Genomic DNA, 288,358 nt, shown 5'->3' on the forward strand with positions numbered 1-288,358 from the left:
GCCTACAAAATCCCAGGTTGGGTGTTTCCTCAGAATACACAGTTCCCTGTGGGGCTCATTTAGAGTCTGGTGTATTGGAACACCAATACCACTTGATACACTTTTTAGGATACAGAAGTAAGTGTCGGCCATAAAAGGCCCCAGAAATTAGCCCACATGGGTATACCTGACACTTACCTTCAGCCACAGAATACTTTGTTCTTAGCTGTCAGTTAAACCCATGTGGGCTAATTTCTGGGGCCTATACAGGCCAACACTTACTTCTGTACCCTGTGAATGCCTAATGTACCTTCAGCCACCAAATACTACGTTCTTAGCTGTCAGGCTAATTTCTGGGGACTTTTATGGCCGACACTTACTTCTGTATCCTGTGAATGCCTAATGTACCTTCAGCCACAGAATACTAAATACATTCATTTTGACAAAAAAATTTTCAGACCAGTGGAGACCAAATGCAGATATCTCGTCTAAAACCGGCTTTTTAAGACTCTAAAAGACAAAAATACAGTCATTTTGACTAAAAAAGTTTTTCAGACCTTTGGTGACCAAATGCAGTTATTTTAACTAAAAAAGGCTTTTTAGATACCTGGAGACCAAAATAGAGTCATTTTGACCAAATTTTTTTTCAGGCCATTGGAGCCCAAATGGCCGGTTTTAGACAAATCTTGTCTAAAAGCGACTTTTTAAGGCTCTAAAAGACAAAAATACATTCATTTTGACTAATTTTTTTCCAGACCTTTGGGGACCAAATGCAGTTATTTTGACTATAAAAGGCTTTTTAGACACTTAGAGACCAAATTAGAGTCATTTTGACCGAAAATTTATTTTCAGGCCATTGGAGCCCAAATGGCCGGTTTTAGACAAATCTTGTCTTAAACCGGCTTTTTAAGGCTCTAAAAGACAAAAATATAGTCATTTTGACTAAATTTTTTTCCAGACCTTTGATGACCAAATGCAGTTATTTTGACTAAAAAAGGCTTTTTAGACACTTGGAGACCAAAATAGAGTCATTTTGACCGAAAACATTTTTTCAGGTCACTGGAGCCCAAATGGCCGGTTTTAGACAAATCTTGTCTAAAACCGGCTTTTTAAGGCTCTAAAAGACAAAAATACATTCATTTTGACTAAATTTTTTTTCAGTTCTTTGGTGACCAAATGCAGTTATTTATATTAAAAAAAGCTTTTTAGACACTTGGAGACAAAAATAGAGTCATTTTGACCAAAACAAATTTCAGGCCATTGGAGCCCAAATGTCTAAAATCTTGTCTAAAACCGGCTTTTTAAGGCTATAAAAGACAAAAATACAGTCAATTTGAATAATTTTTTCAGACCTTTGGTGACCAAATGCAGTTATTTTGACTAAAAAAAGGCTTTTTAGACACTTGGAGATCAAAATAGAGTCATTTTGACCAAAAAGTTTTTTCAGGCCATTGGAGCCCAAATGGCCGGTTTTAGACAAATCTTGTCTTAAACCGGCTTTTTAAGGCTCTAAAAGACAAAAATATAGTCATTTTGACTAAATTTTTTTCCAGACCTTTGATGACCAAATGCAGTTATTTTGACTAAAAAAGGCTTTTTAGACACTTGGAGACCGAAATAGAGTCATTTTGACCGAAAACATTTTTTCAGGTCATTGGAGCCCAAATGGCCGGTTTTAGACAAATCTTGTCTAAAACCGGCTTTTTGAGGCTCTAAAAGACAAAAATACATTCATTTTGACTAAATTTTTTTCAGATCTTTGGTGACCAAATGCAGTTATTTTGACTAAAAAAAGGCTTTTTAGACACTTGGATACCAGAATAGAGTCATTTTGACCGAAATTTTTTTTTTCAGGCCATTGGATCCAAATGTCTAAAATCTTGTCTAAAACCAGCTTTTTAAGGCTCTAAAAGACAAAAATATAGTCATTTGGACTAAAAAAAATGTCAGACCTTTGGTGACCAAATGCAGTTATTTTGACTACAAAAGGCTTTTTAGACACTTGGAGATCAAAATAGAGTCATTTTGACCAAAAAGTTTTTTTCAGGCCATTGGAGCCCAAATGGCCGGTTTTAGACAAATCTTGTTTAAAACCGGCTTTTTAGGCCTCTTGCACACGATACTCCTGTTTGGGCATCTTGCGGCTTAAAAATGCTCAGTACAGCTTTTGAGCTAAAATATAGCCCATTAATTGTAATGTGCCTATGCACACAGGGGCGTAAACAAGCGCTGTGTATTTTTCAGTAAGAACAAAATAGAAAAATCTGCATTTTTGGTCAGTAATTTAAGCCTCAATACTCGCGAATACTCTCAAATACTCGCAAATACATACAAGAAAAAAGGTCTGGAAAAAAGTAGATGCTCAAAAAGGAGTATTGTGTGCAAGAAGCCAAAAACCGGCTTTTTAAGGCTCTAAAAGACAAAAATACAGTCATTTTGACTATTTTTTTTATAAGACTTTTGGTGACCAAATGCAATTATTTTGACTAGAAAAGGCTTTTTAGACATTTGGAGACCAAAATAGAGTCATTTTGACCAAAAAAATCTTTCAGGCCATTTGAGCCCAAATGTCTAAAATCGTGCCTAAAACCCGCGTTTTAAGGCTCTAAAAGACAAAAATACAGTCAATTTGACTAAATTTGTTTTTCATACCTTTGGTGACCAAATGCAGTTATTTTGACTAAAAAAGGAAGTCTTTTTAGACACTTGGAGACCAAAATCGAGTCATTTTGACCCAAAATTTTTTTCAGGCTATTGGAGCCAAATGTCTAAAATCTTGTCTTAAACCGGCTTTTTAAGGCTCTAAAAGACAAAAATACAGTCATTTTGACTAAATTGTTTTTCAGACCTTTGGTGACCAAATGCCGTTATTTTGACTAACAAAAGGTTTTTAGACACTTGGAGACCAAAATAGAGTCATTTTGACCAAAACATTATTTTCAGGCCATTGGAGCCCAAATTGCCGGTTTTAAACAAATCTTGTCTAAAACCAGCTTTTTAAGGCTGTAAAAGACAAAAAATACATTAATTTTGACTAAATTTTTTTTCAGATCTTTGGTGACCAAATGCAGTTATTTATATTAAAAAAGGCTTTTTAGACACTTGGAGACAAAAATAGAGTCATTTTGACCAAAACAAATTTCAGGCCATTGGAGCCCAAATGTCTAAAATCTTGTCTAAAACCGGCTTTTTAAGGCTATAAAAGACAAAAATACAGTCAATTTGAATAATTTTTTTCGACCTTTGGTGACCAAATGCAGTTATTTTGACAAAAAAAAGCTTTTTAGACACTTGGAGACCAGAATAGAGTCATTTTGACCAAAAAAATTTTTTCAGGCCATTGGAGCCAAATGTCTAAAATCTTGTCTAAAATCAGCTTTTTTAAGGCTCTAAAAGACAAAAATATAGTCATTTGGACTAAAAAAAAATTTCAGACCTTTGGTGACCAAATACAGTTATTTTGACTAATAAAGGCTTTTTAGACACTTGGAGACCAAAATAAAGTCATTTTGACCAAAAAAATCTTTCAGGCCATTTGAGCCCAAATGTCTAAAATCGTGCCTAAAACCCGCGTTTAAGGCTCTAAAAGACAAAAATACAGTCAATTTGACTACATTTGTTTTTCATACCTTTGGTGACCAAATGCAGTTATTTTGACCAAAAAAGGAAGGCTTTTTAGACACTTGGAGACCAAAATTGAGTCATTTTGACCCAAAATTTTTTTCAGGCTATTGGAGCCAAATGTCTAAAATCTTGTCTTAAACCGGCTTTTTAAGGCTCTAAAAGACAAAAATACAGTCATTTTGACTAAATTGTTTTTCAGACCTTTGGTGACCAAATGCCGTTATTTTGACTAACAAAAGGTTTTTAGACACTTGGAGACCAAAATAGAGTCATTTTGACCAAAACATTATTTTCAGGCCATTGGAGCCCAAATTGCCGGTTTTAAACAAATCTTGTCTTAAACCGGCTTTTTAAGGCTCTAAAAGACAAAAATACAGTAATTTTGACTAAATTTTTTTTCAGACCTTTGGTGACCAAATGCCGTTATTTTGACTAACAAAAGGTTTTTAGACACTTGGAGACCAAAATAGAGTATTTTTGACCAAAACATTTTTTTCAGGCCATTGGAGCCAAATGTCTAAAATCTTGTCTAAAACCGACTTTTTAAGGCTCTAAAAGACAAAAATATAGTCATTTTGACGAAATTTTTTTTCTGACCTTTGGTGACCAAATGCAGTTATTTTGACTACAAAACGACTTTTAGACACTTGGAGACCAAAACAGTCCTTTTGACGAAATTTTTTTCTGACCTTTGGTGACCAAATGCATTTATTGTGACTAAAAAAGGCTTTTTAGACACTTGGAGACCAAAATAGAGTCATTTTGACCGAATTTTTTTTCAGGCAATTGGAGCCCAAATAGCCATTTATAGACAAATCTTGTCTAAAACCGGCTTTTTAAGGCCCTAAAAGACAAAAATGCAGTCATTTTGAATAATTTTTTTATCAGACCTTTGGTGACCAAATGCAGTTATTTTGACTAAAAAAGGTTTTTTAGACACTTGGAGACCAAAATAGAGTCATTTTGACCGAAAAAATCTTTCAGGCCATTTAAGCCCAAATGTCTAAAATCGTGCCTAAAACCGGCTTTTTAAGGCTCTCAGTGAAAAAAATATAGTCATTTGGACTTAATTTTTTTCAGACCTTTGGTGACCAAATGCAGTTATTTTGACTTAAAAAGGCTTTTTAGACACTTGGAGACCGAAATAGAGTCATTTTAACTAAAAAATAATTTTCAGGCCATTGGAGCCCAAATGGCCGGTTTTAGACAAATCTTGTCTTAAACCGGCTTTTTAAGGCTCTAAAAGACAAAAATACAGTCATTTTGACTAAATTGTTTTTCAGACCTTTGGTGACCAAATGCCGTTATTTTGACTAAACAAAAGGTTTTTAGACACTTGGAGACAAAATTGAGTCATTTTGACCAAAACATTTTTTTCAGGCCATTGGAGCCCAAATTGCCGGTTTTGAACAAATCTTGTCTAAAACCGGCTTTTTAAGGCTGTAAAAGACAAAAAATACAGTAATTTTGACTAATTTTTTTTTCAGACCTTTGGTGATCAAATGCCGTTATTTTGACTAACAAAAGGTTTTTAGACACTTTGAGACCAAAATAGAGTATTTTTGACCAAAACATTTTTTTCAGGCCATTGGAGCCAAATGTCTAAAATCTTGTCTAAAACCGGCTTTTTAAGGCTCTAAAAGACAAAAATACATTAATTTTGACTAGTTTTTTTTCAGATCTTTGGTGACCAAATGCATTTATTGTGACTAAAAAAGGCTTTTTAGACACTTGGAGACCAAAATAGAGTCATTTTGACCGAATTTTTTTCAGGCAATTGGAGCCCAAATGGCCAGTTATAGACAAATCTTGTCTAAAACCGGCTTTTTAAGGCTCTAAAAGACAAAAATGCAGTCATTTTGACTAATTTTTTTTATCAGACCTTTGGTGACCAAATGCAGTTATTTTGACTAAAAAAGGCTTTTTAGACACTTGGAGACCAAAATAGAGTCATTTTGACCGAAAACATTTTTTCAGGTCATTGGAGCCCAAATGGCCGGTTTTAGACAAATCTTGTCTAAAACCGGCTTTTTAAGGCTCTAAAAGACAAAAATACATTCATTTTGACTAATATTTTTTTTCAGATCTTTGGTGACCAAATGCAGTTATTTATATTAAAAAAGGCTTTTTAAGACACTTGGAGACAAAAATAGAGTCATTTTGACCAAAACAAATTTCAGGCCATTGGAGCCCAAATGTCTAAAATCTTGTCTAAAACCGGCTTTTTAACCGGTTGCCGACCGCCGCACGACTATATACTGCGGCGGTCAGCCCCGGCCAGGCAGAGTGACGTATCGGTACGTCACTCGCCTGTCACTGACTTGCGAGCCTATCGCGGGCGGGCGCGCGCCCGCCGAGGCGCACGCCCGCCGCGGCTCATTCACAGACAAGTCAGTGCGTGTGACCGGCGGACTCGATGTGAAGGGAGACAGAGCGGCTTGTGTAAACAAGCTGCCTGTCAGTTCTCCCTGCGTAAAAGTGAAGATCTGTCCGTTCTACTATGTAGAACGGTTGATCTTTGCTTTTACACCAATAGGAATGTCCCTACACAGTAGAAAGCACGCCCCTAGGACACACTTAACCCCTCCCTGTCCAATAAAGTTAACCCCTTCCCTGCCAGTGTCATTTTTGCAGTAACAGTGCATATGTATAGCACTGATTACACCCAAAAGTGTCAAAAATGTCAGTCAAGGGTCCGATCTGTCCGCCGCAATGTCGCAGTACCGAAAAGAAATCGCAGATCGCCGCCATTACGCGTTAAAAAAAAACCACCAAAAATGACAAAAATCTTTCCCTTTGTTAGTAAACGCGATAACTTTTGCGCAAACCAATCAAAATACGCTTTTTGCGATTTTTTTTACCAAACATAGGTAGCATAAAACAAATTGACCGAAAAATGTTAAAAAATTTTGATTTTTACTTTTTTTTTGGGGGAATTTCATATAAAAAAATGTGAAAAATATTGTTATTTTTGCAAAATTTACGCTCTTTTTTTGTTTATAGCGCGTGATCAAAAAATCGCACAGGTGATCAAATACCACCAAAAGAAAGCTCTGTTTGTGGGAAAAAAACAACGTCAAATTCGTTTAGGTACAGCGTCGCACGACCGCGCAATTGTCCGTTAAAGTCACGCAGTAAAAAATCGCAAAAAAAACCCTGGTCCTTTAGCAGCCAAATCCTCCGGGGCTTAAGTGGTTAAGGCTATAAAAGACAAAAATACAGTCAATTTGAATAATTTTTTCAGACCTTTGGTGACCAAATGCAGTTATTTTGACTAAAAAAAAGGCTTTTTAGACACTTGGAGACCAGAATAGAGTCATTTTGACCAAAAAAAATTTTCAGGCCATTGGAGCCAAATGTCTAAAATCTTGTCTAAAACTAGCTTTTTAAGGCTCTAAAAGACAAAAATATAGTCATTTGGACTAAAAAAAATTTCAGACCTTTGGTGACCAAATACAGTTATTTTGACTACAAAAGGCTTTTTAGACACTTGGAGATCATTTTTACCAACAATTTTTTTTCAGGCCATTGGAGCCCAAATGGCCGGTTTTAGACAACTCTTATCTAAAACCGGCTTTTTAAGGCTCTAAAAGACAAAAATACAGTCATTTTGACTAATTTTTTTCAGACCTTTGGTGACCAAATGCAGTTATTTATACTAAAAAAGGCTTTTTTAGACACTTGGAGACCAAAATAGAGTCATTTTAACAAAAAAATTTTCAGGCCATTGGAGCCCAAATATCTAAAATCTTGTCTAAAACCGGCTTTTCAATGCTCTAAAAGACAAAAATACAGTCAATTTGACTAAATGTTTTTCAGATCTTTGGTGATCAAATGCATTTATTGTGACTAAAAAGGCTTTTTAGACACTTGGAGACCAAAATAGAGTCATTTTGACCAAAACATTTTTTTCAGGCCATTGGAGCCAAATGTCTAAAATCTTGTCTAAAACCGGCATTTTAAGGCTCTAAAAGACAAAAATATAGTCATTTGGACTAAAAAAAATTTCAGACCTTTGGTGACCAAATACAGTTATTTTGACTACAAAAGGCTTTTTAGACACTTGGAGATCAAAATAGAGTCATTTTGACCAAAAAGTTTTTTCAGGCCATTGGAGCCCAAATGGCCGGTTTTAGACAAATCTTGTCTTAAACCGGCTTTTTAGGCCTCTTGCACACGATACTCCTGTTTGGGCATCTTGCGGCTTAAAAATGCTCAGTACAGCCTTTTGAGCTAAAATATAGCCCATTAATTGTAATGTTCCTATGCACACAGGCGCGTAAACAAGCGCTGTGTATTTTTCAGTAAGAACAAAATAGAAAAATCTTCATTTTTGGTCAGTAATTTAAGCCTCAATACTCGCGAATACTCTTAAATACTCGCAAATACATACAAGAAAAAAGGTCTGGAAAAAAGTAGATGCTCAAACAGGAGTATTGTGTGCAAGAGGCCAAAAACCGGCTTTTTAAGGCTCTAAAAGACAAAAATACAGTCATTTTGACTATTTTTTTTATCAGACCTTTGGTGACCAAATGCAATTATTTTGACTAAAAAAAGGCTTTTTAGACACTTGGAGACCAAAATAGAGTCATTTTGAAGAAAATCTTTCAGGCCATTTGAGCCCAAATGTCTAAAATCGTGCCTAGAACCCGCGTTTTAAGGCTCTAAAAGACAAAAATACAGTCAATTTGACTAAATTTGTTTTTCATACCATTGGTGACCAAATGCAGTTATTTTGACTAAAAAAGGGAGGCTTTTTAGACACTTGGAGACCAAAATCGAGTCATTTTGACCCAAAAAATTTTTTCACGTTATTGGAGCCAAATGTCTAAAATCTTGTCTAAAACCGGCTTTTTAAGGCTCTAAAAGAAAAAAATATAGTCATTTGGACTTAATTTTTTTTAGACCTTTGGTGACCAAATGCAGTTATTTTGACTTAAAAAGGCTTTTTATACACTTGGAGACCGAAATAGAGTCATTTTAACTAAAAAATAATTTTCAGGCCATTGGAGCCCAAATGGCCGATTTTAGACAAATCTTGTCTTAAACCGGCTTTTTAAGGCTCTAAAAGACAAAAATACAGTAATTTTGACTAAAGTATTTTTCAGACCTTTGGTGACCAAATTCAGTTATTTTGAAAAAAAAGGCTTTTTAGACACTTGGAGACCAAAATAGAGTCATTTTGACCAAAAAAAACTTTTTCAGGCCATTGGAGCCCAAATGGCCGGTTTTAGACAAATCTGGTCTAAAACCGGCTTTTTAAGACACTAAAAGACAAAAATACATTAATTTTGACTAATTTTTTTATCAGACCTTTGGTGACCAAATGCATTTATTTATACTAAAAAAGGCTTTTTTAGACACTTGGAGACCAAAATAGAGTTATTTTAACAAAAAAAATTTCAGGCCATACGAGCCCAAAAATCTAAAATCTTGTCTAAAACCGGCTTTTCAAGGCTCTAAAAGATCACCTGTGCGATTTTTTGATCATGCACTATAAACAAAAAAAGAGCGTCAGTTTTGCAAAAATAGCAATATTTTTCACATTTTTTATATGAAATTCACCAAAAAAAATGTAAAAATCAAAGTTTTTAACATTTTCAGCCAATTTGTTTATGCTACATATGTTTGGTAAAAAAATCACAAAAAGCGTATTTTGATTAGTTTGCGCAAAAGTTATCGCGTTTACTAACAAAGGGAAAGATTTTTGTCATTTTTGTTGGTTTTTTTTTCAACGCGTAATTGCGATTTTTTTGCGGTACTGCAAAATTGCGGCAGACAGATCGGACCCTTGACTGACATTTTTGACACTTTCGGGGTTACCAGTGACATTTCTACAGTAATTAGTGCTATACATATGCACTGTACCTGTAAAATTACACTGGCGGTGAAGGGGTTAACTTTTTTTGAGAGGGAGGGGCTGTGTGTGTCCTTAGGGGCGTGATTCTAACTGTGATTGGCTGTGGCTTGAGCTGTAGGAACAGTGATCAACGGTCCTACATAGTAGAACTGTATGATCACTGTTTCTACACAGGGGAGAATGACAGGCGGCTTGTTTACATCAGTCGCCTGACTTTCTCCCTCTGCAGTGACGATCACCGAGTGACCGGCGGACATCTGGTCCGCCGGTCACACGTGCAAGGATCCAAGACCACGCGGGAGCTCGCCTCCGGGGGCGCACGCTCGCTCCCTAGACCCTCACAGGCTAGCAACATAGATCAACATCACTTTGTCTGTGAGGGGCTTACTGCCGACGTAAATAGTCGTGCGGCAGTCGGCAAGTGGTTAAGGCTCTAAAAAGACAAAAATAAAGTCACTTTGACTAATTTTTTTTAGACCTTTGGTGACGAAATGCAGTTATTTTGACTAAAAAGGCTTTTTTAGACACTTGGAGACCAAAATTGAGTCATTTTTACCAACAAATTTTTTTCAGGCCATTGGAGCCCAAATGGCCGGTTTTAGACAACTCTTATCTAAAACCGGCTTTTTAAGGCTCTAAAAGACAAAAATACAGTCATTTTGACTAATTTATTTCAGACCTTTGGTGACCAAATGCAGTTATTTATACTAAAAAAGGCTTTTTTAGACACTTGGAGACCAAAATAGAGTCATTTTAACAAAAAAATTTTCAGGCCATTGGAGCCCAAATATCTAAAATCTTGTCTAAAACCGGCTTTTCAAGGCTCTAAAAGACAAAAATACAGTCAATTTGACTAAATGTTTTTCAGATCTTTGGTGACCAAATGCATTTATTGTGACTAAAAAGGCTTTTTAGACACTTGGAGACCAAAATAGAGTCATTTTGACCAAAACATTTTTTTCAGGCCATTGGAGCCAAATGTCTAAAATCTTGTCTAAAACCGGCATTTTAAGGCTCTAAAAGACAAAAATATAGTCATTTTGACTAAATTTTTTTTCAGACCTTTGGTTACCAAATGCAGTTATTTTGACTAAAAAGGCTTTTTAGACACTTGGAGACCAAAATAGAGTCATTTTGACCGAATTTTTTTCAGGCAATTGGAGCCCAAATGGCCAGTTATAGACAAATCTTGTCTAAAACCGTCTTTTTAAGGCTCTAAAAGACAAAAATACAGTCATTTTGACAAATTTTTTTTATCAGACGTTTGGTGACCAAATGCAGTTATTTTGACTAAAAAAGGCTTTTTAGACACGTGGAGACCAAAATAGAGTGATTTTGACCAAAAAAATCTTTCAGGCCATTTGAGCCCAAATGTCTAAAATCGTGCCTAAAACCTGCGTTTTAAGGCTCTAAAAGACAAAAATACAGTAATTTTGACTAGTTTTTTTCAGACCTTTGGTGACCAAATGCATATATTTATACTAAAAAAGGCTTTTTTAGACACTTGGAGACCAAAATAGAGTCATTTTAACAAAAAAAAATTTCAGGCCATACGAGCCCAAAAATCTAAAATCTTGTCTAAAACTGGCTTTTCAAGGCTCTAAAAGATCACCTGTGCGATTTTTTGATCATGCGCTATAAACAAAAAAAGAGCGTCAATTTTGCAAAAATAGAAATATTTTTCACATTTTTTTATATGAAATTCACCAAAGAAATGTAAAAATCAAAGTTTTTTAACATTTTCGGCCAATTTGTTTATGCTACATATGTTTGGTAAAAAAATGGCAAAATGCGTATTTTAATTAGTTTGCGCAAAAGTTATCGCGTTTACTAACAAAGGGAAAGATTTTTGTCATTTTTGTTGGTTTTTTTTCAACGCGTAATTGCGATTTTTTTGTGGTACTGCAAAATTGCGGCAGACAGATCGGACCCTTGACTGACATTTTTGACACTTTCGGGGTTACCAGTGACATTTCTACAGTAATTAGTGCTATACATATGCACTGTACCTGTAAAATTACACTGGCAGTGAAGGGGTTAACTTTTTTTGAGAGGGAGGGGCTGTGTGTGTCCTTAGGGGCGTGATTCTAACTGTGATTGGCTGTGGCTTGAGCTGTAGGAACAGTGATCAACGGTCCTACATAGTAGAACCATATGATCACTGTTTCTACACAGGGGAGAATGACAGGCGGCTTGTTTACATCAGTCGCCTGACTTTCTCCCTCTGCAGTGACGTTCACCGAGTGACCGGCGGACATCGGGTCCGCCGGTCACACGTGCAAGGATCCAAGACCACGCGGGAGCTCGCCTCCGGGGGCGCGCGCTCGCTCCCTAGACCCTCACAGGCTAGCAACATAGATCAACATCACTTTGCCTGTGAGGGGCTTACTGCCGACGTAAATAGTCGTGCGGCAGTCGGCAAGTGGTTAAGGCTCTAAAAGACAAAAATAAAGTCACTTTGACTAATTTTCTTTAGACCTTTGGTGACGAAATGCAGTTATTTTGACTAAAAAAGGCTTTTTTAGACACTTGGAGACCAAAATTGAGTCATTTTTACCAACAAATTTTTTTCAGGCCATTGGAGCCCAAATGGCCGGTTTTAGACAACTCTTATCTAAAACCGGCTTTTTAAGGCTCTAAAAGACAAAAATACAGTCATTTTGACTAATTTTTTTCAGACCTTTGGTGACCAAATGCAGTTATTTATACTAAAAAAGGCTTTTTTAGACACTTGGAGACCAAAATAGAGTCATTTTAACAAAAAAATTTTCAGGCCATTGGAGCCCAAATATCTAAAATCTTGTCTAAAACCGGCTTTTCAAGGCTCTAAAAGACAAAAATACAGTCAATTTGACTAAATGTTTTTCAGATCTTTGGTGACCAAATGCATTTATTGTGACTAAAAAGGCTTTTTAGACACTTGGAGACCAAAATAGAGTCATTTTGACCAAAACATTTTTTTCAGGCCATTGGAGCCAAATGTCTAAAATCTTGTCTAAAACCGGCATTTTAAGGCTCTAAAAGACAAAAATATAGTCATTTTGACTAAATTTTTTTTCAGACCTTTGGTTACCAAATGCAGTTATTTTGACTAAAAAGGCTTTTTAGACACTTGGAGACCAAAATAGAGTCATTTTGACCGAATTTTTTTCAGGCAATTGGAGCCCAAATGGCCAGTTATAGACAAATCTTGTCTAAAACCGTCTTTTTAAGGCTCTAAAAGACAAAAATACAGTCATTTTGACAAATTTTTTTTATCAGACCTTTGGTGACCAAATGCAGTTATTTTGACTAAAAAAGGCTTTTTAGACACGTGGAGACCAAAATAGAGTGATTTTGACCAAAAAAATCTTTCAGGCCATTTGAGCCCAAATGTCTAAAATCGTGCCTAAAACCTGCGTTTTAAGGCTCTAAAAGACAAAAATACAGTAATTTTGACTAGTTTTTTTCAGACCTTTGGTGACCAAATGCATTTATTTATACTAAAAAAGGCTTTTTTAGACACTTGGAGACCAAAATAGAGTCATTTTAACAAAAAAAAATTTCAGGCCATACGAGCCCAAAAATCTAAAATCTTGTCTAAAACCGGCTTTTCAAGGCTCTAAAAGATCACCTGTGCGATTTTTTGATCATGCGCTATAAACAAAAAAAGAGCGTCAATTTTGCAAAAATAGCAATATTTTTCACATTTTTTTATATGAAATTCACCAAAAAAATGTAAAAATCAAAGTTTTTTAACATTTTCGGCCAATTTGTTTATGCTACATATGTTTGGTAAAAAAATGGCAAAATGCGTATTTTGATTAGTTTGCGCAAAAGTTATCGCGTTTACTAACAAAGGGAAAGATTTTTGTCATTTTTGTTGGTTTTTTTTTCAACGCGTAATTGCGATTTTTTTGTGGTACTGCAAAATTGCGGCAGACAGATCGGACCCTTGACTGACATTTTTGACACTTTCGAGGTTACCAGTGACATTTCTACAGTAATTAGTGCTATACATATGCACTGTACCTGTAAAATTACACTGGCAGTGAAGGGGTTAACTTTTTTTGAGAGGGAGGGGCTGTGTGTGTCCTTAGGGGCGTGATTCTAACTGTGATTGGCTGTGGCTTGAGCTGTAGGAACAGTGATCAACGGTCCTACATAGTAGAACCGTATGATCACTGTTTCTACACAGGGGAGAATGACAGGCGGCTTGTTTACATCAGTCGCCTGACTTTCTCCCTCTGCAGTGACGATCACCGAGTGACCGGCGGACATCGGGTCCGCCGGTCACACGTGCAAGGATCCAAGACCACGCGGGAGCTCGCCTCCGGGGGCGCGCGCTCGCTCCCTAGACCCTCACAGGCTAGCAACATAGATCAACATCACTTTGCCTGTGAGGGGCTTACTGCCAACGTAAATAGTCGTGCGGCAGTCGGCAAGTGGTTAAGGCTCTAAAAGACAAAAATAAAGTCACTTTGACTAATTTTCTTTAGACCTTTGGTGACGAAATGCAGTTATTTTGACTAAAAAAGGCTCTTTTAGACACTTGGAGACCAAAATTAAGTCATTTTTTACCAACAAATTTTTTTCAGGCCATTGGAGCCCAAATGGCCGGTTTTAGACAACTCTTATCTAAAACCGGCTTTTTAAGGCTCTAAAAGACAAAAATACAGTCATTTTGACTAATTTTTTTCAGACCTTTGGTGACCAAATGCAGTTATTTATACTAAAAAAAGGCTTTTTTAGACACTTGGAGACCAAAATAGAGTCATTTTAACAAAAAAATTTTCAGGCCATTGGAGCCCAAATATCTAAAATCTTGTCTAAAACCGGCTTTTCAAGGCTCTAAAAGACAAAAATACAGTCAATTTGACTAAATGTTTTTCAGATCTTTGGTGACCAAATGCATTTACTGTGACTAAAAAGGCTTTTTAGACACTTGGAGACCAAAATAGAGTCATTTTGACCAAAACATTTTTTTCAGGCCATTGGAGCCAAATGTCTAAAATCTTGTCTAAAGCCGGCATTTTAAGGCTCTAAAAGACAAAAATATAGTCATTTTGACTAAATTTTTTTTCAGACCTTTGGTTACCAAATGCAGTTATTTTGACTAAAAAGGCTTTTTAGACACTTGGAGACCAAAATAGAGTCATTTTGACCGAATTTTTTTCAGGCAATTGGAGCCCAAATGGCCAGTTATAGACAAATCTTGTCTAAAACCGTCTTTTTAAGGCTCTAAAAGACAAAAATACAGTCATTTTGACAAATTTTTTTATCAGACCTTTGGTGACCAAATGCAGTTATTTTGACTAAAAAAGGCTTTTTAGACACGTGGAGACCAAAATAGAGTGATTTTGACCAAAAAAATCTTTCAGGCCATTTGAGCCCAAATGTCTAAAATCGTGCCTAAAACCTGCGTTTTAAGGCTCTAAAAGACAAAAATACAGTAATTTTGACTAAAGTATTTTTCAGACCTTTGGTGACCAAATTCAGTTATTTTGAAAAAAAAGGCTTTTTAGACACTTGGAGACCAAAATAGAGTCATTTTGACCAAAAAATTTTTTTCAGGCCATTGGAGCCCAAATGGCCGGTTTTAGACAAATCTGGTCTAAAACCGGCTTTTTAAGACACTAAAAGACAAAAATACATTAATTTTGACTAGTTTTTTTCAGACCTTTGGTGACCAAATGCATTTATTTATACTAAAAAAGGCTTTTTTAGACACTTGGAGACCAAAATAGAGTCATTTTAACAAAAAAAATTTCAGGCCATACGAGCCCAAAAATCTAAAATCTTGTCTAAAACCGGCTTTTCAAGGCTCTAAAAGATCACCTGTGCGATTTTTTGATCATGCGCTATAAACAAAAAAAGAGCGTCAGTTTTGCAAAAATAGCAATATTTTTCACATTTTTTTATATGAAATTCACCAAAAAAATGTAAAAATCAAAGTTTTTAACATTTTCGGCCAATTTGTTTATGCTACATATGTTTGGTAAAAAAATCGCAAAAAGCGTATTTTGATTGGTTTGCGCAAAAGTTATCGCGTTTACTAACAAAGGGAAAGATTTTTGTAGTTTTTGTTGGTTTTTTTTTCAACGCGTAATTGCGATTTTTTTGCGGTACTGCAAAATTGCGGCAGACAGATCGGACCCTTGACTGACATTTTTGACACTTTCGGGGTTACCAGTGACATTTCTACAGTAATTAGTGCTATACATATGCACTGTACCTGTAAAATTACACTGGCAGTGAAGGGGTTAACTTTTTTTGAGAGGGAGGGGCTGTGTGTGTCCTTAGGGGCGTGATTCTAACTGTGATTGGCTGTGGCTTGAGCTGTAGGAACAGTGATCAACGGTCCTACATAGTAGAACCGTATGATCACTGTTTCTACACAGGGGAGAATGACAGGCGGCTTGTTTACATCAGTCGCCTGACTTTCTCCCTCTGCAGTGACGATCACCGAGTGACCGGTGGACATCGGGTCTGCCGGTCACACGTGCAAGGATCCAAGACCACGCGGGAGCTCGCCTCCGGGGGCGCGCGCTCGCTCCCTAGACCCTCACAGGCTAGCAACATAGATCAACATCACTTTGCCTGTGAGGGGCTTACTGCCGACGTAAATAGTCGTGCGGCAGTCGGCAAGTGGTTAAGGCTCTAAAAGACAAAAATAAAGTCACTTTGACTAATTTTTTTTAGACCTTTGGTGACGAAATGCAGTTATTTTGACTAAAAAAGGCTTTTTTAGACACTTGGAGACCAAAATTGAGTCATTTTTACCAACAAATTTTTTTCAGGCCATTGGAGCCCAAATGGCCGGTTTTAGACAACTCTTATCTAAAACCGGCTTTTTAAGGCTCTAAAAGACAAAAATACAGTCATTTTGACTAATTTTTTTCAGACCTTTGGTGACCAAATGCAGTTATTTATACTAAAAAAGGCTTTTTTAGACACTTGGAGACCAAAATAGAGTCATTTTAACAAAAAAATTTTCAGGCCATTGGAGCCCAAATATCTAAAATCTTGTCTAAAACCGGCTTTTCAAGGCTCTAAAAGACAAAAATACAGTCAATTTGACTAAATGTTTTTCAGATCTTTGGTGACCAAATGCATTTATTGTGACTAAAAAGGCTTTTTAGACACTTGGAGACTAAAATAGAGTCATTTTGACCAAAACATTTTTTTCAGGCCATTGGAGCCAAATGTCTAAAATCTTGTCTAAAACCGGCATTTTAAGGCTCTAAAAGACAAAAATATAGTCATTTTGACTAAATTTTTTTTCAGACCTTTGGTTACCAAATGCAGTTATTTTGACTAAAAAGGCTTTTTAGACACTTGGAGACCAAAATAGAGTCATTTTGACCGAATTTTTTTCAGGCAATTGGAGCCCAAATGGCCAGTTATAGACAAATCTTGTCTAAAACCGTCTTTTTAAGGCTCTAAAAGACAAAAATACAGTCAGTTTGACAAATTTTTTTTATCAGACCTTTGGTGACCAAATGCAGTTATTTTGACTAAAAAAGGCTTTTTAGACACGTGGAGACCAAAATAGAGTGATTTTGACCAAAAAAGTCTTTCAGGCCATTTGAGCCCAAATGTCTAAAATCGTGCCTAAAACCTGCGTTTTAAGGCTCTAAAAGACAAAAATACAGTAATTTTGACTAAAGTATTTTTCAGACCTTTGGTGACCAAATTCAGTTATTTTGAAAAAAAAAAGGCTTTTTAGACACTTGGAGACCAAAATAGAGTCATTTTGACCCAAAAATTTTTTTCAGGCCATTGGATCCCAAATGGCCGGTTTTAGACAAATCTGGTCTAAAACCGGCTTTTTAAGACACTAAAAGACAAAAATACATTAATTTTGACTAGTTTTTTTCAGACCTTTGGTGACCAAATGCATTTATTTATACTAAAAAAGGCTTTTTTAGACACTTGGAGACCAAAATAGAGTCATTTTAACAAAAAAAATTTCAGGCCATACGAGCCCAAAAATCTAAAATCTTGTCTAAAACCGGCTTTTCAAGGCTCTAAAAGATCACCTGTGCGATTTTTTGATCATGCGCTATAAACAAAAAAAGAGCGTCAGTTTTGCAAAAATAGCAATATTTTTCACATTTTTTTATATGAAATTCACCAAAAAAATGTAAAAATCAAAGTTTTTAACATTTTCGGCCAATTTGTTTATGCTACATATGTTTGGTAAAAAAATCGCAAAAAGCGTATTTTGATTGGTTTGCGCAAAAGTTATCGCGTTTACTAACAAAGGGAAAGATTTTTGTCATTTTTGTTGGTTTTTTTTCAACGCGTAATTGCGATTTTTTTGCGGTACTGCAAAATTGCGGCAGACAGATCGGACCCTTGACTGACATTTTTGACACTTTCGGGGTTACCAGTGACATTTCTACAGTAATTAGTGCTATACATATGCACTGTACCTGTAAAATTACACTGGCAGTGAAGGGGTTAACTTTTTTTGAGAGGGAGGGGCTGTGTGTGTCCTTAGGGGCGTGATTCTAACTGTGATTGGCTGTGGCTTGAGCTGTAGGAACAGTGATCAACGGTCCTACATAGTAGAACCGTATGATCACTGTTTCTACACAGGGGAGAATGACAGGCGGCTTGTTTACATCAGTCGCCTGACTTTCTCCCTCTGCAGTGACGATCACCGAGTGACCGGCGGACATCGGGTCCGCCGGTCACACGTGCAAGGATCCAAGACCACGCGGGAGCTCGCCTCCGGGGGTGCGCGCTCGCTCCCTAGACCCTCACAGGCTAGCAACATAGATCAACATCACTTTGCCTGTGAGGGGCTTACTGCCGACGTAAATAGTCGTGCGGCAGTCGGCAAGTGGTTAAGGCTCTAAAAGACAAAAATAAAGTCACTTTGACTAATTTTTTTTAGACCTTTGGTGACGAAATGCAGTTATTTTGACTAAAAAAGGCTTTTTTAGACACTTGGAGACCAAAATTGAGTAATTTTTACCAACAAATTTTTTTCAGGCCATTGGAGCCCAAATGGCCGGTTTTAGACAACTCTTATCTAAAACCGGCTTTTTAAGGCTCTAAAAGACAAAAATACAGTCATTTTGACTAATTTTTTTCAGACCTTTGGTGACCAAATGCAGTTATTTATACTAAAAAAGGCTTTTTTAGACACTTGGAGACCAAAATAGAGTCATTTTAACAAAAAAATTTTCAGGCCATTGGAGCCCAAATATCTAAAATCTTGTCTAAAACCGGCTTTTCAAGGCTCTAAAAGACAAAAATACAGTCAATTTGACTAAATGTTTTTCAGATCTTTGGTGACCAAATGCATTTATTGTGACTAAAAAGGCTTTTTAGACACTTGGAGACCAAAATAGAGTCATTTTGACCAAAACATTTTTTTCAGGCCATTGGAGCCAAATGTCTAAAATCTTGTCTAAAACCGGCATTTTAAGGCTCTAAAAGACAAAAATATAGTCATTTTGACTAAATTTTTTTTCAGACCTTTGGTTACCAAATGCAGTTATTTTGACTAAAAAGGCTTTTTAGACACTTGGAGACCAAAATAGAGTCATTTTGACCGAATTTTTTTCAGGCAATTGGAGCCCAAATGGCCAGTTATAGACAAATCTTGTCTAAAACCGTCTTTTTAAGGCTCTAAAAGACAAAAATACAGTCATTTTGACAAATTTTTTTTATCAGACCTTTGGTGACCAAATGCAGTTATTTTGACTAAAAAAGGCTTTTTAGACACGTGGAGACCAAAATAGAGTGATTTTGACCAAAAAAATCTTTCAGGCCATTTGAGCCCAAATGTCTAAAATCGTGCCTAAAACCTGCGTTTTAAGGCTCTAAAAGACAAAAATACAGTAATTTTGACTAGTTTTTTTCAGACCTTTGGTGACCAAATGCATTTATTTATACTAAAAAAGGCTTTTTTAGACACTTGGAGACCAAAATAGAGTCATTTTAACAAAAAAAAATTTCAGGCCATACGAGCCCAAAAATCTAAAATCTTGTCTAAAACCGGCTTTTCAAGGCTCTAAAAGATCACCTGTGCGATTTTTTGATCATGCGCTATAAACAAAAAAAGAGCGTCAATTTTGCAAAAATAGCAATATTTTTCACATTTTTTTATATGAAATTCACCAAAAAAATGTAAAAATCAAAGTTTTTTAACATTTTCGGCCAATTTGTTTATGCTACATATGTTTGGTAAAAAAATGGCAAAATGCGTATTTTGATTAGTTTGCGCAAAAGTTATCGCGTTTACTAACAAAGGGAAAGATTTTTGTCATTTTTGTTGGTTTTTTTTTCAACGCGTAATTGCGATTTTTTTGTGGTACTGCAAAATTGCGGCAGACAGATCGGACCCTTGACTGACATTTTTGACACTTTCGAGGTTACCAGTGACATTTCTACAGTAATTAGTGCTATACATATGCACTGTACCTGTAAAATTACACTGGCAGTGAAGGGGTTAACTTTTTTTGAGAGGGAGGGGCTGTGTGTGTCCTTAGGGGCGTGATTCTAACTGTGATTGGCTGTGGCTTGAGCTGTAGGAACAGTGATCAACGGTCCTACATAGTAGAACCGTATGATCACTGTTTCTACACAGGGGAGAATGACAGGCGGCTTGTTTACATCAGTCGCCTGACTTTCTCCCTCTGCAGTGACGATCACCGAGTGACCGGCGGACATCGGGTCCGCCGGTCACACGTGCAAGGATCCAAGACCACGCGGGAGCTCGCCTCCGGGGGCGCGCGCTCGCTCCCTAGACCCTCACAGGCTAGCAACATAGATCAACATCACTTTGCCTGTGAGGGGCTTACTGCCAACGTAAATAGTCGTGCGGCAGTCGGCAAGTGGTTAAGGCTCTAAAAGACAAAAATAAAGTCACTTTGACTAATTTTCTTTAGACCTTTGGTGACGAAATGCAGTTATTTTGACTAAAAAAGGCTTTTTTAGACACTTGGAGACCAAAATTAAGTCATTTTTTACCAACAAATTTTTTTCAGGCCATTGGAGCCCAAATGGCCGGTTTTAGACAACTCTTATCTAAAACCGGCTTTTTAAGGCTCTAAAAGACAAAAATACAGTCATTTTGACTAATTTTTTTCAGACCTTTGGTGACCAAATGCAGTTATTTATACTAAAAAAAGGCTTTTTTAGACACTTGGAGACCAAAATAGAGTCATTTTAACAAAAAAATTTTCAGGCCATTGGAGCCCAAATATCTAAAATCTTGTCTAAAACCGGCTTTTCAAGGCTCTAAAAGACAAAAATACAGTCAATTTGACTAAATGTTTTTCAGATCTTTGGTGACCAAATGCATTTACTGTGACTAAAAAGGCTTTTTAGACACTTGGAGACCAAAATAGAGTCATTTTGACCAAAACATTTTTTTCAGGCCATTGGAGCCAAATGTCTAAAATCTTGTCTAAAGCCGGCATTTTAAGGCTCTAAAAGACAAAAATATAGTCATTTTGACTAAATTTTTTTTCAGACCTTTGGTTACCAAATGCAGTTATTTTGACTAAAAAGGCTTTTTAGACACTTGGAGACCAAAATAGAGTCATTTTGACCGAATTTTTTTCAGGAAATTGGAGCCCAAATGGCCAGTTATAGACAAATCTTGTCTAAAACCGTCTTTTTAAGGCTCTAAAAGACAAAAATACAGTCATTTTGACAAATTTTTTTATCAGACCTTTGGTGACCAAATGCAGTTATTTTGACTAAAAAAGGCTTTTTAGACACGTGGAGACCAAAATAGAGTGATTTTGACCAAAAAAATCTTTCAGGCCATTTGAGCCCAAATGTCTAAAATCGTGCCTAAAACCTGCGTTTTAAGGCTCTAAAAGACAAAAATACAGTAATTTTGACTAAAGTATTTTTCAGACCTTTGGTGACCAAATTCAGTTATTTTGAAAAAAAAGGCTTTTTAGACACTTGGAGACCAAAATAGAGTCATTTTGACCAAAAAATATTTTTGCAGGCCATTGGAGCCCAAATGGCCGGTTTTAGACAAATCTGGTCTAAAACCGGCTTTTTAAGACACTAAAAGACAAAAATACATTAATTTTGACTAGTTTTTTTCAGACCTTTGGTGACCAAATGCATTTATTTATACTAAAAAAGGCTTTTTTAGACACTTGGAGACCAAAATAGAGTCATTTTAACAAAAAAAATTTCAGGCCATACGAGCCCAAAAATCTAAAATCTTGTCTAAAACCGGCTTTTCAAGGCTCTAAAAGATCACCTGTGCGATTTTTTGATCATGCGCTATAAACAAAAAAAGAGCGTCAGTTTTGCAAAAATAGCAATATTTTTCACATTTTTTTATATGAAATTCACCAAAAAAATGTAAAAATCAAAGTTTTTAACATTTTCGGCCAATTTGTTTATGCTACATATGTTTGGTAAAAAAATCGCAAAAAGCGTATTTTGATTGGTTTGCGCAAAAGTTATCGCGTTTACTAACAAAGGGAAAGATTTTTGTAGTTTTTGTTGGTTTTTTTTTCAACGCGTAATTGCGATTTTTTTGCGGTACTGCAAAATTGCGGCAGACAGATCGGACCCTTGACTGACATTTTTGACACTTTCGGGGTTACCAGTGACATTTCTACAGTAATTAGTGCTATACATATGCACTGTACCTGTAAAATTACACTGGCAGTGAAGGGGTTAACTTTTTTTGAGAGGGAGGGGCTGTGTGTGTCCTTAGGGGCGTGATTCTAACTGTGATTGGCTGTGGCTTGAGCTGTAGGAACAGTGATCAACGGTCCTACATAGTAGAACCGTATGATCACTGTTTCTACACAGGGGAGAATGACAGGCGGCTTGTTTACATCAGTCGCCTGACTTTCTCCCTCTGCAGTGACGATCACCGAGTGACCGGTGGACATCGGGTCTGCCGGTCACACGTGCAAGGATCCAAGACCACGCGGGAGCTCGCCTCCGGGGGCGCGCGCTCGCTCCCTAGACCCTCACAGGCTAGCAACATAGATCAACATCACTTTGCCTGTGAGGGGCTTACTGCCGACGTAAATAGTCGTGCGGCAGTCGGCAAGTGGTTAAGGCTCTAAAAGACAAAAATAAAGTCACTTTGACTAATTTTTTTTAGACCTTTGGTGACGAAATGCAGTTATTTTGACTAAAAAAGGCTTTTTTAGACACTTGGAGACCAAAATTGAGTCATTTTTACCAACAAATTTTTTTCAGGCCATTGGAGCCCAAATGGCCGGTTTTAGACAACTCTTATCTAAAACCGGCTTTTTAAGGCTCTAAAAGACAAAAATACAGTCATTTTGACTAATTTTTTTCAGACCTTTGGTGACCAAATGCAGTTATTTATACTAAAAAAGGCTTTTTTAGACACTTGGAGACCAAAATAGAGTCATTTTAACAAAAAAATTTTCAGGCCATTGGAGCCCAAATATCTAAAATCTTGTCTAAAACCGGCTTTTCAAGGCTCTAAAAGACAAAAATACAGTCAATTTGACTAAATGTTTTTCAGATCTTTGGTGACCAAATGCATTTATTGTGACTAAAAAGGCTTTTTAGACACTTGGAGACTAAAATAGAGTCATTTTGACCAAAACATTTTTTTCAGGCCATTGGAGCCAAATGTCTAAAATCTTGTCTAAAACCGGCATTTTAAGGCTCTAAAAGACAAAAATATAGTCATTTTGACTAAATTTTTTTTCAGACCTTTGGTTACCAAATGCAGTTATTTTGACTAAAAAGGCTTTTTAGACACTTGGAGACCAAAATAGAGTCATTTTGACCGAATTTTTTTCAGGCAATTGGAGCCCAAATGGCCAGTTATAGACAAATCTTGTCTAAAACCGTCTTTTTAAGGCTCTAAAAGACAAAAATACAGTCATTTTGACAAATTTTTTTTATCAGGCCTTTGGTGACCAAATGCAGTTATTTTGACTAAAAAAGGCTTTTTAGACACGTGGAGACCAAAATAGAGTGATTTTGACCAAAAAAATCTTTCAGGCCATTTGAGCCCAAATGTCTAAAATCGTGCCTAAAACCTGCGTTTTAAGGCTCTAAAAGACAAAAATACAGTAATTTTGACTAAAGTATTTTTCAGACCTTTGGTGACCAAATTCAGTTATTTTGAAAAAAAAGGCTTTTTAGACACTTGGAGACCAAAATAGAGTCATTTTGACCAAAAAAATTTTTTCAGGCCATTGGAGCCCAAATGGCCGGTTTTAGACAAATCTGGTCTAAAACCGGCTTTTTAAGACACTAAAAGACAAAAATACATTAATTTTGACTAGTTTTTTTCAGACCTTTGGTGACCAAATGCATTTATTTATACTAAAAAAGGCTTTTTTAGACACTTGGAGACCAAAATAGAGTCATTTTAACAAAAAAAATTTCAGGCCATACGAGCCCAAAAATCTAAAATCTTGTCTAAAACCGGCTTTTCAAGGCTCTAAAAGATCACCTGTGCGATTTTTTGATCATGCGCTATAAACAAAAAAAGAGCGTCAGTTTTGCAAAAATAGCAATATTTTTCACATTTTTTTATATGAAATTCACCAAAAAAATGTAAAAATCAAAGTTTTTAACATTTTCGGCCAATTTGTTTATGCTACATATGTTTGGTAAAAAAATCGCAAAAAGCGTATTTTGATTGGTTTGCGCAAAAGTTATCGCGTTTACTAACAAAGGGAAAGATTTTTGTAGTTTTTGTTGGTTTTTTTTTCAACGCGTAATTGCGATTTTTTTGCGGTACTGCAAAATTGCGGCAGACAGATCGGACCCTTGACTGACATTTTTGACACTTTCGGGGTTACCAGTGACATTTCTACAGTAATTAGTGCTATACATATGCACTGTACCTGTAAAATTACACTGGCAGTGAAGGGGTTAACTTTTTTTGAGAGGGAGGGGCTGTGTGTGTCCTTAGGGGCGTGATTCTAACTGTGATTGGCTGTGGCTTGAGCTGTAGGAACAGTGATCAACGGTCCTACATAGTAGAACCGTATGATCACTGTTTCTACACAGGGGAGAATGACAGGCGGCTTGTTTACATCAGTCGCCTGACTTTCTCCCTCTGCAGTGACGATCACCGAGTGACCGGCGGACATCGGGTCCGCCGGTCACACGTGCAAGGATCCAAGACCACGCGGGAGCTCGCCTCCGGGGGCGCGCGCTCGCTCCCTAGACCCTCACAGGCTAGCAACATAGATCAACATCACTTTGCCTGTGAGGGGCTTACTGCCGACGTAAATAGTCGTGCGGCAGTCGGCAAGTGGTTAAGGCTCTAAAAGACAAAAATAAAGTCACTTTGACTAATTTTTTTTAGACCTTTGGTGACGAAATGCAGTTATTTTGACTAAAAAAGGCTTTTTTAGACACTTGGAGACCAAAATTGAGTCATTTTTACCAACAAATTTTTTTCAGGCCATTGGAGCCCAAATGGCCGGTTTTAGACAACTCTTATCTAAAACTGGCTTTTTAAGGCTCTAAAAGACAAAAATACAGTCATTTTGACTAATTTTTTTCAGACCTTTGGTGACCAAATGCAGTTATTTATACTAAAAAAGGCTTTTTTAGACACTTGGAGACCAAAATAGAGTCATTTTAACAAAAAAATTTTCAGGCCATTGGAGCCCAAATATCTAAAATCTTGTCTAAAACCGGCTTTTCAAGGCTCTAAAAGACAAAAATACAGTCAATTTGACTAAATGTTTATCAGATCTTTGGTGACCAAATGCATTTATTGTGACTAAAAAGGCTTTTTAGACACTTGGAGACCAAAATAGAGTCATTTTGACCAAAACATTTTTTTCAGGCCATTGGAGCCAAATGTCTAAAATCTTGTCTAAAGCCGACATTTTAAGGCTCTAAAAGACAAAAATATAGTCATTTTGACTAAATTTTTTTTCAGACCTTTGGTTACCAAATGCAGTTATTTTGACTAAAAAGGCTTTTTAGACACTTGGAGACCAAAATAGAGTCATTTTGACCGAATTTTTTTCAGGCAATTGGAGCCCAAATGGCCAGTTATAGACAAATCTTGTCTAAAACCGTCTTTTTAAGGCTCTAAAAGACAAAAATACAGTCATTTTGACAAATTTTTTTATCAGACCTTTGGTGACCTGTAAGAATATTTAATAATAAATATCTCGCGCTCGTACTTATGTCAGAATATTTATACTGCTCTGAATATAGCAGTGTATTTATTTATGGTTAATAAGCAAAGATCTGTGAAAAGGGAGAGTCTTTACCTATTGCCATAAATCAATGTCGTGAATTCTTTTTAATTGATTAATTTCTTTTTAAAAGCATATACCAATCTTAGTGAGTACAGTCTACAGTGTGGAATATATATAAAAATATTTATTCGCCAGACATGTAAACACAATATATGATCAAACAAGAAGTGACACAAAAAGATAACTCTTACATAAAATACTAACTTAAAACAATCAATGCAATGTGATGTTTAGCTCAATAATGAAAGTGAAACTGAAACAAAGTGAAAGTAAAACGAAAGTAAAACAAAAGCAAGATTACCATTTCTTCCCAGGTATAGTATAAGCCATAAATTAATGTTCTATATAAACAGACTACAATGGTCTGCGAATCACACGGCCCAAAGTCATTCCACTGCAGAAGGAATGAGAATAAGCCATGCAAAACGGAAGACTTAAAATTGCAAATAATGCACTGAATCTGATATTAATAAAAATGTATAAAAACAAAAATCAGCTTTTTAGAGAAAAATATACCATGGCTTATACGGCTGGGATTGTAATCTCATTACCCTTAAATATGCAATATAAAACATATAAGGAAAGAATAAACAATTGTTGAATAAAATCAAATAACATAGCAAGGCATATTTACCACACTTATGGCTACTAGCTTCAAATCGTTACCAGAGTCCTAAGATGGATGCCTTTCTTAAGATGGTGGCTTCCCTTCAAGTTTCAGATGAATGATTGGACAAATATGGAGTATGTCTGGATGAGTCTGTTAAGGAATCTAATAGCGTGTGTGGTGTAAGTGTGAGGTGTGTTGTCAGTAGTGTAAAGTGTGATGTGTCCTATCTCTCATTCTGGGTTGGTCTTTTATATGGTAAGAACAAAGAGCTATAAAAATTACCATAAGTAAAACCCAGAGGGATGAAACATTATCCCTATTGGATGGGATATTCTATACCTAAACTAGTGAGGTCAGAGACACACCCCTTTTGATAATTAACCCCATACTTGGTCTAATAAAATTAAGGATGATTCCTCTATATGTAAGATTAATCATATAACACAACATAAAACTTTGTCCAGACTTCCAGTACATACATAAATGTCCACCTGTATCTCCATTCACCTTGGCAAGTAATGCCATTTCAATAATTATATTATTTAACACAATATAATATTTTTATATGGGAATTTCTCAAATTATCTCAAAACTGTACCTGGTATTTCGCCTCCAGAGGGCAGTATCGTACCGTTCATTAGATTTTGTATTTAACATTTTTACCACCATGTCCTTATCTGATGACCTCTCTGACCTCTGGCTAGTGAATAGCCATTACTTCTTTGGCCATGTCTTACACTGTCAATTAAGATGTCTGGCCTGTAGGATTTACAACACCTTGAGCACTTAGACTAGACTTCTCTGAAATGAGGCAACTAGTGACGAGATACATATGTCCTTACACTTATTAGAAAAAGAATTCTAAGTAAGATTATTACTGAGAATATAAACCCAAAATGTGATACAATATTCCTAAATATATATGTATATGCCTTACATAATATAATAACATAATTATAGCTAATATCTTCTCACATATAATAATGTATCTATGAAAACGTATATGGTTCATCTTTAAATGTCTGCTAGAATATACTGGGGTATTGTCCATTGTTATATACTTATAGACAGACAGAGATATCCCCCCTTAACTTAGCGTCAGACTGACTAAGTTTTATCTGATCGAGATGTCAAAAGGGATCTTATTTACGATTACATAGAAATACAAAGATCTCTGTTGAAACCATAGACCCTTTGTAAGCCTGTGAGAGACATTTTGTTTAACAAGTATATATGAACTTTGTTTCACCTTAAAAACAAGATGGACGCCATCCTGTTCAGAATCTCTTATATGCATAATATGAAATATACATGGCTTTTAAAATCATTTTTCTTTTTACCTATTATTATTTTAATAACCCCCAACAGGCCCGACATATCCCCCCCCTTTCTTCCCAGTAGACAAGTGAGCAACTTAGGCCTATCTGGAAAGAAAGCTTTTTAAGGAGTAGTGGAAAAAAAAAATGTCTTGTTCTCTTTTTGTAAGAGAATAGTTCATATTGGGAATTGTTCATAACTTTTAAGTAAAGCGGTAAAAAAAAAATGAGAAAAGAAAAAAGAAATCAGTTCAAAATGTCAGTTCGTAGCGACTTTGCTGGTGTTAGCTATGTCACAAACTGTTTCTTGTTAGTCTCTTTGAATTCCGATCTCCTGGTAAAGAAACGCAAATGTTCCTTGAAATCTGCATCTCCAGTTTGTAAAGTCTTGATGGAGACAGAAGTGAACTGCTGCCATGGCATTGGCAACTACCATTCAAAGTGCAGTAAAACATTGTTGGCAATCAGGAATCAGAGAAATCTGTTTGGACGTTCAACCTTGGATGTTGGTTGGATAATGAATGGTTTCAGCATGGCCTAGAGTGTCATACACCTAGACTGAGGTTTTGCTGACATGTGCAATGCACCATTCTCACATCTCCTTCAACTGAAAACAGGAGGTAGTGTGATTCCTCTCAATGGATTTCCTTGGATCAAATGCACAAAGATCTGTTGAAACAAATCTTCCTCTCCGTCAACAAGAATCTGGGGCGTCTCGCAGCTTGATTCCTGTAGAGGGATCCGATTCAATGAGGGGTTCCGTCCTGAGATGTGCTCTAGGGAGAGATGACCCATCCGATCGCTGTGTCTTTGGCAAACATCATCGTCTGTACCATTCAACGACCTGGCATGGAAGGTTAATCTCTTCCTATTGGATGAAACATATAGTATGAATATACATTCTTATCAATTGACATTTCAATGCGATGTAGGTACCCTAAGCTTCCTCGGAGTTCTCCTTAAGTCCACCGTGTGATCAGTCTTTTTATATGACACCAGGGAAGGTGAGACTATATATGCGACCTTTCCTAGGGCGACTGACTTCTGGGGCTTATTAGCATGGAGATGTACTTATCACCATGGATACTACACATTGGACAATAATACAATGATCTAATGTTTTGTTATAATTTTTACCTACTACTTAGGAGAAAAAAAAAAAAAAAAAATATGATATCTCCCCCTATGGGGCATCAATGCAATTTATTGTAGGCAATAAAACTACCTGGCATTGAGGATTCCTTCTTGGTTACCGTATACAACCTTTAACCTCTTGACTGCATTACGTCATTAGGGTTTGATCCTCCTTGGTATCACAGTCATTGGCGATTTTTCAAAATGTGCCCGCTTTAAGTGACCTGTTTGAGTCAGAGGGATGAAGTGACCACTGAAAAATAGGAGGGTAGTTAGTATATAACAACCAAGATTCCCTGATAGGGATTTCAGGATCCTCAATGCTGTGACCTGGAATAAAATAGTGTTAGAACCTCTGTATCCTATACCTCTATTCAGTGTATCCCTTCTGATTCCTTACCACTTGGGCATTTAAGGATTTTGTGGCCTTTGGCTGGCCACAGGATTTGTTCCTGAAAAGGAATTATTTTAGTTCTGGGCTGTAGTACCCAGAGTGAACCAAGTGATCAGCTGTTCCAACTTGGCTTCTATTCTGCTGAAAACTTTACAGAGTTAAATTATTGGCTCCGCCTCCTGCGGCGCCTATGTCTCTCTGGTTCAGACAGATGGGACAGATCCCCATCAGAACCAGTTACGCGGTTCTGGCATGAGGTCTGGGCCTTAATGTCTCTCGAACTTCCCGAGGATTTTGGGGAACCCTAGGATGGGGCAAATCCCTATTTATTTGTGGGTGTCCCCCCCCTTGTTAATGGGATGTCCGGTGTCCTCCTTAAGGTATCCGGTGTTACCTTTGGGGCCTAGGTGGCATGTCTTGCTCCTTTGCCAAACTTATTATTATTATGTACATGGGCAATGCCTCAAAGCACAGGGATTTAAATCCCAAATGGTTGTACTCAGACCTTCATTGAAGGGTGTTAGGCACTTTTGAGTACAGTAATAAAAAAAAAAAAATTCAATGGGGCTTTGGTGCTGTGTACATTTTAAATTGTAGATAACAGCTCTAGCAGCATTTAGGTTTTTGTATGGGCTGACTTTTAAATGACATCCTGCAGGCACAACACAGAAAGTTGTTTTCATAGGCCTCAGGGTAATCAATAATGTTTAAGACCTTTTCTAAAAAAAAAAAAAAAAATCGGAACAGTACTCTTTTTAAAACTTTTTTAATTCTGGAGGTGCATGGTGTCTTTTTAGGGGTGCTAGTCTTTTTGTAATGACCTGATATGACTCATACCTATTTATGCATGGCTGCCCAATTTCTGCACTCCAAATATTTAGGAATATGGCTGGGGTAGGACATGGACTCTTTGCCTGACTATCCCCCCTTGTCTGGGTCATAACCAACAGACTGGGAGTCATATCTGGGTCTATGATTAATTACATGATATTTAAAATGCAGGACTAATAAAGCATTGCCCTTTTTACATGGACACCATGACCTTTTGGAACTCTCCTATGTATTTACTTATGAGTTCCTGTCATGACATGAACTGTTACATTTTTATTTATTATTTTTTTTTATTTCAAACTTTTCCACTGCTGGTTACTCGGCAACTTTTTGCTAGAAACATTTTTCCTTGCTCAAAACTTCCTAATTATTGCATTAATCATTTACATTTCACTTTCACATGATTGCTTTCATTACAGCTTTCTTGATAAGACTTCTGCCACAGTTCTACTTTATTTTTCAGTTTCACGCTACATTCTCTTAACTGAGGTGTCCCAATAGAGGTTACTTTCACCTGCTCAAGGAGGTTCCTAATCTCATTCTCTCATTTATTTGGAGTGGAGATTGAAACTTTACTAAACTCTTTTTTGCTGAGCCTTGTGGTGCAGTTCCTCACACAGACATAGTAAGATTGGCCATGACTCTAAAAGTATGTGACCACACTTCCCGACGTCTTTTGGTGTTAGATAAGCTTATTGGTGAGTTCATACATACAGGTTGTCCTCTACCCATGTCAGATGCCCTTTATTGGCCCGACTTTCTGAGGATTTTGATATATGACTCTAACCAGCATTTACATATCCCACCATTTCAGACTCAGAGAGGTGTTTCCACACATTTATGATCTGTGCCAAATCTACTGGGGTTGTGGCATTACCACTAGGGACTCACACCTTGCCAGAGTTGGCAGCGTGAACATTACCTGCTGTAGACATTTTTAATGCATTTCTATCACATTCACAATTAATAAAAAAAAATTCCAAAAAAAATTTTTTTTTTTTTCAAAGTTATTGATTATGTCACCTGATCAATATTTATGATTGGCATATGTGAGAAATCAATAATTATCTCGCTGGGGCCTCCATTATATGTAAGAATATTTAATAATAAATATCTCGCGCTCGTACTTATGTCAGAATATTTATACTGCTCTGAATATAGCAGTGTATTTATTTATGGTTAATAAGCAAACATCTGTGAAAAGGGAGAGTCTTTACCTATTGCCATAAATCAATGTCGTGAATTCTTTTTAATTGATTAATTTCTTTTTAAAAGCATATACCAATCTTAGTGAGTACAGTCTACAGTGTGGAATATATATAAAAATATTTATTCGCCAGACATGTAAACACAATATATGATCAAACAAGAAGTGACACAAAAAGATAACTCTTACATAAAATACTAACTTAAAACAATCAATGCAATGTGATGTTTAGCTCAATAATGAAAGTGAAACTGAAACAAAGTGAAAGTAAAACGAAAGTAAAACAAAAGCAAGATTACCATTTCTTCCCAGGTATAGTATAAGCCATAAATTAATGTTCTATATAAACAGACTACAATGGTCTGCGAATCACACGGCCCAAAGTCATTCCACTGCAGAAGGAATGAGAATAAGCCATGCAAAACGGAAGACTTAAAATTGCAAATAATGCACTGAATCTGATATTAATAAAAATGTATAAAAACAAAAATCAGCTTTTTAGAGAAAAATATACCATGGCTTATACGGCTGGGATTGTAATCTCATTACCCTTAAATATGCAATATAAAACATATAAGGAAAGAATAAACAATTGTTGAATAAAATCAAATAACATAGCAAGGCATATTTACCACACTTATGGCTACTAGCTTCAAATCGTTACCAGAGTCCTAAGATGGATGCCTTTCTTAAGATGGTGGCTTCCCTTCAAGTTTCAGATGAATGATTGGACAAATATGGAGTATGTCTGGATGAGTCTGTTAAGGAATCTAATAGCGTGTGTGGTGTAAGTGTGAGGTGTGTTGTCAGTAGTGTAAAGTGTGATGTGTCCTATCTCTCATTCTGGGTTGGTCTTTTATATGGTAAGAACAAAGAGCTATAAAAATTACCATAAGTAAAACCCAGAGGGATGAAACATTATCCCTATTGGATGGGATATTCTATACCTAAACTAGTGAGGTCAGAGACACACCCCTTTTGATAATTAACCCCATACTTGGTCTAATAAAATTAAGGATGATTCCTCTATATGTAAGATTAATCATATAACACAACATAAAACTTTGTCCAGACTTCCAGTACATACATAAATGTCCACCTGTATCTCCATTCACCTTGGCAAGTAATGCCATTTCAATAATTATATTATTTAACACAATATAATATTTTTATATGGGAATTTCTCAAATTATCTCAAAACTGTACCTGGTATTTCGCCTCCAGAGGGCAGTATCGTACCGTTCATTAGATTTTGTATTTAACATTTTTACCACCATGTCCTTATCTGATGACCTCTCTGACCTCTGGCTAGTGAATAGCCATTACTTCTTTGGCCATGTCTTACACTGTCAATTAAGATGTCTGGCCTGTAGGATTTACAACACCTTGAGCACTTAGACTAGACTTCTCTGAAATGAGGCAACTAGTGACGAGATACATATGTCCTTACACTTATTAGAAAAAGAATTCTAAGTAAGATTATTACTGAGAATATAAACCCAAAATGTGATACAATATTCCTAAATATATATGTATATGCCTTACATAATATAATAACATAATTATAGCTAATATCTTCTCACATATAATAATGTATCTATGAAAACGTATATGGTTCATCTTTAAATGTCTGCTAGAATATACTGGGGTATTGTCCATTGTTATATACTTATAGACAGACAGAGATATCCCCCCTTAACTTAGCGTCAGACTGACTAAGTTTTATCTGATCGAGATGTCAAAAGGGATCTTATTTACGATTACATAGAAATACAAAGATCTCTGTTGAAACCATAGACCCTTTGTAAGCCTGTGAGAGACATTTTGTTTAACAAGTATATATGAACTTTGTTTCACCTTAAAAACAAGATGGACGCCATCCTGTTCAGAATCTCTTATATGCATAATATGAAATATACATGGCTTTTAAAATCATTTTTCTTTTTACCTATTATTATTTTAATAACCCCCAACAGGCCCGACAGACCAAATGCAGTTATTTTGACTAAAAAAGGCTTTTTAGACACGTGGAGACCAAAATAGAGTGATTTTGACCAAAAAAATCTTTCAGGCCATTTGAGCCCAAATGTCTAAAATCGTGCCTAAAACCTGCGTTTTAAGGCTCTAAAAGACAAAAATACAGTAATTTTGACTAAAGTATTTTTCAGACCTTTGGTGACCAAATTCAGTTATTTTGAAAAAAAAGGCTTTTTAGACACTTGGAGACCAAAATAGAGTCATTTTGACCAAAAAATTTTTTTCAGGCCATTGGAGCCCAAATGGCCGGTTTTAGACAAATCTGGTTTTAGACACTAAAAGACAAAAATACATTAATTTTGACTAGTTTTTTTCAGACCTTTGGTGACCAAATGCATTTATTTATACTAAAAAAGGCTTTTTTAGACACTTGGAGACCAAAATAGAGTCATTTTAACAAAAAAATTTCAGGCCATACGAGCCCAAAAATCTAAAATCTTGTCTAAAACCGGCTTTTCAAGGCTCTAAAAGATCACCTGTGCGATTTTTTGATCATGCGCTATAAACAAAAAAAGAGCGTCAATTTTGCAAAAATAGTAATATTTTTCACATTTTTTTATATGAAATTCACCAAAAAAATGTAAAAATCAAAGTTTTTTAACATTTTCGGCCAATTTGTTTATGCTACATATGTTTGGTAAAAAAATCGCAAAAAGCATATTTTGATTAGTTTGCGCAAAAGTTATCGCGTTTACTAACAAAGGGAAAGATTTTTGTCATTTTTGTTGGTTTTTTTTTTCAACGCGTAATTGCGATTTTTTTGCGGTACTGCAAAATTGCGGCAGACAGATCGGACCCTTGACTGACATTTTTGACACTTTCGGGGTTACCAGTGACATTTCTACAGTAATTAGTGCTATACATATGCACTGTACCTGTAAAATTACACTGGCAGTGAAGGGGTTAACTTTTTTTGAGAGGGAGGGGCTGTGTGTGTCCTTAGGGGCGTGATTCTAACTGTGATTGGCTGTGGCTTGAGCTGTAGGAACAGTGATCAACGGTCCTACATAGTAGAACCGTATGATCACTGTTTCTACACAGGGGAGAATGACAGGCGGCTTGTTTACATCAGTCACCTGACTTTCTCCCTCTGCAGTGACGATCACCGAGTGACCGGCGGACATCGGGTCCGCCGGTCACACGTGCAAGGATCCAAGACCACGCGGGAGCTCGCCTCCGGGGGCGCGCGCTCGCTCCCTAGACCCTCACAGGCTAGCAACATAGATCAACATCACTTTGCCTGTGAGGGGCTTACTGCCGACGTAAATAGTCGTGCGGCAGTCGGCAAGTGGTTAAGGCTCTAAAAGACAAAAATAAAGTCACTTTGACTAATTTTTTTTTAGACCTTTGGTGACGAAATGCAGTTATTTTGACTAAAAAAGGCTTTTTTAGACACTTGGAGACCAAAATTGAGTCATTTTTACCAACAAATTTTTTTCAGGCCATTGGAGCCCAAATGGCTGGTTTTAGACAACTCTTATCTAAAACCGGCTTTTTAAGGCTCTAAAAGACAAAAATACAGTCATTTTGACTAATTTTTTTCAGACCTTTGGTGACCAAATGCAGTTATTTATACTAAAAAAGGCTTTTTTAGACACTTGGAGACCAAAATAGAGTCATTTTAACAAAAAAATTTTCAGGCCATTGGAGCCCAAATATCTAAAATCTTGTCTAAAACCGGCTTTTCAAGGCTCTAAAAGACAAAAATACAGTCAATTTGACTAAATGTTTTTCAGATCTTTGGTGACCAAATGCATTCATTGTGACTAAAAAGGCTTTTTAGACACTTGGAGACCAAAATAGAGTCATTTTGACCAAAACATTTTTTTCAGGCCATTGGATCCAAATGTCTAAAATCTTGTCTAAAGCCGGCATTTTAAGGCTCTAAAAGACAAAATTACAGTCATTTTGACTAATTTTTTTCAGACCTTTGGTGACCAAATGCAGTTATTTATACTAAAAAGGCTTTTTTAGACACTTGGAGACCAAAATAGAGTCATTTTAACAAAAAAATTTTCAGGCCATTGGAGCCCAAATATCTAAAATCTTGTCTAAAACCGGCTTTTCAAGGCTCTAAAAGACAAAAATACAGTCAATTTGACTAAATGTTTTTCAGATCTTTGGTGACCAAATGCATTTATTGTGACTAAAAAGGCTTTTTAGACACTTGGAGACCAAAATAGAGTCATTTTGACCAAAACATTTTTTTCAGGCCATTGGAGCCAAATGTCTAAAATCTTGTCTAAAGCCGGCATTTTAAGGCTCTAAAAGACAAAAATATAGTCATTTTGACTAAATTTTTTTTCAGACCTTTGGTTACCAAATGCAGTTATTTTGACTAAAAAGGCTTTTTAGACACTTGGAGACCAAAATAGAGTCATTTTGACCGAATTTTTTTCAGGCAATTGGAGCCCAAATGGCCAGTTATAGACAAATCTTGTCTAAAACCGTCTTTTTATGGCTCTAAAAGACAAAAATACAGTCATTTTGACAAATTTTTTTATCAGACCTTTGGTGACCAAATGCAGTTATTTTGACTAAAAAAGGCTTTTTAGACACGTGGAGACCAAAATAGAGTGATTTTGACCAAAAAAATCTTTCAGGCCATTTGAGCCCAAATGTCTAAAATCGTGCCTAAAACCTGCGTTTTAAGGCTCTAAAAGACAAAAATACAGTAATTTTGACTAAAGTATTTTTCAGACCTTTGGTGACCAAATTCAGTTATTTTGAAAAAAAAGGCTTTTTAGACACTTGGAGACCAAAATAGAGTCATTTTGACCAAAAAATTTTTTTCAGGCCATTGGAGCCCAAATGGCCGGTTTTAGACAAATCTGGTCTAAAACCGGCTTTTTAAGACACTAAAAGACAAAAATACATTCATTTTGACTAGTTTTTTTCAGACCTTTGGTGACCAAATGCATTTATTTATACTAAAAAAGGCTTTTTTAGACACTTGGAGACCAAAATAGAGTCATTTTAACAAAAAAAATTTCAGGCCATACGAGCCCAAAAATCTAAAATCTTGTCTAAAACCGGCTTTTCAAGGCTCTAAAAGATCACCTGTGCGATTTTTTGATCATGCGCTATAAACAAAAAAAGAGCGTCAATTTTGCAAAAATAGCAATATTTTTCACATTTTTTTATATGAAATTCACCAAAAAAATGTAAAAATCAAAGTTTTTAACATTTTCGGCCAATTTGTTTATGCTACATATGTTTGGTAAAAAAATCGCAAAAAGCATATTTTGATTAGTTTGCGCAAAAGTTATCGCGTTTACTAACAAAGGGAAAGATTTTTGTCATTTTTGTTGGTTTTTTTTTCAACGCGTAATTGCGATTTTTTTGCGGTACTGCAAAATTGCGGCAGACAGATCGGACCCTTGACTGACATTTTTGACACTTTCGGGGTTACCAGTGACATTTCTACAGTAATTAGTGCTATACATATGCACTGTACCTGTAAAATTACACTGGCAGTGAAGGGGTTAACTTTTTTTGAGAGGGAGGGGCTGTGTGTGTCCTTAGGGGCGTGATTCTAACTGTGATTGGCTGTGGCTTGAGCTGTAGGAACAGTGATCAACGGTCCTACATAGTAGAACCGTATGATCACTGTTTCTACACAGGGGAGAATGACAGGCGGCTTGTTTACATCAGTCGCCTGACTTTCTCCCTCTGCAGTGACGATCACCGAGTGACCGGTGGACATCGGGTCTGCCGGTCACACGTGCAAGGATCCAAGACCACGCGGGAGCTCGCCCTCGGGGGCGCGCGCTCGCTCCCTAGACCCTCACAGGCTAGCAACATAGATCAACATCACTTTGCCTGTGAGGGGCTTACTGCCGACGTAAATAGTCGTGCAGCAGTCGGCAAGTGGTTAAGGCTCTAAAAGACAAAAATAAAGTCACTTTGACTAATTTTTTTTAGACCTTTGGTGACGGAATGCAGTTATTTTGACTAAAAAAGGCTTTTTTAGACACTTGGAGACCAAAATTGAGTCATTTTTACCAACAAATTTTTTTCAGGCCATTGGAGCCCAAATGGCCGGTTTTAGACAACTCTTATCTAAAACCGGCTTTTTAGGGCTCTAAAAGACAAAAATACAGTCATTTTGACTAATTTTTTTCAGACCTTTGGTGACCAAATGCAGTTATTTATACTAAAAAAGGCTTTTTTAGACACTTGGAGACCAAAATAGAGTCATTTTAACAAAAAAATTTTCAGGCCATTGGAGCCCAAATATCTAAAATCTTGTCTAAAACCGGCTTTTCAAGGCTCTAAAAGACAAAAATACAGTCAATTTGACTAAATGTTTTTCAGATCTTTGGTGACCAAATGCATTTATTGTGACTAAAAAGGCTTTTTAGACACTTGGAGACTAAAATAGAGTCATTTTGACCAAAACATTTTTTTCAGGCCATTGGAGCCAAATGTCTAAAATCTTGTCTAAAACCGGCATTTTAAGGCTCTAAAAGACAAAAATATAGTCATTTTGACTAAATTTTTTTTCAGACCTTTGGTTACCAAATGCAGTTATTTTGACTAAAAAGGCTTTTTAGACACTTGGAGACCAAAATAGAGTCATTTTGACCGAATTTTTTTCAGGCAATTGGAGCCCAAATGGCCAGTTATAGACAAATCTTGTCTAAAACCGTCTTTTTAAGGCTCTAAAAGACAAAAATACAGTCATTTTGACAAATTTTTTTTATCAGACCTTTGGTGACCAAATGCAGTTATTTTGACTAAAAAAGGCTTTTTAGACACGTGGAGACCAAAATAGAGTGATTTTGACCAAAAAAATCTTTCAGGCCATTTGAGCCCAAATGTCTAAAATCGTGCCTAAAACCTGCGTTTTAAGGCTCTAAAAGACAAAAATACAGTAATTTTGACTAAAGTATTTTTCAGACCTTTGGTGACCAAATTCAGTTATTTTGAAAAAAAAGGCTTTTTAGACACTTGGAGACCAAAATAGAGTCATTTTGACCAAAAAATTTTTTTCAGGCCATTGGAGCCCAAATGGCCGGTTTTAGACAAATCTGGTCTAAAACCGGCTTTTTAAGACACTAAAAGACAAAAATACATTAATTTTGACTAGTTTTTTTCAGACCTTTGGTGACCAAATGCATTTATTTATACTAAAAAAGGCTTTTTTAGACACTTGGAGACCAAAATAGAGTCATTTTAACAAAAAAAATTTCAGGCCATACGAGCCCAAAAATCTAAAATCTTGTCTAAAACCGGCTTTTCAAGGCTCTAAAAGATCACCTGTGCGATTTTTTGATCATGCGCTATAAACAAAAAAAGAGCGTCAGTTTTGCAAAAATAGCAATATTTTTCACATTTTTTTATATGAAATTCACCAAAAAAATGTAAAAATCAAAGTTTTTAACATTTTCGGCCAATTTGTTTATGCTACATATGTTTGGTAAAAAAATCGCAAAAAGCGTATTTTGATTGGTTTGCGCAAAAGTTATCGCGTTTACTAACAAAGGGAAAGATTTTTGTCATTTTTGTTGGTTTTTTTTTCAACGCGTAATTGCGATTTTTTTGCGGTACTGCAAAATTGCGGCAGACAGATCGGACCCTTGACTGACATTTTTGACACTTTCGGGGTTACCAGTGACATTTCTATAGTAATTAGTGCTATACATATGCACTGTACCTGTAAAATTACACTGGCAGTGAAGGGGTTAACTTTTTTTGAGAGGGAGGGGCTGTGTGTGTCCTTAGGGGCGTGATTCTAACTGTGATTGGCTGTGGCTTGAGCTGTAGGAACAGTGATCAACGGTCCTACATAGTAGAACCGTATGATCACTGTTTCTACACAGGGGAGAATGACAGGCGGCTTGTTTACATCAGTCGCCTGACTTTCTCCCTCTGCAGTGACGATCACCGAGTGACCGGCGGACATCGGGTCCGCCGGTCACACGTGCAAGGATCCAAGACCACGCGGGAGCTCGCCTCCGGGGGCGCGCGCTCGCTCCCTAGACCCTCACAGGCTAGCAACATAGATCAACATCACTTTGCCTGTGAGGGGCTTACTGCCGACGTAAATAGTCGTGCGGCAGTCGGCAAGTGGTTAAGGCTCTAAAAGACAAAAATAAAGTCACTTTGACTAATTTTCTTTAGACCTTTGGTGACGAAATGCAGTTATTTTGACTAAAAAAGGCTTTTTTAGACACTTGGAGACCAAAATTGAGTCATTTTTACCAACAAATTTTTTTCAGGCCATTGGAGCCCAAATGGCCGGTTTTAGACAACTCTTATCTAAAACCGGCTTTTTAAGGCTCTAAAAGACAAAAATACAGTCATTTTGAGTAATTTTTTTCAGACCTTTGGTGACCAAATGCAGTTATTTATACTAAAAAAGGCTTTTTTAGACACTTGGAGACCAAAATAGAGTCATTTTAACAAAAAAATTTTCAGGCCATTGGAGCCCAAATATCTAAAATCTTGTCTAAAACCGGCTTTTCAAGGCTCTAAAAGACAAAAATACAGTCAATTTGACTAAATGTTTTTCAGATCTTTGGTGACCAAATGCATTTATTGTGACTAAAAAGGCTTTTTAGACACTTGGAGACCAAAATAGAGTCATTTTGACCAAAACATTTTTTTCAGGCCATTGGAGCCAAATGTCTAAAATCTTGTCTAAAGCCGGCATTTTAAGGCTCTAAAAGACAAAAATAGTCATTTTGACTAAATTTTTTTTCAGACCTTTGGTTACCAAATGCAGTTATTTTGACTAAAAAGGCTTTTTAGACACTTGGAGACCAAAATAGAGTCATTTTGACCGAATTTTTTTCAGGCAATTGGAGCCCAAATGGCCAGTTATAGACAAATCTTGTCTAAAACCGTCTTTTTAAGGCTCTAAAAGACAAAACTACAGTCATTTTGACAAATTTTTTTATCAGACCTTTGGTGACCAAATGCAGTTATTTTGACTAAAAAAGGCTTTTTAGACACGTGGAGACCAAAATAGAGTGATTTTGACCAAAAAAATCTTTCAGGCCATTTGAGCCCAAATGTCTAAAATCGTGCCTAAAACCTGCGTTTTAAGGCTCTAAAAGACAAAAATACAGTAATTTTGACTAAAGTATTTTTCAGACCTTTGGTGACCAAATTCAGTTATTTTGAAAAAAAAGTCTTTTTAGACACTTGGAGACCAAAATAGAGTCATTTTGACCAAAAAAACTTTTTCAGGCCATTGGAGCCCAAATGGCCGGTTTTAGACAAATCTGGTCTAAAACCGGCTTTTTAAGACACTAAAAGACAAAAATACATTAATTTTGACTAGTTTTTTTCAGACCTTTGGTGACCAAATGCATTTATTTATACTAAAAAAGGCTTTTTTAGACACTTGGAGACCAAAATAGAGTCATTTTAACAAAAAAAATTTCAGGCCATACGAGCCCAAAAATCTAAAATCTTGTCTAAAACCGGCTTTTCAAGGCTCTAAAAGATCACCTGTGCGATTTTTTGATCATGCGCTATAAACAAAAAAAGAGCGTCAATTTTGCAAAAATAGCAATATTTTTCACATTTTTTTATATGAAATTCACCAAAAAAATGTAAAAATCAAAGTTTTTTAACATTTTCGGCCAATTTGTTTATGCTACATATGTTTGGTAAAAAAATCGCAAAAAGCATATTTTGATTAGTTTGCGCAAAAGTTATCGCGTTTACTAACAAAGGGAAAGATTTTTGTCATTTTTGTTGGTTTTTTTTTCAACGCGTAATTGCGATTTTTTTGCGGTACTGCAAAATTGCGGCAGACAGATCGGACCCTTGACTGACATTTTTGACACTTTCGGGGTTACCAGTGACATTTCTACAGTAATTAGTGCTATACATATGCACTGTACCTGTAAAATTACACTGGCAGTGAAGGGGTTAACTTTTTTTGAGAGGGAGGGGCTGTGTGTGTCCTTAGGGGCGTGATTCTAACTGTGATTGGCTGTGGCTTGAGCTGTAGGAACAGTGATCAACGGTCCTACATAGTAGAACCGTATGATCACTGTTTCTACACAGGGGAGAATGACAGGCGGCTTGTTTACATCAGTCGCCTGACTTTCTCCCTCTGCAGTGACGATCACCGAGTGACCGGTGGACATCGGGTCTGCCGGTCACACGTGCAAGGATCCAAGACCACGCGGGAGCTCACCTCCGGGGGCGCGCGCTCGCTCCCTAGACCCTCACAGGCTAGCAACATAGATCAACATCACTTTGCCTGTGAGGGGCTTACTGCCGACGTAAATAGTCGTGCGGCAGTCGGCAAGTGGTTAAGGCTCTAAAAGACAAAAATAAAGTCACTTTGACTAATTTTTTTTAGACCTTTGGTGACGAAATGCAGTTATTTTGACTAAAAAAGGCTTTTTTAGACACTTGGAGACCAAAATTGAGTCATTTTTACCAACAAATTTTTTTCAGGCCATTGGAGCCCAAATGGCCAGTTTTAGACAACTCTTATCTAAAACCGGCTTTTTAAGGCTCTAAAAGACAAAAATACAGTCATTTTGACTAATTTTTTTCAGACCTTTGGTGACCAAATGCAGTTATTTATACTAAAAAAGGCTTTTTTAGACACTTGGAGACCAAAATAGAGTCATTTTAACAAAAAAAATTTCAGGCCATTGGAGCCCAAATATCTAAAATCTTGTCTAAAACCGGCTTTTCAAGGCTCTAAAAGACAAAAATACAGTCAATTTGACTAAATGTTTTTCAGATCTTTGGTGACCAAATGCATTTATTTTGACTAAAAAGGCTTTTTAGACACTTGGAGACTAAAATAGAGTCATTTTGACCAAAACATTTTTTTCAGGCCATTGGAGCCAAATGTCTAAAATCTTGTCTAAAACCGGCATTTTAAGGCTCTAAAAGACAAAAATATAGTCATTTTGACTAAATTTTTTTTCAGACCTTTGGTTACCAAATGCAGTTATTTTGACTAAAAAGGCTTTTAGACACTTGGAGACCAAAATAGAGTCATTTTGACCGAATTTTTTTCAGGCAATTGGAGCCCAAATGGTCAGTTATAGACAAATCTTGTCTAAAACCGTCTTTTTAAGGCTCTAAAAGACAAAAATACAGTCATTTTGACAATTTTTTTTTATCAGACCTTTGGTGACCAAATGCAGTTATTTTGACTAAAAAAGGCTTTTTAGACACGTGGAGACCAAAATAGAGTGATTTTGACCAAAAAAATCTTTCAGGCCATTTGAGCCCAAATGTCTAAAATCGTGCCTAAAACCTGCGTTTTTCAGGCAATTGGAGCCCAAATGGCCAGTTATAGACAAATCTTGTCTAAAACCGTCTTTTTAACCACTTGCCGACCGCCGCACGACTATCTACGTCGGCGGTCAGCCCCTCACAGGCAAACTAACGTAGGGCTACGTTGTTTGCTTGTGAGGGTCTAGGGAGCGAGCGCGCGCCCCCCGGGGCGCGCTCCCGCTCCCGCGTGGTCACGGACCCCCCCGCGCGTGTGACCAGCGGACCCGATGTCCGCCGGTCACTCGGCGATCGGCGGGGGAGAGGGAGAATGTCAGGCAGCTTGTGTAAACAAACTGCCTGTCATTCTCCTCGCTGCAAAGACACTGATAAAACGGATCTGGTATGTAGATCCGTTGATCAGTGTCCTTACAGCTAGAGCCACAGCCAATCACAGTAGAAACCACGCCCCTAGGGACACATACAGCCCCTCCCTTCCAAATAAAGTTAACCCCTTCACTACCAGTGTATTTTTACAGTAACAGTGCATATGTATAGCACTGATTACTGTAGAAATGTCACTGGTAACCCCAAAAGTGTCAAAAATGTCAGTCAAGGGTCCGATCTGTCCGCCGCAATGTCGCAGTACCGCAAAAAAAATCGCAGATCGCCGCCATTACGCGTTAAAAAAAAAACAACAAAAATGACAAAAATCTTTCCCTTTGTTAGTAAACGCGATAACTTTTGCGCAAACCAATCAAAATACGCTTTTTGCAATTTTTTTTACCAAACATATGTAGCATAAAATAAATTGGCCGAAAATTTTTAAAAATTTTGATTTTTACATTTTTTTTGGGGGGAATTTCATATAAAAAAATGTGAAAAATATTGCTATTTTTGCAAAATTGACGCTCTTTTTTTGTTTATAGCGCGTGATCAAAAAATCGCACAGGTGATCAAATACCACCAAAAGAAAGCTCTGTTTGTGGGAAAAAAAGGACGTCAAATTCGTTTAGGTACAGCGTCGCACGACCGCGCAATTGTGCGTTAAATTCACGCAGTGCCGAATCGCAAAATACCCCCTGGTCGGAATGGGGGTAAAATCTTCCGGGGCTTAAGTGGTTAAGGCTCTAAAAGACAAAAATACAGTCATTTTGACAAATTTTTTTTATCAGACCTTTGGTGACCAAATGCAGTTATTTTGACTAAAAAAGGCTTTTTAGACACGTGGAGACCAAAATAGAGTGATTTTGACCAAAAAAATCTTTCAGGCCATTTGAGCCCAAATGTCTAAAATCGTGCCTAAAACCTGCGTTTTAAGGCTCTAAAAGACAAAAATACAGTAATTTTGACTAAAGTATTTTTCAGACCTTTGGTGACCAAATTCAGTTATTTTGAAAAAAAGGCTTTTTAGACACTTGGAGACCAAAATAGAGTCATTTTGACCGAATTTTTTTCAGGCAATTGGAGCCCAAATGGCCAGTTATAGACAAATCTTGTCTAAAACCGTCTTTTTAAGGCTCTAAAAGACAAAAATACAGTCATTTTGACAAATTTTTTTTATCAGACCTTTGGTGACCAAATGCAGTTATTTTGACTAAAAAAGGCTTTTTAGACACGTGGAGACCAAAATAGAGTGATTTTGACCAATAAAATCTTTCAGGCCATTTGAGCCCAAATGTCTAAAATCGTGCCTAAAACCTGCGTTTTAAGGCTCTAAAAGACAAAAATACAGTAATTTTGACTAAAGTATTTTTCAGACCTTTGGTGACCAAATTCAGTTATTTTGAAAAAAAAGGCTTTTTAGACACTTGGAGACCAAAATAGAGTCATTTTGACCAAAAAATTTTTTTCAGGCCATTGGAGCCCAAATGGCCAGTTTTAGACAAATCTGGTCTAAAACCGGCTTTTTAAGACACTAAAAGACAAAAATACATTAATTTTGACTAGTTTTTTCAGACCTTTGGTGACCAAATGCATTTATTTATACTAAAAAAGGCTTTTTTAGACACTTGGAGACCAAAATAGAGTCATTTTAACAAAAAAAATTTCAGGCCATACGAGCCCAAAAATCTAAAATCTTGTCTAAAACCGGCTTTTCAAGGCTCTAAAAGATCACCTGTGCGATTTTTTGATCATGCGCTATAAACAAAAAAAGAGCGTCAATTTTGCAAAAATAGCAATATTTTTCACATTTTTTTATATGAAATTCACCAAAAAAATGTAAAAATCAAAGTTTTTTAACATTTTCGGCCAATTTGTTTATGCTACATATGTTTGGTAAAAAAATCGCAAAATGCGTATTTTGATTAGTTTGCGCAAAAGTTATCGCGTTTACTAACAAAGGGAAAGATTTTTGTCATTTTTGTTGGTTTTTTTTTTCAACGCGTAATTGCGATTTTTTTGCGGTACTGCAAAATTGCGGCAGACAGATCGGACCCTTGACTGACATTTTTGACACTTTCGGGGTTACCAGTGACATTTCTACAGTAATTAGTGCTATACATATGCACTGTACCTGTAAAATTACACTGGCAGTGAAGGGGTTAACTTTTTTTGAGAGGGAGGGGCTGTGTGTGTCCTTAGGGGCATGATTCTAACTGTGATTGGCTGTGGCTTGAGCTGTAGGAACAGTGATCAACGGTCCTACATAGTAGAACCGTATGATCACTGTTTCTACACAGGGGAGAATGACAAGCGGCTTGTTTACATCAGTCGCCTGACTTTCTCCTTCTGCAGTGACGATCACCGAGTGACCGGCGGACATCGGGTCCGCCGGTCACACGTGCAAGGATCCAAGACCACGCGGGAGCTCGCCTCCGGGGGCGCGCGCTCGCTCCCTAGACCCTCACAGGCTAGCAACATAGATCAACATCACTTTGCCTGTGAGGGGCTTACTGCCGACGTAAATAGTCGTGCGGCAGTCGGCAAGTGGTTAAGGCTCTAAAAGACAAAAATAAAGTCACTTTGACTAATTTTCTTTAGACCTTTGGTGACGAAATGCAGTTATTTTGACTAAAAAAGGCTTTTTTAGACACTTGGAGACCAAAATTGAGTCATTTTTACCAACAAATTTTTTCAGGCCATTGGAGCCCAAATGGCCGGTTTTAGACAACTCTTATCTAAAACCGGCTTTTTAAGGCTCTAAAAGACAAAAATACAGTCATTTTGACTAATTTTTTTCAGACCTTTGGTGACCAAATGCAGTTATTTATACTAAAAAAGGCTTTTTTAGACACTTGGAGACCAAAATAGAGTCATTTTAACAAAAAAGTTTTCAGGCCATTGGAGCCCAAATATCTAAAATCTTGTCTAAAACCGGCTTTTCAAGGCTCTAAAAGACAAAAATACAGTCAATTTGACTAAATGTTTTTCAGATCTTTGGTGACCAAATGCATTTATTGTGACTAAAAAGGCTTTTTAGACACTTGGAGACCAAAATAGAGTCATTTTGACCAAAACATTTTTTTCAGGCCATTGGAGCCAAATGTCTAAAATCTTGTCTAAAGCCGGCATTTTAAGGCTCTAAAAGACAAAAATATAGTAATTTTGACTAAATTTTTTTTCAGACCTTTGGTTACCAAATGCAGTTATTTTGACTAAAAAGGCTTTTTAGACACTTGGAGACCAAAATAGAGTCATTTTGACCGAATTTTTTTCAGGCAATTGGAGCCCAAATGGCCAGTTATAGACAAATCTTGTCTAAAACCGTCTTTTTAAGGCTCTAAAAGACAAAAATACAGTCATTTTGACAAAATTTTTTATCAGACCTTTGGTGACCAAATGCAGTTATTTTGACTAAAAAAGGCTTTTTAGACACGTGGAGACCAAAATAGAGTGATTTTGACCAAAAAAATCTTTCAGGCCATTTGAGCCCAAATGTCTAAAATCGTGCCTAAAACCTGCGTTTTAAGGCTCTAAAAGACAAAAATACAGTAATTTTGACTAAAGTATTTTTCAGACCTTTGGTGACCAAATTCAGTTATTTTGAAAAAAAAGGCTTTTTAGACACTTGGAGACCAAAATAGAGTCATTTTGACCAAAAAAATTTTTTCAGGCCATTGGAGCCCAAATGGCCGGTTTTAGACAAATCTGGTCTAAAACCGGCTTTTTAAGACACTAAAAGACAAAAATACATTAATTTTGACTAGTTTTTTTCAGACCTTTGGTGACCAAATGCATTTATTTATACTAAAAAAGGCTTTTTTAGACACTTGGAGACCAAAATAGAGTCATTTTAACAAAAAAAATTTCAGGCCATACGAGCCAAAAAATCTAAAATCTTGTCTAAAACCGGCTTTTCAAGGCTCTAAAAGATCACCTGTGCGATTTTTTGATCATGCGCTATAAACAAAAAAAGAGCGTCAGTTTTGCAAAAATAGCAATATTTTTCACATTTTTTTATATGAAATTCACCAAAAAAATGTAAAAATCAAAGTTTTTTTAACATTTTCGGCCAATTTGTTTATGCTACATATGTTTGGTAAAAAAATGGCAAAATGCGTATTTTGATTAGTTTGCGCAAAAGTTATCGCGTTTACTAACAAAGTGAAAGATTTTTGTCATTTTTGTTGGTTTTTTTTTCAACGCGTAATTGCGATTTTTTTGTGGTACTGTAAAATTGCGGCAGACAGATCGGACCCTTGACTGACATTTTTGACACTTTCGGGGTTACCAGTGACATTTCTACAGTAATTAGTGCTATACATATGCACTGTACCTGTAAAATTACACTGGCAGTGAAGGGGTTAACTTTTTTTGAGAGGGAGGGGCTGTGTGTGTCCTTAGGGGCGTGATTCTAACTGTGATTGGCTGTGGCTTGAGCTGTAGGAACAGTGATCAACGGTCCTACATAGTAGAACCGTATGATCACTGTTTCTACACAGGGGAGAATGACAGGCGGCTTGTTTACATCAGTCGCCTGACTTTCTCCCTCTGCAGTGACGATCACCGAGTGACCGGCGGACATCGGGTCCGCCGGTCACACGTGCAAGGATCCAAGACCACGCGGGAGCTCGCCTCCGGGGGTGCGCGCTCGCTCCCTAGACCCTCACAGGCTAGCAACATAGATCAACATCACTTTGCCTGTGAGGGGCTTACTGCCGACGTAAATAGTCGTGCGGCAGTCGGCAAGTGGTTAAGGCTCTAAAAGACAAAAATAAAGTCACTTTGACTAATTTTCTTTAGACCTTTGGTGACGAAATGCAGTTATTTTGACTAAAAAAGGCTTTTTTAGACACTTGGAGACCAAAATTGAGTCATTTTTACCAACAAATTTTTTTCAGGCCATTGGAGCCCAAATGGCCGGTTTTAGACAACTCTTATCTAAAACCGGCTTTTTAAGGCTCTAAAAGACAAAAATACAGTCATTTTGACTAATTTTTTTCAGACCTTTGGTGACCAAATGCAGTTATTTATACTAAAAAAGGCTTTTTTAGACACTTGGAGACCAAAATAGAGTCATTTTAACAAAAAAATTTTCAGGCCATTGGAGCCCAAATATCTAAAATCTTGTCTAAAACCGGCTTTTCAAGGCTCTAAAAGACAAAAATACAGTCAATTTGACTAAATGTTTTTCAGATCTTTGGTGACCAAATGCATTTATTGTGACTAAAAAGGCTTTTTAGACACTTGGAGACCAAAATAGAGTCATTTTGACCAAAACATTTTTTTCAGGCCATTGGAGCCAAATGTCTAAAATCTTGTCTAAAGCCGGCATTTTAAGGCTCTAAAAGACAAAAATATAGTCATTTTGACTAAATTTTTTTTCAGACCTTTGGTTACCAAATGCAGTTATTTTGACTAAAAAGGCTTTTTAGACACTTGGAGACCAAAATAGAGTCATTTTGACCGAATTTTTTTCAGGCAATTGGAGCCCAAATGGCCAGTTATAGACAAATCTTGTCTAAAACCGTCTTTTTAAGGCTCTAAAAGACAAAAATACAGTCATTTTGACAAATTTTTTTATCAGACCTTTGGTGACCAAATGCAGTTATTTTGACTAAAAAAGGCTTTTTAGACACGTGGAGACCAAAATAGAGTGATTTTGACCAAAAAAATCTTTCAGGCCATTTGAGCCCAAATGTCTAAAATCGTGCCTAAAACCTGCGTTTTAAGGCTCTAAAAGACAAAAATACAGTAATTTTGACTAAAGTATTTTTCAGACCTTTGGTGACCAAATTCAGTTATTTTGAAAAAAAAAAGGCTTTTTAGACACTTGGAGACCAAAATAGAGTCATTTTGACCAAAAAAAATTTTTCAGGCCATTGGAGCCCAAATGGCCGGTTTTAGACAAATCTGGTCTAAAACCGGCTTTTTAAGACACTAAAAGACAAAAATACATTAATTTTGACTAGTTTTTTTCAGACCTTTGGTGACCAAATGCATTTATTTATACTAAAAAAGGCTTTTTTAGACACTAGAAGACCAAAATAGAGTCATTTTAACAAAAAAAATTTCAGGCCATACGAGCCCAAAAATCTAAAATCTTGTCTAAAACCGGCTTTTCAAGGCTCTAAAAGATCACCTGTGCGATTTTTTGATCATGCGCTATAAACAAAAAAAGAGCGTCAATTTTGCAAAAATAGCAATATTTTTCACATTTTTTTAAATGAAATTCACCAAAAAAATGTAAAAATCAAAGTTTTTAACATTTTCGGCCAATTTGTTTATGCTACATATGTTTGGTAAAAAAATCGCAAAAAGCATATTTTGATTAGTTTGCGCAAAAGTTATCGCGTTTACTAACAAAGGGAAAGATTTTTGTCATTTTTGTTTGTTTATTTTTCAACGCGTAATTGCGATTTTTTTGCGGTACTGCAAAATTGCGGCAGACAGATCGGACCCTTGACTGACATTTTTGACACTTTCGGGGTTACCAGTGACATTTCTACAGTAATTAGTGCTATACATATGCACTGTACCTGTAAAATTACACTGGCAGTGAAGGGGTTAACTTTTTTTGAGAGGGAGGGGCTGTGTGTGTCCTTAGGGGCGTGATTCTAACTGTGATTGGCTGTGGCTTGAGCTGTAGGAACAGTGATCAACGGTCCTACATAGTAGAACCGTATGATCACTGTTTCTACACAGGGGAGAATGACAGGCGGCTTGTTTACATCAGTCGCCTGACTTTCTCCCTCTGCAGTGACGATCACCGAGTGACCGGCGGACATCGGGTCCGCCGGTCACACGTGCAAGGATCCAAGACCACGCGGGAGCTCGCCTCCGGGGGCGCGCGCTCGCTCCCTAGACCCTCACAGGCTAGCAACATAGATCAACATCACTTTGCCTGTGAGGGGCTTACTGCCGACGTAAATAGTCGTGCGGCAGTCGGCAAGTGGTTAAGGCTCTAAAAGACAAAAATAAAGTCACTTTGACTAATTTTTTTTAGACCTTTGGTGACGAAATGCAGTTATTTTGACTAAAAAAGGCTTTTTTAGACACTTGGAGACCAAAATTGAGTCATTTTTACCAACAAATTTTTTTCAGGCCATTGGAGCCCAAATGGCCGGTTTTAGACAACTCTTATCTAAAACCGTCTTTTTAAGGCTCTAAAAGACAAAAATACAGTCATTTTGACTAATTTTTTTCAGACCTTTGGTGACCAAATGCAGTTATTTATACTAAAAAAGGCTTTTTTAGACACTTGGAGACCAAAATAGAGTCATTTTAACAAAAAGATATTCAGGCCATTGGAGCCCAAATATCTAAAATCTTGTCTAAAACCGGCTTTTCAAGGCTCTAAAAGACAAAAATACAGTCAATTTGACTAAATGTTTTTCAGATCTTTGGTGACCAAATGCATTTATTGTGACTAAAAAGGCTTTTTAGACACTTGGAGACCAAAATAGAGTCATTTTGACCAAAACATTTTTTTCAGGCCATTGGAGCCAAATGTCTAAAATCTTGTCTAAAACCGGCATTTTAAGGCTCTAAAAGACAAAAATATAGTCATTTTGACTAAATTTTTTTCAGACCTTTGGTTACCAAATGCAGTTATTTTGACTAAAAAGGCTTTTTAGACACTTGGAGACCAAAATAGAGTCATTTTGACCGAATTTTTTTCAGGCAATTGGAGCCCAAATGGCCAGTTATAGACAAATCTTGTCTAAAACCGTCTTTTTAAGGCTCTAAAAGACAAAAATACAGTCATTTTGACAAATTTTTTTTATCAGACCTTTGGTGACCAAATGCAGTTATTTTGACTAAAAAAGGCTTTTTAGACACGTGGAGACCAAAATAGAGTGATTTTGACCAAAAAAATCTTTCAGGCCATTTGAGCCCAAATGTCTAAAATCGTGCCTAAAACCTGCGTTTTAAGGCTCTAAAAGACAAAAATACAGTAATTTTGACTAGTTTTTTTCAGACCTTTGGTGACCAAATGCATTTATTTATACTAAAAAAGGCTTTTTTAGACACTTGGAGACCAAAATAGAGTCATTTTAACAAAAAAAAATTTCAGGCCATACGAGCCCAAAAATCTAAAATCTTGTCTAAAACCGGCTTTTCAAGGCTCTAAAAGATCACCTGTGCGATTTTTTGATCATGCGCTATAAACAAAAAAAGAGCGTCAATTTTGCAAAAATAGCAATATTTTTCACATTTTTTTATATGAAATTCACCAAAAAAATGTAAAAATCAAAATTTTTTAACATTTTCGGCCAATTTGTTTATGCTACATATGTTTGGTAAAAAAATCGCAAAATGCGTATTTTGATTAGTTTGCGCAAAAGTTATCGCGTTTACTAACAAAGGGAAAGATTTTTGTCATTTTTGTTGGGTTTTTTTTCAACGCGTAATTGCGATTTTTTTGTGGTACTGCAAAATTGCGGCAGACAGATCGGACCCTTGACTGACATTTTTGACACTTTCGGGGTTACCAGTGACATTTCTACAGTAATTAGTGCTATACATATGCACTGTACCTGTAAAATTACACTGGCAGTGAAGGGGTTAACTTTTTTTGAGAGGGAGGGGCTGTGTGTGTCCTTAGGGGCGTGATTCTAACTGTGATTGGCTGTGGCTTGAGCTGTAGGAACAGTGATCAACGGTCCTACATAGTAGAACCGTATGATCACTGTTTCTACACAGGGGAGAATGACAGGCGGCTTGTTTACATCAGTCGCCTGACTTTCTCCCTCTGCAGTGACGATCACCGAGTGACCGGCGGACATCGGGTCCGCCGGTCACACGTGCAAGGATCCTAGACCACGCGGGAGCTCGCCTCCGGGGGCGCGCCCTCGCTCCCTAGACCCTCACAGGCTAGCAACATAGATCAACATCACTTTGCCTGTGAGGGGCTTACTGCCGACGTAAATAGTCGTGCGGCAGTCGGCAAGTGGTTAAGGCTCTAAAAGACAAAAATAAAGTCACTTTGACTAATTTTCTTTAGACCTTTGGTGACGAAATGCAGTTATTTTGACTAAAAAAGGCTTTTTTAGACACTTGGAGACCAAAATTGAGTCATTTTTACCAACAAATTTTTTTCAGGCCATTGGAGCCCAAATGGCCGGTTTTAGACAACTCTTATCTAAAACCGGCTTTTTAAGGCTCTAAAAGACAAAATTACAGTCATTTTGACTAATTTTTTTCAGACCTTTGGTGACCAAATGCAGTTATTTATACTAAAAAAGGCTTTTTTAGACACTTGGAGACCAAAATAGAGTCATTTTAACAAAAAAATTTTCAGGCCATTGGAGCCCAAATATCTAAAATCTTGTCTAAAACCGGCTTTTCAAGGCTCTAAAAGACAAAAATACAGTCAATTTGACTAAATGTTTTTCAGATCTTTGGTGACCAAATGCATTTATTGTGACTAAAAAGGCTTTTTAGACACTTGGAGACCAAAATAGAGTCATTTTGACCAAAACAGTTTTTTTCAGGCCATTGGATCCAAATGTCTAAAATCTTGTCTAAAGCCGGCATTTTAAGGCTCTAAAAGACAAAAATATAGTCATTTTGACTAAATTTTTTTTCAGACCTTTGGTTACCAAATGCAGTTATTTTGACTAAAAAGGCTTTTTAGACACTTGGAGACCAAAATAGAGTCATTTTGACCGAATTTTTTTCAGGCAATTGGAGCCCAAATGGCCAGTTATAGACAAATATTGTCTAAAACCGTCTTTTTAAGGCTCTAAAAGACAAAAATACAGTCATTTTGACAAATTTTTTTATCAGACCTTTGGTGACCAAATGCAGTTATTTTGACTAAAAAAGGCTTTTTAGACACGTGGAGACCAAAATAGAGTGATTTTGACCAAAAAAATCTTTCAGGCCATTTGAGCCCAAATGTCTAAAATCGTGCCTAAAACCTGCGTTTTAAGGCTCTAAAAGACAAAAATACAGTAATTTTGACTAAAGTATTTTTCAGACCTTTGGTGACCAAATTCAGTTATTTTGAAAAAAAAAAGGCTTTTTAGACACTTGGAGACCAAAATAGAGTCATTTTGACCAAAAAAAATTTTTCAGGCCATTGGAGCCCAAATGGCCGGTTTTAGACAAATCTGGTCTAAAACCGGCTTTTTAAGACACTAAAAGACAAAAATACATTAATTTTGACTAGTTTTTTTCAGACCTTTGGTGACCAAATGCATTTATTTATACTAAAAAAGGCTTTTTTAGACACTAGAAGACCAAAATAGAGTCATTTTAACAAAAAAAATTTCAGGCCATACGAGCCCAAAAATCTAAAATCTTGTCTAAAACCGGCTTTTCAAGGCTCTAAAAGATCACCTGTGCGATTTTTTGATCATGCGCTATAAACAAAAAAAGAGCGTCAATTTTGCAAAAATAGCAATATTTTTCACATTTTTTTAAATGAAATTCACCAAAAAAATGTAAAAATCAAAGTTTTTAACATTTTCGGCCAATTTGTTTATGCTACATATGTTTGGTAAAAAAATCGCAAAAAGCATATTTTGATTAGTTTGCGCAAAAGTTATCGCGTTTACTAACAAAGGGAAAGATTTTTGTCATTTTTGTTTGTTTATTTTTCAACGCGTAATTGCGATTTTTTTGCGGTACTGCAAAATTGCGGCAGACAGATCGGACCCTTGACTGACATTTTTGACACTTTCGGGGTTACCAGTGACATTTCTACAGTAATTAGTGCTATACATATGCACTGTACCTGTAAAATTACACTGGCAGTGAAGGGGTTAACTTTTTTTGAGAGGGAGGGGCTGTGTGTGTCCTTAGGGGCGTGATTCTAACTGTGATTGGCTGTGGCTTGAGCTGTAGGAACAGTGATCAACGGTCCTACATAGTAGAACCGTATGATCACTGTTTCTACACAGGGGAGAATGACAGGCGGCTTGTTTACATCAGTCGCCTGACTTTCTCCCTCTGCAGTGACGATCACCGAGTGACCGGCGGACATCGGGTCCGCCGGTCACACGTGCAAGGATCCAAGACCACGCGGGAGCTCGCCTCCGGGGGCGCGCGCTCGCTCCCTAGACCCTCACAGGCTAGCAACATAGATCAACATCACTTTGCCTGTGAGGGGCTTACTGCCGACGTAAATAGTCGTGCGGCAGTCGGCAAGTGGTTAAGGCTCTAAAAGACAAAAATAAAGTCACTTTGACTAATTTTTTTTAGACCTTTGGTGACGAAATGCAGTTATTTTGACTAAAAAAGGCTTTTTTAGACACTTGGAGACCAAAATTGAGTCATTTTTACCAACAAATTTTTTTCAGGCCATTGGAGCCCAAATGGCCGGTTTTAGACAACTCTTATCTAAAACCGTCTTTTTAAGGCTCTAAAAGACAAAAATACAGTCATTTTGACTAATTTTTTTCAGACCTTTGGTGACCAAATGCAGTTATTTATACTAAAAAAGGCTTTTTTAGACACTTGGAGACCAAAATAGAGTCATTTTAACAAAAAGATATTCAGGCCATTGGAGCCCAAATATCTAAAATCTTGTCTAAAACCGGCTTTTCAAGGCTCTAAAAGACAAAAATACAGTCAATTTGACTAAATGTTTTTCAGATCTTTGGTGACCAAATGCATTTATTGTGACTAAAAAGGCTTTTTAGACACTTGGAGACCAAAATAGAGTCATTTTGACCAAAACATTTTTTTCAGGCCATTGGAGCCAAATGTCTAAAATCTTGTCTAAAACCGGCATTTTAAGGCTCTAAAAGACAAAAATATAGTCATTTTGACTAAATTTTTTTCAGACCTTTGGTTACCAAATGCAGTTATTTTGACTAAAAAGGCTTTTTAGACACTTGGAGACCAAAATAGAGTCATTTTGACCGAATTTTTTTCAGGCAATTGGAGCCCAAATGGCCAGTTATAGACAAATCTTGTCTAAAACCGTCTTTTTAAGGCTCTAAAAGACAAAAATACAGTCATTTTGACAAATTTTTTTTATCAGACCTTTGGTGACCAAATGCAGTTATTTTGACTAAAAAAGGCTTTTTAGACACGTGGAGACCAAAATAGAGTGATTTTGACCAAAAAAATCTTTCAGGCCATTTGAGCCCAAATGTCTAAAATCGTGCCTAAAACCTGCGTTTTAAGGCTCTAAAAGACAAAAATACAGTAATTTTGACTAGTTTTTTTCAGACCTTTGGTGACCAAATGCATTTATTTATACTAAAAAAGGCTTTTTTAGACACTTGGAGACCAAAATAGAGTCATTTTAACAAAAAAAAATTTCAGGCCATACGAGCCCAAAAATCTAAAATCTTGTCTAAAACCGGCTTTTCAAGGCTCTAAAAGATCACCTGTGCGATTTTTTGATCATGCGCTATAAACAAAAAAAGAGCGTCAATTTTGCAAAAATAGCAATATTTTTCACATTTTTTTATATGAAATTCACCAAAAAAATGTAAAAATCAAAATTTTTTAACATTTTCGGCCAATTTGTTTATGCTACATATGTTTGGTAAAAAAATCGCAAAATGCGTATTTTGATTAGTTTGCGCAAAAGTTATCGCGTTTACTAACAAAGGGAAAGATTTTTGTCATTTTTGTTGGGTTTTTTTTCAACGCGTAATTGCGATTTTTTTGTGGTACTGCAAAATTGCGGCAGACAGATCGGACCCTTGACTGACATTTTTGACACTTTCGGGGTTACCAGTGACATTTCTACAGTAATTAGTGCTATACATATGCACTGTACCTGTAAAATTACACTGGCAGTGAAGGGGTTAACTTTTTTTGAGAGGGAGGGGCTGTGTGTGTCCTTAGGGGCGTGATTCTAACTGTGATTGGCTGTGGCTTGAGCTGTAGGAACAGTGATCAACGGTCCTACATAGTAGAACCGTATGATCACTGTTTCTACACAGGGGAGAATGACAGGCGGCTTGTTTACATCAGTCGCCTGACTTTCTCCCTCTGCAGTGACGATCACCGAGTGACCGGCGGACATCGGGTCCGCCGGTCACACGTGCAAGGATCCTAGACCACGCGGGAGCTCGCCTCCGGGGGCGCGCCCTCGCTCCCTAGACCCTCACAGGCTAGCAACATAGATCAACATCACTTTGCCTGTGAGGGGCTTACTGCCGACGTAAATAGTCGTGCGGCAGTCGGCAAGTGGTTAAGGCTCTAAAAGACAAAAATAAAGTCACTTTGACTAATTTTCTTTAGACCTTTGGTGACGAAATGCAGTTATTTTGACTAAAAAAGGCTTTTTTAGACACTTGGAGACCAAAATTGAGTCATTTTTACCAACAAATTTTTTTCAGGCCATTGGAGCCCAAATGGCCGGTTTTAGACAACTCTTATCTAAAACCGGCTTTTTAAGGCTCTAAAAGACAAAATTACAGTCATTTTGACTAATTTTTTTCAGACCTTTGGTGACCAAATGCAGTTATTTATACTAAAAAAGGCTTTTTTAGACACTTGGAGACCAAAATAGAGTCATTTTAACAAAAAAATTTTCAGGCCATTGGAGCCCAAATATCTAAAATCTTGTCTAAAACCGGCTTTTCAAGGCTCTAAAAGACAAAAATACAGTCAATTTGACTAAATGTTTTTCAGATCTTTGGTGACCAAATGCATTTATTGTGACTAAAAAGGCTTTTTAGACACTTGGAGACCAAAATAGAGTCATTTTGACCAAAACAGTTTTTTTCAGGCCATTGGATCCAAATGTCTAAAATCTTGTCTAAAGCCGGCATTTTAAGGCTCTAAAAGACAAAAATATAGTCATTTTGACTAAATTTTTTTTCAGACCTTTGGTTACCAAATGCAGTTATTTTGACTAAAAAGGCTTTTTAGACACTTGGAGACCAAAATAGAGTCATTTTGACCGAATTTTTTTCAGGCAATTGGAGCCCAAATGGCCAGTTATAGACAAATATTGTCTAAAACCGTCTTTTTAAGGCTCTAAAAGACAAAAATACAGTCATTTTGACAAATTTTTTTATCAGACCTTTGGTGACCAAATGCAGTTATTTTGACTAAAAAAGGCTTTTTAGACACGTGGAGACCAAAATAGAGTGATTTTGACCAAAAAAATCTTTCAGGCCATTTGAGCCCAAATGTCTAAAATCGTGCCTAAAACCTGCGTTTTAAGGCTCTAAAAGACAAAAATACAGTAATTTTGACTAAAGTATTTTTCAGACCTTTGGTGACCAAATTCAGTTATTTTGAAAAAAAAAAGGCTTTTTAGACACTTGGAGACCAAAATAGAGTCATTTTGACCCAAAAATTTTTTTCAGGCCATTGGAGCCCAAATGGCCGGTTTTAGACAAATCTGGTCTAAAACCGGCTTTTTAAGACACTAAAAGACAAAAATACATTAATTTTGACTAGTTTTTTTCAGACCTTTGGTGACCAAATGCATTTATTTATACTAAAAAAGGCTTTTTTAGACACTTGGAGACCAAAATAGAGTCATTTTAACAAAAAAAATTTCAGGCCATACGAGCCCAAAAATCTAAAATCTTGTCTAAAACCGGCTTTTCAAGGCTCTAAAAGATCACCTGTGCGATTTTTTGATCATGCGCTATAAACAAAAAAAGAGCGTCAATTTTGCAAAAATAGCAAAATTTTTCACATTTTTTTATATGAAATTCACCAAAAAAATGTAAAAATCAAAGTTTTTAACATTTTCGGCCAATTTGTTTATGCTACATATGTTTGGTAAAAAAATCGCAAAAAGCATATTTTGATTAGTTTGCGCAAAAGTTATCGCGTTTACTAACAAAGGGAAAGATTTTTGTCATTTTTGTTGGTTTTTTTTCAACGCGTAATTGCGATTTTTTTGCGGTACTGCAAAATTGCGGCAGACAGATCGGACCCTTGACTGACATTTTTGACACTTTCGGGGTTACCAGTGACATTTCTACAGTAATTAGTGCTATACATATGCACTGTACCTGTAAAATTACACTGGCAGTGAAGGGGTTAACTTTTTTTGAGAGGGAGGGGCTGTGTGTGTCCTTAGGGGCGTGATTCTAACTGTGATTGGCTGTGGCTTGAGCTGTAGGAACAGTGATCAACGGTCCTACATAGTAGAACCGTATGATCACTGTTTCTACACAGGGGAGAATGACAGGCGGCTTGTTTACATCAGTCGCCTGACTTTCTCCCTCTGCAGTGACGATCACCGAGTGACCGGTGGACATCGGGTCTGCCGGTCACACGTGCAAGGATCCAAGACCACGCGGGAGCTCGCCCTCGGGGGCGCGCGCTCGCTCCCTAGACCCTCACAGGCTAGCAACATAGATCAACATCACTTTGCCTGTGAGGGGCTTACTGCCGACGTAAATAGTCGTGCAGCAGTCGGCAAGTGGTTAAGGCTCTAAAAGACAAAAATAAAGTCACTTTGACTAATTTTTTTTAGACCTTTGGTGACGAAATGCAGTTATTTTGACTAAAAAAGGCTTTTTTAGACACTTGGAGACCAAAATTGAGTCATTTTTACCAACAAATTTTTTTCAGGCCATTGGAGCCCAAATGGCCGGTTTTAGACAACTCTTATCTAAAACCAGCTTTTTAAGGCTCTAAAAGACAAAAATACAGTCATTTTGACTAATTTTTTTCAGACCTTTGGTGACCAAATGCAGTTATTTATACTAAAAAAGGCTTTTTTAGACACTTGGAGACCAAAATAGAGTCATTTTAACAAAAAAATTTTCAGGCCATTGGAGCCCAAATATCTAAAATCTTGTCTAAAACCGGCTTTTCAAGGCTCTAAAAGACAAAAATACAGTCAATTTGACTAAATGTTTTTCAGATCTTTGGTGACCAAATGCATTTATTGTGACTAAAAAGGCTTTTTAGACACTTGGAGACTAAAATAGAGTCATTTTGACCAAAACATTTTTTTCAGGCCATTGGAGCCAAATGTCTAAAATCTTGTCTAAAACCGTCATTTTAAGGCTCTAAAAGACAAAAATATAGTCATTTTGACTAAATTTTTTTTCAGACCTTTGGTTACCAAATGCAGTTATTTTGACTAAAAAGGCTTTTTAGACACTTGGAGACCAAAATAGAGTCATTTTGACCAAATTTTTTTCAGGCAATTGGAGCCCAAATGGCCAGTTATAGACAAATCTTGTCTAAAACCGTCTTTTTAAGGCTCTAAAAGACAAAAATACAGTCATTTTGACAAATTTTTTTTATCAGACCTTTGGTGACCAAATGCAGTTATTTTGACTAAAAAAGGCTTTTTAGACACGTGGAGACCAAAATAGAGTGATTTTGACCAAAAAAATCTTTCAGGCCATTTGAGCCCAAATGTCTAAAATCGTGCCTAAAACCTGCGTTTTAAGGCTCTAAAAGACAAAAATACAGTAATTTTGACTAAAGTATTTTTCAGACCTTTGGTGACCAAATTCAGTTATTTTGAAAAAAAAAGGCTTTTTAGACACTTGGAGACCAAAATAGAGTCATTTTGACCAAAAATTTTTTTTCAGGCCATTGGAGCCCAAATGGCCGGTTTTAGACAAATCTGGTCTAAAACCGGCTTTTTAAGACACTAAAAGACAAAAATACATTAATTTTGACTAGTTTTTTTCAGACCTTTGGTGACCAAATGCATTTATTTATACTAAAAAAGGCTTTTTTAGACACTTGGAGACCAAAATAGAGTCATTTTAACAAAAAAAATTTCAGGCCATACGAGCCCAAAAATCTAAAATCTTGTCTAAAACCGGCTTTTCAAGGCTCTAAAAGATCACCTGTGCGATTTTTTGATCATGCGCTATAAACAAAAAAAGAGTGTCAGTTTTGCAAAAATAGCAATATTTTTCACATTTTTTTATATGAAATTCACCAAAAAAATGTAAAAATCAAAGTTTTTAACATTTTCGGCCAATTTGTTTATGCTACATATGTTTGGTAAAAAAATCGCAAAAAGCGTATTTTGAATGGTTTGCGCAAAAGTTATCGCGTTTACTAACAAAGGGAAAGATTTTTGTCATTTTTGTTGTTTTTTTTTTCAACGCGTAATTGCGATTTTTTTGCGGTACTGCAAAATTGCGGCAGACAGATCGGACCCTTGACTGACATTTTTGACACTTTCGGGGTTACCAGTGACATTTCTACAGTAATTAGTGCTATACATATGCACTGTACCTGTAAAATTACACTGGCAGTGAAGGGGTTAACTTTTTTTGAGAAGGAGGGGCTGTGTGTGTCCTTAGGGGCGTGATTCTAACTGTGATTGGCTGTGGCTTGAGCTGTAGGAACAGTGATCAACGGTCCTACATAGTAGAACCGTATGATCACTGTTTCTACACAGGGGAGAATGACAGGCGGCTTGTTTACATCAGTCGCCTGACTTTCTCCCTCTGCAGTGACGATCACCGAGTGACCGGCGGACATCGGGTCCGCCGGTCACACGTGCAAGGATCCAAGACCACGCGGGAGCTCGCCTCCGGGGGCGCGCGCTCGCTCCCTAGACCCTCACAGGCTAGCAACATAGATCAACATCACTTTGCCTGTGAGGGGCTTACTGCCGACGTAAATAGTCGTGCGGCAGTCGGCAAGTGGTTAAGGCTCTAAAAGACAAAAATAAAGTCACTTTGACTAATTTTCTTTAGACCTTTGGTGACGAAATGCAGTTATTTTGACTAAAAAAGGCTTTTTTAGACACTTGGAGACCAAAATAGAGTCATTTTGACCGAAAAAATCTTTCAGGCCATTTAAGCCCAAATGTCTAAAATCGTGCCTAAAACCGGCTTTTTAAGGCTCTCAATGAAAAAAATATAGTCATTTGGACTTAATTTTTTTCAGACCTTTGGTGACCAAATGCAGTTATTTTGACTTAAAAAGGCTTTTTAGACACTTGGAGACCGAAATAGAGTCATTTTAACTAAAAAATAATTTTCAGGCCATTGGAGCCCAAATGGCCGGTTTTAGACAAATCTTGTCTTAAACCGGCTTTTTAAGGCTCTAAAAGACAAAAATACAGTCATTTTGACTAAATTGTTTTTCAGACCTTTGGTGACCAAATGCCGTTATTTTGACTAACAAAAGGTTTTTAGACACTTGGAGACAAAATTGAGTCATTTTGACCAAAACATTTTTTTCAGGCCATTGGAGCCCAAATTGCCGGTTTTGAACAAATCTTGTCTAAAACCGGCTTTTGAAGGCTGTAAAAGACAAAAAATACAGTAATTTTGACTAATTTTTTTTCAGACCTTTGGTGATCAAATGCCGTTATTTTGACTAACAAAAGGTTTTTAGACACTTTGAGACCAAAATAGAGTATTTTTGACCAAAACATTTTTTTCAGGTCATTGGAGCCCAAATGGCCGGTTTTAGACAAATCTTGTCTAAAACCGGCTTTTTAAGGCTCTAAAAGACAAAAATACATTCATTTTGACTAATATTTTTTTTCAGATCTTTGGTGACCAAATGCAGTTATTTATATTAAAAAAGGCTTTTTAAGACACTTGGAGACAAAAATAGAGTCATTTTGACCAAAACAAATTTCAGGCCATTGGAGCCCAAATGTCTAAAATCTTGTCTAAAACCGGCTTTTTAACCGGTTGCCGACCGCCGCACGACTATATACTGCGGCGGTCAGCCCCGGCCAGGCAGAGTGACGTATCGGTACGTCACTCGCCTGTCACTGACTTGCGAGCCTATCGCGGGCGGGCGCGCGCCCGCCGAGGCGCACGCCCGCCGCGGCTCATTCACAGACAAGTCAGTGCGTGTGACCGGCGGACTCGATGTGAAGGGAGACAGAGCGGCTTGTGTAAACAAGCTGCCTGTCAGTTCTCCCTGCATAAAAGTGAAGATCTGTCCGTTCTACTATGTAGAACGGTTGATCTTTGCTTTTACACCAATAGGAATGTCCCTACACAGTAGAAAGCACGCCCCTAGGACACACTTAACCCCTCCCTGTCCAATAAAGTTAACCCCTTCCCTGCCAGTGTCATTTTTGCAGTAACAGTGCATATGTATAGCACTGATTACTGCAGTAATGTCACTGGTACCCCCAAAAGTGTCAAAAATGTCAGTCAAGGGTCCGATCTGTCCGCCGCAATGTCGCAGTACCGAAAAGAAATCGCAGATCGCCGCCATTACGCGTAAAAAAAAAACACCAAAAATGACAAAAATCTTTCCCTTTGTTAGTAAACGCGATAACTTTTGCGCAAACCAATCAAAATACGCTTTTTGCGATTTTTTTTACCAAACATAGGTAGCATAAAACAAATTGACCGAAAAATGTTAAAAAAATTTTTTTTACTTTTTTTTTTGGGGAATTTCATATAAAAAAATGTGAAAAATATTGTTATTTTTGCAAAATTTACGCTCTTTTTTTGTTTATAGCGCGTGATCAAAAAATCGCACAGGTGATCAAATACCACCAAAAGAAAGCTCTGTTTGTGGGAAAAAAACGACGTCAAATTCGTTTAGGTACAGCGTCGCACGACCGCGCAATTGTCCGTTAAAGTCACGCAGTAAAAAATCGCAAAAAAAACCCTGGTCCTTTAGCAGCCAAATCCTCCGGGGCTTAAGTGGTTAAGGCTATAAAAGACAAAAATACAGTCAATTTGAATAATTTTTTCAGACCTTTGGTGACCAAATGCAGTTATTTTGACTAAAAAAAAGGCTTTTTAGACACTTGGAGACCAGAATAGAGTCATTTTGACCAAAAAAAATTTTCAGGCCATTGGAGCCAAATGTCTAAAATCTTGTCTAAAACTAGCTTTTTAAGGCTCTAAAAGACAAAAATATAGTCATTTGGACTAAAAAAAATTTCAGACCTTTGGTGACTAAATACAGTTATTTTGACTACAAAAGGCTTTTTAGACACTTGGAGATCATTTTTACCAACAAATTTTTTTCAGGCCATTGGAGCCCAAATGGCCGGTTTTAGACAACTCTTATCTAAAACCGGCTTTTTAAGGCTCTAAAAGACAAGAATACAGTCATTTTGACTAATTTTTTTCAGACCTTTGGTGACCAAATGCAGTTATTTATACTAAAAAAGGCTTTTTTAGACACTTGGAGACCAAAATAGAGTCATTTTAACAAAAAAATTTTCAGGCCATTGGAGCCCAAATATCTAAAATCTTGTCTAAAACCGGCTTTTCAAGGCTCTAAAAGACAAAAATACAGTCAATTTGACTAAATGTTTTTCAGATCTTTGGTGATCAAATGCATTTATTGTGACTAAAAAGGCTTTTTAGACACTTGGAGACCAAAATAGAGTCATTTTGACCAAAACATTTTTTTCAGGCCATTGGAGCCAAATGTCTAAAATCTTGTCTAAAACCGGCATTTTAAGGCTCTAAAAGACAAAAATATAGTCATTTGGACTAAAAAAAATTTCAGACCTTTGGTGACCAAATACAGTTATTTTGACTACAAAAGGCTTTTTAGACACTTGGAGATCAAAATAGAGTCATTTTGACCAAAAAGTTTTTTTCAGGCCATTGGAGCCCAAATGGCCGGTTTTAGACAAATCTTGTCTTAAACCGGCTTTTTAGGCCTCTTGCACACGATACTCCTGTTTGGGCATCTTGCGGCTTAAAAATGCTCAGTACAGCCTTTTGAGCTAAAATATAGCCCATTAATTGTAATGTTCCTATGCACACAGGCGCGTAAACAAGCGCTGTGTATTTTTCAGTAAGAACAAAATAGAAAAATCTTCATTTTTGGTCAGTAATTTAAGCCTCAATACTCGCGAATACTCTTAAATACTCGCAAATACATACAAGAAAAAAGGTCTGGAAAAAAGTAGATGCTCAAACAGGAGTATTGTGTGCAAGAGGCCAAAAACCGGCTTTTTAAGGCTCTAAAAGACAAAAATACAGTCATTTTGACTATTTTTTTTATCAGACCTTTGGTGACCAAATGCAATTATTTTGACTAAAAAAGGCTTTTTAGACACTTGGAGACCAAAATAGAGTCATTTTGAAGAAAATCTTTCAGGCCATTTGAGCCCAAATGTCTAAAATCGTGCCTAAAACCCGCGTTTTAAGGCTCTAAAAGACAAAAATACAGTCAATTTGACTAAATTTGTTTTTCATACCATTGGTGACCAAATGCAGTTATTTTGACTAAAAAAGGGAGGCTTTTTAGACACTTGGAGACCAAAATCGAGTCATTTTGACCCAAAAAAAATTTTCAGGCTATTGGAGCCAAATGTCTAAAATCTTGTCTAAAACCGGCTTTTTAAGGCTCTAAAAGAAAAAAATATAGTCATTTGGACTTAATTTTTTTTAGACCTTTGGTGACCAAATGCAGTTATTTTGACTTAAAAAGGCTTTTTATACACTTGGAGACCGAAATAGAGTCATTTTAACTAAAAAATAATTTTCAGGCCATTGGAGCCCAAATGGCCGGTTTTAGACAAATCTTGTCTTAAACCGGCTTTTTAAGGCTCTAAAAGACAAAAATACAGTAATTTTGACTAAAGTATTTTTCAGACCTTTGGTGACCAAATTCAGTTATTTTGAAAAAAAAAAAGGCTTTTTAGACACTTGGAGACCAAAATAGAGTCATTTTGACCGAAAATTTTTTTTCAGGCCATTGGAGCCCAAATGGCCGGTTTTAGACAAATCTGGTCTAAAACCGGCTTTTTAAGACACTAAAAGACAAAAATACATTAATTTTGACTAATTTTTTTATCAGACCTTTGGTGACCAAATGCATTTATTTATACTAAAAAAGGCTTTTTTAGACACTTGGAGACCAAAATAGAGTCATTTTAACAAAAAAAATTTCAGGCCATACGAGCCCAAAAATCTAAAATCTTGTCTAAAACCGGCTTTTCAAGGCTCTAAAAGATCACCTGTGCGATTTTTTGATCATGCACTATAAACAAAAAAAGAGCGTCAGTTTTGCAAAAATAGCAATATTTTTCACATTTTTTTTATATGAAATTCACCAAAAAAATGTAAAAATCAAAGTTTTTAACATTTTCAGCCAATTTGTTTATGCTACATATGTTTGGTAAAAAAATCACAAAAAGCGTATTTTGATTAGTTTGCGCAAAAGTTATCGCGTTTACTAACAAAGGGAAAGATTTTTGTCATTTTTGTTGTTTTTTTTTTCAACGCGTAATTGCGATTTTTTTGCGGTACTGCAAAATTGCGGCAGACAGATCGGACCCTTGACTGACATTTTTGACACTTTCGGGGTTACCAGTGACATTTCTACAGTAATTAGTGCTATACATATGCACTGTACCTGTAAAATTACACTGGCAGTGAAGGGGTTAACTTTTTTTGAGAGTGAGGGGCTGTGTGTGTCCTTAGGGGTGTGATTCTAACTGTGATTGGCTGTGGCTTGAGCTGTAGGAACAGTGATCAACGGTCCTACATAGTAGAACCGTATGATCACTGTTTCTACACAGGGGAGAATGACAGGCGGCTTGTTTACATCAGTCGCCTGACTTTCTCCCTCTGCAGTGACGATCACCGAGTGACCGGTGGACATCGGGTCTGCCGGTCACACGTGCAAGGATCCAAGACCACGCGGGAGCTCGCCCTCGGGGGCGCGCGCTCGCTCCCTAGACCCTCACAGGCTAGCAACATAGATCAACATCACTTTGCCTGTGAGGGGCTTACTGCCGACGTAAATAGTCGTGCAGCAGTCGGCAAGTGGTTAAGGCTCTAAAAGACAAAAATAAAGTCACTTTGACTAATTTTTTTTAGACCTTTGGTGACGAAATGCAGTTATTTTGACTACAAAAGGCTTTTTTAGACACTTGGAGACCAAAATTGAGTCATTTTTACCAACAAATTTTTTTCAGGCCATTGGAGCCCAAATGGCCGGTTTTAGACAACTCTTATCTAAAACCAGCTTTTTAAGGCTCTAAAAGACAAAAATACAGTCATTTTGACTAATTTTTTTCAGACCTTTGGTGACCAAATGCAGTTATTTATACTAAAAAAGGCTTTTTTAGACACTTGGAGACCAAAATAGAGTCATTTTAACAAAAAAATTTTCAGGCCATTGGAGCCCAAATATCTAAAATCTTGTCTAAAACCGGCTTTTCAAGGCTCTAAAAGACAAAAATACAGTCAATTTGACTAAATGTTTTTCAGATCTTTGGTGACCAAATGCATTTATTGTGACTAAAAAGGCTTTTTAGACACTTGGAGACTAAAATAGAGTCATTTTGACCAAAACATTTTTTTCAGGCCATTGGAGCCAAATGTCTAAAATCTTGTCTAAAACCGTCATTTTAAGGCTCTAAAAGACAAAAATATAGTCATTTTGACTAAATTTTTTTTCAGACCTTTGGTTACCAAATGCAGTTATTTTGACTAAAAAGGCTTTTTAGACACTTGGAGACCAAAATAGAGTCATTTTGACCAAATTTTTTTCAGGCAATTGGAGCCCAAATGGCCAGTTATAGACAAATCTTGTCTAAAACCGTCTTTTTAAGGCTCTAAAAGACAAAAATACAGTCATTTTGACAAATTTTTTTTATCAGACCTTTGGTGACCAAATGCAGTTATTTTGACTAAAAAAGGCTTTTTAGACACGTGGAGACCAAAATAGAGTGATTTTGACCAAAAAAATCTTTCAGGCCATTTGAGCCCAAATGTCTAAAATCGTGCCTAAAACCTGCGTTTTAAGGCTCTAAAAGACAAAAATACAGTAATTTTGACTAAAGTATTTTTCAGACCTTTGGTGACCAAATTCAGTTATTTTGAAAAAAAAAGGCTTTTTAGACACTTGGAGACCAAAATAGAGTCATTTTGACCAAAAATTTTTTTTCAGGCCATTGGAGCCCAAATGGCCGGTTTTAGACAAATCTGGTCTAAAACCGGCTTTTTAAGACACTAAAAGACAAAAATACATTAATTTTGACTAGTTTTTTTCAGACCTTTGGTGACCAAATGCATTTATTTATACTAAAAAAGGCTTTTTTAGACACTTGGAGACCAAAATAGAGTCATTTTAACAAAAAAAATTTCAGGCCATACGAGCCCAAAAATCTAAAATCTTGTCTAAAACCGGCTTTTCAAGGCTCTAAAAGATCACCTGTGCGATTTTTTGATCATGCGCTATAAACAAAAAAAGAGTGTCAGTTTTGCAAAAATAGCAATATTTTTCACATTTTTTTATATGAAATTCACCAAAAAAATGTAAAAATCAAAGTTTTTAACATTTTCGGCCAATTTGTTTATGCTACATATGTTTGGTAAAAAAATCGCAAAAAGCGTATTTTGAATGGTTTGCGCAAAAGTTATCGCGTTTACTAACAAAGGGAAAGATTTTTGTCATTTTTGTTGGTTTTTTTTTTCAACGCGTAATTGCGATTTTTTTGCGGTACTGCAAAATTGCGGCAGACAGATCGGACCCTTGACTGACATTTTTGACACTTTCGGGGTTACCAGTGACATTTCTACAGTAATTAGTGCTATACATATGCACTGTACCTGTAAAATTACACTGGCAGTGAAGGGGTTAACTTTTTTTGAGAAGGAGGGGCTGTGTGTGTCCTTAGGGGCGTGATTCTAACTGTGATTGGCTGTGGCTTGAGCTGTAGGAACAGTGATCAACGGTCCTACATAGTAGAACCGTATGATCACTGTTTCTACACAGGGGAGAATGACAGGCGGCTTGTTTACATCAGTCGCCTGACTTTCTCCCTCTGCAGTGACGATCACCGAGTGACCGGCGGACATCGGGTCCGCCGGTCACACGTGCAAGGATCCAAGACCACGCGGGAGCTCGCCTCCGGGGGCGCGCGCTCGCTCCCTAGACCCTCACAGGCTAGCAACATAGATCAACATCACTTTGCCTGTGAGGGGCTTACTGCCGACGTAAATAGTCGTGCGGCAGTCGGCAAGTGGTTAAGGCTCTAAAAGACAAAAATAAAGTCACTTTGACTAATTTTCTTTAGACCTTTGGTGACGAAATGCAGTTATTTTGACTAAAAAAGGCTTTTTTAGACACTTGGAGACCAAAATAGAGTCATTTTGACCGAAAAAATCTTTCAGGCCATTTAAGCCCAAATGTCTAAAATCGTGCCTAAAACCGGCTTTTTAAGGCTCTCAATGAAAAAAATATAGTCATTTGGACTTAATTTTTTTCAGACCTTTGGTGACCAAATGCAGTTATTTTGACTTAAAAAGGCTTTTTAGACACTTGGAGACCGAAATAGAGTCATTTTAACTAAAAAATAATTTTCAGGCCATTGGAGCCCAAATGGCCGGTTTTAGACAGATCTTGTCTTAAACCGGCTTTTTAAGGCTCTAAAAGACAAAAATACAGTCATTTTGACTAAATTGTTTTTCAGACCTTTGGTGACCAAATGCCGTTATTTTGACTAACAAAAGGTTTTTAGACACTTGGAGACAAAATTGAGTCATTTTGACCAAAACATTTTTTTCAGGCCATTGGAGCCCAAATTGCCGGTTTTGAACAAATCTTGTCTAAAACCGGCTTTTTAAGGCTGTAAAAGACAAAAAATACAGTAATTTTGACTAATTTTTTTTTTCAGACCTTTGGTGATCAAATGCCGTTATTTTGACTAACAAAAGGTTTTTAGACACTTTGAGACCAAAATAGAGTATTTTTGACCAAAACATTTTTTTCAGGCCATTGGAGCCAAATGTCTAAAATCTTGTCTAAAACCGGCTTTTGAAGGCTCTAAAAGACAAAAATACATTAATTTTGACTAGTTTTTTTCAGATCTTTGGTGACCAAATGCATTTATTGTGACTAAAAAAGGCTTTTTAGACACTTGGAGACCAAAATAGAGTCATTTTGACCGAATTTTTTTCAGGCAATTGGAGCCCAAATGGCCAGTTATAGACAAATCTTGTCTAAAACCGGCTTTTTAAGGCTCTAAAAGACAAAAATGCAGTCATTTTGACTAATTTTTTTTATCAGACCTTTGGTGACCAAATGCAGTTATTTTGACTAAAAAAGGCTTTTTAGACACTTGGAGACTAAAATAGAGTCATTTTGACCGAAAACATTTTTTCAGGTCATTGGAGCCCAAATGGCCGGTTTTAGACAAATCTTGTCTAAAACCGGCTTTTTAAGGCTCTAAAAGACAAAAATACATTCATTTTGACTAATATTTTTTTTCAGATCTTTGGTGACCAAATGCAGTTATTTATATTAAAAAAGGCTTTTTAAGACACTTGGAGACAAAAATAGAGTCATTTTGACCAAAACAAATTTCAGGCCATTGGAGCCCAAATGTCTAAAATCTTGTCTAAAACCGGCTTTTTAACCGGTTGCCGACCGCCGCACGACTATATACTGCGGCGGTCAGCCCCGGCCAGGCAGAGTGACGTATCGGTACGTCACTCGCCTGTCACTGACTTGCGAGCCTATCGCGGGCGGGCGCGCGCCCGCCGAGGCGCACGCCCGCCGCGGCTCATTCACAGACAAGTCAGTGCGTGTGACCGGCGGACTCGATGTGAAGGGAGACAGAGCGGCTTGTGTAAACAAGCTGCCTGTCAGTTCTCCCTGCATAAAAGTGAAGATCTGTCCGTTCTACTATGTAGAACGGTTGATCTTTGCTTTTACACCAATAGGAATGTCCCTACACAGTAGAAAGCACGCCCCTAGGACACACTTAACCCCTCCCTGTCCAATAAAGTTAACCCCTTCCCTGCCAGTGTCATTTTTGCAGTAACAGTGCATATGTATAGCACTGATTACTGCAGTAATGTCACTGGTACCCCCAAAAGTGTCAAAAATGTCAGTCAAGGGTCCGATCTGTCCGCCGCAATGTCGCAGTACCGAAAAGAAATCGCAGATCGCCGCCATTACGCGTAAAAAAAAAACACCAAAAATGACAAAAATCTTTCCCTTTGTTAGTAAACGCGATAACTTTTGCGCAAACCAATCAAAATACGCTTTTTGCGATTTTTTTTACCAAACATAGGTAGCATAAAACAAATTGACCGAAAAATGTTAAAAAAATTTTTTTACTTTTTTTTTGGGGAATTTCATATAAAAAAATGTGAAAAATATTGTTATTTTTGCAAAATTTACGCTCTTTTTTTGTTTATAGCGCGTGATCAAAAAATCGCACAGGTGATCAAATACCACCAAAAGAAAGCTCTGTTTGTGGGAAAAAAACGACGTCAAATTCGTTTAGGTACAGCGTCGCACGACCGCGCAATTGTCCGTTAAAGTCACGCAGTAAAAAATCGCAAAAAAAACCCTGGTCCTTTAGCAGCCAAATCCTCCGGGGCTTAAGTGGTTAAGGCTATAAAAGACAAAAATACAGTCAATTTGAATAATTTTTTCAGACCTTTGGTGACCAAATGCAGTTATTTTGACTAAAAAAAAGGCTTTTTAGACACTTGGAGACCAGAATAGAGTCATTTTGACCAAAAAAAATTTTCAGGCCATTGGAGCCAAATGTCTAAAATCTTGTCTAAAACTAGCTTTTTAAGGCTCTAAAAGACAAAAATATAGTCATTTGGACTAAAAAAAATTTCAGACCTTTGGTGACTAAATACAGTTATTTTGACTACAAAAGGCTTTTTAGACACTTGGAGATCATTTTTACCAACAAATTTTTTTCAGGCCATTGGAGCCCAAATGGCCGGTTTTAGACAACTCTTATCTAAAACCGGCTTTTTAAGGCTCTAAAAGACAAGAATACAGTCATTTTGACTAATTTTTTTCAGACCTTTGGTGACCAAATGCAGTTATTTATACTAAAAAAGGCTTTTTTAGACACTTGGAGACCAAAATAGAGTCATTTTAACAAAAAAATTTTCAGGCCATTGGAGCCCAAATATCTAAAATCTTGTCTAAAACCGGCTTTTCAAGGCTCTAAAAGACAAAAATACAGTCAATTTGACTAAATGTTTTTCAGATCTTTGGTGATCAAATGCATTTATTGTGACTAAAAAGGCTTTTTAGACACTTGGAGACCAAAATAGAGTCATTTTGACCAAAACATTTTTTTCAGGCCATTGGAGCCAAATGTCTAAAATCTTGTCTAAAACCGGCATTTTAAGGCTCTAAAAGACAAAAATATAGTCATTTGGACTAAAATAAATTTCAGACCTTTGGTGACCAAATACAGTTATTTTGACTACAAAAGGCTTTTTAGACACTTGGAGATCAAAATAGAGTCATTTTGACCAAAAAGTTTTTTTCAGGCCATTGGAGCCCAAATGGCCGGTTTTAGACAAATCTTGTCTTAAACCGGCTTTTTAGGCCTCTTGCACACGATACTCCTGTTTGGGCATCTTGCGGCTTAAAAATGCTCAGTACAGCCTTTTGAGCTAAAATATAGCCCATTAATTGTAATGTTCCTATGCACACAGGCGCGTAAACAAGCGCTGTGTATTTTTCAGTAAGAACAAAATAGAAAAATCTTCATTTTTGGTCAGTAATTTAAGCCTCAATACTCGCGAATACTCTTAAATACTCGCAAATACATACAAGAAAAAAGGTCTGGAAAAAAGTAGATGCTCAAACAGGAGTATTGTGTGCAAGAGGCCAAAAACCGGCTTTTTAAGGCTCTAAAAGACAAAAATACAGTCATTTTGACTATTTTTTTTATCAGACCTTTGGTGACCAAATGCAATTATTTTGACTAAAAAAAGGCTTTTTAGACACTTGGAGACCAAAATAGAGTCATTTTGAAGAAAATCTTTCAGGCCATTTGAGCCCAAATGTCTAAAATCGTGCCTAAAACCCGCGTTTTAAGGCTCTAAAAGACAAAAATACAGTCAATTTGACTAAATTTGTTTTTCATACCATTGGTGACCAAATGCAGTTATTTTGACTAAAAAAGGGAGGCTTTTTAGACACTTGGAGACCAAAATCGAGTCATTTTGACCCAAAAAAAATTTTCAGGCTATTGGAGCCAAATGTCTAAAATCTTGTCTAAAACCGGCTTTTTAAGGCTCTAAAAGAAAAAAATATAGTCATTTGGACTTAATTTTTTTTAGACCTTTGGTGACCAAATGCAGTTATTTTGACTTAAAAAGGCTTTTTATACACTTGGAGACCGAAATAGAGTCATTTTAACTAAAAAATAATTTTCAGGCCATTGGAGCCCAAATGGCCGGTTTTAGACAAATCTTGTCTTAAACCGGCTTTTTAAGGCTCTAAAAGACAAAAATACAGTAATTTTGACTAAAGTATTTTTCAGACCTTTGGTGACCAAATTCAGTTATTTTGAAAAAAAAAAAAGGCTTTTTAGACACTTGGAGACCAAAATAGAGTCATTTTGACCGAAAAAAATTTTTCAGGCCATTGGAGCCCAAATGGCCGGTTTTAGACAAATCTGGTCTAAAACCGGCTTTTTAAGACACTAAAAGACAAAAATACATTAATTTTGACTAATTTTTTTATCAGACCTTTGGTGACCAAATGCATTTATTTATACTAAAAAAGGCTTTTTTAGACACTTGGAGACCAAAATAGAGTCATTTTAACAAAAAAAATTTCAGGCCATACGAGCCCAAAAATCTAAAATCTTGTCTAAAACCGGCTTTTCAAGGCTCTAAAAGATCACCTGTGCGATTTTTTGATCATGCACTATAAACAAAAAAAGAGCGTCAGTTTTGCAAAAATAGCAATATTTTTCACATTTTTTTTATATGAAATTCACCAAAAAAATGTAAAAATCAAAGTTTTTAACATTTTCAGCCAATTTGTTTATGCTACATATGTTTGGTAAAAAAATCACAAAAAGCGTATTTTGATTAGTTTGCGCAAAAGTTATCGCGTTTACTAACAAAGGGAAAGATTTTTGTCATTTTTGTTGGTTTTTTTTTCAACGCGTAATTGCGATTTTTTTGCGGTACTGCAAAATTGCGGCAGACAGATCGGACCCTTGACTGACATTTTTGACACTTTCGGGGTTACCAGTGACATTTCTACAGTAATTAGTGCTATACATATGCACTGTACCTGTAAAATTACACTGGCGGTGAAGGGGTTAACTTTTTTTGAGAGGGAGGGGCTGTGTGTGTCCTTAGGGGCGTGATTCTAACTGTGATTGGCTGTGGCTTGAGCTGTAGGAACAGTGATCAACGGTCCTACATAGTAGAACTGTATGATCACTGTTTCTACACAGGGGAGAATGACAGGCGGCTTGTTTACATCAGTCGCCTGACTTTCTCCCTCTGCAGTGACGATCACCGAGTGACCAGCGGACATCTGGTCCACCGGTCACACGTGCAAGGATCCAAGACCACGCGGGAGCTCGCCTCCGGGGGCGCGCGCTCGCTCCCTAGACCCTCACAGGCTAGCAACATAGATCAACATCACTTTGCCTGTGAGGGGCTTACTGCCGACGTAAATAGTCGTGCGGCAGTCGGCAAGTGGTTAAGGCTCTAAAAGACAAAAATAAAGTCACTTTGACTAATTTTTTTTAGACCTTTGGTGACGAAATGCATTTATTTTGACTAAAAAGGCTTTTTTAGACACTTGGAGACCAAAATAGAGTCATTTTGACCGAAAAAATCTTTCAGGCCATTTAAGCCCAAATGTCTAAAATCGTGCCTAAAACCGGCTTTTTAAGGCTCTCATTGAAAAAATATAGTCATTTGGACTTAATTTTTTTCAGACCTTTGGTGACCAAATGCAGTTATTTTGACTTAAAAAGGCTTTTTAGACACTTGGAGACCGAAATAGAGTCATTTTAACTAAAAAATAATTTTCAGGCCATTGGAGCCCAAATGGCCGGTTTTAGACAGATCTTGTCTTAAACCGGCTTTTTAAGGCTCTAAAAGACAAAAATACAGTCATTTTGACTAAATTGTTTTTCAGACCTTTGGTGACCAAATGCCGTTATTTTGACTAACAAAAGGTTTTTAGACACTTGGAGACAAAATTGAGTCATTTTGACCAAAACATTTTTTCCAGGCCATTGGAGCCCAAATTGCCGGTTTTGAACAAATCTTGTCTAAAACCGGCTTTTTAAGGCTGTAAAAGACAAAAAATACAGTAATTTTGACTAATTTTTTTTTTCAGACCTTTGGTGATCAAATGCCGTTATTTTGACTAACAAAAGGTTTTTAGACACTTTGAGACCAAAATAGAGTATTTTTGACCAAAACATTTTTTTCAGGCCATTGGAGCCAAATGTCTAAAATCTTGTCTAAAACCGGCTTTTGAAGGCTCTAAAAGACAAAAATACATTAATTTTGACTAGTTTTTTTCAGATCTTTGGTGACCAAATGCATTTATTGTGACTAAAAAAGGCTTTTTAGACACTTGGAGACCAAAATAGAGTCATTTTGACCGAATTTTTTTCAGGCAATTGGAGCCCAAATGGCCAGTTATAGACAAATCTTGTCTAAAACCGGCTTTTTAAGGCTCTAAAAGACAAAAATGCAGTCATTTTGACTAATTTTTTTTATCAGACCTTTGGTGACCAAATGCAGTTATTTTGACTAAAAAAGGCTTTTTAGACACTTGGAGACTAAAATAGAGTCATTTTGACCGAAAACATTTTTTCAGGTCATTGGAGCCCAAATGGCCGGTTTTAGACAAATCTTGTCTAAAACCGGCTTTTTAAGGCTCTAAAAGACAAAAATACATTCATTTTGACTAATATTTTTTTTCAGATCTTTGGTGACCAAATGCAGTTATTTATATTAAAAAAGGCTTTTTAAGACACTTGGAGACAAAAATAGAGTCATTTTGACCAAAACAAATTTCAGGCCATTGGAGCCCAAATGTCTAAAATCTTGTCTAAAACCGGCTTTTTAACCGGTTGCCGACCGCCGCACGACTATATACTGCGGCGGTCAGCCCCGGCCAGGCAGAGTGACGTATCGGTACGTCACTCGCCTGTCACTGACTTGCGAGCCTATCGCGGGCGGGCGCGCGCCCGCCGAGGCGCACGCCCGCCGCGGCTCATTCACAGACAAGTCAGTGCGTGTGACCGGCGGACTCGATGTGAAGGGAGACAGAGCGGCTTGTGTAAACAAGCTGCCTGTCAGTTCTCCCTGCATAAAAGTGAAGATCTGTCCGTTCTACTATGTAGAACGGTTGATCTTTGCTTTTACACCAATAGGAATGTCCCTACACAGTAGAAAGCACGCCCCTAGGACACACTTAACCCCTCCCTGTCCAATAAAGTTAACCCCTTCCCTGCCAGTGTCATTTTTGCAGTAACAGTGCATATGTATAGCACTGATTACTGCAGTAATGTCACTGGTACCCCCAAAAGTGTCAAAAATGTCAGTCAAGGGTCCGATCTGTCCGCCGCAATGTCGCAGTACCGAAAAGAAATCGCAGATCGCCGCCATTACGCGTAAAAAAAAAACACCAAAAATGACAAAAATCTTTCCCTTTGTTAGTAAACGCGATAACTTTTGCGCAAACCAATCAAAATACGCTTTTTGCGATTTTTTTTACCAAACATAGGTAGCATAAAACAAATTGACCGAAAAATGTTAAAAAATTTTTTTTTACTTTTTTTTTGGGGAATTTCATATAAAAAAATGTGAAAAATATTGTTATTTTTGCAAAATTTACGCTCTTTTTTTGTTTATAGCGCGTGATCAAAAAATCGCACAGGTGATCAAATACCACCAAAAGAAAGCTCTGTTTGTGGGAAAAAAACGACGTCAAATTCGTTTAGGTACAGCGTCGCACGACCGCGCAATTGTCCGTTAAAGTCACGCAGTAAAAAATCGCAAAAAAAACCCTGGTCCTTTAGCAGCCAAATCCTCCGGGGCTTAAGTGGTTAAGGCTATAAAAGACAAAAATACAGTCAATTTGAATAATTTTTTCAGACCTTTGGTGACCAAATGCAGTTATTTTGACTAAAAAAAAGGCTTTTTAGACACTTGGAGACCAGAATAGAGTCATTTTGACCAAAAAAAATTTTCAGGCCATTGGAGCCAAATGTCTAAAATCTTGTCTAAAACTAGCTTTTTAAGGCTCTAAAAGACAAAAATATAGTCATTTGGACTAAAAAAAATTTCAGACCTTTGGTGACTAAATACAGTTATTTTGACTACAAAAGGCTTTTTAGACACTTGGAGATCATTTTTACCAACAAATTTTTTTCAGGCCATTGGAGCCCAAATGGCCGGTTTTAGACAACTCTTATCTAAAACCGGCTTTTTAAGGCTCTAAAAGACAAGAATACAGTCATTTTGACTAATTTTTTTCAGACCTTTGGTGACCAAATGCAGTTATTTATACTAAAAAAGGCTTTTTTAGACACTTGGAGACCAAAATAGAGTCATTTTAACAAAAAAATTTTCAGGCCATTGGAGCCCAAATATCTAAAATCTTGTCTAAAACCGGCTTTTCAAGGCTCTAAAAGACAAAAATACAGTCAATTTGACTAAATGTTTTTCAGATCTTTGGTGATCAAATGCATTTATTGTGACTAAAAAGGCTTTTTAGACACTTGGAGACCAAAATAGAGTCATTTTGACCAAAACATTTTTTTCAGGCCATTGGAGCCAAATGTCTAAAATCTTGTCTAAAACCGGCATTTTAAGGCTCTAAAAGACAAAAATATAGTCATTTGGACTAAAAAAAATTTCAGACCTTTGGTGACCAAATACAGTTATTTTGACTACAAAAGGCTTTTTAGACACTTGGAGATCAAAATAGAGTCATTTTGACCAAAAAGTTTTTTTCAGGCCATTGGAGCCCAAATGGCCGGTTTTAGACAAATCTTGTCTTAAACCGGCTTTTTAGGCCTCTTGCACACGATACTCCTGTTTGGGCATCTTGCGGCTTAAAAATGCTCAGTACAGCCTTTTGAGCTAAAATATAGCCCATTAATTGTAATGTTCCTATGCACACAGGCGCGTAAACAAGCGCTGTGTATTTTTCAGTAAGAACAAAATAGAAAAATCTTCATTTTTGGTCAGTAATTTAAGCCTCAATACTCGCGAATACTCTTAAATACTCGCAAATACATACAAGAAAAAAGGTCTGGAAAAAAGTAGATGCTCAAACAGGAGTATTGTGTGCAAGAGGCCAAAAACCGGCTTTTTAAGGCTCTAAAAGACAAAAATACAGTCATTTTGACTATTTTTTTTATCAGACCTTTGGTGACCAAATGCAATTATTTTGACTAAAAAAAGGCTTTTTAGACACTTGGAGACCAAAATAGAGTCATTTTGAAGAAAATCTTTCAGGCCATTTGAGCCCAAATGTCTAAAATCGTGCCTAAAACCCGCGTTTTAAGGCTCTAAAAGACAAAAATACAGTCAATTTGACTAAATTTGTTTTTCATACCATTGGTGACCAAATGCAGTTATTTTGACTAAAAAAGGGAGGCTTTTTAGACACTTGGAGACCAAAATCGAGTCATTTTGACCCAAAAAAATTTTTCAGGCTATTGGAGCCAAATGTCTAAAATCTTGTCTAAAACCGGCTTTTTAAGGCTCTAAAAGAAAAAAATATAGTCATTTGGACTTAATTTTTTTTAGACCTTTGGTGACCAAATGCAGTTATTTTGACTTAAAAAGGCTTTTTATACACTTGGAGACCGAAATAGAGTCATTTTAACTAAAAAATAATTTTCAGGCCATTGGAGCCCAAATGGCCGGTTTTAGACAAATCTTGTCTTAAACCGGCTTTTTAAGGCTCTAAAAGACAAAAATACAGTAATTTTGACTAAAGTATTTTTCAGACCTTTGGTGACCAAATTCAGTTATTTTGAAAAAAAAAAAAGGCTTTTTAGACACTTGGAGACCAAAATAGAGTCATTTTGACCGAAAAAATTTTTTCAGGCCATTGGAGCCCAAATGGCCGGTTTTAGACAAATCTGGTCTAAAACCGGCTTTTTAAGACACTAAAAGACAAAAATACATTAATTTTGACTAATTTTTTTATCAGACCTTTGGTGACCAAATGCATTTATTTATACTAAAAAAGGCTTTTTTAGACACTTGGAGACCAAAATAGAGTCATTTTAACAAAAAAAATTTCAGGCCATACGAGCCCAAAAATCTAAAATCTTGTCTAAAACCGGCTTTTCAAGGCTCTAAAAGATCACCTGTGCAATTTTTTGATCATGCACTATAAACAAAAAAAGAGCGTCAGTTTTGCAAAAATAGCAATATTTTTCACATTTTTTTTATATGAAATTCACCAAAAAAATGTAAAAATCAAAGTTTTTAACATTTTCAGCCAATTTATTTATGCTACATATGTTTGGTAAAAAAATCACAAAAAGCGTATTTTGATTAGTTTGCGCAAAAGTTATCGCGTTTACTAACAAAGGGAAAGATTTTTGTCATTTTTGTTGGTTTTTTTTTCAACGCGTAATTGCGATTTTTTTGCGGTACTGCAAAATTGCGGCAGACAGATCGGACCCTTGACTGACATTTTTGACACTTTCGGGGTTACCAGTGACATTTCTACAGTAATTAGTGCTATACATATGCACTGTACCTGTAAAATTACACTGGCGGTGAAGGGGTTAACTTTTTTTGAGAGGGAGGGGCTGTGTGTGTCCTTAGGGGCGTGATTCTAACTGTGATTGGCTGTGGCTTGAGCTGTAGGAACAGTGATCAACGGTCCTACATAGTAGAACTGTATGATCACTGTTTCTACACAGGGGAGAATGACAGGCGGCTTGTTTACATCAGTCGCCTGACTTTCTCCCTCTGCAGTGACGATCACCGAGTGACCAGCGGACATCTGGTCCACCGGTCACACGTGCAAGGATCCAAGACCACGCGGGAGCTCGCCTCCGGGGGCGCGCGCTCGCTCCCTAGACCCTCACAGGCTAGCAACATAGATCAACATCACTTTGCCTGTGAGGGGCTTACTGCCGACGTAAATAGTCGTGCGGCAGTCGGCAAGTGGTTAAGGCTCTAAAAGACAAAAATAAAGTCACTTTGACTAATTTTTTTTAGACCTTTGGTGACGAAATGCAGTTATTTTGACTAAAAAGGCTTTTTTAGACACTTGGAGACCAAAATTGAGTCATTTTTACCAACAAATTTTTTTCAGGCCATTGGAGCCCAAATGGCCGGTTTTAGACAACTCTTATCTAAAACCGGCTTTTTAAGGCTCTAAAAGACAAAAATACAGTCATTTTGACTAATTTATTTCAGACCTTTGGTGACCAAATGCAGTTATTTATACTAAAAAAGGCTTTTTTAGACACTTGGAGACCAAAATAGAGTCATTTTAACAAAAAAATTTTCAGGCCGTTGGAGCCCAAATATCTAAAATCTTGTCTAAAACCGGCTTTTCAAGGCTCTAAAAGACAAAAATACAGTCAATTTGACTAAATGTTTTTCAGATCTTTGGTGACCAAATGCATTTATTGTGACTAAAAAGGCTTTTTAGACACTTGGAGACCAAAATAGAGTCATTTTGACCAAAACATTTTTTTCAGGCCATTGGAGCCAAATGTCTAAAATCTTGTCTAAAACCGGCATTTTAAGGCTCTAAAAGACAAAAATATAGTCATTTTGACTAAATTTTTTTTCAGACCTTTGATTACCAAATGCAGTTATTTTGACTAAAAAGGCTTTTTAGACACTTGGAGACCAAAATAGTCATTTTGACCGAATTTTTTTCAGGCAATTGGAGCCCAAATGGCCAGTTATAGACAAATCTTGTCTAAAACCGTCTTTTTAAGGCTCTAAAAGACAAAAATACAGTCATTTTGACAAATTTTTTTTATCAGGCCTTTGGTGACCAAATGCAGTTATTTTGACTAAAAAAGGCTTTTTAGACACGTGGAGACCAAAATAGAGTGATTTTGACCAAAAAAATCTTTCAGGCCATTTGAGCCCAAATGTCTAAAATCGTGCCTAAAACCTGCGTTTTAAGGCTCTAAAAGACAAAAATACAGTAATTTTGACTAGTTTTTTTCAGACCTTTGGTGACCAAATGCATTTATTTATACTAAAAAAGGCTTTTTTAGACACTTGGAGACCAAAATAGAGTCATTTTAACAAAAAAAAATTTCAGGCCATACGAGCCCAAAAATCTAAAATCTTGTCTAAAACCGGCTTTTCAAGGCTCTAAAAGATCACCTGTGCGATTTTTTGATCATGCGCTATAAACAAAAAAAGAGCGTCAATTTTGCAAAAATAGCAATATTTTTCACATTTTTTTATATGAAATTCACCAAAAAAATGTAAAAATCAAAGTTTTTTAACATTTTCGGCCAATTTGTTTATGCTACATATGTTTGGTAAAAAAATGGCAAAATGCGTATTTTGATTAGTTTGCGCAAAAGTTATCGCGTTTACTAACAAAGGGAAAGATTTTTGTCATTTTTGTTGGTTTTTTTTTCAACGCGTAATTGCGATTTTTTTGTGGTACTGCAAAATTGCGGCAGACAGATCGGACCCTTGACTGACATTTTTGACACTTTCGGGGTTACCAATGACATTTCTACAGTAATTAGTGCTATACATATGCACTGTACCTGTAAAATTACACTGGCAGTGAAGGGGTTAACTTTTTTTGAGAGGGAGGGGCTGTGTGTGTCCTTAGGGGCGTGATTCTAACTGTGATTGGCTGTGGCTTGAGCTGTAGGAACAGTGATCAACGGTCCTACATAGTAGAACCGTATGATCACTGTTTCTACACAGGGGAGAATGACAGGCGGCTTGTTTACATCAGTCGCCTGACTTTCTCCCTCTGCAGTGACGATCACCGAGTGACCGGCGGACATCGGGTCCGCCGGTCACACGTGCAAGGATCCAAGACCACGCGGGAGCTCGCCTCCAGGGGCGCGCGCTCGCTCCCTAGACCCTCACAGGCTAGCAACATAGATCAACATCACTTTGCCTGTGAGAGGCTTACTGCCGACGTAAATAGTCGTGCGGCAGTCGGCAAGTGGTTAAGGCTCTAAAAGACAAAAATAAAGTCACTTTGACTAATTTTCTTTAGACCTTTGGTGACGAAATGCAGTTATTTTGACTAAAAAAGGCTTTTTTAGACACTTGGAGACCAAAATTGAGTCATTTTTACCAACAAATTTTTTTCAGGCCATTGGAGCCCAAATGGCCGGTTTTAGACAACTCTTATCTAAAACCGGCTTTTTAAGGCTCTAAAAGACAAAAATACAGTCATTTTGACTAATTTTTTTCAGACCTTTGGTGACCAAATGCAGTTATTTATACTAAAAAAGGCTTTTTTAGACACTTGGAGACCAAAATAGAGTCATTTTAACAAAAAAATTTTCAGGCCATTGGAGCCCAAATATCTAAAATCTTGTCTAAAACCGGCTTTTCAAGGCTCTAAAAGACAAAAATACAGTCAATTTGACTAAATGTTTTTCAGATCTTTGGTGACCAAATGCATTTATTGTGACTAAAAAGGCTTTTTAGACACTTGGAGACCAAAATAGAGTCATTTTGACCAAAACATTTTTTTCAGGCCATTGGAGCCAAATGTCTAAAATCTTGTCTAAAGCCGGCATTTTAAGGCTCTAAAAGACAAAAATATAGTCATTTTGACTAAATTTTTTTTCAGACCTTTGGTTACCAAATGCAGTTATTTTGACTAAAAAGGCTTTTTAGACACTTGGAGACCAAAATAGAGTCATTTTGACCGAATTTTTTTCAGGCAATTGGAGCCCAAATGGCCAGTTATAGACAAATCTTGTCTAAAACCGTCTTTTTAAGGCTCTAAAAGACAAAAATACAGTCATTTTGACAAATTTTTTTATCAGACCTTTGGTGACCAAATGCAGTTATTTTGACTAAAAAAGGCTTTTTAGACACGTGGAGACCAAAATAGAGTGATTTTGACCAAAAAAATCTTTCAGGCCATTTGAGCCCAAATGTCTAAAATCGTGCCTAAAACCTGCGTTTTAAGGCTCTAAAAGACAAAAATACAGTAATTTTGACTAAAGTATTTTTCAGACCTTTGGTGACCAAATTCAGTTATTTTGAAAAAAAAAGGCTTTTTAGACACTTGGAGACCAAAATAGAGTTATTTTGACCAAAAAAATTTTTTCAGGCCATTGGAGCCCAAATGGCCGGTTTTAGACAAATCTGGTCTAAAACCGGCTTTTTAAGACACTAAAAGACAAAAATACATTAATTTTGACTAGTTTTTTTCAGACCTTTGGTGACCAAATGCATTTATTTATACTAAAAAAGGCTTTTTTAGACACTTGGAGACCAAAATAGAGTCATTTTAACAAAAAAAATTTCAGGCCATACGAGCCCAAAAATCTAAAATCTTGTCTAAAACCGGCTTTTCAAGGCTCTAAAAGATCACCTGTGCGATTTTTTGATCATGCGCTGTAAACAAAAAAAGAGCGTCAATTTTGCAAAAATAGCAATATTTTTCACATTTTTTTATATGAAATTCACCAAAAAAATGTAAAAATCAAAGTTTTTTAACATTTTCTGCCAATTTGTTTATGCTACATATGTTTGGTAAAAAAATCGCAAAAAGCATATTTTGATTAGTTTGCGCAAAAGTTATCGCGTTTACTAACAAAGGGGAAAGATTTTTGTCATTTTTGTTGGTTATTTTTTTCAACGCGTAATTGCGATTTTTTTGCGGTACTGCAAAATTGCGGCAGACAGATCGGACCCTTGACTGACATTTTTGACACTTTCGGGGTTACCAGTGACATTTCTACAGTAATTAGTGCTATACATATGCACTGTACCTGTAAAATTACACTGGCAGTGAAGGGGTTAACTTTTTTTGAGAGGGAGGGGCTGTGTGTGTCCTTAGGGGCGTGATTCTAACTGTGATTGGCTGTGGCTTGAGCTGTAGGAACAGTGATCAACGGTCCTACATAGTAGAACCGTATGATCACTGTTTCTACACAGGGGAGAATGACAGGCGGCTTGTTTACATCAGTCGCCTGACTTTCTCCCTCTGCAGTGACGATCACCGAGTGACCGGTGGACATCGGGTCTGCCGGTCACACGTGCAAGGATCCAAGACCACGCGGGAGCTCGCCTCCGGGGGCGCGCGCTCGCTCCCTAGACCCTCACAGGCTAGCAACATAGATCAACATCACTTTGCCTGTGAGGGGCTTACTGCCGACGTAAATAGTCGTGCGGCAGTCGGCAAGTGGTTAAGGCTCTAAAAGACAAAAATAAAGTCACTTTGACTAATTTTTTTTAGACCTTTGGTGACGAAATGCAGTTATTTTGACTAAAAAAGGCTTTTTTAGACACTTGGAGACCAAAATTGAGTCATTTTTACCAACAAATTTTTTTCAGGCCATTGGAGCCCAAATGGCCGGTTTTAGACAACTCTTATCTAAAACCGGCTTTTTAAGGCTCTAAAAGACAAAAATACAGTCATTTTGACTAATTTATTTCAGACCTTTGGTGACCAAATGCAGTTATTTATACTAAAAAAGGCTTTTTTAGACACTTGGAGACCAAAATAGAGTCATTTTAACAAAAAAATTTTCAGGCCATTGAAGCCCAAATATCTAAAATCTTGTCTAAAACCGGCTTTTCAAGGCTCTAAAAGACAAAAATACAGTCAATTTGACTAAATGTTTTTCAGATCTTTGGTGACCAAATGCATTTATTGTGACTAAAAAGGCTTTTTAGACACTTGGAGACCAAAATAGAGTCATTTTGACCAAAACATTTTTTTCAGGCCATTGGAGCCAAATGTCTAAAATCTTGTCTAAAACCGGCATTTTAAGGCTCTAAAAGACAAAAATATAGTCATTTTGACTAAATTTTTTTTCAGACCTTTGATTACCAAATGCAGTTATTTTGACTAAAAAGGCTTTTTAGACACTTGGAGACCAAAATAGTCATTTTGACCGAATTTTTTTCAGGCAATTGGAGCCCAAATGGCCAGTTATAGACAAATCTTGTCTAAAACCGTCTTTTTAAGGCTCTAAAAGACAAAAATACAGTCATTTTGACAAATTTTTTTATCAGACCGTTGGTGACCAAATGCAGTTATTTTGACTAAAAAAGGCTTTTTAGACACGTGGAGACCAAAATAGAGTGATTTTGACCAAAAAAATCTTTCAGGCCATTTGAGCCCAAATGTCTAAAATCGTGCCTAAAACCTGCGTTTTAAGGCTCTAAAAGACAAAAATACATTAATTTTGACTAATTTTTTTATCAGACCTTTGGTGACCAAATGCATTTATTTATACTAAAAAAGGCTTTTTTAGACACTTGGAGACCAAAATAGAGTCATTTTAACAAAAAAAATTTCAGGCCATACGAGCCCAAAAATCTAAAATCTTGTCTAAAACCGGCTTTTCAAGGCTCTAAAAGATCACCTGTGCGATTTTTTGATCATGCACTATAAACAAAAAAAGAGCGTCAGTTTTGCAAAAATAGCAATATTTTTCACATTTTTTTATATGAAATTCACCAAAAAAATGTAAAAATCAAAGTTTTTAACATTTTCAGCCAATTTGTTTATGCTACATATGTTTGGTAAAAAAATCACAAAAAGCGTATTTTGATTAGTTTGCGCAAAAGTTATCGCGTTTACTAACAAAGGGAAAGATTTTTGTCATTTTTGTTGTTTTTTTTTTCAACGCGTAATTGCGATTTTTTTGCGGTACTGCAAAATTGCGGCAGACAGATCGGACCCTTGACTGACATTTTTGACACTTTCGGGGTTACCAGTGACATTTCTACAGTAATTAGTGCTATACATATGCACTGTACCTGTAAAATTACACTGGCGGTGAAGGGGTTAACTTTTTTTGAGAGGGAGGGGCTGTGTGTGTCCTTAGGGGCGTGATTCTAACTGTGATTGGCTGTGGCTTGAGCTGTAGGAACAGTGATCAACGGTCCTACATAGTAGAACTGTATGATCACTGTTTCTACACAGGGGAGAATGACAGGCGGCTTGTTTACATCAGTCGCCTGACTTTCTCCCTCTGCAGTGACGATCACCGAGTGACCGGCGGACATCTGGTCCGCCGGTCACACGTGCAAGGATCCAAGACCACGCGGGAGCTCGCCTCCGGGGGCGCGCGCTCGCTCCCTAGACCCTCACAGGCTAGCAACATAGATCAACATCACTTTGCCTGTGAGGGGCTTACTGCCGACGTAAATAGTCGTGCGGCAGTCGGCAAGTGGTTAAGGCTCTAAAAGACAAAAATAAAGTCACTTTGACTAATTTTTTTTAGACCTTTGGTGACGAAATGCAGTTATTTTGACTAAAAAGGCTTCTTTAGACACTTGGAGACCAAAATTGAGTCATTTTTACCAACAAATTTTTTTCAGGCCATTGGAGCCCAAATGGCTGGTTTTAGACAACTCTTATCTAAAACCGGCTTTTTAAGGCTCTAAAAGACAAAAATACAGTCATTTTGACTAATTTATTTCAGACCTTTGGTGACCAAATGCAGTTATTTATACTAAAAAAGGCTTTTTTAGACACTTGGAGACCAAAATAGAGTCATTTTAACAAAAAAATTTTCAGGCCATTGGAGCCCAAATATCTAAAATCTTGTCTAAAACCGGCTTTTCAAGGCTCTAAAAGACAAAAATACAGTCAATTTGACTAAATGTTTTTCAGATCTTTGGTGACCAAATGCATTTATTGTGACTAAAAAGGCTTTTTAGACACTTGGAGACCAAAATAGAGTCATTTTGACCAAAACATTTTTTTCAGGCCATTGGAGCCAAATGTCTAAAATCTTGTCTAAAACCGGCATTTTAAGGCTCTAAAAGACAAAAATATAGTCATTTTGACTAAATTTTTTTTCAGACCTTTGATTACCAAATGCAGTTATTTTGACTAAAAAGGCTTTTTAGACACTTGGAGACCAAAATAGTCATTTTGACCGAATTTTTTTCAGGCAATTGGAGCCCAAATGGCCAGTTATAGACAAATCTTGTCTAAAACCGTCTTTTTAATGCTCTAAAAGACAAAAATACAGTCATTTTGACAAATTTTTTTTATCAGACCTTTGGTGACCAAATGCAGTTATTTTGACTAAAAAAGGCTTTTTAGACACGTGGAGACCAAAATAGAGTGATTTTGACCAAAAAAATCTTTCAGGCCATTTGAGCCCAAATGTCTAAAATCGTGCCTAAAACCTGCGTTTTAAGGCTCTAAAAGACAAAAATACAGTAATTTTGACTAGTTTTTTTCAGACCTTTGGTGACCAAATGCATTTATTTATACTAAAAAAGGATTTTTTAGACACTTGGAGACCAAAATAGAGTCATTTTAACAAAAAAAAATTTCAGGCCATACGAGCCCAAAAATCTAAAATCTTGTCTAAAACCGGCTTTTCAAGGCTCTAAAAGATCACCTGTGCGATTTTTTGATCATGCGCTATAAACAAAAAAAGAGCGTCAATTTTGCAAAAATAGCAATATTTTTCACATTTTTTTATATGAAATTCACCAAAAAAATGTAAAAATCAAAGTTTTTTAACATTTTCGGCCAATTTGTTTATGCTACATATGTTTGGTAAAAAAATGGCAAAATGCGTATTTTGATTAGTTTGCGCAAAAGTTATCGCGTTTACTAACAAAGGGAAAGATTTTTGTCATTTTTGTTGGTTTTTTTTCAACGCGTAATTGCGATTTTTTTGTGGTACTGCAAAATTGCGGCAGACAGATCGGACCCTTGACTGACATTTTTGACACTTTCGGGGTTACCAGTGACATTTCTACAGTAATTAGTGCTATACATATGCACTGTACCTGTAAAATTACACTGGCAGTGAAGGGGTTAACTTTTTTTGAGAGGGAGGGGCTGTGTGTGTCCTTAGGGGCGTGATTCTAACTGTGATTGGCTGTGGCTTGAGCTGTAGGAACAGTGATCAACGGTCCTACATAGTAGAACCGTATGATCACTGTTTCTACACAGGGGAGAATGACAGGCGGCTTGTTTACATCAGTCGCCTGACTTTCTCCCTCTGCAGTGACGATCACCGAGTGACCGGCGGACATCGGGTCCGCCGGTCACACGTGCAAGGATCCAAGACCACGCGGGAGCTCGCCTCCAGGGGCGCGCGCTCGCTCCCTAGACCCTCACAGGCTAGCAACATAGATCAACATCACTTTGCCTGTGAGGGGCTTACTGCCGACGTAAATAGTCGTGCGGCAGTCGGCAAGTGGTTAAGGCTCTAAAAGACAAAAATAAAGTCACTTTGACTAATTTTCTTTAGACCTTTGGTGACGAAATGCAGTTATTTTGACTAAAAAAGGCTTTTTTAGACACTTGGAGACCAAAATTGAGTCATTTTTACCAACAAATTTTTTTCAGGCCATTGGAGCCCAAATGGCCGGTTTTAGACAACTCTTATCTAAAACCGGCTTTTTAAGGCTCTAAAAGACAAAAATACAGTCATTTTGACTAATTTTTTTCAGACCTTTGGTGACCAAATGCAGTTATTTATACTAAAAAAGGCTTTTTTAGACACTTGGAGACCAAAATAGAGTCATTTTAACAAAAAAAATTTCAGGCCATTGGAGCCCAAATATCTAAAATCTTGTCTAAAACCGGCTTTTCAAGGCTCTAAAAGACAAAAATACAGTCAATTTGACTAAATGTTTTTCAGATCTTTGGTGACCAAATGCATTTATTGTGACTAAAAAGGCTTTTTAGACACTTGGAGACCAAAATAGAGTCATTTTGACCAAAACATTTTTTTCAGGCCATTGGAGCCAAATGTCTAAAATCTTGTCTAAAGCCGGCATTTTAAGGCTCTAAAAGACAAAAATATAGTCATTTTGACTAAATTTTTTTTCAGACCTTTGGTTACCAAATGCAGTTATTTTGACTAAAAAGGCTTTTTAGACACTTGGAGACCAAAATAGAGTCATTTTGACCGAATTTTTTTCAGGCAATTGGAGCCCAAATGGCCAGTTATAGACAAATCTTGTCTAAAACCGTCTTTTTAAGGCTCTAAAAGACAAAAATACAGTCATTTTGACAAATTTTTTTATCAGACCTTTGGTGACCAAATGCAGTTATTTTGACTAAAAAAGGCTTTTTAGACACGTGGAGACCAAAATAGAGTGATTTTGACCAAAAAAATCTTTCAGGCCATTTGAGCCCAAATGTCTAAAATCGTGCCTAAAACCTGCATTTTAAGGCTCTAAAAGACAAAAATACAGTAATTTTGACTAAAGTATTTTTCAGACCTTTGGTGAACAAATTCAGTTATTTTGAAAAAAAAAGGCTTTTTAGACACTTGGAGACCAAAATAGAGTCATTTTGACCAAAAAAATTTTTTCAGGCCATTGGAGCCCAAATGGCCGGTTTTAGACAAATCTGGTCTAAAAACGGCTTTTTAAGACACTAAAAGACAAAAATACATTAATTTTGACTAGTTTTTTTCAGACCTTTGGTGACCAAATGCATTTATTTATACTAAAAAAGGCTTTTTTAGACACTTGGAGACCAAAATAGAGTCATTTTAACAAAAAAAATTTCAGGCCATACGAGCCCAAAAATCTAAAATCTTGTCTAAAACCGGCTTTTCAAGGCTCTAAAAGATCACCTGTGCGATTTTTTGATCATGCGCTGTAAACAAAAAAAGAGCGTCAATTTTGCAAAAATAGCAATATTTTTCACATTTTTTTATATGAAATTCACCAAAAAAATGTAAAAATCAAAGTTTTTTAACATTTTCAGCCAATTTGTTTATGCTACATATGTTTGGTAAAAAAATCGCAAAGAGCATATTTTGATTAGTTTGCGCAAAAGTTATCGCGTTTACTAACAAAGGGGAAAGATTTTTGTCATTTTTGTTGTTTTTTTTTTCAACGCGTAATTGCGATTTTTTTGCGGTACTGCAAAATTGCGGCAGACAGATCGGACCCTTGACTGACATTTTTGACACTTTCGGGGTTACCAGTGACATTTCTACAGTAATTAGTGCTATACATATGCACTGTACCTGTAAAATTACACTGGCAGTGAAGGGGTTAACTTTTTTTGAGAGGGAGGGGCTGTGTGTGTCCTTAGGGGCGTGATTCTAACTGTGATTGGCTGTGGCTTGAGCTGTAGGAACAGTGATCAACGGTCCTACATAGTAGAACCGTATGATCACTGTTTCTACACAGGGGAGAATGACAGGCGGCTTGTTTACATCAGTCGCCTGACTTTCTCCCTCTGCAGTGACGATCACCGAGTGACCGGTGGACATCGGGTCTGCCGGTCACACGTGCAAGGATCCAAGACCACGCGGGAGCTCGCCTCCGGGGGCGCGCGCTCGCTCCCTAGACCCTCACAGGCTAGCAACATAGATCAACATCACTTTGCCTGTGAGGGGCTTACTGCCGACGTAAATAGTCGTGCGGCAATCGGCAAGTGGTTAAGGCTCTAAAAGACAAAAATAAAGTCACTTTGACTAATTTTTTTTAGACCTTTGGTGACGAAATGCAGTTATTTTGACTAAAAAAGGCTTTTTTAGACACTTGGAGACCAAAATTGAGTCATTTTTACCAACAAATTTTTTTCAGGCCATTGGAGCCCAAATGGCCGGTTTTAGACAACTCTTATCTAAAACCGGCTTTTTAAGGCTCTAAAAGACAAAAATACAGTCATTTTGACTAATTTATTTCAGACCTTTGGTGACCAAATGCAGTTATTTATACTAAAAAAGGCTTTTTTAGACACTTGGAGACCAAAATAGAGTCATTTTAACAAAAAAATTTTCAGGCCATTGGAGCCCAAATATCTAAAATCTTGTCTAAAACCGGCTTTTCAAGGCTCTAAAAGACAAAAATACAGTCAATTTGACTAAATGTTTTTCAGATCTTTGGTGACCAAATGCATTTATTGTGACTAAAAAGGCTTTTTAGACACTTGGAGACCAAAATAGAGTCATTTTGACCAAAACATTTTTTTCAGGCCATTGGAGCCAAATGTCTAAAATCTTGTCTAAAACCGGCATTTTAAGGCTCTAAAAGACAAAAATATAGTCATTTTGACTAAATTTTTTTTCAGACCTTTGATTACCAAATGCAGTTATTTTGACTAAAAAGGCTTTTTAGACACTTGGAGACCAAAATAGTCATTTTGACCGAATTTTTTTCAGGCAATTGGAGCCCAAATGGCCAGTTATAGACAAATCTTGTCTAAAACCGTCTTTTTAAGGCTCTAAAAGACAAAAATACAGTCATTTTGACAAATTTTTTTATCAGACCGTTGGTGACCAAATGCAGTTATTTTGACTAAAAAAGGCTTTTTAGACACGTGGAGACCAAAATAGAGTGATTTTGACCAAAAAAATCTTTCAGGCCATTTGAGCCCAAATGTCTAAAATCGTGCCTAAAACCTGCGTTTTAAGGCTCTAAAAGACAAAAATACAGTAATTTTGACTAGTTTTTTTCAGACCTTTGGTGACCAAATGCATTTATTTATACTAAAAAAGGCTTTTTTAGACACTTGGAGACCAAAATAGAGTCATTTTAACAAAAAAAATTTCAGGCCATACAAGCCCAAAAATCTAAAATCTTGTCTAAAACCGGCTTTTCAAGGCTCTAAAAGATCACCTGTGCGATTTTTTGATCATGCGCTATAAACAAAAAAAGAGCGTCAATTTTGCAAAAATAGCAATATTTTTCACATTTTTTTATATGAAATTCACCAAAAAATGTAAAAATCAAAGTTTTTTAACATTTTCGGCCAATTTGTTTATGCTACATATGTTTGGTAAAAAAATGGCAAAATGCGTATTTTGATTAGTTTGCGCAAAAGTTATCGCGTTTACTAACAAAGGGAAAGATTTTTGTCATTTTTGTTGGTTTTTTTTTTCAACGCGTAATTGCGATTTTTTTGTGGTACTGCAAAATTGCGGCAGACAGATCGGACCCTTGACTGACATTTTTGACACTTTCGGGGTTACCAGTGACATATCTACAGTAATTAGTGCTATACATATGCACTGTACCTGTAAAATTACACTGGCAGTGAAGGGGTTAACTTTTTTTGAGAGGGAGGGGCTGTGTGTGTCCTTAGGGGCGTGATTCTAACTGTGATTGGCTGTGGCTTGAGCTGTAGGAACAGTGATCAACGGTCCTACATAGTAGAACCGTATGATCACTGTTTCTACACAGGGGAGAATGACAGGCGGCTTGTTTACATCAGTCGCCTGACTTTCTCCCTCTGCAGTGACGATCACCGAGTGACCGGCGGACATCGGGTCCGCCGGTCACACGTGCAAGGATCCAAGACCACGCGGGAGCTCGCCTCCAGGGGCGCGCGCTCGCTCCCTAGACCCTCACAGGCTAGCAACATAGATCAACATCACTTTGCCTGTGAGGGGCTTACTGCCGACGTAAATAGTCGTGCGGCAGTCGGCAAGTGGTTAAGGCTCTAAAAGACAAAAATAAAGTCACTTTGACTAATTTTCTTTAGACCTTTGGTGACGAAATGCAGTTATTTTGACTAAAAAAGGCTTTTTTAGACACGGGGGGCCGGATTTAAAGAAACTGCAGCTTCAAACCTCTATGACGTGTTTCAGTTTCGCCACGTTCAAATCAATTAACTGGCGCTGCGGCGAATTGGCGAGTAAAACAGCAATAATGAATTCCGCCGTCAGCGGGATTCACTTACGATCGCGGCTTCGCCAATTCGCAAACTTATGTCTTCGTGCTTATAGCAGTTTCACATAGCGATGTGGGCTAGTGGATTAGTGCACACATCACATGTCTGTAATTCATCTCCCTCTGCTGTAGGTTTGAGGCTTACCATCTCCACCTACTTTTTTTATTTTCTTTTTTTGTTTATATTGCTAAAATGTAACGGATTACATCATATATATTGCTAAATAATGTTACACTCAGAAGCGCTTGCAAGCTTACACCATTTTAAGTGTTTTTTTGATCTTGTCTGTGTGTCGAATCGATCTTATGAAGGAAAGTACCAAAGGCAAGTGACCAAACCCCTACCCTACTTCAGGGCAAGATGAAACCTCACAATTTTACCATGGTCTTCTTCCCACATTCCATACAATGTTTAGTTCTTTAGCTATATGTGCTTTTTAGCCTTAACACACTCCATTTTTTCCACCATACAGCTTTATTCTGCACAATAGCTAAGTGCTTTGCAACTTCACTGCAGTTCACAACGTCATGGGTTCAAATCACATCACTACACTTGGGATCTCTTTTCACTCTCATTTTTTTAAACAGTTTTTTTAAACTATCTTGAATTTGGGGGGGGGAGGGGGGTGTCCTACCCAAATTTCAAGCACATCAATGGAAACAACACAATTTTGATTTTATGAGTGTGGTCCTAGTTTTATCGAGATGCAATTCTTTACATATTTACCATGGTTCTTACAATTTCTTGACCAATAAACATAGGTGTCTGATATTGGACTCTCTCCATATTTCAACAACACAGACCCTCATAGTCCAACACTACATTTGCCTCACACCTCAACACAACACTGTCACATCCCTACTCTACATTACAACCCCTCACATCACCAGTACAAGCAGCATGCAAAGTGCAAAACTCCGGCCTTGGCAGCTTAATGGGCCATACACTAACAATTTGTCTAGACTTTTTCCTGTAGACTTAACCAAACCATATAATAGAAGCTCAAACCTCAACACTTTCAATTTGGATGCAATCAGGCAGGCCCTTGCACTACATAGAAAATGTCAATCGGAAGGATAAAGTCTTCTCTAAATCTTACAGTGTGGATGGCCCTTTTGTCTGTAGGCACCCACACAAAACAAAAAAACACATGTTCAATTCTAATGTATTTATTTATTTGAGAATGACAGCAGAAGGAGGGATGCAGCAAAAGAATATTGTCACTCTCCAGTCCGTGTGCCTTTACAGCGCCAGACCACGATCTTTGCTCCATGGCTACGGGATTCTGATGTCTTCCACAACTTCCGGCAGAGTTCAGAATCCATTCTGCACCTCTACCAGCTCATAGGGGACAGGCATGGCAAGGTTGCTGGGCAGCTTCCAAGCCACTTTCGAAGTTCCAGGGTGTTCATGTTGGTCATTGGCCATGTGCCTTACCAAATATCCACTGACCACAAAAGAAAATGAGTGGAGTCCATCAAGGTGGGTTTCTACCACCTACACCCGCAAGCAGTACCACTCCTGGAAAAATAAAACAAAGGATAAGACATTTCATAATGAAAATCACATCTTAATGCCTGTTTACTTCATTCTGAACTTCATTTAATTTCGACATCACGAGTGAAATAACACATTTTATGCCAACTTACACAAATCAGAAATCATTAATGTAAACATTTGAATACACACCTGTGACGCCAGACAGCCCATCACCACAGGCTTCCCATGGTACGTGCCATGATTCCAAGATGTTGATGTTCTGGAAAATTACAACACCATAAGATACCAAGCAGCCGTTCATGTTATCAATAACTACACAGGTGGCATAGACACAAATAAACACCTGCCAGCTCTTCTCAGCCCTTTACACTATTCACAATACCAACATGTTTATGGTTAGAGGTGCATGTTTTTGCTCAAGTAACACAATTTTACCAATGTTGACTACACTTTATCTACAATGGCAAGTGTCATTGGCAGATGATAATCACCCTCTGTCTCCCTGTGAGTGGCACCTCTGCTAACTAGCTAATTAATACACATGCCCTATCTTGACCGGTTACAGTACTTACATGTAAAGTGGCTAGCAACCAGGGTATTCCGGGTGGCCATACCGGCAGCGGTGCTCCGCCGCCTGGGGGCCGCCGGCTGACGGACCTCTGGCTCCCTCTCCTCCGTCAGCTCCCAAGAATCATCCCGGGCAACGCACATGTTGTGCAACACGCAGCACGCCAGGATGATCTTGGAAGCCTTTGTAGGAGAGTACAGGAGTTCACCCCCAGGCCGGGCCAAGCAGAGAAACCGGGACTTGAGAAGACCTATGGTCAACTCAATGATACTCCGGCTTCTCCGCAAGGCCCTGTTGTAATTCCTCTCTGCTGGGCCCTGGGGGTACCTGATTGGAGCCATCAGCCACGTCAGCTGCGGGTAACCAGCATCCCCTGTAAAATAAGAAAAATATACATTAGTTATTCATATCATGTGACTTTAGATGACTCCTCAAAATGGGAGACAATTAGGCATTTTACTAAACAACCTGCTCGTCTGTTTGCAAAAAATCATATGAAACATCTCAACTCTGTCTAACTGCCTAAATCACTAATACAAATGGGAAAAAGGACACACAAAGTGGTGGGTTTCTCTTGCAAGTTACAACTTGGCCCCTATTTTGTTCCTATTACATTAGCCTAGGTCTTACTTCTGGAATATATCTGCAACTAGAGTGAGGAAACCAATATTGACTCACTTATGCAAAGTACTTTGGGGATATGGCAATACCATTGGAATCATTTGTCGGTTTTCTTTGGGTGGCTAGAGGACACCATTTACACATTGGTTAACCACCTTCATTGGACTCAAAGACAACTTTGCAAATCTTTCTTTTGTGAGCTGCTAAGCTGCTGATCTGGTTGTGTGTGAACAGCCTGACAACTCCTAACACATCCATTTTAGGTAGGCTTTGCTTAAATCAGGGTGTACACCGATGTAGCTTATTCCTATGTCTATGTAATCTTACAGTTTATGTTGTTAAGACAAAATACTTTACCAATAAGCCACCCTTCGGGCATTTGTCCACTTTCAAACACCTCGTACAGAGTACTTGTTCTTAACATACTGGAATCATGGCACGACCCTGGGTGACCAGTGTTGACACTCATGATGCGCTGTTTGGCGTCACACACTAATTGGACGTTCACGGAGTGGTACTGCTTGCGGTTCCGGTATTCACTTTCGTGGCTCCTTGGGGGCCTAATGGCTATGTGGGTGCCATCGATTGCCCCTAGGATTTGCGGCATGTGTGCCCGCCGGTAGAAACCCAACTTGACTTCATTCCACTCATTTTCATTCTGTGGCCAGTGGATAAAATTGGGCACTATATCCACTATGGCATTAATGACCAACATGAACACCCTTGAAACTGTGGGCTGGCTAATGCCCATGATACTTCCCGAAGTGGCTTGGAAGCTGCCACGCCCTAAAATATACAAAGTGGCCAGCAATCTGGCCATGCCGGGCACCGCATGGCCGCGCTGTGTGTCCGGGTCAATTTTCTCTGCTATGAGCTGGTAGAGGTGTAGAATAGTTCCTCGCTCGAGCCGGAACTTCCTCCTGACATCAGAATCCCGCAGCTTGTCCAAATAGATCCTTGGAGCAAAAATGCGTGGCTGGCGAGGTAAGGGCACACGGACTGGAGGTGCTGCTGCTGGAGGTGCTGCTGCTGCTGCTGCTGCAGCTTCCCCACCTTCTGCTGCCTCCTGTGCCAGGGCCTCCTCAAACAAGGCACCAATAAATGCCAGCATTGCACCATCTAATGCGTCTGGGATATCGTCCTCCATTTTGAACGCGCAAATTCGCGAATGCGCAGATATATATAGAAACGGCCGCTAATTATCACACCTGTGAGCCAGCTATAAAAGGAGCACATGGCCAATATGGCTGCTGGATGTTATAGATCGATGTTTCTTATGTGCTAGCAAGACCCTGTGACCCACAACCTACATTATCTGGAGGTAAGACAATTGTATCTCTCTCTCCCAAAAAAAAGGAAGGAGACAATTTGTACTTATCTTGGGTGTGCTTAAGTTGTCTATGGTGAATCCCCTCCAACCCACAATAGCTTGGGAACCCCTCAAGTGTCTTTTAATCATTGGCAGTTGGCCCCATGTGCATGTGGTTTGGACATGTGTTTTCTCATGTTTGTTAAAGGTGTGCAGTCTAGATTTGGCATCTAAACCTGCCCCCTTACCTTCCCAGCTTCCAAAGACACCATTTTTGCTTTCCTGATAACTGTAATTTATTATGTGCACGTATGTAGGTCATGCGATTTCTCATGTATGTTTAATGTTTGCAGCCTCCTTTTGCCTATAAAGGATTACACCACCACCACCACCACCACTGTGTTTGTGCCATTAGGTAAGTGTTTGGAGGGCCTCGTGTGATTTGTACCCCTATGAGTTTTCTTATGTGTTTTTTTTTTCCATTTCTTTGCAGCCTCTTCTGCTCTTTGCCACCACCACCACCACCACCACCACTGTGTTTGTGCCATTAGGTAAGTGTTTGGAGGGCCTCGTGTGATTTGTACCCCTATGAGTTTTCTTATGTGTTTTTTTTTTCCATTTCTTTGCAGCCTCTTCTGCTCTTTGCCACCACCACCACCACCACCACCACCACCACCACTGTGTTTGTGCCATTAGGTAAGTGTTTGGAGGGCCTCGTGTGATTTGTACCCCTATGCGTTTTCTTATGTGTTTTTTTTTTCCATTTCTTTGCAGCCTCTTCTGCTCTTTGCCACCACCACCACCACCACCACCACCACCACTGTGTTTGTGCCATTAGGTAAGTGTTTGGAGGGCCTCGTGTGATTTGTACCCCTATGAGTTTTCTTATGTGTTTTTTTTTTCCATTTCTTTGCAGCCTCTTCTGCTCTTTGCCACCACCACCACCACCACCACCACCACCACCACCACCACCACTGTGTTTGTGCCATTAGGTAAGTGTTTGGAGGGCCTCGTGTGATTTGTACCCCTATGCGTTTTCTTATGTGTTTTTTTTTTCCATTTCTTTGCAGCCTCTTCTGCTCTTTGCCACCACCACCACCACCACCACCACCACCACCACTGTGTTTGTGCCATTAGGTAAGTGTTTGGAGGGCCTCGTGTGATTTGTACCCCTATGCGTTTTCTTATGTGTTTTTTTTTTCCATTTCTTTGCAGCCTCTTCTGCTCTTTGCCACCACCACCACCACCACCACCACCACCACTGTGTTTGTGCCATTAGGTAAGTGTTTGGAGGGCCTCGTGTGATTTGTACCCCTATGAGTTTTCTTATGTGTTTTTTTTTTCCATTTCTTTGCAGCCTCTTCTGCTCTTTGCCACCACCACCACCACCACCACCACCACCACTGTGTTTGTGCCATTAGGTAAGTGTTTGGAGGGCCTCGTGTGATTTGTACCCCTATGCGTTTTCTTATGTGTTTTTTTTTTCCATTTCTTTGCAGCCTCTTCTGCTCTTTGCCACCACCACCACCACCACCACCACTGTGTTTGTGCCATTAGGTAAGTGTTTGGAGGGCCTCGTGTGATTTGTACCCCTATGAGTTTTCTTATGTGTTTTTTTTTTCCATTTCTTTGCAGCCTCTTCTGCTCTTTGCCACCACCACCACCACCACCACCACCACCACTGTGTTTGTGCCATTAGGTAAGTGTTTGGAGGGCCTCGTGTGATTTGTACCCCTATGAGTTTTCTTATGTGTTTTTTTTTTCCATTTCTTTGCAGCCTCTTCTGCTCTTTGCCACCACCACCACCACCACCACCACCACCACTGTGTTTGTGCCATTAGGTAAGTGTTTGGAGGGCCTCGTGTGATTTGTACCCCTATGCGTTTTCTTATGTGTTTTTTTTTTCCATTTCTTTGCAGCCTCTTCTGCTCTTTGCCACCACCACCACCACCACCACCACCACCACCACCACTGTGTTTGTGCCATTAGGTAAGTGTTTGGAGGGCCTCGTGTGATTTGTACCCCTATGCGTTTTCTTATGTGTTTTTTTTTTACATTTCTTTGCAACCTCTTCTGCTTTTTTTGCCACCACCACCACCACCACCGTGTTTGTGCCATTAGGTAAGTGTTTGGAGGGCCTCGTGTGATTTGTACCCATATGCGTTTTCTTATGTGTTTTTTTTTCCTTTTCTTTGCAGCCTCTTCTGCTCTTTGCCCACTACTACCACCACCACCACGACCAAGTCTGTTTGTGCCATTAGGTAAGTGTGTTCTGTAACTGTTCACTAATTATACTGTATATGAAGAGCAATCTGCAAATCCTGTTTTTTCTGTTTTCTCTTTTGTCATTTCAGATTTAGGAGTTTGGGGCTCTTTGCTGCTGCTGGACAGCCAGATTCTCTGCCCACCTCGTGCTCCCATGGCCCCACCCACTGGAAGGATGAGAAGGGGCAGGGTGGCCAGGGGGGCCAGGGGGGCCAGGGGGGCCAGGGGGGGCAGGGGGGGCAGGGGGGGCAGGGTGGGCAGATCGTCTGGCTCTGGTGTGAGGGAGGCTCCAGCTGTATCCATGAGGGAGTCCACCATCCCCATCCCGGAGGAGGAAGCCGGGGGAGGTGTTAACACACCAAGTGGACAAGCTGGCTCTTCTGACAGTAGTCCTGGAGCGGGTCCGTCCACCAGAGTCAGCTTGTCCACATTACCCCGGCTTCCCCGTTTCACCCACAATCAGTGCTGTGCCCTGGTCCACGCCTATATGGCCAGATATCAGGCGATACATGGGACCAGGGCCGCGTCTTACTCAGTAACAGAGAAGAACAGATTGTGGGATGAAATCCGGGATGCTGTAAATGCACTGGGTGAAGCACCTCGCCACCGTGACAGTGTGCGGAAGAAGGTCAACGACATCTGTGGGTCCGTTCGGAAGAAGCTAATTGCATGGGCTGCGGAGGGTCTTTATGACCGTCAAGGTCGGCTGGATGAACGTGCACGAAGTTCTCTCTGGGATTATCAATTACCTTTCTTGAACATCATAGGACCCGATACCATCTTTCCCAGAGAGGACTTAGATTCGGATGCTTTGCACCGAGGTAGGATATTATCTTGGATGTCAATTGTGTGAGTTGTTTGGAAAAGATTAACTACTATCCTATGTGTGACATTAAGAGAATGTGATACTTGCCCTTCCAATTGTCCTTTTTTTGTTTTCCCCAACCTGCAATTTGTTCATCTGTAGCACGGATCTCAGCCCCTCCACAGCCCATGCAGCTTGGCGAACCAGACGGACTCACAGGTGTTGACATCAGTGCTGACCCTCCTCCTGGTAGGTCCAATATCATACTGTGCCAAACAATGTAGATGTTTTTTTTTTTCCAAGATAGCTCATATTGCTATGTCCTTTACAGAAGATCCGCAGCAGGGAACACACCCAGTGCAGCTAGGCCTGGAGGAAGGTGTTGGTATGTCTAGTCAAATAATGTTTTTTTGAATCTTATTAACCCCATTAACACACATGTTTTTTCTTAGGAAAGAGTGTTGCCTTTTAGATGTTTACCCTGCAAAACACAGTTGACAGCATTAATGGGTGCCGTCATTAGTAGGCAGACCAAGCCTTCTTAACCTTTGGGAGGGTTTAGCAAGTGTCCTATGAGCCCAGGAAAGCACTTTTGAATGTTTGGCCTCAATGCTTCATTCATGAAGCTAGGAGGGCAATCTGGCCATAATCATTACTGACTAAGGTTATGTACTAAACATGTTTTTTTTTTTTTGTTTTTAAAAGAACATCAGGCCCCTCTTGACGTTGCAGCTGGAGTTGGATCAGGAGCTGGCGACGATTCTGCATCCAGTGCTGTGGTATGTGATATAAGGGAACAAGGTGCACATGTAACATTTCAATGGTAGCATTGATTTTGGACTAGATGTGGCTTACATTGTGTGTGTTAAATTAGTGCTATGACATTCTGACGATGCACCAGCACAACAAGAGTTCTATCTTGAACATCAGGGAATTATGTTATAATTTGGTGTGCCACTAATGTTCCAAAAACATCCAGGATCTTTAAAGTCCGGCCCGTCTTTGATTTTCCAGGTCCAAATTCATGGGTATCGTTTGGTTGGGTTGTCCTGTAGCCGATTGATGGCAAGATTTTAGACAACATACGTAGATGTATAAAGTCATTGGTGTAGTAACAGATTTACCAAAAGCATAAACAACCTACCACACCAGGGTTAATTGGGAACACCTTCATGTTGAATCTTTTTTGCCTTTGTCATATTAGTCACACCAATATAATATGTACCCATTATCAGAAGTGTTGCTAGCTTGGATAATCTTACAATGAACAAGTACTCATTAGAAGCACATCAAACTTTTCAACGTTCTGCTTGGGGTGTTAAGTTGTCAAACTAATCTGAAATATTTAGTCATGATGTTTGATAATGATTTGGTCTATTTCTTCTGCTTTCAGGTAGCCTTAGATGCAGAGGGATTGTCACCTACCCAACTTCGTCCATCTATGCTGGATGTAGCCGAGAGGCTGCTTGATGAGTATCAGGTCCAAAATGAGTTAAGGAGGCGTACTCAGCAATCTACTGAGGCAGTACGTCTGCTCGGGCTCATACAGGAATCTGTAGCAACAATGGTACAGGTTCACCAGGATATGTTACAGGTTCAACAGGATATGCGTAACAGCTTGGTAAGTTTAGCAGACCAGCATCAACGGGATCGGCAAAGTGTTGACACTCAGGTGCTGGCCACACGCCAATGCCTGTTTGGATCTGAAGATGCCCCATTGGCAAAGCCCTCCCAAACATCTCACTCACCTGCCACTGCAGGTTGTGGTAGTGGGAGGGTAATGCCAGTGTTGGCCACTTGTCAGGCAGCTGGGGATGGGACAATTTCTCCTGTAGCCACTCCTAGCACTTCACACTCCGTTCGGACTCCCACACCCCTCAATGAGCAATCCTCCTGCACAACCTCAATGCGCACTGGTTCCACAGTACCCCTTCCACCTGACTACATTCCCTCCACACCTTTATCACTTCACTCCTCCCCAGGCCGTTCTTCTTTTTTGTCACCAATGCGACATGTCGTTTGCCCCCGCACCGTGGACCACAACAAACAATCAACCACCACTCCCCACACATCTTCACAACCCTTGCACCACCAGCAGCATCAAATAGCCTTGGAGCAGCAACGATCCCATCTCATGGTAATGGCACACGTTGCCCAAATGCTTAGGCTGACCCCAGAGCAGATGACACTATTGGCCGAACATCTTCTGTCTGGGACATTTCCAACGTTCAACACCCTGCATCATCAGCAGCCTCAGACAGAAGATATGATCCTAATGGGCCACTTGAGCACAACTCTACAGTTAACCCCAGACCAGATGGAACTCTTGGCACACCATTTGATGGCAGGAAACTTAACAGTGCTCACCACACTGCTTCAGGCACGACCACCAACTTGATTTTTTGTTTTTTTGTTTAATTTGGTTTAGTTTTGTTAATGATTTACATTGGCCAATTTTTTGGGCCATTTTTTTTTTTAATTTGAGGGTGGCACAATATGATTTATTATAGTGCTTCTTTTGGGGATGAAATAAAATTTTATGCTAAATGATTAGTTTGTGTTTGCTCTTTGGTTTTTTAGGAGTGTTGGTGGCCAAGTAATGGCCCTGGTTAATGTAGGCATTTATACACACGTGCTTCTCTATCTCCAAACATATGATTTCATGTAAATTTAGATAACTCAATGTTCACATAACGACCCAAGAAAAGGTCTCCCTTCAAATGTAGCTTCAAAACAAGTCTCAAGGCTAACATAAACCAAAGCCAACATACTAACAATTACAGACCACACCACTCAAGTAAACAAATACAACACAAAAGACATTCGATGTGTACACCAAAAAGAAAACTTGGGTAATAAAATAAATGTTTTAATAACACATGTGGGTGTCTACCAACTGTAGCGTACAAAAAATATATTACAATATATAATAGAATGAACTAAATTGCCAATGTAACATTTGTGTTGCAAATAGCAACATACTTAAATTTAATTTAGATAAACATTTTAAACATTTTTTATGTTTTGACATAATTTTTTGGAAGGTTTTCACAAAAACAATTCTTTTTTGTAAACATTTGTGGTTTTGTCGGTTGCCATAAAAACAACAAGGCTTTTTTGTAAACATTTGTGGTTTTGTCGGTTGCCATAAAAACAACAAGGCTTTTTTGTAAACATTTGTGGTTTTGTCGGTTGCCATAAAAACAACAAGGCTTTTTTGTAAACATTTGTGGTTTTGTCGGTTGCCATAAAAACAACAAGGCTTTTTTGTAAACATTTGTGGTTTTGTCGGTTGCCATAAAAACAACAAGGCTTTTTTGTAAACATTTGTGGTTTTGTCGGTTGCCATAAAAACAACAAGGCTTTTTTGTAAACATTTGTGGTTTTGTCGGTTGCCATAAAAACAACAAGGCTTTTTTGTAAACATTTTTGGTTTAGTTTGTTACCAAAAACAACAAGGCTTTTTTGTAAACATTTTTGGTTTAGTTTGTTACCAAAAACAACAAGGCTTTTTTGTAAACATTTTTGGTTTAGTTTGTTACCAAAAACAACAAGGCTTTTTTGTAAACATTTTTGGTTTTTTCCGTTGCCAAAAACAACAAGGCTTTTTTGTAAACATTTTTGGTTTAGTTTGTTACCAAAAACAACAAGGCTTTTTTGTATACATTTTTGGTTTTTTCCGTTGCCAAAAACAACAAGGCTTTTTTGTAAACATTTTTTTTTGGTTTGCCAAAAACAAGGCTTTTTTTTTTTTTTTTGTTTTTTTTGGTCCCAAAAAAAGGGTTTTTTTTAAATTTTTATATTTTTTTGGTTGCCAAAAACAAGGCTTTTTTTGTTTTTTTTTGTTTTTTTTGGGTCCCAAAAAAAGGGTTTTTTTTAAATTTTTATATTTTTTTTGGTTGCCAAAAACAAGGCTTTTTTTGTTTTTTTTGGGTCCCAAAAAAAGGTTTTTTTTTAAATTTTTATATTTTTTTTGGTTGCCAAAAACAAGGCTTTTTTTGTTTTTTTTTGTTTTTTTGGGTCCCAAAAAAAGGGTTTTTTTTAATTTTTTATATTTTTTTTGGTTGCCAAAAACAAGGCTTTTTTTGTTTTTTTTTGTTTTTTTGGGTCCCAAAAAAAGGGTTTTTTTTAAATTTTTATATTTTTTTTGGTTGCCAAAAACAAGGCTTTTTTTGTTTTTTTTGTTTTTTTGGGTCCCAAAAAAAGGTTTTTTTTTAAATTTTTATATTTTTTTTGGTTGCCAAAAACAAGGCTTTTTTTGTTTTTTTTGTTTTTTTGGGTCCCAAAAAAAGGGTTTTTTTTAAATTTTTATATTTTTTTTGGTTGCCAAAAACAAGGCTTTTTTTGTTTTTTTTTGTTTTTTTTGGGTCCCAAAAAAAGGGTTTTTTTTAAATTTTTATATTTTTTTTGGTTGCCAAAAACAAGGCTTTTTTTGTTTTTTTTTGTTTTTTTGGGTCCCAAAAAAAGGTTTTTTTTTAAATTTTTATATTTTTTTTGGTTGCCAAAAACAAGGCTTTTTTGTTTTTTTTTGTTTTTTTGGGTCCCAAAAAAAGGGTTTTTTTTAAATTTTTATATTTTTTTTGGTTGCCAAAAACAAGGCTTTTTTTGTTTTTTTTTGTTTTTTTGGGTCCCAAAAAAAAGGGTTTTTTTTTAAACTTTTTTTGATTTTTTTGTTAGATTTTTGTTTATAATGGGCAACAATTACAAATGTGACATTTCTTTGTGTTGCAACGTGCAACATAAGTAAACAAACAACCAAAAAAAAATACTAGGATCTTTTTAAAGGTGTGACATTCCTAACGAATGGCTCCTTAGGGTCTGGATCCACGCCACAAAGGTGTTCCAAATAGAGAATTCGGTCTCCGCACCACCTCATATAATCCAGGAGGACCTCGTAGGTGAGGTGGGTGTGCCCTGGGTAGAAAAAAACATGACAATTAGTTTTAGGCAAAATGATCCAAACAAGGATTGTAATTAATGTGCCTCAACAAATATGCTTAGGAGTCTATTGGTTGGCTTTTATCAACACTCTGAAGCAAATATGCTAAATTGCTGTTGTAAACCTTAAACTCAAACTTTCACAGCAAATTGTTCAAAAGGTTACATAAGATGGCTTGGAATGTTAGTAGCAGTTCCACCAAAGCTAAGTAAAATGCTTTTCTGCATGTAAACACAAGCAATCATTTTGAAGAATGTAAGGTGTTTTGGGTTCAATTGGTCAACACGATACATGTGCACACATTTATCTCTATCACCATTGGAATCTGTGGAGCGTTCTCTCTCCCTCTTACTGTCTATAGATTGAACCTGACACATAGTAGAGACTCACCCTTAGGAATTTTGAGGGCCAGTTCTGGATGGAGCAGATGTGTCTGCTCCCCTGATCTCCTTTCCGCCATCCCAGCTGTGTTAAGAGAGAAGAAAAAGTTTATCAACAAATGGACTCACGCTAACTGTAGGTTACGCAGTCATGAAAACGCTCTAACACCCACTCATTACCCCTCCACATTTCCCTGAAAGTTTTATTTAGACATTGATATGGTGGTGATGCAGATTTGTACAGTGCAAGCGTCATTCTTCTGGGTGAAGCTTGTAGCGTTATGGATACGTACTCCCTGCTTTTGTGCTGATTGTGTTTTTGGTGCCTCAGCCCTGCCTGTTCTAAGTGTTGGAAACATATCATTTTGGGAGGGCTGCGGAAAACTAATCAGGTTAGACTTACACTCTCTAGGTTTTTGGGGACAAGAGAAATAACAATCCTCCTTTTTACATGGCCCCTGTACACACCTCTAGGCACCTCCCTCCTGTTGTTTGACCCCACAGCAGGCAGCTTGCTATGGAGGCACATGAGATGAAGCCAAGCACCCTGTGCCTGTTCAGGCACTAGGCTGTGAGCCAGCCTTGCCCCCCTCCCTTCCAATGGTCTCAATGATTAGGAGTGACAGCATCAGGAGGCAATATTGGCATGCTGTCACCTCAGTTAAGGAGGAGGGGGAGTCTGTTCCAGACAAGTATTAGTGCAAAAATTTGGACCGTAAAAAATGGTCCCAGTAAGTCTTAGGGGGAATATGCACACCTATCACTTGGAATACTAATGCATAGAATGCATTCACATAAAGAACCCGCTGCCTTTAGAACAACTTGAAGCCTGAGCGGGGACATACACAGTTAGCATTTCTCCACTTACTAAGTAGACACATTACTGGAAAAGCACACAACTTACCATCATCAGGTTTTTTTGGGGCCCCTGAAGTGGATGGCGTGGCTGGCTCTGGAGAAACTGCACAAAAAGAACACAAATTGTGAACTGGAATGTGGTACATTACCGAGGAAGAGTATTTATGAAAGATTGACAAACACACATTTTCAGTGTTGACTAAATCAGGACATGATTAAATTACAATGTCCCCTAAAAATTTACAAGTACAAAGCACACCATTTCCAATGTAGAGAAACTAACACCAATTTAGAATAGGGTGGCTTGAGATAACTTACAAAAGATAACATGTCCTGTAAAGCTCCCCAAAACCACCTTTCAAACATGAAGGTTAAGCAAGAGTGTTTCATGACCAACCTTCCTGTCACATATAGCAAAACTACACTTGCTTTGACTCCAACTTAGATTATCCTAGATACACATCATCCTAGCACACACAATTCATGTGAGAATCTAATTTTAGGTACTTACAGACTAGTTCAGGGGAGCCTGGAGTGGGGGAGGATGGGGGAGACCCTACATGGGGGGATGGTGTCCCTTCATGGGGGGATGGCGTTGTATCTCCTAGAAACACAAAGACACAAATACAATCCTTGAACAAAAGCTATTTGATAAAGGCACACAGAAAGTAGTCTGGAAACATTGAAGGTAGTAGTTACAGTGGACTGGGTAAGCAGTGGCCCCTCTTCCCCAGTCCTCCACAACAAACATCCTCAATGTCAGCTGCTACAAAACCCCAATGTCAAAATATATATATTACAGCCCTTATATTTACCAGGACACATTGAACACACAAACACATGTAGAATACTTACTTCCCCTTTGAGGAGAGCCCAGGTCCTCATCCGAGTCGGACCAATTGGCCTCTTCTTGGCCAACAGTTTGTTCCTGGCCCGGATCCAGGCGACTTGGCCCTGCCTGAGGCTCCTCTCTTGCTGAAGTTACATCAACCACAAAAGAAAACAAAACAAACAATCATTCCTCCAAGTTCGACCTAATACACAACACACCAGCACATCCACATTACTTACAGGGGGCCTGAGAAGGCTGAGCCTCCACATCCTGATCACTGGTTTCTAAAATAAAAGAAAAACATTATATATTATTTATGGACACAAATAGGCAGTAACCTCTCATCATGCTAGCACCATACTCAATGCCCCTACAATTCAGAACATAGAAGTGCACTTACACCAATGAGATGCATTGACCATGTTTTAAAACAGGAGGGCACCATGCAAATTAAGCGGGCGCCTAAGGCCTCGCACCTACAGGGGCCTTGCGGCCAGTGGCGGAGCACCAACATTTCGAAGGGCGCAGTCAGGGAAATCTCCCAAGTAAAAGATTGCTTTCAATCCTCGGATCAAAAAGTTGCAGCAGTGTGCTGCAGTCCCTTCACTGCGTCTGCCAGGTGTCTGTTGTCCGCTGACACTTACTCCTCCTTCTCTGCCTGGGGATTGGCCGTCTGATCATGTTATCCTAAGATGTGGAGGAATCGGTAGGTGTGTACCTGCACCAGTAGGAAGTGACTGGCCGGTCAACTCACTCTGCTATCATCAGTTGTTGCTCTGGGAGGAGAGCTCCGCCCTGAACCCGGAACATACAGGTAACCAGGCCCAGACTTGATATTTTGCAGGCTGGTCATAGATTTGTTGTGTCCACTATGCAAAGTGGTTGAGTAGCCCCAGGGAAGTTGGAAGAGTCTGAAAATGGTTGGTGGAGGAGGAGGAGAAGAAGGCCCTGGGTGGCTGGGGGACAAGGAGAGGGCCCCTGGGGGTTTTCTAGAGGAGGAAAGATCCACAATGACGCCAGAGTCAATTGCCAAGGAAGAGAGTGGAGCTGAGCAAGTCCTGCCTATCTGACATGAAAGCCAAACATGGTGTAGATGGAGCCCTTTGCCCTACACAATGACAGCACCAGAGGTGGAAGGTGAGTGGTAGCGGGTCTTTGACATTATAGAGCATATGGACTCTGTCCATTATTGGTAGTTTTGTAAGGAGTTGTCCTTTAGATGTTTAACTGTGTTGTTTTTGACCCGAGCTGTGAGGGACTGAGGTATGACAGCCCACTATGCTGAGACTTATAGTGCCCTAGAATGTTGAGGACTGAGGAATCCTTAGTCCCTAACAGAGGGCACTACAAGTCTTAGCATAGCAGGCAGTATTTCCTCATTCCCCTACAGAGAGGATTACAAGTCCAAGCAGGTAGCCTTCTGCAGTGGGACTTGTTGTGCCCTTGACTGTGGTGGACTGAGGAAGGGAAGTGTAAGAGGGTCTCTGTAAGCTCAGATGTATGGGGGAGCTTTGGGGAACACAGAGTTCCCTTTTACACCAGAGTCCCCAGCTTCCCCCCTCAAATAATGGTTCCCAAACTCTCCTTATATCAGAGTCTTCACACTTCCCTCTTACAGTGTAGTAAGTCTGGAGACTCCGATGTAAAGGGGGCTCTGTAAAATGTGATTAGAGATTAGAAATTTCTAACATTTTTATTTTCTACTTACGATCCACAATTTTCAGCTGCTCAAATGGCTCGCTGCCTCTGATTGCGTATTGGAGTGTGGCCGTCCTCCTCCTCCCCTTCTTCACCAAAAGCACAAGAGGGTGCCGTCCGTCCGCTTTGGCTAGAAGCAGAAGAAAAAAAAAAACATAAAAAATACGAATGTACATAGTAGTATTAAAGGTTGTGAAGAGACACTTGATGGAGGTAGGAAAGGTAGGAGCGAGAGGGAGGGGGGGGGGTGTTGGTATTAGTGTTGTTGCATAGCTAAACACATGTCCACCTACCCAAAAAATTGTAACCTATCTGGTCACATGTAATGTATATTTTTACTTACCTGAGATTTGCTCCACAGCCTTTAGCAGGAGCTTGGGTGAGCGCCTTTTGGCATCACTCCAGGCCCGCTGCAGATCCACTATCTCAGGCAGAAACTGAAATCTCCGCTGCAGCCTCATCCGGAGACGACACATCATCTTGTGCTTTTGGTGAAGATGCGTATAAACTTTATCATACCCCCAGAGGAGGAGGAGCTGTGGAAAGAGCAGTGTATGTTTGAGTCCAAGTATGTCCAAAATAGTACAGTCTTAAAATAACATGCTAGGTCGTCTTTGAGATATTGTAGAACAAAGAATTCCATTTCTGGTGATACATATACATCGATGTCCAAATCTACCTCCATGACATAGGTTGCCCCACACTGGTGATTTCCTCTACATGATATAGCCATTTTCTCAATTGGCCTTTCATGACACACCCAGGGCCGCCATCAGGGGGGGACAGGCAGTCACTGTATTTACAACCTTATTGCTGTCCATTTAGCAGGGTGCAAGTAACTTTACACACATGTAGCATAGGTATCAACTTTTGTCACCATGTTAAAAGGACAGCAGTATGGGTAGCATTACAGTGACTGTTATTAGTCCAGGCTCACTAAACTAGCCAATGCTTGGAAAAGCAAGCCATGCAGATTGCTTTTCAGGTCCCTTTTAACACGAGCTGTCTGATTGGGTGTGGCTGTTAATTTTTGACGCAGACCTGATAAGCCCCTCAATTCTCCTTTATGGAGTGTTATATGTAAATGGGATTGCTTCATTTGAGATGCAGATTTAAACTGTGTATGGCCAGGCTGAAGGTACCCAAGTTGATTGGTCGATCACCTGGAGGACAACGTACAACCAGTCTGTCAGATTTTACACACACTTATCGCTAGCATCTCTTGTAGCCACTAGCAATAATCACTGTGTTTTCCTGGCAGGGGCAGCACCAGGAGAACACAATGGCTCCGCAGGAGGGTTTCCCCTGTCTGTGTTGATGGTGGAATCAAGGCAAAATGTTTTTCCTGCAAGCCACGGGACAAACAAAGATAGTTTTTTAATGAATCCATGATTTTGCCAAAATGGAAAAAAAAAGATGTTTGCTTTGTATATTCTTAAGTTTGCTACATAACTAGAACATGTAACAGTGTTATATCATTGCAGGAGATTTCCCTTCACTTCCTGTCTTGGTGTCACCAGGACAGGAAGTGAGGGAATCTCCCGTGGGGATACAGCCAGCAATTCTTTCCTTTTATATATACTATGGACATTATAAGGCAACAATTGCAAGCTATTTCCCCACAGTGATATTCCCCTCACTTCCTGTCTTGGTGACACTAAGACAGGAAGTGAGGGAAAATCTCATGCAATGATATCACCCTACTAGAAATTGTAGTTCCGTCTAAAAAGTATACATAAAGTAAGCACTTGGTTTCCAAAGTGGCAAAATTATGGAGGAGTTAAAACCCCATAGTGTGATCGGGTAATCTGACGGTGTGTTCCTACACTCCTCAATGTGTCTGTTCATTAAGCTGTGCTGAATTATCCTTGATTCACAATTCCTGCAAGAGTTGCACATGGTATGTGGGAGATGCAAATTTAAGGTGGCATAATTATCCACACAATCACACATAATCCTTTTTAAAGGTCCCCAGCAGAATTTGATGGCATAGTGGTTCACAGCAGTGCCATCAGATTCCAGTTAGATCTGTAAATTAACAAAGCAATGTGATCTGGGGGTGTATTTAACTTGCAATGGACACCCCCATTCATTATCATATGGCAGTGTGAGATGGGTGTGTTGGGAATGTGATCCATTGAGACAAGTGATTATACACTCATGTGTTTCTTTTAGAGGTGATTTGTTCAAGGCAATCCTTTGAAGACATGACCATTCCAGATTTTTGTGATCACTGATTCCATCTCAGGTGAACCAATTAGCTGCTGTGTGCAGATCCAGCTTATGATGGTAAGAGTGTCAGACAAGACAAACGGGGCCGAGCTTGCAGTGTGTATGGATGTATGTAAGGCAATAATTTTTGGCATTATGCATTTAGGGAATATAATGTTTCTAATCTTGCATATATGAAAAGGGTCAATACATTTGTCTTTATCTAGATAGATTCCAAAGCGTCAGAGCAATCTGTCACAGATAATTGGGTTTCATTTTGTGTAAAAGTTGAAACGAATCAAATCTATCTATATACAGGCATAGCCCACTTTAAGTACACAATGGGACCAGGGCATGTATGGAAACTGAAAATGTACTTAAAGTGAAGCAATCCCTTTTTTCTTTTCTCGATGCATGAAAATACACCAGCTCCATTGTAAATTTTGGCCACATTGACATAGCCTTACTCCCAAACCATGTGGGAGCATGTTAAGGGGATCCAGGACTATGACATGATAGATTACCTAGGCAAGCTGGCCAGCCACAAAATGGATATGGTGTAGTCCTGGGTACCTGGGTACCCTGTCGTTGCTCCCTAAGTTTGTTATCCCTGTCACTTATGGTTTGTGAGCAGTGTCATGGCAAGCTGAACAAGCTGTGTCCTTACTCACGATTGTATATAAAGTGAGTGTACTTAAAGCAGGGTATGCCTATCTATATCTATATAGAAAGTTCAGAGATGTGAACCTGTTCCCTATTATATACACTAATATATGGTATATAACATATTCTATAATGTATCTAATGTATATATATATTGTATATAATATATACATAGTATATTTATTGTCTAATATATATATTTTGTATAATATATATTTTTAGATACACATACATACATACATACATATATATATATATATATATATATATATATATATATACATACATACATACATATATATATATATATATATATATATATATATATATATATATACATACATACATACATATATAATATATATATATATATATATACATATAATATATATACATATAATATATATATATATATATATATATATATATATATATATACATATAATATATATATATATATATATACATATAATATATATATATATATATATATATATATACATATAATATATATATATATATATATATATATATATATATATATATATATATATACATATAATATATATATATATATACATATAATATATATATATATATATACATATAATATATATATATATATACATATAATATATATATATATACATATATACACATATATATATATATACACACATACATACATATATATATATATATATATATATATATATATATATATAGGGAACAGGTTCACATCTAGGAAGTTTCTATAACAGGAAGCTTCTAGATCACGTCTAATAGGCAAAAAGTGCATGCGCAGATCAGCAGACCAAAAGTTTCTTGCACACCCGCTAGATAAGCGACCCACCCAGCCACCATCCCCCATCCCCCATCCCGCACCCTGCACATTCACACCCCCTCCTTACCTTACACACAAATGCCACTATTTCGGCTGTAAACAGTGCAGGAGCCATGATGCACACTTACGACAGGGCCTGGACAATTTCCGGAAACGTGTGCACGCACCAAAAGTTTCGTTTCCGGTTTCATGTATAAATGTGAGAACGCGGTTTTGTATATTCGCGAATTCGCGAATAGTGAACATACACAACCATTAAGCAGATTTAACTTAGAAAAAGAAATACAAATACATACATTTGTGGACACCAGAAAACTTTATTTAGACACATGAAGACATTTTAAAAAAAAAATTGGAAACATGCTGTTTATTACATTTGTATTTTTCAAACCAAAACAACCTTTGTACAACATTTAGACCATATACATCGACAAAGAGCCCATAATCAACAGATGCATGTGCAGATTGACAGAATTATGTTAACAGCAATAAATACTTACAGAGAGTCAACACACAACACAGCCAAATCTCACCTCCATAAATAACAAAGGGCCAAAAATGTTACCCATAAAACATGTGACACACAAATATATTGGACCTCTTCGTAGGTCAAATCTTTCCTGATGTCTGAGTGAGCTATATATAATCCAAGCAAACACACCCAGAATGGTAACGCCCAGTCCAAAAATTAACTGTGTGTATCCTGTGTGTTTTGGAGCATGCTCAGTTGCCAAAACAAGGGAAATAGAAATGAGGAATAGAAATGTATGTAGGTGTGTATAGTATATGTGAATTGAAAAAATTCTCTCTTGAAGTTTGCTAGTCATTATTTAGAATGTTTAGATACAGGAATACATACATATATATACAATTACGTGAGAGAGAGAGAAATATATATTTAGGGAAACAATTGAAACACACCTTTTGGGATTTGAGAAGTGAGATTGTGACGATTGAACAGATATGTAAGCCAACAATCTGACTCATCACTCATGAACATCCCTAAATTTGGCGTGGCAATTATATCAGGCGTTCTTATGTGCATTTTGGCTGGCGTTTTCACAGGCGTTTTGACATGCATTTTTTGGGCAGGCATTGTTATATGAAATCACCTACAAAAGCCCCAAAAACAGACCACAAACACGTACATGTGAACGTAGCCCGTTTGGGGGCGTTTGAGGGGGATTTGTCCAGCTCAAGGATCAGCTCCCAAAACAGGCAAAAAATCCAATCCTATTCAGTTCAATGGCCCCTGTTCCCATGTGAGCATTTTGACGGCATGAGGAAAACACCCAACGCTCACTGAGAAATAGCACAATGATTAGGGAGTCTGCCTTCCTGCTGTAGGTTTGTAAGTTCGAATCCGGAAGGTGCCCTCTGTATGGGCAACACTTGGATATCTCCAATCCTCCAAATGTTGACATCATTAATTTTGTTCATGTTTGAAAAAGGCATGTGTATCAGCAAACTTTTAATCCAAAGACATGAACAAAATACAAAAGATGCCCCATAAAGTCAATATGTAGCAATATTGTGAGCTAAAGCTCTATTTGTTTGTTGGGCATACTTTGCTAATTAGCCAAGTATAAGGGATATATATATATATACCTTCAGTTAAATGTGTAGTAAAATGGTAACACTTGGCCATACCCATATGGAAGAAAAGGTAGTATTTGCAATATATTTCTAAAAACATTCTTTGGAAACACATAAAATATTGTCAAAATTGTGACATTTCCTTGATATGTGTGAAATGCTAATAATCTTTCTTTGAAATATGTTTTACATCTATTTTTTTTCTATCTGACGACCAATTCCCCAATGTAATATTTTGTGGGTTTTTTCAGAGAATGTGGAGGTTCTATATAAACACTGTAGATTTGACTGCTATGATTTCGGAGTTAGCAGGAAAGGTGTATGGAATGTGATGGTGTTTACAAAAGGATCCCTTGTTGGAAGTGTGCGTGTTTTTCCAATTCCGCCGGTTTTTGCCATTTTCTATGGGCGAGACAGCGGATTTGCAAGCGGTATTCAAAAAAAAATTGACCCAAAATCGCGCTGGCGAAATTTTTTGAGCCAATTTGGCGTTGCGCATGCGCACATTCGCGAGTTCGCAGCTCGCGGCTGGAGGAGCTGTTTAACCTTTCCACACTTTCGCAGATATCTCTCTTTCTAAGTCAGTTTTTGAGATTTTTTAAACGCAAGTCATCTCCAAATTGACTTCCACACCTTCCACAGTGATTTGGGATTTTTGGGGGTACAGGGGAAAATTTGGCTAAACTTTAGTCGAGCTTTTAGCTGGCGTGGTTTTAAGTCGCGCTCTGACCATATTGCATCTTAATGAATCTCACACTAGGCGCTATTTTCCGCCCGCCGTTCTTTGAATGCCAATTTCAGACTTAAATAATCGCCGCTTCGCAAAATCACGCCGAAACGCCAATTCGCCGTACTATGAATCAGGCCCTTGGAGACCAAAATTGAGTCATTTTTACCAACAAATTTTTTTCAGGCCATTGGAGCCCAAATGGCCGGTTTTAGACAACTCTTATCTAAAACCGGCTTTTTAAGGCTCTAAAAGACAAAAATACAGTCATTTTGACTAATTTTTTTCAGACCTTTGGTGACCAAATGCAGTTATTTATACTAAAAAAGGCTTTTTTAGACACTTGGAGACCAAAATAGAGTCATTTTAACAAAAAAAATTTCAGGCCATTGGAGCCCAAATATCTAAAATCTTGTCTAAAACCGGCTTTTCAAGGCTCTAAAAGACAAAAATACAGTCAATTTGACTAAATGTTTTTCAGATCTTTGGTGACCAAATGCATTTATTGTGACTAAAAAGGCTTTTTAGACACTTGGAGACCAAAATAGAGTCATTTTGACCAAAACATTTTTTTCAGGCCATTGGAGCCAAATGTCTAAAATCTTGTCTAAAGCCGGCATTTTAAGGCTCTAAAAGACAAAAATATAGTCATTTTGACTAAATTTTTTTTCAGACCTTTGGTTACCAAATGCAGTTATTTTGACTAAAAAGGCTTTTTAGACACTTGGAGACCAAAATAGAGTCATTTTGACCGAATTTTTTTCAGGCAATTGGAGCCCAAATGGCCAGTTATAGACAAATCTTGTCTAAAACCGTCTTTTTAAGGCTCTAAAAGACAAAAATACAGTCATTTTGACAAATTTTTTTATCAGACCTTTGGTGACCAAATGCAGTTATTTTGACCAAAAAAGGCTTTTTAGACACGTGGAGACCAAAATAGAGTGATTTTGACCAAAAAAATCTTTCAGGCCATTTGAGCCCAAATGTCTAAAATCGTGCCTAAAACCTGCGTTTTAAGGCTCTAAAAGACAAAAATACAGTCATTTTGACTAAAGTATTTTTCAGACCTTTGGTGACCAAATTCAGTTATTTTGAAAAAAAAGGCTTTTTAGACACTTGGAGACCAAAATAGAGTCATTTTGACCAAAAAATTTTTTTCAGGCCATTGGAGCCCAAATGGCCGGTTTTAGACAAATCTGGTCTAAAACCGGCTTTTTAAGACACTAAAAGACAAAAATACATTAATTTTGACTAGTTTTTTTCAGACCTTTGGTGACCAAATGCATTTATTTATACTAAAAAAGGCTTTTTTAGACACTTGGAGACCAAAATAGAGTCATTTTAACAAAAAAAATTTCAGGCCATACGAGCCCAAAAATCTAAAATCTTGTCTAAAACCGGCTTTTCAAGGCTCTAAAAGATCACCTGTGCGATTTTTTGATCATGCGCTATAAACAAAAAAAGAGCGTCAATTTTGCAAAAATAGCAATATTTTTCACATTTTTTTATATGAAATTCACCAAAAAATGTAAAAATCAAAGTTTTTTAACATTTTCAGCCAATTTGTTTATGCTACATATGTTTGGTAAAAAAATCGCAAAAAGCATATTTTGATTAGTTTGCGCAAAAGTTATCGCGTTTACTAACAAAGGGAAAGATTTTTGTCATTTTTGTTGGTTTTTTTTTCAACGCGTCATTGCGATTTTTTTGCGGTACTGCAAAATTGCGGCAGACAGATCGGACCCTTGACTGACATTTTTGACACTTTCGGGGTTACCAGTGACATTTCTACAGTAATTAGTGCTATACATATGCACTGTACCTGTAAAATTACACTGGCAGTGAAGGGGTTAACTTTTTTTGAGAGGGAGGGGCTGTGTGTGTCCTTAGGGGCGTGATTCTAACTGTGATTGGCTGTGGCTTGAGCTGTAGGAACAGTGATCAACGGTCCTACATAGTAGAACCGTATGATCACTGTTTCTACACAGGGGAGAATGACAGGCGGCTTGTTTACATCAGTCGCCTGACTTTCTCCCTCTGCAGTGACGATCACCGAGTGACCGGTGGACATCGGGTCTGCCGGTCACACGTGCAAGGATCCAAGACCACGCGGGAGCTCGCCTCCGGGGGCGCGCGCTCGCTCCCTAGACCCTCACAGGCTAGCAACATAGATCAACATCACTTTGCCTTTGAGGGGCTTACTGCCGACGTAAATAGTCGTGCGGCAGTCGGCAAGTGGTTAAGGCTCTAAAAGACAAAAATAAAGTCACTTTGACTAATTTTTTTTAGACCTTTGGTGACGAAATGCAGTTATTTTGACTAAAAAAGGCTTTTTTAGACACTTGGAGACCAAAATTGAGTCATTTTTACCAACAAATTTTTTTCAGGCCATTGGAGCCCAAATGGCCGGTTTTAGACAACTCTTATCTAAAACCGGCTTTTTAAGGCTCTAAAAGACAAAAATACAGTCATTTTGACTAATTTTTTTCAGACCTTTGGTGACCAAATACAGTTATTTATACTAAAAAAGGCTTTTTTAGACACTTGGAGACCAAAATAGAGTCATTTTAACAAAAAAATTTTCAGGCCATTGGAGCCCAAATATCTAAAATCTTGTCTAAAACCGGCTTTTCAAGGCTCTAAAAGACAAAAATACAGTCAATTTGACTAAATGTTTTTCAGATCTTTGGTGACCAAATGCATTTATTGTGACTAAAAAGGCTTTTTAGACACTTGGAGACTAAAATAGAGTCATTTTGACCAAAACATTTTTTTCAGGCCATTGGAGCCAAATGTCTAAAATCTTGTCTAAAACCGGCATTTTAAGGCTCTAAAAGACAAAAATATAGTCATTTTGACTAAATTTTTTTTCAGACCTTTGGTTACCAAATGCAGTTATTTTGACTAAAAAGGCTTTTTAGACACTTGGAGACCAAAATAGAGTCATTTTGACCGAATTTTTTTCAGGCAATTGGAGCCCAAATGGCCAGTTATAGACTAATCTTGTCTAAAACCGTCTTTTTAAGGCTCTAAAAGACAAAAATACAGTCATTTTGACAAATTTTTTTTATCAGACCTTTGGTGACCAAATGCAGTTATTTTGACTAAAAAAGGCTTTTTAGACACGTGGAGACCAAAATAGAGTGATTTTGACCAAAAAAATCTTTCAGGCCATTTGAGCCCAAATGTCTAAAATCGTGCCTAAAACCTGCGTTTTAAGGCTCTAAAAGACAAAAATACAGTAATTTTGACTAAAGTATTTTTCAGACCTTTGGTGACCAAATTCAGTTATTTTGAAAAAAAAGGCTTTTTAGACACTTGGAGACCAAAATAGAGTCATTTTGACCAAAAAACTTTTTTCAGGCCATTGGAGCCCAAATGGCCGGTTTTAGACAAATCTGGTTTTAGACACTAAAAGACAAAAATACATTAATTTTGACTAGTTTTTTTCAGACCTTTGGTGACCAAATGCATTTATTTATACTAAAAAAGGCTTTTTTAGACACTTGGAGACCAAAATAGAGTCATTTTAACAAAAAAATTTCAGGCCATACGAGCCCAAAAATCTAAAATCTTGTCTAAAACCGGCTTTTCAAGGCTCTAAAAGATCACCTGTGCGATTTTTTGATCATGCGCTATAAACAAAAAAAGAGCGTCAATTTTGCAAAAATAGCAATATTTTTCACATTTTTTTATATGAAATTCACCAAAAAAAATGTAAAAATCAAAGTTTTTTAACATTTTCGGCCAATTTGTTTATGCTACATATGTTTGGTAAAAAAATCGCAAAAAACATATTTTGATTAGTTTGCGCAAAAGTTATCGCGTTTACTAACAAAGGGAAAGATTTTTGTCATTTTTGTTGGTTTTTTTTTCAACGCGTAATTGCGATTTTTTTGCGGTACTGCAAAATTGCGGCAGACAGATCGGACCCTTGACTGACATTTTTGACACTTTCGGGGTTACCAGTGACATTTCTACAGTAATTAGTGCTATACATATGCACTGTACCTGTAAAATTACACTGGCAGTGAAGGGGTTAACTTTTTTTGAGAGGGAGGGGCTGTGTGTGTCCTTAGGGGCGTGATTCTAACTGTGATTGGCTGTGGCTTGAGCTGTAGGAACAGTGATCAACGGTCCTACATAGTAGAACCGTATGATCACTGTTTCTACACAGGGGAGAATGACAGGCGGCTTGTTTACATCAGTCGCCTGACTTTCTCCCTCTGCAGTGACGATCACCGAGTGACCGGTGGACATCGGGTCTGCCGGTCACACGTGCAAGGATCCAAGACCACGCGGGAGCTCGCCTCCGGGGGCGCGCGCTCGCTCCCTAGACCCTCACAGGCTAGCAACATAGATCAACATCACTTTGCCTGTGAGGGGCTTACTGCCGACGTAAATAGTCGTGCGGCAGTCGGCAAGTGGTTAAGGCTCTAAAAGACAAAAATAAAGTCACTTTGACTAATTTTTTTTAGACCTTTGGTGACGAAATGCAGTTATTTTGACTAAAAAAGGCTTTTTTAGACACTTGGAGACCAAAATTGAGTCATTTTTACCAACAAATTTTTTTCAGGCCATTGGAGCCCAAATGGCCGGTTTTAGACAACTCTTATCTAAAACCGGCTTTTTAAGGCTCTAAAAGACAAAAATACAGTCATTTTGACTAATTTATTTCAGACCTTTGGTGACCAAATGCAGTTATTTATACTAAAAAAGGCTTTTTTAGACACTTGGAGACCAAAATAGAGTCATTTTAACAAAAAAATTTTCAGGCCATTGAAGCCCAAATATCTAAAATCTTGTCTAAAACCGGCTTTTCAAGGCTCTAAAAGACAAAAATACAGTCAATTTGACTAAATGTTTTTCAGATCTTTGGTGACCAAATGCATTTATTGTGACTAAAAAGGCTTTTTAGACACTTGGAGACCAAAATAGAGTCATTTTGACCAAAACATTTTTTTCAGGCCATTGGAGCCAAATGTCTAAAATCTTGTCTAAAACCGGCATTTTAAGGCTCTAAAAGACAAAAATATAGTCATTTTGACTAAATTTTTTTTCAGACCTTTGATTACCAAATGCAGTTATTTTGACTAAAAAGGCTTTTTAGACACTTGGAGACCAAAATAGTCATTTTGACCGAATTTTTTTCAGGCAATTGGAGCCCAAATGGCCAGTTATAGACAAATCTTGTCTAAAACCGTCTTTTTAAGGCTCTAAAAGACAAAAATACAGTCATTTTGACAAATTTTTTTATCAGACCGTTGGTGACCAAATGCAGTTATTTTGACTAAAAAAGGCTTTTTAGACACGTGGAGACCAAAATAGAGTGATTTTGACCAAAAAAAATCTTTCAGGCCATTTGAGCCCAAATGTCTAAAATCGTGCCTAAAACCTGCGTTTTAAGGCTCTAAAAGACAAAAATACATTAATTTTGACTAATTTTTTTATCAGACCTTTGGTGACCAAATGCATTTATTTATACTAAAAAAGGCTTTTTTAGACACTTGGAGACCAAAATAGAGTCATTTTAACAAAAAAAATTTCAGGCCATACGAGCCCAAAAATCTAAAATCTTGTCTAAAACCGGCTTTTCAAGGCTCTAAAAGATCACCTGTGCGATTTTTTGATCATGCACTATAAACAAAAAAAGAGCGTCAGTTTTGCAAAAATAGCAATATTTTTCACATTTTTTTATATGAAATTCACCAAAAAAATGTAAAAATCAAAGTTTTTAACATTTTCAGCCAATTTGTTTATGCTACATATGTTTGGTAAAAAAATCACAAAAAGCGTATTTTGATTAGTTTGCGCAAAAGTTATCGCGTTTACTAACAAAGGGAAAGATTTTTGTCATTTTTGTTGTTTTTTTTTTCAACGCGTAATTGCGATTTTTTTGCGGTACTGCAAAATTGCGGCAGACAGATCGGACCCTTGACTGACATTTTTGACACTTTCGGGGTTACCAGTGACATTTCTACAGTAATTAGTGCTATACATATGCACTGTACCTGTAAAATTACACTGGCGGTGAAGGGGTTGTGTGTGTCCTTAGGGGCGTGATTCTAACTGTGATTGGCTGTGGCTTGAGCTGTAGGAACAGTGATCAACGGTCCTACATAGTAGAACTGTATGATCACTGTTTCTACACAGGGGAGAATGACAGGCGGCTTGTTTACATCAGTCGCCTGACTTTCTCCCTCTGCAGTGACGATCACCGAGTGACCGGCGGACATCTGGTCCGCCGGTCACACGTGCAAGGATCCAAGACCACGCGGGAGCTCGCCTCCGGGGGCGCGCGCTCGCTCCCTAGACCCTCACAGGCTAGCAACATAGATCAACATCACTTTGCCTGTGAGGGGCTTACTGCCGACGTAAATAGTCGTGCGGCAGTCGGCAAGTGGTTAAGGCTCTAAAAGACAAAAATAAAGTCACTTTGACTAATTTTTTTTAGACCTTTGGTGACGAAATGCAGTTATTTTGACTAAAAAGGCTTCTTTAGACACTTGGAGACCAAAATTGAGTCATTTTTACCAACAAATTTTTTTCAGGCCATTGGAGCCCAAATGGCCGGTTTTAGACAACTCTTATCTAAAACCGGCTTTTTAAGGCTCTAAAAGACAAAAATACAGTCATTTTGACTAATTTATTTCAGACCTTTGGTGACCAAATGCAGTTATTTATACTAAAAAAGGCTTTTTTAGACACTTGGAGACCAAAATAGAGTCATTTTAACAAAAAAATTTTCAGGCCATTGGAGCCCAAATATCTAAAATCTTGTCTAAAACCGGCTTTTCAAGGCTCTAAAAGACAAAAATACAGTCAATTTGACTAAATGTTTTTCAGATCTTTGGTGACCAAATGCATTTATTGTGACTAAAAAGGCTTTTTAGACACTTGGAGACCAAAATAGAGTCATTTTGACCAAAACATTTTTTTCAGGCCATTGGAGCCAAATGTCTAAAATCTTGTCTAAAACCGTCATTTTAAGGCTCTAAAAGACAAAAATATAGTCATTTTGACTAAATTTTTTTTCAGACCTTTGGTTACCAAATGCAGTTATTTTGACTAAAAAGGCTTTTTAGACACTTGGAGACCAAAATAGAGTCATTTTGACCAAATTTTTTTCAGGCAATTGGAGCCCAAATGGCCAGTTATAGACAAATCTTGTCTAAAACCGTCTTTTTAAGGCTCTAAAAGACAAAAATACAGTCATTTTGACAAATTTTTTTTATCAGACCTTTGGTGACCAAATGCAGTTATTTTGACTAAAAAAGGCTTTTTAGACACGTGGAGACCAAAATAGAGTGATTTTGACCAAAAAAATCTTTCAGGCCATTTGAGCCCAAATGTCTAAAATCGTGCCTAAAACCTGCGTTTTAAGGCTCTAAAAGACAAAAATACAGTAATTTTGACTAAAGTATTTTTCAGACCTTTGGTGACCAAATTCAGTTATTTTGAAAAAAAAGGCTTTTTAGACACTTGGAGACCAAAATAGAGTCATTTTGACCAAAAATTTTTTTTCAGGCCATTGGAGCCCAAATGGCCGGTTTTAGACAAATCTGGTCTAAAACCGGCTTTTTAAGACACTAAAAGACAAAAATATATTAATTTTGACTAGTTTTTTTCAGACCTTTGGTGACCAAATGCATTTATTTATTTATACTAAAAAAGGCTTTTTTAGACACTTGGAGACCAAAATAGAGTCATTTTAACAAAAAAAATTTCAGGCCATACGAGCCCAAAAATCTAAAATCTTGTCTAAAACCGGCTTTTCAAGGCTCTAAAAGATCACCTGTGCGATTTTTTGATCATGCGCTATAAACAAAAAAAGAGTGTCAGTTTTGCAAAAATAGCAATATTTTTCACATTTTTTATATGAAATTCACCAAAAAAATGTAAAAATCAAAGTTTTTAACATTTTCGGCCAATTTGTTTATGCTACATATGTTTGGTAAAAAAATCGCAAAAAGCGTATTTTGAATGGTTTGCGCAAAAGTTATCGCGTTTACTAACAAAGGGAAAGATTTTTGTCATTTTTGTTGGGTTTTTTTTTCAACGCGTAATTGCGATTTTTTTGCGGTACTGCAAAATTGCGGCAGACAGATCGGACCCTTGACTGACATTTTTGACACTTTCGGGGTTACCAGTGACATTTCTACAGTAATTAGTGCTATACATATGCACTGTACCTGTAAAATTACACTGGCAGTGAAGGGGTTAACTTTTTTTGAGAAGGAGGGGCTGTGTGTGTCCTTAGGGGCGTGATTCTAACTGTGATTGGCTGTGGCTTGAGCTGTAGGAACAGTGATCAACGGTCCTACATAGTAGAACCGTATGATCACTGTTTCTACACAGGGGAGAATGACAGGCGGCTTGTTTACATCAGTCGCCTGACTTTCTCCCTCTGCAGTGACGATCACCGAGTGACCGGCGGACATCGGGTCCGCCGGTCACACGTGCAAGGATCCAAGACCACGCGGGAGCTCGCCTCCGGGGGCGCGCGCTCGCTCCCTAGACCCTCACAGGCTAGCAACATAGATCAACATCACTTTGCCTGTGAGGGGCTTACTGCCGACGTAAATAGTCGTGCGGCAGTCGGCAAGTGGTTAAGGCTCTAAAAGACAAAAATAAAGTCACTTTGACTAATTTTCTTTAGACCTTTGGTGACGAAATGCAGTTATTTTGACTAAAAAAGGCTTTTTTAGACACTTGGAGACCAAAATAGAGTCATTTTGACCGAAAAAATCTTTCAGGCCATTTAAGCCCAAATGTCTAAAATCGTGCCTAAAACCGGCTTTTTAAGGCTCTCAATGAAAAAAATATAGTCATTTGGACTTAATTTTTTTCAGACCTTTGGTGACCAAATGCAGTTATTTTGACTTAAAAAGGCTTTTTAGACACTTGGAGACCGAAATAGAGTCATTTTAACTAAAAAATAATTTTCAGGCCATTGGAGCCCAAATGGCCGGTTTTAGACAAATCTTGTCTTAAACCGGCTTTTTAAGGCTCTAAAAGACAAAAATACAGTCATTTTGACTAAATTGTTTTTCAGACCTTTGGTGACCAAATGCCGTTATTTTGACTAACAAAAGGTTTTTAGACACTTGGAGACAAAATTGAGTCATTTTGACCAAAACATTTTTTTCAGGCCATTGGAGCCCAAATTGCCGGTTTTGAACAAATCTTGTCTAAAACCGGCTTTTTAAGGCTGTAAAAGACAAAAAATACAGTAATTTTGACTAATTTTTTTTCAGACCTTTGGTGATCAAATGCCGTTATTTTGACTAACAAAAGGTTTTTAGACACTTTGAGACCAAAATAGAGTATTTTTGACCAAAACATTTTTTTCAGGCCATTGGAGCCAAATGTCTAAAATCTTGTCTAAAACCGGCTTTTGAAGGCTCTAAAAGACAAAAATACATTAATTTTGACTAGTTTTTTTCAGATCTTTGGTGACCAAATGCATTTATTGTGACTAAAAAAGGCTTTTTAGACACTTGGAGACCAAAATAGAGTCATTTTGACCGAATTTTTTTCAGGCAATTGGAGCCCAAATGGCCAGTTATAGACAAATCTTGTCTAAAACCGGCTTTTTAAGGCTCTAAAAGACAAAAATGCAGTCATTTTGACTAATTTTTTTTATCAGACCTTTGGTGACCAAATGCAGTTATTTTGACTAAAAAAGGCTTTTTAGACACTTGGAGACTAAAATAGAGTCATTTTGACCGAAAACATTTTTTCAGGTCATTGGAGCCCAAATGGCCGGTTTTAGACAAATCTTGTCTAAAACCGGCTTTTTAAGGCTCTAAAAGACAAAAATACATTCATTTTGACTAATATTTTTTTTCAGATCTTTGGTGACCAAATGCAGTTATTTATATTAAAAAAGGCTTTTTAAGACACTTGGAGACAAAAATAGAGTCATTTTGACCAAAACAAATTTCAGGCCATTGGAGCCCAAATGTCTAAAATCTTGTCTAAAACCGGCTTTTTAACCGGTTGCCGACCGCCGCACGACTATATACTGCGGCGGTCAGCCCCGGCCAGGCAGAGTGACGTATCGGTACGTCACTCGCCTGTCACTGACTTGCGAGCCTATCGCGGGCGGGCGCGCGCCCGCCGAGGCGCACGCCCGCCGCGGCTCATTCACAGACAAGTCAGTGCGTGTGACCGGCGGACTCGATGTGAAGGGAGACAGAGCGGCTTGTGTAAACAAGCTGCCTGTCAGTTCTCCCTGCATAAAAGTGAAGATCTGTCCGTTCTACTATGTAGAACGGTTGATCTTTGCTTTTACACCAATAGGAATGTCCCTACACAGTAGAAAGCACGCCCCTAGGACACACTTAACCCCTCCCTGTCCAATAAAGTTAACCCCTTCCCTGCCAGTGTCATTTTTGCAGTAACAGTGCATATGTATAGCACTGATTACTGCAGTAATGTCACTGGTACCCCCAAAAGTGTCAAAAATGTCAGTCAAGGGTCCGATCTGTCCGCCGCAATGTCGCAGTACCGAAAAGAAATCGCAGATCGCCGCCATTACGCGTAAAAAAAAAAACACCAAAAATGACAAAAATCTTTCCCTTTGTTAGTAAACGCGATAACTTTTGCGCAAACCAATCAAAATACGCTTTTTGCGATTTTTTTTACCAAACATAGGTAGCATAAAACAAATTGACCGAAAAATGTTAAAAAAATTTTTTTTACTTTTTTTTTGGGGAATTTCATATAAAAAAATGTGAAAAATATTGTTATTTTTGCAAAATTTACGCTCTTTTTTTGTTTATAGCGCGTGATCAAAAAATCGCACAGGTGATCAAATACCACCAAAAGAAAGCTCTGTTTGTGGGAAAAAAACGACGTCAAATTCGTTTAGGTACAGCGTCGCACGACCGCGCAATTGTCCGTTAAAGTCACGCAGTAAAAAATCGCAAAAAAAACCCTGGTCCTTTAGCAGCCAAATCCTCCGGGGCTTAAGTGGTTAAGGCTATAAAAGACAAAAATACAGTCAATTTGAATAATTTTTTCAGACCTTTGGTGACCAAATGCAGTTATTTTGACTATAAAAAGGCTTTTTAGACACTTGGAGACCAGAATAGAGTCATTTTGACCAAAAAAAATTTTCAGGCCATTGGAGCCAAATGTCTAAAATCTTGTCTAAAACTAGCTTTTTAAGGCTCTAAAAGACAAAAATATAGTCATTTGGACTAAAAAAAATTTCAGACCTTTGGTGACTAAATACAGTTATTTTGACTACAAAAGGCTTTTTAGACACTTGGAGATCATTTTTACCAACAAATTTTTTTCAGGCCATTGGAGCCCAAATGGCCGGTTTTAGACAACTCTTATCTAAAACCGGCTTTTTAAGGCTCTAAAAGACAAGAATACAGTCATTTTGACTAATTTTTTTCAGACCTTTGGTGACCAAATGCAGTTATTTATACTAAAAAAGGCTTTTTTAGACACTTGGAGACCAAAATAGAGTCATTTTAACAAAAAAATTTTCAGGCCATTGGAGCCCAAATATCTAAAATCTTGTCTAAAACCGGCTTTTCAAGGCTCTAAAAGACAAAAATACAGTCAATTTGACTAAATGTTTTTCAGATCTTTGGTGATCAAATGCATTTATTGTGACTAAAAAGGCTTTTTAGACACTTGGAGACCAAAATAGAGTCATTTTGACCAAAACATTTTTTTCAGGCCATTGGAGCCAAATGTCTAAAATCTTGTCTAAAACCGGCATTTTAAGGCTCTAAAAGACAAAAATATAGTCATTTGGACTAAAAAAAATTTCAGACCTTTGGTGACCAAATACAGTTATTTTGACTACAAAAGGCTTTTTAGACACTTGGAGATCAAAATAGAGTCATTTTGACCAAAAAGTTTTTTTCAGGCCATTGGAGCCCAAATGGCCGGTTTTAGACAAATCTTGTCTTAAACCGGCTTTTTAGGCCTCTTGCACACGATACTCCTGTTTGGGCATCTTGCGGCTTAAAAATGCTCAGTACAGCCTTTTGAGCTAAAATATAGCCCATTAATTGTAATGTTCCTATGCACACAAGCGCGTAAACAAGCGCTGTGTATTTTTCAGTAAGAACAAAATAGAAAAATCTTCATTTTTGGTCAGTAATTTAAGCCTCAATACTCGCGAATACTCTTAAATACTCGCAAATACATACAAGAAAAAAGGTCTGGAAAAAAGTAGATGCTCAAACAGGAGTATTGTGTGCAAGAGGCCAAAAACCGGCTTTTTAAGGCTCTAAAAGACAAAAATACAGTCATTTTGACTATTTTTTTTATCAGACCTTTGGTGACCAAATGCAATTATTTTGACTAAAAAAAGGCTTTTTAGACACTTGGAGACCAAAATAGAGTCATTTTGAAGAAAATCTTTCAGGCCATTTGAGCCCAAATGTCTAAAATCGTGCCTAAAACCCGCGTTTTAAGGCTCTAAAAGACAAAAATACAGTCAATTTGACTAAATTTGTTTTTCATACCATTGGTGACCAAATGCAGTTATTTTGACTAAAAAAGGGAGGCTTTTTAGACACTTGGAGACCAAAATCGAGTCATTTTGACCCAAAAAAAATTTTCAGGCTATTGGAGCCAAATGTCTAAAATCTTGTCTAAAACCGGCTTTTTAAGGCTCTAAAAGAAAAAAATATAGTCATTTGGACTTAATTTTTTTTAGACCTTTGGTGACCAAATGCAGTTATTTTGACTTAAAAAGGCTTTTTATACACTTGGAGACCGAAATAGAGTCATTTTAACTAAAAAATAATTTTCAGGCCATTGGAGCCCAAATGGCCGGTTTTAGACAAATCTTGTCTTAAACCGGCTTTTTAAGGCTCTAAAAGACAAAAATACAGTAATTTTGACTAAAGTATTTTTCAGACCTTTGGTGACCAAATTCAGTTATTTTGAAAAAAAAAAGGCTTTTTAGACACTTGGAGACCAAAATAGAGTCATTTTGACCGAAATTTTTTTTTCAGGCCATTGGAGCCCAAATGGCCGGTTTTAGACAAATCTGGTCTAAAACCGGCTTTTTAAGACACTAAAAGACAAAAATACATTAATTTTGACTAATTTTTTTATCAGACCTTTGGTGACCAAATGCATTTATTTATACTAAAAAAGGCTTTTTTAGACACTTGGAGACCAAAATAGAGTCATTTTAACAAAAAAAATTTCAGGCCATACGAGCCCAAAAATCTAAAATCTTGTCTAAAACCGGCTTTTCAAGGCTCTAAAAGATCACCTGTGCGATTTTTTGATCATGCACTATAAACAAAAAAAGAGCGTCAGTTTTGCAAAAATAGCAATATTTTTCACATTTTTTTTATATGAAATTCACCAAAAAAATGTAAAAATCAAAGTTTTTAACATTTTCAGCCAATTTGTTTATGCTACATATGTTTGGTAAAAAAATCACAAAAAGCGTATTTTGATTAGTTTGCGCAAAAGTTATCGCGTTTACTAACAAAGGGAAAGATTTTTGTCATTTTTGTTGGTTTTTTTTTCAACGCGTAATTGCGATTTTTTTGCGGTACTGCAAAATTGCGGCAGACAGATCGGACCCTTGACTGACATTTTTGACACTTTCGGGGTTACCAGTGACATTTCTACAGTAATTAGTGCTATACATATGCACTGTACCTGTAAAATTACACTGGCGGTGAAGGGGTTAACTTTTTTTGAGAGGGAGGGGCTGTGTGTGTCCTTAGGGGCGTGATTCTAACTGTGATTGGCTGTGGCTTGAGCTGTAGGAACAGTGATCAACGGTCCTACATAGTAGAACTGTATGATCACTGTTTCTACACAGGGGAGAATGACAGGCGGCTTGTTTACATCAGTCGCCTGACTTTCTCCCTCTGCAGTGACGATCACCGAGTGACCAGCGGACATCTGGTCCACCGGTCACACGTGCAAGGATCCAAGACCACGCGGGAGCTCGCCTCCGGGGGCGCGCGCTCGCTCCCTAGACCCTCACAGGCTAGCAACATAGATCAACATCACTTTGCCTGTGAGGGGCTTACTGCCGACGTAAATAGTCGTGCGGCAGTCGGCAAGTGGTTAAGGCTCTAAAAGACAAAAATAAAGTCACTTTGACTAATTTTTTTTAGACCTTTGGTGACGAAATGCAGTTATTTTGACTAAAAAGGCTTTTTTAGACACTTGGAGACCAAAATTGAGTCATTTTTACCAACAAATTTTTTTCAGGCCATTGGAGCCCAAATGGCCGGTTTTAGACAACTCTTATCTAAAACCGGCTTTTTAAGGCTCTAAAAGACAAAAATACAGTCATTTTGACTAATTTATTTCAGACCTTTGGTGACCAAATGCAGTTATTTATACTAAAAAAGGCTTTTTTAGACACTTGGAGACCAAAATAGAGTCATTTTAACAAAAAAATTTTCAGGCCATTGGAGCCCAAATATCTAAAATCTTGTCTAAAACCGGCTTTTCAAGGCTCTAAAAGACAAAAATACAGTCAATTTGACTAAATGTTTTTCAGATCTTTGGTGACCAAATGCATTTATTGTGACTAAAAAGGCTTTTTAGACACTTGGAGACTAAAATAGAGTCATTTTGACCAAAACATTTTTTTCAGGCCATTGGAGCCAAATGTCTAAAATCTTGTCTAAAACCGGCATTTTAAGGCTCTAAAAGACAAAAATATAGTCATTTTGACTAAATTTTTTTCAGACCTTTGGTTACCAAATGCAGTTATTTTGACTAAAAAGGCTTTTTAGACACTTGGAGACCAAAATAGAGTCATTTTGACCGAATTTTTTTCAGGCAATTGGAGCCCAAATGGCCAGTTATAGACTAATCTTGTCTAAAACCGTCTTTTTAAGGCTCTAAAAGACAAAAATACAGTCATTTTGACAAATTTTTTTTATCAGACCTTTGGTGACCAAATGCAGTTATTTTGACTAAAAAAGGCTTTTTAGACACGTGGAGACCAAAATAGAGTGATTTTGACCAAAAAAATCTTTCAGGCCATTTGAGCCCAAATGTCTAAAATCGTGCCTAAAACCTGCGTTTTAAGGCTCTAAAAGACAAAAATACAGTAATTTTGACTAAAGTATTTTTCAGACCTTTGGTGACCAAATTCAGTTATTTTGAAAAAAAAGGCTTTTTAGACACTTGGAGACCAAAATAGAGTCATTTTGACCAAAAAACTTTTTTCAGGCCATTGGAGCCCAAATGGCCGGTTTTAGACAAATCTGGTTTTAGACACTAAAAGACAAAAATACATTAATTTTGACTAGTTTTTTTCAGACCTTTGGTGACCAAATGCATTTATTTATACTAAAAAAGGCTTTTTTAGACAAAATAGAGTCATTTTAACAAAAAAATTTCAGGCCATACGAGCCCAAAAATCTAAAATCTTGTCTAAAACCGGCTTTTCAAGGCTCTAAAAGATCACCTGTGCGATTTTTTGATCATGCGCTATAAACAAAAAAAGAGCGTCAATTTTGCAAAAATAGCAATATTTTTCACATTTTTTTATATGAAATTCACCAAAAAAAATGTAAAAATCAAAGTTTTTTAACATTTTCGGCCAATTTGTTTATGCTACATATGTTTGGTAAAAAAATCGCAAAAAGCATATTTTGATTAGTTTGCGCAAAAGTTATCGCGTTTACTAACAAAGGGAAAGATTTTTGTCATTTTTGTTGGGTTTTTTTTCAACGCGTAATTGCGATTTTTTTGCGGTACTGCAAAATTGCGGCAGACAGATCGGACCCTTGACTGACATTTTTGACACTTTCGGGGTTACCAGTGACATTTCTACAGTAATTAGTGCTATACATATTCACTGTACCTGTAAAATTACACTGGCAGTGAAGGGGTTAACTTTTTTTGAGAGGGAGGGGCTGTGTGTGTCCTTAGGGGCGTGATTCTAACTGTGATTGGCTGTGGCTTGAGCTGTAGGAACAGTGATCAACGGTCCTACATAGTAGAACCGTATGATCACTGTTTCTACACAGGGGAGAATGACAGGCGGCTTGTTTACATCAGTCGCCTGACTTTCTCCCTCTGCAGTGACGATCACCGAGTGACCGGTGGACATCGGGTCTGCCGGTCACACGTGCAAGGATCCAAGACCACGTGGGAGCTCGCCTCCGGGGGCGCGCGCTCGCTCCCTAGACCCTCACAGGCTAGCAACATAGATCAACATCACTTTGCCTGTGAGGGGCTTACTGCCGACGTAAATAGTCGTGCGGCAGTCGGCAAGTGGTTAAGGCTCTAAAAGACAAAAATAAAGTCACTTTGACTAATTTTTTTTCAGATCTTTGGTGACCAAATGCATTTATTGTGACTAAAAAGGCTTTTTAGACACTTGGAGACCAAAATAGAGTCATTTTGACCAAAACATTTTTTTCAGGCCATTGGAGCCAAATGTCTAAAATCTTGTCTAAAACCGGCATTTTAAGGCTCTAAAAGACAAAAATATAGTCATTTTGACTAAATTTTTTTTCAGACCTTTGATTACCAAATGCAGTTATTTTGACTAAAAAGGCTTTTTAGACACTTGGAGACCAAAATAGTCATTTTGACCGAATTTTTTTCAGGCAATTGGAGCCCAAATGGCCAGTTATAGACAAATCTTGTCTAAAACCGTCTTTTTAAGGCTCTAAAAGACAAAAATACAGTCATTTTGACAAATTTTTTTATCAGACCGTTGGTGACCAAATGCAGTTATTTTGACTAAAAAAGGCTTTTTAGACACGTGGAGACCAAAATAGAGTGATTTTGACCAAAAAAATCTTTCAGTCCATTTGAGCCCAAATGTCTAAAATCGTGCCTAAAACCTGCGTTTTAAGGCTCTAAAAGACAAAAATACATTAATTTTGACTAATTTTTTTATCAGACCTTTGGTGACCAAATGCATTTATTTATACTAAAAAAGGCTTTTTTAGACACTTGGAGACCAAAATAGAGTCATTTTAACAAAAAAAATTTCAGGCCATACGAGCCCAAAAATCTAAAATCTTGTCTAAAACCGGCTTTTCAAGGCTCTAAAAGATCACCTGTGCGATTTTTTGATCATGCACTATAAACAAAAAAAGAGCGTCAGTTTTGCAAAAATAGCAATATTTTTCACATTTTTTTATATGAAATTCACCAAAAAAATGTAAAAATCAAAGTTTTTAACATTTTCAGCCAATTTGTTTATGCTACATATGTTTGGTAAAAAAATCACAAAAAGCGTATTTTGATTAGTTTGCGCAAAAGTTATCGCGTTTACTAACAAAGGGAAAGATTTTTGTCATTTTTGTTGTTTTTTTTTTCAACGCGTAATTGCGATTTTTTTGCGGTACTGCAAAATTGCGGCAGACAGATCGGACCCTTGACTGACATTTTTGACACTTTCGGGGTTACCAGTGACATTTCTACAGTAATTAGTGCTATACATATGCACTGTACCTGTAAAATTACACTGGCGGTGAAGGGGTTAACTTTTTTTGAGAGGGAGGGGCTGTGTGTGTCCTTAGGGGCGTGATTCTAACTGTGATTGGCTGTGGCTTGAGCTGTAGGAACAGTGATCAACGGTCCTACATAGTAGAACTGTATGATCACTGTTTCTACACAGGGGAGAATGACAGGCGGCTTGTTTACATCAGTCGCCTGACTTTCTCCCTCTGCAGTGACGATCACCGAGTGACCGGCGGACATCTGGTCCGCCGGTCACACGTGCAAGGATCCAAGACCACGCGGGAGCTCGCCTCCGGGGGCGCGCGCTCGCTCCCTAGACCCTCACAGGCTAGCAACATAGATCAACATCACTTTGCCTGTGAGGGGCTTACTGCCGACGTAAATAGTCGTGCGGCAGTCGGCAAGTGGTTAAGGCTCTAAAAGACAAAAATAAAGTCACTTTGACTAATTTTTTTTAGACCTTTGGTGACGAAATGCAGTTATTTTGACTAAAAAGGCTTCTTTAGACACTTGGAGACCAAAATTGAGTCATTTTTACCAACAAATTTTTTTCAGGCCATTGGAGCCCAAATGGCCGGTTTTAGACAACTCTTATCTAAAACCGGCTTTTTAAGGCTCTAAAAGACAAAAATACAGTCATTTTGACTAATTTATTTCAGACCTTTGGTGACCAAATGCAGTTATTTATACTAAAAAAGGCTTTTTTAGACACTTGGAGACCAAAATAGAGTCATTTTAACAAAAAAATTTTCAGGCCATTGGAGCCCAAATATCTAAAATCTTGTCTAAAACCGGCTTTTCAAGGCTCTAAAAGACAAAAATACAGTCAATTTGACTAAATGTTTTTCAGATCTTTGGTGACCAAATGCATTTATTGTGACTAAAAAGGCTTTTTAGACACTTGGAGACCAAAATAGAGTCATTTTGACCAAAACATTTTTTTCAGGCCATTGGAGCCAAATGTCTAAAATCTTGTCTAAAACCGTCATTTTAAGGCTCTAAAAGACAAAAATATAGTCATTTTGACTAAATTTTTTTTCAGACCTTTGGTTACCAAATGCAGTTATTTTGACTAAAAAGGCTTTTTAGACACTTGGAGACCAAAATAGAGTCATTTTGACCAAATTTTTTTCAGGCAATTGGAGCCCAAATGGCCAGTTATAGACAAATCTTGTCTAAAACCGTCTTTTTAAGGCTCTAAAAGACAAAAATACAGTCATTTTGACAAATTTTTTTTATCAGACCTTTGGTGACCAAATGCAGTTATTTTGACTAAAAAAGGCTTTTTAGACACGTGGAGACCAAAATAGAGTGATTTTGACCAAAAAAATTTTTCAGGCCATTTGAGCCCAAATGTCTAAAATCGTGCCTAAAACCTGCGTTTTAAGGCTCTAAAAGACAAAAATACAGTAATTTTGACTAAAGTATTTTTCAGACCTTTGGTGACCAAATTCAGTTATTTTGAAAAAAAAAGGCTTTTTAGACACTTGGAGACCAAAATAGAGTCATTTTGACCAAAAAAATTTTTTCAGGCCATTGGAGCCCAAATGGCCGGTTTTAGACAAATCTGGTCTAAAACCGGCTTTTTAAGACACTAAAAGACAAAAATACATTAATTTTGACTAGTTTTTTTCAGACCTTTGGTGACCAAATGCATTTATTTATACTAAAAAAGGCTTTTTTAGACACTTGGAGACCAAAATAGAGTCATTTTAACAAAAAAAATTTCAGGCCATACGAGCCCAAAAATCTAAAATCTTGTCTAAAACCGGCTTTTCAAGGCTCTAAAAGATCACCTGTGCGATTTTTTGATCATGCGCTATAAACAAAAAAAGAGTGTCAGTTTTGCAAAAATAGCAATATTTTTCACATTTTTTATATGAAATTCACCAAAAAAATGTAAAAATCAAAGTTTTTAACATTTTCGGCCAATTTGTTTATGCTACATATGTTTGGTAAAAAAATCGCAAAAAGCGTATTTTGAATGGTTTGCGCAAAAGTTATCGCGTTTACTAACAAAGGGAAAGATTTTTGTCATTTTTGTTGGTTTTTTTTTTCAACGCGTAATTGCGATTTTTTTGCGGTACTGCAAAATTGCGGCAGACAGATCGGACCCTTGACTGACATTTTTGACACTTTCGGGGTTACCAGTGACATTTCTACAGTAATTAGTGCTATACATATGCACTGTACCTGTAAAATTACACTGGCAGTGAAGGGGTTAACTTTTTTTGAGAGGGAGGGGCTGTGTGTGTCCTTAGGGGCGTGATTCTAACTGTGATTGGCTGTGGCTTGAGCTGTAGGAACAGTGATCAACGGTCCTACATAGTAGAACCGTATGATCACTGTTTCTACACAGGGGAGAATGACAGGCGGCTTGTTTACATCAGTCGCCTGACTTTCTCCCTCTGCAGTGACGATCACCGAGTGACCGGCGGACATCGGGTCCGCCGGTCACACGTGCAAGGATCCAAGACCACGCGGGAGCTCGCCTCCGGGGGCGCGCGCTCGCTCCCTAGACCCTCACAGGCTAGCAACATAGATCAACATCACTTTGCCTGTGAGGGGCTTACTGCCGACGTAAATAGTCGTGCGGCAGTCGGCAAGTGGTTAAGGCTCTAAAAGACAAAAATAAAGTCACTTTGACTAATTTTCTTTAGACCTTTGGTGACGAAATGCAGTTATTTTGACTAAAAAAGGCTTTTTTAGACACTTGGAGACCAAAATAGAGTCATTTTGACCGAAAAAATCTTTCAGGCCATTTAAGCCCAAATGTCTAAAATCGTGCCTAAAACCGGCTTTTTAAGGCTCTCAATGAAAAAAATATAGTCATTTGGACTTAATTTTTTTCAGACCTTTGGTGACCAAATGCAGTTATTTTGACTTAAAAAGGCTTTTTAGACACTTGGAGACCGAAATAGAGTCATTTTAACTAAAAAATAATTTTCAGGCCATTGGAGCCCAAATGGCCGGTTTTAGACAAATCTTGTCTTAAACCGGCTTTTTAAGGCTCTAAAAGACAAAAATACAGTCATTTTGACTAAATTGTTTTTCAGACCTTTGGTGACCAAATGCCGTTATTTTGACTAACAAAAGGTTTTTAGACACTTGGAGACAAAATTGAGTCATTTTGACCAAAACATTTTTTTCAGGCCATTGGAGCCCAAATTGCCGGTTTTGAACAAATCTTGTCTAAAACCGGCTTTTTAAGGCTGTAAAAGACAAAAAATACAGTAATTTTGACTAATTTTTTTTCAGACCTTTGGTGATCAAATGCCGTTATTTTGACTAACAAAAGGTTTTTAGACACTTTGAGACCAAAATAGAGTATTTTTGACCAAAACATTTTTTTCAGGCCATTGGAGCCAAATGTCTAAAATCTTGTCTAAAACCGGCTTTTGAAGGCTCTAAAAGACAAAAATACATTAATTTTGACTAGTTTTTTTCAGATCTTTGGTGACCAAATGCATTTATTGTGACTAAAAAAGGCTTTTTAGACACTTGGAGACCAAAATAGAGTCATTTTGACCGAATTTTTTTCAGGCAATTGGAGCCCAAATGGCCAGTTATAGACAAATCTTGTCTAAAACCGGCTTTTTAAGGCTCTAAAAGACAAAAATGCAGTCATTTTGACTAATTTTTTTTATCAGACCTTTGGTGACCAAATGCAGTTATTTTGACTAAAAAAGGCTTTTTAGACACTTGGAGACTAAAATAGAGTCATTTTGACCGAAAACATTTTTTCAGGTCATTGGAGCCCAAATGGCCGGTTTTAGACAAATCTTGTCTAAAACCGGCTTTTTAAGGCTCTAAAAGACAAAAATACATTCATTTTGACTAATATTTTTTTTCAGATCTTTGGTGACCAAATGCAGTTATTTATATTAAAAAAGGCTTTTTAAGACACTTGGAGACAAAAATAGAGTCATTTTGACCAAAACAAATTTCAGGCCATTGGAGCCCAAATGTCTAAAATCTTGTCTAAAACCGGCTTTTTAACCGGTTGCCGACCGCCGCACGACTATATACTGCGGCGGTCAGCCCCGGCCAGGCAGAGTGACGTATCGGTACGTCACTCGCCTGTCACTGACTTGCGAGCCTATCGCGGGCGGGCGCGCGCCCGCCGAGGCGCACGCCCGCCGCGGCTCATTCACAGACAAGTCAGTGCGTGTGACCGGCGGACTCGATGTGAAGGGAGACAGAGCGGCTTGTGTAAACAAGCTGCCTGTCAGTTCTCCCTGCATAAAAGTGAAGATCTGTCCGTTCTACTATGTAGAACGGTTGATCTTTGCTTTTACACCAATAGGAATGTCCCTACACAGTAGAAAGCACGCCCCTAGGACACACTTAACCCCTCCCTGTCCAATAAAGTTAACCCCTTCCCTGCCAGTGTCATTTTTGCAGTAACAGTGCATATGTATAGCACTGATTACTGCAGTAATGTCACTGGTACCCCCAAAAGTGTCAAAAATGTCAGTCAAGGGTCCGATCTGTCCGCCGCAATGTCGCAGTACCGAAAAGAAATCGCAGATCGCCGCCATTACGCGTAAAAAAAAAAACACCAAAAATGACAAAAATCTTTCCCTTTGTTAGTAAACGCGATAACTTTTGCGCAAACCAATCAAAATACGCTTTTTGCGATTTTTTTTACCAAACATAGGTAGCATAAAACAAATTGACCGAAAAATGTTAAAAAAATTTTTTTTACTTTTTTTTTTGGGGAATTTCATATAAAAAAATGTGAAAAATATTGTTATTTTTGCAAAATTTACGCTCTTTTTTTGTTTATAGCGCGTGATCAAAAAATCGCACAGGTGATCAAATACCACCAAAAGAAAGCTCTGTTTGTGGGAAAAAAACGACGTCAAATTCGTTTAGGTACAGCGTCGCACGACCGCGCAATTGTCCGTTAAAGTCACGCAGTAAAAAATCGCAAAAAAAACCCTGGTCCTTTAGCAGCCAAATCCTCCGGGGCTTAAGTGGTTAAGGCTATAAAAGACAAAAATACAGTCAATTTGAATAATTTTTTCAGACCTTTGGTGACCAAATGCAGTTATTTTGACTAAAAAAAAGGCTTTTTAGACACTTGGAGACCAGAATAGAGTCATTTTGACCAAAAAAAATTTTCAGGCCATTGGAGCCAAATGTCTAAAATCTTGTCTAAAACTAGCTTTTTAAGGCTCTAAAAGACAAAAATATAGTCATTTGGACTAAAAAAAATTTCAGACCTTTGGTGACTAAATACAGTTATTTTGACTACAAAAGGCTTTTTAGACACTTGGAGATCATTTTTACCAACAAATTTTTTTCAGGCCATTGGAGCCCAAATGGCCGGTTTTAGACAACTCTTATCTAAAACCGGCTTTTTAAGGCTCTAAAAGACAGGAATACAGTCATTTTGACTAATTTTTTTCAGACCTTTGGTGACCAAATGCAGTTATTTATACTAAAAAAGGCTTTTTTAGACACTTGGAGACCAAAATAGAGTCATTTTAACAAAAAAATTTTCAGGCCATTGGAGCCCAAATATCTAAAATCTTGTCTAAAACCGGCTTTTCAAGGCTCTAAAAGACAAAAATACAGTCAATTTGACTAAATGTTTTTCAGATCTTTGGTGATCAAATGCATTTATTGTGACTAAAAAGGCTTTTTAGACACTTGGAGACCAAAATAGAGTCATTTTGACCAAAACATTTTTTTCAGGCCATTGGAGCCAAATGTCTAAAATCTTGTCTAAAACCGGCATTTTAAGGCTCTAAAAGACAAAAATATAGTCATTTGGACTAAAAAAAATTTCAGACCTTTGGTGACCAAATACAGTTATTTTGACTACAAAAGGCTTTTTAGACACTTGGAGATCAAAATAGAGTCATTTTGACCAAAAAGTTTTTTTCAGGCCATTGGAGCCCAAATGGCCGGTTTTAGACAAATCTTGTCTTAAACCGGCTTTTTAGGCCTCTTGCACACGATACTCCTGTTTGGGCATCTTGCGGCTTAAAAATGCTCAGTACAGCCTTTTGAGCTAAAATATAGCCCATTAATTGTAATGTTCCTATGCACACAGGCGCGTAAACAAGCGCTGTGTATTTTTCAGTAAGAACAAAATAGAAAAATCTTCATTTTTGGTCAGTAATTTAAGCCTCAATACTCGCGAATACTCTTAAATACTCGCAAATACATACAAGAAAAAAGGTCTGGAAAAAAGTAGATGCTCAAACAGGAGTATTGTGTGCAAGAGGCCAAAAACCGGCTTTTTAAGGCTCTAAAAGACAAAAATACAGTCATTTTGACTATTTTTTTTATCAGACCTTTGGTGACCAAATGCAATTATTTTGACTAAAAAAAGGCTTTTTAGACACTTGGAGACCAAAATAGAGTCATTTTGAAGAAAATCTTTCAGGCCATTTGAGCCCAAATGTCTAAAATCGTGCCTAAAACCCGCGTTTTAAGGCTCTAAAAGACAAAAATACAGTCAATTTGACTAAATTTGTTTTTCATACCATTGGTGACCAAATGCAGTTATTTTGACTAAAAAAGGGAGGCTTTTTAGACACTTGGAGACCAAAATCGAGTCATTTTGACCCAAAAAAAATTTTCAGGCTATTGGAGCCAAATGTCTAAAATCTTGTCTAAAACCGGCTTTTTAAGGCTCTAAAAGAAAAAAATATAGTCATTTGGACTTAATTTTTTTTAGACCTTTGGTGACCAAATGCAGTTATTTTGACTTAAAAAGGCTTTTTATACACTTGGAGACCGAAATAGAGTCATTTTAACTAAAAAATAATTTTCAGGCCATTGGAGCCCAAATGGCCGGTTTTAGACAAATCTTGTCTTAAACCGGCTTTTTAAGGCTCTAAAAGACAAAAATACAGTAATTTTGACTAAAGTATTTTTCAGACCTTTGGTGACCAAATTCAGTTATTTTGAAAAAAAAAAGGCTTTTTAGACACTTGGAGACCAAAATAGAGTCATTTTGACCGAAAAATTTTTTTCAGGCCATTGGAGCCCAAATGGCCGGTTTTAGACAAATCTGGTCTAAAACCGGCTTTTTAAGACACTAAAAGACAAAAATACATTAATTTTGACTAATTTTTTTATCAGACCTTTGGTGACCAAATGCATTTATTTATACTAAAAAAGGCTTTTTTAGACACTTGGAGACCAAAATAGAGTCATTTTAACAAAAAAAATTTCAGGCCATACGAGCCCAAAAATCTAAAATCTTGTCTAAAACCGGCTTTTCAAGGCTCTAAAAGATCACCTGTGCGATTTTTTGATCATGCACTATAAACAAAAAAAGAGCGTCAGTTTTGCAAAAATAGCAATATTTTTCACATTTTTTTTATATGAAATTCACCAAAAAAATGTAAAAATCAAAGTTTTTAACATTTTCAGCCAATTTGTTTATGCTACATATGTTTGGTAAAAAAATCACAAAAAGCGTATTTTGATTAGTTTGCGCAAAAGTTATCGCGTTTACTAACAAAGGGAAAGATTTTTGTCATTTTTGTTGGTTTTTTTTTCAACGCGTAATTGCGATTTTTTTGCGGTACTGCAAAATTGCGGCAGACAGATCGGACCCTTGACTGACATTTTTGACACTTTCGGGGTTACCAGTGACATTTCTACAGTAATTAGTGCTATACATATGCACTGTACCTGTAAAATTACACTGGCGGTGAAGGGGTTAACTTTTTTTGAGAGGGAGGGGCTGTGTGTGTCCTTAGGGGCGTGATTCTAACTGTGATTGGCTGTGGCTTGAGCTGTAGGAACAGTGATCAACGGTCCTACATAGTAGAACTGTATGATCACTGTTTCTACACAGGGGAGAATGACAGGCGGCTTGTTTACATCAGTCGCCTGACTTTCTCCCTCTGCAGTGACGATCACCGAGTGACCAGCGGACATCTGGTCCACCGGTCACACGTGCAAGGATCCAAGACCACGCGGGAGCTCGCCTCCGGGGGCGCGCGCTCGCTCCCTAGACCCTCACAGGCTAGCAACATAGATCAACATCACTTTGCCTGTGAGGGGCTTACTGCCGACGTAAATAGTCGTGCGGCAGTCGGCAAGTGGTTAAGGCTCTAAAAGACAAAAATAAAGTCACTTTGACTAATTTTTTTTAGACCTTTGGTGACGAAATGCAGTTATTTTGACTAAAAAGGCTTTTTTAGACACTTGGAGACCAAAATTGAGTCATTTTTACCAACAAATTTTTTTCAGGCCATTGGAGCCCAAATGGCCGGTTTTAGACAACTCTTATCTAAAACCGGCTTTTTAAGGCTCTAAAAGACAAAAATACAGTCATTTTGACTAATTTATTTCAGACCTTTGGTGACCAAATGCAGTTATTTATACTAAAAAAGGCTTTTTTAGACACTTGGAGACCAAAATAGAGTCATTTTAACAAAAAAATTTTCAGGCCATTGGAGCCCAAATATCTAAAATCTTGTCTAAAACCGGCTTTTCAAGGCTCTAAAAGACAAAAATACAGTCAATTTGACTAAATGTTTTTCAGATCTTTGGTGACCAAATGCATTTATTGTGACTAAAAAGGCTTTTTAGACACTTGGAGACTAAAATAGAGTCATTTTGACCAAAACATTTTTTTCAGGCCATTGGAGCCAAATGTCTAAAATCTTGTCTAAAACCGGCATTTTAAGGCTCTAAAAGACAAAAATATAGTCATTTTGACTAAATTTTTTTCAGACCTTTGGTTACCAAATGCAGTTATTTTGACTAAAAAGGCTTTTTAGACACTTGGAGACCAAAATAGAGTCATTTTGACCGAATTTTTTTCAGGCAATTGGAGCCCAAATGGCCAGTTATAGACTAATCTTGTCTAAAACCGTCTTTTTAAGGCTCTAAAAGACAAAAATACAGTCATTTTGACAAATTTTTTTTATCAGACCTTTGGTGACCAAATGCAGTTATTTTGACTAAAAAAGGCTTTTTAGACACGTGGAGACCAAAATAGAGTGATTTTGACCAAAAAAATCTTTCAGGCCATTTGAGCCCAAATGTCTAAAATCGTGCCTAAAACCTGCGTTTTAAGGCTCTAAAAGACAAAAATACAGTAATTTTGACTAAAGTATTTTTCAGACCTTTGGTGACCAAATTCAGTTATTTTGAAAAAAAAGGCTTTTTAGACACTTGGAGACCAAAATAGAGTCATTTTGACCAAAAAACTTTTTTCAGGCCATTGGAGCCCAAATGGCCGGTTTTAGACAAATCTGGTTTTAGACACTAAAAGACAAAAATACATTAATTTTGACTAGTTTTTTTCAGACCTTTGGTGACCAAATGCATTTATTTATACTAAAAAAGGCTTTTTTAGACAAAATAGAGTCATTTTAACAAAAAAATTTCAGGCCATACGAGCCCAAAAATCTAAAATCTTGTCTAAAACCGGCTTTTCAAGGCTCTAAAAGATCACCTGTGCGATTTTTTGATCATGCGCTATAAACAAAAAAAGAGCGTCAATTTTGCAAAAATAGCAATATTTTTCACATTTTTTTATATGAAATTCACCAAAAAAAATGTAAAAATCAAAGTTTTTTAACATTTTCGGCCAATTTGTTTATGCTACATATGTTTGGTAAAAAAATCGCAAAAAGCATATTTTGATTAGTTTGCGCAAAAGTTATCGCGTTTACTAACAAAGGGAAAGATTTTTGTCATTTTTGTTGGGTTTTTTTTCAACGCGTAATTGCGATTTTTTTGCGGTACTGCAAAATTGCGGCAGACAGATCGGACCCTTGACTGACATTTTTGACACTTTCGGGGTTACCAGTGACATTTCTACAGTAATTAGTGCTATACATATTCACTGTACCTGTAAAATTACACTGGCAGTGAAGGGGTTAACTTTTTTTGAGAGGGAGGGGCTGTGTGTGTCCTTAGGGGCGTGATTCTAACTGTGATTGGCTGTGGCTTGAGCTGTAGGAACAGTGATCAACGGTCCTACATAGTAGAACCGTATGATCACTGTTTCTACACAGGGGAGAATGACAGGCGGCTTGTTTACATCAGTCGCCTGACTTTCTCCCTCTGCAGTGACGATCACCGAGTGACCGGTGGACATCGGGTCTGCCGGTCACACGTGCAAGGATCCAAGACCACGTGGGAGCTCGCCTCCGGGGGCGCGCGCTCGCTCCCTAGACCCTCACAGGCTAGCAACATAGATCAACATCACTTTGCCTGTGAGGGGCTTACTGCCGACGTAAATAGTCGTGCGGCAGTCGGCAAGTGGTTAAGGCTCTAAAAGACAAAAATAAAGTCACTTTGACTAATTTTTTTTCAGATCTTTGGTGACCAAATGCATTTATTGTGACTAAAAAGGCTTTTTAGACACTTGGAGACCAAAATAGAGTCATTTTGACCAAAACATTTTTTTCAGGCCATTGGAGCCAAATGTCTAAAATCTTGTCTAAAACCGGCATTTTAAGGCTCTAAAAGACAAAAATATAGTCATTTTGACTAAATTTTTTTTCAGACCTTTGATTACCAAATGCAGTTATTTTGACTAAAAAGGCTTTTTAGACACTTGGAGACCAAAATAGTCATTTTGACCGAATTTTTTTCAGGCAATTGGAGCCCAAATGGCCAGTTATAGACAAATCTTGTCTAAAACCGTCTTTTTAAGGCTCTAAAAGACAAAAATACAGTCATTTTGACAAATTTTTTTATCAGACCGTTGGTGACCAAATGCAGTTATTTTGACTAAAAAAGGCTTTTTAGACACGTGGAGACCAAAATAGAGTGATTTTGACCAAAAAAATCTTTCAGTCCATTTGAGCCCAAATGTCTAAAATCGTGCCTAAAACCTGCGTTTTAAGGCTCTAAAAGACAAAAATACATTAATTTTGACTAATTTTTTTATCAGACCTTTGGTGACCAAATGCATTTATTTATACTAAAAAAGGCTTTTTTAGACACTTGGAGACCAAAATAGAGTCATTTTAACAAAAAAAATTTCAGGCCATACGAGCCCAAAAATCTAAAATCTTGTCTAAAACCGGCTTTTCAAGGCTCTAAAAGATCACCTGTGCGATTTTTTGATCATGCACTATAAACAAAAAAAGAGCGTCAGTTTTGCAAAAATAGCAATATTTTTCACATTTTTTTATATGAAATTCACCAAAAAAATGTAAAAATCAAAGTTTTTAACATTTTCAGCCAATTTGTTTATGCTACATATGTTTGGTAAAAAAATCACAAAAAGCGTATTTTGATTAGTTTGCGCAAAAGTTATCGCGTTTACTAACAAAGGGAAAGATTTTTGTCATTTTTGTTGTTTTTTTTTTCAACGCGTAATTGCGATTTTTTTGCGGTACTGCAAAATTGCGGCAGACAGATCGGACCCTTGACTGACATTTTTGACACTTTCGGGGTTACCAGTGACATTTCTACAGTAATTAGTGCTATACATATGCACTGTACCTGTAAAATTACACTGGCGGTGAAGGGGTTAACTTTTTTTGAGAGGGAGGGGCTGTGTGTGTCCTTAGGGGCGTGATTCTAACTGTGATTGGCTGTGGCTTGAGCTGTAGGAACAGTGATCAACGGTCCTACATAGTAGAACTGTATGATCACTGTTTCTACACAGGGGAGAATGACAGGCGGCTTGTTTACATCAGTCGCCTGACTTTCTCCCTCTGCAGTGACGATCACCGAGTGACCGGCGGACATCTGGTCCGCCGGTCACACGTGCAAGGATCCAAGACCACGCGGGAGCTCGCCTCCGGGGGCGCGCGCTCGCTCCCTAGACCCTCACAGGCTAGCAACATAGATCAACATCACTTTGCCTGTGAGGGGCTTACTGCCGACGTAAATAGTCGTGCGGCAGTCGGCAAGTGGTTAAGGCTCTAAAAGACAAAAATAAAGTCACTTTGACTAATTTTTTTTAGACCTTTGGTGACGAAATGCAGTTATTTTGACTAAAAAGGCTTCTTTAGACACTTGGAGACCAAAATTGAGTCATTTTTACCAACAAATTTTTTTCAGGCCATTGGAGCCCAAATGGCCGGTTTTAGACAACTCTTATCTAAAACCGGCTTTTTAAGGCTCTAAAAGACAAAAATACAGTCATTTTGACTAATTTATTTCAGACCTTTGGTGACCAAATGCAGTTATTTATACTAAAAAAGGCTTTTTTAGACACTTGGAGACCAAAATAGAGTCATTTTAACAAAAAAATTTTCAGGCCATTGGAGCCCAAATATCTAAAATCTTGTCTAAAACCGGCTTTTCAAGGCTCTAAAAGACAAAAATACAGTCAATTTGACTAAATGTTTTTCAGATCTTTGGTGACCAAATGCATTTATTGTGACTAAAAAGGCTTTTTAGACACTTGGAGACCAAAATAGAGTCATTTTGACCAAAACATTTTTTTCAGGCCATTGGAGCCAAATGTCTAAAATCTTGTCTAAAACCGTCATTTTAAGGCTCTAAAAGACAAAAATATAGTCATTTTGACTAAATTTTTTTTCAGACCTTTGGTTACCAAATGCAGTTATTTTGACTAAAAAGGCTTTTTAGACACTTGGAGACCAAAATAGAGTCATTTTGACCAAATTTTTTTCAGGCAATTGGAGCCCAAATGGCCAGTTATAGACAAATCTTGTCTAAAACCGTCTTTTTAAGGCTCTAAAAGACAAAAATACAGTCATTTTGACAAATTTTTTTTATCAGACCTTTGGTGACCAAATGCAGTTATTTTGACTAAAAAAGGCTTTTTAGACACGTGGAGACCAAAATAGAGTGATTTTGACCAAAAAAATTTTTCAGGCCATTTGAGCCCAAATGTCTAAAATCGTGCCTAAAACCTGCGTTTTAAGGCTCTAAAAGACAAAAATACAGTAATTTTGACTAAAGTATTTTTCAGACCTTTGGTGACCAAATTCAGTTATTTTGAAAAAAAAAGGCTTTTTAGACACTTGGAGACCAAAATAGAGTCATTTTGACCAAAAAATTTTTTTCAGGCCATTGGAGCCCAAATGGCCGGTTTTAGACAAATCTGGTCTAAAACCGGCTTTTTAAGACACTAAAAGACAAAAATACATTAATTTTGACTAGTTTTTTTCAGACCTTTGGTGACCAAATGCATTTATTTATACTAAAAAAGGCTTTTTTAGACACTTGGAGACCAAAATAGAGTCATTTTAACAAAAAAAATTTCAGGCCATACGAGCCCAAAAATCTAAAATCTTGTCTAAAACCGGCTTTTCAAGGCTCTAAAAGATCACCTGTGCGATTTTTTGATCATGCGCTATAAACAAAAAAAGAGTGTCAGTTTTGCAAAAATAGCAATATTTTTCACATTTTTTATATGAAATTCACCAAAAAAATGTAAAAATCAAAGTTTTTAACATTTTCGGCCAATTTGTTTATGCTACATATGTTTGGTAAAAAAATCGCAAAAAGCGTATTTTGAATGGTTTGCGCAAAAGTTATCGCGTTTACTAACAAAGGGAAAGATTTTTGTCATTTTTGTTGGTTTTTTTTTTCAACGCGTAATTGCGATTTTTTTGCGGTACTGCAAAATTGCGGCAGACAGATCGGACCCTTGACTGACATTTTTGACACTTTCGGGGTTACCAGTGACATTTCTACAGTAATTAGTGCTATACATATGCACTGTACCTGTAAAATTACACTGGCAGTGAAGGGGTTAACTTTTTTTGAGAGGGAGGGGCTGTGTGTGTCCTTAGGGGCGTGATTCTAACTGTGATTGGCTGTGGCTTGAGCTGTAGGAACAGTGATCAACGGTCCTACATAGTAGAACCGTATGATCACTGTTTCTACACAGGGGAGAATGACAGGCGGCTTGTTTACATCAGTCGCCTGACTTTCTCCCTCTGCAGTGACGATCACCGAGTGACCGGCGGACATCGGGTCCGCCGGTCACACGTGCAAGGATCCAAGACCACGCGGGAGCTCGCCTCCGGGGGCGCGCGCTCGCTCCCTAGACCCTCACAGGCTAGCAACATAGATCAACATCACTTTGCCTGTGAGGGGCTTACTGCCGACGTAAATAGTCGTGCGGCAGTCGGCAAGTGGTTAAGGCTCTAAAAGACAAAAATAAAGTCACTTTGACTAATTTTCTTTAGACCTTTGGTGACGAAATGCAGTTATTTTGACTAAAAAAGGCTTTTTTAGACACTTGGAGACCAAAATAGAGTCATTTTGACCGAAAAAATCTTTCAGGCCATTTAAGCCCAAATGTCTAAAATCGTGCCTAAAACCGGCTTTTTAAGGCTCTCAATGAAAAAAATATAGTCATTTGGACTTAATTTTTTTCAGACCTTTGGTGACCAAATGCAGTTATTTTGACTTAAAAAGGCTTTTTAGACACTTGGAGACCGAAATAGAGTCATTTTAACTAAAAAATAATTTTCAGGCCATTGGAGCCCAAATGGCCGGTTTTAGACAAATCTTGTCTTAAACCGGCTTTTTAAGGCTCTAAAAGACAAAAATACAGTCATTTTGACTAAATTGTTTTTCAGACCTTTGGTGACCAAATGCCGTTATTTTGACTAACAAAAGGTTTTTAGACACTTGGAGACAAAATTGAGTCATTTTGACCAAAACATTTTTTTCAGGCCATTGGAGCCCAAATTGCCGGTTTTGAACAAATCTTGTCTAAAACCGGCTTTTTAAGGCTGTAAAAGACAAAAAATACAGTAATTTTGACTAATTTTTTTTCAGACCTTTGGTGATCAAATGCCGTTATTTTGACTAACAAAAGGTTTTTAGACACTTTGAGACCAAAATAGAGTATTTTTGACCAAAACATTTTTTTCAGGCCATTGGAGCCAAATGTCTAAAATCTTGTCTAAAACCGGCTTTTGAAGGCTCTAAAAGACAAAAATACATTAATTTTGACTAGTTTTTTTCAGATCTTTGGTGACCAAATGCATTTATTGTGACTAAAAAAGGCTTTTTAGACACTTGGAGACCAAAATAGAGTCATTTTGACCGAATTTTTTTCAGGCAATTGGAGCCCAAATGGCCAGTTATAGACAAATCTTGTCTAAAACCGGCTTTTTAAGGCTCTAAAAGACAAAAATGCAGTCATTTTGACTAATTTTTTTTATCAGACCTTTGGTGACCAAATGCAGTTATTTTGACTAAAAAAGGCTTTTTAGACACTTGGAGACTAAAATAGAGTCATTTTGACCGAAAACATTTTTTCAGGTCATTGGAGCCCAAATGGCCGGTTTTAGACAAATCTTGTCTAAAACCGGCTTTTTAAGGCTCTAAAAGACAAAAATACATTCATTTTGACTAATATTTTTTTTCAGATCTTTGGTGACCAAATGCAGTTATTTATATTAAAAAAGGCTTTTTAAGACACTTGGAGACAAAAATAGAGTCATTTTGACCAAAACAAATTTCAGGCCATTGGAGCCCAAATGTCTAAAATCTTGTCTAAAACCGGCTTTTTAACCGGTTGCCGACCGCCGCACGACTATATACTGCGGCGGTCAGCCCCGGCCAGGCAGAGTGACGTATCGGTACGTCACTCGCCTGTCACTGACTTGCGAGCCTATCGCGGGCGGGCGCGCGCCCGCCGAGGCGCACGCCCGCCGCGGCTCATTCACAGACAAGTCAGTGCGTGTGACCGGCGGACTCGATGTGAAGGGAGACAGAGCGGCTTGTGTAAACAAGCTGCCTGTCAGTTCTCCCTGCATAAAAGTGAAGATCTGTCCGTTCTACTATGTAGAACGGTTGATCTTTGCTTTTACACCAATAGGAATGTCCCTACACAGTAGAAAGCACGCCCCTAGGACACACTTAACCCCTCCCTGTCCAATAAAGTTAACCCCTTCCCTGCCAGTGTCATTTTTGCAGTAACAGTGCATATGTATAGCACTGATTACTGCAGTAATGTCACTGGTACCCCCAAAAGTGTCAAAAATGTCAGTCAAGGGTCCGATCTGTCCGCCGCAATGTCGCAGTACCGAAAAGAAATCGCAGATCGCCGCCATTACGCGTAAAAAAAAAAACACCAAAAATGACAAAAATCTTTCCCTTTGTTAGTAAACGCGATAACTTTTGCGCAAACCAATCAAAATACGCTTTTTGCGATTTTTTTTACCAAACATAGGTAGCATAAAACAAATTGACCGAAAAATGTTAAAAAAATTTTTTTTACTTTTTTTTTTGGGGAATTTCATATAAAAAAATGTGAAAAATATTGTTATTTTTGCAAAATTTACGCTCTTTTTTTGTTTATAGCGCGTGATCAAAAAATCGCACAGGTGATCAAATACCACCAAAAGAAAGCTCTGTTTGTGGGAAAAAAACGACGTCAAATTCGTTTAGGTACAGCGTCGCACGACCGCGCAATTGTCCGTTAAAGTCACGCAGTAAAAAATCGCAAAAAAAACCCTGGTCCTTTAGCAGCCAAATCCTCCGGGGCTTAAGTGGTTAAGGCTATAAAAGACAAAAATACAGTCAATTTGAATAATTTTTTCAGACCTTTGGTGACCAAATGCAGTTATTTTGACTAAAAAAAAGGCTTTTTAGACACTTGGAGACCAGAATAGAGTCATTTTGACCAAAAAAAATTTTCAGGCCATTGGAGCCAAATGTCTAAAATCTTGTCTAAAACTAGCTTTTTAAGGCTCTAAAAGACAAAAATATAGTCATTTGGACTAAAAAAAATTTCAGACCTTTGGTGACTAAATACAGTTATTTTGACTACAAAAGGCTTTTTAGACACTTGGAGATCATTTTTACCAACAAATTTTTTTCAGGCCATTGGAGCCCAAATGGCCGGTTTTAGACAACTCTTATCTAAAACCGGCTTTTTAAGGCTCTAAAAGACAGGAATACAGTCATTTTGACTAATTTTTTTCAGACCTTTGGTGACCAAATGCAGTTATTTATACTAAAAAAGGCTTTTTTAGACACTTGGAGACCAAAATAGAGTCATTTTAACAAAAAAATTTTCAGGCCATTGGAGCCCAAATATCTAAAATCTTGTCTAAAACCGGCTTTTCAAGGCTCTAAAAGACAAAAATACAGTCAATTTGACTAAATGTTTTTCAGATCTTTGGTGATCAAATGCATTTATTGTGACTAAAAAGGCTTTTTAGACACTTGGAGACCAAAATAGAGTCATTTTGACCAAAACATTTTTTTCAGGCCATTGGAGCCAAATGTCTAAAATCTTGTCTAAAACCGGCATTTTAAGGCTCTAAAAGACAAAAATATAGTCATTTGGACTAAAAAAAATTTCAGACCTTTGGTGACCAAATACAGTTATTTTGACTACAAAAGGCTTTTTAGACACTTGGAGATCAAAATAGAGTCATTTTGACCAAAAAGTTTTTTTCAGGCCATTGGAGCCCAAATGGCCGGTTTTAGACAAATCTTGTCTTAAACCGGCTTTTTAGGCCTCTTGCACACGATACTCCTGTTTGGGCATCTTGCGGCTTAAAAATGCTCAGTACAGCCTTTTGAGCTAAAATATAGCCCATTAATTGTAATGTTCCTATGCACACAGGCGCGTAAACAAGCGCTGTGTATTTTTCAGTAAGAACAAAATAGAAAAATCTTCATTTTTGGTCAGTAATTTAAGCCTCAATACTCGCGAATACTCTTAAATACTCGCAAATACATACAAGAAAAAAGGTCTGGAAAAAAGTAGATGCTCAAACAGGAGTATTGTGTGCAAGAGGCCAAAAACCGGCTTTTTAAGGCTCTAAAAGACAAAAATACAGTCATTTTGACTATTTTTTTTATCAGACCTTTGGTGACCAAATGCAATTATTTTGACTAAAAAAAGGCTTTTTAGACACTTGGAGACCAAAATAGAGTCATTTTGAAGAAAATCTTTCAGGCCATTTGAGCCCAAATGTCTAAAATCGTGCCTAAAACCCGCGTTTTAAGGCTCTAAAAGACAAAAATACAGTCAATTTGACTAAATTTGTTTTTCATACCATTGGTGACCAAATGCAGTTATTTTGACTAAAAAAGGGAGGCTTTTTAGACACTTGGAGACCAAAATCGAGTCATTTTGACCCAAAAAAATTTTTCAGGCTATTGGAGCCAAATGTCTAAAATCTTGTCTAAAACCGGCTTTTTAAGGCTCTAAAAGAAAAAAATATAGTCATTTGGACTTAATTTTTTTTAGACCTTTGGTGACCAAATGCAGTTATTTTGACTTAAAAAGGCTTTTTATACACTTGGAGACCGAAATAGAGTCATTTTAACTAAAAAATAATTTTCAGGCCATTGGAGCCCAAATGGCCGGTTTTAGACAAATCTTGTCTTAAACCGGCTTTTTAAGGCTCTAAAAGACAAAAATACAGTAATTTTGACTAAAGTATTTTTCAGACCTTTGGTGACCAAATTCAGTTATTTTGAAAAAAAAAAGGCTTTTTAGACACTTGGAGACCAAAATAGAGTCATTTTGACCGAAAAAATTTTTTCAGGCCATTGGAGCCCAAATGGCCGGTTTTAGACAAATCTGGTCTAAAACCGGCTTTTTAAGACACTAAAAGACAAAAATACATTAATTTTGACTAATTTTTTTATCAGACCTTTGGTGACCAAATGCATTTATTTATACTAAAAAAGGCTTTTTTAGACACTTGGAGACCAAAATAGAGTCATTTTAACAAAAAAAATTTCAGGCCATACGAGCCCAAAAATCTAAAATCTTGTCTAAAACCGGCTTTTCAAGGCTCTAAAAGATCACCTGTGCGATTTTTTGATCATGCACTATAAACAAAAAAAGAGCGTCAGTTTTGCAAAAATAGCAATATTTTTCACATTTTTTTTATATGAAATTCACCAAAAAAATGTAAAAATCAAAGTTTTTAACATTTTCAGCCAATTTGTTTATGCTACATATGTTTGGTAAAAAAATCACAAAAAGCGTATTTTGATTAGTTTGCGCAAAAGTTATCGCGTTTACTAACAAAGGGAAAGATTTTTGTCATTTTTGTTGGTTTTTTTTTCAACGCGTAATTGCGATTTTTTTGCGGTACTGCAAAATTGCGGCAGACAGATCGGACCCTTGACTGACATTTTTGACACTTTCGGGGTTACCAGTGACATTTCTACAGTAATTAGTGCTATACATATGCACTGTACCTGTAAAATTACACTGGCGGTGAAGGGGTTAACTTTTTTTGAGAGGGAGGGGCTGTGTGTGTCCTTAGGGGCGTGATTCTAACTGTGATTGGCTGTGGCTTGAGCTGTAGGAACAGTGATCAACGGTCCTACATAGTAGAACCGTATGATCACTGTTTCTACACAGGGGAGAATGACAGGCGGCTTGTTTACATCAGTCGCCTGACTTTCTCCCTCTGCAGTGACGATCACCGAGTGACCAGCGGACATCTGGTCCACCGGTCACACGTGCAAGGATCCAAGACCACGCGGGAGCTCGCCTCCGGGGGCGCGCGCTCGCTCCCTAGACCCTCACAGGCTAGCAACATAGATCAACATCACTTTGCCTGTAAAGGGGCTTACTGCCGACGTAAATAGTCGTGCGGCAGTCGGCAAGTGGTTAAGGCTCTAAAAGACAAAAATAAAGTCACTTTGACTAATTTTTTTTAGACCTTTGGTGACGAAATGCAGTTATTTTGACTAAAAAGGCTTTTTTAGACACTTGGAGACCAAAATTGAGTCATTTTTACCAACAAATTTTTTTCAGGCCATTGGAGCCCAAATGGCCGGTTTTAGACAACTCTTATCTAAAACCGGCTTTTTAAGGCTCTAAAAGACAAAAATACAGTCATTTTGACTAATTTATTTCAGACCTTTGGTGACCAAATGCAGTTATTTATACTAAAAAAGGCTTTTTTAGACACTTGGAGACCAAAATTGTCATTTTGACCGAATTTTTTTCAGGCAATTGGAGCCCAAATGGCCAGTTATAGACAAATCTTGTCTAAAACCGTCTTTTTAAGGCTCTAAAAGACAAAAATACAGTCATTTTGACAAATTTTTTTTATCAGGCCTTTGGTGACCAAATGCAGTTATTTTGACTAAAAAAGGCTTTTTAGACACGTGGAGACCAAAATAGAGTGATTTTGACCAAAAAAATCTTTCAGGCCATTTGAGCCCAAATGTCTAAAATCGTGCCTAAAACCTGCGTTTTAAGGCTCTAAAAGACAAAAATACAGTAATTTTGACTAGTTTTTTTCAGACCTTTGGTGACCAAATGCATTTATTTATACTAAAAAAGGCTTTTTTAGACACTTGGAGACCAAAATAGAGTCATTTTAACAAAAAAAAATTTCAGGCCATACGAGCCCAAAAATCTAAAATCTTGTCTAAAACCGGCTTTTCAAGGCTCTAAAAGATCACCTGTGCGATTTTTTGATCATGCGCTATAAACAAAAAAAGAGCGTGAATTTTGCAAAAATAGCAATATTTTTCACATTTTTTTATATGAAATTCACCAAAAAAATGTAAAAATCAAAGTTTTTTAACATTTTCGGCCAATTTGTTTATGCTACATATGTTTGGTAAAAAAATGGCAAAATGCGTATTTTGATTAGTTTGCGCAAAAGTTATCGCGTTTACTAACAAAGGGAAAGATTTTTGTCATTTTTGTTGGTTTTTTTTTCAACGCGTAATTGCGATTTTTTTGTGGTACTGCAAAATTGCGGCAGACAGATCGGACCCTTGACTGACATTTTTGACACTTTCGGGGTTACCAGTGACATTTCTACAGTAATTAGTGCTATACATATGCACTGTACCTGTAAAATTACACTGGCAGTGAAGGGGTTAACTTTTTTTGAGAGGGAGGGGCTGTGTGTGTCCTTAGGGGCGTGATTCTAACTGTGATTGGCTGTGGCTTGAGCTGTAGGAACAGTGATCAACGGTCCTACATAGTAGAACCGTATGATCACTGTTTCTACACAGGGGAGAATGACAGGCGGCTTGTTTACATCAGTCGCCTGACTTTCTCCCTCTGCAGTGACGATCACCGAGTGACCGGCGGACATCGGGTCCGCCGGTCACACGTGCAAGGATCCAAGACCACGCGGGAGCTCGCCTCCGGGGGCGCGCTCGCTCCCTAGACCCTCACAGGCTAGCAACATAGATCAACATCACTTTGCCTGTGAGGGGCTTACTGCCGACGTAAATAGTCGTGCGGCAGTCGGCAAGTGGTTAAGGCTCTAAAAGACAAAAATAAAGTCACTTTGACTAATTTTTTTTAGACCTTTGGTGACGAAATGCAGTTATTTTGACTAAAAAAGGCTTTTTTAGACACTTGGAGACCAAAATTGAGTCATTTTTACCAACAAATTTTTTTCAGGCCATTGGAGCCCAAATGGCCGGTTTTAGACAACTCTTATCTAAAACCGGCTTTTTAAGGCTCTAAAAGACAAAAATACAGTCATTTTGACTAATTTATTTCAGACCTTTGGTGACCAAATGCAGTTATTTATACTAAAAAAGGCTTTTTTAGACACTTGGAGACCAAAATAGAGTCATTTTAACAAAAAAATTTTCAGGCCATTGAAGCCCAAATATCTAAAATCTTGTCTAAAACCGGCTTTTCAAGGCTCTAAAAGACAAAAATACAGTCAATTTGACTAAATGTTTTTCAGATCTTTGGTGACCAAATGCATTTATTGTGACTAAAAAGGCTTTTTAGACACTTGGAGACCAAAATAGAGTCATTTTGACCAAAACATTTTTTTCAGGCCATTGGAGCCAAATGTCTAAAATCTTGTCTAAAACCGGCATTTTAAGGCTCTAAAAGACAAAAATATAGTCATTTTGACTAAATTTTTTTTCAGACCTTTGATTACCAAATGCAGTTATTTTGACTAAAAAGGCTTTTTAGACACTTGGAGACCAAAATAGTCATTTTGACCGAATTTTTTTCAGGCAATTGGAGCCCAAATGGCCAGTTATAGACAAATCTTGTCTAAAACCGTCTTTTTAAGGCTCTAAAAGACAAAAATACAGTCATTTTGACAATTTTTTTTATCAGACCGTTGGTGACCAAATGCAGTTATTTTGACTAAAAAAGGCTTTTTAGACACGTGGAGACCAAAATAGAGTGATTTTGACCAAAAAAATCTTTCAGGCCATTTGAGCCCAAATGTCTAAAATCGTGCCTAAAACCTGCGTTTTAAGGCTCTAAAAGACAAAAATACATTAATTTTGACTAATTTTTTTATCAGACCTTTGGTGACCAAATGCATTTATTTATACTAAAAAAGGCTTTTTTAGACACTTGGAGACCAAAATAGAGTCATTTTAACAAAAAAAATTTCAGGCCATACGAGCCCAAAAATCTAAAATCTTGTCTAAAACCGGCTTTTCAAGGCTCTAAAAGATCACCTGTGCGATTTTTTGATCATGCACTATAAACAAAAAAAGAGCGTCAGTTTTGCAAAAATAGCAATATTTTTCACATTTTTTTATATGAAATTCACCAAAAAAATGTAAAAATCAAAGTTTTTAACATTTTCAGCCAATTTGTTTATGCTACATATGTTTGGTAAAAAAATCACAAAAAGCGTATTTTGATTAGTTTGCGCAAAAGTTATCGCGTTTACTAACAAAGGGAAAGATTTTTGTCATTTTTGTTGTTTTTTTTTTCAACGCGTAATTGCGATTTTTTTGCGGTACTGCAAAATTGCGGCAGACAGATCGGACCCTTGACTGACATTTTTGACACTTTCGGGGTTACCAGTGACATTTCTACAGTAATTAGTGCTATACATATGCACTGTACCTGTAAAATTACACTGGCGGTGAAGGGGTTAACTTTTTTTGAGAGGGAGGGGCTGTGTGTGTCCTTAGGGGCGTGATTCTAACTGTGATTGGCTGTGGCTTGAGCTGTAGGAACAGTGATCAACGGTCCTACATAGTAGAACTGTATGATCACTGTTTCTACACAGGGGAGAATGACAGGCGGCTTGTTTACATCAGTCGCCTGACTTTCTCCCTCTGCAGTGACGATCACCGAGTGACCGGCGGACATCTGGTCCGCCGGTCACACGTGCAAGGATCCAAGACCACGCGGGAGCTCGCCTCCGGGGGCGCGCGCTCGCTCCCTAGACCCTCACAGGCTAGCAACATAGATCAACATCACTTTGCCTGTGAGGGGCTTACTGCCGACGTAAATAGTCGTGCGGCAGTCGGCAAGTGGTTAAGGCTCTAAAAGACAAAAATAAAGTCACTTTGACTAATTTTTTTTAGACCTTTGGTGACGAAATGCAGTTATTTTGACTAAAAAGGCTTCTTTAGACACTTGGAGACCAAAATTGAGTCATTTTTACCAACAAATTTTTTTCAGGCCATTGGAGCCCAAATGGCCGGTTTTAGACAACTCTTATCTAAAACCGGCTTTTTAAGGCTCTAAAAGACAAAAATACAGTCATTTTGACTAATTTATTTCAGACCTTTGGTGACCAAATGCAGTTATTTATACTAAAAAAGGCTTTTTTAGACACTTGGAGACCAAAATAGAGTCATTTTAACAAAAAAATTTTCAGGCCATTGGAGCCCAAATATCTAAAATCTTGTCTAAAACCGGCTTTTCAAGGCTCTAAAAGACAAAAATACAGTCAATTTGACTAAATGTTTTTCAGATCTTTGGTGACCAAATGCATTTATTGTGACTAAAAAGGCTTTTTAGACACTTGGAGACCAAAATAGAGTCATTTTGACCAAAACATTTTTTTCAGGCCATTGGAGCCAAATGTCTAAAATCTTGTCTAAAACCGGCATTTTAAGGCTCTAAAAGACAAAAATATAGTCATTTTGACTAAATTTTTTTTCAGACCTTTGATTACCAAATGCAGTTATTTTGACTAAAAAGGCTTTTTAGACACTTGGAGACCAAAATAGTCATTTTGACCGAATTTTTTTCAGGCAATTGGAGCCCAAATGGCCAGTTATAGACAAATCTTGTCTAAAACCGTCTTTTTAAGGCTCTAAAAGACAAAAATACAGTCATTTTGACAAATTTTTTTTATCAGACCTTTGGTGACCAAATGCAGTTATTTTGACTAAAAAAGGCTTTTTAGACACGTGGAGACCAAAATAGAGTGATTTTGACCAAAAAAATCTTTCAGGCCATTTGAGCCCAAATGTCTAAAATCGTGCCTAAAACCTGCGTTTTAAGGCTCTAAAAGACAAAAATACAGTAATTTTGACTAGTTTTTTTCAGACCTTTGGTGACCAAATGCATTTATTTATACTAAAAAAGGCTTTTTTAGACACTTGGAGACCAAAATAGAGTCATTTTAACAAAAAAAAATTTCAGGCCATACGAGCCCAAATATCTAAAATCTTGTCTAAAACCGGCTTTTCAAGGCTCTAAAAGACAAAAATACAGTCAATTTGACTAAATGTTTTTCAGATCTTTGGTGACCAAATGCATTTATTGTGACTAAAAAGGCTTTTTAGACACTTGGAGACCAAAATAGAGTCATTTTGACCAAAACATTTTTTTCAGGCCATTGGAGCCAAATGTCTAAAATCTTGTCTAAAGCCGGCATTTTAAGGCTCTAAAAGACAAAAATATAGTCATTTTGACTAAATTTTTTTTCAGACCTTTGGTTACCAAATGCAGTTATTTTGACTAAAAAGGCTTTTTAGACACTTGGAGACCAAAATAGAGTCATTTTGACCGAATTTTTTTCAGGCAATTGGAGCCCAAATGGCCAGTTATAGACAAATCTTGTCTAAAACCGTCTTTTTAAGGCTCTAAAAGACAAAAATACAGTCATTTTGACAAATTTTTTTATCAGACCTTTGGTGACCAAATGCAGTTATTTTGACTAAAAAAGGCTTTTTAGACACGTGGAGACCAAAATAGAGTGATTTTGACCAAAAAAATCTTTCAGGCCATTTGAGCCCAAATGTCTAAAATCGTGCCTAAAACCTGCGTTTTAAGGCTCTAAAAGACAAAAATACAGTAATTTTGACTAAAGTATTTTTCAGACCTTTGGTGAACAAATTCAGTTATTTTGAAAAAAAAAGGCTTTTTAGACACTTGGAGACCAAAATAGAGTCATTTTGACCAAAAAAATTTTTTCAGGCCATTGGAGCCCAAATGGCCGGTTTTAGACAAATCTGGTCTAAAAACGGCTTTTTAAGACACTAAAAGACAAAAATACATTAATTTTGACTAGTTTTTTTCAGACCTTTGGTGACCAAATGCATTTATTTATACTAAAAAAGGCTTTTTTAGACACTTGGAGACCAAAATAGAGTCATTTTAACAAAAAAAATTTCAGGCCATACGAGCCCAAAAATCTAAAATCTTGTCTAAAACCGGCTTTTCAAGGCTCTAAAAGATCACCTGTGCGATTTTTTGATCATGCGCTGTAAACAAAAAAAGAGCGTCAATTTTGCAAAAATAGCAATATTTTTCACATTTTTTTATATGAAATTCCCCAAAAAAATGTAAAAATCAAAGTTTTTTAACATTTTCAGCCAATTTGTTTATGCTACATATGTTTGGTAAAAAAATCGCAAAAAGCATATTTTGATTAGTTTGCGCAAAAGTTATCGCGTTTACTAACAAAGGGGAAAGATTTTTGTCATTTTTGTTGTTTTTTTTTTCAACGCGTAATTGCGATTTTTTTGCGGTACTGCAAAATTGCGGCAGACAGATCGGACCCTTGACTGACATTTTTGACACTTTCGGGGTTACCAGTGACATTTCTACAGTAATTAGTGCTATACATATGCACTGTACCTGTAAAATTACACTGGCAGTGAAGGGGTTAACTTTTTTTGAGAGGGAGGGGCTGTGTGTGTCCTTAGGGGCGTGATTCTAACTGTGATTGGCTGTGGCTTGAGCTGTAGGAACAGTGATCAACGGTCCTACATAGTAGAACCGTATGATCACTGTTTCTACACAGGGGAGAATGACAGGCGGCTTGTTTACATCAGTCGCCTGACTTTCTCCCTCTGCAGTGACGATCACCGAGTGACCGGTGGACATCGGGTCTGCCGGTCACACGTGCAAGGATCCAAGACCACGCGGGAGCTCGCCTCCGGGGGCGCGCGCTCGCTCCCTAGACCCTCACAGGCTAGCAACATAGATCAACATCACTTTGCCTGTGAGGGGCTTACTGCCGACGTAAATAGTCGTGCGGCAATCGGCAAGTGGTTAAGGCTCTAAAAGACAAAAATAAAGTCACTTTGACTAATTTTTTTTAGACCTTTGGTGACGAAATGCAGTTATTTTGACTAAAAAGGGCTTTTTTAGACACTTGGAGACCAAAATTGAGTCATTTTTACCAACAAATTTTTTTCAGGCCATTGGAGCCCAAATGGCCGGTTTTAGACAACTCTTATCTAAAACCGGCTTTTTAAGGCTCTAAAAGACAAAAATACAGTCATTTTGACTAATTTTTTTCAGACCTTTGGTGACCAAATGCAGTTATTTATACTAAAAAAGGCTTTTTTAGACACTTGGAGACCAAAATAGAGTCATTTTAACAAAAAAATTTTCAGGCCATTGGAGCCCAAATATCTAAAATCTTGTCTAAAACCGGCTTTTCAAGGCTCTAAAAGACAAAAATACAGTCAATTTGACTAAATGTTTTTCAGATCTTTGGTGACCAAATGCATTTATTGTGACTAAAAAGGCTTTTTAGACACTTGGAGACCAAAATAGAGTCATTTTGACCAAAACATTTTTTTCAGGCCATTGGAGCCAAATGTCTAAAATCTTGTCTAAAGCCGGCATTTTAAGGCTCTAAAAGACAAAAATATAGTCATTTTGACTAAATTTTTTTTCAGACCTTTGGTTACCAAATGCAGTTATTTTGACTAAAAAGGCTTTTTAGACACTTGGAGACCAAAATAGAGTCATTTTGACCGAATTTTTTTCAGGCAATTGGAGCCCAAATGGCCAGTTATAGACAAATCTTGTCTAAAACCGTCTTTTTAAGGCTCTAAAAGACAAAAATACAGTCATTTTGACAAATTTTTTTATCAGACCTTTGGTGACCAAATGCAGTTATTTTGACTAAAAAAGGCATTTTAGACACGTGGAGACCAAAATAGAGTGATTTTGACCAAAAAAATCTTTCAGGCCATTTGAGCCCAAATGTCTAAAATCGTGCCTAAAACCTGCGTTTTAAGGCTCTAAAAGACAAAAATACAGTAATTTTGACTAAAGTATTTTTCAGACCTTTGGTGAACAAATTCAGTTATTTTGAAAAAAAAAGGCTTTTTAGACACTTGGAGACCAAAATAGAGTCATTTTGACCAAAAAAATTTTTTCAGGCCATTGGAGCCCAAATGGCCGGTTTTAGACAAATCTGGTCTAAAAACGGCTTTTTAAGACACTAAAAGACAAAAATACATTAATTTTGACTAGTTTTTTTCAGACCTTTGGTGACCAAATGCATTTATTTATACTAAAAAAGGCTTTTTTAGACACTTGGAGACCAAAATAGAGTCATTTTAACAAAAAAAATTTCAGGCCATACGAGCCCAAAAATCTAAAATCTTGTCTAAAACCGGCTTTTCAAGGCTCTAAAAGATCACCTGTGCGATTTTTTGATCATGCGCTGTAAACAAAAAAAGAGCGTCAATTTTGCAAAAATAGCAATATTTTTCACATTTTTTTATATGAAATTCCCCAAAAAAATGTAAAAATCAAAGTTTTTTAACATTTTCAGCCAATTTGTTTATGCTACATATGTTTGGTAAAAAAATCGCAAAAAGCATATTTTGATTAGTTTGCGCAAAAGTTATCGCGTTTACTAACAAAGGGGAAAGATTTTTGTCATTTTTGTTGTTTTTTTTTTCAACGCGTAATTGCGATTTTTTTGCGGTACTGCAAAATTGCGGCAGACAGATCGGACCCTTGACTGACATTTTTGACACTTTCGGGGTTACCAGTGACATTTCTACAGTAATTAGTGCTATACATATGCACTGTACCTGTAAAATTACACTGGCAGTGAAGGGGTTAACTTTTTTTGAGAGGGAGGGGCTGTGTGTGTCCTTAGGGGCGTGATTCTAACTGTGATTGGCTGTGGCTTGAGCTGTAGGAACAGTGATCAACGGTCCTACATAGTAGAACCGTATGATCACTGTTTCTACACAGGGGAGAATGACAGGCGGCTTGTTTACATCAGTCGCCTGACTTTCTCCCTCTGCAGTGACGATCACCGAGTGACCGGTGGACATCGGGTCTGCCGGTCACACGTGCAAGGATCCAAGACCACGCGGGAGCTCGCCTCCGGGGGCGCGCGCTCGCTCCCTAGACCCTCACAGGCTAGCAACATAGATCAACATCACTTTGCCTGTGAGGGGCTTACTGCCGACGTAAATAGTCGTGCGGCAATCGGCAAGTGGTTAAGGCTCTAAAAGACAAAAATAAAGTCACTTTGACTAATTTTTTTTAGACCTTTGGTGACGAAATGCAGTTATTTTGACTAAAAAAGGCTTTTTTAGACACTTGGAGACCAAAATTGAGTCATTTTTACCAACAAATTTTTTTCAGGCCATTGGAGCCCAAATGGCCGGTTTTAGACAACTCCTATCTAAAACCGGCTTTTTAAGGCTCTAAAAGACAAAAATACAGTCATTTTGACTAATTTATTTCAGACCTTTGGTGACCAAATGCAGTTATTTATACTAAAAAAGGCTTTTTTAGACACTTGGAGACCAAAATAGAGTCATTTTAACAAAAAAATTTTCAGGCCATTGGAGCCCAAATATCTAAAATCTTGTCTAAAACCGGCTTTTCAAGGCTCTAAAAGACAAAAATACAGTCAATTTGACTAAATGTTTTTCAGATCTTTGGTGACCAAATGCATTTATTGTGACTAAAAAGGCTTTTTAGACACTTGGAGACCAAAATAGAGTCATTTTGACCAAAACATTTTTTTCAGGCCATTGGAGCCAAATGTCTAAAATCTTGTCTAAAACCGGCATTTTAAGGCTCTAAAAGACAAAAATATAGTCATTTTGACTAAATTTTTTTTCAGACCTTTGATTACCAAATGCAGTTATTTTGACTAAAAAGGCTTTTTAGACACTTGGAGACCAAAATAGTCATTTTGACCGAATTTTTTTCAGGCAATTGGAGCCCAAATGGCCAGTTATAGACAAATCTTGTCTAAAACCGTCTTTTTAAGGCTCTAAAAGACAAAAATACAGTCATTTTGACAAATTTTTTTATCAGACCGTTGGTGACCAAATGCAGTTATTTTGACTAAAAAAGGCTTTTTAGACACGTGGAGACCAAAATAGAGTGATTTTGACCAAAGAAATCTTTCAGGCCATTTGAGCCCAAATGTCTAACATCGTGCCTAAAACCTGCGTTTTAAGGCTCTAAAAGACAAAAATACAGTAATTTTGACTAGTTTTTTTCAGACCTTTGGTGACCAAATGCATTTATTTATACTAAAAAAGGCTTTTTTAGACACTTGGAGACCAAAATAGAGTCATTTTAACAAAAAAAATTTCAGGCCATACAAGCCCAAAAATCTAAAATCTTGTCTAAAACCGGCTTTTCAAGGCTCTAAAAGATCACCTGTGCGATTTTTTGATCATGCGCTATAAACAAAAAAAGAGCGTCAATTTTGCAAAAATAGCAATATTTTTCACATTTTTTTATATGAAATTCACCAAAAAATGTAAAAATCAAAGTTTTTTAACATTTTCGGCCAATTTGTTTATGCTACATATGTTTGGTAAAAAAATGGCAAAATGCGTATTTTGATTAGTTTGCGCAAAAGTTATCGCGTTTACTAACAAAGGGAAAGATTTTTGTCATTTTTGTTGGTTTTTTTTTTCAACGCGTAATTGCGATTTTTTTGTGGTACTGCAAAATTGCGGCAGACAGATCGGACCCTTGACTGACATTTTTGACACTTTCGGGGTTACCAGTGACATTTCTACAGTAATTAGTGCTATACATATGCACTGTACCTGTAAAATTACACTGGCAGTGAAGGGGTTAACTTTTTTTGAGAGGGAGGGGCTGTGTGTGTCCTTAGGGGCGTGATTCTAACTGTGATTGGCTGTGGCTTGAGCTGTAGGAACAGTGATCAACGGTCCTACATAGTAGAACCGTATGATCACTGTTTCTACACAGGGGAGAATGACAGGCGGCTTGTTTACATCAGTCGCCTGACTTTCTCCCTCTGCAGTGACGATCACCGAGTGACCGGCGGACATCGGGTCCGCCGGTCACACGTGCAAGGATCCAAGACCACGCGGGAGCTCGCCTCCAGGGGCGCGCGCTCGCTCCCTAGACCCTCACAGGCTAGCAACATAGATCAACATCACTTTGCCTGTGAGGGGCTTACTGCCGACGTAAATAGTCATGCGGCAGTCGGCAAGTGGTTAAGGCTCTAAAAGACAAAAATAAAGTCACTTTGACTAATTTTCTTTAGACCTTTGGTGACGAAATTCAGTTATTTTGACTAAAAAGGGCTTTTTTAGACACTTGGAGACCAAAATTGAGTCATTTTTACCAACAAATTTTTTTCAGGCCATTGGAGCCCAAATGGCCGGTTTTAGACAACTCTTATCTAAAACCGGCTTTTTAAGGCTCTAAAAGACAAAAATACAGTCATTTTGACTAATTTTTTTCAGACCTTTGGTGACCAAATGCAGTTATTTATACTAAAAAAGGCTTTTTTAGACACTTGGAGACCAAAATAGAGTAATTTTAACAAAAAAATTTTCAGGCCATTGGAGCCCAAATATCTAAAATCTTGTCTAAAACCGGCTTTTCAAGGCTCTAAAAGACAAAAATACAGTCAATTTGACTAAATGTTTTTCAGATCTTTGGTGACCAAATGCATTTATTGTGACTAAAAAGGCTTTTTAGACACTTGGAGACCAAAATAGAGTCATTTTGACCAAAACATTTTTTTCAGGCCATTGGAGCCAAATGTCTAAAATCTTGTCTAAAGCCGGCATTTTAAGGCTCTAAAAGACAAAAATATAGTCATTTTGACTAAATTTTTTTTCAGACCTTTGGTTACCAAATGCAGTTATTTTGACTAAAAAGGCTTTTTAGACACTTGGAGACCAAAATAGAGTCATTTTGACCGAATTTTTTTCAGGCAATTGGAGCCCAAATGGCCAGTTATAGACAAATCTTGTCTAAAACCGTCTTTTTAAGGCTCTAAAAGACAAAAATACAGTCATTTTGACAAATTTTTTTATCAGACCTTTGGTGACCAAATGCAGTTATTTTGACCAAAAAAGGCTTTTTAGACACGTGGAGACCAAAATAGAGTGATTTTGACCAAAAAAATCTTTCAGGCCATTTGAGCCCAAATGTCTAAAATCGTGCCTAAAACCTGCGTTTTAAGGCTCTAAAAGACAAAAATACAGTAATTTTGACTAAAGTATTTTTCAGACCTTTGGTGACCAAATTCAGTTATTTTGAAAAAAAAAGGCTTTTTAGACACTTGGAGACCAAAATAGAGTCATTTTGACCAAAAAATTTTTTTCAGGCCATTGGAGCCCAAATGGCCGGTTTTAGACAAATCTGGTCTAAAACCGGCTTTTTAAGACACTAAAAGACAAAAATACATTAATTTTGACTAGTTTTTTTCAGACCTTTGGTGACCAAATGCATTTATTTATACTAAAAAAGGCTTTTTTAGACACTTGGAGACCAAAATAGAGTCATTTTAACAAAAAAAATTTCAGGCCATACGAGCCCAAAAATCTAAAATCTTGTCTAAAACCGGCTTTTCAAGGCTCTAAAAGATCACCTGTGCGATTTTTTGATCATGCGCTATAAACAAAAAAAGAGCGTCAATTTTGCAAAAATAGCAATATTTTTCACATTTTTTTATATGAAATTCACCAAAAAAATGTAAAAATCAAAGTTTTTTAACATTTTCAGCCAATTTGTTTATGCTACATATGTTTGGTAAAAAAATCGCAAAAAGCATATTTTGATTAGTTTGCGCAAAAGTTATCGCGTTTACTAACAAAGGGAAAGATTTTTGTCATTTTTGTTGGTTTTTTTTTCAACGCGTCATTGCGATTTTTTTGCGGTACTGCAAAATTGCGGCAGACAGATCGGACCCTTGACTGACATTTGTGACACTTTCGGGGTTACCAGTGACATTTCTACAGTAATTAGTGCTATACATATGCACTGTACCTGTAAAATTACACTGGCAGTGAAGGGGTTAACTTTTTTTGAGAGGGAGGGGCTGTGTGTGTCCTTAGGGGCGTGATTCTAACTGTGATTGGCTGTGGCTTGAGCTGTAGGAACAGTGATCAACGGTCCTACATAGTAGAACCGTATGATCACTGTTTCTACACAGGGGAGAATGACAGGCGGCTTGTTTACATCAGTCGCCTGACTTTCTCCCTCTGCAGTGACGATCACCGAGTGACCGGTGGACATCGGGTCTGCCGGTCACACGTGCAAGGATCCAAGACCACGCGGGAGCTCGCCTCCGGGGGCGCGCGCTCGCTCCCTAGACCCTCACAGGCTAGCAACATAGATCAACATCACTTTGCCTTTGAGGGGCTTACTGCCGACGTAAATAGTCGTGCGGCAGTCGGCAAGTGGTTAAGGCTCTAAAAGACAAAAATAAAGTCACTTTGACTAATTTTTTTTAGACCTTTGGTGACGAAATGCAGTTATTTTGACTAAAAAAGGCTTTTTTAGACACTTGGAGACCAAAATTGAGTCATTTTTACCAACAAATTTTTTTCAGGCCATTGGAGCCCAAATGGCCGGTTTTAGACAACTCTTATCTAAAACCGGCTTTTTAAGGCTCTAAAAGACAAAAATACAGTCATTTTGACTAATTTTTTTCAGACCTTTGGTGACCAAATGCAGTTATTTATACTAAAAAAGGCTTTTTTAGACACTTGGAGACCAAAATAGAGTCATTTTAACAAAAAAATTTTCAGGCCATTGGAGCCCAAATATCTAAAATCTTGTCTAAAACCGGCTTTTCAAGGCTCTAAAAGACAAAAATACAGTCAATTTGACTAAATGTTTTTCAGATCTTTGGTGACCAAATGCATTTATTGTGACTAAAAAGGCTTTTTAGACACTTGGAGACTAAAATAGAGTCATTTTGACCAAAACATTTTTTTCAGGCCATTGGAGCCAAATGTCTAAAATCTTGTCTAAAACCGGCATTTTAAGGCTCTAAAAGACAAAAATATAGTCATTTTGACTAAATTTTTTTTCAGACCTTTGGTTACCAAATGCAGTTATTTTGACTAAAAAGGCTTTTTAGACACTTGGAGACCAAAATAGAGTCATTTTGACCGAATTTTTTTCAGGCAATTGGAGCCCAAATGGCCAGTTATAGACTAATCTTGTCTAAAACCGTCTTTTTAAGGCTCTAAAAGACAAAAATACAGTCATTTTGACAAATTTTTTTTATCAGACCTTTGGTGACCAAATGCAGTTATTTTGACTAAAAAAGGCTTTTTAGACACGTGGAGACCAAAATAGAGTGATTTTGACCAAAAAAATCTTTCAGGCCATTTGAGCCCAAATGTCTAAAATCGTGCCTAAAACCTGCGTTTTAAGGCTCTAAAAGACAAAAATACAGTAATTTTGACTAGTTTTTTCAGACCTTTGGTGACCAAATGCATTTATTTATACTAAAAAAGGCTTTTTTAGACACTTGGAGACCAAAATAGAGTCATTTTAACAAAAAAAATTTCAGGCCATACGAGCCCAAAAATCTAAAATCTTGTCTAAAACCGGCTTTTCAAGGCTCTAAAAGATCACCTGTGCGATTTTTTGATCATGCGCTATAAACAAAAAAAGAGCGTCAATTTTGCAAAAATAGCAATATTTTTCACATTTTTTTATATGAAATTCACCAAAAAAATGTAAAAATCAAAGTTTTTTAACATTTTCGGCCAATTTGTTTATGCTACATATGTTTGGTAAAAAAATGGCAAAATGCGTATTTTGATTAGTTTGCGCAAAAGTTATCGCGTTTACTAACAAAGGGAAAGATTTTTGTCATTTTTGTTGGTTTTTTTTTTCAACGCGTAATTGCGATTTTTTTGTGGTACTGCAAAATTGCGGCAGACAGATCGGACCCTTGACTGACATTTTTGACACTTTCAGGGTTACCAGTGACATTTCTACAGTAATTAGTGCTATACATATGCACTGTACCTGTAAAATTACACTGGCAGTGAAGGGGTTAACTTTTTTTGAGAGGGAGGGGCTGTGTGTGTCCTTAGGGGCGTGATTCTAACTGTGATTGGCTGTGGCTTGAGCTGTAGGAACAGTGATCAACGGTCCTACATAGTAGAACCATATGATCACTGTTTCTACACAGGGGAGAATGACAGGCGGCTTGTTTACATCAGTCGCCTGACTTTCTCCCTCTGCAGTGACGATCACCGAGTGACCGGCGGACATCGGGTCCGCCGGTCACACGTGCAAGGATCCAAGACCACGCGGGAGCTCGCCTCCGGGGGCGCGCGCTCGCTCCCTAGACCCTCACAGGCTAGCAACATAGATCAACATCACTTTGCCTGTGAGGGGCTTACTGCCGACGTAAATAGTCGTGCGGCAGTCGGCAAGTGGTTAAGGCTCTAAAAGACAAAAATAAAGTCACTTTGACTAATTTTCTTTAGACCTTTGGTGACGAAATGCAGTTATTTTGACTAAAAAAGGCTTTTTTAGACACTTGGAGACCAAAATTGAGTCATTTTTACCAACAAATTTTTTTCAGGCCATTGGAGCCCAAATGGCCGGTTTTAGACAACTCTTATCTAAAACCGGCTTTTTAAGGCTCTAAAAGACAAAAATACAGTCATTTTGACTAATTTTTTTCAGACCTTTGGTGACCAAATGCAGTTATTTATACTAAAAAAGGCTTTTTTAGACACTTGGAGACCAAAATAGAGTCATTTTAACAAAAAAATTTTCAGGCCATTGGAGCCCAAATATCTAAAATCTTGTCTAAAACCGGCTTTTCAAGGCTCTAAAAGACAAAAATACAGTCAATTTGACTAAATGTTTTTCAGATCTTTGGTGACCAAATGCATTTATTGTGACTAAAAAGGCTTTTTAGACACTTGGAGACCAAAATAGAGTCATTTTGACCAAAACATTTTTTTCAGGCCATTGGAGCCAAATGTCTAAAATCTTGTCTAAAGCCGGCATTTTAAGGCTCTAAAAGACAAAAATATAGTCATTTTGACTAAATTTTTTTTCAGACCTTTGGTTACCAAATGCAGTTATTTTGACTAAAAAGGCTTTTTAGACACTTGGAGACCAAAATAGAGTCATTTTGACCGAATTTTTTTCAGGCAATTGGAGCCCAAATGGCCAGTTATAGACAAATCTTGTCTAAAACCGTCTTTTTAAGGCTCTAAAAGACAAAAATACAGTCATTTTGACAAATTTTTTTATCAGACCTTTGGTGACCAAATGCAGTTATTTTGACTAAAAAAGGCTTTTTAGACACGTGGAGACCAAAATAGAGTGATTTTGACCAAAAAAATCTTTCAGGCCATTTGAGCCCAAATGTCTAAAATCGTGCCTAAAACCTGCGTTTTAAGGCTCTAAAAGACAAAAATACAGTAATTTTGACTAAAGTATTTTTCAGACCTTTGGTGACCAAATTCAGTTATTTTGAAAAAAAAGGCTTTTTAGACACTTGGAGACCAAAATAGAGTCATTTTGACCCAAAAAATTTTTTCAGGCCATTGGAGCCCAAATGGCCGGTTTTAGACAAATCTGGTCTAAAACCGGCTTTTTAAGACACTAAAAGACAAAAATACATTAATTTTGACTAGTTTTTTTCAGACCTTTGGTGACCAAATGCATTTATTTATACTAAAAAAGGCTTTTTTAGACACTTGGAGACCAAAATAGAGTCATTTTAACAAAAAAAATTTCAGGCCATACGAGCCCAAAAATCTAAAATCTTGTCTAAAACCGGCTTTTCAAGGCTCTAAAAGATCACCTGTGCGATTTTTTGATCATGCGCTATAAACAAAAAAAGAGCGTCAGTTTTGCAAAAATAGCAATATTTTTCACATTTTTTTATATGAAATTCACCAAAAAAATGTAAAAATCAAAGTTTTTAACATTTTCGGCCAATTTGTTTATGCTACATATGTTTGGTAAAAAAAATCGCAAAAAGCGTATTTTGATTGGTTTGCGCAAAAGTTATCGCGTTTACTAACAAAGGGAAAGATTTTTGTCATTTTTGTTGGTTTTTTTTTCAACGCGTCATTGCGATTTTTTTGCGGTACTGCAAAATTGCGGCAGACAGATCAGACCCTTGACTGACATTTTTGACACTTTCGGGGTTACCAGTGACATTTCTACAGTAATTAGTGCTATACATATGCACTGTACCTGTAAAATTACACTGGCAGTGAAGGGGTTAACTTTTTTTGAGAGGGAGGGGCTGTGTGTGTCCTTAGGGGCGTGATTCTAACTGTGATTGGCTGTGGCTTGAGCTGTAGGAACAGTGATCAACGGTCCTACATAGTAGAACCGTATGATCACTGTTTCTACACAGGGGAGAATGACAGGCGGCTTGTTTACATCAGTCGCCTGACTTTCTCCCTCTGCAGTGACGATCACCGAGTGACCGGCGGACATCGGGTCCGCCGGTCACACGTGCAAGGATCCAAGACCACGCAGGAGCTCGCCTCCGGGGGCGCGCGCTCGCTCCCTAGACCCTCACAGGCTAGCAACATAGATCAACATCACTTTGCCTGTGAGGGGCTTACTGCCAACGTAAATAGTCGTGCGGCAGTCGGCAAGTGGTTAAGGCTCTAAAAGACAAAAATAAAGTCACTTTGACTAATTTTTTTTAGACCTTTGGTGACGAAATGCAGTTATTTTGACTAAAAAAGGCTTTTTTAGACACTTGGAGACCAAAATTGAGTCATTTTTACCAACAAATTTTTTTCAGGCCATTGGAGCCCAAATGGCTGGTTTTAGACAACTCTTATCTAAAACCGGCTTTTTAAGGCTCTAAAAGACAAAAATACAGTCATTTTGACTAATTTTTTTCAGACCTTTGGTGACCAAATGCAGTTATTTATACTAAAAAAGGCTTTTTTAGACACTTGGAGACCAAAATAGAGTCATTTTAACAAAAAAATTTTCAGGCCATTGGAGCCCAAATATCTAAAATCTTGTCTAAAACCGGCTTTTCAAGGCTCTAAAAGACAAAAATACAGTCAATTTGACAAAATGTTTATCAGATCTTTGGTGACCAAATGCATTTATTGTGACTAAAAAGGCTTTTTAGACACTTGGAGACCAAAATAGAGTCATTTTGACCAAAACATTTTTTTCAGGCCATTGGAGCCAAATGTCTAAAATCTTGTCTAAAGCCGGCATTTTAAGGCTCTAAAAGACAAAAATATAGTCATTTTGACTAAAAAATTTTTCAGACCTTTGGTTACCAAATGCAGTTATTTTGACTAAAAAGGCTTTTTAGACACTTGGAGACCAAAATAGAGTCATTTTGACCGAATTTTTTTCAGGCAATTGGAGCCCAAATGGCCAGTTATAGACAAATCTTGTCTAAAACCGTCTTTTTAAGGCTCTAAAAGACAAAAATACAGTCATTTTGACAAATTTTTTTATCAGACCTTTGGTGACCAAATGCAGTTATTTTGACTAAAAAAGGCTTTTTAGACACGTGGAGACCAAAATAGAGTGATTTTGACCAAAAAAATCTTTCAGGCCATTTGAGCCCAAATGTCTAAAATCGTGCCTAAAACCTGCGTTTTAAGGCTCTAAAAGACAAAAATACAGTAATTTTGACTAAAGTATTTTTCAGACCTTTGGTGACCAAATTCAGTTATTTTGAAAAAAAAGGCTTTTTAGACACTTGGAGACCAAAATAGAGTCATTTTGACCCAAAAAATTTTTTCAGGCCATTGGAGCCCAAATGGCCGGTTTTAGACAAATCTGGTCTAAAACCGGCTTTTTAAGACACTAAAAGACAAAAATACATTAATTTTGACTAGTTTTTTTCAGACCTTTGGTGACCAAATGCATTTATTTATACTAAAAAAGGCTTTTTTAGACACTTGGAGACCAAAATAGAGTCATTTTAACAAAAAAAATTTCAGGCCATACGAGCCCAAAAATCTAAAATCTTGTCTAAAACCGGCTTTTCAAGGCTCTAAAAGATCACCTGTGCGATTTTTTGATCATGCGCTATAAACAAAAAAAGAGCGTCAGTTTTGCAAAAATAGCAATATTTTTCACATTTTTTTATATGAAATTCACCAAAAAAATGTAAAAATCAAAGTTTTTAACATTTTCGGCCAATTTGTTTATGCTACATATGTTTGGTAAAAAAAATCGCAAAAAGCGTATTTTGATTGGTTTGCGCAAAAGTTATCGCGTTTACTAACAAAGGGAAAGATTTTTGTCATTTTTGTTGGTTTTTTTTTCAACGCGTCATTGCGATTTTTTTGCGGTACTGCAAAATTGCGGCAGACAGATCAGACCCTTGACTGACATTTTTGACACTTTCGGGGTTACCAGTGACATTTCTACAGTAATTAGTGCTATACATATGCACTGTACCTGTAAAATTACACTGGCAGTGAAGGGGTTAACTTTTTTTGAGAGGGAGGGGCTGTGTGTGTCCTTAGGGGCGTGATTCTAACTGTGATTGGCTGTGGCTTGAGCTGTAGGAACAGTGATCAACGGTCCTACATAGTAGAACCGTATGATCACTGTTTCTACACAGGGGAGAATGACAGGCGGCTTGTTTACATCAGTCGCCTGACTTTCTCCCTCTGCAGTGACGATCACCGAGTGACCGGCGGACATCGGGTCCGCCGGTCACACGTGCAAGGATCCAAGACCACGCAGGAGCTCGCCTCCGGGGGCGCGCGCTCGCTCCCTAGACCCTCACAGGCTAGCAACATAGATCAACATCACTTTGCCTGTGAGGGGCTTACTGCCAACGTAAATAGTCGTGCGGCAGTCGGCAAGTGGTTAAGGCTCTAAAAGACAAAAATAAAGTCACTTTGACTAATTTTTTTTAGACCTTTGGTGACGAAATGCAGTTATTTTGACTAAAAAAGGCTTTTTTAGACACTTGGAGACCAAAATTGAGTCATTTTTACCAACAAATTTTTTTCAGGCCATTGGAGCCCAAATGGCTGGTTTTAGACAACTCTTATCTAAAACCGGCTTTTTAAGGCTCTAAAAGACAAAAATACAGTCATTTTGACTAATTTTTTTCAGACCTTTGGTGACCAAATGCAGTTATTTATACTAAAAAAGGCTTTTTTAGACACTTGGAGACCAAAATAGAGTCATTTTAACAAAAAAATTTTCAGGCCATTGGAGCCCAAATATCTAAAATCTTGTCTAAAACCGGCTTTTCAAGGCTCTAAAAGACAAAAATACAGTCAATTTGACAAAATGTTTATCAGATCTTTGGTGACCAAATGCATTTATTGTGACTAAAAAGGCTTTTTAGACACTTGGAGACCAAAATAGAGTCATTTTGACCAAAACATTTTTTTCAGGCCATTGGAGCCAAATGTCTAAAATCTTGTCTAAAGCCGGCATTTTAAGGCTCTAAAAGACAAAAATATAGTCATTTTGACTAAAAAATTTTTCAGACCTTTGGTTACCAAATGCAGTTATTTTGACTAAAAAGGCTTTTTAGACACTTGGAGACCAAAATAGAGTCATTTTGACCGAATTTGTTTCAGGCAATTGGAGCCCAAATGGCCAGTTATAGACAAATCTTGTCTAAAACCGTCTTTTTAAGGCTCTAAAAGACAAAAATACAGTCATTTTGACAAATTTTTTTTATCAGACCTTTGGTGACCAAATGCAGTTATTTTGACTAAAAAAGGCTTTTTAGACACGTGGAGACCAAAATAGAGTGATTTTGACCAAAAAAATCTTTCAGGCCATTTGAGCCCAAATGTCTAAAATCGTGCCTAAAACCTGCGTTTTAAGGCTCTAAAAGACAAAAATACAGTAATTTTGACTAAAGTATTTTTCAGACCTTTGGTGACCAAATTCAGTTATTTTGAAAAAAAAGGCTTTTTAGACACTTGGAGACCAAAATAGAGTCATTTTGACCCAAAAATTTTTTTCAGGCCATTGGAGCCCAAATGGCCGGTTTTAGACAAATCTGGTCTAAAACCGGCTTTTTAAGACACTAAAAGACAAAAATACATTAATTTTGACTAGTTTTTTTCAGACCTTTGGTGACCAAATGCATTTATTTATACTAAAAAAGGCTTTTTTAGACACTTGGAGACCAAAATAGAGTCATTTTAACAAAAAAAATTTCAGGCCATACGAGCCCAAAAATCTAAAATCTTGTCTAAAACCGGCTTTTCAAGGCTCTAAAAGATCACCTGTGCGATTTTTTGATCATGCGCTATAAACAAAAAAAGAGCGTCAATTTTGCAAAAATAGCAATATTTTTCACATTTTTTTATATGAAATTCACCAAAAAAATGTAAAAATCAAAGTTTTTTAACATTTTCGGCCAATTTGTTTATGCTACATATGTTTGGTAAAAAATCGCAAAAAGCATATTTTGATTAGTTTGCGCAAAAGTTATCGCGTTTACTAACAAAGGGAAAGATTTTTGTCATTTTTGTTGGTTTTTTTTTCAACGCGTAATTGCGATTTTTTTGCGGTACTGCAAAATTGCGGCAGACAGATCGGACCCTTGACTGACATTTTTGACACTTTCGGGGTTACCAGTGACATTTCTACAGTAATTAGTGCTATACATATGCACTGTACCTGTAAAATTACACTGGCAGTGAAGGGGTTAACTTTTTTTGAGAGGGAGGGGCTGTGTGTGTCCTTAGGGGCGTGATTCTAACTGTGATTGGCTGTGGCTTGAGCTGTAGGAACAGTGATCAACGGTCCTACATAGTAGAACCGTATGATCACTGTTTCTACACAGGGGAGAATGACAGGCGGCTTGTTTACATCAGTCGCCTGACTTTCTCCCTCTGCAGTGACGATCACCGAGTGACCGGCGGACATCGGGTCCGCCGGTCACACGTGCAAGGATCCAAGACCACGCGGGAGCTCGCCTCCAGGGGCGCGCGCTCGCTCCCTAGACCCTCACAGGCTAGCAACATAGATCAACATCACTTTGCCTGTGAGGGGCTTACTGCCGACGTAAATAGTCATGCGGCAGTCGGCAAGTGGTTAAGGCTCTAAAAGACAAAAATAAAGTCACTTTGACTAATTTTCTTTAGACCTTTGGTGACGAAATTCAGTTATTTTGACTAAAAAGGGCTTTTTTAGACACTTGGAGACCAAAATTGAGTCATTTTTACCAACAAATTTTTTTCAGGCCATTGGAGCCCAAATGGCCGGTTTTAGACAACTCTTATCTAAAACCGGCTTTTTAAGGCTCTAAAAGACAAAAATACAGTCATTTTGACTAATTTTTTTCAGACCTTTGGTGACCAAATGCAGTTATTTATACTAAAAAAGGCTTTTTTAGACACTTGGAGACCAAAATAGAGTCATTTTAACAAAAAAATTTTCAGGCCATTGGAGCCCAAATATCTAAAATCTTGTCTAAAACCGGCTTTTCAAGGCTCTAAAAGACAAAAATACAGTCAATTTGACTAAATGTTTTTCAGATCTTTGGTGACCAAATGCATTTATTGTGACTAAAAAGGCTTTTTAGACACTTGGAGACCAAAATAGAGTCATTTTGACCAAAACATTTTTTTCAGGCCATTGGAGCCAAATGTCTAAAATCTTGTCTAAAGCCGGCATTTTAAGGCTCTAAAAGACAAAAATATAGTCATTTTGACTAAATTTTTTTTCAGACCTTTGGTTACCAAATGCAGTTATTTTGACTAAAAAGGCTTTTTAGACACTTGGAGACCAAAATAGAGTCATTTTGACCGAATTTTTTTCAGGCAATTGGAGCCCAAATGGCCAGTTATAGACAAATCTTGTCTAAAACCGTCTTTTTAAGGCTCTAAAAACGGAAAATTTATATCAATACTTACCGTAATTTTCCTTTCCTGATGGACTCCATGGCAGCACACGTATGGGTAGGCTCCGCCTCCTCTCCTACCCTATAGGACCCCACTCCCATAAATCTTTGCTCCATACCAGGAGCCGTGTTCCATAACTAGAACTACTCCAGCAGATGGGAGGGGACTCCTGCTGCCATGGAGTCCATCAGGAAAGGAAAATTACGGTAAGTATTGATATAAATTTTCCGTTTTCCTGACAGACTCCATGGCAGCACACGTATGGGAAATAACTAGCCATACACACCCGGGCGGGTAACTGCTGGTTTAACAGAAAAAGGTTTAATTTGCACCGTCAACAGACAAGACTTTTAAACCAAAGTTGACCGAAGATAAAGAAGCCGGTTCAACACAGTAATGCGACATAAAGGTATGAATTGATGACCAAGAAGCCGCTCTGCAAATCACGTCAGGAGCTACATGAAGAGAAGCTGCTCACGACGTAGAGATCCCTCTAGTGGAATGAGCTGTCACCACCTCTGGAGGAGCCAGTCCCTTGGCTTTATATGCCCACTGGATGGTCTGAACTATCCAACTTGCTATAGATCTTGAGGAAGCTTGTTTGCCCTTGTTTTTTCCACAGATGAGGACAAAAAGATGGTCTGACTGGCGGAAAGGAGCTGTAGTCTCCAGATATAGCCGAAGAGTTTCCCCCACGTCCAAAGGATGGACAGAATTTTCATCTTGAGATTTGAACGTGGGTAGGACAATTTCCTGGTTGACATGGAATACCGACATTACTTTCGGATTGGAGCCAAGCATCGGAACCAATACTACCCGATCAGGGAAAAACGTAAGGAATGGTTCCTTGTAACCCAAGGCACCGAGTTCAGAAACCCGTTTGGCCGAAGTAATAGCCACCAGAAAGGCTGTTTTCATGGAGATGTTTTTAAGGAAGAATGGATCCTTCTGATTCAAGGTGAGTGAGGAAAGAAACTCCAAGACCGTAGGAAGATCCCACTTAGGGAACCTGGGCTTTCTAGGAGGTCTTAACCTAGTAGCGCCTCTGAAGAACTGGCGAACCAGGGAGTGTTTCGCCCATGCAGTCCCAGTGAAGGCCGAAATGGCTGAAATTTGGACCCGAAGGGAGCTTACTGCCAATGACAGGTCCAGACCGGACTGGAGGAAGCCCAAAATATCCTGGATTCCTGGGTCAGAGACAGAGCTAGATCTGCTATCCACATAATCCTTAAACTTGGACCAGATTTTTTCATAGACCTTGTTCGTGCCGGGTCTTCTGGCACTCATCATTGTAGCGATTGCCTCGTTTGGACAACCGAGCGCTTTCAATCTTTCCCTCTCAACAGCCATGCCATGAGATGAAGCTGTGCTGGGCAGGGGTGAAGAATAGGCCCTTGGGACAGAAGGTCCGGCCTGACTGGCAGAGGTATCGGGTCCCGACAGCTCAGCTGGAGCAACAGAGGAAACCACGGTCTCTTTGGCCAGAAGGGAAGAATCGCTATGATCTGCACTCTCTCTGTCCTGAGTCTGTGAAGAAACTTGAAGATGACTGGCACTGGAGGAAACGCATAGGCCGTTTGAAAATTCCAATGATCCGTCAGGGCGTCTACCCCGTAGGCCTGGGGATAACGCCACCTCGTGTAGAATCTCTCCAGTTTGGCATTGCTTGGAGATGCGAACAGATCTACCTCTGGATGGTAACCTAGAGACATGACCCATATGAAGGTCTCTGGATGGAGTGACCACTCGTTGTTGTCCAGAGCAGACCTCGAGAGGAAGTCTGCCTGGACGTTCTGGGCACCCGGAAGATAGGCGGCTGACAAGTTGGACAGATGTCTTTGAGCCCAATCCATAATAGGTTTCACTTCTTTCAGAAGAGAAGGACTGCGGGTGCCCCCTTGTCTCTTGATGTAGGCGACGGCTGTCGTATTGTCCAGTCTTAGGAGGACCGAGGCATCGGTCGCCAGATGCTGAAAGGCCTGGAGAGCACAGAACGCTGCCCGAAGCTCCAGCACATTCGAGACCACCCCGTATGTAGGGAAGTCCCATCTGCCCTGGGCCACCTCCGACAGGCAATGCGCTCCCCATCCCGTCCTGCTGGCGTCCGAGGTCATGACCAACCAGGACGCTGGAACGATTGAATGGCAGTTTAAAAGATTCTTTCGCTGAAGCCACCAGGTTAGGCTGTCCTTCATGGACGTAGTTATCCGAATGAGGACTTCTGGATTCTCGAAATTCCATTGTTGGAGGAATCCCATCTGAAAGGGCCTCATCTTCCACTGTGCCCACTTCACCATGGGAGCCGTGGAAACCATGGTCCCAATTATCTTCATGCACTGGGATGCCCGGAGATGAGAGGCTGATAATGCCGGACGAATCCTGTTGCGAATTGTCGGAATCTTCTCTAATGGAAGGGAGATAGTGCCTCTGGAAGTGTTGAAGAGGGCCCCTAGGAAGACCAACGACTTCGTGGGTTCCAGATGACTTTTTTCCAAATTCAGGAGCCACCCGAACTCTTGAAGGGTGGAAATTACTTGAGATCTGTGAAGCAGAATTTGATCCTGATGTTCTGACAGAAGGAGCAAGTCGTCCAAGTAATGGTAAAGACGAATCCCTTTTGCTCTGATCAGGGCTACTACAGCCAGTAAGATTTTGGAAAAGATTCGAGGTGATGTGGTAAGCCCGAAAGGGAGACAGGTAAATTGAAGATGCACCTGACCCACTGCGAATCGGAGAAATTTTTGCATTTCTGCTGCGACTGGGACGTGAAAGTAGGCATCTTTCAAGTCTATGGATATCATCCAATCCTCTGGCTGTACCACTTGCCGAATTGTAAAAAGTGTTTCCATCCTGAACCTCTCTTTCTTGATGAAGGTGTTTAGGTGTGTTAGGTCTATAACCGGCCTCCAAGAGCCGCTTTTCTTCAAGACCATGAAGAGCGGAGAGTAGATGCCTTGGAACCGTTCCTCGGTTGGGACAGGCACTGCTGCACCCTGGGCAACCAGGGATTCTACATATGTAAGAAGAGTTGACTTCTTCTCTTCTGAACGGGGTAAGGCCGTAGGAATGAAGCGAAGAATGGGGCTTCTGTCGAAAATCCACACATGTCCGTGTGATACGGTTCTGACGGCCCATTGATCTTCGATCGAGGCTGCCCAGACGTGCGCAAACTGAAGCAAACGTGCGCCTACCCGCACCGTCTGGACAGGTTCGATGTCAAAAAGACTTCGTCGCCTCTCGGCTTGCTGAAGATTTTCCTTTGGAGAACTTCTGCCCTGTAGACTGAGGGCGCTTCCAGTTCTTCCTGAACTCACGACCGGGCCTGTAAAAACGGGCCTCTCTGGCACGATCAGGATTTTGTCTGTTTTGAGGTCTTCTCTGATCTATCAACCGGCGATCCTGGGGAAGGAAACCAGATTTACCACCAGTGGCACGGGTAATAGCACTGTCCAGTTTATTACCAAAGAGGGAGGAACCCTCAAAGGGAATTTTGCACCAGGCCTGCTTAGAGGCAGGGTCGGCCAACCAGGGGCGCAACCACAAGGCGCGTTTGGCCGTGACAGAAGACAGCATGACCCGCGCCGCCAAGCGGATTATATCAATGGATGCCTCACCCAAGAAAGCCGTTGCCAGTCTCAACTCCTGAATGGCTGAACTCCTGGCCACCTCTTCGGAGACAGTCTGAAGTGTAGCCTCCACGCTGTCTACCCAGACTTCCATTGCCTTGGATGTGGCTGCCAAAGCCAGAGCCGGCTTACACGCCATACCTGCGGAGAGATAAATCTTCTTAAGATCTGTGTCAATCCGCCTGTCAAGAGCGTCTTTGAATGAGACTGAGTCTTCCAATGGTAAGGTTACGTGTTTCACCAACCTCATCAAGGCCGCATCCACCGTGGGAGCGGAGTCTAGATGTTTCACCTTATCATCCTTAAAGGGATACATTCTGGAGACCTTAGATGACAAAGAGTTTCTCTTTTCAACTCCCTGCCACTCGTCTGTAATAATTTCTCCCAATTCCCCTAGGAGGGGAAAATGGGAACGCTCTTTTTTGAGGTGTTTGAAGTATTTCTTCTGTTTAGCTGGGGACTCAGCTGGATCTTCCCATTTTAATGCCTCCTTAACCGCCTTAACTAGCGGTGGGACCATAGCAAGTTCAAAACCTACATTCTGGTCTGCCAAATCATCTTCACTGTCTGTAGAATCTTCTGACAGACGACTTGGTTGTGAGGTACCTGGCTCCACTTCATCCCTTAGGAGGAAACCAGGAGCCTCTGAAGAGTGACCCGAAAGCCTGCTCGAATCCCAATCTCTAAGGGATTCTTTTACAATCCGCCTGACCATAGCCTCCACTGGTTGTGCAGTGTCTTGCTTTTCCCTCAAAACCCTGGAATAACAGGTATCACATAGGGATCTATCCTCAGGGATATGGGCTCGACAGCCCCAGCATGATTTCCCTGAACTTCGGTCAGAATGGCGGGATTGCCGTGGAGCGACTGAACTGGAAGTGTGCTCATGTCGTTTAGACCTGGAGCTAGACCTATGACCAGACTTTGATGAAGAATGCCGATGGGCTGAAGGAGAACGATCCTTTGATCCAGAAATAGGGCGTTGGTCAGACCTAAAAGGGCTAAATAGGGAAAGAAAAACACACTTAGGCTCCATTCCACCAGCCAACGCAAGCAGGTAAGGGTTAAGAAAAACTAGCTCACCTGTTGCGCAGGGACTGGCCACCGGGGGGTGGTGAAGCATCCATTTGCAGATAGAAGCAAAAGCCTGCACAGGAAGAAAGTAAGCATACATGTACTGACTTTCGTCTCCACACCAACCCTTTTACCCCAAATGGCACCTGGATCAAAGCATGACTCACCGCTGAAGAGCAGAGAAACAGCACGGGGAAGCCACCGCAACGCCCGCAGACATCCCATTGTAAACAGGAATGACAGCTGCTTAAATCTCCCGGGCGCCGCAAAGCCACGCCCCAAACGACGCAATATCGTCATAGGAGATCGGGAGCGATGCGCGCGCATGCGCAGACGATACCAGGGCCAAGCCTCATCCTGGACAACCAATTGAAGGTCCAGCGAGGCAGGGGGAGGAGCCTAAGCGACGATCTGGAACGCAGGAGCGCTCCACCGCACAAACAGGAAATACAATGAAACCAAAAGAAAGTTTTATACTTTACCACCATGACGATAAACGAACAGTCTCAGGCCTGGATGAATTCATGCGTGTGTGACAGGGCACCAGGGCCTATCCGCTCAATAGCAAGGACGTATTGGCCATCAATGCAGCCCACCTCTCATTCAGGATTTACGGCCTCTTCAGCATTTTAAAATAATATTGCCCGGGTCCACCCGATAAATATCGAGATTGCTGGACATAAAACAGGAGGCATCTGACATCAACAAGGTCCACACGCCACCAGCTCGCCTGAAACCGATAGACGTCCTATAAGGTAAGACTTCCTTCTCGCAGGAGGAGGACGAAAAAGGAACACGGCTCCTGGTATGGAGCAAAGATTTATGGGAGTGGGGTCCTATAGGGTAGGAGAGGAGGCGGAGCCTACCCATACGTGTGCTGCCATGGAGTCTGTCAGGAAAGACAAAAATACAGTCATTTTGACAAATTTTTTTATCAGACCTTTGGTGACCAAATGCAGTTATTTTGACCAAAAAAGGCTTTTTAGACACGTGGAGACCAAAATAGAGTGATTTTGACCAAAAAAATCTTTCAGGCCATTTGAGCCCAAATGTCTAAAATCGTGCCTAAAACCTGCGTTTTAAGGCTCTAAAAGACAAAAATACAGTAATTTTGACTAAAGTATTTTTCAGACCTTTGGTGACCAAATTCAGTTATTTTGAAAAAAAAAGGCTTTTTAGACACTTGGAGACCAAAATAGAGTCATTTTGACCAAAAAATTTTTTTCAGGCCATTGGAGCCCAAATGGCCGGTTTTAGACAAATCTGGTCTAAAACCGGCTTTTTAAGACACTAAAAGACAAAAATACATTAATTTTGACTAGTTTTTTTCAGACCTTTGGTGACCAAATGCATTTATTTATACTAAAAAAGGCTTTTTTAGACACTTGGAGACCAAAATAGAGTCATTTTAACAAAAAAAATTTCAGGCCATACGAGCCCAAAAATCTAAAATCTTGTCTAAAACCGGCTTTTCAAGGCTCTAAAAGATCACCTGTGCGATTTTTTGATCATGCGCTATAAACAAAAAAAGAGCGTCAATTTTGCAAAAATAGCAATATTTTTCACATTTTTTTATATGAAATTCACCAAAAAAATGTAAAAATCAAAGTTTTTTAACATTTTCAGCCAATTTGTTTATGCTACATATGTTTGGTAAAAAAATCGCAAAAAGCATATTTTGATTAGTTTGCGCAAAAGTTATCGCGTTTACTAACAAAGGGAAAGATTTTTGTCATTTTTGTTGGTTTTTTTTTCAACGCGTCATTGCGATTTTTTTGCGGTACTGCAAAATTGCGGCAGACAGATCGGACCCTTGACTGACATTTGTGACACTTTCGGGGTTACCAGTGACATTTCTACAGTAATTAGTGCTATACATATGCACTGTACCTGTAAAAATTACACTGGCAGTGAAGGGGTTAACTTTTTTTGAGAGGGAGGGGCTGTGTGTGTCCTTAGGGGCGTGATTCTAACTGTGATTGGCTGTGGCTTGAGCTGTAGGAACAGTGATCAACGGTCCTACATAGTAGAACCGTATGATCACTGTTTCTACACAGGGGAGAATGACAGGCGGCTTGTTTACATCAGTCGCCTGACTTTCTCCCTCTGCAGTGACGATCACCGAGTGACCGGTGGACATCGGGTCTGCCGGTCACACGTGCAAGGATCCAAGACCACGCGGGAGCTCGCCTCCGGGGGCGCGCGCTCGCTCCCTAGACCCTCACAGGCTAGCAACATAGATCAACATCACTTTGCCTTTGAGGGGCTTACTGCCGACGTAAATAGTCGTGCGGCAGTCGGCAAGTGGTTAAGGCTCTAAAAGACAAAAATAAAGTCACTTTGACTAATTTTTTTTAGACCTTTGGTGACGAAATGCAGTTATTTTGACTAAAAAAGGCTTTTTTAGACACTTGGAGACCAAAATTGAGTCATTTTTACCAACAAATTTTTTTCAGGCCATTGGAGCCCAAATGGCCGGTTTTAGACAACTCTTATCTAAAACCGGCTTTTTAAGGCTCTAAAAGACAAAAATACAGTCATTTTGACTAATTTTTTTCAGACCTTTGGTGACCAAATGCAGTTATTTATACTAAAAAAGGCTTTTTTAGACACTTGGAGACCAAAATAGAGTCATTTTAACAAAAAAATTTTCAGGCCATTGGAGCCCAAATATCTAAAATCTTGTCTAAAACCGGCTTTTCAAGGCTCTAAAAGACAAAAATACAGTCAATTTGACTAAATGTTTTTCAGATCTTTGGTGACCAAATGCATTTATTGTGACTAAAAAGGCTTTTTAGACACTTGGAGACTAAAATAGAGTCATTTTGACCAAAACATTTTTTTCAGGCCATTGGAGCCAAATGTCTAAAATCTTGTCTAAAACCGGCATTTTAAGGCTCTAAAAGACAAAAATATAGTCATTTTGACTAAATTTTTTTTCAGACCTTTGGTTACCAAATGCAGTTATTTTGACTAAAAAGGCTTTTTAGACACTTGGAGACCAAAATAGAGTCATTTTGACCGAATTTTTTTCAGGCAATTGGAGCCCAAATGGCCAGTTATAGACTAATCTTGTCTAAAACCGTCTTTTTAAGGCTCTAAAAGACAAAAATACAGTCATTTTGACAAATTTTTTTTATCAGACCTTTGGTGACCAAATGCAGTTATTTTGACTAAAAAAGGCTTTTTAGACACGTGGAGACCAAAATAGAGTGATTTTGACCAAAAAAATCTTTCAGGCCATTTGAGCCCAAATGTCTAAAATCGTGCCTAAAACCTGCGTTTTAAGGCTCTAAAAGACAAAAATACAGTAATTTTGACTAGTTTTTTCAGACCTTTGGTGACCAAATGCATTTATTTATACTAAAAAAGGCTTTTTTAGACACTTGGAGACCAAAATAGAGTCATTTTAACAAAAAAAAATTTCAGGCCATACGAGCCCAAAAATCTAAAATCTTGTCTAAAACCGGCTTTTCAAGGCTCTAAAAGATCACCTGTGCGATTTTTTGATCATGCGCTATAAACAAAAAAAGAGCGTCAATTTTGCAAAAATAGCAATATTTTTCACATTTTTTTATATGAAATTCACCAAAAAAATGTAAAAATCAAAGTTTTTTAACATTTTCGGCCAATTTGTTTATGCTACATATGTTTGGTAAAAAAATCGCAAAATGCGTATTTTGATTAGTTTGCGCAAAAGTTATCGCGTTTACTAACAAAGGGAAAGATTTTTGTCATTTTTGTTGGTTTTTTTTTTCAACGCGTAATTGCGATTTTTTTGTGGTACTGCAAATTTGCGGCAGACAGATCGGACCCTTGACTGACATTTTTGACACTTTCAGGGTTACCAGTGACATTTCTACAGTAATTAGTGCTATACATATGCACTGTACCTGTAAAATTACACTGGCAGTGAAGGGGTTAACTTTTTTTGAGAGGGAGGGGCTGTGTGTGTCCTTAGGGGCGTGATTCTAACTGTGATTGGCTGTGGCTTGAGCTGTAGGAACAGTGATCAACGGTCCTACATAGTAGAACCATATGATCACTGTTTCTACACAGGGGAGAATGACAGGCGGCTTGTTTACATCAGTCGCCTGACTTTCTCCCTCTGCAGTGACGATCACCGAGTGACCGGCGGACATCGGGTCCGCCGGTCACACGTGCAAGGATCCAAGACCACGCGGGAGCTCGCCTCCGGGGGCGCGCGCTCGCTCCCTAGACCCTCACAGGCTAGCAACATAGATCAACATCACTTTGCCTGTGAGGGGCTTACTGCCGACGTAAATAGTCGTGCGGCAGTCGGCAAGTGGTTAAGGCTCTAAAAGACAAAAATAAAGTCACTTTGACTAATTTTCTTTAGACCTTTGGTGACGAAATGCAGTTATTTTGACTAAAAAAGGCTTTTTTAGACACTTGGAGACCAAAATTGAGTCATTTTTACCAACAAATTTTTTTCAGGCCATTGGAGCCCAAATGGCCGGTTTTAGACAACTCTTATCTAAAACCGGCTTTTTAAGGCTCTAAAAGACAAAAATACAGTCATTTTGACTAATTTTTTTCAGACCTTTGGTGACCAAATGCATTTATTGTGACTAAAAAGGCTTTTTAGACACTTGGAGACCAAAATAGAGTCATTTTGACCAAAACATTTTTTTCAGGCCATTGGAGCCAAATGTCTAAAATCTTGTCTAAAGCCGGCATTTTAAGGCTCTAAAAGACAAAAATATAGTCATTTTGACTAAATTTTTTTTCAGACCTTTGGTTACCAAATGCAGTTATTTTGACTAAAAAGGCTTTTTAGACACTTGGAGACCAAAATAGAGTCATTTTGACCGAATTTTTTTCAGGCAATTGGAGCCCAAATGGCCAGTTATAGACAAATCTTGTCTAAAACCGTCTTTTTAAGGCTCTAAAAGACAAAAATACAGTCATTTTGACAAATTTTTTTATCAGACCTTTGGTGACCAAATGCAGTTATTTTGACTAAAAAAGGCTTTTTAGACACGTGGAGACCAAAATAGAGTGATTTTGACCAAAAAAATCTTTCAGGCCATTTGAGCCCAAATGTCTAAAATCGTGCCTAAAACCTGCGTTTTAAGGCTCTAAAAGACAAAAATACAGTAATTTTGACTAAAGTATTTTTCAGACCTTTGGTGACCAAATTCAGTTATTTTGAAAAAAAAAGGCTTTTTAGACACTTGGAGACCAAAATAGAGTCATTTTGACCCAAAAAATTTTTTCAGGCCATTGGAGCCCAAATGGCCGGTTTTAGACAAATCTGGTCTAAAACCGGCTTTTTAAGACACTAAAAGACAAAAATACATTAATTTTGACTAGTTTTTTTCAGACCTTTGGTGACCAAATGCATTTATTTATACTAAAAAAGGCTTTTTTAGACACTTGGAGACCAAAATAGAGTCATTTTAACAAAAAAAATTTCAGGCCATACGAGCCCAAAAATCTAAAATCTTGTCTAAAACCGGCTTTTCAAGGCTCTAAAAGATCACCTGTGCGATTTTTTGATCATGCGCTATAAACAAAAAAAGAGCGTCAGTTTTGCAAAAATAGCAATATTTTTCACATTTTTTTATATGAAATTCACCAAAAAAATGTAAAAATCAAAGTTTTTAACATTTTCGGCCAATTTGTTTATGCTACATATGTTTGGTAAAAAAAATCGCAAAAAGCGAATTTTGATTGGTTTGCGCAAACGTTATCGCGTTTACTAACAAAGGGAAAGATTTTTGTCATTTTTGTTGGTTTTTTTTTCAACGCGTCATTGCGCTTTTTTTGTGGTACTGCAAAATTGCGGCAGACAGATCAGACCCTTGACTGACATTTTTGACACTTTCGGGGTTACCAGTGACATTTCTACAGTAATTAGTGCTATACATATGCACTGTACCTGTAAAATTACACTGGCAGTGAAGGGGTTAACTTTTTTTGAGAGGGAGGGGCTGTGTGTGTCCTTAGGGGCGTGATTCTAACTGTGATTGGCTGTGGCTTGAGCTGTAGGAACAGTGATCAACGGTCCTACATAGTAGAACCGTATGATCACTGTTTCTACACAGGGGAGAATGACAGGCGGCTTGTTTACATCAGTCGCCTGACTTTCTCCCTCTGCAGTGACGATCACCGAGTGACCGGCGGACATCGGGTCCGCCGGTCACACGTGCAAGGATCCAAGACCACGCGGGAGCTCGCCTCCGGGGGCGCGCGCTCGCTCCCTAGACCCTCACAGGCTAGCAACATAGATCAACATCACTTTGCCTGTGAGGGGCTTACTGCCAACGTAAATAGTCGTGCGGCAGTCGGCAAGTGGTTAAGGCTCTAAAAGACAAAAATAAAGTCACTTTGACTAATTTTTTTTAGACCTTTGGTGACGAAATGCAGTTATTTTGACTAAAAAAGGCTTTTTTAGACACTTGGAGACCAAAATTGAGTCATTTTTACCAACAAATTTTTTTCAGGCCATTGGAGCCCAAATGGCTGGTTTTAGACAACTCTTATCTAAAACCGGCTTTTTAAGGCTCTAAAAGACAAAAATACAGTCATTTTGACTAATTTTTTTCAGACCTTTGGTGACCAAATGCAGTTATTTATACTAAAAAAGGCTTTTTTAGACACTTGGAGACCAAAATAGAGTCATTTTAACAAAAAAATTTTCAGGCCATTGGAGCCCAAATATCTAAAATCTTGTCTAAAACCGGCTTTTCAAGGCTCTAAAAGACAAAAATACAGTCAATTTGACAAAATGTTTATCAGATCTTTGGTGACCAAATGCATTTATTGTGACTAAAAAGGCTTTTTAGACACTTGGAGACCAAAATAGAGTCATTTTGACCAAAACATTTTTTTCAGGCCATTGGAGCCAAATGTCTAAAATCTTGTCTAAAGCCGGCATTTTAAGGCTCTAAAAGACAAAAATATAGTCATTTTGACTAAAAAATTTTTCAGACCTTTGGTTACCAAATGCAGTTATTTTGACTAAAAAGGCTTTTTAGACACTTGGAGACCAAAATAGAGTCATTTTGACCGAATTTGTTTCAGGCAATTGGAGCCCAAATGGCCAGTTATAGACAAATCTTGTCTAAAACCGTCTTTTTAAGGCTCTAAAAGACAAAAATACAGTCATTTTGACAAATTTTTTTTATCAGACCTTTGGTGACCAAATGCAGTTATTTTGACTAAAAAAGGCTTTTTAGACACGTGGAGACCAAAATAGAGTGATTTTGACCAAAAAAATCTTTCAGGCCATTTGAGCCCAAATGTCTAAAATCGTGCCTAAAACCTGCGTTTTAAGGCTCTAAAAGACAAAAATACAGTAATTTTGACTAAAGTATTTTTCAGACCTTTGGTGACCAAATTCAGTTATTTTGAAAAAAAAGGCTTTTTAGACACTTGGAGACCAAAATAGAGTCATTTTGACCCAAAAACTTTTTTCAGGCCATTGGAGCCCAAATGGCCGGTTTTAGACAAATCTGGTCTAAAACCGGCTTTTTAAGACACTAAAAGACAAAAATACATTAATTTTGACTAGTTTTTTTCAGACCTTTGGTGACCAAATGCATTTATTTATACTAAAAAAGGCTTTTTTAGACACTTGGAGACCAAAATAGAGTCATTTTAACAAAAAAAATTTCAGGCCATACGAGCCCAAAAATCTAAAATCTTGTCTAAAACCGGCTTTTCAAGGCTCTAAAAGATCACCTGTGCGATTTTTTGATCATGCGCTATAAACAAAAAAAGAGCGTCAATTTTGCAAAAATAGCAATATTTTTCACATTTTTTTATATGAAATTCACCAAAAAAATGTAAAAATCAAAGTTTTTTAACATTTTCGGCCAATTTGTTTATGCTACATATGTTTGGTAAAAAATCGCAAAAAGCATATTTTGATTAGTTTGCGCAAAAGTTATCGCGTTTACTAACAAAGGGAAAGATTTTTGTCATTTTTGTTGGTTTTTTTTTCAACGCGTAATTGAGATTTTTTTGCGGTACTGCAAAATTGCGGCAGACAGATCGGACCCTTGACTGACATTTTTGACACTTTCGGGGTTACCAGTGACATTTCTACAGTAATTAGTGCTATACATATGCACTGTACCTGTAAAATTACACTGGCAGTGAAGGGGTTAACTTTTTTTGAGAGGGAGGGGCTGTGTGTGTCCTTAGGGGCGTGATTCTAACTGTGATTTGCTGTGGCTTGAGCTGTAGGAACAGTGATCAACGGTCCTACATAGTAGAACCGTATGATCACTGTTTCTACACAGGGGAGAATGACAGGCGGCTTGTTTACATCAGTCGCCTGACTTTCTCCCTCTGCAGTGACGATCACCGAGTGACCGGCGGACATCGGGTCCGCCGGTCACACGTGCAAGGATCCAAGACCACGCGGGAGCTCGCCTCCGGGGGCGCGCGCTCGCTCCCTAGACCCTCACAGGCTAGCAACATAGATCAACATCACTTTGCCTGTGAGGGGCTTACTGCCAACGTAAATAGTCGTGCGGCAGTCGGCAAGTGGTTAAGGCTCTAAAAGACAAAAATAAAGTCACTTTGACTAATTTTTTTTAGACCTTTGGTGACGAAATGCAGTTATTTTGACTAAAAAAGGCTTTTTTAGACACTTGGAGACCAAAATTGAGTCATTTTTACCAACAAATTTTTTTCAGGCCATTGGAGCCCAAATGGCTGGTTTTAGACAACTCTTATCTAAAACCGGCTTTTTAAGGCTCTAAAAGACAAAAATACAGTCATTTTGACTAATTTTTTTCAGACCTTTGGTGACCAAATGCAGTTATTTATACTAAAAAAGGCTTTTTTAGACACTTGGAGACCAAAATAGAGTCATTTTAACAAAAAAATTTTCAGGCCATTGGAGCCCAAATATCTAAAATCTTGTCTAAAACCGGCTTTTCAAGGCTCTAAAAGACAAAAATACAGTCAATTTGACAAAATGTTTATCAGATCTTTGGTGACCAAATGCATTTATTGTGACTAAAAAGGCTTTTTAGACACTTGGAGACCAAAATAGAGTCATTTTGACCAAAACATTTTTTTCAGGCCATTGGAGCCAAATGTCTAAAATCTTGTCTAAAGCCGGCATTTTAAGGCTCTAAAAGACAAAAATATAGTCATTTTGACTAAAAAATTTTTCAGACCTTTGGTTACCAAATGCAGTTATTTTGACTAAAAAGGCTTTTTAGACACTTGGAGACCAAAATAGAGTCATTTTGACCGAATTTGTTTCAGGCAATTGGAGCCCAAATGGCCAGTTATAGACAAATCTTGTCTAAAACCGTCTTTTTAAGGCTCTAAAAGACAAAAATACAGTCATTTTGACAAATTTTTTTTATCAGACCTTTGGTGACCAAATGCAGTTATTTTGACTAAAAAAGGCTTTTTAGACACGTGGAGACCAAAATAGAGTGATTTTGACCAAAAAAATCTTTCAGGCCATTTGAGCCCAAATGTCTAAAATCGTGCCTAAAACCTGCGTTTTAAGGCTCTAAAAGACAAAAATACAGTAATTTTGACTAAAGTATTTTTCAGACCTTTGGTGACCAAATTCAGTTATTTTGAAAAAAAAGGCTTTTTAGACACTTGGAGACCAAAATAGAGTCATTTTGACCCAAAAACTTTTTTCAGGCCATTGGAGCCCAAATGGCCGGTTTTAGACAAATCTGGTCTAAAACCGGCTTTTTAAGACACTAAAAGACAAAAATACATTAATTTTGACTAGTTTTTTTCAGACCTTTGGTGACCAAATGCATTTATTTATACTAAAAAAGGCTTTTTTAGACACTTGGAGACCAAAATAGAGTCATTTTAACAAAAAAAATTTCAGGCCATACGAGCCCAAAAATCTAAAATCTTGTCTAAAACCGGCTTTTCAAGGCTCTAAAAGATCACCTGTGCGATTTTTTGATCATGCGCTATAAACAAAAAAAGAGCGTCAATTTTGCAAAAATAGCAATATTTTTCACATTTTTTTATATGAAATTCACCAAAAAAATGTAAAAATCAAAGTTTTTTAACATTTTCGGCCAATTTGTTTATGCTACATATGTTTGGTAAAAAATCGCAAAAAGCATATTTTGATTAGTTTGCGCAAAAGTTATCGCGTTTACTAACAAAGGGAAAGATTTTTGTCATTTTTGTTGGTTTTTTTTTCAACGCGTAATTGCGATTTTTTTGCGGTACTGCAAAATTGCGGCAGACAGATCGGACCCTTGACTGACATTTTTGACACTTTCGGGGTTACCAGTGACATTTCTACAGTAATTAGTGCTATACATATGCACTGTACCTGTAAAATTACACTGGCAGTGAAGGGGTTAACTTTTTTTGAGAGGGAGGGGCTGTGTGTGTCCTTAGGGGCGTGATTCTAACTGTGATTTGCTGTGGCTTGAGCTGTAGGAACAGTGATCAACGGTCCTACATAGTAGAACCGTATGATCACTGTTTCTACACAGGGGAGAATGACAGGCGGCTTGTTTACATCAGTCGCCTGACTTTCTCCCTCTGCAGTGACGATCACCGAGTGACCGGCGGACATCGGGTCCGCCGGTCACACGTGCAAGGATCCAAGACCACGCGGGAGCTCGCCTCCGGGGGCGCGCGCTCGCTCCCTAGACCCTCACAGGCTAGCAACATAGATCAACATCACTTTGCCTGTGAGGGGCTTACTGCCGACGTAAATAGTCGTGCGGCAGTCGGCAAGTGGTTAAGGCTCCAAAAGACAAAAATAAAGTCACTTTGACTAATTTTTTTTTAGACCTTTGGTGACGAAATGCAGTTATTTTGACTAAAAAAGGCTTTTTTAGACACTTGGAGACCAAAATTGAGTCATTTTTACCAACAAATTTTTTTCAGGCCATTGGAGCCCAAACGGCCGGTTTTAGACAACTCTTATCTAAAACCGGCTTTTTAAGACTCTAAAAGACAAAAATACAGTCATTTTGACTAATTTTTTTCAGACCTTTGGTGACCAAATGCAGTTATTTATACTAAAAAAGGCTTTTTTAGACACTTGGAGACCAAAATAGAGTCATTTTAACAAAAAAATTTTCAGGCCATTGGAGCCCAAATATCTAAAATCTTGTCTAAAACCGGCTTTTCAAGGCTCTAAAAGACAAAAATACAGTCAATTTGACTAAATGTTTTTCAGATCTTTGGTGACCAAATGCATTTATTGTGACTAAAAAGGCTTTTTAGACACTTGGAGACTAAAAATAGAGTCATTTTGACCAAAACATTTTTTTCAGGCCATTGGAGCCAAATGTCTAAAATCTTGTCTAAAACCGGCATTTTAAGGCTCTAAAAGACAAAAATATAGTCATTTTGACTAAATTTTTTTTCAGACCTTTGGTTACCAAATGCAGTTATTTTGACTAAAAAGGCTTTTTAGACACTTGGAGACCAAAATAGAGTCATTTTGACCGAATTTTTTTCAGGCAATTGGAGCCCAAATGGCCAGTTATAGACTAATCTTGTCTAAAACCGTCTTTTTAAGGCTCTAAAAGACAAAAATACAGTCATTTTGACAAATTTTTTTTATCAGACCTTTGGTGACCAAATGCAGTTATTTTGACTAAAAAAGGCTTTTTAGACACGTGGAGACCAAAATAGAGTGATTTTGACCAAAAAAATCTTTCAGGCCATTTGAGCCCAAATGTCTAAAATCGTGCCTAAAACCTGCGTTTTAAGGCTCTAAAAGACAAAAATACAGTAATTTTGACTAAAGTATTTTTCAGACCTTTGGTGACCAAATTCAGTTATTTTGAAAAAAAAGGCTTTTTAGACACTTGGAGACCAAAATAGAGTCATTTTGACCAAAAAACTTTTTTCAGGCCATTGGAGCCCAAATGGCCAGTTTTAGACAAATCTGGTTTTAGACACTAAAAGACAAAAATACATTAATTTTGACTAGTTTTTTTCAGACCTTTGGTGACCAAATGCATTTATTTATACTAAAAAAGGCTTTTTTAGACACTTGGAGACCAAAATAGAGTCATTTTAACAAAAAAATTTCAGGCCATACGAGCCCAAAAATCTAAAATCTTGTCTAAAACCGGCTTTTCAAGGCTCTAAAAGATCACCTGTGCGATTTTTTGATCATGCGCTATAAACAAAAAAAGAGCGTCAATTTTGCAAAAATAGCAATATTTTTCACATTTTTTTATATGAAATTCACCAAAAAAAATGTAAAAATCAAAGTTTTTTAACATTTTCGGCCAATTTGTTTATGCTACATATGTTTGGTAAAAAAATCGCAAAAAGCATATTTTGATTAGTTTGCGCAAAAGTTATCGCGTTTACTAACAAAGGGAAAGATTTTTGTCATTTTTGTTGGTTTTTTTTTCAACGCGTAATTGCGATTTTTTTGCGGTACTGCAAAATTGCGGCAGACAGATCGGACCCTTGACTGACATTTTTGACACTTTCGGGGTTACCAGTGACATTTCTACAGTAATTAGTGCTATACATATGCACTGTACCTGTAAAATTACACTGGCAGTGAAGGGGTTAACTTTTTTTGAGAGGGAGGGGCTGTGTGTGTCCTTAGGGGCGTGATTCTAACTGTGATTGGCTGTGGCTTGAGCTGTAGGAACAGTGATCAACGGTCCTACATAGTAGAACCGTATGATCACTGTTTCTACACAGGGGAGAATGACAGGCGGCTTGTTTACATCAGTCGCCTGACTTTCTCCCTCTGCAGTGACGATCACCGAGTGACCGGCGGACATCGGGTCCGCCGGTCACACGTGCAAGGATCCAAGACCACGCGGGAGCTCGCCTCCGGGGGCGCGCGCTCGCTCCCTAGACCCTCACAGGGTAGCAACATAGATCAACATCACTTTGCCTGTGAGGGGCTTACTGCCGACGTAAATAGTCGTGCGGCAGTCGGCAAGTGGTTAAGGCTCTAAAAGACAAAAATAAAGTCACTTTGACTAATTTTTTTTAGACCTTTGGTGACGAAATGCAGTTATTTTGACTAAAAAAGGCTTTTTTAGACACTTGGAGACCAAAATTGAGTCATTTTTACCAACAAATTTTTTTCAGGCCATTGGAGCCCAAATGGCCGGTTTTAGACAAATCTGGTTTTAGACACTAAAAGACAAAAATACATTAATTTTGACTAGTTTTTTTCAGACCTTTGGTGACCAAATGCATTTATTTATACTAAAAAAGGCTTTTTTAGACACTTGGAGACCAAAATAGAGTCATTTTAACAAAAAAATTTCAGGCCATACGAGCCCAAAAATCTAAAATCTTGTCTAAAACCGGCTTTTCAAGGCTCTAAAAGATCACCTGTGCGATTTTTTGATCATGCGCTATAAACAAAAAAAGAGCGTCAATTTTGCAAAAATAGCAATATTTTTCACATTTTTTTATATGAAATTCACCAAAAAAATGTAAAAATCAAAGTTTTTTAACATTTTCGGCCAATTTGTTTATGCTACATATGTTTGGTAAAAAAATCGCAAAAAGCATATTTTGATTAGTTTGCGCAAAAGTTATCGCGTTTACTAACAAAGGGAAAGATTTTTGTCATTTTTGTTGGTTTTTTTTTCAACGCGTAATTGCGATTTTTTTGCGGTACTGCAAAATTGCGGCAGACAGATCGGACCCTTGACTGACATTTTTGACACTTTCGGGGTTACCAGTGACATTTCTACAGTAATTAGTGCTATACATATGCACTGTACCTGTAAAATTACACTGGCAGTGAAGGGGTTAACTTTTTTTGAGAGGGAGGGGCTGTGTGTGTCCTTAGGGGCGTGATTCTAACTGTGATTGGCTGTGGCTTGAGCTGTAGGAACAGTGATCAACGGTCCTACATAGTAGAACCGTATGATCACTGTTTCTACACAGGGGAGAATGACAGGCGGCTTGTTTACATCAGTCGCCTGACTTTCTCCCTCTGCAGTGACGATCACCGAGTGACCGGCGGACATCGGGTCGGCCGGTCACACGTGCAAGGATCCAAGACCACGCGGGAGCTCGCCTCCGGGGCGCGCGCTCGCTCCCTAGACCCTCACAGGCTAGCAACATAGATCAACATCACTTTGCCTGTGAGGGGCTTACTGCCGACGTAAATAGTCGTGCGGCAGTCGGCAAGTGGTTAAGGCTCTAAAAGACAAAAATAAAGTCACTTTGACTAATTTTTTTTAGACCTTTGGTGACGAAATGCAGTTATTTTGACTAAAAAAGGCTTTTTTAGACACTTGGAGACCAAAATTGAGTCATTTTTACCAACAAATTTTTTTCAGGCCATTGGAGCCCAAATGGCCGGTTTTAGACAAATCTGGTTTTAGACACTAAAAGACAAAAATACATTAATTTTGACTAGTTTTTTTCAGACCTTTGGTGACCAAATGCATTTATTTATATTAAAAAAGGCTTTTTTAGACACTTGGAGACCAAAATAGAGTCATTTTAACAAAAAAATTTCAGGCCATACGAGCCCAAAAATCTAAAATCTTGTCTAAAACCGGCTTTTCAAGGCTCTAAAAGATCACCTGTGCGATTTTTTGATCATGCGCTATAAACAAAAAAAGAGCGTCAATTTTGCAAAAATAGCAATATTTTTCACATTTTTTTATATGAAATTCACCAAAAAAATGTAAAAATCAAAGTTTTTTAACATTTTCGGCCAATTTGTTTATGCTACATATGTTTGGTAAAAAAATCGCAAAAAGCATATTTTGATTAGTTTGCGCAAAAGTTATCGCGTTTACTAACAAAGGGAAAGATTTTTGTCATTTTTGTTGGTTTTTTTTTTTCAACGCGTAATTGCGATTTTTTTGCGGTACTGCAAAATTGCGGCAGACAGATCGGACCCTTGACTGACATTTTTGACACTTTCGGGGTTTCCAGTGACATTTCTACAGTAATTAGTGCTATACATATGCACTGTACCTGTAAAATTACACTGGCAGTGAAGGGGTTAACTTTTTTTGAGAGGGAGGGGCTGTGTGTGTCCTTAGGGGCGTGATTCTAACTGTGATTGGCTGTGGCTTGAGCTGTAGGAACAGTGATCAACGGTCCTACATAGTAGAACCGTATGATCACTGTTTCTACACAGGGGAGAATGACAGGCGGCTTGTTTACATCAGTCACCTGACTTTCTCCCTCTGCAGTGACGATCACCGAGTGACCGGCGGACATCGGGTCCGCCGGTCACACGTGCAAGGATCCAAGACCACGCGGGAGCTCGCCTCCGGGGGCGCGCGCTCGCTCCCTAGACCCTCACAGGCTAGCAACATAGATCAACATCACTTTGCCTGTGAGGGGCTTACTGCCGACGTAAATAGTCGTGCGGCAGTCGGCAAGTGGTTAAGGCTCTAAAAGACAAAAATAAAGTCACTTTGACTAATTTTTTTTAGACCTTTGGTGACGAAATGCAGTTATTTTGACTAAAAAAGGCTTTTTTAGACACTTGGAGACCAAAATTGAGTCATTTTTACCAACAAATTTTTTTCAGGCCATTGGAGCCCAAATGGCCGGTTTTAGACAACTCTTATCTAAAACCGGCTTTTTAAGGCTCTAAAAGACAAAAATACAGTCATTTTGACTAATTTTTTTCAGACCTTTGGTGACCAAATGCAGTTATTTATACTAAAAAAGGCTTTTTTAGACACTTGGAGACCAAAATAGAGTCATTTTAACAAAAAAATTTTCAGGCCATTGGAGCCCAAATATCTAAAATCTTGTCTAAAACCGGCTTTTCAAGGCTCTAAAAGACAAAAATACAGTCAATTTGACTAAATGTTTTTCAGATCTTTGGTGACCAAATGCATTTATTGTGACTAAAAAGGCTTTTTAGACACTTGGAGACTAAAATAGAGTCATTTTGACCAAAACATTTTTTTCAGGCCATTGGAGCCAAATGTCTAAAATCTTGTCTAAAACCGGCATTTTAAGGCTCTAAAAGACAAAAATATAGTCATTTTGACTAAATTTTTTTTCAGACCTTTGGTTACCAAATGCAGTTATTTTGACTAAAAAGGCTTTTTAGACACTTGGAGACCAAAATAGAGTCATTTTGACCGAATTTTTTTCAGGCAATTGGAGCCCAAATGGCCAGTTATAGACAAATCTTGTCTAAAACCATCTTTTTAAGGCTCTAAAAGACAAAAATACAGTCATTTTGACAAATTTTTTTTATCAGACCTTTGGTGACCAAATGCAGTTATTTTGACTAAAAAAGGCTTTTTAGACACGTGGAGACCAAAATAGAGTGATTTTGACCAAAAAAATCTTTCAGGCCATTTGAGCCCAAATGTCTAAAATTGTGCCTAAAACCTGCGTTTTAAGGCTCTAAAAGACAAAAATACAGTAATTTTGACTAGTTTTTTCAGACCTTTGGTGACCAAATGCTTTTATTTATACTAAAAAAGGCTTTTTTAGACACTTGGAGACCAAAATAGAGTCATTTTAACAAAAAAAAATTTCAGGCCATACGAGCCCAAAAATCTAAAATCTTGTCTAAAACCGGCTTTTCAAGGCTCTAAAAGATCACCTGTGCGATTTTTTGATCATGCGCTATAAACAAAAAAAGAGCGTCAATTTTGCAAAAATAGCAATATTTTTCACATTTTTTTATATGAAATTCACCAAAAAAATGTAAAAGTCAAAGTTTTTTAACATTTTCGGCCAATTTGTTTATGCTACATATGTTTGGTAAAAAAATCGCAAAATGCGTATTTTGATTAGTTTGCGCAAAAGTTATCGCGTTTACTAACAAAGGGAAAGATTTTTGTCATTTTTGTTGTTTTTTTTTTTCAAAGCGTAATTGCGATTTTTTTGTGGTACTGCAAAATTGCGGCAGACAGATTGGACCCTTGACTGACATTTTTGACACTTTCAGGGTTACCAGTGACATTTCTACAGTAATTAGTGCTATACATATGCACTGTACCTGTAAAATTACACTGGCAGTGAAGGGGTTAACTTTTTTTGAGAGGGAGGGGCTGTGTGTGTCCTTAGGGGCGTGATTCTAACTGTGATTGGCTGTGGCTTGAGCTGTAGGAACAGTGATCAACGGTCCTACATAGTAGAACCATATGATCACTGTTTCTACACAGGGGAGAATGACAGGCGGCTTGTTTACATCAGTCGCCTGACTTTCTCCCTCTGCAGTGACGATCACCGAGTGACCGGCGGACATCGGGTCCGCCGGTCACACGTGCAAGGATCCAAGACCACGCGGGAGCTCGCCTCCGGGGGCGCGCGCTCGCTCCCTAGACCCTCACAGGCTAGCAACATAGATCAACATCACTTTGCCTGTGAGGGGCTTACTGCCGACGTAAATAGTCGTGCGGCAGTCGGCAAGTGGTTAAGGCTCTAAAAGACAAAAATAAAGTCACTTTGACTAATTTTCTTTAGACCTTTGGTGACGAAATGCAGTTATTTTGACTAAAAAAGGCTTTTTTAGACACTTGGAGACCAAAATTGAGTCATTTTTACCAACAAATTTTTTTCAGGCCATTGGAGCCCAAATGGCCGGTTTTAGACAACTCTTATCTAAAACCGGCTTTTTAAGGCTCTAAAAGACAAAAATACAGTCATTTTGACTAATTTTTTTCAGACCTTTGGTGACCAAATGCAGTTATTTATACTAAAAAAGGCTTTTTTAGACACTTGGAGACCAAAATAGAGTCATTTTAACAAAAAAATTTTCAGGCCATTGGAGCCCAAATATCTAAAATCTTGTCTAAAACCGGCTTTTCAAGGCTCTAAAAGACAAAAATACAGTCAATTTGACTAAATGTTTTTCAGATCTTTGGTGACCAAATGCATTTATTGTGACTAAAAAGGCTTTTTAGACACTTGGAGACCAAAATAGAGTCATTTTGACCAAAACATTTTTTTCAGGCCATTGGAGCCAAATGTCTAAAATCTTGTCTAAAGCCGGCATTTTAAGGCTCTAAAAGACAAAAATATAGTCATTTTGACTAAATTTTTTTTCAGACCTTTGGTTACCAAATGCAGTTATTTTGACTAAAAAGGCTTTTTAGACACTTGGAGACCAAAATAGTCATTTTGACCGAATTTTTTTCAGGCAATTGGAGCCCAAATGGCCAGTTATAGACAAATCTTGTCTAAAACCGTCTTTTTAAGGCTCTAAAAGACAAAAATACAGTCATTTTGACAAATTTTTTTATCAGACCTTTGGTGACCAAATGCAGTTATTTTGACTAAAAAAGGCTTTTTAGACACGTGGAGACCAAAATAGAGTGATTTTGACCAAAAAAATCTTTCAGGCCATTTGAGCCCAAATGTCTAAAATCGTGCCTAAAACCTGCGTTTTAAGGCTCTAAAAGACAAAAATACAGTAATTTTGACTAAAGTATTTTTCAGACCTTTGGTGACCAAATTCAGTTATTTTGAAAAAAAAGGCTTTTTAGACACTTGGAGACCAAAATAGAGTCATTTTGACCCAAAAATTTTTTTCAGGCCATTGGAGCCCAAATGGCCGGTTTTAGACAAATCTGGTCTAAAACCGGCTTTTTAAGACACTAAAAGACAAAAATACATTAATTTTGACTAGTTTTTTTCAGACCTTTGGTGACCAAATGCATTTATTTATACTAAAAAAGGCTTTTTTAGACACTTGGAGACCAAAATAGAGTCATTTTAACAAAAAAAATTTCAGGCCATACGAGCCCAAAAATCTAAAATTTTGTCTAAAACCGGCTTTTCAAGGCTCTAAAAGATCACCTGTGCGATTTTTTGATCATGCGCTATAAACAAAAAAAGAGCGTCAGTTTTGCAAAAATAGCAATATTTTTCACATTTTTTTATATGAAATTCACCAAAAAAATGTAAAAATCAAAGTTTTTAACATTTTCGGCCAATTTGTTTATGCTACATATGTTTGGTAAAAAAATCGCAAAAAGCGTATTTTGATTGGTTTGCGCAAAAGTTATCGCGTTTACTAACAAAGGGAAAGATTTTTGTCATTTTTGTTGGTTTTTTTTTTCAACGCGTAATTGCGATTTTTTGCGGTACTGCAAAATTGCGGCAGACAGATCGGACCCTTGACTGACATTTTTGACACTTTCGGGGTTACCAGTGACATTTCTACAGTAATTAGTGCTATACATATGCACTGTATCTGTAAAATTACACTGGCAGTGAAGGGGTTAACTTTTTTTGAGAGGAAGGGGCTGTGTGTGTCCTTAGGGGCGTGATTCTAACTGTGATTGGCTGTGGCTTGAGCTGTAGGAACAGTGATCAACGGTCCTACATAGTAGAACCGTATGATCACTGTTTCTACACAGGGAAGAATGACAGGCGGCTTGTTTACATCAGTCGCCTGACTTTCTCCCTCTGCAGTGACGATCACCGAGTGACCGGCGGACATCGGGTCCGCCGGTCACACGTGCAAGGATCCAAGACCACGTGGGAGCTCGCCTCCGGGGGCGCGCGCTCGCTCCCTAGACCCTCACAGGCTAGCAACATAGATCAACATCACTTTGCCTGTGAGGGGCTTACTGCCGACGTAAATAGTCGTGCGGCAGTCGGCAAGTGGTTAAGGCTCTAAAAGACAAAAATAAAGTCACTTTGACTAATTTTTTTTAGACCTTTGGTGACGAAATGCAGTTATTTTGACTAAAAAAGGCTTTTTTAGACACTTGGAGACCAAAATTGAGTCATTTTTACCAACAAATTTTTTTCAGGCCATTGGAGCCCAAATGGCCGGTTTTAGACAACTCTTATCTAAAACCGGCTTTTTAAGGCTCTAAAAGACAAAAATACAGTCATTTTGACTAATTTTTTTCAGACCTTTGGTGACCAAATGCAGTTATTTATACTAAAAAAGGCTTTTTTAGACACTTGGAGACCAAAATAGAGTCATTTTAACAAAAAAATTTTCAGGCCATTGGAGCCCAAATATCTAAAATCTTGTCTAAAACCGGCTTTTCAAGGCTCTAAAAGACAAAAATACAGTCAATTTGACTAAATGTTTTTCAGATCTTTGGTGACCAAATGCATTTATTGTGACTAAAAAGGCTTTTTAGACACTTGGAGACCAAAATAGAGTCATTTTGACCAAAACATTTTTTTCAGGCCATTGGAGCCAAATGTCTAAAATCTTGTCTAAAGCCGGCATTTTAAGGCTCTAAAAGACAAAAATATAGTCATTTTGACTAAATTTTTTTTCAGACCTTTGGTTACCAAATGCAGTTATTTTGACTAAAAAGGCTTTTTAGACACTTGGAGACCAAAATAGTCATTTTGACCGAATTTTTTTCAGGCAATTGGAGCCCAAATGGCCAGTTATAGACAAATCTTGTCTAAAACCGTCTTTTTAAGGCTCTAAAAGACAAAAATACAGTCATTTTGACTAGTTTTTCAGACCTTTGGTGACCAAATGCTTTTATTTATACTAAAAAAGGCTTTTTTAGACACTTGGAGACCAAAATAGAGTCATTTTAACAAAAAAAAATTTCAGGCCATACGAGCCCAAAAATCTAAAATCTTGTCTAAAACCGGCTTTTCAAGGCTCTAAAAGATCACCTGTGCGATTTTTTGATCATGCGCTATAAACAAAAAAAGAGCGTCAATTTTGCAAAAATAGCAATATTTTTCACATTTTTTTATATGAAATTCACCAAAAAAATGTAAAAGTCAAAGTTTTTTAACATTTTCGGCCAATTTGTTTATGCTACATATGTTTGGTAAAAAAATCGCAAAATGCGTATTTTGATTAGTTTGCGCAAAAGTTATCGCGTTTACTAACAAAGGGAAAGATTTTTGTCATTTTTGTTGTTTTTTTTTTTCAAAGCGTAATTGCGATTTTTTTGTGGTACTGCAAAATTGCGGCAGACAGATTGGACCCTTGACTGACATTTTTGACACTTTCAGGGTTACCAGTGACATTTCTACAGTAATTAGTGCTATACATATGCACTGTACCTGTAAAATTACACTGGCAGTGAAGGGGTTAACTTTTTTTGAGAGGGAGGGGCTGTGTGTGTCCTTAGGGGCGTGATTCTAACTGTGATTGGCTGTGGCTTGAGCTGTAGGAACAGTGATCAACGGTCCTACATAGTAGAACCATATGATCACTGTTTCTACACAGGGGAGAATGACAGGCGGCTTGTTTACATCAGTCGCCTGACTTTCTCCCTCTGCAGTGACGATCACCGAGTGACCGGCGGACATCGGGTCCGCCGGTCACACGTGCAAGGATCCAAGACCACGCGGGAGCTCGCCTCCGGGGGCGCGCGCTCGCTCCCTAGACCCTCACAGGCTAGCAACATAGATCAACATCACTTTGCCTGTGAGGGGCTTACTGCCGACGTAAATAGTCGTGCGGCAGTCGGCAAGTGGTTAAGGCTCTAAAAGACAAAAATAAAGTCACTTTGACTAATTTTCTTTAGACCTTTGGTGACGAAATGCAGTTATTTTGACTAAAAAAGGCTTTTTTAGACACTTGGAGACCAAAATTGAGTCATTTTTACCAACAAATTTTTTTCAGGCCATTGGAGCCCAAATGGCCGGTTTTAGACAACTCTTATCTAAAACCGGCTTTTTAAGGCTCTAAAAGACAAAAATACAGTCATTTTGACTAATTTTTTTCAGACCTTTGGTGACCAAATGCAGTTATTTATACTAAAAAAGGCTTTTTTAGACACTTGGAGACCAAAATAGAGTCATTTTAACAAAAAAATTTTCAGGCCATTGGAGCCCAAATATCTAAAATCTTGTCTAAAACCGGCTTTTCAAGGCTCTAAAAGACAAAAATACAGTCAATTTGACTAAATGTTTTTCAGATCTTTGGTGACCAAATGCATTTATTGTGACTAAAAAGGCTTTTTAGACACTTGGAGACCAAAATAGAGTCATTTTGACCAAAACATTTTTTTCAGGCCATTGGAGCCAAATGTCTAAAATCTTGTCTAAAGCCGGCATTTTAAGGCTCTAAAAGACAAAAATATAGTCATTTTGACTAAATTTTTTTTCAGACCTTTGGTTACCAAATGCAGTTATTTTGACTAAAAAGGCTTTTTAGACACTTGGAGACCAAAATAGTCATTTTGACCGAATTTTTTTCAGGCAATTGGAGCCCAAATGGCCAGTTATAGACAAATCTTGTCTAAAACCGTCTTTTTAAGGCTCTAAAAGACAAAAATACAGTCATTTTGACAAATTTTTTTATCAGACCTTTGGTGACCAAATGCAGTTATTTTGACTAAAAAAGGCTTTTTAGACACGTGGAGACCAAAATAGAGTGATTTTGACCAAAAAAATCTTTCAGGCCATTTGAGCCCAAATGTCTAAAATCGTGCCTAAAACCTGCGTTTTAAGGCTCTAAAAGACAAAAATACAGTAATTTTGACTAAAGTATTTTTCAGACCTTTGGTGACCAAATTCAGTTATTTTGAAAAAAAAGGCTTTTTAGACACTTGGAGACCAAAATAGAGTCATTTTGACCCAAAAATTTTTTTCAGGCCATTGGAGCCCAAATGGCCGGTTTTAGACAAATCTGGTCTAAAACCGGCTTTTTAAGACACTAAAAGACAAAAATACATTAATTTTGACTAGTTTTTTTCAGACCTTTGGTGACCAAATGCATTTATTTATACTAAAAAAGGCTTTTTTAGACACTTGGAGACCAAAATAGAGTCATTTTAACAAAAAAAATTTCAGGCCATACGAGCCCAAAAATCTAAAATTTTGTCTAAAACCGGCTTTTCAAGGCTCTAAAAGATCACCTGTGCGATTTTTTGATCATGCGCTATAAACAAAAAAAGAGCGTCAGTTTTGCAAAAATAGCAATATTTTTCACATTTTTTTATATGAAATTCACCAAAAAAATGTAAAAATCAAAGTTTTTAACATTTTCGGCCAATTTGTTTATGCTACATATGTTTGGTAAAAAAATCGCAAAAAGCGTATTTTGATTGGTTTGCGCAAAAGTTATCGCGTTTACTAACAAAGGGAAAGATTTTTGTCATTTTTGTTGGTTTTTTTTTTCAACGCGTAATTGCGATTTTTTGCGGTACTGCAAAATTGCGGCAGACAGATCGGACCCTTGACTGACATTTTTGACACTTTCGGGGTTACCAGTGACATTTCTACAGTAATTAGTGCTATACATATGCACTGTATCTGTAAAATTACACTGGCAGTGAAGGGGTTAACTTTTTTTGAGAGGAAGGGGCTGTGTGTGTCCTTAGGGGCGTGATTCTAACTGTGATTGGCTGTGGCTTGAGCTGTAGGAACAGTGATCAACGGTCCTACATAGTAGAACCGTATGATCACTGTTTCTACACAGGGAAGAATGACAGGCGGCTTGTTTACATCAGTCGCCTGACTTTCTCCCTCTGCAGTGACGATCACCGAGTGACCGGCGGACATCGGGTCCGCCGGTCACACGTGCAAGGATCCAAGACCACGTGGGAGCTCGCCTCCGGGGGCGCGCGCTCGCTCCCTAGACCCTCACAGGCTAGCAACATAGATCAACATCACTTTGCCTGTGAGGGGCTTACTGCCGACGTAAATAGTCGTGCGGCAGTCGGCAAGTGGTTAAGGCTCTAAAAGACAAAAATAAAGTCACTTTGACTAATTTTTTTTAGACCTTTGGTGACGAAATGCAGTTATTTTGACTAAAAAAGGCTTTTTTAGACACTTGGAGACCAAAATTGAGTCATTTTTACCAACAAATTTTTTTCAGGCCATTGGAGCCCAAATGGCCGGTTTTAGACAACTCTTATCTAAAACCGGCTTTTTAAGGCTCTAAAAGACAAAAATACAGTCATTTTGACTAATTTTTTTCAGACCTTTGGTGACCAAATGCAGTTATTTATACTAAAAAAGGCTTTTTTAGACACTTGGAGACCAAAATAGAGTCATTTTAACAAAAAAATTTTCAGGCCATTGGAGCCCAAATATCTAAAATCTTGTCTAAAACCGGCTTTTCAAGGCTCTAAAAGACAAAAATACAGTCAATTTGACTAAATGTTTTTCAGATCTTTGGTGACCAAATGCATTTATTGTGACTAAAAAGGCTTTTTAGACACTTGGAGACCAAAATAGAGTCATTTTGACCAAAACATTTTTTTCAGGCCATTGGAGCCAAATGTCTAAAATCTTGTCTAAAGCCGGCATTTTAAGGCTCTAAAAGACAAAAATATAGTCATTTTGACTAAATTTTTTTTCAGACCTTTGGTTACCAAATGCAGTTATTTTGACTAAAAAGGCTTTTTAGACACTTGGAGACCAAAATAGTCATTTTGACCGAATTTTTTTCAGGCAATTGGAGCCCAAATGGCCAGTTATAGACAAATCTTGTCTAAAACCGTCTTTTTAAGGCTCTAAAAGACAAAAATACAGTCATTTTGACAAATTTTTTTATCAGACCTTTGGTGACCAAATGCAGTTATTTTGACTAAAAAAGGCTTTTTAGACACGTGGAGACCAAAATAGAGTGATTTTGACCAAAAAAATCTTTCAGGCCATTTGAGCCCAAATGTCTAAAATCGTGCCTAAAACCTGCGTTTTAAGGCTCTAAAAGACAAAAATACAGTAATTTTGACTAAAGTATTTTTCAGACCTTTGGTGACCAAATTCAGTTATTTTGAAAAAAAAGGCTTTTTAGACACTTGGAGACCAAAATAGAGTCATTTTGACCCAAAAATTTTTTTCAGGCCATTGGAGCCCAAATGGCCGGTTTTAGACAAATCTGGTCTAAAACCGGCTTTTTAAGACACTAAAAGACAAAAATACATTAATTTTGACTAGTTTTTTTCAGACCTTTGGTGACCAAATGCATTTATTTATACTAAAAAAGGCTTTTTTAGACACTTGGAGACCAAAATAGAGTAATTTTAACAAAAAAAATTTCAGGCCATACGAGCCCAAAAATCTAAAATTTTGTCTAAAACCGGCTTTTCAAGGCTCTAAAAGATCACCTGTGCGATTTTTTGATCATGCGCTATAAACAAAAAAAGAGCGTCAGTTTTGCAAAAATAGCAATATTTTTCACATTTTTTTATATGAAATTCACCAAAAAAATGTAAAAATCAAAGTTTTTAACATTTTCGGCCAATTTGTTTATGCTACATATGTTTGGTAAAAAAATCGCAAAAAGCGTATTTTGATTGGTTTGCGCAAAAGTTATCGCGTTTACTAACAAAGGGAAAGATTTTTGTCATTTTTGTTGGTTTTTTTTTTCAACGCGTAATTGCGATTTTTTGCGGTACTGCAAAATTGCGGCAGACAGATCGGACCCTTGACTGACATTTTTGACACTTTCGGGGTTACCAGTGACATTTCTACAGTAATTAGTGCTATACATATGCACTGTACCTGTAAAATTACACTGGCAGTGAAGGGGTTAACTTTTTTTGAGAGGAAGGGGCTGTGTGTGTCCTTAGGGGCGTGATTCTAACTGTGATTGGCTGTGGCTTGAGCTGTAGGAACAGTGATCAACGGTCCTACATAGTAGAACCGTATGATCACTGTTTCTACACAGGGAAGAATGACAGGCGGCTTGTTTACATCAGTCGCCTGACTTTCTCCCTCTGCAGTGACGATCACCGAGTGACCGGCGGACATCGGGTCCGCCGGTCACACGTGCAAGGATCCAAGACCACGTGGGAGCTCGCCTCCGGGGGCGCGCGCTCGCTCCCTAGACCCTCACAGGCTAGCAACATAGATCAACATCACTTTGCCTGTGAGGGGCTTACTGCCGACGTAAATAGTCGTGCGGCAGTCGGCAAGTGGTTAAGGCTCTAAAAGACAAAAATAAAGTCACTTTGACTAATTTTTTTTAGACCTTTGGTGACGAAATGCAGTTATTTTGACTAAAAAAGGCTTTTTTAGACACTTGGAGACCAAAATTGAGTCATTTTTACCAACAAATTTTTTTCAGGCCATTGGAGCCCAAATGGCCGGTTTTAGACAACTCTTATCTAAAACCGGCTTTTTAAGGCTCTAAAAGACAAAAATACAGTCATTTTGACTAATTTTTTTCAGACCTTTGGTGACCAAATGCAGTTATTTATACTAAAAAAGGCTTTTTTAGACACTTGGAGACCAAAATAGAGTAATTTTAACAAAAAAATTTTCAGGCCATTGGAGCCCAAATATCTAAAATCTTGTCTAAAACCGGCTTTTCAAGGCTCTAAAAGACAAAAATACAGTCAATTTGACTAAATGTTTTTCAGATCTTTGGTGACCAAATGCATTTATTGTGACTAAAAAGGCTTTTTAGACACTTGGAGACCAAACTAGAGTCATTTTGACCAAAACATTTTTTTCAGGCCATTGGAGCCAAATGTCTAAAATCTTGTCTAAAACCGGCATTTTAAGGCTCTAAAAGACAAAAATATAGTCATTTTGACTAAATTTTTTTTCAGACCTTTGGTTACCAAATGCAGTTATTTTGACTAAAAAGGCTTTTTAGACACTTGGAGACCAAAATAGAGTCATTTTGACCGAATTTTTTTCAGGCAATTGGAGCCCAAATGGCCAGTTATAGACAAATCTTGTCTAAAACCGTCTTTTTAAGGCTCTAAAAGACAAAAATACAGTCATTTTGACAAATTTTTTTTATCAGACCTTTGGTGACCAAATGCAGTTATTTTGACTAAAAAAGGCTTTTTAGACACGTGGAGACCAAAATAGAGTGATTTTGACCAAAAAAATCTTTCAGGCCATTTGAGCCCAAATGTCTAAAATCGTGCCTAAAACCTGCGTTTTAAGGCTCTAAAAGACAAAAATACAGTAATTTTGACTAAAGTATTTTTCAGACCTTTGGTGACCAAATTCAGTTATTTTGAAAAAAAAGGCTTTTTAGACACTTGGAGACCAAAATAGAGTCATTTTGACCAAAAAAATTTTTTCAGGCCATTGGAGCCCAAATGGCCGGTTTTAGACAAATCTGGTCTAAAACCGGCTTTTTAAACACTAAAAGACAAAAATACATTAATTTTGACTAGTTTTTTTCAGACCTTTGGTGACCAAATGCATTTATTTATACTAAAAAATGCTTTTTTAGACACTTGGAGACCAAAATAGAGTCATTTTAACAAAAAAATTTCAGGCCATACGAGCCCAAAAATCTAAAATCTTGTCTAAAACCGGCTTTTCAAGGCTCTAAAAGATCACCTGTGCGATTTTTTGATCATGCGCTATAAACAAAAAAAGAGCGTCAGTTTTGCAAAAATAGCAATATTTTTCACATTTTTTTATATGAAATTCACCAAAAAAATGTAAAAATCAAAGTTTTTAACATTTTCGGCCAATTTGTTTATGCTACATATGTTTGGTAAAAAAATCGCAAAAAGCGTATTTTGATTGGTTTGCACAAAAGTTATTGCGTTTACTAACAAAGGGAAAGATTTTTGTCATTTTTGTTGGTTTTTTTTTCAACGCGTAATTGCGATTTTTTTGCGGTACTGCAAAATTGCGGCAGACAGATCGGACCCTTGACTGACATTTTTGACACTTTCGGGGTTACCAGTGACATTTCTACAGTAATTAGTGCTATACATATGCACTGTACCTGTAAAATTACACTGGCAGTGAAGGGGTTAACTTTTTTTGAGAGGAAGGGGCTGTGTGTGTCCTTAGGGGCGTGATTCTAACTGTGATTGGCTGTGGCTTGAGCTGTAGGAACAGTGATCAACGGTCCTACATAGTAGAACCGTATGATCACTGTTTCTACACAGGGGAGAATGACAGGCGGCTTGTTTACATCAGTCGCCTGACTTTCTCCCTCTGCAGTGACAATCACCGAGTGACCGGCGGACATCGGGTCCGCCGGTCACACGTGCAAGGATCCAAGACCACGCGGGAGCTCGCCTCCGGGGGCGCGCGCTCGCTCCCTAGACCCTCACAGGCTAGCAACATAGATCAACATCACTTTGCCTGTGAGGGGCTTACTGCCGACGTAAATAGTCGTGCGGCAGTCGGCAAGTGGTTTAGGCTCTAAAAGACAAAAAATAAAGTAACTTTGACTAATTTTTTTTAGACCTTTGGTGACGAAATGCAGTTATTTTGACTAAAAAAGGCTTTTTTAGACACTTGGAGACCAAAATTGAGTCATTTTTACCAACAAATTTTTTTCAGGCCATTGGAGCCCAAATGGCCGGTTTTAGACAACTCTTATCGAAAACCGGCTTTTTAAGGCTCTAAAAGACAAAAATACAGTCATTTTGACTAATTTTTTTCAGACCTTTGGTGACCAAATGCAGTTATTTATACTAAAAAAGGCTTTTTTAGACACTTGGAGACCAAAATAGAGTCATTTTAACAAAAAAATTTTCAGGCCATTGGAGCCCAAATATCTAAAATCTTGTCTAAAACCGGCTTTTCAAGGCTCTAAAAGACAAAAATACAGTCAATTTGACTAAATGTTTTTCAGATCTTTGGTGACCAAATGCATTTATTGTGACTAAAAAGGCTTTTTAGACACTTGGAGACCAAACTAGAGTCATTTTGACCAAAACATTTTTTTCAGGCCATTGGAGCCAAATGTCTAAAATCTTGTCTAAAACCGGCATTTTAAGGCTCTAAAAGACAAAAATATAGTCATTTTGACCAAATTTTTTTAGACCTTTGGTTACCAAATGCAGTTATTTTGACTAAAAAGGCTTTTTAGACACTTGGAGACCAAAATAGAGTCATTTTGACCGAATTTTTTTGAGGCAATTGGAGCCCAAATGGCCAGTTATAGACAAATCTTGTCTAAAACCGTCTTATTAAGGCTCTAAAAGACAAAAATACAGTCATTTTGATTAATTTTTTTTTTATCAGACCTTTGGTGACCAAATGCAGTTATTTTGACTAAAAAAGGCTTTTTAGACACGTGTAGACCAACATAGAGTGATTTTGACCAAAAAAATCTTTCAGGCCATTTGAGCCCAAATGTCTAAAATCGTGCCTAAAACCCGCGTTTTAAGGCTCTAAAAGACAAAAATACAGTAATTTTGACTAAAGTATTTTTCAGACCTTTGGTGACCAAATTCAGTTATTTTGAAAAAAAAAGGCTTTTTAGACACTTGGAGACCAAAATAGAGTCATTTTGACCAAAAAAATTTTTTCAGGCCATTGGAGCCCAAATGGCCGGTTTTAGACAAATCTGGTCTAAAACCGGCTTTTTAAACACTAAAAGACAAAAATACATTAATTTTGATTAGTTTTTTTCAGACCTTTGGTGACCAAATGCATTTATTTATACTAAAAAAGGCTTTTTTAGACACTTGGAGACCAAAATAGAGTCATTTTAACAAAAAAAATTTCAGGCCATACGAGCCCAAAAATCTAAAATCTTGTCTAAAACCGGCTTTTCAAGGCTCTAAAAGATCACCTATGTGATCTTTTGATCATGCGCTATAAACAAAAAAAGAGCGTCAATTTTGCAAAAATAGCAATATTTTTCACATTTTTTTATATGAAATTCACCAAAAAAATGTAAAAATCAAAGTTTTTAACATTTTCGGCCAATTTGTTTATGCTATATATGTTTGGTAAAAAAATCGCAAAAAGCGTATTTTGATTGGTTTGCGCAAAAGTTATTGCGTTTACTAACAAAGGGAAAGATTTTTGTCATTTTTGTTGTTTTTTTTTTCAACGCGTAATTGCGATTTTTTTGCGGTACTGCAAAATTGCGGCAGACAGATCGGACCCTTGACTGACATTTTTGACACTTTCGGGGTTACCAGTGACATTTCTACAGTAATTACTGCTATACATATGCACTGTACCTGTAAAATTACACTGGCAGTGAAGGGGTTAACTTTTTTTGAGAGGGAGGGGCTGTGTGTGTCCTTAGGGGCGTGATTCTAACTGTGATTGGCTGTGGCTTGAGCTGTAGGAACAGTGATCAACGGTCCTACATAGTAGAACCGTATGATCACTGTTTCTACACAGGGGAGAATGACAGGCGGCTTGTTTACATCAGTCGCCTGACTTTCTCCCTCTGCAGTGACGATCACCGAGTGACCGGCGGACATCGGGTCCGCCGGTCACACGTGCAAGGATCCAAGACCACGCGGGAGCTCGCCTCCGGGGGCGCGCGCTCGCTCCCTAGACCCTCTGTCATGGTCTTACCTTCTTGCTGTTCTCCTTCGTTTGACATGTGCTGGCGGCCATCTTGGTTTCTGGGTTTCTTGTAGCCTCCCACCCCGCGGCTCCTCCTTCCCACTGGGAGGAGCTGGATGCCTAGCTCATATATATAGGAGGTCTGTGGCTTCAGTTCCCTGCTTGGTCCTCCTGTGTTCACATGCTTCTAAGACTGCTGCTACTTCTGGTTCCTGTTCCTGGCTTCGTCTGACTACCCTGCTGGTTCCTGATCCTGGCTTCGTCTGACTACCCTGCTGGTTCCTGATCCTGGCTTCGTCTGACTACCCTGCTGGTTCCTGACCCCTGGCTTCGCAAAGACTCTGCATCGGTTTTGCCATCCGTTTGGACTTTTGCTTTATAGCTTGTTTTTCAATAAAGCTTTCTTATTTTCACTTATCTGTTGTTGTACGTCTGGTTCATGGTTCCGTGACATTAGGACCAAGCCATGAATTCTGACGGTACAGGGCCATCCTCGCTACCCACGCTGGTTGCCAGACTTGATCAGCAGGATCACCTGTTGGGTCGGTTTGCCGTGGCGTTGCAAACCCTGCTTGAACGCACGGCACCACAGGCCACGAATTCTGACGGTACAGGGCCATCCTCACTACCCACGCTGGTTGCCAGACTTGATCAGCAGGATCACCTGTTGGGTCAGTTCGCCGTGGCGTTGCAAACCCTGCTTGAACGCACGGTTCATTTCGCTCCCGTTGCCGATGGGTCGGTTGTCGCTCCTGGGCCCGCTCCTACTGCCGCTCCGGTTGTTGCGCCAGAGTCTACCCCGACACCTGTTGTTGCGCCTGCAGGGTTTCGGGGTATATCCGGTTCTGCCCCCCTTCCACAGCGCTTTGGGGGAGAGCCAACTCAGTGCCGAGGTTTCCTTAACCAGGTGGGCATTTATTTCGAGTTGCTGCCACATGCCTTTCCTACTGAGAGATCAAAGGTGGGCTTCCTAATCTCGCTGCTCTCGGACAAGGCCTTGGCCTGGGCCAGCCCTTTATGGGAGAACAACAATCCGGTGGTTGCCGAGTTTTCCGGTTTTGTTGCTTCTCTTCGGAAGGTATTCAATGTGCCGGCTCGTGCTGCCTCTGCTGCGAAGCTCCTTATGTCCATCAGACAGGGTTCACGATCCGTAGCTGAATACGCCATTGAGTTTCGTACCCTGGCAGCAGAGGTGGGCTGGAATAATGAGGCTCTGGTCGCTGCTTTCTCTCATGGTCTCTCGGATGCCTTGAAGGATGAGGTTGCAGCTAAGGACCTACCAGTGGAGCTCGAGTCTCTTATTTCTTTCCTGATTTTGATTGACACCAGACTCAGGGAGAGACCTTCCTTTAAGGAGAGTCTGCGGAGGCCTCCTAACAGTTTGGCGCCTACCTTTGTTGTCCCACCCGTGCCTCCCTCTCCTCCCACGCCTCCTGGGGGGGACTTGTCTGGGGGTGAACCCATGCAGCTGGGGTTTGCTCGCCTGTCCGAGGGGGAGAGGGTACTCCGGAGACGCGAGGGCCGATGCATGTACTGTGGTCTCGGTGGGCATTTTCGGTTGGCATGTCCGAACCGTCCGGGAAACGCTCGCACCTGAGATCCTGTCGGGGGCAGATCTTGGGTGGAGTCTCCTCGTCCCCGGTTTCCCGTGTTGACAAACCACTGATCTCTGTTGTCCTCTCCTGGGTCGGGGGCTCGGTGACGACCCAGGCGTTGGTGGACTCTGGTGCTGGTGGTTTGTTCATTGATAGTGTGTTCGCTGCCGCCAATTCCATTCCTCTGCAGGCTCGAGGTTCTCCTCTGGCTCTTGAGGCGATAGACGGCAGACCCCTTCTGCCGCCACACGTGACTCATGAGACCCTTTCAGTGGGGTTAGCCATTGGTGCCGTCCACAGAGAGTCGGTCTGCTTCCAGGTTATTTCGTCTCCACACTACTCGTGGTCTTGGGGTACCCCTGGCTCCAGAAGCATAATCCGATTTTCGATTGGAGATCGGCCGAGATCCTCTCGTGGTCACCGCAGTGTGGGGCTAGTTGCATCCATGGGCCTGTCAAGTTGCTGTGTACTTCCTCGGACTCTCTGTTGCCCCCTGAATACGAGGAGTACCGGGATGTATTCGATAAGGTGCGCGCGGTTGCCCTACCTCCGCACCGCCCATACGATTGTGCCATCGAGTTACAATCTGGTGCCGTTCCTCCTCGTGGCAAAGTCTATCCACTGTGGGTAGCGGAGAATGAGGCCATGGAGGAGTACGTGAGGGAGGCGCTTTCACGCGGACACATTCGCAAATCCTCGTCCACGGCAGGGGCTGGATTTTTCTTTGTGAAAAAGAAGGGCGGTGAGTTGAGGCCTTGCATCGATTACAGGGGTCTCAATCGCATCACGATCAAGAACGCTTACCCGATACCCTTGATTTCCGAGCTGTTCGATCGCCTTAAAGGGGCCACGGTCTTTACCAAACTCGACCTGAGGGCGGCATATAACCTCGTAAGGATCAAGGCGGGCGATGAGTGGAAGACCGCGTTTAACACCAGGACCGGTCATTATGAATCCTTGGTTATGCCCTTTGGGCTGTGCAATGCGCCCGCAGTCTTTCAGGAATTCATCAACGATGTTTTCCGTGACCTGTTGCAGCAGTGTGTCGTGGTCTACTTGGATGACATCTTGGTATATTCTGAGTCCATGGAGACCCACATTCTGGATGTCAAACGAGTGTTGCAACGGTTACGAGAGAACAAGCTGTTCGGTAAGCTTGAGAAATGCGAATTTCACCGATCCCAGGTAACCTTCTTAGGTTACATCATTTCCGCTGAGGGGTTCTCCATGGATCCTGAGAAGGTTTCGGCTGTCTTACAGTGGCCCCAGCCCAGTGGTCTTCGCTCCCTGCAGCGCTTTTTGGGCTTCGCCAATTATTATCGGAAGTTCATCAGGGACTTTTCCATGCTAGCCAAGCCTCTCACGGATCTGACCAGGAAGGGCAGTAATTCCCAGGTCTGGCCGCCCGAGGCCATCCGAGCTTTTGAGGCTCTAAAGTCCGCCTTTGTGTCAGCTCCGATTCTGTCGCATCCCAACCCTGGGTTGCCCTTTGTCCTCGAGGTGGACGCGTCTGAGACGGGAGTAGGCGCCCTTCTGTCTCAGCGTAGAACACCAGAGGGTCCTCTGCTTCCTTGTGGGTTTTACTCCCGGAAACTGTCTTCCGCGGAGTGCAACTACCAGATTGGTGACAGGGAGTTATTGGCCATCGTGCAGGCTCTTAAAGAATGGAGGCACTTGCTCGAGGGTTCGGTGGTTCCGGTTCTCATCCTGACGGACCACAAGAATCTGACCTACCTCTCTGAGGCCAAGAGATTGACACCACGTCAGGCCAGATGGGCTCTGTTCTTGTCACGTTTTAATTACGTGGTCTCCTACCTACCCGGTTCCAAGAACATCAGGGCGGATGCCTTATCACGGCAGTACTCCGACCTGTCCAGGGAGGAATCGATTCCGACTTCGGTCATACCTCCGAATCAGATCCTGGCCGCCATTCGCACCAGCCTGACCTCTCCCCTGGGTGAGCAGATTTTGGCGGCTCAATCTGGTGCTCCCTCTGGGAGACCCAACGGCAGATGTTTTGTGCCTGAGGAGTTGCGCACTCGGTTGTTGCGAACCTACCATAACTCCAAGACCGCGGGGCATCCTGGAAAGAATCAGCTGTCCTGGGCTGTTTCACGTCTGTTCTGGTGGCCTTCCCTACATTCCGACATCGCCGCATATGTAGCGGCATGCTCCATTTGTGCCCAGAGTAAGTCCCCTCGGCACCTTCCGTTGGGTCTTCTGCAACCCTTAGCCACCGGGGAGCGCCCATGGTCACACCTGGGGATGGATTTCATTGTGGACCTCCCCGCATCCCGAGGCCATACGGTCATTCTCATGATTGTGGATCGGTTTTCCAAAATGTGCCACTGTGTTCCTCTCAAGAAGTTACCCTCTGCTCAGGAGTTGGCCACGATTTTTGCCAGGGAGGTCTTCCGGTTGCACGGTTTGCCCAAGGAGATTGTGTCGGATCGGGGGAGTCAGTTTGTGTCCAGGTTCTGGCGCGCCTTTTGCTCCCAGTTGGGGATTCATCTCTCCTTCTCCTCGGCCTACCACCCTCAGTCCAATGGGGCCGCAGAACGATCCAATCAGGCCTTGGAGCAATTCCTTCGTTGCTATGTCTCCGATCACCAAGACAATTGGGTTGACCTCCTGCCTTGGGCTGAGTTTGCCAGGAACACGGCGGTGAACTCTTCCTCTGGGACGTCTCCCTTCATGGCCAACTATGGGTTCCAACCTGCCGTGTTACCAGAGGTATTCTCTCCCCAGGATATTCCGGCTGTGGAGGATCACCTTTCCGTCCTACGTGCTTCTTGGGTACAGATCCAGAAGTCTCTTGAGGTCTCTGCGCAGCGCCAGAGACTCCAGGCTGATCGCAGACGAGCGCCTGCTCCTTCCTACCAGGCCGGAGACCGTGTATGGTTGTCCACCCGCAACCTCAACCTTCGAGTGCCCACTCCCAAGCTGGCGCCTCGCTTTGTTGGTCCCTTCCGAGTGCTTCGCAGGGTAAACCCGGTAGCCTATGCCCTTGCGCTTCCTCCTGGCATGCGGATCTCCAACGTGTTTCATGTCTCCCTGTTGAAGCCTCTGGTGTGTAATCGTTTCACTTCCTCGGTTCCTCGGCCTCGTCCGGTCCGAGTGGGCAATCGTGAGGAGTATGAGGTGAGCAATATCCTGGACTCACGCCTGGTCCGCGGTCGGGTGCAGTTTTTGGTTCATTGGCATGGTTATGGTCCAGAGGAGCGTTCCTGGGTTCCCTCCGCAGATGTCCATGCTCCTGCCTTGCTCCGAGCCTTCCACGCACGCTTCCCTCAGAAACCGTTCTTTACTCCGCGGAGGAGGGGCCCTTGAGGGGGAGGTACTGTCATGGTCTTACCTTCTTGCTGTTCTCCTTCGTTTGACATGTGCTGGCGGCCATCTTGGTTTCTGGGTTTCTTGTAGCCTCCCACCCTGCGGCTCCTCCTTCCCACTGGGAGGAGCTGGATGCCTAGCTCATATATATAGGAGGTCTGTGGCTTCAGTTCCCTGCTTGGTCCTCCTGTGTTCACATGCTTCTAAGACTGCTGCTACTTCTGGTTCTGGTCCTGGCTTCGTCTGACTACCCTGCTGGTTCCTGATCCTGGCTTCGTCTGACTACCCTGCTGGTTTCTGATCCTGGCTTCGTCTGACTACCCTGCTGGTTCCTGACCCCTGGCTTCGCAAAGACTCTGCATCGGTTTTGCCATCCGTTTGGACTTTTGCTTTATAGCTTGTTTTTCAATAAAGCTTTCTTATTTTCACTTATCTGTTGTTGTACATCTGGTTCATGGTTCCGTGACACCCTCACAGGCTAGTAACATAGATCAACATCACTTTGCCTGTGAGGGGCTTACTGCCGACGTAAATAGTCGTGCGGCAGTCGGCAAGTGGTTAAGGCTCTGAAAGACAAAAATAAAGTCACTTTGACTAATTTTTTTTAGACCTTTGGTGACGAAATGCAGTTATTTTGACTAAAAAAGGCTTTTTTAGACACTTGGAGACCAAAATTGAGTCATTTTTACCAACAAATTTTTTTTCAGGCCATTGGAGCCCAAATGGCCGGTTTTAGACAACTCTTATTTAAAACCGTCTTTTTAAGGCTCTAAAAGACAAAAATAGTCATTTTGACAAATTTTTTTTATCAGACCTTTGGTGACCAAATGCAGTTATTTTGACTAAAAAAGGCTTTTTAGACACGTGGAGACCAAAATAGAGTGATTTTGACCAAAAAAATCTTTCAGGCCATTTGAGCCCAAATGTCTAAAATCGTGCCTAAAACCTGCGTTTTAAGGCTCTAGAAGACAAAAATACAGTAATTTTGACTAAAGTATTTTTCAGACCTTTGGTGACGAAATGCAGTTATTTTGACTAAAAAAGGCTTTTTTAGACACTTGGAGACCAAAATTGAGTCATTTTTACCAACAAATTTTTTTTCAGGCCATTGGAGCCCAAATGGCCGGTTTTAGACAACTCTTATCTAAAACCGGCTTTTTAAGGCTCTAAAAGACAAAAATACAGTCATTTTGACTATTTTTTTTCAGACCTTTGGTGACCAAATGCATTTATTTATACTAAAAAAGGCTTTTTTAGACACTTGGAGACCAAAATAGAGTCATTTTAACAAAAAAAATTCAGGCCATTGGAGCCCAAATATCTAAAATCTTGTCTAAAACCGGCTTTTCAAGGCTCTAAAAGACAAAAATACAGTCAATTTGACTAAATGTTTTTCAGATCTTTGGTGGCCAAATGCATTTATTGTGACTAACAAGGCTTTTAGACACTTGGAGACCAAAATAGAGTCATTTTGACCAAAACATTTTTTTCAGGCCATTGGAGCCAAATGTCTAAAATCTTGTCTAAAACCGGCATTTTAAGGCTCTAAAAGACAAAAATATAGTCATTTTGACTAAATTTTTTTTCAGACCTTTGGTTACCAAATGCAGTTATTTTGACTAAAAAGGCTTTTTAGACACTTGGAGACCAAAATAGAGTAATTTTGACCAAATTTTTTTCAGGCAATTGGAGCCCAAATGGCCAGTTATAGACAAATCTTGTCTAAAACCGTCTTTTTAAGGCTCTAAAAGACAAAAATACAGTCATTTTGACAAATTTTTTTTATCAGACCTTTGGTGACCAAATGCAGTTATTTTGACTAAAAAAGGCTTTTTAGACACGTGGAGACCAAAATAGAGTGATTTTGACCAAAAAAATCTTTCAGGCCATTTGAGCCCAAATGTCTAAAATCGTGCCTAAAACCTGCGTTTTAAGGCTCTAGAAGACAAAAATACAGTAATTTTGACTAAAGTATTTTTCAGACCTTTGGTGACCAAATTCAGTTATTTTGAAAAAAAAAGGCTTTTTTAGACACTTGGAGACCAAAATTGAGTCATTTTTACCAACAAATTTTTTTCAGGCCATTGGAGCCCAAATGGCCGGTTTTAGACAACTCTTATCTAAAACCGGCTTTTTAAGGCTCTAAAAGACAAAAATATAGTCATTTTGACTAATTTTTTTCAGACCTTTGGTGACCAAATGCAGTTATTTATACTAAAAAAGGCTTTTTTAGACACTTGGAGACCAAAATAGAGTCATTTTAACAAAAAATTTTCAGGCCATTGGAGCCCAAATATCTAAAATCTTGTCTAAAACCGGCTTTTCAAGGCTCTAAAAGACAAAAATACAGTCAATTTGACTAAATGTTTTTCAGATCTTTGGTGACCAAATGCATTTATTGTGACTAAAAAGGCTTTTTAGACACTTGGAGACCAAAATAGAGTCATTTTGACCAAAACATTTTTTTCAGGCCATTGGAGCCAAATGTCTAAAATCTTGTCTAAAACCGGCATTTTAAGGCTCTAAAAGACAAAAATATAGTCATTTTGACTAAATTTTTTTTCAGACCTTTGGTTACCAAATGCAGTTATTTTGACTAAAAAGGCTTTTTAGACACTTGGAGACCAAAATAGAGTAATTTTGACCGAATTTTTTTCAGGCAATTGGAGCCCAAATGGCCAGTTATAGACAAATCTTGTCTAAAACCATCTTTTTAAGGCTCTAAAAGACAAAAATACAGTCATTTTGACAATTTTTTTTTATCAGACCTTTGGTGACCAAATGCAGTTATTTTGACTAAAAAAGGCTTTTTAGACACGTGGAGACCAAAATAGAGTGATTTTGACCAAAAAAATCTTTCAGGCCATTTGAGCCCAAATGTCTAAAATCGTGCCTAAAACCTGCGTTTTAAGGCTCTAGAAGACAAAAATACAGTAATTTTGACTAAAGTATTTTTCAGATCTTTGGTGACCAAATTCAGTTATTTTGAAAAAAAAAGGCTTTTTAGACACTTGGAGACCAAAATAGAGTCATTTTGACCAAAAAAAATTTTTCAGGCCATTGGAGCCCAAATGGCCGGTTTTAGACAAATCTGGTCTAAAACCGGCTTTTTAAGACACTAAAAGACAAAAATACATTAATTTTGACTAGTTTTTTTCAGACCTTTGGTGACCAAATGCATACTAAAAAAGGCTTTTTTAGACACTTGGAGACCAAAATAGAGTCATTTTAACAAAAAAAATTTCAGGCCATACGAGCCCTAAAATCTAAAATCTTGTCTAAAACCGGCTTTTCAAGGCTCTAAAAGATCACCTGTGCGATTTTTTGATCATGCGCTATAAACAAAAAAAGAGCGTCAGTTTTGCAAAAATAGCAATATTTTTCACATTTTTTTATATGAAATTCACCAAAAAAATGTAAAAATCAAAGTTTTTAACATTTACGGCCAATTTGTTTATGCTACATATGTTTGGTAAAAAAATCGCAAAAAGCGTATTTTGATTGGTTTGCGCAAAAGTTATCGCGTTTACTAACAAAGGGAAAGATTTTTGTCATTTTTGTTGGTTTTTTTTTCAACGCGCAATTGCGATTTTTTTTGCGGTACTGCAAAATTGCGGCAGACAGATCGGACCCTTGACTGACATTTTTGACACTTTCGGGGTTACCAGTGACATTTCTACAGTAATTAGTGCTATACATATGCACTGTACCTGTAAAATTACACTGGCAGTGAAGGGGTTAACTTTTTTTGAGAGGGAGGGGCTGTGTGTGTCCTTAGGGGCGTGATTCTAACTGTGATTGGCTGTGGCTTGAGCTGTATTAACAGTGATCAACAGTCCTACATAGTAGAACCGTATGATCACTGTTTCTACACAGGGGAGAATGACAGGCGGCTTGTTTACATCAGTCGCCTGACTTTCTCCCTCTGCAGTGACGATCACCGAGTGACCGGCGGACATCGGGTCCGCCGGTCACACGTGCAAGGATCCAAGACCACGCGGGAGCTCGCCTCCGGGGGCGCGCGCTCGCTCCCTAGACCCTCACAGGCTAGCAACATAGATCAACATCACTTTGCCTGTGAGGGGCTTACTGCCGACGTAAATAGTCGTGCGGCAGTCGGCAAGTGGTTAAGGCTCTAAAAGACAAAAATAAAGTCACTTTGACTAATTTTTTTTAGACCTTTGGTGACGAAATGCAGTTATTTTGACTAAAAAAGGCTTTTTTAGACACTTGGAGACCAAAATTGAGTCATTTTGACCAAAAATTTTTTTCATGCCATTGGAGCCAAATGTCTAAAATCTTGTCTAAAACCGGCATTTTAAGGCTCTAAAAGACAAAAATATAGTCATTTTGACTAAATTTTTTTTCAGACCTTTGGTTACCAAATGCAGTTATTTTGACTAAAAAGGCTTTTTAGACACTTGGAGACCAAAATAGAGTAATTTTGACCGAATTTTTTTCAGGCAATTGGAGCCCAAATGGCCAGTTATAGACAAATCTTGTCTAAAACCGTCTTTTTAAGGCTCTAAAAGACAAAAATACAGTCATTTTGACAATTTTTTTTTATCAGACCTTTGGTGACCAAATGCAGTTATTTTGACTAAAAAAGGCTTTTTAGACACGTGGAGACCAAAATAGAGTGATTTTGACCAAAAAAATCTTTCAGGCCATTTGAGCCCAAATGTCTAAAATCGTGCCTAAAACCTGCGTTTTAAGGCTCTAGAAGACAAAAATACAGTAATTTTGACTAAAGTATTTTTCAGACCTTTGGTGACCAAATTCAGTTATTTTGAAAAAAAGGCTTTTTAGACACTTGGAGACCAAAATAGAGTCATTTTGACCAAAAAAATTTTTTCAGGCCATTGGAGCCCAAATGGCCGGTTTTAGACAAATCTGGTCTAAAACCGGCTTTTTAAGACACTAAAAGACAAAAATACATTAATTTTGACTAGTTTTTTTCAGACCTTTGGTGACCAAATGCATACTAAAAAAGGCTTTTTTAGACACTTGGAGACCAAAATAGAGTCATTTTAACAAAAAAAATTTCAGGCCATACGAGCCCAAAAATCTAAAATCTTGTCTAAAACCGGCTTTTCAAGGCTCTAAAAGATCACCTGTGCGATTTTTTGATCATGCGCTATAAACAAAAAAAGAGCGTCAGTTTTGCAAAAATAGCAATATTTTTCACATTTTTTTATATGAAATTCACCAAAAAAATGTAAAAATCAAAGTTTTTAACATTTTCGGCCAATTTGTTTATGCTACATATGTTTGGTAAAAAAATCGCAAAAAGCGTATTTTGATTGGTTTGCGCAAAAGTTATCGCGTTTACTAACAAAGGGAAAGATTTTTGTCATTTTTGTTGGTTTTTTTTTCAACGCGCAATTGCGATTTTTTTTGCGGTACTGCAAAATTGCGGCAGACAGATCGGACCCTTGACTGACATTTTTGACACTTTCGGGGTTACCAGTGACATTTCTACAGTAATTAGTGCTATACATATGCACTGTACCTGTAAAATTACACTGGCAGTGAAGGGGTTAACTTTTTTTGAGAGGGAGGGGCTGTGCGTGTCCTTAGGGGCGTGATTCTAACTGTGATTGGCTGTGGCTTGAGCTGTAGGAACAGTGATCAACAGTCCTACATAGTAGAACCGTATGATCACTGTTTCTACACAGGGGAGAATGACAGGCGGCTTGTTTACATCAGTCGCCTGACTTTCTCCCTCTGCAGTGACGATCACCGAGTGACCGGTGGACATCGGGTCCGCCGGTCACACGTGCAAGGATCCAAGACCACGCGGGAGCTCGCCTCCGGGGGCGCGCGCTCGCTCCCTAGACCCTGACAGGCTAGCAACATAGATCAACATCACTTTGCCTGTGAGGGGCTTACTGCCGACGTAAATAGTCGTGCGGCAGTCGGCAAGTGGTTAAGGCTCTAAAAGACAAAAATAAAGTCACTTTGACTAATTTTTTTTAGACCTTTGGTGACGAAATGCAGTTATTTTGACTAAAAAAGGCTTTTTTAGACACTTGGAGACCAAAATTGAGTCATTTTGACCAAAAAATTTTTTCAGGCCATTGGAGCCAAATGTCTAAAATCTTGTCTAAAACCGGCATTTTAAGGCTCTAAAAGACAAAAATATAGTCATTTTGACTAAATTTTTTTTCAGACCTTTGGTTACCAAATGCAGTTATTTTGACTAAAAAGGCTTTTTAGACACTTGGAGACCAAAATAGAGTAATTTTGACCGAATTTTTTTCAGGCAATTGGAGCCCAAATGGCCAGTTATAGACAAATCTTGTCTAAAACCGTCTTTTTAAGGCTCTAAAAGACAAAAATACAGTCATTTTGACAAATTTTTTTTATCAGACCTTTGGTGACCAAATGCAGTTATTTTGACTAAAAAAGGCTTTTTAGACACGTGGAGACCAAAATAGAGTGATTTTGACCAAAAAAATCTTTCAGGCCATTTGAGCCCAAATGTATAAAATCGTGCCTAAAACCCGCGTTTTAAGGCTCTAAAAGACAAAAATACAGTAATTTTGACTAAAGTATTTTTCAGACCTTTGGTGACCAAATTCAGTTATTTTGAAAAAAAGGCTTTTTAGACACTTGGAGACCAAAATAGAGTCATTTTGACCAAAAAAATCTTTTCAGGCCATTGGAGCCCAAATGGCCGGTTTTAGACAAATCTGGTCTAAAACCGGCTTTTTAAGACACTAAAAGACAAAAATACATTAATTTTGACTAGTTTTTTTCAGACCTTTGGTGACCAAATGCATTTATTTATACTAAAAAAGGCTTTTTTAGACACTTGGAGACCAAAATAGAGTCATTTTAACAAAAAAAATTTCAGGCCATACGAGCCCAAAAATCTAAAATCTTGTCTAAAACCGGCTTTTCAAGGCTCTAAAAGATCACCTGTGCGATTTTTTGATCATGCGCTATAAACAAAAAAAGAGCGTCAGTTTTGCAAAAATAGCAATATTTTTCACATTTTTTTATATGAAATTCACCAAAAAAATGTAAAAATCAAAGTTTTTAACATTTTCGGCCAATTTGTTTATGCTACATATGTTTGGTAAAAAAATCGCAAAAAGCGTATTTTGATTGGTTTGCGCAAAAGTTATCGCGTTTACTAACAAAGGGAAAGATTTTTGTCATTTTTGTTGGTTTTTTTTTCAACGCGTAATTGCGATTTTTTTGCGGTACTGCAAAATTGCGGCAGACAGATCGGACCCTTGACTGACATTTTTGACACTTTTGGGGTTACCAGTGACATTTCTACAGTAATTAGTGCTATACATATGCACTGTACCTGTAAAATTACACTGGCAGTGAAGGGGTTAACTTTTTTTGAGAGGGAGGGGCTGTGTGTGTCCTTAGGGGCGTGATTCTAACTGTGATTGGCTGTGGCTTGAGCTGTAGGAACAGTGATCAACGGTCCTACATAGTAGAACCGTATGATCACTGTTTCTATACAGGGGAGAATGACAGGCGGCTTGTTTACATCAGTCGCCTGACTTTCTCCCTCTGCAGTGACAATCACCGAGTGACTGGTGGACATCGGGTCTGCCGGTCACACGTGCAAGGATCCAAGACCACGTGGGAGCTCGCCTCCGGGGGCGCGCGCTCGCTCCCTAGACCCTCACAGGCTAGCAACATCGATCAACATCACTTTGCCTGTGAGGGGCTTACTGCCGACGTAAATAGTCGTGCAGCAGTCGGCAAGTGGTTAAGGCTCTAAAAGACAAAAATAAAGTCACTTTGACTAATTTTTTTTAGACCTTTGGTTAACGAAATGCAGTTATTTTGACTAAAAAAGGCTTTTTTAGACACTTGGAGACCAAAATTGAGTCATTTTTACCAACAAATTTTTTTCAGGCCATTGGAGCCCAAATGGCCGGTTTTAGACAACTCTTATCTAAAACCGGCTTTTTAAGGCTCTAAAAGACAAAAATACAGTCATTTTGACTAATTTTTTTCAGACCTTTGGTGACCAAATGCAGTTATTTATACTAAAAAAAGGCTTTTTTAGACACTTGGAGACCAAAATAGAGTCATTTTAACAAAAAAATTTTCAGGCCATTGGAGCCCAAATATCTAAAATCTTGTCTAAAACCGGCTTTTCAAGGCTCTAAAAGACAAAAATACAGTCAATTTGACTAAATGTTTTTCAGATCTTTGGTGACCAAATGCATTTATTGTGACTAAAAAGGCTTTTTAGACACTTGGAGACCAAAATAGAGTCATTTTGACCAAAACATTTTTTTCAGGCCATTGGAGCCAAATGTCTAAAATCTTGTCTAAAACCGGCATTTTAAGGCTCTAAAAGACAAAAATATAGTCATTTTGACTAAATTTTTTTTCAGACCTTTGGTTACCAAATGCAGTTATTTTGACTAAAAAGGCTTTTTAGACACTTGGAGACCAAAATAGAGTCATTTTGACCGAATTTTTTTCAGGCAATTGGAGCCCAAATGGCCAGTTATAGACAAATCTTGTCTAAAACCGTCTTTTTAAGGCTCTAAAAGACAAAAATACAGTCATTTTGACAATTTTTTTTTATCAGACCTTTGGTGACCAAATGCAGTTATTTTGACTAAAAAAGGCTTTTTAGACACGTGGAGACCAAAATAGAGTGATTTTGACCAAAAAAATCTTTCAGGCCATTTGAGCCCAAATGTATAAAATCGTGCCTAAAACCCGCGTTTTAAGGCTCTAAAAGACAAAAATACAGTAATTTTGACTAAAGTATTTTTCAGACCTTTGGTGACCAAATTCAGTTATTTTGAAAAAAAGGCTTTTTAGACACTTGGAGACCAAAATAGAGTCATTTTGACCAAAAAAATTTTTTCAGGCCATTGGAGCCCAAATGGCCGGTTTTAGACAAATCTGGTCTAAAACCGGCTTTTTAAGACACTAAAAGACAAAAATACATTAATTTTGACTAGTTTTTTTCAGACCTTTGGTGACCAAATGCATTTATTTATACTAAAAAAGGCTTTTTTAGACACTTGGAGACCAAAATAGAGTCATTTTAACAAAAAAAATTTCAGGCCATACGAGCCCAAAAATCTAAAATCTTGTCTAAAACCGGCTTTTCAAGGCTCTAAAAGATCACCTGTGCGATTTTTTGATCATGCGCTATAAACAAAAAAAGAGCGTCAGTTTTGCAAAAATAGCAATATTTTTCACATTTTTTTATATGAAATTCACCAAAAAAATGTAAAAATCAAAGTTTTTAACATTTTCGGCCAATTTGTTTATGCTACATATGTTTGGTAAAAAAATCGCAAAAAGCGTATTTTGATTAGTTTGCGCAAAAGTTATCACGTTTACTAACAAAGGGAAAGATTTTTGTCATTTTTGTTGGGTTTTTTTTCAACGCGTAATTGCGATTTTTTTGCGGTACTGCAAAATTGCGGCAGACAGATCGGACCCTTGACTGACATTTTTGACACTTTCGGGGTTACCAGTGACATTTCTACAGTAATTAGTGCTATACATATGCACTGTACCTGTAAAATTACACTGGCAGTGAAGGGGTTAACTTTTTTGAGAGGGAGGGGCTGTGTGTGTCCTTAGGGGCGTGATTCTAACTGTGATTGGCTGTGGCTTGAGCTGTAGGAACAGTGATCAAGGGTCCTACATAGTAGAACCGTATGATCACTGTTTCTACACAGGGGAGAATGACAGGCGGCTTGTTTACATCAGTTGCCTGACTTTCTCCCTCTGCAGTGACGATCACCGAGTGACCGGCGGACATCGGGTCTGCCGGTCACACGTGCAAGGATCCAAGACCACGCGGGAGCTCGCCTCCGGGGGCGCGCGCTCGCTCCCTAGACCCTCACAGGCTAGCAACATAGATCAACATCACTTTGCCTGTGAGGGGCTTACTGCCGACGTAAATTGTCGTGCGGCAGTCAGCAAGTGGTTTAGGCTCTAAAAGACAAAAATAAAGTAACTTTGGCTAATTTTTTTTAGACCTTTGGTGACGAAATGCAGTTATTTTGACTAAAAAGGCTTTTTTAGACACTTGGAGACCAAAATTGAGTCATTTTTACCAACAAATTTTTTTCAGGCCATTGGAGCCCAAATGGCCGGTTTTAGACAACTCTTATCTAAAACCGGCTTTTTAAGGCTCTAAAAGACAAAAATACAGTCATTTTGACTAATTTTTTTCAGACCTTTGGTGACCAAATGCAGTTATTTATACTAAAAAAGGCTTTTTTAGACACTTGGAGACCAAAATAGAGTCATTTTAACAAAAAAATTTTCAGGCCATTGGAGCCCAAATATCTAAAATCTTGTCTAAAACCGGCTTTTCAAGGCTCTAAAAGACAAAAATACAGTCAATTTGACTAAATGTTTTTCAGATCTTTGGTGACCAAATGCATTTATTGTGACTAAAAAGGCTTTTTAGACACTTGGAGACCAAACTAGAGTCATTTTGACCAAAACATTTTTTTCAGGCCATTGGAGCCAAATGTCTAAAATCTTGTCTAAAACCGGCATTTTAAGGCTCTAAAAGACAAAAATATAGTCATTTTGACTAAATTTTTTTTTCAGACCTTTGGTTACCAAATGCAGTTATTTTGACTAAAAAGGCTTTTTAGACACTTGGAGACCAAAATAGAGTCATTTTGACCGAATTTTTTTCAGGCAATTGGAGCCCAAATGGCCAGTTATAGACAAATCTTGTCTAAAACCGTCTTATTAAGGCTCTAAAAGACAAAAATACAGTCATTTTGACTAATTTTTTTTATCAGACCTTTGGTGACCAAATGCAGTTATTTTGACTAAAAAAGGCTTTTTAGACACGTGTAGACCAACATAGAGTGATTTTGACCAAAAAAATCTTTCAGGCCATTTGAGCCCAAATGTCTAAAATCGTGCCAAAAACCCGCGTTTTAAGGCTCTAAAAGACAAAAATACAGTAATTTTGACTAAAGTATTTTTCAGACCTTTGGTGACCAAATTCAGTTATTTTGAAAAAAAAGGCTTTTTAGACACTTGGAGACCAAAATAGAGTCATTTTGACCAAAAAATTTTATTCAGGCCATTGGAGCCCAAATGGCCGGTTTTAGACAAATCTGGTCTAAAACCGGCTTTTTAAACACTAAAAGACAAAAATACATTAATTTTGACTAGTTTTTTTCAGACCTTTGGTGACCAAATGCATTTATTTATACTAAAAAAGGCTTTTTTAGACACTTGGAGACCAAACTAGAGTCATTTTAACAAAAACAATTTCAGGCCATACGAGCCCAAAAATCTAAAATCTTGTCTAAAACCGGCTTTTCAAGGCTCTAAAAGATCACCTGTGTGATCTTTTGATCATGCGCTATAAACAAAAAAAGAGCGTCAATTTTGCAAAAATAGCAATATTTTTCACATTTTTTATATGAAATTCACCAAAAAAATGTAAAAATCAAAGTTTTTTAACATTTTCGGCCAATTTGTTTATGCTACATATGTTTGGTAAAAAAATCGCAAAAAGCGTATTTTGATTGGTTTGCGCAAAAGTTATTGCGTTTACTAACAAAGGGAAAGATTTTTGTCATTTTTGTTGGGTTTTTTTTCAACGCGTAATTGCGATTTTTTTTGCGGTACTGCAAAATTGCGGCAGACAGATCGGACCCTTGACTGACATTTTTGACACTTTCGGGGTTACCAGTGACATTTCTACAGTAATTAGTGCTATACATATGCACTGTACCTGTAAAATTACACTGGCAGTGAAGGGGTTAACTTTTTTTGAGAGGGAGGGGCTGTGTGTGTCCTTAGGGGCGTGATTCTAACTGTGATTGGCTGTGGCTTGAGCTGTAGGAACAGTGATCAACGGTCCTACATAGTAGAACCGTATGATCACTGTTTCTACACAGGGGAGAATGACAGGCGGCTTGTTTACATCAGTCGCCTGACTTTCTCCCTCTGCAGTGACGATCACCGAGTGACCGGCGGACATCGGGTCCGCCGGTCACACGTGCAAGGATCCAAGACCACGCGGGAGCTCGCCTCCGGGGGCGCGCGCTCGCTCCCTAGACCCTCACAGGCTAGCAACATAGATCAACATCACTTTGCCTGTGAGGGGCTTACTGCCGACGTAAATAGTCGTGCGGCAGTCGGCAAGTGGTTTAGGCTCTAAAAGACAAAAATAAAGTAACTTTGACTAATTTTTTTTAGACCTTTGGTGACGAAATGCAGTTATTTTGACTAAAAAAGGCTTTTTTAGACACTTGGAGACCAAAATTGAGTCATTTTTACAAACAAATTTTTTTCAGGCCATTGGAGCCCAAATGGCCGGTTTTAGACAACTCTTATCTAAAACCGGCTTTTTAAGGCTCTAAAAGACAAAAATACAGTCATTTTGACTAATTTTTTTCAGACCTTTGGTGACCAAATGCAGTTATTTATACAAAAAAAGGCTTTTTTAGACACTTGGAGACCAAAATAGAGTCATTTCAACAAAAAAATATTCAGGCCATTGGAGCCAAATGTCTAAAATCTTGTCTAAAACCGGCATTTTAAGGCTCTAAAAGACAAAAATATAGTCATTTTGACTAAATTTTTTTAGACCTTTGGTTACCAAATGCAGTTATTTTGACTAAAAAGGCTTTTTAGACACTTGGAGACCAAAATAGAGTCATTTTGACCGAATTTTTTTGAGGCAATTGGAGCCCAAATGGCCAGTTATAGACAAATCTTGTCTAAAACCGTCTTATTAAGGCTCTAAAAGACAAAAATGCAGTCATTTTGACTAATTTTTTTTATCAGACCTTTGGTGACCAAATGCAGTTATTTTGACTAAAAAAGGCTTTTTAGACACGTGTAGACCAACATAGAGTGATTTTGACCAAAAAAATCTTTCAGGCCATTTGAGCCCAAATGTCTAAAATCGTGCCTAAAACCCGCGTTTTAAGGCTCTAAAAGACAAAAATACAGTAATTTTGACTAAAGTATTTTTCAGACCTTTGGTGACCAAATTCAGTTATTTTGAAAAAAAAAAAGGCTTTTTAGACACTTGGAGACCAAAATAGAGTCATTTTGACCAAAAAAAATTTCAGGCCATACGAGCCAAAAAATCTAAAATCTTGTCTAAAACCGGCTTTTCAAGGCTCTAAAAGATCACCTGTGTGATCTTTTGATCATGCGCTATAAACAAAAAAAGAGCGTCAATTTTGCAAAAATAGCAATATTTTTCACATTTTTTTATATGAAATTCACCAAAAAAATGTAAAAATCAAAGTTTTTAACATTTTCGGCCAATTTGTTTATGCTACATATGTTTGGTAAAAAAATCGCAAAAAGCGTATTTTGATTGGTTTGCGCAAAAGTTATTGCGTTTACTAACAAAGGGAAAGATTTTTGTCATTTTTGTTGGTTTTTTTTTTCAACGCGTAATTGCGATTTTTTTGCGGTACTGCAAAATTGCGGCAGACAGATCGGACCCTTGACTGACATTTTTGACACTTTCGGGGTTACCAGTGACATTTCTACAGTAATTAGTGCTATACATATGCACTGTACCTGTAAAATTACACTGGCAGTGAAGGGGTTAACTTTTTTTGAGAGGGAGGGGCTGTGTGTGTCCTTAGGGGCGTGATTCTAACTGTGATTGGCTGTGGCTTGAGCTGTAGGAACAGTGATCAACGGTCCTACATAGTAGAACCGTATGATCACTGTTTCTACACAGGGGAGAATGACAGGCGGCTTGTTTACATCAGTCGCCTGACTTTCTCCCTCTGCAGTGACGATCACCGAGTGACCGGCGGACATCGGGTCCGCCGGTCACACGTGCAAGGATCCAAGACCACGCGGGAGCTCGCCTCCGGGGGCGCGCGCTCGCTCCCTAGACCCTCTGTCATGGTCTTACCTTCTTGCTGTTCTCCTTCGTTTGACATGTGCTGGCGGCCATCTTGGTTTCTGGGTTTCTTGTAGCCTCCCACCCTGCGGCTCCTCCTTCCCACTGGGAGGAGCTGGATGCCTAGCTCATATATATAGGAGGTCTGTGGCTTCAGTTCCCTGCTTGGTCCTCCTGTGTTCACATGCTTCTAAGACTGCTGCTACTTCTGGTTCCTGTTCCTGGCTTCGTCTGACTACCCTGCTGGTTCCTGATCCTGGCTTCATCTGACTACCCTGCTGGTTCCTGATCCTGGCTTCGTCTGACTACCCTGCTGGTTCCTGACCCCTGGCTTAGCAAAGACTCTGCATCGGTTTTGCCATCCGTTTGGACTTTTGCTTTATAGCTTGTTTTTCAATAAAGCTTTCTTATTTTCACTTATCTGTTGTTGTACGTCTGGTTCATGGTTCCATGACATTAGGACCAAGCCATGAATTCTGACGGTACAGGGCCATCCTCGCTACCCACGCTGGTTGCCAGACTTGATCAGCAGGATCACCTGTTGGGTCGGTTTGCCGTGGCGTTGCAAACCCTGCTTGAACGCACGGCACCACAGGCCACGAATTCTGACGGTACAGGGCCATCCTCACTACCCACGCTGGTTGCCAGACTTGATCAGCAGGATCACCTGTTGGGTCAGTTCGCCGTGGCGTTGCAAACCCTGCTTGAACGCACGGTTCATTTCGCTCCCGTTGCCGATGGGTCGGTTGTCGCTCCTGGGCCCGCTCCTACTGCCGCTCCGGTTGTTGCGCCAGAGTCTACCCCGACACCTGTTGTTGCGCCTGCGGTGTTTCGGGGTATGTCCGGTTCTGCCCCCCTTCCACAGCGCTTTGGGGGAGAGCCAACTCAGTGCCGAGGTTTCCTTAACCAGGTGGGCATTTATTTCGAGTTGCTGCCACATGCCTTTCCTACTGAGAGATCAAAGGTGGGCTTCCTAATCTCGCTGCTCTCGGACAAGGCCTTGGCCTGGGCCAGCCCTTTATGGGAGAACAACAATCCGGTGGTTGCCGAGTTTTCCGGTTTTGTTGCTTCTCTTCGGAAGGTATTCGATGTGCCGGCTCGTGCTGCCTCTGCTGTGAAGCTCCTTATGTCCATCAGACAGGGTTCATGATCCGTAGCTGAATACGCCATTGAGTTTCGTACCCTGGCAGCAGAGGTGGGCTGGAATAATGAGGCTCTGGTCGCTGCTTTCTCTCATGGTCTCTCGGATGCCTTGAAGGATGAGGTTGCAGCTAAGGACCTACCAGTGGAGCTCGAGTCTCTTATTTCTTTCCTGATTTTGATTGACACCAGACTCAGGGAGAGACCTTCCTTTAAGGAGAGTCTGCGGAGGCCTCCTAACAGTTTGGCGCCTACCTTTGTTGTCCCACCCGTGCCTCCCTCTCCTCCCACGCCTCCTGGGGGGGACTTGTCTGGGGGTGAACCCATGCAGCTGGGGTTTGCTTGCCTATCCGAGGGGGAGAGGGTACTCCGGAGACGCGAGGGCCGATGCATGTACTGTGGTCTCGGTGGGCATTTTCGGTTGGCATGTCCGAACCATCCGGGAAACGCTCGCACCTGAGATCCTGTCGGGGGCAGATCTTGGGTGGAGTCTCCTCGTCCCCGGTTTCCCGTGTTGACAAACCACTGATCTCTGTTGTCCTCTCCTGGGTCGGGGGCTCGGTGACGACCCAGGCGTTGGTGGACTCTGGTGCTGGTGGTTTGTTCATTGATAGTGTGTTCGCTGCCGCCAATTCCATTCCTCTGCAGGCTCGAGGTTCTCCTCTGGCTCTTGAGGCGATAGACGGCAGACCCCTTCTGCCGCCACACGTGACTCATGAGACCCTTCCAGTGGGGTTAGCCATTGGTGCCGTCCACAGAGAGTCGGTCTGCTTCCAGGTTATTTCGTCTCCACACTACTCGGTGGTCTTGGGGTACCCCTGGCTCCAGAAGCATAATCCGATTTTCGATTGGAGATCGGCCGAGATCCTCTCGTGGTCACCGCAGTGTGGGGCTAGTTGCATCCATGGGCCTGTCAAGTTGCTGTGTACTTCCTCGGACTCTCTGTTGCCCCCTGAATACGAGGAGTACCGGGATGTATTCGATAAGGTGCGCGCGGTTGCCCTACCTCCGCACCGCCCATACGATTGTGCCATCGAGTTACAATCTGGTGCCGTTCCTCCTCGTGGCAAAGTCTATCCACTGTCGGTAGCGGAGAATGAGGCCATGGAGGAGTACGTGAGGGAGGCGCTTTCACGCGGACACATTCGCAAATCCTCGTCCCCGGCAGGGGCTGGATTTTTCTTTGTGAAAAAGAAGGGCGGTGAGTTGAGGCCTTGCATCGATTACAGGGGTCTCAATCGCATCACGATCAAGAACGCTTACCCGATACCCTTGATTTCCGAGCTGTTCGATCGCCTTAAAGGGGCCACGGTCTTTACCAAACTCGACCTGAGGGCGGCATATAACCTCGTAAGGATCAAGGCGGGCGATGAGTGGAAGACCGCGTTTAACACCAGGACCGGTCATTATGAATCCTTGGTTATGCCCTTTGGGCTGTGCAATGCGCCCGCAGTCTTTCAGGAATTCATCAACGATGTTTTCCGTGACCTGTTGCAGCAGTGTGTGGTGGTCTACTTGGATGACATCTTGGTATATTCTGAGTCCATGGAGACCCACATTCTGGATGTCAAACGAGTGTTGCAACGGTTACGAGAGAACAAGCTGTTCGGTAAGCTTGAGAAATGCGAATTTCACCGATCCCAGGTAACCTTCTTAGGTTACATCATTTCCGCTGAGGGGTTCTCCATGGATCCTGAGAAGGTTTCGGCTGTCTTACAGTGGCCCCAGCCCAGTGGTCTTCGCTCCCTGCAGCGCTTTTTGGGCTTCGCCAATTATTATCGGAAGTTCATCAGGGACTTTTCCATGCTAGCCAAGCCTCTCACGGATCTGACCAGGAAGGGCAGTAATTCCCAGGTCTGGCCGCCCGAGGCCATCCGAGCTTTTGAGGCTCTAAAGTCCGCCTTTGTGTCGGCTCCGATTCTGTCGCATCCCAACCCTGGGTTGCCCTTTGTCCTCGAGGTGGACGCGTCTGAGACGGGAGTAGGCGCCCTTCTGTCTCAGCGTAGAACACCAGAGGGTCCTCTGCTCCCTTGTGGGTTTTACTCCCGGAAACTGTCTTCCGCGGAGTGCAACTACCAGATTGGTGACAGGGAGTTATTGGCCATCGTGCAGGCTCTTAAAGAATGGAGGCACTTGCTCGAGGGTTCGGTGGTTCCGGTTCTCATCCTGACGGACCACAAGAATCTGACCTACCTCTCTGAGGCCAAGAGATTGACACCACGTCAGGCCAGATGGGCTCTGTTCTTGTCACGTTTTAATTACGTGGTCTCCTACCTACCCGGTTCCAAGAACATCAGGGCGGATGCCTTATCACGTCAGTACTCCGACCTGTCCAGGGAGGAGTCGATTCCGACTTCGGTCATACCTCCGAATCAGATCCTGGCCGCCATTCGCACCAGCCTGACCTCTCCCCTGGGTGAGCAGATTTTGGCGGCTCAATCTGGTGCTCCCTCTGGGAGACCCAACGGCAGATGTTTTGTGCCTGAGGAGTTGCGCACTCGGTTGTTGCGAACCTACCATAACTCCAAGACCGCGGGGCATCCTGGAAAGAATCAGCTGTCCTGGGCTGTTTCACGTCTGTTCTGGTGGCCTTCCCTACGTTCCGACATCGCCGCATATGTAGCGGCATGCTCCGTTTGTGCCCAGAGTAAGTCCCCTCGGCACCTTCCGTTGGGTCTTCTGCAACCCTTAGCCACCGGGGAGCGCCCATGGTCACACCTGGGGATGGATTTCATTGTGGACCTCCCCGCATCCCGAGGCCATACGGTCATTCTCATGATTGTGGATCGGTTTTCCAAAATGTGCCACTGTGTTCCTCTCAAGAAGTTACCCTCTGCTCAGGAGTTGGCCACGATTTTTGCCAGGGAGGTCTTCCGGTTGCACGGTTTGCCCAAGGAGATTGTGTCGGATCGGGGGAGTCAGTTTGTGTCCAGGTTCTGGCGCGCCTTTTGCTCCCAGTTGGGGATTCATCTCTCCTTCTCCTCGGCCTACCACCCTCAGTCCAATGGGGCCGCAGAACGATCCAATCAGGCCTTGGAGCAATTCCTTCGTTGCTATGTCTCCGATCACCAAGACAATTGGGTTGACCTCCTGCCTTGGGCTGAGTTTGCCAGGAACACGGCGGTGAACTCTTCCTCTGGGACGTCTCCCTTCATGGCCAACTATGGGTTCCAACCTGCCGTGTTACCGGAGGTATTCTCTCCCCAGGATATTCCGGCTGTGGAGGATCACCTTTCCGTCCTACGTGCTTCTTGGGTACAGATCCAGAAGTCTCTTGAGGTCTCTGCGCAGCGCCAGATACTCCAGGCTGATCGCAGACGAGCGCCTGCTCCTTCCTACCAGGCCGGAGACCGTGTATGGTTGTCCACCCGCAACCTCAACCTTCGAGTGCCCACTCCCAAGCTGGCGCCTCGCTTTGTTGGTCCCTTCCGAGTGCTTCGCAGGGTAAACCCGGTAGCCTATGCCCTTGCGCTTCCTCCTGGCATGCGGATCTCCAACGTGTTTCATGTCTCCCTGTTGAAGCCTCTGGTGTGTAATCGTTTCACTTCCTCGGTTCCTCGGCCTCGTCCGGTCCGAGTGGGCAATCGTGAGGAGTATGAGGTGAGCAATATCCTGGACTCACGCCTGGTCCGCGGTCGGGTGCAGTTTTTGGTTCATTGGCATGGTTATGGTCCAGAGGAGCGTTCCTGGGTTCCCTCCGCAGATGTCCATGCTCCTGCCTTGCTCCGAGCCTTCCACGCACGCTTCCCTCAGAAACCGTTCTTTACTCCGCGGAGGAGGGGCCCTTGAGGGGGAGGTACTGTCATGGTCTTACCTTCTTGCTGTTCTCCTTCGTTTGACATGTGCTGGCGGCCATCTTGGTTTCTGGGTTTCTTGTAGCCTCCCACCCTGCGGCTCCTCCTTCCCACTGGGAGGAGCTGGATGCCTAGCTCATATATATAGGAGGTCTGTGGCTTCAGTTCCCTGCTTGGTCCTCCTGTGTTCACATGCTTCTAAGACTGCTGCTACTTCTGGTTCCTGTTCCTGGCTTCGTCTGACTACCCTGCTGGTTCCTGATCCTGGCTTTGTCTGACTACCCTGCTGGTTCCTGATCCTGGCTTCGTCTGACTACCCTGCTGGTTCCTGACCCCTGGCTTCGCAAAGACTCTGCATCGGTTTTGCCATCCGTTTGGACTTTTGCTTTATAGCTTGTTTTTCAATAAAGCTTTCTTATTTTCACTTATCTGTTGTTGTACGTCTGGTTCATGGTTCCGTGACACCCTCACAGGCTAGCAACATAGATCAACATCACTTTGCCTGTGAGGGGCTTACTGCTGACGTAAATAGTCGTGCGGCAGTCGGCAAGTGGTTAAGGCTCTAAAAGACAAAAATAAAGTCACTTTGACTAATTTTTTTTAGACCTTTGGTGACGAAATGCAGTTATTTTGACTAAAAAAAGGCTTTTTTAGACACTTGGAGACCAAAATTGAGTCATTTTTACCAACAAATTTTTTTTCAGGCCATTGGAGCCCAAATGGCCGGTTTTAGACAACTCTTATCTAAAACCGGCTTTTTAAGGCTCTAAAAGACAAAAATACAGTCATTTTGACTATTTTTTTTCAGACCTTTGGTGACCAAATGCAGTTATTTATACTAAAAAAGGCTTTTTTAGACACTTGGAGACCAAAATAGAGTCATTTTAACAAAAAAAATTCAGGCCATTGGAGCCCAAATATCTAAAATCTTGTCTAAAACCGGCTTTTCAAGGCTCTAAAAGACAAAAATACAGTCAATTTGACTAAATGTTTTTCAGATCTTTGGTGGCCAAATGCATTTATTGTGACTAAAAAGGCTTTTAGACACTTGGAGACCAAAATAGAGTCATTTTGACCAAAACATTTTTTTCAGGCCATTGGAGCCAAATGTCTAAAATCTTGTCTAAAACCGGCATTTTAAGGCTCTAAAAGACAAAAATATAGTCATTTTGACTAAATTTTTTTCAGACCTTTGGTTACCAAATGCAGTTATTTTGACTAAAAAGGCTTTTTAGACACTTGGAGACCAAAATAGAGTAATTTTGACCGAATTTTTTTCAGGCAATTGGAGCCCAAATGGCCAGTTATAGACAAATCTTGTCTAAAACCGTCTTTTTAAGGCTCTAAAAGACAAAAATACAGTCATTTTGACAAATTTTTTTTATCAGACCTTTGGTGACCAAATGCAGTTATTTTGACTAAAAAAGGCTTTTTAGACACGTGGAGACCAAAATAGAGTGATTTTGACCAAAAAAATCTTTCAGGCCATTTGAGCCCAAATGTCTAAAATCGTGCCTAAAACCTGCGTTTTAAGGCTCTAGAAGACAAAAATACAGTAATTTTGACTAAAGTATTTTTCAGACCTTTGGTGACCAAATTCAGTTATTTTGAAAAAAAAGGCTTTTTTAGACACTTGGAGACCAAAATTGAGTCATTTTTACCAACAAATTTTTTTCAGGCCATTGGAGCCCAAATGGCCGGTTTTAGACAACTCTTATCTAAAACCGGCTTTTTAAGGCTCTAAAAGACAAAAATACAGTCATTTTGACTAATTTTTTTCAGACCTTTGGTGACCAAATGCAGTTATTTATACTAAAAAAGGCTTTTTTAGACACTTGGAGACCAAAATAGAGTCATTTTAACAAAAAAATTTTCAGGCCATTGGAGCCCAAATATCTAAAATCTTGTCTAAAACCGGCTTTTCAAGGCTCTAAAAGACAAAAATACAGTCAATTTGACTAAATGTTTTTCAGATCTTTGGTGACCAAATGCATTTATTGTGACTAAAAAGGCTTTTTAGACACTTGGAGACCAAAATAGAGTCATTTTGACCAAAACATTTTTTTCAGGCCATTGGAGCCAAATGTCTAAAATCTTGTCTAAAACCGGCATTTTAAGGCTCTAAAAGACAAAAATATAGTCATTTTGACTAAATTTTTTTTCAGACCTTTGGTTACCAAATGCAGTTATTTTGACTAAAAAGGCTTTTTAGACACTTGGAGACCAAAATAGAGTCATTTTGACCGAATTTTTTTCAGGCAATTGGAGCCCAAATGGCCAGTTATAGACAAATCTTGTCTAAAACCGTCTTTTTAAGGCTCTAAAAGACAAAAATACAGTCATTTTGACAATTTTTTTTATCAGACCTTTGGTGACCAAATGCAGTTATTTTGACTAAAAAAGGCTTTTTAGACACGTGGAGACCAAAATAGAGTGATTTTGACCAAAAAAATCTTTCAGGCCATTTGAGCCCAAATGTCTAAAATCGTGCCTAAAACCTGCGTTTTAAGGCTCTAGAAGACAAAAATACAGTAATTTTGACTAAAGTATTTTTCAGACCTTTGGTGACCAAATTCAGTTATTTTGAAAAAAAAGGCTTTTTAGACACTTGGAGACCAAAATAGAGTCATTTTGACCAAAAAAATTTTTTCAGGCCATTGGAGCCCAAATGGCCGGTTTTAGACAAATCTGGTCTAAAACCGGCTTTTTAAGACACTAAAAGACAAAAATACATTAATTTTGACTAGTTTTTTTCAGACCTTTGGTGACCAAATGCATACTAAAAAAGGCTTTTTTAGACACTTGGAGACCAAAATAGAGTCATTTTAACAAAAAAAATTTCAGGCCATACGAGCCCAAAAATCTAAAATCTTGTCTAAAACCGGCTTTTCAAGGCTCTAAAAGATCACCTGTGCGATTTTTTGATCATGCGCTATAAACAAAAAAAGAGCGTCAGTTTTGCAAAAATAGCAATATTTTTCACATTTTTTTATATGAAATTCACCAAAAAAATGTAAAAATCAAAGTTTTTAACATTTTCGGCCAATTTGTTTATGCTACATATGTTTGGTAAAAAAATCGCAAAAAGCGTATTTTGATTGGTTTGCGCAAAAGTTATCGCGTTTACTAACAAAGGGAAAGATTTTTGTCATTTTTGTTGGGTTTTTTTTCAACGCGTAATTGCGATTTTTTTTGCGGTACTGCAAAATTGCGGCAGACAGATCGGACCCTTGACTGACATTTTTGACACTTTCGGGGTTACCAGTGACATTTCTACAGTAATTAGTGCTATACATATGCACTGTACCTGTAAAATTACACTGGCAGTGAAGGGGTTAACTTTTTTTGAGAGGGAGGGGCTGTGTGTGTCCTTAGGGGTGTGATGCTAACTGTGATTGGCTGTGGCTTGAGCTGTAGGAACAGTGATCAACAGTCCTACATAGTAGAACCGTATGATCACTGTTTCTACACAGGGGAGAATGACAGGCGGCTTGTTTACATCAGTCGCCTGACTTTCTCCCTCTGCAGTGACGATCACCGAGTGACCGGCGGACATCGGGTCCGCCGGTCACACGTGCAAGGATCCAAGACCACGCGGGAGCTCGCCTCCGGGGGCGCGCGCTCGCTCCCTAGACCCTCACAGGCTAGCAACATAGATCAACATCACTTTGCCTGTGAGGGGCTTACTGCCGACGTAAATAGTCGTGCGGCAGTCGGCAAGTGGTTAAGGCTCTAAAAGACAAAAATAAAGTCACTTTGACTAATTTTTTTTAGACCTTTGGTGACGAAATGCAGTTATTTTGACTAAAAAAGGCTTTTTTAGACACTTGGAGACCAAAATTGAGTCATTTTTACCAACAAATTTTTTTCAGGCCATTGGAGCCCAAATGGCCGGTTTTAGACAATTCTTATCTAAAACCGGCTTTTTAAGGCTCTAAAAGACAAAAATACAGTCATTTTGACTAATTTTTTTCAGACCTTTGGTGACCAAATGCAGTTATTTATACTAAAAAAGGCTTTTTTAGACACTTGGAGACCAAAATAGAGTCATTTTAACAAAAAAAATTTCAGGCCATTGGAGCCCAAATATCTAAAATCTTGTCTAAAACCGGCTTTTCAAGGCTCTAAAAGACAAAAATACAGTCAATTTGACTAAATGTTTTTCAGATCTTTGGTGACCAAATGCATTTATTGTGACTAAAAAGGCTTTTTAGACACTTGGAGACCAAACTAGAGTCATTTTGACCAAAACATTTTTTAAGGCCATTGGAGCCAAATGTCTAAAATCTTGTCTAAAACCGGCATTTTAAGGCTCTAAAAGACAAAAATATAGTCATTTTGACTAAATTTTTTTCAGACCTTTGGTTACCAAATGCAGTTATTTTGACTAAAAAGGCTTTTTAGACACTTGGAGACCAAAATAGAGTCATTTTGACCGAATTTTTTTCAGGCAATTGGAGCCCAAATGGCCAGTTATAGACAAATCTTGTCTAAAACCGTCTTATTAAGGCTCTAAAAGACAAAAATACAGTCATTTTGACTAATTTTTGTTTATCAGACCTTTGGTGACCAAATGCAGTTATTTTGACTAAAAAAGGCTTTTTAGACACGTGTAGACCAACATAGAGTGATTTTGACCAAAAAAATCTTTCAGGCCATTTGAGCCCAAATGTCTAAAATCGTGCCTAAAACCCGCGTTTTAAGGCTCTAAAAGACAAAAATACAGTAATTTTGACTAAAGTATTTTTCAGACCTTTGGTGACCAAATTCAGTTATTTTGAAAAAAAGGCTTTTTAGACACTTGGAGACCAAAATAGAGTCATTTTGACCAAAAAAATTTTTTCAGGCCATTGGAGCCCAAATGGCCGGTTTTAGACAAATCTGGTCTAAAACCGGCTTTTTAAACACTAAAAGACAAAAATACATTAATTTTGACTAGTTTTTTTCAGACCTTTGGTGACCAAATGCATTTATTTATACTAAAAAAGGCTTTTTTTAGACACTTGGAGACCAAAATAGAGTCATTTTAACAAAAAAAATTTCAGGCCATACGAGCCCAAAAATCTAAAATCTTGTCTAAAACCGGCTTTTCAAGGCTCTAAAAGATCACCTGTGTGATCTTTTGATCATGCGCTATAAACAAAAAAAGAGCGTCAATTTTGCAAAAATAGCAATATTTTTCACATTTTTTTATATGAAATTCACCAAAAAAATGTAAAAATCAAAGTTTTTTAACATTTTCGGCCAATTTGTTTATGCTACATATGTTTGGTAAAAAAAATCGCAAAAAGCGTATTTTGATTGGTTTGCGCAAAAGTTATTGCGTTTACTAACAAAGGGAAAGATTTTTGTCATTTTTGTTGGGTTTTTTTTCAACGCGTAATTGCGATTTTTTTTGCGGTACTGCAAAATTGCGGCAGACAGATTGGACCCTTGACTGACATTTTTGACACTTTCGGGGTTACCAGTGACATTTCTACAGTAATTAGTGCTATACATATGCACTGTACCTGTAAAATTACACTGGCAGTGAAGGGGTTAACTTTTTTTGAGAGGGAGGGGCTGTGTGTGTCCTTAGGGGCGTGATTCTAACTGTGATTGGCTGTGGCTTGAGCTATAGGAACAGTGATCAACGGTCCTACATAGTAGAACCGTATGATCACTGTTTCTACACAGGGAAGAATGACAGGCGGCTTGTTTACATCAGTCGCCTGACTTTCTCCCTCTGCAGTGACGATCACCGAGTGACCGGCGGACATCGGGTCCGCCGGTCACACGTGCAAGGATCCAAGACCACGCGGGAGCTCGCCTCCGGGGGCGCGCGCTCGCTCCCTAGACCCTCACAGGCTAGCAACATAGATCAACATCACTTTGCCTGTGAGGGGCTTACTGCCGACGTAAATAGTCGTGCGGCAGTCGGCAAGTGGTTAAGGCTCTAAAAGACAAAAATAAAGTCACTTTGACTAATTTTTTTTAGACCTTTGGTGACGAAATGCAGTTATTTTGACTAAAAAAGGCTTTTTTAGACACTTGGAGACCAAAATTGAGTCATTTTTACCAACAAATTTTTTTCAGGCCATTGGAGCCCAAATGGCCGGTTTTAGACAACTCTTATCTAAAACCGGCTTTTTAAGGCTCTAAAAGACAAAAATACAGTCATTTTGACTAATTTTTTTCAGACCTTTGGTGACCAAATGCAGTTATTTATACTAAAAAAGGCTTTTTTAGACACTTGGAGACCAAAATAGAGTCATTTTAACAAAAAAATTTTCAGGCCATTGGAGCCCAAATATCTAAAATCTTGTCTAAAACCGGCTTTTCAAGGCTCTAAAAGACAAAAATACAGTCAATTTGACTAAATGTTTTTCAGATCTTTGGTGACCAAATGCATTTATTGTGACTAAAAAGGCTTTTTAGACACTTGGAGACCAAAATAGAGTCATTTTGACCAAAACATTTTTTTCAGGCCATTGGAGCCAAATGTCTAAAATCTTGTCTAAAACCGGCATTTTAAGGCTCTAAAAGACAAAAATATAGTAATTTTGACTAAATTTTTTTTCAGACCTTTGGTTACCAAATGCAGTTATTTTGACTAAAAAGGCTTTTTAGACACTTGGAGACCAAAATAGAGTCATTTTGACCGAATTTTTTTCAGGCAATTGGAGCCCAAATGGCCAGTTATAGACAAATCTTGTCTAAAACCGTCTTTTTAAGGCTCTAAAAGACAAAAATACAGTCATTTTGACAAATTTTTTTTATCAGACCTTTGGTGACCAAATGCAGTTATTTTGACTAAAAAAGGCTTTTTAGACACGTGGAGACCAAAATACAGTGATTTTGACCAAAAAAATCTTTCAGGCCATTTGAGCCCAAATGTCTAAAATCGTGCCTAAAACCCGCGTTTTAAGGCTCTAAAAGACAAAAATACAGTCATTTTGACTAAAGTATTTTTCAGACCTTTGGTGACCAAATTCAGTTATTTTGAAAAAAAAGGCTTTTTAGACACTTGGAGACCAAAATAGAGTCATTTTGACCAAAAAAAATTTTTCAGGCCATTGGAGCCCAAATGGCCGGTTTTAGACAAATCTGGTCTAAAACCGGCTTTTTAAACACTAAAAGACAAAAATACATTAATTTTGACTAGTTTTTTTTCAGACCTTTGGTGACCAAATGCATTTATTTATACTAAAAAAGGCTTTTTTAGACACTTGGAGACCAAAATAGAGTCATTTTAACAAAAAAAATTTCAGGCCATACGAGCCCAAAAATCTAAAATCTTGTCTAAAACCGGCTTTTCAAGGCTCTAAAAGATCACCTGTGTGATCTTTTGATCATGCGCTATAAACAAAAAAAGAGCGTCAATTTTGCAAAAATAGCAATATTTTTCACATTTTTTTATATGAAATTCACCAAAAAAATGTAAAAATCAAAGTTTTTTAACATTTTCGGCCAATTTGTTTATGCTACATATGTTTGGTAAAAAAATCACAAAAAGCGTATTTTGATTGGTTTGCGCAAAAGTTATTGCGTTTACTAACAAAGGGAAAGATTTTTGTCATTTTTGTTGGTTTTTTTTTCAACGCGTAATTGCGATTTTTTTTGCGGTACTGCAAAATTGCGGCAGACAGATCGGACCCTTGACTGACATTTTTGACACTTTCGGGGTTACCAGTGACATTTCTACAGTAATTAGTGCTATACATATGCACTGTGCCTGTAAAATTACACTGGCAGTGAAGGGGTTAACTTTTTTTGAGAGGGAGGGGCTGTGTGTGTCCTTAGGGGCGTGATTCTAACTGTGATTGGCTGTGGCTTGAGCTGTAGGAACAGTGATCAACGGTCCTACATAGTAGAACCGTATGATCACTGTTTCTACACAGGGAAGAATGACAGGCGGCTTGTTTACATCAGTCGCCTGACTTTTTCCCTCTGCAGTGACGATCACCGAGTGACCGGCGGACATCGGGTCCGCCGGTCACACGTGCAAGGATCCAAGACCACGCGGGAGCTCGCCTCCGGGGGCGCGCGCTCGCTCCCTAGACCCTCACAGGCTAGCAACATAGATCAACATCACTTTGCCTGTGAGGGGCTTACTGCCGACGTAAATAGTCGTGCGGCAGTCGGCAAGTGGTTAAGGCTCTAAAAGACAAAAATAAAGTCACTTTGACTAATTTTTTTTAGACCTTTGGTGACGAAATGCAGTTATTTTGACTAAAAAAGGCTTTTTTAGACACTTGGAGACCAAAATTGAGTCATTTTTACCAACAAATTTTTTTCAGGCCATTGGAGCCCAAATGGCCGGTTTTAGACAACTCTTATCTAAAACCGGCTTTTTAAGGCTCTAAAAGACAAAAATACAGTCATTTTGACTAATTTTTTTCAGACCTTTGGTGACCAAATGCAGTTATTTATACTAAAAAAGGCTTTTTTAGACACTTGGAGACCAAAATAGAGTCATTTTAACAAAAAAATTTTCAGGCCATTGGAGCCCAAATATCTAAAATCTTGTCTAAAACCGGCTTTTCAAGGCTCTAAAAGACAAAAATACAGTCAATTTGACTAAATGTTTTTCAGATCTTTGGTGACCAAATGCATTTATTGTGACTAAAAAGGCTTTTTAGACACTTGGAGACCAAACTAGAGTCATTTTGACCAAAACATTTTTTAAGGCCATTGGAGCCAAATGTCTAAAATCTTGTCTAAAACCGGCATTTTAAGGCTCTAAAAGACAAAAATATAGTCATTTTGACTAAATTTTTTTCAGACCTTTGGTTACCAAATGCAGTTATTTTGACTAAAAAGGCTTTTTAGACACTTGGAGACCAAAATAGAGTCATTTTGACCGAATTTTTTTCAGGCAATTGGAGCCCAAATGGCCAGTTATAGACAAATCTTGTCTAAAACCGTCTTATTAAGGCTCTAAAAGACAAAAATACAGTCATTTTGACTAATTTTTGTTTATCAGACCTTTGGTGACCAAATGCAGTTATTTTGACTAAAAAAGGCTTTTTAGACACGTGTAGACCAACATAGAGTGATTTTGACCAAAAAAATCTTTCAGGCCATTTGAGCCCAAATGTCTAAAATCGTGCCTAAAACCCGCGTTTTAAGGCTCTAAAAGACAAAAATACAGTAATTTTGACTAAAGTATTTTTCAGACCTTTGGTGACCAAATTCAGTTATTTTGAAAAAAAGGCTTTTTAGACACTTGGAGACCAAAATAGAGTCATTTTGACCAAAAAAATTTTTTCAGGCCATTGGAGCCCAAATGGCCGGTTTTAGACAAATCTGGTCTAAAACCGGCTTTTTAAACACTAAAAGACAAAAATACATTAATTTTGACTAGTTTTTTTCAGACCTTTGGTGACCAAATGCATTTATTTATACTAAAAAAGGCTTTTTTTAGACACTTGGAGACCAAAATAGAGTCATTTTAACAAAAAAAATTTCAGGCCATACGAGCCCAAAAATCTAAAATCTTGTCTAAAACCGGCTTTTCAAGGCTCTAAAAGATCACCTGTGTGATCTTTTGATCATGCGCTATAAACAAAAAAAGAGCGTCAATTTTGCAAAAATAGCAATATTTTTCACATTTTTTTATATGAAATTCACCAAAAAAATGTAAAAATCAAAGTTTTTTAACATTTTCGGCCAATTTGTTTATGCTACATATGTTTGGTAAAAAAAATCGCAAAAAGCGTATTTTGATTGGTTTGCGCAAAAGTTATTGCGTTTACTAACAAAGGGAAAGATTTTTGTCATTTTTGTTGGGTTTTTTTTCAACGCGTAATTGCGATTTTTTTTGCGGTACTGCAAAATTGCGGCAGACAGATTGGACCCTTGACTGACATTTTTGACACTTTCGGGGTTACCAGTGACATTTCTACAGTAATTAGTGCTATACATATGCACTGTACCTGTAAAATTACACTGGCAGTGAAGGGGTTAACTTTTTTTGAGAGGGAGGGGCTGTGTGTGTCCTTAGGGGCGTGATTCTAACTGTGATTGGCTGTGGCTTGAGCTATAGGAACAGTGATCAACGGTCCTACATAGTAGAACCGTATGATCACTGTTTCTACACAGGGAAGAATGACAGGCGGCTTGTTTACATCAGTCGCCTGACTTTCTCCCTCTGCAGTGACGATCACCGAGTGACCGGCGGACATCGGGTCCGCCGGTCACACGTGCAAGGATCCAAGACCACGCGGGAGCTCGCCTCCGGGGGCGCGCGCTCGCTCCCTAGACCCTCACAGGCTAGCAACATAGATCAACATCACTTTGCCTGTGAGGGGCTTACTGCCGACGTAAATAGTCGTGCGGCAGTCGGCAAGTGGTTAAGGCTCTAAAAGACAAAAATAAAGTCACTTTGACTAATTTTTTTTAGACCTTTGGTGACGAAATGCAGTTATTTTGACTAAAAAAGGCTTTTTTAGACACTTGGAGACCAAAATTGAGTCATTTTTACCAACAAATTTTTTTCAGGCCATTGGAGCCCAAATGGCCGGTTTTAGACAACTCTTATCTAAAACCGGCTTTTTAAGGCTCTAAAAGACAAAAATACAGTCATTTTGACTAATTTTTTTCAGACCTTTGGTGACCAAATGCAGTTATTTATACTAAAAAAGGCTTTTTTAGACACTTGGAGACCAAAATAGAGTCATTTTAACAAAAAAATTTTCAGGCCATTGGAGCCCAAATATCTAAAATCTTGTCTAAAACCGGCTTTTCAAGGCTCTAAAAGACAAAAATACAGTCAATTTGACTAAATGTTTTTCAGATCTTTGGTGACCAAATGCATTTATTGTGACTAAAAAGGCTTTTTAGACACTTGGAGACCAAAATAGAGTCATTTTGACCAAAACATTTTTTTCAGGCCATTGGAGCCAAATGTCTAAAATCTTGTCTAAAACCGGCATTTTAAGGCTCTAAAAGACAAAAATATAGTAATTTTGACTAAATTTTTTTTCAGACCTTTGGTTACCAAATGCAGTTATTTTGACTAAAAAGGCTTTTTAGACACTTGGAGACCAAAATAGAGTCATTTTGACCGAATTTTTTTCAGGCAATTGGAGCCCAAATGGCCAGTTATAGACAAATCTTGTCTAAAACCGTCTTTTTAAGGCTCTAAAAGACAAAAATACAGTCATTTTGACAAATTTTTTTTATCAGACCTTTGGTGACCAAATGCAGTTATTTTGACTAAAAAAGGCTTTTTAGACACGTGGAGACCAAAATACAGTGATTTTGACCAAAAAAATCTTTCAGGCCATTTGAGCCCAAATGTCTAAAATCGTGCCTAAAACCCGCGTTTTAAGGCTCTAAAAGACAAAAATACAGTCATTTTGACTAAAGTATTTTTCAGACCTTTGGTGACCAAATTCAGTTATTTTGAAAAAAAAGGCTTTTTAGACACTTGGAGACCAAAATAGAGTCATTTTGACCAAAAAAAATTTTTCAGGCCATTGGAGCCCAAATGGCCGGTTTTAGACAAATCTGGTCTAAAACCGGCTTTTTAAACACTAAAAGACAAAAATACATTAATTTTGACTAGTTTTTTTTCAGACCTTTGGTGACCAAATGCATTTATTTATACTAAAAAAGGCTTTTTTAGACACTTGGAGACCAAAATAGAGTCATTTTAACAAAAAAAATTTCAGGCCATACGAGCCCAAAAATCTAAAATCTTGTCTAAAACCGGCTTTTCAAGGCTCTAAAAGATCACCTGTGTGATCTTTTGATCATGCGCTATAAACAAAAAAAGAGCGTCAATTTTGCAAAAATAGCAATATTTTTCACATTTTTTTATATGAAATTCACCAAAAAAATGTAAAAATCAAAGTTTTTTAACATTTTCGGCCAATTTGTTTATGCTACATATGTTTGGTAAAAAAATCACAAAAAGCGTATTTTGATTGGTTTGCGCAAAAGTTATTGCGTTTACTAACAAAGGGAAAGATTTTTGTCATTTTTGTTGGTTTTTTTTTCAACGCGTAATTGCGATTTTTTTTGCGGTACTGCAAAATTGCGGCAGACAGATCGGACCCTTGACTGACATTTTTGACACTTTCGGGGTTACCAGTGACATTTCTACAGTAATTAGTGCTATACATATGCACTGTGCCTGTAAAATTACACTGGCAGTGAAGGGGTTAACTTTTTTTGAGAGGGAGGGGCTGTGTGTGTCCTTAGGGGCGTGATTCTAACTGTGATTGGCTGTGGCTTGAGCTGTAGGAACAGTGATCAACGGTCCTACATAGTAGAACCGTATGATCACTGTTTCTACACAGGGAAGAATGACAGGCGGCTTGTTTACATCAGTCGCCTGACTTTTTCCCTCTGCAGTGACGATCACCGAGTGACCGGCGGACATCGGGTCCGCCGGTCACACGTGCAAGGATCCAAGACCACGCGGGAGCTCGCCTCCGGGGGCGCGCGCTCGCTCCCTAGACCCTCACAGGCTAGCAACATAGATCAACATCACTTTGCCTGTGAGGGGCTTACTGCCGACGTAAATAGTCGTGCGGCAGTCGGCAAGTGGTTAAGGCTCTAAAAGACAAAAATAAAGTCACTTTGACTAATTTTTTTTAGACCTTTGGTGACGAAATGCAGTTATTTTGACTAAAAAAGGCTTTTTTAGACACTTGGAGACCAAAATTGAGTCATTTTTACCAACAAATTTTTTTCAGGCCATTGGAGCCCAAATGGCCGGTTTTAGACAACTCTTATCTAAAACCGGCTTTTTAAGGCTCTAAAAGACAAAAATACAGTCATTTTGACTAATTTTTTTCAGACCTTTGGTGACCAAATGCAGTTATTTATACTAAAAAAGGCTTTTTTAGACACTTGGAGACCAAAATAGAGTCATTTTAACAAAAAAATTTTCAGGCCATTGGAGCCCAAATATCTAAAATCTTGTCTAAAACCGGCTTTTCAAGGCTCTAAAAGACAAAAATACAGTCAATTTGACTAAATGTTTTTCAGATCTTTGGTGACCAAATGCATTTATTGTGACTAAAAAGGCTTTTTAGACACTTGGAGACCAAACTAGAGTCATTTTGACCAAAACATTTTTTTCAGGCCATTGGAGCCAAATGTCTAAAATCTTGTCTAAAACCGGCATTTTAAGGCTCTAAAAGACAAAAATATAGTCATTTTGACCGAATTTTTTTAGACCTTTGGTTACCAAATGCAGTTATTTTGACTAAAAAGGCTTTTTAGACTCTTGGAGACCAAAATAGAGTCATTTTGACCGAATTTTTTTGAGGCAATTGGAGCCCAAATGGCCAGTTATAGACAAATCTTGTCTAAAACCGTCTTATTAAGGCTCTAAAAGACAAAAATACAGTCATTTTGATTAATTTTTTTTATCAGACCTTTGGTGACCAAATGCAGTTATTTTGACTAAAAAAGGCTTTTTAGACACGTGTAGACCAACATAGAGTGATTTTGACCAAAAAAATCTTTCAGGCCATTTGAGCCCAAATGTCTAAAATCGTGCCTAAAACCCGCGTTTTAAGGCTCTAAAAGACAAAAATACAGTAATTTTGACTAAAGTATTTTTCAGACCTTTGGTGACCAAATTCAGTTATTTTGAAAAAAAAGGCTTTTTAGACACTTGGAGACCAAAATAGAGTCATTTTGACCCAAAAAAATTTTTCAGGCCATTGGAGCCCAAATGGCCGGTTTTAGACAAATCTGGTCTAAAACCGGCTTTTTAAACACTAAAAGACAAAAATACATTAATTTTGATTAGTTTTTTTCAGACCTTTGGTGACCAAATGCATTTATTTATACTAAAAAAGGCTTTTTTAGACACTTGGAGACCAAAATAGAGTCATTTTAACAAAAAAAATTTCAGGCTATACGAGCCCAAAAATCTAAAATCTTGTCTAAAACCGGCTTTTCAAGGCTCTAAAAGATCACCTGTGTGATCTTTTGATCATGCGCTATAAACAAAAAAAGAGCGTCAATTTTGCAAAAATAGCAATATTTTTCACATTTTTTTATATGAAATTCACCAAAAAAATGTAAAAATCAAAGTTTTTAACATTTTCGGCCAATTTGTTTATGCTATATATGTTTGGTAAAAAAATCGCAAAAAGCGTATTTTGATTGGTTTGCGCAAAAGTTATTGCGTTTACTAACAAAGGGAAAGATTTTTGTCATTTTTGTTGGTTTTTTTTTCAACGCGTAATTGCGATTTTTTTGCGGTACTGCAAAATTGCGGCAGACAGATCGGACCCTTGACTGACATTTTTGACACTTTCGGGGTTACCAGTGACATTTCTACAGTAATTAGTGCTATACATATGCACTGTACCTGTAAAATTACACTGGCAGTGAAGGGGTTAACTTTTTTTGAGAGGGAGGGGCTGTGTGTGTCCTTAGGGGCGTGATTCTAACTGTGATTGGCTGTGGCTTGAGCTGTAGGAACAGTGATCAACGGTCCTACATAGTAGAACCGTATGATCACTGTTTCTACACAGGGGAGAATGACAGGCGGCTTGTTTACATCAGTCGCCTGACTTTCTCCCTCTGCAGTGACGATCACCGAGTGACCGGCGGACATCGGGTCCGCCGGTCACACGTGCAAGGATCCAAGACCACGCGGGAGCTCGCCTCCGGGGGCGCGCGCTCGCTCCCTAGACCCTCTGTCATGGTCTTACCTTCTTGCTGTTCTCCTTCGTTTGACATGTGCTGGCGGCCATCTTGGTTTCTGGGTTTCTTGTAGCCTCCCACCCTGCGGCTCCTCCTTCCCACTGGGAGGAGCTGGATGCCTAGCTCATATATATAGGAGGTCTGTGGCTTCAGTTCCCTGCTTGGTCCTCCTGTGTTCACATGCTTCTAAGACTGCTGCTACTTCTGGTTCCTGTTCCTGGCTTCGTCTGACTACCCTGCTGGTTCCTGATCCTGGCTTCGTCTGACTACCCTGCTGGTTCCTGATCCTGGCTTCGTCTGACTACCCTGCTGGTTCCTGACCCCTGGCTTCGCAAAGACTCTGCATCGGTTTTGCCATCCGTTTGGACTTTTGCTTTATAGCTTGTTTTTCAATAAAGCTTTCTTATTTTCACTTATCTGTTGTTGTACGTCTGGTTCATGGTTCCGTGACATTAGGACCAAGCCATGAATTCTGACGGTACAGGGCCATCCTCGCTACCCACGCTGGTTGCCAGACTTGATCAGCAGGATCACCTGTTGGGTCGGTTTGCCGTGGCGTTGCAAACCCTGCTTGAACGCACGGCACCACAGGCCACGAATTCTGACGGTACAGGGCCATCCTCACTACCCACGCTGGTTGCCAGACTTGATCAGCAGGATCACCTGTTGGGTCAGTTCGCCGTGGCGTTGCAAACCCTGCTTGAACGCACGGTTCATTTCGCTCCCGTTGCCGATGGGTCGGTTGTCGCTCCTGGGCCCGCTCCTACTGCCGCTCCGGTTGTTGCGCCAGAGTCTACCCCGACACCTGTTGTTGCGCCTGCAGGGTTTCGGGGTATGTCCGGTTCTGCCCCCCTTCCACAGCGCTTTGGGGGAGAGCCAACTCAGTGCCGAGGTTTCCTTAACCAGGTGGGCATTTATTTCGAGTTGCTGCCACATGCCTTTCCTACTGAGAGATCAAAGGTGGGCTTCCTAATCTCGCTGCTCTCGGACAAGGCCTTGGCCTGGGCCAGCCCTTTATGGGAGAACAACAATCCGGTGGTTGCCGAGTTTTCCGGTTTTGTTGCTTCTCTTCGGAAGGTATTCGATGTGCCGGCTCGTGCTGCCTCTGCTGCGAAGCTCCTTATGTCCATCAGACAGGGTTCACGATCCGTAGCTGAATACGCCATTGAGTTTCGTACCCTGGCAGCAGAGGTGGGCTGGAATAATGAGGCTCTGGTCGCTGCTTTCTCTCATGGTCTCTCGGATGCCTTGAAGGATGAGGTTGCAGCTAAGGACCTACCAGTGGAGCTCGAGTCTCTTATTTCTTTCCTGATTTTGATTGACACCAGACTCAGGGAGAGACCTTCCTTTAAGGAGAGTCTGCGGAGGCCTCCTAACAGTTTGGCGCCTACCTTTGTTGTCCCACCCGTGCCTCCCTCTCCTCCCACGCCTCCTGGGGGGGGACTTGTCTGGGGGTGAACCCATGCAGCTGGGGTTTGCTCGCCTGTCCGAGGGGGAGAGGGTACTCCGGAGACGCGAGGGCCGATGCATGTACTGTGGTCTCGGTGGGCATTTTCGGTTGGCATGTCCGAACCGTCCGGGAAACGCTCGCACCTGAGATCCTGTCGGGGGCAGATCTTGGGTGGAGTCTCCTCGTCCCCGGTTTCCCGTGTTGACAAACCACTGATCTCTGTTGTCCTCTCCTGGGTCGGGGGCTCGGTGACGACCCAGGCGTTGGTGGACTCTGGTGCTGGTGGTTTGTTCATTGATAGTGTGTTCGCTGCCGCCAATTCCATTCCTCTGCAGGCTCGAGGTTCTCCTCTGGCTCTTGAGGCGATAGACGGCAGACCCCTTCTGCCGCCACACGTGACTCATGAGACCCTTCCAGTGGGGTTAGCCATTGGTGCCGTCCACAGAGAGTCGGTCTGCTTCCAGGTTATTTCGTCTCCACACTACTCGGTGGTCTTGGGGTACCCCTGGCTCCAGAAGCATAATCCGATTTTCGATTGGAGATCGGCCGAGATCCTCTCGTGGTCACCGCAGTGTGGGGCTAGTTGCATCCATGGGCCTGTCAAGTTGCTGTGTACTTCCTCGGACTCTCTGTTGCCCCCTGAATACGAGGAGTACCGGGATGTATTCGATAAGGTGCGCGCGGTTGCCCTACCTCCGCACCGCCCATACGATTGTGCCATCGAGTTACAATCTGGTGCCGTTCCTCCTCGTGGCAAAGTCTATCCACTGTCGGTAGCGGAGAATGAGGCCATGGAGGAGTACGTGAGGGAGGCGCTTTCACGCGGACACATTCGCAAATCCTCGTCCCCGGCAGGGGCTGGATTTTTCTTTGTGAAAAAGAAGGGCGGTGAGTTGAGGCCTTGCATCGATTACAGGGGTCTCAATCGCATCACGATCAAGAACGCTTACCCGATACCCTTGATTTCCGAGCTGTTCGATCGCCTTAAAGGGGCCACGGTCTTTACCAAACTCGACCTGAGGGCGGCATATAACCTCGTAAGGATCAAGGCGGGCGATGAGTGGAAGACCGCGTTTAACACCAGGACCGGTCATTATGAAACCTTGGTTATGCCCTTTGGGCTGTGCAATGCGCCCGCAGTCTTTCAGGAATTCATCAACGATGTTTTCCGTGACCTGTTGCAGCAGTGTGTGGTGGTCTACTTGGATGACATCTTGGTATATTCTGAGTCCATGGAGACCCACATTCTGGATGTCAAACGAGTGTTGCAACGGTTACGAGAGAACAAGCTGTTCGGTAAGCTTGAGAAATGCGAATTTCACCGATCCCAGGTAACCTTCTTAGGTTACATCATTTCCGCTGAGGGGTTCTCCATGGATCCTGAGAAGGTTTCGGCTGTCTTACAGTGGCCCCAGCCCAGTGGTCTTCGCTCCCTGCAGCGCTTTTTGGGCTTCGCCAATTATTATCGGAAGTTCATCAGGGACTTTTCCATGCTAGCCAAGCCTCTCACGGATCTGACCAGGAAGGGCAGTAATTCCCAGGTCTGGCCGCCCGAGGCCATCCGAGCTTTTGAGGCTCTAAAGTCCGCCTTTGTGTCGGCTCCGATTCTGTCGCATCCCAACCCTGGGTTGCCCTTTGTCCTCGAGGTGGACGCGTCTGAGACGGGAGTAGGCGCCCTTCTGTCTCAGCGTAGAACACCAGAGGGTCCTCTGCTTCCTTGTGGGTTTTACTCCCGGAAACTGTCTTCCGCGGAGTGCAACTACCAGATTGGTGACAGGGAGTTATTGGCCATCGTGCAGGCTCTTAAAGAATGGAGGCACTTGCTCGAGGGTTCGGTGGTTCCGGTTCTCATCCTGACGGACCACAAGAATCTGACCTACCTCTCTGAGGCCAAGAGATTGACACCACGTCAGGCCAGATGGGCTCTGTTCTTGTCACGTTTTAATTACGTGGTCTCCTACCTACCCGGTTCCAAGAACATCAGGGCGGATGCCTTATCACGGCAGTACTCCGACCTGTCCAGGGAGGAGTCGATTCCGACTTCGGTCATACCTCCGAATCAGATCCTGGCCGCCATTCGCACCAGCCTGACCTCTCCCCTGGGTGAGCAGATTTTGGCGGCTCAATCTGGTGCTCCCTCTGGGAGACCCAACGGCAGATGTTTTGTGCCTGAGGAGTTGCGCACTCGGTTGTTGCGAACCTACCATAACTCCAAGACCGCGGGGCATCCTGGAAAGAATCAGCTGTCCTGGGCTGTTTCACGTCTGTTCTGGTGGCCTTCCCTACGTTCCGACATCGCCGCATATGTAGCGGCATGCTCCATTTGTGCCCAGAGTAAGTCCCCTCGGCACCTTCCGTTGGGTCTTCTGCAACCCTTAGCCACCGGGGAGCGCCCATGGTCACACCTGGGGATGGATTTCATTGTGGACCTCCCCGCATCCCGAGGCCATACGGTCATTCTCATGATTGTGGATCGGTTTTCCAAAATGTGCCACTGTGTTCCTCTCAAGAAGTTACCCTCTGCTCAGGAGTTGGCCACGATTTTTGCCAGGGAGGTCTTCCGGTTGCACGGTTTGCCCAAGGAGATTGTGTCGGATCGGGGGAGTCAGTTTGTGTCCAGGTTCTGGCGCGCCTTTTGCTCCCAGTTGGGGATTCATCTCTCCTTCTCCTCGGCCTACCACCCTCAGTCCAATGGGGCCGCAGAACGATCCAATCAGGCCTTGGAGCAATTCCTTCGTTGCTATGTCTCCGATCACCAAGACAATTGGGTTGACCTCCTGCCTTGGGCTGAGTTTGCCAGGAACACGGCGGTGAACTCTTCCTCTGGGACGTCTCCCTTCATGGCCAACTATGGGTTCCAACCTGCCGTGTTACCGGAGGTATTCTCTCCCCAGGTTATTCCGGCTGTGGAGGATCACCTTTCCGTCCTACGTGCTTCTTGGGTACAGATCCAGAAGTCTCTTGAGGTCTCTGCGCAGCGCCAGAGACTCCAGGCTGATCGCAGACGAGCGCCTGCTCCTTCCTACCAGGCCGGAGACCGTGTATGGTTGTCCACCCGCAACCTCAACCTTCGAGTGCCCACTCCCAAGCTGGCGCCTCGCTTTGTTGGTCCCTTCCGAGTGCTTCGCAGGGTAAACCCGGTAGCCTATGCCCTTGCGCTTCCTCCTGGCATGCGGATCTCCAACGTGTTTCATGTCTCCCTGTTGAAGCCTCTGGTGTGTAATCGTTTCACTTCCTCGGTTCCTCGGCCTCGTCCGGTCCGAGTGGGCAATCGTGAGGAGTATGAGGTGAGCAATATCCTGGACTCACGCCTGGTCCACGGTCGGGTGCAGTTTTTGGTTCATTGGCATGGTTATGGTCCAGAGGAGCGTTCCTGGGTTCCCTCCGCAGATGTCCATGCTCCTGCCTTGCTCCGAGCCTTCCACGCACGCTTCCCTCAGAAACCGTTCTTTACTCCGCGGAGGAGGGGCCCTTGAGGGGGAGGTACTGTCATGGTCTTACCTTCTTGCTGTTCTCCTTCGTTTGACATGTGCTGGCGGCCATCTTGGTTTCTGGGTTTCTTGTAGCCTCCCACCCTGCGGCTCCTCCTTCCCACTGGGAGGAGCTGGATGCCTAGCTCATATATATAGGAGGTCTGTGGCTTCAGTTCCCTGCTTGGTCCTCCTGTGTTCACATGCTTCTAAGACTGCTGCTACTTCTGGTTCCTGTTCCTGGCTTCGTCTGACTACCCTGCTGGTTCCTGATCCTGGCTTCGTCTGACTACCCTGCTGGTTCCTGATCCTGGCTTCGTCTGACTACCCTGCTGGTTCCTGACCCCTGGCTTCGCAAAGACTCTGCATCGGTTTTGCCATCCGTTTGGACTTTTGCTTTATAGCTTGTTTTTCAATAAAGCTTTCTTATTTTCACTTATCTGTTGTTGTACATCTGGTTCATGGTTCCGTGACACCCTCACAGGCTAGTAACATAGATCAACATCACTTTGCCTGTGAGGGGCTTACTGCCGACGTAAATAGTCGTGCGGCAGTCGGCAAGTGGTTAAGGCTCTGAAAGACAAAAATAAAGTCACTTTGACTAATTTTTTTTAGACCTTTGGTGACGAAATGCAGTTATTTTGACTAAAAAAGGCTTTTTTAGACACTTGGAGACCAAAATTGAGTCATTTTTACCAACAAATTTTTTTTCAGGCCATTGGAGCCCAAATGGCCGGTTTTAGACAACTCTTATTTAAAACCGTCTTTTTAAGGCTCTAAAAGACAAAAATACAGTCATTTTGACAAATTTTTTTTATCAGACCTTTGGTGACCAAATGCAGTTATTTTGACTAAAAAAGGCTTTTTAGACACGTGGAGACCAAAATAGAGTGATTTTGACCAAAAAAATCTTTCAGGCCATTTGAGCCCAAATGTCTAAAATCGTGCCTAAAACCTGCGTTTTAAGGCTCTAGAAGACAAAAATACAGTAATTTTGACTAAAGTATTTTTCAGACCTTTGGTGACGAAATGCAGTTATTTTGACTAAAAAAGGCTTTTTTAGACACTTGGAGACCAAAATTGAGTCATTTTTACCAACAAATTTTTTTTCAGGCCATTGGAGCCCAAATGGCCGGTTTTAGACAACTCTTATCTAAAACCGGCTTTTTAAGGCTCTAAAAGACAAAAATACAGTCATTTTGACTATTTTTTTTCAGACCTTTGGTGACCAAATGCATTTATTTATACTAAAAAAGGCTTTTTTAGACACTTGGAGACCAAAATAGAGTCATTTTAACAAAAAAAATTCAGGCCATTGGAGCCCAAATATCTAAAATCTTGTCTAAAACCGGCTTTTCAAGGCTCTAAAAGACAAAAATACAGTCAATTTGACTAAATGTTTTTCAGATCTTTGGTGGCCAAATGCATTTATTGTGACTAACAAGGCTTTTAGACACTTGGAGACCAAAATAGAGTCATTTTGACCAAAACATTTTTTTCAGGCCATTGGAGCCAAATGTCTAAAATCTTGTCTAAAACCGGCATTTTAAGGCTCTAAAAGACAAAAATATAGTCATTTTGACTAAATTTTTTTTCAGACCTTTGGTTACCAAATGCAGTTATTTTGACTAAAAAGGCTTTTTAGACACTTGGAGACCAAAATAGAGTAATTTTGACCGAATTTTTTTCAGGCAATTGGAGCCCAAATGGCCAGTTATAGACAAATCTTGTCTAAAACCGTCTTTTTAAGGCTCTAAAAGACAAAAATACAGTCATTTTGACAAATTTTTTTTATCAGACCTTTGGTGACCAAATGCAGTTATTTTGACTAAAAAAGGCTTTTTAGACACGTGGAGACCAAAATAGAGTGATTTTGACCAAAAAAATCTTTCAGGCCATTTGAGCCCAAATGTCTAAAATCGTGCCTAAAACCTGCGTTTTAAGGCTCTAGAAGACAAAAATACAGTAATTTTGACTAAAGTATTTTTCAGACCTTTGGTGACCAAATTCAGTTATTTTGAAAAAAAAAGGCTTTTTTAGACACTTGGAGACCAAAATTGAGTCATTTTTACCAACAAATTTTTTTCAGGCCATTGGAGCCCAAATGGCCGGTTTTAGACAACTCTTATCTAAAACCGGCTTTTTAAGGCTCTAAAAGACAAAAATATAGTCATTTTGACTAATTTTTTTCAGACCTTTGGTGACCAAATGCAGTTATTTATACTAAAAAAGGCTTTTTTAGACACTTGGAGACCAAAATAGAGTCATTTTAACAAAAAAATTTTCAGGCCATTGGAGCCCAAATATCTAAAATCTTGTCTAAAACCGGCTTTTCAAGGCTCTAAAAGACAAAAATACAGTAAATTTGACTAAATGTTTTTCAGATCTTTGGTGACCAAATGCATTTATTGTGACTAAAAAGGCTTTTTAGACACTTGGAGACCAAAATAGAGTCATTTTGACCAAAATATTTTTTTCAGGCCATTGGTGCCAAATGTCTAAAATCTTGTCTAAAACCGGCATTTTAAGGCTCTAAAAGACAAAAATATAGTCATTTTGACTAAATTTTTTTTCAGACCTTTGGTTACCAAATGCAGTTATTTTGACTAAAAAGGCTTTTTAGACACTTGGAGACCAAAATAGAGTCATTTTGACCGAATTTTTTTCAGGCAATTGGAGCCCAAATGGCCAGTTATAGACAAATCTTGTCTAAAACCGTCTTTTTAAGGCTCTAAAAGACAAAAATACAGTCATTTTGACAAATTTTTTTTATCAGACCTTTGGTGACCAAATGCAGTTATTTTGACTAAAAAAGGCTTTTTAGACACGTGGAGACCAAAATAGAGTGATTTTGACCAAAAAAATCTTTCAGGCCATTTGAGCCCAAATGTCTAAAATCGTGCCTAAAACCCGCGTTTTAAGGCTCTAAAAGACAAAAATACAGTAATTTTGACTAAAGTATTTTTCAGACCTTTGGTGACCAAATTCAGTTATTTTGAAAAAAAAAAGGCTTTTTAGACACTTGGAGACCAAAATAGAGTCATTTTGACCAAAAAAATTTTTTCAGGCCATTGGAGCCCAAATGGCCGGTTTTAGACAAATCTGGTCTAAAACCGGCTTTTTAAGACACTAAAAGACAAAAATACATTAATTTTGACTAGTTTTTTTCAGACCTTTGGTGACCAAATGCATTTATTTATACTAAAAAAGGCTTTTGTAGACACTTGGAGACCAAAATAGAGTCATTTTAACAAAAAAAATTTCAGGCCATACGAGCCCAAAAATCTAAAATCTTGTCTAAAACCGGCTTTTCAAGGCTCTAAAAGATCACCTGTGCGATTTTTTGATCATGCGCTATAAACAAAAAAAGAGCGTCAGTTTTGCAAAAATAGCAATATTTTTCACATTTTTTTATATGAAATTCACCAAAAAAATTTAAAAATCAAAGTTTTTAACATTTTCGGCCAATTTGTTTATGCTACATATGTTTGGTAAAAAAATCGCAAAAAGCGTATTTTGATTGGTTTGCGCAAAAGTTATCGCGTTTACTAACAAAGGGAAAGATTTTTGTCATTTTTGTTGGTTTTTTTTTCAACGCGTAATTTGCGATTTTTTTGCGGTACTGCAAAATTGCGGCAGACAGATCGGACCCTTGACTGACATTTTTGACACTTTCGGGGTTACCAGTGACATTTCTACAGTAATTAGTGCTATACATATGCACTGTACCTGTAAAATTACACTGGCAGTGAAGGGGTTAACTTTTTTTTGAGAGGGAGGGGCTGTGTGTGTCCTTAGGGGCGTGATTCTAACTGTGATTGGCTGTGGCTTGAGCTGTAGGAACAGTGATCAACGGTCCTACATAGTAGAACCGTATGATCACTGTTTCTACTCAGGGGAGAATGACAGGCGGCTTGTTTACATCAGTCGCCTGACTTTCTCCCTCTGCAGTGACGATCACCGAGTGACCAGTGGACATCGGATCTGCCGGTCACACGTGCAAGGATCCAAGACCACGCGGGAGCTCGCCTCCGGGGGAGCGCGCTCGCTCCCTAGACCCTCACAGGCTAGCAACATAGATCAACATCACTTTGCCTGTGAGGGGCTTACTGCCGACGTAAATAGTCGTGCGGCAGTCGGCAAGTGGTTAAGGCTCTAAAAGACAAAAATAAAGTCACTTTGACTAATTTTTTTTAGACCTTTGGTTAACGAAATGCAGTTATTTTGACTAAAAAAGGCTTTTTTAGACACTTGGAGACCAAAATTGAGTCATTTTTACCAACAAATTTTTTTCAGGCCATTGGAGCCCAAATGGCCGGTTTTAGACAACTCTTATCTAAAACCGGCTTTTTAAGGCTCTAAAAGACAAAAATACAGTCATTTTGACTAATTTTTTTCAGACCTTTGGTGACCAAATGCAGTTATTTATACTAAAAAAGGCTTTTTTAGACACTTGGAGACCAAAATAGAGTCATTTTAACAAAAAAATTTTCAGGCCATTGGAGCCCAAATATCTAAAATCTTGTCTAAAACCGGCTTTTCAAGGCTCTAAAAGACAAAAATACAGTAAATTTGACTAAATGTTTTTCAGATCTTTGGTGACCAAATGCATTTATTGTGACTAAAAAGGCTTTTTAGACACTTGGAGACCAAAATAGAGTCATTTTGACCAAAACATTTTTTTCAGGCCATTGGTGCCAAATGTCTAAAATCTTGTCTAAAACCGGCATTTTAAGGCTCTAAAAGACAAAAATATAGTCATTTTGACTAAATTTTTTTTCAGACCTTTGGTTACCAAATGCAGTTATTTTGACTAAAAAGGCTTTTTAGACACTTGGAGACCAAAATAGAGTCATTTTGACCGAATTTTTTTCAGGCAATTGGAGCCCAAATGGCCAGTTATAGACAAATCTTGTCTAAAACCGTCTTTTTAAGGCTCTAAAAGACAAAAATACAGTCATTTTGACAAATTTTTTTTATCAGACCTTTGGTGACCAAATGCAGTCATTTTGACTAAAAAAGGCTTTTTAGACACGTGGAGACCAAAATAGAGTGATTTTGACCAAAAAAATCTTTCAGGCCATTTGAGCCCAAATGTCTAAAATCGTGCCTAAAACCCGCGTTTTAAGGCTCTAAAAGACAAAAATACAGTTATTTTGACTAAAGTATTTTTCAGACCTTTGGTGACCAAATTCAGTTATTTTGAAAAAAAAGGCTTTTTAGACACTTGGAGACCAAAATAGAGTCATTTTGACCAAAAAAATTTTTTCAGGCCATTGGAGCCCAAATGGCCGGTTTTAGACAAATCTGGTCTAAAACCGGCTTTTTAAGACACTAAAGGACAAAAATACATTAATTTTGACTAGTTTTTTTCAGACCTTTGGTGACCAAATGCATTTATTTATACTAAAAAAGGCTTTTTTAGACACTTGGAGACCAAAATAGAGTCATTTTAACAAAAAAAATTTCAGGCCATACGAGCCCAAAAATCTAAAATCTGGTCTAAAACCGGCTTTTCAAGGCTCTAAAAGATCACCTGTGTGATCTTTTGATCATGCGCTATAAACAAAAAAGGAGCGTCAATTTTGCAAAAATAGCAATATTTTTCACATTTTTTATATGAAATTCACCAAAAAAATGTAAAAATCAAAGTTTTTTAACATTTTCGGCCAATTTGTTTATGCTACATATGTTTGGTAAAAAAATCGCAAAAAGCGTATTTTGATTGGTTTGCGCAAAAGTTATTGCGTTTACTAACAAAGGGAAAGATTTTTGTCATTTTTGTTGGTTTTTTTTCAACGCGTAATTGCGATTTTTTTGCGGTACTGCAAAATTGCGGCAGACAGATCGGACCCTTGACTGACATTTTTGACACTTTCGGGGTTACCAGTGACATTTCTACAGTAATTAGTGCTATACATATGCACTGTACCTGTAAAATTACACTGGCAGTGAAGGGGTTAACTTTTTTTTGAGAGGGAGGGGCTGTGTGTGTCCTTAGGGGCGTGATTCTAACTGTGATTGGCTGTGGCTTGAGCTGTAGGAACAGTGATCAACGGTCCTACATAGTAGAACCGTATGATCACTGTTTCTACTCAGGGGAGAATGACAGGCGGCTTGTTTACATCAGTCGCCTGACTTTCTCCCTCTGCAGTGACGATCACCGAGTGACCAGTGGACATCGGATCTGCCGGTCACACGTGCAAGGATCCAAGACCACGCGGGAGCTCGCCTCCGGGGGCGCGCGCTCGCTCCCTAGACCCTCACAGGCTAGCAACATAGATCAACATCACTTTGCCTGTGAGGGGCTTACTGCCGACGTAAATAGTCGTGCGGCAGTCGGCAAGTGGTTAAGGCTCTAAAAGACAAAAATAAAGTCACTTTGACTAATTTTTTTTAGACCTTTGGTTAACGAAATGCAGTTATTTTGACTAAAAAAGGCTTTTTTAGACACTTGGAGACCAAAATTGAGTCATTTTTACCAACAAATTTTTTTCAGGCCATTGGAGCCCAAATGGCCGGTTTTAGACAACTCTTATCTAAAACCGGCTTTTTAAGGCTCTAAAAGACAAAAATACAGTCATTTTGACTAATTTTTTTCAGACCTTTGGTGACCAAATGCAGTTATTTATACTAAAAAAGGCTTTTTTAGACACTTGGAGACCAAAATAGAGTCATTTTAACAAAAAAATTTTCAGGCCATTGGAGCCCAAATATCTAAAATCTTGTCTAAAACCGGCTTTTCAAGGCTCTAAAAGACAAAAATACAGTAAATTTGACTAAATGTTTTTCAGATCTTTGGTGACCAAATGCATTTATTGTGACTAAAAAGGCTTTTTAGACACTTGGAGACCAAAATAGAGTCATTTTGACCAAAACATTTTTTTCAGGCCATTGGTGCCAAATGTCTAAAATCTTGTCTAAAACCGGCATTTTAAGGCTCTAAAAGACAAAAATATAGTCATTTTGACTAAATTTTTTTTCAGACCTTTGGTTACCAAATGCAGTTATTTTGACTAAAAAGGCTTTTTAGACACTTGGAGACCAAAATAGAGTCATTTTGACCGAATTTTTTTCAGGCAATTGGAGCCCAAATGGCCAGTTATAGACAAATCTTGTCTAAAACCGTCTTTTTAAGGCTCTAAAAGACAAAAATACAGTCATTTTGACAAATTTTTTTTATCAGACCTTTGGTGACCAAATGCAGTCATTTTGACTAAAAAAGGCTTTTTAGACACGTGGAGACCAAAATAGAGTGATTTTGACCAAAAAAATCTTTCAGGCCATTTGAGCCCAAATGTCTAAAATCGTGCCTAAAACCCGCGTTTTAAGGCTCTAAAAGACAAAAATACAGTTATTTTGACTAAAGTATTTTTCAGACCTTTGGTGACCAAATTCAGTTATTTTGAAAAAAAAGGCTTTTTAGACACTTGGAGACCAAAATAGAGTCATTTTGACCAAAAAATTTTTTTCAGGCCATTGGAGCCCAAATGGCCGGTTTTAGACAAATCTGGTCTAAAACCGGCTTTTTAAGACACTAAAGGACAAAAATACATTAATTTTGACTAGTTTTTTTCAGACCTTTGGTGACCAAATGCATTTATTTATACTAAAAAAGGCTTTTTTAGACACTTGGAGACCAAAATAGAGTCATTTTAACAAAAAAAATTTCAGGCCATACGAGCCCAAAAATCTAAAATCTGGTCTAAAACCGGCTTTTCAAGGCTCTAAAAGATCACCTGTGTGATCTTTTGATCATGCGCTATAAACAAAAAAGGAGCGTCAATTTTGCAAAAATAGCAATATTTTTCACATTTTTTATATGAAATTCACCAAAAAAATGTAAAAATCAAAGTTTTTTAACATTTTCGGCCAATTTGTTTATGCTACATATGTTTGGTAAAAAAATCGCAAAAAGCGTATTTTGATTGGTTTGCGCAAAAGTTATTGCGTTTACTAACAAAGGGAAAGATTTTTGTCATTTTTGTTGGTTTTTTTTCAACGCGTAATTGCGATTTTTTTGCGGTACTGCAAAATTGCGGCAGACAGATCGGACCCTTGACTGACATTTTTGACACTTTCGGGGTTACCAGTGACATTTCTACAGTAATTAGTGCTATACATATGCACTGTACCTGTAAAATTACACTGGCAGTGAAGGGGTTAACTTTTTTTGAGAGGGAGGGGCTGTGTGTGTCCTTAGGGGCGTGATTCTAACTGTGATTGGCTGTGGCTTGAGCTGTAGGAACAGTGATCAATGGTCCTACATAGTAGAACCGTATGATCACTGTTTCTACATAGGGGAGAATGACAGGCGGCTTGTTTACATCAGTCGCCTGACTTTCTCCCTCTGCAGTGACGATCACCGAGTGACCGGCGGACATCGGGTCCGCCGGTCACACGTGCAAGGATCCAAGACCACGCGCTCGCTCGCCTCCGGGGGCGCGCGCTCGCTCCCTAGACCCTCACAGGCTAGCAACATAGATCAACATCACTTTGCCTGTGAGGGGCTTACTGCCGACGTAAATAGTCGTGCGGCAGTCGGCAAGTGGTTAAGGCTCTAAAAGACAAAAATAAAGTCACTTTGACTAATTTTTTTTAGACCTTTGGTGACGAAATGCAGTTATTTTGACTAAAAAAGGCTTTTTTAGACACTTGGAGACCAAAATTGAGTCATTTTTACCAACAAATTTTTTTCAGGCCATTGGAGCCCAAATGGCCGGTTTTAGACAACTCTTATCTAAAACCGGCTTTTTAAGGCTCTAAAAGACAAAAATACAGTCATTTTGACTAATTTTTTTCAGACCTTTGGTGACCAAATGCAGTTATTTATACTAAAAAAGGCTTTTTTAGACACTTGGAGACCAAAATAGAGTCATTTTAACAAAAAAATTTTCAGGCCATTGGAGCCCAAATATCTAAAATCTTGTGTAAAACCGGCTTTTCAAGGCTCTAAAAGACAAAAATACAGTCAATTTGACTAAATGTTTTTCAGATCTTTGGTGACCAAATGGATTTATTGTGACTAAAAAGGCTTTTTAGACACTTGGAGACCAAACTAGAGTCATTTTGACCAAAAATTTTTTTAAGGCCATTGGAGCCAAATGTCTAAAATCTTGTCTAAAACCGGCATTTTAAGGCTCTAAAAGACAAAAATATAGTCATTTTGACTAAATTTTTTTTCAGACCTTTGGTTACCAAATGCAGTTATTTTGACTAAAAAGGCTTTTTAGACACTCGGAGACCAAAATAGAGTCATTTTGACCGAATTTTTTTCAGGCAATTGGAGCCCAAATGGCCAGTTATAGACAAATCTTGTCTAAAACCGTCTTATTAAGGCTCTAAAAGACAAAAATACAGTCATTTTGACTAATTTTTTTTTATCAGACCTTTGGTGACCAAATGCAGTTATTTTGACTAAAAAAGGCTTTTTAGACACGTGTAGACCAACATAGAGTGATTTTGACCAAAAAATCTTTCAGGCCATTTGAGCCCAAATGTCTAAAATCGTGCCTAAAACCCGCGTTTTAAGGCTCTAAAAGACAAAAATACAGTAATTTTGACTAAAGTATTTTTCAGACCTTTGGTGACCAAATTCAGTTATTTTGAAAAAAAAGGCTTTTTAGACACTTGGAGACCAAAATAGAGTCATTTTGACCCAAAAAAATTTTTCAGGCCATTGGAGCCCAAACGGCCGGTTTTTGACAAATCTGGTCTAAAACCGGCTTTTTAAGACACTAAAAGACAAAAATACATTAATTTTGACTAGTTTTTTTCAGACCTTTGGTGACCAAATGCATTTATTTATACTAAAAAAGGCTTTTTTAGACACTTGGAGACCAAAATAGAGTCATTTTAACAAAAAAAATTTCAGGCCATACGAGCCCAAAAATCTAAAATCTTGTCTAAAACCGGCTTTTCAAGGCTCTAAAAGATCACCTGTGCGATCTTTTGATCATGCGCTATAAACAAAAAAAGAGCGTCAATTTTGCAAAAATAGCAATATTTTTCACATTTTTTTATATGAAATTCACCAAAAAAATGTAAAAATCAAAGTTTTTTAACATTTTCGGCCAATTTGTTTATGCTACATATGTTTGGTAAAAAAATCGCAAAAAGCGTATTTTGATTGGTTTGCGCAAAAGTTATTGCGTTTACTAACAAAGGGAAAGATTTTTGTCATTTTTGTTGGTTTTTTTTTCAACGCGTAATTGCGATTTTTTTGCGGTACTGCAAAATTGCGGCAGACAGATCGGACCCTTGACTGAAATTTTTGACACTTTCGGGGTTACCAGTGACATTTCTACAGTAATTAGTGCTATACATATGCACTGTACCTGTAAAATTACACTGGCAGTGAAGGGGTTAACTTTTTTGAGAGGGAGGGGCTGTGTGTGTCCTTAGGGGCGTGATTCTAACTGTGATTGGCTGTGGCTTGAGCTGTAGGAACAGTGATCAACGGTCCTACATAGTAGAACCGTATGATCACTGTTTCTACACAGGGGAGAATGACAGGCGGCTTGTTTACATCAGTCGCCTGACTTTCTCCCTCTGCAGTGACGATCACCGAGTGACCGGTGGACATCGGGTCTGCCGGTCACACGTGCAAGGATCCAAGACCACGCGGGAGCTCGCCTCCGGGGGTGCGCGCTCGCTCCCTAGACCCTCACAGGCTAGCAACATAGATCAACATCACTTTGCCTGTGAGGGGCTTACTGCCGACGTAAATAGTCGTGCGGCAGTCGGCAAGTGGTTAAGGCTCTAAAAGACAAAAATAAAGTCACTTTGACTAATTTTTTTAGACCTTTGGTGACGAAATGCAGTTATTTTGACTAAAAAAGGCTTTTTTAGACACTTGGAGACCAAAATTGAGTCATTTTTACCAACAAATTTTTTTCAGGCCATTGGAGCCCAAATGGCCGGTTTTAGACAACTCTTATCTAAAACCGGCTTTTTAAGGCTCTAAAAGACAAAAATACAGTCATTTTGACTATTTTTTTTCAGACCTTTGGTGACCAAATGCAGTTATTTATACTAAAAAAGGCTTTTTTAGACACTTGGAGACCAAAATAGAGTCATTTTAACAAAAAAATTTTCAGGCCATTGGAGCCCAAATATCTAAAATCTTGTCTAAAACCGGCTTTTCAAGGCTCTAAAAGACAAAAATACAGTCAATTTGACTAAATGTTTTTCAGATCTTTGGTGACCAAATGCATTTATTGTGACTAAAAAGGCTTTTTAGACACTTGGAGACCAAACTAGAGTCATTTTGACCAAAAAATTTTTTAAGGCCATTGGAGCCAAATGTCTAAAATCTTGTCTAAAACCGGCATTTTAAGGCTCTAAAAGACAAAAATATAGTCATTTTGACTAAATTTTTTTCAGACCTTTGGTTACCAAATGCAGTTATTTTGACTAAAAATGCTTTTTAGACACTCGGAGACCAAAATAGAGTCATTTTGACCGAATTTTTTTCAGGCAATTGGAGCCCAAATGGCCAGTTATAGACAAATCTTGTCTAAAACCGTCTTATTAAGGCTCTAAAAGACAAAAATACAGTCATTTTGACTAATTTTTTTTATCAGACCTTTGGTGACCAAATGCAGTTATTTTGACTAAAAAAGGCTTTTTAGACACGTGTAGACCAACATAGAGTGATTTTGACCAAAAAAATCTTTCAGGCCATTTGAGCCCAAATGTCTAAAATCGTGCCTAAAACCCGCGTTTTAAGGCTCTAAAAGACAAAAATACAGTAATTTTGACTAAAGTATTTTTCAGACCTTTGGTGACCAAATTCAGTTATTTTGAAAAAAAAGGCTTTTTAGACACTTGGAGACCAAAATAGAGTCATTTTGACCCAAAAAAATTTTTCAGGCCATTGGAGCCCAAATGGCCGGTTTTAGACAAATCTGGTCTAAAACCAGATTTTTAAACACTAAAAGACAAAAATACATTAATTTTAACTAGTTTTTTTCAGACCTTTGGTGACCAAATGCATTTATTTATACTAAAAAAGGCTTTTTTTAGACACTTGGAGACCAAAATAGAGTCATTTTAACAAAAAAAAATTCAGGCCATACGAGCCCAAAAATCTAAAATCTTGTCTAAAACCGGCTTTTCAAGGCTCTAAAAGATCACCTGTGTGATCTTTTGATCATGCGCTATAAACAAAAAAAGAGCGTCAATTTTGCAAAAATAGCAATATTTTTCACATTTTTTTATATGAAATTCACCAAAAAAATGTGAAAATCAAAGTTTTTTAACATTTTCGGCCAATTTGTTTATGCTACATATGTTTGGTAAAAAAATCGCAAAAAGCGTATTTTGATTGGTTTGCGCAAAAGTTATTGCGTTTACTAACAAAGGGAAAGATTTTTGTCATTTTTGTTGGTTTTTTTTTCAACGCGTAATTGCGATTTTTTTGCGGTACTGCAAAATTGCGGCAGACAGATCGGACCCTTGACTGACATTTTTGACACTTTCGGGGTTACCAGTGACATTTCTACAGTAATTAGTGCTATACATATGCACTGTACCTGTAAAATTACACTGGCAGTGAAGGGGTTAACTTTTTTGAGAGGGAGGGGCTGTGTGTGTCCTTAGGGGCGTGATTCTAACTGTGATTGGCTGTGGCTTGAGCTGTAGGAACAGTGATCAACGGTCCTACATAGTAGAACCGTATGATCACTGTTTCTACACAGGGAAGAATGACAGGCGGCTTGTTTACATCAGTCGCCTGACTTTCTCCCTCTGCAGTGACGATCACCGAGTGACCGGCGGACATCGGGTCCGCCGGTCACACGTGCAAGGATCCAAGACCACGCGGGAGCTCGCCTCCGGGGGCGCGCGCTCGCTCCCTAGACCCTCACAGGCTAGCAACATAGATCAACATCACTTTGCCTGTGAGGGGCTTACTGCCGACGTAAATAGTCGTGCGGCAGTCGGCAAGTGGTTAAGGCTCTAAAAGACAAAAATAAAGTCACTTTGACTAATTTTTTTTTAGACCTTTGGTGACGAAATGCAGTTATTTTGACTAAAAAAGGCTTTTTTAGACACTTGGAGACCAAAATTGAGTCATTTTTACCAACAAATTTTTTTCAGGCCATTGGAGCCCAAATGGCCGGTTTTAGACAACTCTTATCTAAAACCGGCTTTTTAAGGCTCTAAAAGACAAAAATACAGTCATTTTGACTAATTTTTTTCAGACCTTTGGTGACCAAATGCAGTTATTTATACTAAAAAAGGCTTTTTTAGACACTTGGAGACCAAAATAGAGTCATTTTAACAAAAAAATTTTCAGGCCATTGGAGCCCAAATATCTAAAATCTTGTCTAAAACCGGCTTTTCAAGGCTCTAAAAGACAAAAATACAGTCAATTTGACTAAATGTTTTTCAGATCTTTGGTGACCAAATGGATTTATTGTGACTAAAAAGGCTTTTTAGACACTTGGAGACCAAACTAGAGTCATTTTGACCAAAAAATTTTTTAAGGCCATTGGAGCCAAATGTCTAAAATCGTGCCTAAAACCCGCGTTTTAAGGCTCTAAAAGACAAAAATACAGTAATTTTGACTAAAGTATTTTTCAGACCTTTGGTGACCAAATTCAGTTATTTTGAAAAAAAAGGCTTTTTAGACACTTGGAGACCAAAATAGAGTCATTTTGACCCCAAAAAATTTTTCAGGCCATTGGAGCCCAAATGGCCGGTTTTTGACAAATCTGGTCTAAAACCGTCTTATTAAGGCTCTAAAAGACAAAAATACAGTCATTTTGACTAATTTTTTTTATCAGACCTTTGGTGACCAAATGCAGTTATTTTGACTAAAAAAGGCTTTTTAGACACGTGTAGACCAACATAGAGTGATTTTGACCAAAAAATCTTTCAGGCCATTTGAGCCCAAATGTCTAAAATCGTGCCTAAAACCCACGTTTTAAGGCTCTAAAAGACAAAAATACAGTAATTTTGACTAAAGTATTTTTCAGACCTTTGGTGACCAAATTCAGTTATTTTGAAAAAAAAGGCTTTTTAGACACTTGGAGACCAAAATAGAGTCATTTTGACCCAAAAAAATTTTTCAGGCCATTGGAGCCCAAATGGCCGGTTTTTGACAAATCTGGTCTAAAACCGGCTTTTTAAGACACTAAAAGACAAAAATACATTAATTTTGACTAGTTTTTTTCAGACCTTTGGTGACCAAATGCATTTATTTATACTAAAAAAGGCTTTTTTAGACACTTGGAGACCAAAATAGAGTCATTTTAACAAAAAAAATTTCAGGCCATACGAGCCCAAAAATCTAAAATCTTGTCTAAAACCGGCTTTTCAAGGCTCTAAAAGATCACCTGTGCGATTTTTTGATCATGCGCTATAAACAAAAAAAGAGCGTCAGTTTTGCAAAAATAGCAATATTTTTCACATTTTTTTATATGAAATTCACCAAAAAAATGTAAAAATCAAAGTTTTTAAAATTTTCGGCCAATTTGTTTATGCTACATATGTTTGGTAAAAAAATCGCAAAAAGCGTATTTTGATTGGTTTGCGCAAAAGTTATCGCGTTTACTAACAAAGGGAAAGATTTTTGTCATTTTTGTTGGTTTTTTTTTCAACGCGTAATTGCGATTTTTTTGTGGTACTGCAAAATTGCGGCAGATAGATCGGACCCTTGACTGAAATTTTTGACACTTTCGGGGTTACCAGTGACATTTCTACAGTAATTAGTGCTATACATATGCACCGTACCTGTAAAATTACACTGGCAGTGAAGGGGTTAACTTTTTTGAGAGGGAGGGGCTGTGTGTGTCCTTAGGGGCGTGATTCTAACTGTGATTGGCTGTGGCTTGAGCTGTAGGAACAGTGATCAACGGTCCTACATAGTAGAACCGTATGATCACTGTTTCTACACAGGGGAGAATGACAGGCGGCTTGTTTACATCAGTCGCCTGACTTTCTCCCTCTGCAGTGACGATCACCGAGTGACCGGTGGACATCGGGTCTGCCGGTCACACGTGCAAGGATCCAAGACCACGCGGGAGCTCGCCTCCGGGGGCGCGCGCTCGCTCCCTAGACCCTCACAGGCTAGCAACATAGATCAACATCACTTTGCCTGTGAGGGGCTTACTGCCGACGTAAATAGTCGTGCGGCAGTCGGCAAGTGGTTAAGGCTCTAAAAGACAAAAATAAAGTCACTTTGACTAATTTTTTTTAGACCTTTGGTGACGAAATGCAGTTATTTTGACTAAAAAAGGCTTTTTTAGACACTTGGAGACCAAAATTGAGTCATTTTTACCAACAAATTTTTTTCAGGCCATTGGAGCCCAAATGGCCGGTTTTAGACAACTCTTATCTAAAACCGGCTTTTTAAGGCTCTAAAAGACAAAAATACAGTCATTTTGACTAATTTTTTTCAGACCTTTGGTGACCAAATGCAGTTATTTATACTAAAAAAGGCTTTTTTAGACACTTGGAGACCAAAATAGAGTCATTTTAACAAAAAAAATTTCAGGCCATTGGAGCCCAAATATCTAAAATCTTGTTTAAAACCGGCTTTTCAAGGCTCTAAAAGACAAAAATACAGTCAATTTGACTAAATGTTTTTCAGATCTTTGGTGACCAAATGCATTTATTGTGACTAAAAAGGCTTTTTAGACACTTGGAGACCAAACTAGAGTCATTTTGACCAAAACATTTTTTTCAGGCCATTGGAGCCAAATGTCTAAAATCTTGTCTAAAACCGGCATTTTAAGGCTCTAAAAGACAAAAATATAGTCATTTTGACTAAATTTTTTTTCAGACCTTTGGTTACCAAATGCAGTTATTTTGACTAAAAAGGCTTTTTAGACACTTGGAGACCAAAATAGAGTCATTTTGACCAAATTTTTTTCAGGCAATTGGAGCCCAAATGGCCAGTTATAGACAAATCTTGTCTAAAACCGTCTTTTTAAGGCTCTAAAAGACAAAAATACAGTCATTTTGACAAATTTTTTTTATCAGACCTTTGGTGACCAAATGCAGTTATTTTGACTAAAAAAGGCTTTTTAGACACGTGTAGACCAACATAGAGTGATTTTGACCAAAAAAATCTTTCAGGCCATTTGAGCCCAAATGTCTAAAATCGTGCCTAAAACCCGCGTTTTAAGGCTCTAAAAGACAAAAATACAGTAAGTTTGACTAAAGTATTTTTCAGACCTTTGGTGACCAAATTCAGTTATTTTGAAAAAAAAGGCTTTTTAGACACTTGGAGACCAAAATAGAGTCATTTTGACCAAAAATTTTTTTTCAGGCCATTGGAGCCCAAATGGCCGGTTTTAGACAAATCTTGTCTAAAACCGGCTTTTTAAACACTAAAAGACAAAAATACATTAATTTTGACTAGTTTTTTTCAGACCTTTGGTGACCAAATCCATTTATTTATACTAAAAAAGGCTTTTTTAGACACTTGGAGACCAAAATAGAGTCATTTTAACAAAAAAAATTTCAGGCCATACGAGCCCAAAAATCTAAAATCTTGTCTAAAACCGGCTTTTCAAGGCTCTAAAAGATCACCTGTGTGATCTTTTGATCATGCGCTATAAACAAAAAAAGAGCGTCAATTTTGCAAAAATAGCAATATTTTTCACATTTTTTTATATGAAATTCACCAAAAAAATGTAAAAATCAAAGTTTTTTAACATTTTCGGCCAATTTGTTTATGCTACATATGTTTGGTAAAAAAATCGCAAAAAGCGTATTTTGATTGGTTTGCGCAAAAGTTATTGCGTTTACTAACAAAGGGAAAGATTTTTGTCATTTTTGTTGGTTTTTTTTTCAACGCGTAATTGCGATTTTTTTGCGGTACTGCAAAATTGCGGCAGACAGATCGGACCCTTGACTGACATTTTTGACACTTTCGGGGTTACCAGTGACATTTCTACAGTAATTAGTGCTATACATATGCACTGTACCTGTAAAATTACACTGGCAGTGAAGGGGTTAACTTTTTTTGAGAGGGAGGGGCTGTGTGTGTCCTTAGGGGCGTGATTCTAACTGTGATTGGCTGTGACTTGAGCTGTAGGAACAGTGATCAACGGTCCTACATAGTAGAACCGTATGATCACTGTTTCTACACAGGGGAGAATGACAGGCGGCTTCTTTACATCAGTCGCCTGACTTTCTCCCTCTGCAGTGACGATCACCGAGTGACCGGCGGACATCGGGTCCGCCGGTCACACGTGCAAGGATCCAAGACCACGCGGGAGCTCGCCTCCGAGGGCGCGCGCTCGCTCCCTAGACCCTCACAGGCTAGCAACATAGATCAACATCACTTTGACTGTGAGGGGCTTACTGCCGACGTAAATAGTCGTGCGGCAGTCGGCAAGTGGTTAAGGCTCTAAAAGACAAAAATAAAGTCACTTTGACTAATTTTTTTTTAGACCTTTGGTGACGAAATGCAGTTATTTTGACTAAAAAAGGCTTTTTTAGACACTTGGAGACCAAAATTGAGTAATTTTTACCAACAAATTTTTTTCAGGCCATTGGAGCCCAAATGGCCGGTTTTAGACAACTTATCTAAAACCGGCTTTTTAAGGCTCTAAAAGACAAAAATACAGTCATTTTGACTAATTTTTTTCAGACCTTTGGTGACCAAATGCAGTTATTTATACTAAAAAAGGCTTTTTTAGACACTTGGAGACCAAAATAGAGTCATTTTAACAAAAAAAATTTCAGGCCATTGGAGCCCAAATATCTAAAATCTTGTCTAAAACCGGCTTTTCAAGGCTCTAAAAGACAAAAATACAGTCAATTTGACTAAATGTTTTTCAGATCTTTGGTGACCAAATGCATTTATTGTGACTAAAAAGGCTTTTAGACACTTGGAGACCAAAATAGAGTCATTTTGACCAAAACATTTTTTTCAGGCCATTGGAGCCAAATGTCTAAAATCTTGTCTAAAACCGGCATTTTAAGGCTCTAAAAGACAAAAATATAGTCATTTTGACTAAATTTTTTTTCAGACCTTTGGTTACCAAATGCAGTTATTTTGACTAAAAAGGCTTTTTAGACACTTGGAGACCAAAATAGAGTAATTTTGACCGAATTTTTTTCAGGCAATTGGAGCCCAAATGGCCAGTTATAGACAAATCTTGTCTAAAACCGTCTTTTTAAGGCTCTAAAAGACAAAAATACAGTCATTTTGACAAATTTTTTTTATCAGACCTTTGGTGACCAAATGCAGTTATTTTGACTAAAAAAGGCTTTTTAGACACGTGGAGACCAAAATAGAGTGATTTTGACCAAAAAAATCTTTCAGGCCATTTGAGCCCAAATGTCTAAAATCGTGCCTAAAACCTGCGTTTTAAGGCTCTAAAAGACAAAAATACAGTAATTTTGACTAAAGTATTTTTCAGACCTTTGGTGACCAAATTCACTTATTTTGAAAAAAAAAAGGCTTTTTAGACACTTGGAGACCAAAATAGTCATTTTGACCAAAAAATTTTTTTCAGGCCATTGGAGCCCAAATGGCCGGTTTTAGACAAATCTGGTCTAAAACCGGCTTTTTAAGACACTAAAAGACAAAAATACATTAATTTTGACTAGTTTTTTTCAGACCTTTGGTGACCAAATGCATTTATTTATACTAAAAAAGGCTTTTTTAGACACTTGGAGACCAAAATAGAGTCATTTTAACAAAAAAAATTTCAGGCCATATGAGCCCAAAAATCTAAAATCTTGTCTAAAACCGGCTTTTCAAGGCTCTAAAAGATCACCTGTGCGATTTTTTGATCATGCGCTATAAACAAAAAAAGAGCGTCAATTTTGCAAAAATAGCAATATTTTTCACATTTTTTTATATGAAATTCACCAAAAAAATGTAAAAATCAAAGTTTTTTAACATTTTCGGCCAATTTGTTTATGCTACATATGTTTGGTAAAAAAATCACAAAAAGCGTATTTTGATTAGTTTGCGCAAAAGTTATCGCGTTTACTAACAAAGGGAAAGATTTTTGTCATTTTTGTTGGTTTTTTTTTCAACGCGTAATTGCGATTTTTTTGCGGTACTGCAAAATTGCGGCAGACAGATCGGACCCTTGACTGACATTTTTGACACTTTCGGGGTTACCAGTGACATTTCTACAGTAATTAGTGCTATACATATGCACTGTACCTGTAAAATTACACTGGCAGTGAAGGGGTTAACTTTTTTTGAGAGGGAGGGGCTGTGTGTGTCCTTAGGGGCGTGATTCTAACTGTGATTGGCTGTGGCTTGAGCTGTAGGAACAGTGATCAACGGTCCTACATAGTAGAACCGTATGATCACTGTTTCTACACAGGGGAGAATGACAGGCGGCTTGTTTACATCAGTCGCCTGACTTTCTCCCTCTGCAGTGACGATCACCGAGTGACCGGCGGACATCGGGTCCGCCGGTCACACGTGCAAGGATCCAAGACCACGCGGGAGCTCGCCTCCGGGGGCGCGCGCTCGCTCCCTAGACCCTCACAGGCTAGCAACATAGATCAACATCACTTTGCCTGTGAGGGGCTTACTGCTGACGTAAATAGTCGTGCGGCAGTCGGCAAGTGGTTAAGGCTCTAAAAGACAAAAATAAAGTCACTTTGACTAATTTTTTTTAGACCTTTGGTGACGAAATGCAGTTATTTTGACTAAAAAAGGCTTTTTTAGACACTTGGAGACCAAAATTGAGTCATTTTTACCAACAAATTTTTTTCAGTCCATTGGAGCCCAAATGGTAGGTTTTAGACAACTCTTATCTAAAACCGGCTTTTTAAGGCTCTAAAAGACAAAAATACAGTCATTTTTGATGTTTTTCAGATCTTTGGTGACCAAATGCATTTATTGTGACTAAAAAGGCTTTTTAGACACTTGGAGACCAAAATAGAGTCATTTTGACCAAAACATTTTTTTCAGGCCATTGGAGCCAAATGTCTAAAATCTTGTCTAAAACCGGCATTTTAAGGCTCTAAAAGACAAAAATATAGTCATTTTGACTACGGTTGAGCGGACACCTAGATGTCCGTGTTCGACGGGTTCGGCCGAACTTTAAAAAAAAGTCCGGGTCCATGTCCCGGACTTTTACCGAACTTTTCCCGGACACCGAACCCCATTGAAGTCAATGGGGACCCGAACTTTAAGGCACTAAAATGGCTCTAAAACACCAAAGGAAAGGGCTAGAGTGCTGCAAATGGCAGCAAAACGTAATTAAGAGCATGGCAAGTGCTCTGCAAACAAATGTGGATAGGGAAATAACTTAAAACAACAAACAAAAAACAGAAAAATAAAACAATGTTCTTCTTCATCTCTGAAGGACGAGGCCCCTATGGAGTAGGAGGGAGGTTGAGGTGGTGGTGGATGTGGCGGTGACATAGGCGTGCGCACAGGGTGTGCCGAGTGTGCCTGGGCACACCCTAATCACATAGCATTGCCAGTGAGGAGATGGGAAAGATCTCCCTCGTACCTGCTCTGCTCTATTTCTCTTTGCCTACAGGTACATGGCCCCGATACATTACTCTCCCTGCTGGCAAACACATGCATGTGTATTTCAACTTTGGGGTGCACACCTTAATGCAATAGGCTGCGCACACCTATGGGCGGTGTAGGTGGAAGCGGCGGTGGAGGAGGACCAGGGCCGGATTAACAGCATCATGGGCTTGGTGCTGAGGATTTTGAAGGGCCTTAAGGGCCGTGCCTTGGCATGCACCCAGAGGAGGAAGGGTGCAGCCATGCATGCCTAATTCAACATGGGATGCTGTCTCTGAAGCCCATAAACACATCCATGCATCGGCAACTGTCCCTCCTTGTCCGGCCTTCGCGCTGTGTGGGGAGGGTGCTGCCTGGGGAAGCGAGCATAGAAGCCAGACTTCTGTGTTTACAAGTGACAGAAGAGCGGTAACAGTGAATATGGCCAACCCGGGGCCTATATAAAAGGTAGGGGCCTGGAGCTGCAGCTCCAATAGCCCCTACGTTAATCTGGCCCTGAGGAGGAGGACGAGGTAGCCAACACTGCTTCTTTTCACAAATTTTAAATGAGGGTACACCCCAAAAGAGTGAGAAAGAGCAAAAATGGAACAATGGGTGGGTAAGGTCGGTATCCATTGCTATTCTGCATAAGGTACGGAAAAGTCCCGTGGGATCCATGCCTGGTTCATTTTAATGAACGTGAGCTTGTCCCCATTGTCTCTGGACAGGCGGCTGCGCTTGTCTGTTATAACGCCCCCAGCCGTGCTAAATACCCGTTCAGATAATACACTGGCTGCAGGGCACGCCAGCACCTCCAAGGCGTAAAGGGCAAGCTCAGGCCATGTGCCCAATTTGGAGACCCAGAAGTTGAAGGGGGCAGACCCGTCATTCACTACATGTAGGCGTGTGCACACATACTGCTCCACCATGTTGGTAAAATGCTGCCTCCTGCTAAGACGTTCCATCTGAGCTGCTGGTGCTGCTGTTTGTTGTGGCGTGCTGACAAAGCTTTTCCACATTTCGGCCATGCTAACCCTGCCTTCTGAGGTGCTGGCGGTGCCCTGGTTGCATTGGCGACCTCCTCCCCCTCCTCCTCCTCCTCTGCCTTGTGCTTCCACTGCGGCCCCGCTGTCAGATGGGAATGCCAGCAGCATGGCGTCTACCAGCGTGCGCTTGTACTCGCGCATCTTGCGATCGCGCTCCAGTGAGTGAATTAAGGACGGTACGTTGCCCTTGTAACGGGGATCCAGCAGCGTGGCCACCCAGTAATCAGCACAAGTTAGAATGTGGGCAACTCGGCGGTCGTTGTGGAGACACTGCAGCATGTAATCGCTCATGTGTGCCAGGCTGCCCAGAGGCAACGAAAGGCTGTCCTCTGTGGGAGGTGTATCGTCCGTGTCCTCTGTATCCCCCCAGCCACGCACCAGTGATGGCCATGAGCTGGCCTGGGTGCCACCCTGCTGTGAACATGGTTCCATCTCCTCCTCCAGCTCCTCCTCCTCCTCATCCTCCTCATCCTCCAGAACTGTGCCCCTGCTGGACAATTGTGTCCCTGGCGTTTGTGTGCGCAGGAACCCACCCTCGGAGCCCCTTGCGAATGACTGCCCTGAAAGCCTTGGAAATGTTACCTCTTCATCCTCCTCCTCCTCCTCATCCTGTGCCACATCCTCTTCCATCATCGCCCGAATTGTTTTTTCAAGGAGGCATAGAAGTGGGATAGTTAAGCTGAGAACGGCGGCATTGCCACTGGCCATGTTGGTGGAGTACTCAAAACAGCGCAACAAGGCACACAGGTCTCGCATGGAGGCCCAGTTATTGGTGGTGAAGTGGTGCTGTTCCGCAGAGCGACTCACGCGTGCGTGCTGCAGCTGAAACTCCACTATGGCCTGCTGCTGCTCGCACAGTCTTTCCAGCATGTGCAAGGTGGAGTTCCACCTTGTGGGCACGTCACATATGAGGCGGTGAGCGGGAAGGCCGAAGTTACGCTGCAGCGCTGCCAAGCGAGCAGCAGTGCCCTAGAAAGGTTTTTATTGAATAGCGGAATAGGAAATATGATCCAAAAAAGTGTATGTATCTCGCACGTACAAAACCACACTAGGCCCCAATTACTATTGTTTCTACCCCTAAAAGGATGGATGAGGAGTAGGAGGAGTATGGAACAGACAGCACCCTCAAATCTTCAGAAGTATGAGATGAACCTCAAAAGCTTGGAAAGGTGGATCTCACACGTACCGACACAGACTATCCCGCAATTCAATTGATCCTCAAAGGTTTTTATTGAATAGCGGAATAGGAAATATGATCAAAAAAAGTGTATGTATCTCGCACGTACACAACCACACTAGGCCCCAATTACTATTGTTTGTACCCCTAAAAGGATGGTTGAGCAGTAGGAGCAGGAGTATGGAACAGGCAGCACCCTCAAATCTTCAGAAGTATGAGATGAACCCCAAAAACTTGGAAAGGTGGATCTCACACGTACCGACACAGACTATCACGCAATTTAATTGATCCCCAAAGGTTTTAATTGAATAGTGGAATAGAAAATATGATCAAAAAGAAAGTGTATGTATCTCACACGTACACCACCACACTAGGCCCCAATTACTATTGTTTGTACCCCTAAAAGGATGGTTGAGCAGTAGGAGGAGGAGTATGGAACAGGCAGCACCCTCAAATCTTCAGAAGTATGAGATGAACCCCAAAAACTTGGAAAGGTGGATCTCACACGTACCGACACAGACTATCACGCAATTTAATTGATCCCCAAAGGTTTTAATTGAATAGCAGAATAGAAAATATGATCAAAAAGAAAGTGTATGTATCTCACACGTACACCACCACACTAGGCCCCAATTACTATTGTTTGTACCCCTAAAAGGATGGTTGAGCAGTAGGAGGAGGAGTATGGAACAGGCAGCACCCTCAAATCTTCAGAAGTATGAGATGAACCCCAAAAACTTGGAAAGGTGGATCTCACATGTACCGACACAGACTATCACGCAATTTAATTGATCCCCAAAGGTTTTAATTGAATAGCGGAATAGAAAATATGATCAAAAAGAAAGTGTATGTATCTCACACGTACACCACCACACTAGGCCCCAATTACTATTGTTTGTACCCCTAAAAGGATGGTTGAGCAGTAGGAGGAGGAGTATGGAACAGGCAGCACCCTCAAATCTTCAGAAGTATGAGATGAACCCCAAAAACTTGGAAAGGTGGATCTCACATGTACCGACACAGACTATCACGCAATTTAATTGATCCCCAAAGGATTTAATTGAATAGCGGAATAGAAAATATGATCAAAAAGAAAGTGTATGTATCTCACACGTACACCACCACACTAGGCCCCAATTACTATTGTTTGTACCCCTAAAAGGATGGTTGAGCAGTAGGAGCAGGAGTATGGAACAGGCAGCACCCTCAAATCTTCAGAAGTATGAGATGAACCCCAAAAACTTGGAAAGGTGGATCTCACACGTACCGACACAGACTATCACGCAATTTAATTGATCCCCAAAGGTTTTAATTGAATAGCGGAATAGAAAATATGATCAAAAAGAAAGTGTATGTATCTCACACGTACACCACCACACTAGGCCCCAATTACTATTGTTTGTACCCCTAAAAGGATGGTTGAGCAGTAGGAGGAGGAGTATGGAACAGGCAGCACCCTCAAATCTTCAGAAGTATGAGATGAACCCCAAAAACTTGGAAAGGTGGATCTCACACGTACCGACACAGACTATCACGCAATTTAATTGATCCCCAAAGGATTTAATTGAATAGCGGAATAGAAAATATGATCAAAAAGAAAGTGTATGTATCTCACACGTACACCACCACACTAGGCCCCAATTACTATTGTTTGTACCCCTAAAAGGATGGTTGAGCAGTAGGAGCAGGAGTATGGAACAGGCAGCACCCTCAAATCTTCAGAAGTATGAGATGAACCCCAAAAACTTGGAAAGGTGGATCTCACACGTACCGACACAGACTATCACGCAATTTAATTGATCCCCAAAGGATTTAATTGAATAGCGGAATAGAAAATATGATCAAAAAGAAAGTGTATGTATCTCACACGTACACCACCACACTAGGCCCCAATTACTATTGTTTGTACCCCTAAAAGCATGGTTGAGCAGTAGGAGGAGGAGTATGGAACAGGCAGCACCCTCAAATGTTCAGAAGTATGAGATTGTGTTCACTGTACCCCACAAAGATTGTGTTCACTGCACCCCACAAAGATTGTGTTCACTGCACCTCAAAAAGGATTTTGTTCACTGCACCCCACAAAGATTGTGTTCACTGCACCCTAAAAGGATTTTGTTCACTGCAGCCCAAAAAGATTGTGTTCACTGTACCCCCCAAAGATTGTGTTCACTGCACCCCACAAAGATTCTGTTCCCTGTACCCCACAAAGATTGTGTTCACTGCACCCCACAAAGGATTTTGTTCACTGCACCCCAAAAAGATTGTGTTCACTGCACCCCAAAAAGGATGTTGTTCACTGCACCCCAAAAAGGATTTTGTTCACTGCACCCCAAAAAGATTGTGTTCACTGCACCCCACAAAGATTGTGTTCACTGCACCCCACAAAGGATTTTGTTCACTGCACCCCAAAAAGATTGTGTTCACTGTACCCCCCAAAGATTGTGTTCACTGCACCCCACAAAGGATTTTGTTCACTACACTCCAAAAAGATTGTGTTCACTGTACCCCCCAAAGATTGTGTTCACTGCACCCCACAAAGATTCTGTTCACTGTACCCCACAAAGATTGTGTTCACTGCACCCCACAAAGGATTTTGTTCACTGCACCCCAAAACGATTGTGTTCACTGCTCCCCAAAAGGATTTTGTTCACTGCACCCCAAAAAGGATGTTGTTCACTGCACCCCAAAAAGATTGTGTTCACTGCACCCCACAAAGATTCTGTTCACTGTACCCCACAAAGATTGTGTTCACTGCACCCCACAAAGGATTTTGTTCACTGCACCCCAAAAAGATTGTGTTCACTGCACCCCAAAAAGGATTTTGTTCACTGCACCCCAAAAAGATTGTGTTCACTGCACCCCACAAAGATTGTGTTCACTGCACTCCACAAAGGATTTTGTTCACTGCACCCCAAAAAGATTGTGTTCACTGCACCCCAAAAAGGATTTTGTTCACTGCACCCCAAAAAGGATGTTGTTCACTGCACCCCAAAAAGGATTTTGTTCACTCCACCCCAAAAAGATTGTGTTCACTGCACCCCACAAAGATTGTGTTCACTGCACCCCAAAAAGGATTTTGTTCACTGCACCCCAAAAAGATTGTGTTCACTGCACCCCACAAAGATTGTGTTCACTGCACCCCACAAAGGATTTTTTTCACTGCACCCCAAAAAGATTGTGTTCACTGCACCCCACAAAGATTGTGTTCACTGCACCCCACAAAGGATTTTGTTCACTGCACCCCAAAAAGATTGTGTTCACTGTACCCCCCAAAGATTGTGTTCACTGCACCCCACAAAGATTCTGTTCACTGTACCCCACAAAGATTGTGTTCACTGCACCCTAAAAGGATTATGTTCACTGCACCCCAAAAAGGATGTTGTTCACTGCACCCCAAAAAGGATTTTGTTCACTGCACCCCAAAAAGGATGTTGTTCACTGCACCCCAAAAATGATGTTGTTCACTGCACCCCAAAAAGATTGTGTTCGCTGCACCCCACAAAGATTGTGTTCACTGCACCCCACAAAGGATTTTGTTCACTGCACCCCAAAAAGATTGTGTTCACTGCACCCCAAAAAGGATGTTGTTCACTGCACCCCAAAAAGGATTTTGTTCACTCCACCCCAAAAATATTTTGTTCACTGCACCCCAAAAAGGACGTTGTTCACTGCACCCCAAAAAGATTGTGTTCACTGCAGCCCAAAAAGACAGTGTTCACTGCAGCCCAAAAAGATTGTGTTCACTGCAGCTCACACACAGAAAAATGGATGTGGATCACTGACACCTGCCTATCTCCTATCCCACACCACACAGCAATATCGATTGTAGTTTGTAGAACACAGTTTCCCTAAAATTCAGCAGCAGCAGCCTCTCCCTAACAGGATTGAGAAGAGATCGTAGATCAGGATTGAGTGCAGAGTCACCCCACCCCCCACACAGCAATATCGATTGTACTTTGTAGAAGACACTGACCCTATAATTCAGCAGACTCTATCCCTAAAATGCCTACAACTCGCCCTGCCTAAACACTCCGACCTGTCCCTCAATTCTATCCGGACACAAATGGTTTTTTCCTGCCTTATTTCCCTAATCAGCAGCCAGCACATTGATGTGTGCTCTGTCCCTGATCTAAGCAGCATAATGACGCCGCTGCGGCTGCCTCAAACTTATAAAGACTTGGTCACATGCTTCAGACGGCCAATCACAGCTACTGAGACATTTGCAGGCATGGCTGGGATGGCTTAAGGTACACCAGTTAAACGATTGTTGATTGGCTGTTGAAAGCCCGCCATGAAAAGAGCGCCAAAGCATGCAAAACCCGGAAATAAAACGACCGAACACGGATTTTTACCCGAACATACAGTAAAGTGTCCGTGTCCGTGTTCGGGTACAAAAAATCCAATTATTCGGTACGAACACGAATAATACAGTCCGTGTTCGCTCAACACTAATTTTGACTAAATTTTTTTCAGACCTTTGGTTACCAAATGCAGTTATTTTGACTAAAAAGGCTTTTTAGACACTTGGAGACCAAAATAGAGTCATTTTGACCGAATTTTTTTCTGGCAATTGGAGCCCAAATGGCCAGTTATAGACAAATCTTGTCTAAAACCGTCTTTTTAAGGCTCTAAAAGACAAAAATACAGTCATTTTGGCAACATTTTTTTATCAGACCTTTGGTGACCAAATGCAGTTATTTTGACTAAAAAAGGCTTTTTAGACACGTGGAGACCAAAATAGAGTGATTTTGACCAAAAAAATCTTTCAGGCCATTTGAGCCCAAATGTCTAAAATCATGCCTAAAACCCGCGTCTTAAGGCTCTAAAAGACAAAAATACAGTAATTTTGACTAAAGTATTTTTCAGACCTTTGGTGACCAAATTCAGTTATTTTGAAAAAAAAAGGCTTTTTAGACACTTGGAGACCAAAATAGAGTCATTTTGACCAAAAATTTTTTTTCAGGCCATTGGAGCCCAAATGGCCGGTTTTAGACAAATCTGGTCTAAAACCGGCTTTTTAAGACACTAAAGGACAAAAATACATTAATTTTGACTAGTTTTTTTCAGACCTTTGGTGACCAAATGCATTTATTTATACTAAAAAAGGCTTTTTTAGACACTTGGAGACCAAAATAGAGTCATTTTAACAAAAAAAATTTCAGGCCAAAAATCTAAAATCTTGTCTAAAACCGGCTTTTCAAGGCTCTAAAAGATCACCTGTGTGATTTTTTGATCATGCGCTATAAACAAAAAAAGAGCATCAATTTTGCAAAAAAAGCAATATTTTTCACATTTTTTTATATGAAATTCACCAAAAAAATGTAAAAATCAAAGTTTTTTAACATTTTCGGCCAATTTGTTTATGCTACATATGTTTGGTAAAAAAATCGCAAAAAGCGTATTTTGATTGGTTTGCGCAAAAGTTATCGCGTTTACTAACAAAGGGAAAGATTTTTGTCATTTTTGTTGGTTTTTTTTTCAACGCGTAATTGCGATTTTTTTGCGGTACTGCAAAATTGCGGCAGACAGATCGGACCCTTGACTGACATTTTTGACACTTTCGGGGTTACCAGTGACATTTCTACAGTAATTAGTGCTATACATATGCACTTTACCTGTAAAATTACACTGGCAGTGAAGGGGTTAACTTTTTTTGAGAGGGAGGGGCTGTGCGTGTCCTTAGGGGCGTGATTCTAACTCTGATTGGCTGTGGCTTGAGCTGTAAGAACAGTGATCAATGGTCCTACATAGTAGAACCGTATGATCACTGTTTCTACACAGGGGAGAATGACAGGCGGCTTGTTTACATCAGTCGCCTGACTTTCTCCCTCTGCAGTGACGATCACCGAGTGACCGGCGGACATCGGGTCCGCCGGTCACACGTGCAAGGATCCAAGACCACGCGGGAGCTCGCCTCCGGGGGCGCGCGCTCGCTCCCTAGACCCTCACAGGCTAGCAACATAGATCAACATCACTTTGCCTGTGAGGGGCTTACTGCCGACGTAAATAGTCGTGCGGCAGTCGGCAAGTGGTTTAGGCTCTAAAAGACAAAAATAAAGTCACTTTGACTAATTTTTTTTAAACCTTTGGTGACGAAATGCAGTTATTTTGACTAAAAAAGGCTTTTTTAGACACTTGGAGACCAAAATTGAGTCATTTTTACCAACAAATTTTTTTCAGGCCATTGGAGCCCAAATGGCCGGTTTTAGACAACTCTTATCTAAAACCGGCTTTTTAAGGCTCTAAAAGACAAAAATACAGTCATTTTGACTAATTTTTTTCAGACCTTTGGTGACCAAATGCAGTTATTTATACTAAAAAAGGCTTTTTTTGACACTTGGAGACCAAAATAGAGTCATTTTAACAAAAAAAATTTCAGGCCATTGGAGCCCAAAAATCTAAAATCTTGTCTAAAACCGGCTTTTCAAGGCACTAAAAGACAAAAATACAGTCAATTTGACAAAAAAAATTTTCAGATTTTTGGTGACCAAATGCAGTTATTTTGACTAAAAAGGCTTTTTAGACACTTGGAGACCAAAATAGAGTCATTTTGACCAAAACATTTTTTTCAGGCCATTGGAGCCAAATGTCTAAAATCTTGTCTAAAACCGGCTTTTTAAGGCTCTAAAACAAAAATATAGTAATTTTGACTACATTTTTTTTCAGACCTTTGGTTACCAAATGCAGTTATTTTGACTAAAAAAGGCTTTTTAGACACTTGGAGACCAAAATAGAGTCATTTTGACCGATTTTTTTCAGGCAATTGGAGCCCAAATGGCCAGTTATAGACAAATCTTGTCTAAAACCGGCTTTTTAAGGCTCTAAAAGACAAAAATACAGTCATCTTGACAAATTTTTTATCAGACCTTTGGTGACCAAATGCAGTTATTTTGACTAAAAAAGGCTTTTTAGACACTTGGAGACCAAAATAGAGTCATTTTGACCAAACATTTTTTTCAGGCCATTGAAACTCAAATGGCCGGTTTTAGACAAATCGTGTCTAAAACCGGCTATTTAACCACTTAACCCCCGGAAGATTTGACCCCCTTCCTGACCAGGGCCTATTTTGCGATTCGGCACTGCGTTGACTTTAACGGACAATTGCGCGGTCGTGCGACGCTGTACCTAAACAAATTTGACTTCCTTTTTTCCCCACAAACAGAGCTTTCTTTTGGTGGTATTTGATCACCTGTGCGATTTTTTGATCATGCACTATAAACAAAAAAAGAGCGTCAATTTTGCAAAAATAGCAATATTTTTCACATTTTTTTATATGAAATTCCCCCAAAAAATGTGAAAATCAAAAATTTTTTAACATTTTCGGCCAATTTGTTTTATGCTACATATGTTTGGTAAAAAAAAAGCGTATTTTGATTGGTTTGCGCAAAAGTTATCGCGTTTACTAACAAAGGGAAAGATTTTTGTCATTTTTGTAGTTTTTTTTTCAACGCGTAATGGCGGCGATCTGCGATTTATTTTGCGGTACTGCAAAATTACGGCAGACAGATCGGACCCTTGACTGACATTTTTGACACTTTTGGGGTTACCAGTGACATTTCTACAGTAATCAGTGCTATACATATGCACTGTTACTGTAAAATTACACTGGCAGTGAAGGGGGTTAACTTTTTTTGAGAGGGAGGGGCTGTGTGTGTCCCTCGGGGCGTGATTCTAACTGTGATTGGCTGTGGCTTGAGCTGTAGGAACAGTGATCAACGGTCCTACATAGTAGAACCGTATGATCACTGTTTCTACACAGGGGAGAATGACAGGCAGCTTGTTTACATCAGTCGCCTGACTTTCTCCCTCTGCAGTGACGATCGCCGAGTGACCGGCGAACATCGGGTCTGCCGGTCACACGTGCGGGGGATCCGTGACCACGCGGGAGCGCGCCTCCGGGGGCGCGCGCTCGCTCCCTAGACCCTCACAAGCTAGCAACGTAGATCAACATCACTTTGCCTGTGAGGGGCTTACTGCTGACGTAAATAGTCGTGCGGCAGTCGGCAAGTGGTTAAGGCTCTAAAAGACAAAAATAAAGACACTTTGACTAATTTTTTTTTTAGACCTTTGGTGACGAAATGCAGTTATTTTGACTAAAAAAGGCTTTTTAGACACTTGGAGACCAAAATTGAGTCATTTTGACCAAAAAAAATTTTTCATGTCATTGGAGCCCAAATGGCCAGTTTTAGACAACTCTTGTCTAAAACAGGTTTTTTTAAAGTTCTAAAAGACAAAAAATACAGTCATTTTGACTAAATTTTTTTCAGACCTTTGGTGACCAAATGCCGTTATTTTGACTAACAAAAGGTTTTTAGACACTTGGAGACCAAAATAGAGTATTTTTGACCAAAACATTTTTTTCAGGCCATTTTAGCCAAATGTCTAAAATCGTGCCTAAAACCGGCTTTTTAAGGCTCTCAAAGAAAAAAATATAGTCATTTGGACTTAATTTTTTTCAGACCTTTGGTGACCAAATGCAGTTATTTTGACTTAAAAAGGCTTTTTAGACACTTGGAGACCGAAATAGAGTCATTTTAACTAAAAAATTATTTTCAGGCCATTGGAGCCCAAATGGCCGGTTTTAGACAAATCTTGTCTAAAACCGGCTTTTTAAGGCTGTAAAAGACAAAAAATACAGTCATTTTGACTAATTTTTTTTTCAGACCTTTGGTGACCAAATGCCGTTATTTTGACTAACAAAAGGTTTTTAGACACTTGGAGACCAAAATAGAGTATTTTTGATCAAAACATTTTTTTCAGGCCATTGGAGCCAAATGTCTAAAATCTTGTCTAAAACCGGCTTTTTAACCGCTTCCATACAGAGCAGTTAGACCCCCTTCCTGCCCAGACCAATTTTCAGCTTTCAGCACTCTCACACTTTGAATGACAATTGCTCAGTCATGCTACACTGTAACCAAACAAAATTTTTATCATTTTTTTCACACAAATAGAGCTTTCTTTTGGTGGTATTTGATCACAACTGGGGGTTTTTTTTCGTGATATAAGCAAAAAAAGAGCAAAAATTTTGCAAAAAAAACACTTTTTTTTAGTTTCTATTATAAAATTTTGCAAAAAAATTAATTTTTCTTCATACATTTGGCCAAAATTTATACTGCTACATATCTCTGGTAAAATTAACCCAAATTAGTGTATATTATTTAGTCTGTGTGAAAGTTATTGAGTCTAGAAGCTATGGTACCAATTACTGAAAATTGATCACACCAGATGTACTGATGGCCTATCTCCTTTCTTGAGGCCCTGAAATGTCAGGACAGTACAAATACCCCCCAAATGACCCCTTTTTGTAAAGTAGACAGTCCAAGGTATTTAGTAAGAGGCATGGTGAGTTTTTTGAAGTTATAATTTTTTCCCACAATTCTTGGGAAAATGAAGAAAACATTTTTTTTTTCTTTTTTTCCCAAAACGTTGTCAATTTATAAGCTATTTCTAACACATAGCATGTACACACCAAAAATGACACCCCAAAATTCATTCTGCTACTCCTTCTGAGTATGGTGATACCACATGTGTGAGACTTTTACACAGCCTGGCCACAAAAAGAGACTCCACGTCAAAGTAGCACCATAAGGCGTTTTAGGAGCATAAATACACATAAAACTTTCTTACTACCTATCACACTTTTCAAGGCCCTAGAGCACCAATACAATGGAAAAGTCCACAAAATGACCCCATTTTGGAAAGCAAACACTCCAACGTATATTCTATGAGGCATTATGGGTCCTTTGAACATGTCATTTTTTTCCACAAGTTTTTGGAAAATGTGGGAAAAAAATAAAAACTTTTTTTTTTTTTACACAAAGTTGTAAATTTATAGAATATTCCTAACACATAGCATGTACATAGCAAAAATGACACCCCAAAATACATTCTGCCACTCCTCCTGAGTATGGCAATACCACATGTGTGAGACTTTTTCACAGCCTAGCCATATAGAGGGGCCTAAACATCCAAGGAGCATCATCATGCATCCTAGCCACTTGCCTAGGCCTATTTTTGACATTAGGTGTTTACCAGCTAAAATCAGTTGTTTTTGCTAGAAAACTACTTAGAACCCCAAAACATTATATATATTTTTTTAGCAGAGACCCTAGAGAATAAAATGGAGATTATTGCAATATTTTTTATCACACCGTATTTGTGCAGCGGTCTTCCAAACGCAATTTTTTGGGAAAAAAATCACTTTTTTTAATTAAAAAATAAGAAACCAGTAAAGTTAGCCCAATTGTTTTCCATAATGTGAAAGATAATGTTACGCTGAGTAAATAGATACCCAATATGTCATGCTTCAAAATTGCGCACGCTCACAGAATGGTGACAAACTTTGGTACTTAAAAATCCCCATAGGCGACATTTTAAAAATTTCTACAGGTTGCTATCTTAGAGTTACAGAGGAGGTCTAGGGCTCAAATTATTGCTCTTGCTCTAACGATCGCGACGATACCTCACATGTGTAGTTTGAATACTGTTTACATATGTGGGTGGGGTTTCCGTATGCGTTCACTTCTGCGCGTGAGCTCGCGGGGACAGGGCGCTTTAATTTTTTTTTTTTTTTTTTTTACTATTTATTTTATTTATTATTTTTTATTTTTACACTGTTTTTTTTAAAAAAAAATTGATCATTTTTATTTCTATTACAAGAAATGTAAACATTACTTGTAATAGAAAAAGGCACGACAGGACCTCTTTTTTGTGAGATCTGGGGTCAAAAAGTCCTCAGATCTCACAAGTACACTAAAAGATAAAAAAAATTAAAAAAAAATGAAAAAAAAATTAAATAAAATGAAAAAAAAAAAAGGGACCTTTAAACTGGTTGCTAGGCAACGACGTTTGCCGTAGCTCCGGTCCTCCAAGACCATAGAGTCGAGTGAGGGCAAGCTTGCCCTCACTCGACATCCTGTCTGTGAGGATCTGGGACCGGATCGTTTTCCCCGCTGCCGGCGGGTCCGGTAAGCGGGGAAAAGGACCAGAATGCAGCGGGAGGGGGGGGGGCACCTCTTCCGCCACCCCGGAAGGGTGATCCCGCTGGGACCACCCTTATCGGAAAGCCAACCATCCACCGTTTAAAAAAATACCAGGGTTATGGCAGCTATCTGCTGCCATAACACCGGTATTTAGGTTTAAACGAACGACGTATATAAACCTTTTTGGACTTGGACATGGTGGCTGTATGAAGGGTGACAGGTACTCGGGTACTTTGCTGGGCAGGTGACAGGTACTCTGGTACTGATGAGCAAGTGGCAGGTACTCGAGTACTCCGATAGGCAGGTGACAGGTACTCGGGTACTCTTATGGGCAGGTGACAGGCAGGTGATAGGTACTGATGAGTAGTACTGATACTGATTGGTGATACTGATACTGTACTGATGATGGGTACGGATGATCAGTACTGATACTAATAGGTGATAGGTACTGATGGGTACTGATGAGTAGTGATGGGTAATGATGAGCAGGTGGCAAGTACTTGGGTACTTCAGGTGTCAGGTACTCTGATGAGCAGGTGGAAGGTACTCGGGTACTCTGTTGGGTAGGTGACAGGTACTTGGGTACTCTGATGGGTAGGTGACAGGTACTCGGGTACTCCGATGACGGGTACTCGGGTACTCCGGTGACGGGTACTCAAAGTACCCGAGTACCTGTCATCAGAGTACCCGAGTACCCGTCATCAGCGTACCCGAGTACCTGTCATCAGAGTACCCGAGTACCTGTCATCAGAGTACCCGAGTACCCGTCATCAGCGTACCCGAGTACCTGTCATCAGAGTACCCGAGTACCTGTCATCAGAGTACCCGAGTACCCGTCATCAGCGTACCCGAGTACCCGTCATCAGCGTACCCGAGTACCCGTCATCAGCGTACCCGAGTACCTGTCATCAGAGTACCCGAGTACCTGTCATCAGCCCATCAGAGTACCCGAGTACCTGTCATCAGAGTACCTGATGGGCTGGTGACAGGTACTCGGGTACTTTGATGGGCTAGTGACAGGTGCTCTTTATTGGGGGGGGCAATCAGTGTGTTTGGGGTGCACTGTGCTTGGTAACTATCTGTTACCACAATCTCTTCCTCACACAGGATCAGTGTGTGAGGAGAACACGGTGACAGCTAGTTACTGTGTTCTCTGATGACATTTGTGACCGGCTGTGATTGGACACAGCCGGTCACGTGGTAAAGAGCCAATTTCATTGGCTCTTTACCTAGATCGGGGATGGGCTCTGTCCGAGGGACGAGCCTCGTCCCCGATCGCCGCGCTGCGCGCCCCCGGGGGCGCTCATTAAGGAAGGAACGAGCGGCTCGCGCTGGAGCCGCTCATGTGATCGGCTGTGATTGACACAGCCGATCACGTGGTAAACAGCCAATTTCATTGGCTGTTTACCTTGATCGGGGCTGGGCTCAGTCCGAGGGACGAGCCTCACCCCCGATCGCCGCGCTGCGCGCCCCCGGGGGTGCGCAGTAGCGGGGAGATCCGGGCGCCGTCATATGACGTCCGCCCGGATCGAGAAAGGATTTGTGCCGACGTCATTTTACATGACGCGGTACGGAAGGGGTTAAGGCTCTAAAAGACAAAAATATAGTCATTTTGACGAAATTTTTTTTCTGACCTTTGGTGACCAAATGCAGTTATTTTGACTAAAAAACGATTTTTAGACACTTGGAGACCAAAACAGAGTAATTTTGACCGAAAATTTCTTTTCAGGCCATTGGAGCCCAAATGGCCAATTTTAGACAAATCTTGTCTAAAACCGGCTTTTTAAGGCTCTAAAAGACAAAAATACAGTCATTTTGACTAAAGTATTTTTTTTAGACCTTTGGTGACCAAATTCAGTTATTTTGACAAAAAAAGGCTTTTTAGACACTTGGAGACCAAAAAAGAGTCATTTTGACCAAAAAAATTTTTCAGCAAATGGCCGGTTTTAAACAAATCTGGTCTAAAACCGGCTTCTTAAGACACTAAAAGACAAAAACCTGACAGCTAAGAACGTAGTATTCTGTGGCTGAAGGTACAGTAGGCATTCACAGGATACAGAAGGAAGTGGCGGCCGGTATAGGCCCCAAAAATTAGCTCACATGGGTTTAACTGACAGAAAAGAACGTAGTGTATTTGATGGCTGGAGGTACATTAGGCATGCACAGTATATAGAAGTATCAGCCTGTATAGGCCCAAAAATTAGCTCACATGGGTTTAACTGACCGCAATGAATGTAGTGTATTTGATGGCTGAAGGTACATTAGGCATTCACAGTATACAGAAGTAAGTGTCGGCCTGTATAGGCCCCAAAAATTAGCTTACATAGGTTTAACTGACAGCAAAGAATGTAGTATTTGATGGATGGAAGTACATTAGGCATTCACAGTTTACAGAAGTAAGTGTTGGCCTGTATAGGCCCCAAAAATTAGCTCACATGGGTTTATCTGACAGCAAAGAATGTAGTGTATTTGATGGCTGGAGGTACATTAGGCATTCAAAGTATACAGAAGTGTCAGCCTGTATAGGCCCCAAAAATAAGCTCACATGGGCTTAACTGACAGCAAAGAATGTAGTGTATTTGATGGCTGGAGGTACATTAGGCATTCACAGTATACAGAAGTAAGTGTCGGCCTGTATAGGCCCCAAAAATTAGCTCAAAAAAAGGTCTGATAAAAAAATTTGTCAAAATATAGTCATTTTAACTACATTTTTTTATCAGACCTTTGGTGACCAAATGCAGTTATTTTGACTAAAAAAGGCTTTATAGACACGTGGAGACCAAAATAGAGTCATTTTGACCAAAAACAATTTTCACGCCATTGGAGGCCAAATGGCCCGTTATAGACAAATCTTGTCTAAAACCGGCTTTTTAAGGCTCTAAAAGACAATAATACATTCCTTTTGACTTAATTTTTTTTCCGACCTTTGGATACCAAATGCAGTTATTTTGACTAAAAAATGCTTTTTAGACACTTGGAGACTAAAATAGCGTAATTTTGACCAAAAAACATTTTCAGGCCATTTGGGACCAAATGTCTAAAATCTTGTCTAAAACTGGCTTTTTAAGGCTCTAAAAGACAAAAATATAGTCAATTTGACTAAAACATTTTTCATACCTTTGGTGACCAAATGCAGTCATTTTGACTTAAAAAGGCCTTTTAGACACTTGGAGACCAAAATAGAGTCATTTTGACCAAAAAAAATGTTTTCAGACCATTGGAGCCAAATGTCTAAAATCTTATCTAAAACCAGATTTTTAATGCTCTAAAAGACAAAGATATAGTAATTTGAACTAAAAAAATTTCAGACCTTTGGTGACCAAATGCAGTTATTTTGACTAAAAAAGGCTTTTAGACACTTGGAGACCAAAATAGAGTCATTTTGACCAAAAAAAATGTTTTCAGACCATTGGAGCCAAATGTCTAAAATCTTATCTAAAACCAGATTTTTAATGCTCTAAAAGACAAAGATATAGTAATTTGAACTAAAAAAATTCAGACCTTTGGTGACCAAATGCAGTTATTTTGACTAAAAAAGGCTTTTAGACACTTGGAGACCAAAATAGAGTCATTTTGACCAAAAAATTTTTTTAGGCCATTAGAACCCAAATGTCTAAAATCTTGTCTAAAACTGGCTTTTTAAGTCTCTAAAAGACAAAAATATAGTCATTTTGACTTAAAATGTTTTTCATTCACAGGATACAGAAGTAAGTGTCGGCCATAAAAGGCCCAAACAATTAGCCCACATGGGTTTAATTGACAGCTAAGAACGTAGTATTCTGTGGCTGAAGGTACATTAGGCATTCACAGGATACAGAAGTAAGTGTCGGCCATAAAAGGCCCCACAAATTAGCCCACATGGGTTTACCTGACAGCTAAGAACGTAGTATTTGGTGGCTGAACATATATTAGGCATTCACAGGGTACAAAAGTAAGTGTCGGCCTGTATAGGCCCCAAAAATTAGCCCACATGGGTTTAATTGACAGCTAAGAACGTAGTATTCTGTGGCTGAAGGTACATTACGCATTCACGGGATACAAAAATAAGTGTCGGCCGTAAAAGGCCCCAAAAATTAGCCCACATGGGTTTACCTGACAGCTAAGTATGTAGTATTTGGTGGCTGAAGGTACATTAGGCATTCAAACAGTATACAGAAGTAGACGTTGACATATATAGGCCCCAAAAATTAGCTCACATGGTAAACACCTGACAGCTAAG

This window comes from Pelophylax lessonae, assembly GCF_965119305.1.
Source record: "Pelophylax lessonae genome assembly, chromosome: 13".
NCBI lineage: Eukaryota > Metazoa > Chordata > Amphibia > Anura > Ranidae > Pelophylax > Pelophylax lessonae.